This window comes from Pyrus communis, chromosome 10 (genome assembly GCF_041283825.1).
Source record: "Pyrus communis isolate YQ-2024b chromosome 10, ASM4128382v1, whole genome shotgun sequence".
Classification (NCBI taxonomy): Eukaryota; Viridiplantae; Streptophyta; class Magnoliopsida; order Rosales; family Rosaceae; genus Pyrus; species Pyrus communis.
In genome coordinates, this window is record NC_142574.1 from 21,285,978 (window position 1) to 21,513,524 (window position 227,547).

The window sequence follows — 227,547 nt, forward strand, 5'->3', positions numbered from 1 at the left end:
GCCTATTTGTGCCAGTCGATCTGATGTCTTGTGTCAGTCAACAGGCACCACATTGCACATTGTTATGCAACTTTTATTATGCATGGGAGAAAACTTGCGTGTACAAGTCTGAATTTAGAACATTTGAATTTACAATTATGCGAAATTTTGATAATGTTAGGGGAAAAGATGAAAATGGGGAGTTGCATGGGATACCTTACGTCCCGTGAGCGTTGCTTCTGGTGGCACCGTCAGATACGATGGCTCCGCCAGCTTTCAATTATTTTAAGTGTTGTTTTATCTATCTCTCTGTGCAAAAAGGAAGAAAGAGAAAGCTGAGATTTACCTGAGCCCGAGAGAGACAAAGAAACATTCATATGATGATGGAAGCAAAAGAATAGTAATTTAGATAAGAGAGAAAGAGAGAGAGAGAGAGAGTTGACGCACCAAAAGGCAAAAGCTAGGCGATGGATGGAAGGGCAAATTGGCGATGGTGGTGGGTCACTGCGTGTTTGTTTTTTGGTTTGCTTGGTTTCTTTTTTTTTAGCATAATTAGTAATTAGTTGAGTGGATGATTGATTGATTAATCGTGGTGGTTGGTTAATCTCTGTTTTTTTTTTTTGGTTTTGTAATCTTCCGACTTTAGCTCTCGAAATGTAGGATGGAAAGAGAAGGATGGTTTTTTGGGGGGACTTGGACAATGGGAGCGAGTCTTATGGAATGTAAGGCACTAGGGTCCCTCTACTTCCCCTTGTTTGTGGTAAGTAGAGCATTGTGTATATTCTTCAATTCTTTTTCGGTTTATCAACTTATTACGTGAGTAGAAATGTAAGCATAATCGGTGAGGGTGACATCAATGTTAATGTCTTCCAACCAGAAAGAAATGCTAGGACTATGCACAATATATCAACATGAGAAACATATACAAGCATGAGCTAATCTGATCAATTTATGTTTGTGAGATTTAGAAAGCTAGAATAGTCACCATTGGATGGTAACCTCCCACACATAAGGATGTTCTGTTTTTTTTTTTTTTTTTTTGTTTGTTTGTTTAAACAAATAGAAAGAAAAAAAGTACACTAACAATACATTAGTTTTGAAGGTTTTCTGGTGGGAACTTTGTACAGAACATGTAGGTTTTTGGGGACTTGGCTTATCTGCCCTCCCACTTTCCATACACTTCCATCCCCTCTTATTTATGCGGTCACGGTTAAACCACGTTAATATTTTATATTAGTATTGTATTTTGTCTTATTATCTCTATAAAAAATCAATATAAAATATTGACTTGGCTTAACCGTGACCGCACAAAATAAGAGAGGATGGGAGTGTATGGGAAGTGGGAGGGCAGAGAAGCCGGGTCCGGTTTTTGGTAGCTTCATATTGGTTCAACATGCCCATCATGTACTAAATTTCTTTTTTTATTCAGGGTGGCAACAATGAACCAGAGTATGTCGTACTTCGACACTTAGAACTGTATGATCCAACATTAAATTTGAACAGTTTTAGGTGCCATAATATGCACTAATATTGGATCAAATGATTCTTAAGTATCGGAGTACGTCATAAGATAGACATTTTCAGAGATGTTGATCTAATGCAAGAATGGGATATATTTTTAATGTAGGTGTGGCATTGTAGGTTCTCTTTGTCAGTCATTGATGACTTCACATGTCTTGCCATTGCTTCTTTAAATACTCTGTCACTATCTCAACAAAGAAAGTAATAGAGGAGGTGGCCTACAAACGTTCTTTTTGTTTAGGGTTTTACACGCATCTATAGCACGAAAGTGGTGCTTTTTTATGTGTTTTAACTTACTTAAATGATATTGCGTGATTGATTTAGAATGTCCACTATCATATCGGCACAATCGCAGACCAAGAGGAGAGAGTGACTAACATGTAGTAATTCAAAATTTTGACGAAACTATACTCTTTCTCCTCCAATAAATAGTTGTAGCACCCAGCCAATGATCAGTAGAAAGGGAGCGCCTTGAATGGACTAATGAAACATGGTAGTATTTAGGTTAGTGATATTTTTTTCTTCCAATTTGAAAAATGTCTCAAATTCAAATTTTTGGAATCAACTAACGTACATGTTCAAAATAAGCTCAAACTATCCGCCTAATTGTTTTATGAAAATCATTTTGATCAAACTATCCGCCTGATTGTTTTATGAAAATCATTTTGATTATGGGCTTAGAATGAATGTCATGTCTTCCTAGGTCATTTTAAGTAGCCCAATTACTTTTCTTCAGAAGAACAATTAAAGACAAAACTTGATATAAGTTGAAATTTTTTTTAGTTAATATTAGAAATAGTTTATTAACATGTATCACAAATTAATATGTCTTGCATATAGGTATATTCTATTTTTGTAAATTTTAGTTAGATTTCATACTCTTAACCTATTAAGTTAATAACCATGTTGATTTTTTGGATCCAAATTTAAATGCCCCTTAATTAATTACTTCATTGACACATTAAGGCAAATATGGCTACGGGTCTGCTGTCCCGGTGTTGATGGCTCGTTTATGTCCCCTTTTTAGTTAGTTGACACGTGTCTATTCAGTTAACACAGAAATTAACACTGTTAACCTTCTCTCCTTTTACTGACCTTTTCACCTTCCCGATGAAACCAGAAACATGGTTGTCAATTTGGAGTTCCCAAAATTTTCACCTTACTCTCTTCTTCCCAAAAATTTCAGTTCTCGCACACTATGAATTGGTAACCATGGTTGTCAATTGGAAAATATCCATCGAAATACACTGGCGAAACTGAGGATTTGAATCTGCAAACGGAAGAAACAACTCAAGATTTGAATTTCGGAACTGGAAAAAGTCTGGAGTAAACCCACAATTTGATTTTGTCTCTCTCTTTTCCAAACCTAGTTTTTTCCTGTGGATTTCTCCCCATATCTTAATCTTTCTCTAAATTTTTTCCATCGGAAATTTGTGAATGTTAGTCTTTTAAAATCCTGGTGTAGTCAATTAAAAAATTTTAAATGATTTTGAAATTCATTCAAATCTAGGTGTAGTCTATTAAAGGATTTTAAAATTCTCTAAAATGTAGGTGTAGTAAATTAAAAGATTTTAAAGGATTTTAAAATTCATCCAAGTCCAAAGTGTATTAAAAAAATTAAGATTTTGGAGGATTTCAATAAGTTGTGGATTTTGTGGGATTTGAGAGCTAAAAGTATATATAACCAAGATTAAAAAGAATCCAACCTCACCCCTAGGATTTCAAATCCTTCCACCATAATCCATTCAAATTCTTTAAAAATCCATATGAATTTTGTAAGAATTCTTAATCCTCTTAAATCCTATCAAATCTATCATTTTTAAAATCCTTTAAAAAATTTTAAAATCTTAGTTTGGCTAAACCCCTAAATACATGTTCTAGAATCGTGAATAATTTGTATATTTTTTGCTCTATGAGCTATTGGGTTTGCTTGATCGGTTTTTAATGAAGTTTTTGTAAATTCGGAGCCATGAGTCCATGACCTTTTCATGGTTTGAGAGATGGGACCAGAATTTTTTTACAGATCCTGGCGAGGGATGGTGAGGAAGAGGAGAGAGGAGAGAGTAATACCATTTTCCTTTTTTAACAGTGAGACCCAGGTGCTGCGGCGGTGACGAGGGAGTAGGAGGGGAAGAGGGTGATGACGATGAGTTTTAACAGTGAGACCCAAGGGCTCTGGCAGTGATGAGGGAGAAATACCATTTTGTTTAGCTTTTTCATATTAATACATTGAGGCCTTGTTTGGCAGCTCGGACCGTACTGATTATTTCTGTCGGATAAGATAAATAGCCACCGATAGTACTGACTAAATTAGTCGGATGTTTGATGCAGTATCGGACTAATGATCGTATTATTTATCCTGTGTTTAGTATTATACCGGATAGGAGAAATTAAACTTAAAAAAAAAATTAAAAAAAAAAAAACTGAAATCAAATCTTTTGTTCCCAATCTCTCCGCCGCACCCCCTTCCCCCCTCTTTATCCCTTCTTCTTCTTCCCTATCTGCGTCCCTAAACTAAACCTCACCACAAAGGTAGCAACAAGAAACCCAACAAAACCCACCTTTCAGCCCAACAAAAGTAGAAAGGTTATGAAGGTGTTTGGGCCCGAAATATTATTGCTGGGCCGAGCAGCAGGATGTGCTCGGCCCAAGGTGATGATAAATACTATGGGCCAAATAATAGATCCCGGATCAGCTGGCAGGGTCGGCCAAATCCTATCCTAAGAGGTCCGGATGAATAGGAGAGGTCGAGGAAGTCCTAGTGCGACCAGGAGTCTCGACCGGCAAGGATGGAGTCTCGAAAAGAAGGAAAATTCAGAATCCCAGTAGGAATAGGTTTGTTCGAGTTAGAGGCGAAATGGGGCAAGGACTCCCAATCCAAATCAGAATTGGTTTTCAAGGAATGGGGCACTATAAATACAAGAAATCATGCAACAGAAAAGGACCTTCAAATCAGCATACAATTGCCCTGCGCAAAACCTCTCAACATCTTGAGATTTTTTCCTTTTCTTTTCCTGCCGACATACCTTCAGTTTGGATAAACAGCACTGTGGAAGCGCCCGGCGAGCACCTTCAGTTTGGATAAACAGCACTGCTGCCGCAGAATCAGCCGACCGAGAAGCATCTTCAGTTTGGATAAACAGCACTGCGTCGAGGTCGACCGATTATCTATCCAAGTCTCGGTCGAGAAAGGTTTTCGAACCTTTGTTGGCAGAGGTCACCTTGCTAAGCTTTCTCGGCATAGTTAGGTGTTACGAATTACATTGCTCGGCGTACTGGTCGCCGAGTGATTTATGATTGGATACTCACAAGTGAGTTTCAGGGTTCGGCATTCCGACGGCCGAACTACGTTTACCATCAAGACATATATCACGTTCGAGTACCTGTGCCCATACACCTTGGTCTCGATTCGACGTGCTTATACTCTCACGAATATAATCACAGTGACCGAATCGGGCTCGGACGATTTGTGAACTCCGCAGAATTGGCAGCCTTGTCTTCAGGCTGTAGAACCCAGAGACCGAGAGTGTTCCTTCCTCGGTCGCAATCGCAAGTTAAAGAAGTCAGCAACGCGCTCAAAGCTACATCAACAAATTTTACTCCTCGGCCAGGCTCGGCCGACGAGTTGGCACGCCCCGCATTCGACCGAAGGACGTAGTTAGCTTATTAGTTACTCGGCCTGCGCGCCACGTAGGTTTTGTAATTTTTAGGGTCAACATTTTGGCACGCCCAGTGGGACCATTTGTGCTAAACCTTCGGAGTTCATGACCATTGAGACACGGTCTACGAAGCAGAAAACAACCATGGGAAAGTCAACGACTGACTTACCAGTGCAAGGCCTTGGGCAGGATTTGCACTCTACAAAAAATCCGATCATAATTGCACCGCCCGAGGCCACAAGTGTAACACGCCGAGAGAATGAAGTCTGTCTCTGCGGGCAACCTTACAACCCCGCAGTCCCGAATCAAACAGCTGGAATGTTCATGGAAGGGATTGTGGAAGATTGTGATGACGATGGTGGGGAAGGTTCCGATCCACCAACTAGGACATTCCTTCGAAGACGACTGGATGAACAATATCGTCAGGTCGAGCAGTCGATTGGTCAGAAGATGAATGATTTGCTAGACGCAATACGTAGTAACAGCGATACACAGACCAGAATGCTTGAACTACTGGTTAGTAAAGCCTTCGAAGATGGCCAGGTCGGCCAGCCTCGGCAGTTCCCGACGAATGTGCCTATACCAGCCGAGAGAGGGTCCGCTCGGCCGCAACCAGTCCCCTTGGAAAGAAGAGGACCAGGAAATAGAGCCGAGGGACCAAGCCAGGGAGAAGAAGTCGCTTCCATAAACGTGACCGAAGTCCAGAGAATGATAGATTCGGCCCTAAAAAAAGGGCCGAAGTTTCCAAAATTCATTCACCCATACCCGGCCTATGTGGAAAGGTTTGAATACCCACGAGGATTTAAGATCCCCGATTTCAGCCTCTTCGCCGGGGAATCATCTTTATCCTCACTAGAACATGTGGCTCGGTTCACAGCGCAGTGTGGGGACGTCAATAGCGATTTCTACAAACTACGGCTGTTTAACTTTTCACTGACAGGCTCAGCTTTCGCCTGGTACATTAATCTTCCACCCAACTCCGTGCAGAGTTGGGAAGAGTTGGTCGAAAAGTTCCATGAACAATTCTATCGGCCAGGGATGGAGATGTCCGTATCATCGTTGGCCAGGATGGCTCAAGCATCTGACGAATCTCCAATGGAATACCTAACAAGGTTTAAATCGGCCAGGAATTGGTGCCGAGTGCCACTCCCCGAAGTGGAATTCGTCAGGATCGCCCTCAACGGATTAGACGTGGAGTACAAAAAGAAATTCCTGGGGGCAAATATTCGAGATATGTACGAACTTGCTCAACATGTCGAACAATATGATTATCTACTCCGAGAAGAAAAGATATCAAAGTCACCATCCCGAGGGACGTTGTATAAGAACCCCACGGTTAACTATGCATCGGCCGAAAGTGAAGAACCTCAGTATGCTAGTGTGGATGCGGCCGAGATAGTAATAGACAAACCCTATGTTTGCAAGGCTTTGGCGCAAGTAAATACCAAAGACGCCAAAACCCGTTTGGCCGTCGAGGAAATGAGTAAGTCATCAAAAGTATACACTTTTGATATCACCAAAGCTGATGCAATTTTCGATCAATTATTGGCAGCAAAAATCATCAAGCTTCGGCCGGGACATACTATCCCTAAGGCCGATGAATTAAAAGGAAAGATATACTGCAAGTATCATAATTCTAATAAGCATGCAACCACGATTGGTATGGTGGATCGAAAAAGGAAAGTTGAAATTTGAAATTTCCGGGAAAGTTGAAATTTCCGGAAAAAGGAAAGTTGAAATTTCCGGAAAAAATGACGGTTGATGTTAATCCTTTCCCTTCAACAACGATTGGTATGGTGGATGCTCACCTTCCCAGAAACAAAGGGAAGGCCGAATATGTCCCGGTGCAGCATATCCGTAAACGGAATGGTCAAACAAGACTGAAGCTTGATATATTTTCAAATGCACCAACGGAACAATCGGTGCGACCCGCCGATGAGCCGATGACGAGGTCAAATTCCGACGAAACTTGTGGATCGAAGGTTTTATGTGACCATTGTAAAACACCAGTTGAACCTGGGAAGAAATCTTCAACACCACCAACGGCCCCTACGGCGTCGTCAAAGGGATTAGGTCCACGACGTCAAGTGTTCGACCGACTCGGCCCACAAGTAAAGTCGAAAGAATAGACCTCGGTCAGGCGGCGTCTTGACTTCGACGCACCATTCTATAATGAGGATTATTATTCGCGCAATACCAACAGTTCGGGCTCGCCAGTTGATCGCAAAACTTTCAAGCCACCCAGGACATCGGATCAACGCTGGTACAGTTACAACTCTCCAACTGGCTTGTATACGGCGCTATCTAAATCTCAAAAACGTCGCCGCCAACGGATAGATTGCATGGCTCGGCGACGAGAAGCGCAGGCTAGCCCGGCCAACCAATGGCAACCAAAAAAGGCCGTGGAGGATATTAGCGAACGGCCAACCCCGACTATCATGACCGAGTTAGCCGAAGGGAAGAAAGTAACGGATGCTGATTTCGAAACCACCATTGAGGAGGCTGAGAAACGTATTAAGATCCTTCTCCGGCCTGGGGAAACGAGAGCTCGTCTAGAGTACTTTACACAAGAGGCCGAAAGGAAACTTTCTCCGTTACCACCGCGCGAGCCGTTTATCAAAATACGGCGCAACTTACACCCTCCATTCCTCGGTGCATCCATGGAATACATGCGAGAATTTCATAAGAAATACTCCGCAAATGACTTGTACGGACTCCCCAAGGCATGTCAGGAAGCCCTCGACTTAGCGCTAACTTGCCCTAATGCCGAGCAAATTATCCAGAAAACTTCTGATCCAGCCATTAAAGCTAGGTTTCAACATATACGGGAGGCTCGGGTCCTTGGTTTTGAGGTCGATCCGTATACAGATATCGACGCCGCCGAATTACCCTTTTCGCTCGAAGACCTTCAGCATTTACGCTATCATTTCGAAGTCTTCTCGGCTGTATCGCTCTTCGGCCTCACGGACGACGAGGAAAAACGGATAGCACGATTGGATACCTATCTAGACACAAGGAATGCCCGTATTGCATATGAAGAACGAGCCCGTGTCACAAAGGACCAACGGAAATCTTCGGCAGTCCACATCGTCGAAGGAAATGGCTCACCTGCACTCGATTTGGTTCCCACGTCTCGGATACCGGCTCTTACGGAGGAACTCAAAAGTTTGATCGAGGATTTTCCGACAACTGCTACAGAGGATAGTTCTCCGGAAGACGACGACCATGACCCAATGGGCCCCTCGGTCCTCGAACATATGGAGATTAGTATGGTACACGTTCTACCGGCTGAATTCCAACCGAGTACCCACCAGTCAAGTTTCTTAGACGGGGACGTAGTTGCCGAGGAAGCAACACAAGTAGACTTCGTCGCAAACGACGACGACCGAGAAAACCAAAGCGGAGATAACCTCAAGGCAGCTTTGGCCGAGCTATTTCCCCGCTCCTCCTCGGTTAATCTCCAACACCTGAAGCCGTTGTACGTCACGGCTCACATCGAAGGATTTCCCATTTCTAAAGTATTTGTCGACTGTGGAGCCACAGTCAACATTATGCCAATATCCGTCATGAAGGCTTTACGCCGTTCTGATAATGAACTCATTCCGTCAGGGATCACTATGAGCAGCTTTGTTGGTGACAAATCTCAGACCAAAGGGGTGCTCCCGTTGGAAGTTAGCATTGCCGGTCGTCAACACATGACGGCATTCTTTGTCATTGATTCCAAGACAGATTATAACGCATTACTTGGCCGCGACTGGATCCACCAAACCAGTTGCATTCCTTCATCATTATACCAAGTCCTCATCTTTTGGGATGGCAAATCGGTCGTAGTTCACCCAGCCGATAACCAACCATTTGAAACCAACATGATTCAGGCTCGCTATTATGATGATCACGTCGGCTACATCACCCTCCAAGGCCTTAACGAGGATGGACGGCCGACGAGAATTTCAGTACAAAAAGTGATTGAGGTCGGCGCCGAGACTGTCCAACAGGATTCGGCGAAACTTGGCTTGGCGAACTTGGTTATCAATGCCGATGATTGAGCACACCACACAAGAACGGCGTCAGGCCGCGGTTTCATCTACAATGGAACGGCTGCTGGCCCATTGGTACGCCATTACCAAGCAACCACATTCTGGCGTCAATTTAATCGAATTTCTGGCCGAAGCAGATAACGGCCCCGTTCTATCTTTCGATAAAGTTCAGGCTGCGCCGGCCGAACTCGAAGACCATCGACCTCAAGTCAAGGACCCGTTAGAGGAAGTGAACGTCGGCACGGCCGAGGATCCTCGAACATTGTTTATTAGTGCGTTACTCCCACCGTCAATGAAGGTCGAACTCCGTAAACTACTCCACGAATTTAAAGATTCCTTTGCGTGGAGTTATCATGAAATGCCAGGCCTCGACCGAAACCTTGTAGAGCATGAGCTACGCATCAAGGAGGGGTGTAAGCCTTTTCGACAGCCTCCTCGCCGATTTTCAAACGAAGTACAACTCGGCATTAAGGAAGAATTAGTTCGGCTTCTAAAAGCCGGGTTTATTAGGACCGCTCGGTATGTCGAATGGTTGGCCAATATCGTCCCCGTATTAAAGAAAAACGGTGCCCTTCGCATTTGCATCGATTTCCGTAATCTAAATCTGGCCACTCCCAAGGATGAATATACGATGCCGATCTCAGATTTATTAATTGATGCCGCAGCTAATCATGAACTGCTATCTTTTATGGACGGTCATGCGGGTTATAACCAGATTTTCATCGCCGAAGCTGACGTCCACAAAACGGCTTTCCGTTGCCCGTGGGCACTTGGTACTTACGAATGGGTAGTCATGCCTTTCGGCCTCAAGAATGCCGGCGCCAGATACCAACGAGCCATGAATATGATCTTCCACGACTTAATCGGTACAATCGTCGAAGTTTATATCGATGATGTGGTCGTAAAATCCAAACGTCGTCAAACACACCTTGACGACCTGAGGCAAGCGTTCCTTCGCATGCGCAAAAATAACCTCAAGATGAACCCGGCCAAGTGTGCTTTCGGTGTTTCGGCCGGTAATTTCTTAGGATTTTTGGTGCACCATCGCGGCATCGAGGTCGACGAAAATAAAGCCTGCGCCATCATTAGCGCACCACCGCCGACGACAAAGAAACAGCTCCAGTCGTTACTCGGGCAGATCAATTTCCTCCGTCGTTTCATCGCCAATTCGGCCGGTAAAATGAAAGCATTCTCTACACTCCTTAAACTGAAGGAGACCGACCGATTTGAATGGCGCGAAGAGCATCAAGCTGCATTTACGCAAATCAAGGTGGCCCTTTCCACCCCACCTGTGCTCGTTCCACCTTGTCGCAACAAACCCCTTAAATTGTACATTTCGGCAGCTGCTGAATCCATTGGGTGCCTACTCGCACAAGATAACAACGTCGGCCGCGAACAAGCTATCTTTTACCTTAGCCGAAACCTGAATTCACCAGAACTTAATTATTCCCCTGTCGAAAAACTTTGCTTAGCATTGTTTTTCGCCGCATCCAAGCTTCGGCATTACATGCTCCCCACAGTTACGCAGGTCATCGCCCAAACCGACGTAATTCGTTACATGCTGACTCGGCCTATGGTCAAAGGCCGAATTGGGAAATGGACACTCGCCTTATCCGAGTTCAGCCTTCAGTATGTACCACAAAAGGCCGTCAAGGGGCAAGCCCTCGCCGACTTCCTGGCACAACACCCATCACCTTATGGTCTTGAGGGGGGCGATGTCGACATCGGTTTCGTCACCACACGCGATAACCATTGGACTATGCATTTTGATGGTTCCAGTACTTCGACCTCGGCAGGTGTCGGTATCGCAATTCAGTCGCCTGACCACTACCGATGGTATTTTTCTCTCAAGTTAGATTTCAGCTGCACCAATAATCAGGCCGAGTATGAAGCCCTCATTATCGGCCTCCATGTTTTACACGATATGCGGGCCCCCCGCGTTCTCGTCCTTGGTGATTCCGAACTTGTGATTAACCAACTAAACGGCGTGTTTCGTTGCATGAGTTGTACTTTAGCTCCCTATCACATGGTCGCCACTTACCTGGCCGAGTCGTTCGACCAAATCACATTTGAACACATTTCACGTATCCACAATACTGACGCCGACGAACTCGCCCAGATCGCCTCCGGAGCACAACTCATGGGGGGCAAACTAAGTCGAATTATGGAAATTGCGAACACGGGTCAACGCTCGTACCCCGTTTTGATTAATCAGCAAACTCTCCAACGCGCGCACGTAATACGTACAAGGGTGATGTCGCTCCCATCCCTATTAGAACGAGGAGATCCCATAGAAGTATGTGCCGTCGAAGTAGAACCGGATGATTGGAGAAAGACGATGTTACGGTACCTCAATAACCCCAATGGGAAACACGACCGAAGAACGAAGGTGCTCGCGACGAATTACGTGTCATATCAAAATGAATTATATCGCAAGGGCGAAGATGGTTTACTACTATTGTGCCTCGGCCCACACGAGGCTGCCCAAGTAATGGCCGAGGTACATGAAGGAATTTGCGGAGCGCACCAATCTGGACGAAAGATGCGCTGGTTGCTCCGACGACACGGTTATTTTTGGCCCAATATATTAAAGGATTGCATCGAATATGCGCGGAGATGCGTATCATGCCAGATTCATGGACCCGTTCAGAGAGCCCCGGCCGAATTGCTACACTCGGTTACTAAACCGTGGCCGTTCAGGGGTTGGGTAATGGATGTAATTGGCAAAATTACGCCATCATCGGGGGCAGCGAAACACGCATGGATAATTGTGGCAACTGACTATTTCACTAAGTGGGTCGAAGCAAGGTCATACGCCGAATTAACGGCTAAAGAGGTATGCAACTTCGTAGAGGAGAATATTGTGACCAGATTCGGCGTGCCAGAAATGATCATAACTGATAATGGCACTATATTTACGGCCGATAGGTTTAGGGAATACGCGGCAAGTTTGAATATCCGACTCGAGCAATCTACGCCGTACTACCCACAGGCAAACGGACAGGCCGAGGCAAGCAACAAAGTGTTGATCGGCATCCTTGAAAAAATGGTAAAAGAAAAACCTGGTTTGTGGCATTTGAAGTTAAGTGAAGCATTATGGGCATACCGAACTTCACCTCGGTCGGCCACTGGAACCACTCCTTACGCGTTAACTTATGGACACGACGCCATATTACCGGTCGAATTGAGTATAAGTTCGTTGCGAGTAATCAAGCAGAGTGATTTGTACAGTAATGAATATAGTCAAGCGATGCGACAAGAGTTAGAAGACTTGGAAGAAAGTCGAATCGATGCAGTTAACTTGTTAGTAGCACAAAAGAAAATTGCCGAGCGAGCGTATAATCAGCGTGTAAGACAAAAAACGTTCGGCGAAGGAGAATTGGTTTGGCAAACTGTGTTGCCCGTTGGGATTAAAGACCCCAGGTTTGGTAAGTGGTGGCCGAATTGGGAAGGGCCATTCATCGTTCACAAAGTACTCGGCAAGGGGGCATATCATCTAAGAGATCGGACGGGTTCAGTTCATAAGTTGTCGATTAATGGAAAGTTTTTAAAGAAGTATTATCCAATTACATGGGAAATGCAAGAGTAAGACCATTGTATTAATAGCAAGACAACCATTGTATTAATAGCAAAACGACCATTGTATTGATAACAAAAATCATTACAAGAAAAACAAATACAAATACAATGGTGAAATCCTAAGGGGTCGAAGGGAGGAAAGTCTCAAGGGCAGCCTTCAGCTCCAGCCACTTCGCTTCGCCCAAAATTATCTCAGTCTGCCGTGTCTTCTTGTTACACTGCAGTTGCTGGATACGCCGTGCGCCGGTGGCGAAGGCCGTCAGCCGAGCCTTGTTAGCCTCAAAATCCTTCTCAAGCTCGGAAGCAGCAGCCGACCTTTGGCGTTGAAGGTCAGAAATCTGACGCTGGAGGTCAGAGATCTGAAGATCAAACTCGGTCAGCTTTGCTTTCTTTGCCTTGAAAGCCTCCATCTCCAGCCTCATGCGCGACCTTGGCCACCTTCAAATCGTCCTCGGCCTGTAGGGCACGCTCAAAGATAAGAAAGTGTTGCCGAGTCCGCTCCAGGAGGTCGGTTAGGAAAGAGATGCCCTCCGGGCTCAGGTGACCACCGCTGGCGAGGTCATTGAGACACTCTCCAACAGAGTCAAGGCCCTTGCACCGGAGAACTTGGGAAGCAGTCAGAGACAGGACTTCGTGCAGCTTCACGAAGACTTCGGCGGGCGTGGCTCCAGCCGATTCGGCCGGAGCTACAGAGGAGCCGACCTCACCGGTCGTGCTCTGAAGAAGAGCGTCGAGCTCCACTTCCCACGATGGCTGTGCACATAAAAGGAATACTGTGAGGGAAAGTAAGACGTGATATAGTGCATAAAGAAAAAGGGGATTGTTTTAGACCTGCTGAGAAGAGACTTCGGCCATGCCCTCTGGGTCATTGCTCGAACCCAGGGAGCTTAATGGCCGAGCCCAGTGCCTTAGACCGCTACGCAATTCACGCGGCCGATGGAGGTTATCTACATTTGATGGCCACGACGGCGGCCAGGAAATATAGACAACGCCCCTCGGCGCATAAAACTGCCGGTGAAATGAATGTTCGGGCACCTGACATTTAATAGTTTTTAAGAAAAACATGTAACAAAAAAAATCAACACAACAAAAAGCGAGACTTACAAAGGCCGAAGAGACTTCCTGTGGAGGAATGGGAGGGTCTTCGTCCTGCGGGTGGATCGGTGACTCGGCCGTGGCCTCAGGATCTACCATGGGTCTCTTGCCACGATCCGCCACAGTAGGACGTGGTCGAGCGGTCACCTCGACTACAGGAGGAGGATGGACGGGAGGAGAGTTGACTGGTCGACGGCGGCGTTGCAGCGGGACTTCGTCACTCTCGCTCTCGACATCCTGAACAAAAAGAGAAAACAGTTAGCATTACGACCAGAAACCTAAAGAAGCAAGTGGAAGCAGAATTATACATCCAAAACGACCGTTGGAGACAAGGGTGCTTCGGCAGGCGCAGCCGACTTCTCCACTTCAGGTACCACGACCGGCTCCGAAGCTGGAGCGGGTGCGACGACTGGATCGGCCGGGGAGACGGCTGGAGGATTCGGGGTTGGAGATGCCGGGGTAGCCGGCACAGTTGGAGAGCCGGCAGGAGCAGGCGTCCCAGTAGTGTCACTGGGGACGACATGAATTTCCCGGTCGCCCTTCTTCGCCAATTTCTTGACGCGTTTAGAAGGGCGAGGGGCCTTTTCCGCCGACTCGGTCTCTTGGTGGGGGCGTTTGGCAGGGACCGATGGCTCGGTGACAAGGGTCCCCTTCTTGGGCACCAGCTTCTTCGTCCTTGCCACCGCGGTGACCACCTCGACAGTTTTCGACCCGCGACCCCCTGAAATAGCAAAGCAATTAGTAAACAAGGACAAATGAGTTTTTCTGAACTGGCAAAGCAATTAGTCAACAATATACCTTGGACCGACTCCTTAGGTTGAGTCGAGGGCACTGGTCTGGGCCGGTCACCAAACACTTTGCTCACCACGTCTTCGACCGAGGCGCCGAAGAAGTCGCCAGCGTACTCGTCCCACCAGTCCCCAAATGTGTCGATGCCCAAGGATTCCGGAACGGTTGGCCGAAGACGGAACTTCTTGCATCGATCCTGAAACTCCTGCTCCGTCGTCCGGCACTCCCTCTCGGAAGAACCAGAAAGACGTCCCCAGCTCAGGAGGGAACGAGAGACGATCAGGGGTACAGGGCAACCTTGGAGGTAGCCGAGCTGTCGGGCGACAAAGTGGGGCTGGTAGACCTCCCAACCGGCTCGGCGAGCGTCGCAACCAAGGGGAAGGTCGCGAGCCAGTACGATTGACCCCCAGGACTGACGAAGGCCCGCGTCCTCGGCCGAGGCCCAAGTTGCCGTCGGGAGCCCGATTGACGCAGGGTACTCCTGGCGCCGGCACACCAAGAACTCGTCGTCCGAAAGAACATCGAGACTGAAAAAGTGCTTGAGGACCTCGTCAGCCCGGTGAGGAGGAGCCGGTCGAGAGGCAAGTTGGGGGCCGAGGGCGGCCGAGCGCTGGAAGGCGGGGACCTCAGGCCGAATAGTGGAAAAATAGACCTGCAGCCAGAGTTGGAAAACCCAGAGGGGCCCATTCTGGTGCGGGTCAATCTTGTTGATGGTCGTCTCGGCCAAGCAACGAAAAAGGTTGGCAAGAATAGCCGGGCTAAGCGCCAGAGAGTGACCACTAGCCAGGGCCTGGGCCACTGGCATATTCTCGACCAAGCACTTGTTCGACCTGGTACAACAAATAAATTTGTTGTACCAATAGAAGAGGAAGGCTTCATGTTCTCCCTTCCTGAGACTCTCCTCGCCTCGGCCGGCAAAATGGAGAATCAGAGTATTGTAGTTGAAGAAGTTCTTATGAAGCTTCTGAACTTCTTCTCTTGAAGGCTCCCGACCGCCTCGGCTGAGCGTTTCGACAGCCCGCTCGTCGAAAAGCGCCTTCAGGTCGAGGAGGGAGGGGCATCCAGAAAGAGCGGCATCGATTGGGAGGCCGGATGGTGGAGTCCCAAGAATGGCCGAGATGTCGAGGATTGTAGGGCCGAGAGGTCCGAATGGAAGGACCATGGTGTTGGTGGCCGAACACCATAGGGTCAAGGCCGCCATAAGAAGCTCCTTGTCCATGGTGATCTCCATGGACGAGAGCAGGATGGCATCATAGATACCAAGGGCTTTCCACTCCTTGCCGAAGAAGGATTTCATTCGGTCTACCCAGGCGGCCCAGGCCGTGGTGGTCGAGGGCCACGCTCCTTGAGGCCGAGCCAAGCACCATTTCGACCAGTCAAACCCTTGAAGCAGGGGTGCTAGGCACTGCTCCTTGAGAAGGGTGGTGATGCACATCGGCACTGCATCTCTGAAGAGGGGGCCCAGAATCTGATGAGTCGTGGCCATGTCATTCTCGAAGCGTAGGGTTTTGATTGCGCTTCGATCGATGAAGTCTTTGCACTTGTTGATTTCGTCGGAGAGTTTCGAGATAAAGGAGGCCATTGGAAGAAGAAGAAATTGCAGAAGGGAAAACTGGGGAAGAAATCGCAGAAGGAAGAACTGGAAAGGTTTTTGCTTAAAACAAGTGTGAGCAAATTGGGATTTTGGAGTTTCTGAAAGTGTAAGATGTGAATGGCAGAAATGTGGGCATTTATAGGCTTTTCAGAATGAATATCAAACGACTGGAATTCGAAATTGGGGGAAAATTTAACCGGGAAAAGTTCCCAATCATTTCGAATATTTTGGGAACCTGCGAAGAGGGGATCGAGGAGTCGAAAATCCAGGATGCACGATTGCGTGCGACGCCAGTTTTAAGGCATTAATGAGGATAAGACATTCCAGTTAGTGCACGGTTTCGAGGCCCACGATTGAAAGTTTTAAGAGCAGTGGAGAATCGACACGTGGCCACGCGTTGGGGGCAACGAGGAAAGTGCAATCATGCCTCATAAATGCGCAGGAATAACGGTCATTAAGGAAGTAAAGTCCAAAAAAGGCAATAAACGTTTTCGCTTCTTCAAGGTCGAGGCCCGACCAAGAGTTAACGGTCGGCGACCTCAGAAGCGAGGGGGCAATGTTTGGGCCCGAAATATTATTGCTGGGCCGAGCAGCAGGATGTGCTCGACCCAAGGTGATGATAAATACTATGGGCCAAATAATAGATCCCGGATCAGCTGGCAGGGTTGGCCAAATCCTATCCTAAGAGGTCCGGATGAATAGGAGAGGTCGAGGAAGTCCTAGTGCGACCAGGAGTCTCGACCGGCAAGGAATGGAGTCTCGAAAAGAAGGAAAATTCAGAATCCCATTAGGAATAGGTTTGTTCGAGTTAGAGGCGAAATGGGGCAAGGACTCCCAATCCAAATCAGAATTGGTTTTCAAGGAATGGGGCACTATAAATACAAGAAATCATGCAACAGAAAAGGACCTTCAAATCAGCATACAATTGCCCTGCGCAAAACCGCTCAACATCTTGAGATTTTTTCCTTTTCTTTTCCTGCCGACACACCTTCAGTTTGGATAAACAGCACTGTGGAAGCGCCCGGCGAGCACCTTCAGTTTGGATAAACAGCACTGCTGCCGCAGAATCAGCCGACCGAGAAGCATCTTCAGTTTGGATAAACAACACTGCGTCGAGGTCGACCGATTATCTATCCAAGTCTCGGTCGAGAAAGGTTTTCGAACCTTTGTTGGCAGAGGTCACCTTGCTAAGCTTTCTCGGCATAGTTAGGTGTTACGAATTACATTGCTCGGCGTACTGGTCGCCGAGTGGTTTTATGATTGGATACTCACAAGTGAGTTTCAGGGTTCGGCATTCCGACGGCCGAACTACGTTTACCATCAAGACATATATCACGTTCGAGTACCTGTGCCCATACACCTTGGTCTCGATTCGACGTGCTTATACTCTCACGAATATAATCACAGTGACCGAATCGGGCTCGGACGATTTGTGAACTCCGCAGAATTGGCAGCCTTGTCTTCAGGCTGTAGAACCCAGAGACCGAGAGTGTTCCTTCCTCGGTCGCAATCGCAAGTTAAAGAAGTCAGCAACGCGCTCAAAACTACATCAACAAATTTTACTCCTCGGCCAGGCTCGGCCGACGAGTTGGCACGCCCCGCATTCGACCGAATGACGTAGTTAGCTTATTAGTTACTCGGCCTGCGCGCCACGTAGGTTTTGTAATTTTTAGGGTCAACAGAAGGATATGACCCAAAGGAGGCAGATGTGTTCTTTAGCAATTGAAAATTTATAAAATTAATTGCAAACATTTGAGAGAAAAAAAACAGTCAGATTCAATTTGATTGAAAAAAAAAAAGTTGGAAGAAAAATAGGAGGGCAGAATAGAGAGAGAAGAAGAAAAATTGCAAGAAAAATAGGAGGAGGGCGGAATAGGGAGGAGGAAGAAGAATCTCAGATTTAGAAGTGGAGGAAGAACCTTGGATTCAGAGAAGAGAGCAAGTGATGTGAGAGGAGTAGAGCGAGCGGCAAGAGCAACTCTCTGTAATTTGAAGCACTTTGCTTCTCCCATTCGAGTTTTGTCAGTCCATCGCAATTGTCCTCTTATGTCGTTCGCGGTGCTTAGAGAAGGAGGAGGAAGAGAAGGTGCGGGAGGGTTGAACAGAGGAGGAAGAGGAGGGGAAGTTGCAGGAGGGCGGAACAGAGAAAGAGGAGGAGGAGAAGAACCTGGGATTCAGATTAGAGAGCAAGCGATGCGAGATGGAGAGAGCGAGAGAGGTGTGTTCTACTTGACTAAATAATATCGAGGTTTTGAGCGGTATAAATAAGCGGGTATCAGCTGGATAAAGAAGGTGGGATCGGATTATTTAATCCGATGGTTATTTAATTCAAAGGGATACCAAATATTGTACTTCGTATTATTAATATTATCCGGTATCTTATCCGATGTGCCAAATAGGGTGTGAAGGTTTAGAGTGTTAATTTTTGAGTAAATGAATAGACACATGTCAACTAAATAAGAAGTGAGACACAAACGAGACACCAAAATCGGGACAGGAGACCCGCAGCCGGCGAATATTGCCGCATGCAACTTGCAAAAAAATAATTAAAAACAGATAATGCCAGATAAGCACACAACGAAAAAATATTTTATATGTGCGAAAAAAAAGAGCGGCTTCTCGAGACTTCCATAGATTCGTTGGTTCCCAGCATCTCCTCCTTTTTTGTCACCACCTCCCCTGCGGCCCCAAAACCCAGTACACTTCTTCTTCTTCAGCCTCTCCGTGTTCTCTCTTGGAGCTCAGAAATCGATCAGGTAATTTCAATTTTCCCTCTGGTTTTTAAATAATATTTTTCTCGTTTAGGAATTTGGGATTTTGATTCGATGAAATCGTAATCGAATTGGTTGTGGAATTTCAGGGGTTTTTGTTGTATTTGTGATCTGTTTGGCTGTTTCAGCTTCACTCACAGAATTCAATAATGTCCCATATCCTTTGCAATCGGATCTGATTATTCTTCCTCTGTTATTTTTTGCGAAATCTTTTGTTTTTGACTTGTTTGGCTGCCGGGAAACGCCGAGAAAATCACGAAAGATTTGATCTTTTTTTGTTCCTGATCTTTGAATTCATGTTGTGTTCGGCGTTTTCTCGGCAGCCAAACGGATTGTAATTAGAGAATTGTTTTGTTTGTGATGCTTTAAGTGTTTTTTTGTTTGCCTTTACTGAAGCGAACGCGGAAACCAGAGGGATCGAGACCGCGAAAGGGCTCAGGCCAGGTCCGGCGGCAATAAATCCAAGCCCAAAAACGACGGATTAACCCCCGAACAACGCCGCGAGAGGTCCTTTTCTTTGAATTTCATGCCTTTCAAGCTCAATGCTTGCTTGTGATTCAATTCTGAAATTGGGATTTTGTTTGCGATTCAATTTTGAATTGGGATTGTGTTGGTGATTCAATTCTGAATTGGGATTTCGTTTGTGAATCAATTGTGAATTGGATTGTGTTTGTTTTACAATTTGGAATTGGGATTTCGTTTGTGAATCAACTCTGAATTGGGATTCTGTTTGTTTTCGGCTTAGGGACGCAAAAGCGCTGCAGGAGAAGGCGAAGAAGAAGGCAGCGGCCGAGCAGGCCGGAGGGATCAACGCCGGTGGGAAAAAATGAGATGGGATGGAGATAGTGTGAAGATTAGGGACTAGATTAAATGGGATTAATGTGATTGTGTGTATTGTAATTGTATGGTGTGGGGTGGGAATTAGCAATGGCGAAGCTAGAAATTTTCGGAAAAGGGGCAGGATTTCAAAAGGTAAAAGGTCCTCAAAAATTTAGACAACCAAATAGTGGATAATATTAATGTTTGTTATAATCTGTAATTATCAAATGACCAAAATGCCCCTGATGATGGTGTCTTAAATCAATATAGGTTGAGTTGTGACTCTTCGGAAGATCAAAATGATAAAATGTTGTCATATTTGATAGTCGTGACTCTCTACTGCACATTTCAAGAATGATCAAGAGAAAGTTGCTATGCCTATTATTTTTTAATTCCAGTTTATAGGGAGAAGCATTTGTTATGCTTGGTCATTTATTGATTTGAATTCCTTGTACAGTTTGTTGTACAAACCAAATTCTCTATTTATTAGTCTTATATATGGTTCTTTTAAACACCAAAGTGCTCCCAAATCTTATATGGCTTAAGATCATAAATTCATGAATTTCATTATAAGAACTGACTAATAAAAAAATCCAGATTAAAATAAACAAAAAAGAGAGAGAGGCGTAAAAAGAAAAATCTAGCACAATAATACCTAAATAATAATAAATTGTTTTTTTTTTTTTTGCTGTTTTTTTTATTTTTTTATTAACTGTTTTACTTAGGGATGCGCTGCTCTAATTGGAGGTTGAAAAGTAAAAGGTCCCAGAGAGGAGAGTCCGGGTCTCGTACATGTCTCATCTCTAATTACGTCCACCCACTTAACTATAACTTAACACTGTTAAATTTAATTTATAAAAAATAAAATAAAACATCAACAATAAAATAAAAACCCACCACCGGAAGTCATGACCTTCTTCCTCCCCTCCAATACCACGACCTCCTTAGCCCCAATCCAACACATCAGCCATGATCTAGCCTCCTCTGATCAGGTATCAAGGTCGTCCTTGGTGGCGTCAATCTCGTCGGTTTCAGTAAGTCAGAAGATTGTGGAAGAGAGACAGCAGCAGCAGCAGAACTAGAACCGGACAGCAGCAGCAGCTGAACCAGTCTGGTTTTCTGACGAGGAGAGGGGCTAAAACGCTCTCCAGACGTGTTTTTCCGTTTTATCCAAGGCTACTATATTTCAAGTCTTAGTAAGAAATTTTATCTCCAATGAACCAAAAAATGAGACTAGATCTACTATTCGGACTAATAACTTCTTTTCTTGGTAACATAAAATCGGGCTACATCTAGCCTAAAAAAAACAATAGGTCCCAAAAAAAATTGGCAACTCATGTGAGCAAAATTATATCACTTTCTCTTTATTTGCGAATACATTTATACTCTATTTTATTCTTTCTTTCTTTCTTTATTTTTTTTTTTTTTTTTGGCAATTTGTATAATTAATAATTGTTTTAAATTTCATAAGAATTAAAATTTCAAATTGATTTTACGTTCATGAGCATTAGTAGGTGAAATTTTTAAATAAATGTTTTTTCAAAATTATATGATACTAATTTACCAATTGGTGCTAAGTAAATTGTTATATTATATGTGAAAATATCAATTATTTCAGAGAGCGAAGTGAGAGTTTGTATCTTTCAACGGATGAAATTGAGATAAGGGAATCTAAGCAAACGAACTGTTCATAAGTGATGAAATCTAATTTTGTCACAATTTGAACTTTTTTAGGTTAACAGATTCATAAAAAATTTTAAGATATCACGTCCACAAATCAACTTACGAAAAGTTAACACAAAAAAAATATCGCATAATCAAATTACTACATAAATAAAAGGGTAAATTACACAGAACTACCTCAACTATTGGGTCATTAACAGTTTCATACCTCGTCTTTAAAAAGTTTCAATGTCATACCTTTTTTACAAAATTATTCAATGTTCTACCTCCGTTACATTATCTGTCAAAACCTCCGTTAAATGCTAACCTGGCTTATGCGGGGTCCCATCCTCTCCACATATGAACTTCCACGTGGTCTGCCACGTAGATTTCCCGTCAAAATTAATTTCCACGTCATTTTTGAAAAACAATTTTGGATTTTTTTTTCCAACTAAATTTTTTCCCTCCAAAAAAAATAATATTTTAAAAAATTAAATTCTTAAAAGGTCCAATTTTGGAAGATAATACAACCTAAAAAACCAGATGGAAATTCTACATAAACACATGATCCCACATCAACACATGATGTAAGCTAGAGATGAACACAAATCCTACATAAACACATGATATAACCAAAAGATGAACACAGAGTCCACTTCAAACATTTAATCCATCCAACATTTACAAAGATATCCATTTCACATCCTTAAATATCCCAAAATGTACAGTGCACTGATTCAAAAAACCTACTGTTAAAAACAATGCAAAACAGTGCATTTTCAGGGTTCCAAATCAATTCAAAAAACCAAAAGAAATTCAATGCTTGTGATATCTAATTCCAGAACCTATGTACCATAATTTCAATTCCTATTGCACATAAAACATGAACTAAAAAACAATAATTTGTTACAATTAGTAGCATCTTTAGGTATTGGTTTGCCTTGTCTTTTTCTGCTTGGTGGGTCTCGATGAATGAGCTTCAGGATTTGCAGATGAACCATCCCCTGTTTGTGATGCCTAATTTCAATGTTCATTACAAAAGGTCAGATGCAAAGCAAAGTTGTCACATCCCGGCCCGGGGCGCACCACTTCCCGGGCCCGCTCCACCACCGTAGCACGATATTGTCCGCTTTGGGCCCCGACCATGCCCTCACGGTTTTGTGTCTGGGAACTCACACGAGAACTTCCCGATGGGTCACCCATCTTGGGAATGCTCTCGCGCGCTACTCGCTTAACTTCGGAGTTCCCATGGAACCCGAAGCCAGTGAGCTCCCAAAAGGCCTCGTGCTAGGTAGGGATGGGAATATACATATAAGGATTACTCCCATGGGCGATGTGGGATGTCACAATCCACCCCCCTTAGGGGCCCGACGTCCTCGTCGGCACACACGCGACCAGGGTTAGGCTCTGATACCAAATTGTCACATCCCGGCCCGGGGCACACCACTTCCCGGGCCCGCTCCACCACCGTAGCACGATATTGTCCGCTTTGGGCCCCGACCACGCCCTCACAGTTTTGTTTCTGGGAACTCACACGAGAACTTCCCGATGGGTCACCCATCCTGGGAATGCTCTCACGCGCTACTCGCTTAACTTCGGAGTTCCCATGGAACCCAAAGCCAGTGAGCTCCCAAAAGGCCTCGTGCTAGGTAGGGATAGGAATATACATATAAGGATCACTCCCCTGGGCGATGTGGGATGTCACAAAAGTTCTAAACTAAACTTGTTGTTGTAAATGAATGAGAGGATTAGGTTTTTACCTTAGATTTCCTTGTCCTCTTTCTCGGAGCAGCTTCGGCTGATGATGATGCTATCCCTTGTGCTAATGTGGATGCCTATAACAAAGTATAAAATCATTCGAGCACATGGATTAAAGGATTAAGGATTAAAGGATTAAAGAAAGTACAAAATGTTACCTGTTTGTCCTTTGGAGGAAGACGTCGATGATGGGTCCTTGAATTATGTCTTTCTTGCTTGCATATAATACAGTTCAAAGGACCTTGCCCTTTCCTTCTTAGCTTAAGTGGCTTAGGAGGACATTCAGGATTATTTGGTGGGTTGGTGGGAGTTTGTTCACCATCTTTCTCCAATTCAGTAGCTTCTTTGTTTCTCTTCTTTCTTGGTCTTCCAGGTTGCCTTGTATATAATGGAATCAAGATTGGTGGATTTTCAGTATCATCCCACAATGACATACCATTCATTGGCATTATTAAGTGAGAACTTCTAAGTACCATGCCTTTGAATAGTAAGCATCCACATAATCCTCAGGTTTTTCTCTCTTGAAATGGATGGCAGATATTGCATGGTTGCAAGGTATTCCTGTCAAGTTATACTTCCTACAAGAGCATGTTTTGTCAACCAAGTCCACCACATATTGCTCCCCACCTCCAACATCCACTTGAATTTGATCCTTCCTGACCCTTGTGCAATGCATCTGCCACTTAAGAGTTTGGCTTCCTCCAACTTTTTCTTAATCTTAGGGTAGAAATCTCTTACTTGCTTCATCATTATACCTTGCCTCATTTGAATTCTTTGTCTCAACATATTGTGAATCATTTGTAGCATAGTTATAATAGGCTTTTACCTTGGCACTAGTATGACTGCATTGAATGATTCACACAAATTATTTAGCAACATGTCACACTTTGGATAGGTATCAAAGTGGGACTTGCTCCATTGGGTTACAGGCTTCTTAACTGTTGTTGTTTTGGTAACTGCCCATAGAGCTCAAAGTCTTCCCCTTGAACAAATTCTTATAGTTTGTGTACAAATGTCTCACACTGAATCTGTGGTGGCATTAAGGGAGAACCTTTTGAAATGTTGGAATTAGCCCATTTTGCTTGTCACTGATAAATGTCCACCCATCTTGGTTTTCTATACCCACATCATCAGCTAATAGTTGAAAAACCAAATCCAAGCTGCCTTATTTTCCATTTTCACCACTGCATAAGCAAAAACCCATGTCTCATCGTTTGGGTCAATGCTAACAACACATAGCAACTGCCCACTATGTAAAACCTTTAAGTGGCACCTATCTAAACCTATCAAATGTCTACATCCTGCCTTAAAGCCTTCTTTGCATGCCCCAACGCAAACATATATCCTCTGAAACCTTCCCCTATCCACTTCAACTTCACAGTGCTTACAGGGTTAGTCATTCTTACTTCTTCAACAAAATCCCACAGTTTTGTATATTGCTTTGCATGTTTCCCTTCAATAATCTTGAAAGCTTTATTCAATGCCCTATAAGCCTTCATCTTTGTACAACCATGATTCCACTTGGATTCCACAGTGGATAAAAAGGATTCGACAGGCTATGTTAGATTGAGCTTTATCCGATCCAAGTACAAATCTGTGAGTAAAGAAGTAGTCATATTCTTATTTTCCCAAGTCCTCCCACAGGTGTGGTCATCAAAGGCTATCTTGATTTGGATGTTGTTTGATCCATACATCTTACTAGTAGAACACATACAAGGGCAGTCCTTTGCACACTTGGCAATAATCTTCAACTTCTTATTCCAATGAAAATGAATTTCCCCATATCCATTCACCAAGGAATACATCATCACGGCTCTCTTGAATTGCACATTGTATCTGAAAATAAGCCCTAGAGTAAATTTTGGATTCTTCCTGTCCGTTTTCTAATTAAACTCTGGATAATGCTCTCTTTTTTTGCCTCATTCGTCATCTTCAGAACGTACATTTTCTAGATCATTAGAATTATAATCTGGATCATGAACCAGATTCACCTCCCCATCTCCAGTTTCTTTAACCTCTTGCTGTCTATCCCCTTCTCCTTCATTGACTTGCTTTTCTTCTCCTTCATTGCTCTCCTCAATTTGCCTTTTTTTCCTTTTCTAAGATTGTCTTCGTGTTCTTTGCTCATATTGCACCTCATGTGCTTCCTGAATCACATCATACTTAGCAAAATTTGGGTTATCTTCATCATTCCCATAATCACTCTCTACAAAGTCACTGTTTTCTTTAGAATCTTCTTCATCACTTCCTTCTTGGTCTCCTTCAAAATCGAGAGGTACATCAAATAAGGTATCACCTTGTTCTTCTTCACCTTGTTCACCAACTTGTACATCTTCATCCTCAACTTGTTCATCAACTTGTACACCTTGTCCTTCACCTTGTTCACCAACTTGTACACCTTGCTCACCAACTTGTTCAGCAACTTGTGCATCTTCAATCTCAACCACACTTGTACCTACCACCTTTTCTTGGTGAAAACCATCATCCAAGCACATAACCGTCACCTTTTCTTCAACAGATACCTTCTTATTATCGGAAAGTCCTTCAATAGTTAGCAACCCCTTTCTTTTTCTTGGTTTACAAGTCCTTGCCATAACATCTTCTTCCTTATCACTTAATTCCTCAATAACCACTGTGCTTGGATCAGTGCACTCCATAGACTCCATAAAATGTTGTTCCTTGGTAAGGGCTTCTTCTGTAAACAATTCTTCAATGTACATGTCTAATAGTCGAGCCTTTGGAACAAAGTTGCACATCTTCTGTACATCGGCATCACTCTGAATGGGCTTCAAACCATTACTAATATCTATGTTGGGAATCTTGTAGTAGTAGTTCATGAACATGTCACTATATCCTAGAGCTTCCACCATATCATCTATCACAGGGAGTGACATTAAGTCCTTGTCGCAATAATCAATATAATCAACTTTCCCCCATGGTAGTATTCATGACCGAGCTTCCCACCATGATGCAAACGAATTGAAAATAGTTCTGGATAACCTGAAATTCAAAAAAAAAAAAAAAAAAAAAAAAAAAAAAGTTAAAACCCTAGAACCACAGCCCACTCGAAATGTAAACAAAGCAAAGTCCAAAACACATCACAGAGGAAAGCCCTAACCCCTAACCACTAACCCCTAAACCATAACCCCTAAGCCCTAAGCCATGATCCCTAAGCCTTAAACCTTAACCCCTAAACCTTAAGCCCTAAGCCCTAAGCCCTAAGCCCCCTAAGCCTCCTAAGCCCTAAACCCTAAACCCTAAAGCCCTAACCCCCAACCCTTAACCCCTAAGCACTAAACCCTAAACCCTAAAGCCCTAACCTCTAAGCCCTAATCCCTAGGCCCCAATGCCTAAGCCCTCCTAAGCCCAAACCCCTAAGCCCTAAGCCCTAGACCCTAAACCCTAGAGCCCTAACCCCTAAACCCTCCTAAGCCCAAACCCTTAAACCCTAAGCCTTAACCTCTAGGCTCTAAGCCTTAAGCCCAAATAAAACACTACATCTTCTTCACCAACAAAAAAAGCACTAAAACGACCCTAGTTAGTGCAGCCAACAAACCTTAGGACCACACCTACCCCAAATACAAGCAATTGCAAATTCAACATATTCAACAAACCTTAGGCCCACACCCACCCTAAACCACAAGATGACCCAAAAGGGCTCCATTATCCAACAAATCAGTAAGCATTTTGAATAAATTTGAATTTGAAAACAACCCATCCATCTTCAACAAACAAAACACCAAAAAGACCCTCCATTATTCCACTTGGCAGAATAAACAAAACAAAAGCACCCAAATTTAAGCTTTTGTTTGTTAAACAATTATCCAAATGACCCCTAGGACCACTGGCACCCATACCTTTTCCCCAATAACAAAATACAAAGCACCCACTGGACCCCTGGACCACCAACACCCAAACAACCTTTTTCTCAACAAGAATAAACAAAGCAGCCATATGACCCCCATTCTACAACATATGAGTAAGCATTTCCAATAAACAATCAATGAAACCCACATATCGCCAACAAAGATTTTGGAATCAACAAACCCAGAATAATGGGAATTAAAAAAGGGAACCAACGAAGCACAAAACGAAATGAAATTTGTACTTACAGTAGGTAGTCGACGTTTTCTCGGGATCCTCGCGCACATTCCACCCCATTTCAATTCCTTCGAAATACTGTCAAATCCTTTGAAAACCAGAAAAACTTAGGGTTTTCAACAAAAATGAACAAAAGGAAGGTAGGCGACGACAAGCCATAAACAAAGGGATTTCGCTGAATGAACTAATGATCGCGATTTGGCCGGCGATTTGGGACAGGTGATATGAAATTAGGGTTAGGGTTCTTTGATTTGGGAACTGGAACGATGAAATGGAATGAAATTGCACGGTTCACGAGGGAAAATTTTTAAAAAAAATTTGTTATTTAATTTTTTTTTAATATACAAGTGTCATGCTATTAGACGATCCACGTGTATCAGGAACCAACGTGGAAGTTCATATGTCGAGAAGATAGGACCCAGCATAAGCCACGTCAGCATATAACAAATAAATTGACAAATAATGTAACGGAGGTAGAACATTGCAACAAATTTATAAATAAGGTATGCCATTGAAACTTTTTAAAGATGAGGTATGAAACTGTTAATGCCCAATAGTTGAGGAAGTTATGTGTAATTTACCCTAAATAAATATATATAGTTCCATATAGATCTCAAAAGAAATAACCCCTCGTTGGGAGAGATTCTTTTATAAAACCTCAAGGATTTCTCAGAGCTCTAAAATAAACTATATCCACTACTTTTCCAATTCCATATAGAGCCCCTCATTAGAGATGCTCTTAATCCTTTCAATGTCGAAAAACAATGCGAACTTTGAACCTAATGGCCGAGGTCGGAACTAAGTCAAATACTCTTATACCCCATCAATGGGACTAGGATTCTCTCCCCTACTCTTTCCATCCTTTTCCATCCTCTCCTTTCACATTCTTTATTTTGTATTTCTCTTTCTATAACAAATTAATATAAGATGTTGACGTGGCTTAACCGTGACCGTTCAAATAGGAGGGGAGAGAATCATACTCTCACTTAATGATGCCAACATGCTTACAATGAAGATGAGTTTGTACCTCTATAACCCAAATTTATTACCTTGCAACAACTTCTCTTTGATTAGGAGAGAACTATGCAATCATGATTTTTTTTTTTTGGTCAAAGGAAAGATTTCCATTCCAACAAAAGCACAAATACATAATGGTCCAAATACATCAAGTCAAAACAAAAGAACAGCAAGACTAGAGACCTTAAAACCAGTGCCCAAAGTGAGCAAAGGGCCCAGTGCAAAAACCATACAAACCAAAAAACCTAAGTAATTTACACCCCTACCATCACCATAACACCTCAGATTCTCCATCATCTTGCAGCCTAAATTCCGATCAAACAAATTCCTAGGAAGGAGAAAACACATAGCTCCATCATTCCATCATTCTTGAACCAGCACCAGACAATCCGCCACCACATCACAAGAGAAACTAATAGGGAAGCCGATAGGAAAACCAAAGGCATCCGTGCAAACAAAGGCACACAAGTAGAAGGTGGTGGTGTAAACACCCGAGCTAGAACTCTACGCACCTTCCGGCAAATCCGCGTCAAAACGCGTTTAGGAGATATAGTTGTAGATCGAGAATGGTGTGAAAACAAGGGGATATGAAGCAAATTTAGAGGATGAGAAAAAGAAAGAAACGAGAACATGGTGGAAGGAAATAGGAGGAGTGGGAAGAAAAACATGGTGGAAGGAAATAGGAGGAATGGGAAGAAATTAGATCTCTGAAACATGGATGAAAGGAAAGGAGGACAATAAATTTGAAGATCGAAGCTTAGAATTGCAAAGTTGAACACCAACAGACTAGATGAAGAATCAAAATATAGTAGGGGAAATATAAGCAAAATAGAAGGGAAACGAACTAGAGATTGCCGTTGACCTCGACCATGCCTGAGGCTGATGGCTGAACGAAAATCGGATCAGGAAAGCTCACACACAAACAGTGCGAAAAGTTCTCACAGAAAGAAAAGAACTCTCACCAGAACGGGAGAGAAGTTTTTTATGATTGTTTTTTTTTCTTTGGTCATACAACAAAACACTAGGATTTAAAAAACCAAAAAAGACCTTGCAATTAAAAGAAACCAATTATCAACTTTTTCAACAACAAGTAGTTGTAACTTGCTTGCTTTGATTTGAAGAATTACAGGAAGATTGTTGTAGCTAATTTACTTTTTCACCATGAGTTCTAAACTTAAAACATAATAGAAAATAAACTAAAAAAAAACAAAAATTCAACATATCTATCAAAACATTTTTAATCATCTTCAAGAGCCACAATATCATCAATGGCTACATTCTCTAGCCCTCGAAGTTGCTTAAATTGATCGACATGTCCCTGGTATTTTGAATACAAGTTTTTCACTCTAATATCAGAGCTATTAGAGATTTAGTTGGAATGAACGTAAGATAAACAAAGGGTGATGCTAACGTCTAATTATAATGTATGGGTTTATTGATAAATTTGAGTTTTATTATTAGTTTTATTTTGTACTTATTAGTAATTATGCAATATGGTAGAATAGATAATTAACATTTAAAATTTAAGTTGAGTGTAAAAAGAGGTAACATGAGTTTAAATACAATTTCCCATCGAGAAAAGCTTCATGTCATTAATAAATGCCTTCACATAAAACTGGAGGGACTTGTGTGTGGTTTGCTCGTATATATCATTAGATTTAGACTCATATGACGAGATCGGGTGAGGCCAAATATTGGGACCCTAATTTGTATGAGGAGTGATGGACGATGTGGCAATACAAGTTATAGATGCTAGAATTTCATGTATAAAAGTATGATATTTGATGTACTTTGGTCTCAACGACCTCATGTTAATTTCAAGTGTAAAAGTTTCTTTAATTAGACATTTCTATCAAAAATTTTCTTCACGAACAAGAGTCACGAACGAAACCAAAACTCCAAAACCCTTTTGTGATGATTGTGATAAGGAAAGAGAAGTGAATTATACAAAATCGTTTTATATTTCTGCACATTCATATTTATTTTTAGCTCTTGAATTGAAAGAATGAAAATCGTTTAAAATGTCGTTTAATAGGTGCCCTTGCCGTTTTTCTTTCTCAACGGTATCATAGCGCGCCCTTACTTTCTCACGGTCACTCTTCTCCACACACACATTCAATCATGGCCTCACTTCCTCACCCAACCCAACCACTTCCTCCGCCGTTTAGCCGTCCACCGCCGCCGTCAACTGTACGGCCACAAATGACACTCAATCCCCATCCTCCTCCTCCTTCTTCCCCTTCAACCAATACTAATGCAAACAAAACGACTTCACTGGCAGTGACTCAGAACAGTCGGAGCAAAATTCTTGAGAGTCAGAAGCTGAAAGATAAGGAGGCGAAGGAGAGGAAAGAGGATACCAACAACAAAATAGCTTCCAGAAAAGCAATCTCGGTGATACTGCGAAGAGAAGCCACCAAAGCTCTGATTGAGAAGAAGAAGAAAGGGTCCAAGAGGCTGCTTCCAAAAACCGTGCTCGAAGCCCTCCATGAGAGAATCACTGCTCTGCGTTGGGAGTCCGCTCTCAAGGTCGGTCCTTTTTCAAACTTTCTTGTTCGAATCGGGTTTTGGCGAATTGGGTTTTGGGAAATTTTATCTGGGTTTGTGGTTTTTCTTCGCTTGGTTGATTAGAAATTTTGGGTAAGGCGAGGGATTGACGTTTTAAGTACTGGGATTTTGGTGTTTTGTTCGGAACGGGGTAGCCGAAGGGTCTACTCTGCTGGCTTCAAGTAGTTTGTTTGTAGGTTAGCATGAACTTTATTTGAATTTTGGTGTTTCGTGCTTCATTTCGTTTTGATTGCTAAGAATGCATAGAAAAGGTTCAATTTTCGGCTTATAGGACCCTTGAAAATCAGAATAATGCTAATTCTGGTAATTGATATCGATTCTTGTCGCTGTTGATATATTCATAGAGATAGATGAATGAACAAATAAATCCCAAGTTTCATTTTTATTCTTAATCTGTGGAGAAATCCTAATGTTCACCGAACAATGCATTAAATATGTTGAGGATTTGAATTGACACAAATTTTTAAAGAAAACTGGTATTTTTTATCATCTACTATGATGAAGAAAGAAACCGACTTGAAATCTCATTCTTTGTCAAGGAAGAAAACTCACATTATATAAAATATTCCCAATTTACTGTTCCTCAATTTTCTTTCTCTGATTGCACCTTTCTATGATTACACATTTCCCGTCTTTATTGTATCGGACAATGTAATTGTTTATAAGCCTAATATACTCGTGGTCATTTTATCCTTTATACTTTCAGGTTTTTGAACTACTACAGGAGCAGCTCTGGTACCGACCTAATGCTGCTGTATACGTTAAGCTAATCGTCATGCTTGGAAGATGTAAGCAACCAGAAAAAGCCCACGAGCTTTTTGAAGCTATGATTGAAGAAGGCTGTGATGTCAACACTGAATCGTACACTGCTCTTGTATCTGCCTATGGTAGGAGCGGCCTCTTTCACAAAGCATTTTCCCTCCTTGAGCGGATGAAGACTACTCCTGACTGCCAGCCTGATGTCCACACTTATTCAATCCTCATAAAATCATGCCTGCAGGTTTTTGCATATGACAAAGTGCAGGCTCTACTTTCGGATATGGAAATCCAGGGGATAAGACCCAACACCATCACATATAATACCCTCATCGATGCCTATGGCAAATCTAAAAGATTTGCAGAGATGGAATCAACACTTGTGGAAATGCTTAGCGAACAGGACTGTGAGCCTGATGTTTGGACCATGAATTCAGTACTGAGAGCCTTTGGCAACAGCGGGCAAATAGAAACAATGGAAAAGTGTTTTGAGAGGTTTCAGAGTGCTGGGATCCAAGCCAACATCATGACTTTCAACATTCTCCTAGATTCCTATGGAAAAGCTGGGAAATATGAGAAAATGAGTGCTGTGATGGAATATATGCAGAAATACCATTATTCGTGGACGATTGTGACATATAATGTGGTGATAGATGCATTTGGGAGGGCTGGTGATTTAAAACAAATGGAGTATCTGTTTAGGCTAATGCGGTCAGAGAGGATCAAACCAAGCTGTGTCACACTTTGCTCACTCGTAAGGGCATATGGTCTAGCCGGTAAACCTGAAAAAATTGAAGGTGTTTTACGTTTTGTGGAGAATTCAGATGTGATGCTCGATACAGTGTTTTTCAATTGTCTGGTTGATGCTTATGGGAGGATGGGATGCTTCACAGAAATGAAGGGGGTGCTTGAGATAATGGAGCAAAAAGGATGTAGGCCAGACAAAGTTACATATAGAACTATGATTAAAGCTTATTCCACCAACAAGATGATTGGCCATGTGAAGGAACTCCATGAACTTATGGAATCAGCAGAAGGAAGTCAGATGATTTGGTCCCAGAGAGAAAAACCTGACTTTCGATGACCTCTTTTGCAGGTCGTCCATCCCTGAGGTATACTGTTCCTGTACATTTTCATTGTTTTGAAGCGATTCCTGATCTGTGTACATGAATATTTGAATGACAAACGAAATGCAGTAAGCGTGGTATATGCTAATGCTGTTATATGACTTGTAAAGTGTACTAAGCCTGCAACATTGTGGAATACCATTTTTTAAATTTTAGTGAATCCGTGAATAAAGTAAATTGCCACATGTTATTGTCTTACTGATAACGTATGCAGTCTTTTTATATTCACAGTCCATTCTTTTTAAAAAGAAAAAAGAGGGAGAACCAAAACAAATTCACGTGTGTACACATTAAGCACAGACACATCTTGAATAATATTTGGGTTTGAGTCTTTGAGATGGTAATTTGAAAAATTGCTATTAGTAAATTGTAATTGATGAATTAGGTAGTTATTCCAGGTACTAAATTATTTTTCTATAGGAGCATCATCTAAAAGTATTGGAGTGATTAACTAAATCTGATGTAAGCTCTGTCCTCCAGTTGACAATGTGCCATCTATTTTGTCTATGTTTTCAAATGCAAACCCTTCTATTACGCACACTTGCTTTGCCTTTTCTAGTGTGTCTTTTCACCATATTCATCATCCACATTTGCTTCAACATTATCACCTTCTGAACCATGTTTTCAGGAACCTTCACATTCTTCGTGCGGTGCCGCATTCTTCATCATCCAATTGCTATCTGCTTACAGAGTATTCAGCCATTGTTACATTCTGTGATGTTCGAGCAGTTATTCTTGTGTCCGGTTCTGAGTCCCCACCAGTCTGTTGTGGTTGGCAGAGAAAGCCAGCTAAAGATGGTGAAGATTGGGCAGGTTGAGTAAGTCTTGGAGGTCCATCTGTTTGCTGTATGTGGGTATATAACGCACTAAAAGTGGGTAACGTTGAGTAGGTGTAACACCGTCTTACAGAGAATTCACGAAAACATTTTCTAAAGTTTCATGGGAAAATTCAAAACTAGAATTAATGCAGAAGGAAGAAAGCATTCAGGCCATGGGAAAAACGTACCAAGAATGAATGGGACGTGGTTTCTTGATATCCAAGGAAGAGCCTACTGCAAATCGTTGGTTGAGATTCAGAAAATACAAGTTCTTGTCTGATGAAAGACAACTTAAACGATTACTGTCATATTCGTTTCCTTTCAAAAAAAAAAAAAAAAAAAAAACGATTACTGTCATAAGGTCTGGAGGATAATTATGGGCGTAATGATTACTCTGTGGTGAAAAATTACGTGGGAATGAGAGCTTTGTCATTTGTAGCTAGTAATTATTACCATTCTATGATTTAGTTTTCCCACGTATAAGAAAATTTGAAGTCCTTAGAATTCAAGACAAAAAAAGAATTTAAACTTGAGCCTTCCCACTCAGTGACACAAATCTTTTAGTTAGGAATCAAAGAGGTGCGATTTTTCATTCCCATAACCCGTGTATTGGCGGCCTCTAGTAGTGACGCGCCCCCATTCCTGCAATCCACACCTTAATGTTCATTTTCAAAGTCGGACAACTGCTCTGCGTTGGGATTCTGCTCGCAAGGTCAGTCCTTCTTCCATTTTGTTTTTGCTCAAATCGAGTTTTGGGGAATTTTATATGGGTTTCTACTTGTTCTTCGTTTGTTTGCTTAGGAATGCATAGGAAAATCTAGCAGAAGGGTTTACTTTACAAGCTTCAAGCAATTTGTTCGTTGGTTAGCTTGAGTTTGATTCAAATTTGCACTCAAACGTGTTGAGCTCGATTTCGATTTCGTTAATTCCAGTAGTTTATTATATTTTTTTTTTTCTTTCACTATTGATATAATCACAGAGAGAGGAATAAAATACATCCCAAGGTTAACTTGTTTGAAAATGTGCTAATGTTGCCGTTTATATTAAGCTAATCGTCATGCTTGATTACCAGAAGTTAAACACGTGTCCAGTTGTTTAGCCTTTGCTCTCGAGGTTTCAAGTTCGATTCCTCCACACCAAACCAGAGTTCTTACATTTTTGGAAAGTTTCATTTTTTTTGTTATATATACTTTGTCATCATGAAGGACAAACCGAAAGCTTCCCCATAACTATAGGGTTACATCAAGACTCATCTTTTAAGTCTTTACCTTTTTGCATTGATAATGGATGAGTTAATGAGACATATTCAAGATGATATTCCTTGGTGTATGCTTTTCGCAAACGATATAATGTTGATAGATGAAACTCATGAAGGGGTAAATGCTAAGCTTAACCTTTGGAGAGAAGTGTTGGAATCTAAAGGTCTTCGCCTAAGCCGATCAAGGACAGAATATATGGAGTGCAAGTTCAGTGCAAATGGAGGCCAAAATGAGTTAGGGGTGAGGATCGGAGATTAGAAAGTACCAAAGAGTGACCGCTTTCGTTACCTAGGATTTATCTTGCAAAAGAACGGAGAATTAGATTGTGACCTCAACCATAGAATACAAGCTGGATGGATGAAGTGGAAGAGTGCATCCGGCGTGTTGTGTAACCGCCGTATGCTACTGAAGCTCAAGGGAAAATTTTATAGGACGACAATAAGGCCGGCGATGCTGTATGGCACAGAATGTTGGGCGGTGAAGCATCAACACATACATAAAATGGGTGTAACGGAGATGAGAATGCTTCATTGGATGTGTGGGGCACACGAGAAAGGATAAGATTAGAAATGAGGATGTCCGAGATAAAGTAGGAGTAGCCGAAATTGAAGGAACGATGAGAAAAAATCGGTTACGGTAGTTTGGACATGTGCAAATAAGGCTTACTAACGCTCCGGTTAGAAGATGCGACTACGGGATAGAGGTCTAGGGCTGAACGGGTACAGGAAGACCTAGAAAAACTTTGGAAGAGACTCTAAGAAAAGACTTAGAGTACTTGGATCTAACGGAGGACATGACACAGAACTGAGCGCAATGGCGTACTAGGATTCATATAGCCGACCCCACTTAGGGCCGGTTTAGTATTGCTGTGCTTTGAAAAAAAAGCTGATTCTGCTGTGCTGTGAGAATAAGCAGCTGTGAAATAAAGTAGCAGAGTGTTTGGTAAACTTTTTTGTAAAAGTGCTTTTGAAAAGAAAAAAAAAAGCAGTATTATAGTGTTTGGTAAACTTTTATGTAAAACAGATGTGAAAAAAAAAACCGGTTTTTCAAAGCTGGGTTTTGCAACTTCTTGTTTTTGGCTTTTTTTCACCTAAAAATGTGAAAAAAAACTGAAGCTGAATGTTTACCAAACACAAAAATAGCTCTCAATTTTTTTTTTATACCAATTTTTTTTAGAATTACTTCAGTATCAAACCAGACCTTAGTGGGAAAAAAACTTTATTGTTGTTGTTGTTATACTTTGTCATCATGTAAATAGATCATCTTTATTGCTCATCTTAACTTTATTTAAGAGCTCAAAAGTTGTAAGCTTTTCTCTTTTATTTTGTGTTTCATCACCTTTAATACAATATTTCAACTTGACTTATGCGTTTTCCCTTGTTTTCCTTATTGAATTCTTTGGTAAAGTATCTTTTTGCCCAATAAACGAAGAAAAAAAGATGTCACTTCATGCAAAATTATGTAGTGGAACTACAAACTTTTTGATAATCTCACATGGAGGAGCAGTACTCGGATTTGACGCTAGAACAACCAGAAGCAATAATGGTTGCATAAGTGGCGAGGGTCCTCGCGGGTCATTTTTGTAATGATCTATAAGATTCTTCAATCATATCTGTTCATCATGTATTTTACGATCAGTTTTTATCAGATACTGTTTTTATTCAATTTTAAGTAAATAATTTTCAATGATTTCTAAGCGCATGATGTACCAATCACATCTGTTTATCATACAATGTGTGGTCAGTTTTTGTCAGATGCTTGTTTATATTCAATTTTAAATAAATAATTTATAATGATTTCTGAACGCATGATATACGATGAACGGATGTGATCGGAGAATCTCCAAGATCCTCTTGGGCATAAGTAAACTAAATTTTCATTTTTTTTCTATTTTCTATTTAGTTCTTTCTTCTTCTTGTTTTTTTTTTTTTTTTTGGAAAACCTCGACGGTACGAGGGAAATTTTATTGATAATGAAAAAATAAGTTACAACTAGTCAGGAAGGATATAAACTTACTCCTCAAAAAACAAAGACAATAAAAAGAAATATACGAAAAAGAAGAGGGGACATAAACCTTATCCTTCTAGAAACAAAAAACGAGAATGAAATAAAGAAAAAAGGGGAAGAACATGAAACATAACCCCTCTAAAACCAAACCTAAAGGTCTAAACTTGCAAAACCAGTCAAACAACCCCATAAAGTTAGGAGAAAAAAAAAGAAAGTAAGACAAACCTAGACACCGACATGTACATTAATTTGAGAAGTCACTTTTTGAATATAAACAGTTTCTGTAGTTGTTATTTAGTGAATACACGTTCTCTCTATTTTCAGTTTCAGAAACAAAGACCAAATATGAAAAATTAACTGAAACCTCACCCATCATTGTAACGATGACGGGGGTTCCAATGACGGGGAATGTCGTAAAATGCAAAAAAAACTTGGAAATTCTTGAAGAATATATATTAGTGGACAATTTGCGAGAGCTTAAACAAGTTATTCATGTTGCAGATAAGACTTGCGTATATACGCAATTTTTCAAGAACTACTATGACACTTAAGCTTATATAATGGTGGCATGCAGTTGGAGGTACATAAGTAACATGTTTAGGACCTTCCAATTTTACAACTGACATTGATACACTCTGACCAAAATCAAAGCGTGACATATTATCCTTTAAGATTTTCAAGCTTATTTGCAATTTACCACATTTCCGAGTACTGCTCATTCATGTAATATTATCAAAAGGTTTAGAGAAAATTATAGCAATGGTCTTTCAACTTTGACTCAATTAGAGTAATGATCTCTTAATTAAAAATTCAGGACTAATGGTCCATTAACTCATCAAAATATGCAATTATGGTCTTTTTCGTCAACTTTGCCAAAATAAGTCATGGTGTAAGGACAACTAATACAATTGGGTTAAAATTGAGGGACTATTGCTCCAATTGGGTTAAAGTTGAGGGATCATTGCTACAATTTTTCTTATTTAGTTTTGCCCTTGGATTCAGTCTCACATGCGTGGCACGTAACTCATTTTGACGGAAGTTCTAACGGAGTTGATGAAAATGATGATAGCTGCATGTTTTGATGAGTTAAGAAACCTATGGTGATGAATTTTTAGTTAAGAAATCATTACTCCAATTTAATTAAAATTAAGAGACCATTGCTACAATTTCCTCAAATGTTTGTAGTTTCACCACAAAATTTTGCAAAGAAGATGCATCTTTTTTTCTCTTTTTCTTTTGGCAAAATAATACTTCATTGAAAATCCAATAAAAGACAAGACAAAACACATAAACCAAGTTAAAATATTGAATTAGAGGCGAACGCACATAAAGAGAAAACCTTACAACTTTGAGCTCATAAAACAAGTTAAGATGAGCAACAAAGCTGATCCATGTAGATGACTTGAAAAAGTACATATAACAATAACAACATGGAACTTTCTCTGGAAATGTACGGGCAATTTTAGAAGGGAAAATCGAACTCAAAATCTCGAGTGCAAATGGTGAACTCTCCTAACTAACCAAGAGAAATGCCCCTTGCAAATGGAACTAGAATATAAGGAAGTCGGTCAAGGCAAGAAAATGGCATCCATTGCATGACTGCAGTTTGAACATATCCAACTTGGGTATATTATTTTCATCCAGAATCCTTGAGGAAGTCGGTCAAGCCACAACACATGTAAATAGGTACCATCTTCAAAATTCGATTAGAAGTTGTTGTGTTGAATCACCACAACACCGTCTTCAGAAAGCAGTCCTCCTTTGCTAAAACGAGGTTTTAGAACTGCCAACCTGTTCACCCTATACAACCTGGTGAAGTATTTGGTAGCACTTAAAAGTTTAAAATAGTATTTGGTGAACTATTCAACGTAATTACATAGTTTTGAATAACTTTACCATGAAACTTTTGCAAATGTTTCCACGAACTCTCTGAAAGCGTAATGTTCTTGAAATTTCGTTCATACGTGCATTTAAAGTTCACCATTTGAGCTATCTACAAGAAATATTTGCTCAATGAATTGCCTTCTGTAGGGTTTTATTGATCTTGTGTCGAGATTCTTGAGTATCTTCTATTTTTTTGTGGTATAATCGTTAAGTTTTCAAGTTTTATCAATCTTTGTGCGTTTCTTTTTCATTTCTTGAACTAAAATTCACCTGTAAGTGTTGATTTCGACTCGGTCTTTTTGTGTCAAACAAAGCGACGACATCGATACCAATCGAGAGTGAAAATAATGGACGACAGAGGTGGTGGAACTGGTAAACATGACGGACAGATATGGTGGAAGTCGAAAACTTGATGACTTGGAACTCAGATTAATGCCAAGTTCATCTGAGACCCACATTTAAGTTCCAAGAAAAGAAGTAAAGTTAAACAATTTTGGTAATTTTGAGAGCTTGAAGCAAAAAAATAAAAGTTCTGAGAAATGTTCTATCTTACGTTGGACTTGGGGAAGTGTATTCAGAAAATTAAAGATTAAAAAAAAAAAAAAAAATCAAAGAAATGTAGGCTATATCAAGCATCTCGAATGAGAGTTCTTATTTAGGAATTCCGACCATCATATTTTAGATCATCTAGGAATTTAAAAGGAATATACTTGTCCCTAAAATAATATTAGCTTCAATGAGAATGTCCTTATAGTATAATCTTTAAGTTTATAAACTAAAAAAATTAAAAATCATTGTCAATTTCGCAGTCGTTGTTCTAAACAGAAAAAAAAAAAAAAAAAAAAAAAACCAAAAAAAAAACCAAAAAGCTATCAAGATCATTGATTTCCCATCAATAAACAAAAGAAAAAAAAATTAGTGGGATCCATGCATGCAGCTACACAGCAATAGCAATGAAGAATGAGGATCATCTCTGGGTCATCTTTGTGAAGATTTTAGGAATCCTCCAATCACATTGGTTTATCGTATATCATGCGATCAGAAATCATTGTAATTTTTTTTATATTTAAGATTGAATATAAACAGTACCTGACGAAAAATAGTCACACGATGTACAATAAACGGACGTAATTGAATAATCCCTGAGATCCTCACAAAGAGGATCCTTGTTCCGCAAAGAATAGCTACATATGGGTGGCCCAAGTTTTATATTCAAAATGCCCCTAGGCTCCACCACTTTGGTCTTTATATTGTTTCCATTTGTGGGAACTTATCTCATGTATCTGGTGAGACACTATTCTTTAGGTACTCAATTTCTTATGCTAATTTAGTCAGTACTATCCGGTAACTATTTATCCTAAAAGACGTACAAAATGCTATTGTACCAGTTTAAACTTATTGTTGGACTAGCTTTACAAACCAAGTTCATCTCCCAACAAATGGAGAGTACTCTAATTGCACCCAAACAACTTGGATAAATCTGTCATACCACTTCATGCTAAAGATCACAGTAGCAAACATAAAGGTTAGAGATCAAAAGTCACTGGATAGAACGTGATACAAGGATTGGGAGGGCAAAAATTTTCTCCTAATTACTTAGTAAGAGATAAAGAAGTTTTAAGAGAAATAAGTAGAAATGAAAGAGTAAGGTGGATAGTTAAGTTTTGGCTTATTAATCGATTTGTCCCCTAAAACAGCCATTTAGTCTTATTTTACTCTATGAAACTTATTTTGTCTTACTTCATTCCTTGAAATTTTTATCTCTGTCTCGTTTAGTCTCATTTCACTCTATGTTCGTCTATTTCATCAAATAGGCATTTTTAACAAACAATATTATCTACACTAAGGGGTGGAGGAGCAAGCTAAGTCTCATAATAGGCTAGCAATATTGTGGTTCAATTTCACCTTTGGTGATAATTCAACCTAATATCTCTCATCTACAAGTGAATTGGAATACCACTAGACTATAATACTAATGTGAAGAGGAATACCACTTATAATGAAACCTAAATCAGCTCGTCAAATAGACATTAAATTAAAGGGAAGTGAGGACATTTTAGTTTTTACGCATGCAAAGATAAGCCCTATGCTTGACGATGTGGCACTTAGGTTAGGATTCTGGTTGATCACCCCATGTTTACTAGGCCAAATGTGAATTGTTGCGAGAAAAGAGGGGAAACAAACTAGGGTCAACTGAAAGAATAGAAAGGAATTTAGACTTGTGAAATTGACAAAAATTGGGTGAAATAAAATTAAATGAGAAGAAAATGGCAATCTCTAGAGGCAAAGTAAGACAAAATAGATTTCAAAGTGCAAAATGAGATTAAATAATTTCAAGGGGCAAATCGATTAATAATCGTCAAGTTTTTACTTGGTGGTTATGATAACTTGCAAATGAGGAACACAAGTTGAAATCAGACTCCTTGGGGAGGAAAATTACCATCCACCCAAGAGTAAAGAAAATGTTCTGTGTTTTAATTTTTTTTATATTTTATTTTATAGATTCAGATTAGTGATAATAAAGATGCTACTCTCATTGTCTTATTTTGTTTTAATTTTTGTTTTTATATTTTGTTTTATTGATTCACATTAGGGAATAATAAAGATGCTATTCTCATTATCTTGTTTTGACTTGTATTTTTGGATAATATTTGCATTTCTTATGGGGAATGTACATATTTCACTTCTTGTGATTAACATATCTTCAGTGTATAAATTTTATAATCAAAATTGTTTAATTTTTTAATATTTTATTTAAAAATTATTCCTAAAAAGAATCATTCGAATTAGAGATTGTTTAGCCATGTAAATGAATCAAATAAATGGAAAGTTTCTTCACGGATATTTTATCGATTTGTTCATACATTTTGATGCATAAATGATCTCCAATTCGAATGATTTTATGTAAGGATGATCTTCAATGAAAAATTAAAAAATTAAATGATTCCAACTATAAAATATACGGTTAAGATAGGCTATTCACAATGTATAGGATATGTGCACTTCCTCTAGTCTTCTTGTAAAATACGTAAATGATAGTGTGTTTCAATACATCTAAGAGTAGTAATTGAGCTGATATATTGAGTTGAAATTTCAGCATAAAAATGGGTGGTGCTACCCACACATCAATTTTTACTTCTCACTCATTCTCTTAATTTTTGACCATCGGATTTAATTGATTGAAAAAGATCAAAGAACAAAAATTAACAAAGAATGTGTAAGAGGTAAAACGAGTGTGTGTGACACACCCCGACCTATATCAAGGCGTGTTGGCCGTCACCGGTGATAACCAGCACGCCTTGATTTAGGTCAGGGTGTGTCAGTGTGGATAGGACCACCCCACCAAATATGCTAATGTATTTATTAGGCTAAAAGTTGTAATCATGCATTTTAAATTAAGAAACTGCCAACGACCTTCTTCAACCGTTTATAGATATCAACCTTTTAACAAAAAAAAATATATATATATATATATATTAAAATAAATTGCAATAGAATCTAGAATTATCAGATAATGTGGAAAGACCATTTACTTGCATTGAGGAAAAAATGCAGAGAGAGAGAGAGAGAGAGAGAGAGAGAGAGAGAGAGAGAGAGAGAGAGAGAGAGAGAGAGAGAGAGAGAGAGAGAGAGAGAGAGGGAGCGAGAAATTCAAACAATGTATAGCTTATTATTTTTGGGTTGAGAAATTTTATTTTATTTAAAAAAATTATAATTGTAAGATAATGTCCAAAATAGTTGATTCCTAATCGAAACATGAGCATTAAGAAACAAAACAATGAAATATTAACTAAAATTATATAAATTTGAAGAAACTTATAGATACTGAAATAAAGAAATATTATAAAATCATTATGTGATTCCATGAATGACCGTAAATGGTCAGTTAAGAGTCGAAACATGAGTATCAAGAAACATAATGAAATCTCTCAAGTTATGCATATTTGAAGAAGAATAATGTTAAGGAGACTATATTAGATAACCACATGGGTGTACAATTTCATGTGTCAAATGATGCATACAACCAACATCCAATCATATAGATTCATTAATTGACGTGTTATGTACATATCACTTACCATGTTAAATGACATACTTGTGACATCCCACATCGTTCAGGGGAGTGATCCTTATATGTATATCTTATCCCTACTTAGCACAAGGCCTTTTGGGAGCTTACTGGCTTCGGGTTCCGTAGGAACTCCGAAGTTAAGCGAGAAGGGGGCTAGAGCAAATCCATGATGGGTGATCTACTGGGAAGTTACTCGTGAGTTCCCAAAAACAAAACCGTGAAGGAATGGTAAGCCTAAAGCGGACAATATCGTGCTACGGTAGTTGAGTCGAGCCCAGGAAGTGGTCCCGTCCAGGGCGGGATGTGACAATTTGGTATCGGAGCCTAACCCCTGGTCGCGTGTGTGTCGACGAGGATGTTGGACCCTTAAGGGGGGTGGATTGTGTGGTCGCGTGTGTGCCGACGAGGATGTCAGACCCCTAAGGGGAGTGGATTGTGACATCTCACATCACCCATGGGAGTGATCCTTATATGTATATCCCATCCCTACTTAGTACTAGGCCTTTTGGGAGCTCAATGGCTTTGGGTTCCGTAGGAATTCCGAAGTTAAGCGAGAAGGGGGCTAGAGCAATCCCACGATGGGTGACCCACTGGGAAGTTGCTCGTGAGTTCCCAAAAACAAACCGTAAGGAATGGTAAGCCCAAAGCAGACAATATCGTGCTACAGTGGTGGAGCGGGGCCGGGAAGTGATTTGCCCTGGGCCGGGATGTGACATACTGATGTGGTACAAATATGTAATCTCCTTAACATTTCCTTTAGAAGAAGGTTATAAAGATATAAAAAAACTAGATACAATAAGACTAGTTAACAGATGACCAACATAGTCAATTTGCAAATCAAATGTGTGTAACAAGAAACAAAAACTAAACAAATTTAGCTAAATTTAATTTTTGGAGAAATTTATCAATATGCAAAAAAAGATATATCATAAGATCATATTGCTGATGACAATAATAGTTAGTTTTCAATTGAAATACGAGTGTCAATTAACATAACAAAATTCCAATAAATTTATATAAATTCAAAGAAAATTATAAATACATAGAGAAAGAAATATCAAATGATCGTAAGTGGCCAATTCACAATCAAAACGTGTGTAACAAAAAAAAAAAATCTCAGTTAAATCTATACAAATTTGAAAAAATTCATGATCACGTAAAAAAAAAAAACATAAGATCTATCCCGAATTACCGTAACAGTCAGTCACAATCGAAACATAAGTATCAATATATAGAACAAAATCTAAGTTAAATTTATGTGAAATTGAGATGAAGAGATGAAAAAGAAATCAATAGGAATATTTCCTTTTTAGTGATTAAAAAAAATAAAAATAAAATAAAATTCATGTATTTGAATTTTGGCCTGTTTCTTCTTCCCCATCGAAACCTCAATCGAACTCGAAAAAATAAAAATTTGAAGGACGTAATAATAAAAAGCCCAAAATGTACGTCCAATTTCTCTAAAGCCCTCTTCGTTCGTGTTCGTCTTCTTCCCCCATGCGCACAGAGCCCACTATTCGCAGAGGTCGCATACTCCCCAAACTCTTCACCCCCAAATACGCAACGAAAACATCAATCCGAAAACCTAATTCCCAAAACCAGAAATCAATCACTCACAGATTGAGAGTTTTTCAGCCAGTCTAACCATCCATTCCATGGCTGACATTTGGAGAGAGGTGTTTTGTGCTAGGGCAAACTCCGTCCCGTTCCATTTCTGAGCTTTTTTTGTGTTTGTTCAAAACCCTAGGAGAGAGAAATTTCCCAAAATTGAAGTTCTCAGTGGCCTCAACGTCGTGCCCTAGCTCCCAATTTTGCTATCCTGTTCCCAATTTCAGGTATTTTTGCTGCTCTGCTCGTGTTAGGTTTTTGTCACGGAAACCCTAGAATTTTTGAAATTAGGCGTTTGCTTGGGGTTGAATGGAATTAGGGTTTCGCTCGTTAGGGCAATTTGTGAGGAGGTGTCTTTCGTTGTGATTGTGTAATGCATTGTGATTAAATGCTCGAGGGTTACTGTGTAAATTTTGCTATCTGTGCGCTTATTGTTTTGATATGGGAATGAAGGCCAGAATTCGACGTGCACCACATGGGGAATCGAGTATGTACTTTCTTTGAGTTGTACGCTAGTGGCTTTGTAGCTTTAGTGGATGTAAATGGAAGTGCCCTGGGTGAATTCGAAGGAAATCATTGTCTGCAAGCATCTTGCATGCAGTTGTTGCTCAAAATCATAGCATTATTAGTATCGAATCATATATACGTACAGTATATTTTATGCAAGTAATGACTTACCATATTTCGGTCGTTGCTTTTTCATGTTCCTTTTTTTTGGCAGACCACATATTTCCTTTTCTATACTTAGCTGTTTGAACTAGGTTTCACCTGTTCAGTTCTTGGTTTGAACCTGAAGACTTTCCACTCATGCAATGTGGCTGCTTATATTGCCCTTCAATTTTAGCATCTCGTGGATTTGATTTAAATTGTGAAATGCTCTGCAGAATGAAACTACCATACATTGATATATATAAATTGTGGAAAATCATTTTTTGAAAGATGGGGAATGATGACTGTTTATGATCATCTTGAATTCACATACTTCCTTCCTCTTAATTTTTTTTTTTTTTTATGATTTTAAGTTCTTAAAATGCTTTTAATCCTTATTTCCTCCTACCACTCATTGATTTCCGGAAGGAGAGGAACTATAGTTAGATTTGGTCTAAGAAACCTGCAGTCATATTATGATGTTTCATATATACATTAGCTGATTATCTTACCACTTCCTAAGCTTGTGTGTTGGGCTCCATATGAGTTTGACAATGTGCATATCTTTGTGTTTGTCTGTTTCTATTTTGATTTTGAGCTTTGTGTCCTAGCAAATCATGTTATACCTGTTTCTAGTTTTGTTTAGAAGAACATCATAACTCAAGACTGTTCAGATGCTTTTTAGTCGAATGTGGACATTTTCTCCTGGTTGCTTACGATGCAGCAATCCAAATTTAGTGAACTAAAGTTTATTTTTATTCCTTGTTTATCAGGTTCTCCTCTTTGTTTATAAATAGAAAATTACATAGTAAGTTCTGGATTCTTTTTTGTTTTTATAGACTTTGGATAAGATGGGAGATTAAAGATTGTGGGCATTAAGGTCGGAATGCATGGATGTAGCTCAGGATCTGCTCTCCTAGTAAATGCAGAGGTTGATTCCATGGGTGGAGTGGTTGACAGTGGAGTTGGTATTGGTTTGAAAACCTCTCCACGCCGAGCAGCAATTGAGAAGGCCCAAGCAGAGCTTAGGTTTGCTTTCTCTTCTTCTTTAACTTCTACATTTGGATATTTTCATGTCTGCATGTAGTATACAATGAACTGTTATTGTCTGATAACAGGCAGGAGTATGATGTGAGGGAGGAAAGAAGAAGGGAGCTAGAATTTCTTGAGAAAGTATGGAAATTTAATCTCAAGGTGCTGATTTATTTTTGGCTTCTTCATGTACTGATTATCACAATTTAATGACTTTCAGGGTGGCAATCCTTTGGACTTCAAGATTGGGAATGGAGCTTCTGTTAGTGTTCAGTCTACTTCACTCACTGATCAGCATCCAGAACAGTTTGTAACCAGGTTTTTTTTTTCTTTGCTTGTTCATAAATGGGTTGTTGATGATTTTTTGTCAAGTGGCTAATTCTCTTCATTTTTCCTTCCTTATGTCGTGGTTGTGGTTTCAGTGAAGCAAAAGGTAGTTTTGCGTTGACTGCATCACCACATGGGGACTCTGTTGAAAGTAGCGGTCGACCAGAGGTTCCTACACTTTGTGAACCCAATAGCGCTGATAATCTCTTACTATTTGATGGCGGCAGTGATGCTCCCGAAGGGGAAATGAATTCTGTGCATCTTAGTAGAAGGAATAACAGAGGTCCATCAGAACAGTTTTCCCAGATGGATGGGACTCAAAACCCCAAGGAATCAGAAGACTCGACTATGTTCCGTCCATATGCTCGAAGGAACAGGTCTAGACCAAATCATGATGGCCCTCGATCAAATTCAGTAGATATACAGGGTCGTGGTGTTCAGGGATCTTCTTTACCTGCCCGTGGGGTGTCAAAGGATCCTAAGAGGCCGATATCTGAAACAAACAACCAAAGGGACCAGAATATACCTTCTGGTGCTAACCTAAAGTATGCGAGTTCAAATGGTGATATTCTTCCCAAGACTGTAACTTCTGATAATCAGTTCGATATGGCCTTGGAGGGGGTGCAAACCCCCGACGTAATTACTAGTCCTATGAAAGATGGATCTCAAAACAAATTGGATGTTACACCTCTTAAAAGTTTGAGGGATAGCCAGCATAGTGAACCATCTCAGATTGATGCTCAGGAAACCCCCATTGATGTTGTTTCTGAGAGATCTGATGTTGCAGAAGGGAAACTACTAGCATCATCCGTCCTTGAGTGTCCTCCCTGTGCTGCTACAACAAAGACTGAAAATGAACTTAGTTCGGTGCAGGTCAATGGGTTTAACAATTTAAATAGAGAGAGTAAAAGCGTGCCACATGAAGGTCAAATTAGCAGTGCAGCTCTAAGCACGAAGGGTTTAGATTCAGAATCTTCTTGCACCCAAACTAGTGTAGGATTAGATGTAAATAATGATAGTGACATGTGTACTACTACAAGGAACGCTGATAATAGAAATATTATCGAATCATCAGGTGTGGATGGGACACAAAATCCAGCTGGTGGCTTAATGGTACAAGAAGATAAGGAAACCAAAGCTGTTGATAGTGGTGCTATTGTTAATGATAATCAGGCTTCTGTTTGTCAAAACAACTCTGGGAATAGGGAAGTCAAAGTTGAGGGAGACATAAGTGAAAGTATATCTGGGTTGCATAATGAAGTTAAGTTCCAATCAAATGTTGAGGGAGAACAACCAAGTGACCCTTTTATGTCAGAAGCTGATAAGGTGGATGTAGCTTTGGATAATAGTTCCAACATCAACAAAGAGAACTTTTGCACTGGCATATCCCAGGGTCCTCAAGATTCATCAATGCATGTGGTTACTGAGACTGCGTTGTCAGGGAGAGATACTGCTGCAGGTTCTGACTGTCTGACTCCTGGAGTTTACTTGAAAGTGATAGACAAGTCACAAGAAGATTCTATTCTGGAAGAGGCTCGAATGATAGAGGTTATTTCCTGTTTCCCTGCAATTTATGATGTCTAATGTTGCAAACTTTGAAGGAGCCTTTTACTTACCTTATCATTTGCAATAATCAGGCTAAGCGTAAGAGGATTGCTGAATTATCAGTTCGTTCTTTACCATCGGAGAATCGCCGAAAGTCTCAGTGGGATTTTGTCCTCGAGGAAATGGCTTGGTTGGCAAATGATTTTGCGCAGGTATGATATGATTACATATTGTGGAAACTAACTAATATTAATGTCTCTAGTTTTTAGTTTCGTAAACATTTTTGTTCATTTATTCTGTGTTTATAGGAACGTCTTTGGAAGCTTACTGCCGCTGCGCAAATATGTCATCGTGCTGCTTTTGCTTCTCGGTTGAAAATTGAATCCCAACATCAACATTGGGAGCTAACAAAAGTGGCTCATGACCTGGCAAAGGCTGTCAACCAATTTTGGGTTTCAGCTGAGACCCTTTTGAAGGGTGATGATTCAAGCTCTTGTCAAAAGGACTGTAACTATAATTTGGTTGAATCAATGAGGATTGAAAGGAATGAAACTTCCAAAGACAAGAATGGGGAACCTAATATGGTATTGGTCATTTTTCTGGACCTTTCTTTCAATGGTTTTTACTTTTGGTCAATTTAGTGATGGTAATCATATGCTATGTATGTGCTTTGTTTCCCTTTACTTTTAGCATCTGATAACTGTTTAATTATTGGTCCATGTCTGATAGTCAATTTTGTTGTGATAGACACCTTTGGTGGTCACTTTTTCCTTTTGAACTTTTAGATTACTTTATAAGCTAATTATTAGTTGAAGAGAGAGAGTTTATGCCATTAGAAAATACACTGTCACCTTAAGCATGGGTCAGATTAATTATTTCCCATGCTCAAGGTGATTTTGAACTTACAGAACTAGAGAGGCTTGTCGGAGTTCTTGATGCATACAATTCTCTTCTTTATGCATAATGCCCTTAAATAAATGATTGGAGTTATGCTAAGCTTATAGTTTCAAAGAGGGTTGCAAATTGCTTTAGAATTCTCTAGGAATGAGTACTCACATGGATGTTTGAATTTGAGTAATGTAATATTCTTTTGCCTATTTTAGGCGGGAATGAATTCTCTAAATTTTGAGATGCACCTTCTGGTTCTTTGCTTAAAGTTGATTTCATTTGCTGAAAAACTTGTTTCATGTGTTCGTTTTTTGTATCCATTGATATTGTGCTTATAGCCAGAGGATGCAATAACTTTTGTCTAACAATGTATGTGCTATATGTTCTAAATAATGGTCATGGGCAGGAGCCAATCAAAGATTTGGAGCCACAGCATCCCCAAAAAGATCTTTCACTTTCAGTGCAGGGATATGCAGTGAGATTTTTGAAGTATAACAACTCTCTGCGTCCTGGCCTTCAAGCACAAGCACCTCCTACTCCTGAGAGAATTTCTGATTTAGGCATTACAGAAATGTCGTGGGAGGATCATCTTACAGAGGTATGGTCAAGTTCTTGATGATTATTTTTGTTGGCGAAGTTATCTATAATGACATTGGCCCTACCCAACCCCTCTCTCTCTCTCTATTATCTATCTATCTCACATATACACCCACTCACACGAAGGTAATTGTTAACTATTATAACATAGAAATTATTAGGTGACCGCCCTTCAGAATCCCTTGTGTTGTATCTTTAAGGGTTAACTCTCGCCTGCCTTTTAATATATTTTTATATAAATATGTTGTATAAAATTTATACATTTGCAACCACAGGGACTTCTATCTCGAACATGGTAGAGGCAAGCTAACTACCCAATTCACCAGGGCAACCTGAATTCTATACGTGGCTTTTTATTGTTTGTTTCTTAAAAACTGAGTTTTTGTTTTTGCAGGAAAACCTCTTTTATGCAGTTCCCTCTGGTGCAATGGAAACCTATAGAAAATCAATTGAATCTCATTTGGTTCAGTTTGAGGTAAATGCACCACACACCAGTGTTAATGATTAGGTGCTTCCTGTTTCTGGTTTCTCCAAGGATTCATCACATTTTAAAAGGAGAATATGGGGAATCAAATTCCAATGTGAATTGGTTACTCGTGTATATATTGGTTATCACAGGAAGGAATTTTTTTGTTTATATTATGCCTCTTACATAATTGATTTGGTAACTCTTTGAATTCAATTTGGTTTATTCTTGCTGATTGAGCAACCTGCCAAATTTCAGAGAACTGTCAGTAGCATGCAAGAGGAGGTTGAGACATCTATGTATGATGCAGGAGCGGGTACAAACTCAAGACTGTTTTTGTATAACTAAATTGAGTTCATGTTTTTTTAATTTGTGCTTACTAAGTCGTTATATTCAATCTCAGAGTTTGGTTTTCAAGAGACTGCATATGATGAGGATGAAGGAGAAACAAGCACCTATTATTTGCCTGGAGCATTTGAAGGTAGCAGGTCATTAAAATCTAACCAGAAGAAACGAAGGAACTTGAAGTTACATGCTTCTAGGTCATATGAAGGAGCTGATCTGCCTTACGGGAACTGCACGACTGCAACTCAGGAGTCCATGTCGATGGGGAAAAGGCCTGCTAGTCTCAATGTTGGTTCAATTCCAACAAAACGCATGCGCACTGCTTCCAGGCAGAGGGTCGTTAGTCCATTTGGTGCTGGGCCTGCTGGGAATGTTCAGGCCCCGAATAAGACAGATGCTTCAAGTGGTGATACTAATTCTTTTCAGGATGATCAGAGTACTTTACATGGCGGATCTCAGTTCCAGAAAAGTATGGAGGTTGAGTCTCTTGGGGACTTTGAAAAGCAGTTACCATATGACTATGCAGAAACATCAATGAAGCCTAAAAAGAAGAAGGCCAAACATCTGGTACATGAAGTACTCATATTTCAACTGGACCGACTTATCCATGGAATAATATGGAAGGTTCTTTAGTTCTTTTACCTTAATCACTGGCTAAGCTTATTGTATTCTTTATGGTTGCAGGGTTCTACCTATGATCCAGGATGGCAACTGGAATCTGCTATCCTGAACGAACAGGTAATTAGTAACATTGTTAGATATGATCTGGGTCTGCCATGCTTAATAATTTTCTCTTTTTTATTTTTAATTTTTTCCACTTGTACATTATTCTTTTAGATTGTGTTTTATATTTCTATGCAATTTCTTATTTTGCAAGCTTGATTTTCAATTCATGTAGTTTAAATTTCATTCTCCCTCAAATTAAGTGTTGCATTGAGTCCTGTGAACTATATTCTGAAGTGGTAATCAAATAACTGATGGTGTCTTGAATTAGCAGAGGGATCATTCCAAAAAGGGATTGGAGGGTCATCATTTTGATTCCAATGGAACAATTGGTACCTGTCTTCACTTGGATATTTGTTTTAGCCTTTGATTTGAAATGCTATGGAACTCTCATTTATGTATTCAACTGTGTACTCTGCAGGTTTATATGGGCAACATACGGCCAAGAAGCCAAAGATATTAAAGCAATCTCTAGATAATACTTATGACAGTATTACTCCAATGCCTGGGTCCAATCCTTCTCCAGTGGCATCTCAAATGAGTAATATGTCCAATACCAGTAAATTTATTAAGTTGATTGGTGGTCGAGATAGGGGACGGAAAACTAAATCACTAAAGGTAACTCTTTGTTGATATCCTGTTTGACGGAAAAAAAGAAAAAAAACACCTTTTACTTACGTCTTATACTGTGAATGTGAATGTAAACTTTTTGCAGATGTCTGCTGGGCAGCCAGGTTCTGGAGGTCCATGGTCCCTTTTTGAAGATCAGGTTAATATGTCATTATTAATTTTATCAAATTGTTCTCTCTTCAGATGTTGTAGACTTGCCAATAACTGAACAAGATTTACTGTTTTTGTTACCTTAGGCACTTGTTGTTCTTGTACATGATATGGGCCCAAATTGGGAACTCATAAGTGATGCAATCAACAGCACACTGCACTTGAAGGTTAGTGTTATTGCTGGTGCACCTTATGCTTATTGTCTATTGTGATCTATGTGCATTTGAAATGTTGGTTTTCATAGTCTATGTCTTGGGTGTTGCTCTTATGACTTTGTACCATGCAGTGTATTTTTCGCAAGCCTAAAGAGTGCAAGGAGCGTCACAAAATATTAATGGATATGAATTCTGGTGATGGGGCTGATAGTGCTGAAGATTCGGGTTCTTCTCAGCCTTATCCATCTACAATACCGGGCATTCCGAAGGCAAGAGTGTGTCCTTAAAAGTGCTCCTTTTAAACTATTAAGTTGACCTCACATTGTTTCATCTTCAGCATGAAAAACGTACATCTATCAGTGTATTTCGACTTACTTTTGTTGGTCGGTGTTTCTGTATTTCATGCAGGGCAGTGCCAGGCAATTATTTCAACGCTTGCAGGAGCCCATGGAAGAGGATGTTCTCAAGTCTCATTTTGAGAAAATAATTAAGATTGGTCAGAAGCATCATTATCGGAGGTGTCAGGTTAGTGAAAATAAGCATAGAGTTGCTGAGCACAGTGCAGATCTTGCAGTGGCCCAATTTTGATTGATATTGTTGTCAATGTTTCTGCAGCTAGACCATCCTTATGATCACAAATATTAGACCTTCCTACTTACGAAAAATCATTTTACAGTGATTAATGCTCGACCTTACGGTTATTACATGCTACACTTGAGATGCCAATCCTTTTAGTTCTGTGATCTGACTGGTTGTTTTTTAATATTGTCATCCAGTAAAACTGACGATTTTGATTCATAGGATTTTAAAGGTTTTCGTAAATTGTAATATTCAGCTATACCTTAACACCTTAAACCCAAAACATTGAGTGTTGTCAATTTTGTGTTAGTGATCCTAGTTGGAATTAAATGGATTGTCGACCTCACTCCAAATACATGTGAGATAAAGGTAGTTCAGTTCATCTGAAATAAATTATTGCTTAGATGCTCACGAGAATGGACGATACATGGTGGTTGGGATCTGGAAGCAATTTAATTACCCTGTCTTTCTCTTATATTTCAGTTCAACTGAAATAAATATTGTTTATAGTAATTTCATTTTAATTTTACCCCACTATCTCCCACTTCCTACTTTTTATCTTTATTATTTACTACAATAAGTTAATAACTCTCAAACTCCAATAAAAATTTAATAAAAAACAAATCCTCCCATGCATTGCATGTGTGGAAGTTAATAGTGTATATTACTGGAACTCCTTCCTGAATCCTGACAATAACTTGTGATTGTGTATTTTTGAAGAATGATAACCAGGATCTGAAACAAGTAACGACTGTCCACAATTCTCATGTTATGGCCCTTTCCCAAGTCTGTCCAAATAACTTGAATGGAGGTGTTCTAACGTAAGTTCTTGTTCTTGCATGTCAACAATAGTCTGCTATTCCATGTTAATCATCTATCCATCTTTGTTAGTATGTTATCATATCCTTTTTGCATTTCCGTGTTCGTGTACTTCTTTTCCTTCTATGATTCTGCGTAATATAAGTATTTGAATTTGTGTGAAGTCCCCCGGATTTGTGTGATACCACTTCATCAAGCTCAGATGTCCTTGGGTACCAAGTCTCTCATTCTAGTGGTTTAGCAATGTCAAATCAGGGTGGGATGCCGTCACTACTTCCTTCGGGGGCAAATGTCTCAATACAGGGATCTTCTGGTATGGTTCTTGGAAGCAACTTGCCATCCCCGTCTGGTCCACTCAGTGCCAATGTCAGGTAGTGTGTTTCTATTGGTTGAGATGTTATTGTCTCTTTGGTGTACACTATCTTTGTAAAATTCTTCAGGCATGCTTTTGATTTATGTGTCAATCCTATGTATCTCATTATTCATGGTACAGAGATGGTAGATACAGTAGTCCAAGAACATCTTCATTGCCTGTCGACGAGCAGCAAAGAATGCAGCACTACAATCAAATGTTGTCAGGTAGAAACATTCAGCAGTCTGGCTTGTCTGTGCCTGGAGCTCTTCCAGGAACTGATCGTGGAGTTCGTATAGTTCCTGGTGGAAATGGTATGGGCATGATGTGTGGGATGAGCAGAGGCATGCCAACGTCAAGGCCAGGGTTTCAGGGGATGACTTCACCATCTATGCTAAATTCTGGGAGTATGCTTTCATCCAGTATGGTGGGGATACCAAGCCCTGTAAATATGCACTCTGGAGCTGGTTCTGGTCAGGGAAACTTGATGATAAGACCCCGTGATGCTTTGCATATGATGCGGGTGAGTTGTTGACGCACCTACATTGTTTTAGAGTTTAGACACAGATTTAATTCTCTGCTGGTAGCTTTTGGAATGTTGCTATGTGCGATTCCTAATTTAAATTCCAAAGATAATATCAAATGGTTCATAGCATATGATTCCTTCGTCCTCAAGGATTTATTTTTTTGCAGGTTGGGGTCAAATGTGCCCAACTTGCAAGTTGCAACAGTGTTTGTTAACCGCATTCATTTTTTAAGTTTGATTATTTTTCTCAGTTTCTTCTGCCACTCTGGGAGTGCTAACGAAAGGCTAAAGTTGAATGTGCCTAGTTGCATAGTGTCAACCATCTTCATTAGTTTTATCTTATTGTTTTATTACTCTTTTTCTTCCACTACTTTGGGGGTGGAAAGAGGGGGAAGGGGGAGGTATGTCCTTGGGGTATTCAATGTTGGTTACTTTTGAATGTCCTTGGGGTATTTACTGTTGGTTACTTTCGATCTGTTGGTTTCCTCCATCATGTCAGGCTTTTCTTTTGTATCAAAATGCGTCATGAAGTTTGAAATTGTGGCATGTGTATATTTAATTCTTTAGGTTTTTAGTTTCCTGGATCAAAAGTTAAAGCCTCAGTCCTCACTTCACCCTCATTAAGCTTCTATTGGCAGGGCTGGAGATGAACTTCTTTTCACACTAAATTTGATTATCTAGTGTTACACTTAGAACAATCACTTGTCATTTCACTGCTTTTCTAGGTTGCCGTTCTTGGTAGACACATTTGATGAGAAGATTTGATTATTTCCTTTCCTTTCTCAATAGTCACTGTTTTTTTGCTTGTAATTATCCCAATCCACCAAGGTTTTCTGTTTACTTGACTATTGAGGTTTTTTTGTCATAGCCTGGCCATAATCCGGAGCATCAAAGGCAACTTATGGTTCCAGAACTTCAAATGCAGGTCACGCAAGGGAATGGCCAAGGTGTTGCTCCATTCAATGTGCTGAGTTCTGGTTTTCCTAATCAGACAACTCTGCCATCTTCTCAAACATATCCAGGCCATACTCACCAGCAGCATCAGATATCCCCGCAACAGTCCCATGCACTCAGCAACCCTCATAACCCTCATCTTCAAGGCCCGAATCATGCTACGGGGCCGCAGCAGCAAGCCCATGCCAACCGTGTTGTGAAAGATAGGCAGTCGCAACAGCGGTATTTGCAGCAACAGCAACAGTTTTCTGCATCTAATTCTTTGGTGCCACACATCCAGACGCAGGCTCAACTTCCCATGTCATCAACTTTGCAAAATAGTTCCCAACTTCAGTTGCAAAATTCACCTCACCTGGTACCTATGTCCCCTATGACACCATCCTCCCCAAGGACTCCCGTGTCATCCCAGCACCAGCAGAAACATCATCTGCCATCCCACGGCCTTAGCCGGAATCCTGGTGCTAGTGGGATGGCCAATCAGATGGGGAAGCAACGACAAAGACAACCACAGCAGCACCATCTTCAACAATCTAATAGGCACCACCCTCAACAGCGGCAACTTACGCAGTCTCAGCAGCAGGCTAAACTTTCAAAGGGAATGGGAAGAGGCAATTCAATGGTGCATCAGAACCTCTCCATTGATCCTGCAAACCTCTCTATTGATCCTTCTCAACTTAATGGGCTTATGCCTCCAGGAAGCCAAGCTCTTGAGAAAGGAGAACAAATCATGCAGTTGATGCAAGGTCAAGGTGCATATTCTGGGTCTGGCCTTAACCCAGTAACATCAAAACCATTGGTCCCCCAATCAGCAAACCATTCTCAGTTGCAGCAAAAGTTACTTTCTAGTGCACCGACCCCTTCATCAAACCAACTCCAGCAAATGCCTTCTCATTCTGAAAATATCACTCAAGGCCAGGTTCCACCAGTTTCTTCTAGTCATATGGTATCTGCTTCACATCAAACTGTCTCTCCATCAGGTATGGCTTCCAACCACCAGCAAGTGCAGCCGCAGTCACAGCCACAGCCACAGCCACAGCAACAACAAAAGCAAGCTAATCAAACTCAGCCTTATGTTCAGAGAGTTGTGCAGCACAATCGCCAAGTGAACTCAGAGATTCCAAATAAGTCTCAAAATGGTGCAACTCAAGCTGATGAGCAGCCTGTAAATGGTGATTCGCAGGTGGGTGTGAGCATGGTGATTCCTCAGTCCTGTACTGATTCATCTAGTGTAGTGCCATCATCAGAAGCAGTTTATGATGCTAACATGCCGAATTCAACCGCTCTAGTGGGTCCTGTTGGGAGCCTTGCACAAACTAATACTTCTGGGAATGTGCCTGGGCCACCTATTAGTCAAGGGTTAGGCCCAAGAAAGTTATCTGGTAACTTGCTCTCTCATGGACATAATGTTGGAGCACAGTGGCAGCAGCAGCAGCTACTGCAGCGGTCTCCTTCACTGCCATCCCCATCCCAACAACAGTACCAGCAACAAGAACAACAGCAGCAGCAGGAACAAGAGCCACCCCATCATCAACTGACTCTGCAACAGCAGTCTCATCAGCAAATGCAGCATCTGCAAGCAGGGCAAGGAAGTTTGTATATGATGTCTGGTAATTCAACACCAGAATGAATGATTCGAAGGAATTGAGCAGCTGCAGCAACCGTTCCTGCCTGGTTGGGTCCGCATGCCCTTGGTACAGCGATGTACAGGTAGTTGCTATTCTTTAATTCCACAAGATGGATATAACGTGATATGGCTTTGCATAAACTTGAATGTTTCATCAACATCATCAGAAAGCTATTCTTCAGCTTATTAGTTCTCAAATACTCCCAAACCTTTTCTGTTTGAAGTGAATTATACTGATGAAGCATGCATTACTTCTACTCTCTTAAAAACAAAATTGCGTTGCTTTTCCCTTTTTGTTGTCTTATTGTCTTTCTCAGTAGTAGGATCTATCTTCCACTTCACCATTGCTGAGTATTGCTTTGGTGCTTGACTGCTAGTTCATATTTTATTTTTTGCGCAAATACCGTCTGAGTTGTCTAATTTTTTATTTTTCATTTTTGTGAGTCAAAGGAGCTATTTCAATCATAAAACGTATCTGATTTGAGTTTGGGGTTTAATGCCAGATGAAGCTGATTATTCGACAAGGGCATATTGACAGGAAGAGGGTTGGTCATCATATTTGCAGGTTTTGTGAAAAATGTAGCTGGACCAGCGAAGTGACGTTGCAAGGCATAAGGCATTTTGCTTTTGTTTATGGAAACCATGTAAATTACCACTGGGCTAGAGTTCTGGGAAGATAGAGACCGATATAGAGGTACGTGTACAGGGGTTTTTATCTTTCCATTTCTAGTACCTGTCGTTTTTCTTCCAATTTTTTCTTTATTTTTCTTGGTCTCCCAGCATATTTGTCGAGGGACCTTATTTATTTTTGGCCCGGTAGATTAGTGCATGCATTATTACCCTTTTTCAGATCGAAGGGTGTTGCAATCATTTTTATGGGCAAAAAAGCTTTTTGCAAATCTTGTGAATATTAGAGATGTCTGGGGTAATACCTCGGCCAGTGGGATTAGAACAATCAACATCTGTCAATGCCATGTCTGCCCCTCGAACTATTGTAACTTGTAACGGTTCGCAGTTTTATAATGCAAAGAGTCCTGATAGCTGTTCATCCACATCTGGTGTTTGTTAAAGCCAACAGCATCTGCAATGCATAATATTTTCTGCTTTGAACTTTGTGTTGGGAGCTCCAGGCTAAGAAAGAAAAAGAATATTAATGTTGGGGGGAAGTCGGGTGCCGTTGTATCCTCGTGTATGATCTGCGGTTACAAATTTGCACTCTTGTTTCCTGTCCTTAATTTTGATAATCTCTGGAATGTGTAACTTGTATCATTAGATTCTTTATCTTGGAGATTAGCCTTTGATAGTTCCTTTTGTATATATCTTGGAGAGGATACTCGTAAGTAGATACATTACATTTGTTCCTTTATTTTTGGTGTCGTTGGACGGTGGCACGACGCATGGAAGAGTTTAAGATGTGAGACGCTCCCCATTCCCGGCCCGGGCAGGGGTGGCGCGGGGAGTGGAAGTGCCTCACCAACAAATTCAGACAGGACTGTTATGTCATTTGGTATGATTTAGAGATCGTCTTCTTTCATCGAAATCTTGTGTTGTGAAGGATCAAAACCACACTTCTTTAATTTTTGGAGATTGTGGTCGTAGTGAAAAAACAAAGAATGCGAAAGGAAAACGTTGGTTAACGGACATTGCACTAGTCATCGGTCAGAATTCAAGCCCGATGCGTTCAAATCTCAGTTAGCACTCAATCCGATGGGAGCCCAGGGTGTGCAGAGGAAATGTTGAGGGGCAGAAGTAACCGCCGTTCGGGTGCCTGCCCCAAAGGGACGGCAGGTCCATGCATTCGGAAAATTGTGAAGGATTGCTACCGGAAGTTAAGAGCAGACTGACATACGATGGCAAAGCCATAAAGAGTTTCTCAGTGCAAGTTTAAACAATCTTCATCCGTTTACCAATGCGTTGAAGATGAGGAAGTACAAATCAATTACTTAACCCAAACATTAAGTTTTTCAAGAGGACCCCACGCTGATTAAAAAAAAAAAAAAAAAAACTACTCAATGCAGCAGAAAGGACGTACTAAGTCTTTTCCTGAACTTGTATGACACTAATTCAATGCATCTTAGCTAATAACACAAGGACGAGTGAAAAATGTTAAAACGTCCTTGCATTATTAGCACATGACGCCACATATGGCGGTGAACCTGTGCCATGCACTGTCTTCTCCCTCAAACACCAAAATGACACAGATTTTGTTTTTGCAACCAACGTAGCACCTAAACAACGGAAAGATGATGTGCTTCGCCTCCATACACAAGTTCGAATCCTCCTCTTCGTAATTCAAGTTAGAGGATCTATTACAGAGAATAAATAACAAATTCTATACTTTGATGACATTCATCCATCATATTAATATCCTGGTGCACTTAAACCCTAAACACAGAATTATTAGCAAACATTATCCATAATCCAAAAGCATCATGCACATGTTAAGCTTAGCAGAGAACACGAATCTGTTCATCCCAAAAAAAGAAAAGGAAAACTAACATGACAACATCAACTAAAAGATTACAATTGCACAGAGATAGAGAGAGAGAGAGAGAGAGAGACCGAATCCTTGACAAATTAAACTTAGAACTCTATGACACTACGCATAAATTCTGGGCTTCAACTGTCAACTATACAAATCCAATTCAACAACGAACACAAGAACCATAACATTATACTCGAATCGAAAATCTACCTTGGAAACGAATTAGGTTGATGAAATTCATGATCAGCTGCTGCCGAAAGTTGTGTTAATGGAGTCAACAATCTTCTGCTGTGACTGCAGGATCATGCTCATCCTCTTCTTCTCCATCTCCACTCTACACCTCTCCGTTTCCTTCATCATCTCCATCCTCGTGTTCTCAACCCCGATCAACTGCTGGGCGAATGCCCTCATCTCGTCTGCTAATTCCACCACCATCTTCCTCCCCTTTTGCTGCGCCGGCTCCACCACGTCTCCGTCGTCCACCGCCTCTCTCCCCCTCTTTAACGCCGCCGGTCCCTGCAAAAACGGGTCTTTTCCGGAAAATCTGTTCACAAACGTCGGCCTCCGCAGGATGTAGTCAATGCTCCGGACCCTGTTGGAGTTCTCCTCATCGTCTTCGTCATCGCCACCGCCGTGATGATCACGCTCTTCTTCCTCTTGCTGATGTGGCATCTCCCCCATTGGCATGGCCGAGATGGGCATGGGCCCGCGCTCCATCTGCTCCATGAGCTCGAAGAAGGGCCAACCGGACTTGGTCCGCTGGCCTAGGCGCTTCTTAACCCCGCGGTGTCGCTGCCGGAGCTTCTCCATCTTGTGGCGGCACTGCGTGGAGGATTTCGACGGCTCGCCGTACTCGTAGCCGCACCGAGCCGCCACGGTCACCGCGACCTCCTCCCACTGGCTCGACTTCAACTGTCCCCTCCTCAGCGCGTACCACTTCTCCTGGTAGGCCCGGATCAGCTGCACCGTCTCCTCGTGGGTCCACGGCAGAGGCTGGGGCTTCTTGGCGGAGGGTGTGGGCGAGGCGGAGACTGAGGCCGTGGGGGAGGGCGGGGGTGGGGTGGACATTTCTGTGGGGGTGGTTAGGGCTAGAGATTTGGAATTTTGGGATTAGGGTTTGGGGGGAATTGGGGGTTTTTTGTTTGAGAGCTGTGGAGGTTGGTGGTGGCGGTGGCGGCGGTGGTGATGGTTGGGCCGTTGGGGGACTTGTTGGGGTTGATTCGTGGGTGGGGCCCAGTAGTGGGTTGGAGGAGTTTAGAGTTGAAGTCAATGGATCCGAACCCGGTTTTGGAGTTTAAAAGAGTTGGAACTTGGAAGAAGCAGCAAACTAGTTGGGCTTTTGTTTCCCTGTTTTTAACGTTTTCACGGTTTGTACGGTTTTATCCCTGGCACGTCATTTGTCATAACTCATGAAATTTATCTCAATAAAATTTAGTTAAATATCTCAATAATTCTTTATCGTTTTTAATGTTACAACGAATGACCTTAACGCTCTTCTTTTTTGTTTGTGCATTCTTTTATGTTATTGCAGAAAAAATGAATACATATTCAATTTGAAGTGCATCAACTTTCAAAAATAAGCCATTACGTCCCTTTTTCGATTGCATCCTCTTTATTCGACGAAACATAACAAGAATAAATGAATTTCTCCCTTGGGTGACATATAGTCTTCTTGTTAATTTGATTTCCAATTACGTTATAACTTTGTTGTAGCATTTTTCATTCTTATAGTTTTGTTTTGCTTTCAGTATTTAAGCTTTAAAATTTAGGATTCGAACTCACACCGTCATGCAAGAAGTTCAACTCTTTTTTATCATTGTGATAAAGGGCTACTTGCCCATGTTGTCTTAATATTTCATCCCTTCAGTTTTATCCCATTCACAAAACAGTTGGAATCACATACATACATATACGTACAAAAAACATGCAACAAAAATTGAAAAAAAATTAGTACATGTCTCTGTGGGTTCCTCCTTTTATTGGAGAGATTTTTCGGTACAATTCAGTACACCAAGTGTTTAATACAAGTGGTTGAATTTTTATTTTCAACAACTTCTACTATGACACTTGATGTACCGAGTTGTGTTTCTGAAATATAATAAAATTTCTCCTTTTCTTGGGGTACAGTGTGGGAACCACTCACACTGGTTGCATTTAAGCATGCATTCTGCACACTAGCCACAGAGTCAGAGAGTACAGCTTTCAGAGCAAGTCCCAGAAATACACGAAGTAGCAACCTTCATTTAACTCAAGGCCATTCCAAAACCAAAAGAAATAATCCATCTCTCTCCCTCCCTCTTTCTATCTGTTTCACAACTTTAATTTCAAACCAAAACTCTCACTTTCTCTCTCTCATCAGAAAAATCTCCAGAAGAGAGAGAACAGAAAAAATCCTTCAAGCTTTAAGAACATGGAGTCTAATGGTATCATGGAGCCCACTGTTCTTGATCAGTTCATCCCTAGAAGGTTTTCTTTCTTGAGTTTTTTTTTTCTTCTAGTTTTCTTACCTTTTTTTGTTTGTTTGTAAAGTTTGCAACTTTGAATCTTTTGTTTGTAACACAGAAAGTTCGTGTGTGCGTGTTTTTTTTTTTTTTTTTTTTTTTTAATAGGTACCAAGTGAAAGTGTTTGAGGTTGCAAAGCGGAAGAACACGATTGCGGTGTTGGAAACGGGAGCTGGGAAGACAATGATAGCTGTGATGCTCATCAAGCACGTTGCTGAGGAGATGATGAGGATCATGCCCTCCTCTGGAGATAAAAAGTTGATCATTTTCTTGGCTCCGACAGTTTATCTTGTCACTCAAGTAAAAACTTTGATTCACTTCTTATTTTTCAGCTATTTTGTGTTTTTGTTTGTTTGTTAAGTACAAAACTGTCCCAACTTTATTCCTCACTTTAGCTAGATGATCTTCCAAGGAGAACTTAAATGTTTGATAGAAATTTAATTTTGTTTCTTCTAATAAAAGTTCTTTTAGCAAAGTGCTTATGATCATGAGTACTTCTTACACAAGTAGTCACAAATGACGCATGTTGGGACTGTTTCAGAATGGGTTAAAAGTGATTTTTGACACTCAGAAGTGCTTCTAGCTAAGTTTGGTAGAAAAATTTAAAAAATCATTTCTATAATGTTTTTCTAGCTTCTCCAAAAAGCACTATAATTTTCAATGAATTTTTTGACGTGTTTCTAATGAAACACTATAAGTGCTTACGAACATAAATCCTTCTAGTAGTCCCAAATGGATCCGATGAAAAAAATTGGAGTTATCATTCAACTGCTGAACCAATTTCAATTTTGTTTGGCAGCAATACAAGGTTATTAAAAATTCCACAACTCTTGAAGTGGAAGAGTACTATGGAGCCAAGGGAGTGGATGAATGGACCCGGAGCTGTTGGGAAACAGAAGCTAATACACATGATGTAAGTTTAATTTTCTTCGATTTTCGAGTAATCGATGCTTAACCAGCTTTTTTTGTACAAATCATTTCCGAGATTTAGAACTAATCACTGATTTATTTTCTTCTTATGCTGTAGATACTGGTCATGACACCACAGGTTCTCTTGGATGCCATGAGGAATGCTTTCTTAAACTTGGAAACGTTTAGCCTGATAATCTTTGACGAATGTCATCGTGCTACCGGCAATCATCCCTATACGAAAATAATGAAGGTAGTTTACGGATTATAGTTTTAGTATTGGTTTCCTACTTATAATCTTCGGTTTTAAGAGTCTGTGGATTGTCTATCAAGTTGACTCCACAATCGTAAGGGGCAACGAGCATCTGCATTATGCAGCGAAACACCATTGATGCAATTACATGCACATACACACATATACATACACAATGTTGATCGCTTGCTCACTAGTGAGTAGGAGATCATGAGTTTACAAAGTAATATGTATGTATACAAAATTTGTTCAAGTACATCTGAGTGACTACTGTCATGTTTTTGAAGGATTTTTATCACCAATCTGTGAACCGGCCAAAGATTTTTGGGATGACAGCGTCCCCTGTTATAAGAAAAGGTCAGATATTGGTGCTTCATAGCCAGTGAAGTTCTACAGTCTGTTATGTAAAATATTCAAGGGATCTTTTCACACTTCAGGTGTCTCGTCCGCCATGGATTGTGAGGCTCAAATATCTGCACTTGAAAGCATGTTGGACGCTCAGGTATGTTGAGTTTTTTATGTTGTTATTATTCTCCATTATTATTAGACATTTTGTTGTCTAAATCTCTTGTGACGTGCCGAGGCAGGTTTACACTGTAGAAGACAGGACTGAAATCGAAACATTTGTTCCCTCAGCAGTCCACAAATGTAGGTTTTACAAGCAAGCACCATCCGCCTATTCAGATCTTAAGGAAAAGATGGAAGCTTTGCTGTCGAAGGTAGTCCTGCGCCGTATAATTTCTTTCGTTCACAAAGTATGTTAGACTTATGTCTTAGCTACTGTACTTCTGAATACACTAAGAGGTATTTAATTTCATGGACAGTATGCTTCTGAGTTGGAGTTGCAAGAGCAAATGCCAAATCAGTACCAAGACATCAATGACAAGATAAAGATGTTGCGAAAGCGGTTACACAATGACCACATGAAGATCTTGTACTGCCTCGATGACCTTGGCATTGTATGCGCATATGAGGTACCCTTGTTCTTAGTCGAAACAAAAGAGCAAAAACAGAAGAAAACTAAAATGTGCTAGAAAAATGAAAAGAGGAATGTGATCTGTTTGGTGTTACCACTTTTTATAGGCTGTAAAAGTTTGTCTAGAGAATGTCCCTGATGCCGAAGAAGAGTGCCAATTCTATAGAGAATGTTCTTCGCATTTGAAAATTTTTCTCGATGAAGTCTTGCTTATGATTGCTGGATTTCATCAACCTTGTATGCCAATCGGTAAGTTTTTTTCTCACATTTCGATTGGTTGCATTGGATTTATACTTATTTCTAATTGATATTACTTCCTTCGCACTGCTTAGGCTGCGAACTTCATGCAAACTTTGAGTCTGACTATACAAAGGCGTGCAATTTGGGTTTCATATCTCCGAAGTTATACGAACTTCTTCAAATTTTCCAGTCATTTGGGTAAGTAAAACTACTCGTGGCCAAGTCCATATTAATTAATTTTGTTATTAAGTTAATTTATTGAAGTGCTTTGCCATTGCAGAACCGGTAGCAAAGTTCAATGCCTCATTTTCGTAGAGCGAATTATTACAGCTAAAGTGATTGAAATATATGTTAAGAAAGTGCGGTGCTTATCTCACTTGACGGTTTCATACGTGACTGGAAGTAACGGATCAGCTGACGCGCTATCACCGAAGCTGCAAAAGGAAACTATGGAATCCTTTTGCTCCGGGAAGGTACCTAATCTTTCACATCATTGATTTCAACTTATACGAAGCTTTGGTGTTAGAAAACCACTTAATCAGTGAAGAAACATTTCTATGATCAGGTCAATCTGTTATTCGCTACGGATGTAGTTGAGGAGGGAATACATGTTGCAAACTGTTCCTGTGTGATTCGTTTTGACTTGCCCAAGACCGTTCGTAGTTATATCCAGTCCCGGGGAAGAGGTCGAAAAAATGACTCCCAATATATCCTAATGCTTGAAAGGTGAAGGCTTCTTTTTGTAGTTTCATATAAAAGTGACTGCAAGTCGACAAAAGATAAATTTTGGAGTTTGAGTTTTGACACATATTTTACAGGAGCAACAAGAAGCAGATAGATCAAATGTTCGACATCATCAGGAGCGAACATTCGATGACGGATACATCTAGAAACAGAGATCCTGAAGTATGCACCTTAAAAGCTTGTTGTTTTGAGGAAACAAAATTGTATCGTGCAAAAGTTACTGGAGCATCAGTTACAATGGATTCGAGTGTCAGTCTTATATATCGATACTGCGACAAGCTCCCGGGAGATAGGTATGGATATTTTGCCTTGTCACTCACAAGTTCTATTGAGCAGTTTTCTGTATTTCCTAACTGGTTGTTACAAAATGTAGGTACTTTACTCCGAAACCAACTTTTGACTTCGGAATTTCTGAAGGGTTGTACCAGTGTCGGATTACATTACCCCCGAATGCAGCTTTTCTAACAACGGTCGGTCCTCTGAGCAGCAACACGCATTTGTCCAAGCAGCTAGTGTGCTTGGAAGCTTGCAAAAAACTCCATGAAATGGGAGCCTTGGATGATCATCTTCTCCCGCTTGTCCAAGAACCTTTAGAAGATGATCTAATTCCAGAAAGAAGAGAATTATCTGCTGGTGCAGGTATGTGTGTGTATAAATTTATAGACCTAATTTTTCGAAAGGGTAACCATTTAGCATTGTTGCTGGTTGGACGTAGACTAGTTCAGCTATATTTATGATTCTAATTCTTTCTAACATTTGAGAGTGAAAATTAGTAACCAATGGCGTTTTTGGTATCGGCATCTCCTTCCCAATCTTTCTTTAACTATGTTCCCCTTGAAGTGCCAACATTTCTGATTTCAGTTTTACTTTTGTAAGGAACAACGAAAAGAAAAGAATTACACGGCACAACATCCATCTGGGCATTATGTGGAACTTGGGGAAAAAAACTTGATACTGTTTTTGAGGCCTATAAGTTTGATTTCTCGTGTAGTATCGTTGATGAGACATATTCAGGATTTGTTCTACTAATCGAGTCAAAACTCGATGATGATGTGGGAAATATCGAAATGGATCTTCAACTCGTCTCAAGGATGGTTAAATCTTCGGTCTCTTCATGTGGAAAATATTATCTGAGTGCAGAACAGGTAAAATTGAATAGTTTCTTCTTCTTATTTAAACCACTTTTTGTAATTCTATGCCGCCTATTTTTTAACCAGGTGACGCAAGCCAAGCGCTTTCAAGAATTTTTCTTCAATGGTGTGTTTGGGAGATTGTTTTTCGGGGGTGAATCAGAAGGGACAACGCGAGAATTTTTACTTCAGACACAAACAAAATCACTCTGGAGTTCAGCATATATGTATTTGCTTTTACCCGTTGACACATTGGACACTTCAAAAGTGAACTGGAGAGGGATCAGTTCTTCTGTTAATGTGGTAGAATTTTTGAAGGAACAATACTCCACGCATTCCAAGTGTTTTAATGGTGATCACAGCGAGTTGCCGCTTTCTAGGACTGGTTCATCCATGACAGAGTCGAAGGCTGCGAATCATATCCATTTCGCTAATAGTTCACTTGATGCCGATAATCTCCAAGATATGTTAGTATTGGCTATTCACACAGGACGTATCTATTCTATCATCGAAGTTGTCCATGGAAAATCTGCTGAAAGTTCTTTAGAGGAAAATGTTGATGATGCATCATCGACATACAGTTATGCTCAGCACTTCAAAACAAAGTAAGCGATATGCAATCCCCATGCTATGTGTTAGATTTATTGATGTTTTTTCTTCAGAACTTGCTCATAGCACGATCATGTTCAGGTATGGGATTTCGCTTATTTATCCCGGACAGCCTTTGCTGCGGTTAAAGCAAAGTCATAATCCGCATAACTTGCTTGGTGCCGAAGGTGTGTGTTGTATGTTAGGAGCTTTGTTTTATAGTTTTCCTCATGTACAGCATAAGCATATTCCTAAATCAGCAGGTGCTTCGTCACAAGACGGTCTAGTAATCAAGGAACAAGCTCATGTTCGTATGCCACCTGAGATCTTAGTCAGTATTGATTTTCAGGTGGATGTTCTACGATCATGTTACTTGCTACCGTCAGTAATGTACCGGCTGGAGTCACTAATGCTAGCTAGCCAGCTCAGAGAAGAGATCAATGGCCAAACTAACAACTTTAAAATATCGAGTTCATTGGTTAGTTCTTCTATCTTTAATGTCGATGTAATTTCTTCTTCATCCAACTTTCGTTGAATCATTCAGTACTATAACTGTATCTGATACAAACACTTTGTGTTTAGATTCTGGAAGCACTCACAACACTTAGGTGTTGTGAAGATTTCTCGTTGGAACGTTTGGAGTTGCTCGGAGATTCAGTTCTCAAGTACGCTGTGAGCTCCTACCTTTTTCTCAGATATCCTGAGAAACATGAAGGGCAACTAACAGCTCGGCGTACAAGGGTGATATGTAACTCCAACCTGCATAAACTAGGAATCCAACGGAAGATACAGGTATCAAATGCATTCGATATTTCATGCTATAATTTGTTTTCGTAGTAAATATATCAAAGTGTTAGAAGATCCTAAAAACACATGAACTTGCATTGAAGTCTGTAGCTTAGGCATCAAGGTGCTCACACAAAAACAAATCTTTTTTATGTGTTTGACAGGGATATGTACGTGACAGCGCATTTGAACCACGCCGTTGGGCAGCTCCAGGGCAGCGGTCTAGATTCCCTGATCCGTGTAAATGCGGAGTGGACACCTTAGAAGTGCCTTTGGACAGCAGATTTCAAACTGTAGAACCGGTAAAGGTCGGAAAATTCTGCGATAGCGGCCATAGATGGATGAACTCGAAAACCATAGCAGATTGTGTTGAGGCCCTCATAGGAGCCTACTATGTTGGCGGAGGACTGTTTGCTGCACTACATGTAATGAAGTGGCTTGGTATTGATTCTGATTTTGAACCCAAATTAGCCACTGAAGCCATTACGAGGGCTTCCCTCCGATCTTACTACCCAAAACATCAGGACATCGCTGCCTTGGAGTTGAAGCTTGGCTACCAATTTTCGGTTAAAGGTTTGTTACAGGAGGCCATAACACATGCCTCTCAGCAAAAACTAGGTGCTAGCTACTGTTACCAGGTTTGAACTTGATCTTTTCTGCAGATTTTGAGTCCCTTTAGTTTGCTTTGTTTCCAATTTTTTTTCTAGTACACAGAAATTCATACAATAGCTCATTTTTCTACTTGAATAACTTGACAGAGGCTCGAGTTTCTTGGTGACTCCGTGTTGGATGTGCTAATCACACAGTATCTCTATCATAGCCACACAACTATTAATCCGGGGCAGTTGACAGACTTGCGATCAGCTGCTGTTTGTAACGAAAACTTTGCCCGAGCTGCTGTGAGAAGGAAACTTCACCCACATCTTCAACATTGCTCCGGGTTACTTCTGAATCATATCACAGAGTATGAGAAGTTGTGTACTGCTGAAGCTCTCAACACCACCAGCCTACTCGAAGACGTAAAAGGCCCTAAAGTACGCCTCTTAGGCCTTATTCGACTTAAACTTCTAAACGGTTAGCTGCTCTGTGTTAACGTCAAGTTTTGTTAATAACCACGACTTGTTTAATGCAGGCTCTTGGGGACATGGTGGAAAGCATAGCTGGGGCTATATACATGGACAGCAATCTCGATCTTAACAAAGTATGGAGGGTGTTTAAACCGCTATTATCTCCGATCGTGACCCCTTCCACTCTGCAATTACATCCGCTGCGTGAATTGACTGAGTTATGTGGTTCTCTCGGGTACTTTGTGAAAGAAAATTGTACTAAAGAGGATTCATTGGAGCATGTGGAAATGACTTTGCAGCTGGAAGATGGTCTTTTGGTTGGGAATGGGTACGATCGGAGCAAGAAAGCAGCTAAACAGAAAGCAGCTCGTCAACTGTTGAAGGAGCTCCAGGGTTGCCATTCAGTGTTTAAAAGGAGAAAACTTGATCCTGACCGTGTAGATGAGCTCTCTTCCGAAGGCATGGAGATTGAACCCTGCAGCCAGCTGAATGATACTCATTCTTCAGAGTCGATCAATCGAATCGAATCACCATATGCAGAGTCGAGAACAGGTCCTACCCCGACCAATTTTGGTCCTAACAAAATCTACAGTCACAACATTGTAACCCCAAGTTTGCAGGGTTAGTGAACAAATGAATCAACCTATTCCGCTGCTTGCGGTTATCGTTATTTTCTCCCATTTTCATTTACATGCTATTCATTCTTGTCTGCAGCTATAGCTCCGATCAGCACGAGGAAAGGAGCAGCTCGGGCTTCTCTCTTTGAGCTGTGTAAGAGAATGCAGTGGCCAATGCCTACATTCAAAACAACAGAGCATAAATCGAGGTGATTCGAATCAACCAAACGGCACTTAATTGTGATCTTTTCCTAGGGGCTAAACTAACTAGTGTCTTCCTCCTGCAGAACTCTAATCGAATTTGGTGAGGGCTCTGAAAAGAGAATCGGTTTCAACAGCTACGCATCGGAAATAAGTTTGCAGATACCAAACTATGGGATTGTTGTATGCAGAGGAGATCCTAGAGCTGATAAGAAGAGTTCATATGACTCTGCAGTAGTTGCCCTGCTTTACATGCTTCAACGACAGGGAAAACTTACAATTGGGTGCTCTTGAGGGGTGGGAAATGGTTGGGTTGGTTAGGTTGGACTTCAACCCATTGGTCAACCCAATAGGCTCGAGGTGGTACTATTGAAACTCATTTCCACCCAAGAAAATAGGCAAACCAACCCACCTGAACAATTCTAAGACAAGGTTGGGTTGGACGGGTTTCGTGGTTTACTTTGTTTCTTATTCCTAAAGTGTGTAGGAGCGATAAATAATCCACAATACATGTCATATTAGACCTAAATTATGTGAATTGTATTGTAGGATCTTTGTTTGTTGCTTGATATTTGAATTTCATTATTTTGAGTAACTACTAGATTTTATGCATGTATCTATGAAATAAACATATATGTTTAAGAATTGTTTGCTATTCAAGTGGGTGGGTTTCAATCCTGTTATTAATACTTCAACCCAACCCAATTCATCTATTGGACGGGTAGTCAGGTTTCTACGCGAAAATAAATGTTTAAAGCTTACAACCAACCCAACCCAACCCAACCGAACCAACTTCAGTTAGGTTGGTCGGTAAGCCCACTAGAGTGCCCAACCCTAGATAGTTAGCAAATAATATCCAGAATCAATCGACATTGTCGATGTAAACTCTGCTTTAGTAAATTTTGTATTGGTATAAAAATTGAAAAGGTCAAGTATAATAGTGTATCAGTCACAATGAAAAGGGGGAAGAAAGCTATGTACATAAACACCAAGCAGGTTATAAACACGCTTTTCTTCGCTGTGACCCCGATCATCAGCTTTATAGTTTATTCTCTCTACTCTCCCTTGTCTTGATAACTACTATCAATCGCCAACTACAAAAAAAACTGGCACGGGAGAAAGAGAATAAAACGAGATGATTGTATCAATGTGCTACGGAAGAGATCAGTCACCTTAAATGACAAACCAATTAAAATTGGCTCAGTACAACTCAGATGTGGTAATATTTGCATTTGTGAGTCAACAGGCATTGTTGGACGGCAATATCAGTGGGCCCTTGTCCCAAGAAACTGGCCTTTATCTTCCTGGGTCGTGGTTATTACTGTAACTTCTTGGCCAACATGAGTTTGATCCCTGCAATCGAGAAAGCCTGATGTTAGAGGCATATTCATGTTGTGCTAGTAACATAAACGAGTAATATGAATTCCTAGCCAACCGCATACTAGTAAAAAGAGGCTCCAAATTTAACTGCCTTATAAATGACATTTCAATTTATTTCTAAAGGTGATAGGAACTTACTGTTAAGCTGTCCTCCTTTAAACTTTCGAGCGACTCCGCAAGCTCCACTTGTTTTGATGCAGTTGCAAACAATGCCTGAAAGAAAAAAATCTAGGATTAGTAGACGACTCTATATGACGGAAACAAGAAACCTTATTGGTACATACTTCAGAATAACCTATGATTACAAGAAAGATGGTTGACTTACTTTCTTTGTCTTCTGTAAGTCGTACTCTATAGATTTAATGCGACTTAAAGATTCGTGAAGCATGTCTTCTTTCTCTTGAGGAATTTTAATAGGTTTGTTTATCAAATTGGTAACCAATGCTTCTAATTGCTGCAGCCTCTGCCAGAGAGGGTCTACATCTGTTCCCTGTGAATACTGTTGTTCCTGAGAGCTTGAATTTTCAAGTGGCGGAGATTTGCATGGTGTTTTTAAGCGGCTTTCTGAATAATGTGCTGCAAATATCCTCTCTAACATTGGGAATATGAGACATATGCCTGTAAATACTTTGAGTATGAAGTGAATGGTTAAACTTGCTACATGTGGAATGGATGTCTTCAGCGACCTTGTCGGGGTAAAGTTCATGGGTGAATCACCTGTCACGAACAAGTTAAACTTGAATAAGAAACTTCCAAGTCTGAGGCATGAAAAGCAAGCTGCCACTATGTTACGAGTAAATATAAGCAGCTTGATTAATGACCGACGATCACCTACTTGTTAAACTTGAATTAGCAACTTCCATTCTTCCCGCAGCACTGCCTGATTCAACTAGGCTGCAGGGAGATGCAGAGTCGGTTGCCCTCTCCTGAGACAAATCAGACAAAATATAGAGGACGAAAGAGTTAGAAATTAATTGATACTTTATCATTTTTGGTCTATGAGGAATTCAAAAATTACATGAAGGGCCAAAATAGTAAGTAATATCTTTAATTTTGGTTTGATATATAGATGCTATTAATAAAATAGCTATTAGAGATGTAGTCAGTAGTGAAGTCAAAGGATATGACACCCAAGAAAGAGAACTTCAGAAAATTTACTTCGTCAGATTGAGACTTTGATAGCTGCATGAAGGCAGAAGTACTTGACCTCATTTCTGATCCCGACTCAGCTGCAGATACTATTTCACTATCTGTAGTCTGCAAAGTAAACCCAAGAAATGTGAAATATGATACATGAGTAAAAGGTCATAAAGAACAGTATCTATTGGAGGTTTGACTTCAAGTCACCTTAGAGGTAAGCCGCTTGATTCCAAAATCATCGCCATCAGAAGAACTTTTGATTTTTCTCAAGTACATTGCTTCTCCAATGTGTACCAGCTGCAAACAGAAGTCAAATGAGTATGGAACCGACAAGAAAACCACCTAATATTCGGCCTATTAATTCAAAACTGTTAAATCCACGTGAACCGTACTTTCATTATTTCTGGATCATTCCAGGGTCCCTTCCCAGACCTAAGGCACCCGCCTTCATTTGGACACGAGCAAGTTCCCCCAAGGAAATCCGGAAGTTGACTGTTTAAAGAAAAAGTTGCTGAAATAAGTTTCGAAACACAAACCAAAAAAGTTCCAAATCGAATTAATTTATCAAATGGTAAGAAGTCCCAACCTTGAGTCTATGATTTCCAAAAGCTTGTTTTGAAATCTGTTGCCTAAGACCTGCAGAAGAACTTATTAGTAGTCCATAGGACCTTCAAAATGAAAGTAACAAATGAAAAATATCCACATACATGTATCTTTCCAGTAGTCCTTGGGTCAAGAAACCCTTTTGCTGTGTTCCAAAGTAGCTTGAATCCGTTACCAGCATTTACCACAAACATTTGATTTAACGTCTGGAGAATGAGCTAGTATCAGAAACAAATAAGAACCATTTCATTAAATATTATAAGTTGGTTTTGGATAATATTAAATCCACCTCAGGATAGTTATCGCCATCCATTTTCTGAATGCGCGTAACAAGGTCATGCGCAACCTTGCCAAAGCTCATCCAGTTCTGCATGATAATAATGATAATAAAAAACAGGAAAAAGTATAATTATTGCTAAAAATACACATGATGCATAGAACTGAATAAATCCATTTTTGAGTTAGGAAGTTACCATCCCCTGGACATCTATTATAGCAGTCGTCGAATCTATATGCCTTTTGGCCACAATAGAACATGCCGGGAATTTCTCAGCAAAAGCCTTCTCAAAACCCTGGACATGATACTTTAGAAACCGTTCCACTGTGGTGACATTCATTAGCTTGCCAGGTTCAACTTTTCCAAGTCTTTCAATATAAACAGGCCGTCCTGCCTTGTCTACCCCATGATAAGCATGAGGATAAAAACGCTGAACCTCTTCATATTCACCGTACACGAAATCCTATAAATTTATCATTGTAACACCTCTATTAGAATCCTGAGAATGAAATGAAATGTCTGACAAAACAGGCATTAAAAAGTTCCTCTTGTTCGATATTCTGTAATCTGTACATATTACTGCCAAAAGTTTCATTCTTTATCAATGAAAATGGAATAGTAAAAGATATACAGGCATTATACATGTATCAATTGTCCTTCGAAGTACTTTTAATAACATTATACCTTCACAATAGATTCTACTCCAAACTCTCTCCTCCAGTTGAGCATTTCGGCCCACATTTGAAGAGATTTATCAATGTCGAACTTCCTCGCCTTCAAAAATCTGCATAAACAAAGCCTAGCTGTTAGTAATCGAATCCAAAAAAGCTAAAGGGACAATAAAAAATATACACTATCATTGCAACGAGTCTATCACCTCAACATTGTATGATAATCATCAAATTGAGCCGGAAGCATATCTTTAGCAACCAATGCCTCGCGAAGCGTAATCACAGCTTCTTCCTCCTCAGCATCGCGAGCATCTTCGATTGAAATCAACGCGTAGCGGCAATTGGCCACACGCTTGCCGCGCTTTCGAAGAGTGTTTGTCAATCTCAAGGAAGCATTTGAAGTTCTTTTCTTAAGAGATCTGCTCCGAGGCCTCCGCCTCTCGGCCTCGGAGGTTTCGAAATCAAAAGTTCTGGACTTTTCGTCTTCTTGCAACGAAACTACTTCTCCTAAAATTACATATCAAAATGCAGAAAAATGGAAATTTTGGATCAAAAATAAAATTAAGATCCGATTTTTGTAGAGAATTTCATTGAGCAATTGGAATAATGTACCTGGCATTGCTGCTAATCGAATCAGATAACAGCTGGAGCTCGGATTACATTCTGCATCGAATAAGAACAGCAAAACAGAGAAAATCAAATTTACAAATAAAATCCGAAATTTCTTTAAAAAAAAAAAAACTCAATAGGTCAAGAAAACGACTAAATCTACCAAGATTTTAGCAAAATCTCCGATAAAACCGGGAAACGGATCGAAAAACAGAATCCAGAAACGAAAATTCAAAGCCGCGAAAAAATGTCAAAATTTCAAGTTTGCATTCGTACCATAAGCTGATCAGGTGATTGAATCGGAAGCGGAACGGCAAACTGCAGGCGAAGCGCATTCGCGGGAACCGAGCGCGCGCGTGGAGGAGAATTTCGGAAAGAATTGAATTGAATTGAATTGTTTATGCTGCTTCTCTCTCTGTGAAATAACAGGTGATGAAAGAGAGAGGGAGAGAAAGCGAAATGGAGGTTGCTTTCGGATTAAGATGGCATTTTTTTTTCTTAATTGTTTCTCTCTCTAAGCAGCGAACTGTGAGTCTGAAGACAAAGAGGCAGAGGAGAGAGAGCGAGAGAAAGAGAGAGCTGAGACAACAGAAGGAACGTAGCGGAAGCGCAGAGGAAGAGAGAGAGGCATGTCGTTGTCAATAGCGTTAGTTGAACAAGACGTAGCGTACACCGGGCCGTTTAACTCCGTCATCTGTTTTTTTTTTTTTTTTTTTTTTTGACAAACATAGGTGAACTTAACCTCAAAATATGATTTTAATAATATGGTTCAAATTCACCTTTAGTTATAATTGAACTTAAGAATTCTCACTTTCAAGTCAAGATGAATCATTTATAAGTAAAGATGAATATCAATATACTGTGCAGTCATCTGCTTCTTTTCAGTTTTTACATTTTTTTTTCTTTCAATTCTCAGTTATTTCTTTAATAAAATTTTCAATTTTTGTTCGTCACTTAGTACTATGACTAAGTAATAAAGACTTATAATTTTGGTAATAACTTTTTTTACATACGATAGTATAGTTTACACTAAATTTAACTAAATTGCATGAAAAAGAATTTAAACTTGAATGAATAGGTGAGAACACATTGCTCTAATCTAGACTCATGTTGCAATTTTAATAATTTGTTAAGGTAAGTACGATTTTAATAATTGCCAAAATACGATTTCGGTATTTTCGTAAAATTCCACTTTGGTACATGTAGTCTCAACTCAAAATTTTTAATTTTGTAGATTGTCAATTTAAGAATAATTTAATTTTGTCACCTTTTTAATAAAACCAGCACGGAAAGAAGCATATATGCGTTGGCGTGGCAGTGTTAAATTTTAAAAAAGAAATTTACTGAAGTGTCACATATATCATTTATGAGCTAATTATCCCAATAAAAACGACATAATTAAGTTTTGTTCTCTTTTTATACAAGAGATATTTAATTTAACATAAATAAATTCATGTCTGCAATTAAGTGGTAACTCTTAAATTGCTCCAAATAATTTAACAAAACTGTAAGGGTCGAAGAAGAACTTTTTTTTTTTTCTTCTGAATTCCAACAATTTAAAATTGTTTAATTTTTCCAACTTTTTTTTTTAAGCAAACGATATTATTTACACTAAAGATAAGGGGAATGAGCTTAGCCTTACAATGAGCTAATAATAATGTGGTTCAAATTCACCTTTGGCAAGAATCGAATCTAAAATCACTTACAAATAAAGAGAAATATTACTAGACCGTAGCACACTAGTATTAAGTGGAAATTTTTTCAACTTTTAACTATGTTGGAGAAGAACTTTTTTCTGTCTTGGGGCACGTTTTATTAATTTCTGCCTTCACAAATTCAATATTGATTTTTGCAAAACAGTTAATATTTTATTTCTGGAAATGTTTTCCCAAATAAGTTGGTCTTTGTTTGTTTGAAGTGTTAGGGTACTAAAATCTTTTAGGATTATTTTGGTTGGGTTGTATCATTTTTCTTTGATTGTTCATTTGCATTTGTTTTGGCTTTTTAGCCAATATCGTCTTTGAGATTGACATTCTTCATTTTGGTTCTTAAAATTTAAAATCAATTGACATAGTTCATGAGTTTGACCATTATCAATCATTTTAGTCATTTCGTGAAATATTCTTTAAAACAATGACCAAAATGATAGAAATACTCTCAGCTTAATCAACAATAGACCAAAATAATTTTTAAAAACTGAGGGTATTTTTTTCTATTTTATCCTTATTTAATGGAGATTTTTTATGGAATGATCAAAATGATTGATGATGGACAAACTCAAAAACCAAAAAGAGAAGTTATGCAAATCTCAGAGATCATTTTAGCTAAAAACTTTTTAGAATCATTAGTTCATTTGTTGCTTTACATTCTTTTGATGATTGAGTATCAAGTAGTACTTGTTTAGAGCAATTTCCTTTCTATTCACTTAGTTTCTTTCTTTGGTGTAGCTTCTTTTCCAGAGATTTTATAGACTTTATTCAAGATGTCTTGGATTTTGAAGTTCGGATTAATGTTCAAGGTCTCTTAATAATTTGCTGTGATTTGGAATTGACATTGAGGATTTCGTTAATAGTGCCACTGTCATGGAGGTGATAGCGGTGGTGAAAGGCAATGTTAAGGTTGGTTCATGTTGAACATAAAAATTGCGTGGCGCTCTTTTTTTCTTATCATGAAGTTTTGTTCCAAGTGATTTTCTTCCAAAAAGATTTTTTATTGAGATCCACATCATCAGCCTTCATAACTTAATTTGATGTCTTCTCTCTTGGAAGTTAGTTGCAATGATATTTGTAAGACTTTCTTGTTTTGGTTTTATGCCCTGATGTTAATCGAGCAGCGTGTCTTTTAATTAAAACGTAACTTTAGTTCATGATATTCATGTTTGATTTTAGATAGACTTTAATATCTTAAAACATCTCCAAAGGAGATGTTAAAAAGTTTACATCAGCAATAACGGTAATAAAAGACATCACTAGTGTTTTCCAACCGAAATGTCAATTCCTATGTGGCATGGCATGGAAAGGCAGCAGAGGAAGTTGCTGTCAAATTTGACAGCAGCTTCAAATATATTTTTAGTAATTAATAAATGCTTTTCATATTTTTATACTTATCTTTTTTTTTTTCAAATACTAATTACAACTATAAAAAATAAATAACATAATACATAATAGTTTAAATTTGAAATATCGGTTGGAGAACAAAATTTATAAAAACATCAATGTGCCACATAAGCTTTCAAATTTAAATTTTGTGTTTAAACTTTGATATCTCATTTGGAGACGGTCTTATGCACTATCTTACTGTCAAAGTGGTGGAGAGGAGTGTTGCTCTTGCCCTAGGTGCGGGTTTGAACCTCATCTGCTCTCTAATCTAACATTTAATATAACAAATTTATCACATGACAGAAAAAGTTTAAAGTATCTTATTCAATAAAAAAAACACTCAATATTACGGTCTCGTGGTATTCATCTTTACTTGGAAGTGAGATGTCTTAGGTTCGAATCTTGTGGATGGCAAATTCGATATCAATTTAGGTTGCCTATTGTTTGGCTTAGCCGAACTCTCCCTTCCTCGAGTGTAAAAATATTGATGTACTAACAAAAAAAAAAAAAAAAAACTAAAAACATTGTTTAAAATTTATTTTATATTTGGCCATAAAGAAACCTTTATTTACTTGAATCTACCCTTTTTAATTTATTGTTTGTTGGCGCCGTTTGTTAACGGGAGACGGAGTATGCGGGTGTGATTAGATGCTGTAGAGTTTACGCTACGCATGAGGAGGCGGAGTTTCGGCGTCGGCGTGAAGTATTTGTGTGGGAGCCACGTCATCGTCCAAGTGATATGTGACACGTGGAGAGGCGTCGGTGATCTCAGTTTCTTCAAAATTGGATGCTGATTCGAGAGAATCAGATGCGACGCTTTGGGGGTTGGGGCGGGAACAAAGGCAAGGTCGGCCTCCAGTGCCTGCCTACCCACAACGCACACCACCCTCTCGACTCTCAGCTCTCAACTTTTTTGTTCGGTCATTTGCGTAATAAAGTTCCCTTTATGCAAATTTGATTCTGTTTTCATGGAATATTTGTGCATGCTTACTTGTACTTTTACGTCATTACAATTTCAGTTACATTTTTTTTTAATATTTTATAACTTCACTTTCGCGATAATTTGCATCTTTGTTCAATTTTATTCGCCTTTTTGTTTAATAATGTAATTTTTCTACAATAATTCAAACTACTCGATAATACGGGCTATGAGCGGTCATGATTGAGGAAATATTATTTGTTGGATAATGTTAGTGAGACTAAATTTTTTAAACTAAATTTGCAAAAAATTTAATTGTTGTTGGAATTAGTCCAGTTTTCTTATTTTTTTTCAACTTTAATAATTAAATTTAATTTCTTGATTTATGCATCTTTACTCAAAGTTTTAATTTAAATATTTTAATATGAAAATCTAACCACTTTCATGGAAATAATTAAAAGAAAATTCACATGCCATACATTTAACCTGTGACAGAGGTATCTATGAAAAATAAATACAAATTAATCTACCTATCATCCATGAAAATAGTTCAAAGATATTTCATCTTCCATACACTTATAAATCGATACCATATAGGTTGATATATATAGTACCAAGAACATAGATTAGTTAACACGATTAACTTATGATGGAGGTAGAAATAAAAAATTGAGAAACAATATTTAATTCTAAAATTGTGTAAAAGATAAACCTATAAATAAGGGACGACATTTATTGCAATTAAAAAAAGCTAATGTGGATAATCAGTGAATGGGCGTAACCCAACAAAGTGAACTAAACCCAATAATGACTCACAAAATTAGACTTATATTAAGTTTACTCTTCTTCTTTTAGGTTTTCCGTACACTACCACAACCAAGACATCGATGGGTTTTCTGCCTCTGCAGAGATGGAGGGATAGAAATTTTGAGAATTAAGGAAAAAGTCACGGCAAGATGAGCTTTTTTCCATATACCACTATTACTAATTCACAAGCATTAAGGATGATAATCTCAACCAAGTGTTCCCAATTTCAACTCATTAGAGTGATTGTGATACACGTACTTGATGATTTGTGGAATTATCAATTTTATCACTCATCATCTTATAATCCAACATCTACTAAGAATACAAAGATTGCACCTTTTGAATTAAAAAAAGTTAGCTTTCGTTTGTCGGGTTAATAAAGAAAGTATCATATGCGTAGCCTTTCCACTTTTGAAATTCTAGAAACTCTCTTTCTTTTTTTTAACAAAAGAAACTCTTTTTTTTTACTAGTTTAACATTGGTCACGTGGGTTTAAATCATCTGCACTCGAAATTTTTTATGGTTTCTTTGTGACCTATCTATTTAAGTTATACATATTCTTTTGATTTAACTTATCTTTAGTTTTTTATTTGTTTTATTGAGAAGATTAAATAAATGGTTAGATGTCAATAAATGAAAAAGGCCGCAAAGAGTTTTGGAAGCAAATTATTATATCTTGAAAAATACCTAACGCATAAAAAAATTAAATGACCTAATAAGGTTGATGTCACATGGTACATGGAGACAAGGAGTACAATGCCACGCTAGTTTCATGGGTGGAAACCAAAGGAGGCCGTGCATGCGACACCAAAGGGTGCCAAAATTTTCTAATTTATAAATCTTTTGTTTGGATACCAAATTAGGTCGTATCACAATTGTCATATTTTTTATATTTCATCTTTCTCCTTGTTAAGAGAAAATTAGAACAAAGAATTCCTAAAATTTGGTCAATTAGAATTATGATCCTTAAACTTATCATAATATGAAACAATAGTCTTTTAGACTAATTTTAACACCGTTGAAAATTTCACTCAAGATAAGGGGTTTAAAGAGCAGAAAACTAAGTGAAAGTTCTAATAGAATTATTCAAAATGACCGTTGCTCCATAATGTAACAAGTTCAAAGGCTAATACTCAAAGAGTTTTAGTTTAAAGACCAAAGTTCATACTGAAGTTCATGAACTATTGCTCCAATTATCTATACCTAATATCTCGAAACTCCAATGAACATGTAGCTCAAGTGACTAAGAATTCTGTTGCTGCACCCAAGACTTGTTTGTTTCCCCTCTCCCCAATTTTTTGTTATGAAAAATACTCTCATTGAAACCCAAGTTGCCGGCGAAAAAAGCACGTTCTTTGACAGGATCATTGCTCCGAAGATTCTGATTCATTTTGTTTTAACCTAGTTTGAGTCAAGTCAAGGAATCAAGGGTGGCAACCCATATGAGACTCAGAAGGAGTTGTCCATTTGGATTGTCAAACTTTGTCTACATTCGTTTCTTTACAAATACTTCGATTTATCACGGGTCCAACTATTGAGAAAGACGAGACTCGAACTCTGAGCATGAACGTGGATTAAGTATTTTCTACCACTTGAGTTACAAGCCTCCGAAAATTTCTCCGAATAAAGAAAGATACACCGTTAGTAGGAAACTTTACCGAAATCGAAAATTAAGATGAAAACGAAATGAGAAAAATGAGAAGAACATGAGAAACTAAAGGTACAATCCTTGCATCCATCTGCAACCTTCAAGCCCATAAACCTTTGGACCATGGGCTAAGATTTGGGGGACATTTTGTTTTCTCCATCATTTGCCGAAGGAAAAAGGTGGGACAGATCACTGGAGGAACATGGTTGTGAACCCTTTTTGTTTTGTTTTCTAAATTCAAAATTTAATACACAAAACACAAAGGTTATCTAGAGCAGGCAACTGACAGCTACAATCTAACTAACGAGTATAGTGGGAATATACAACTCACTGACAGATTCCTTCCGACCATAGATCAAATATAAAAGGACTTGAAGCATCAACATTCCGATATTAATCCGGGAATTAGCGTACAATCTTACATGCTTTAGGAACTTCTAGCTTCAAGTGCCTCCGAGGACGTACTTTGGCAGCTTCTATTTTTCGAACTCACCTGAAAGTGAGAACATTACGTTGTCATTCGGAGAACATAGCAATGGAAATGAAAGCATTATCGTTATATAAGCCTATAACATGGTCCCTTCTGTACTTCCCTTCTTTCATGTTTCTCTGTGAGTTCTCGTTTGCGCTTGTGAGTGTTAGTGTTATAATTAAAATCCCTCCTCCCCACAATAAAGTGGTAAGCATTCATTGGTTTTGTCTCAGGTCTAATGACTCCACTGCATCGTTGCATCTTTCAATTTTTGACAGGTGGTGATTCTATCTTTGTATATGTTAATAAGGGTAGAATAGAAGCAAACCATGTTGCTTCCGCGATGAAGAAATCAAAGTTACAGTACAAATAATGATCTTTGCAGCACAAGACATGGATGATTTTCACAAAAATATGCAATAAGAAGTTGTAACAATGTAAAAATGCAATTAGGAAGTACAAGGATTCACCTTAGAAGACAAAGGAGGTAAAGAAGCCTGGCGCGCAGGATCTCTTATCTGCTGAATCTTGCAGAGTGGGTTCCGATCTCCTCCAAACATTTTGATGGGGTTTTTTGCCTCTCCCCATGTTCAGAAGAGGAAGTCAACTTCTCTTTTCTCTCTTCTAGAATCTGTAGCTTTTCCATTAGCAATTCAACCTCAGTGTCAATCTTCGACCTTTCACTATTTACTGTGGACAATGAGTTCTTCATTGAGTCTATCACCAAGGTTTTGCATCGGGAGCTATCCAACATCGGTAACCCACAATGCATATCCAAAGAACTTGGAATGAATGGTTCAGTATCCACCTGGCTTGTACTTGGAAAACCTTGTAATAACTCACTGCTACTGACCCCGGCAGCGCCAAATGTATGAGCGAAATCTTGGGATCCATCCAATGCAGTATAAAGTGGTGATCTACTTTCTTCTTTCCAAAGTTCAGTTTTACCATCAACGACATGAACATCATAAACAGCTGGCTCAATATCAAGCATTGAACCATGCAAATTCCTCTGAAGATCCCCATCACTCTGTGGCACTTCTTCATCACAATGTAAGTTTTCCTCGGTACCAATATGAGCTTGGGCTGCTTCAGTAGTCATTTCTTGGCACATTACATTATCCATGTGTACTTTTTCTCCCCTTTCTGAAAGTACACATTTCTCAAGTGAATCATGTTCATTAGGATGGATTTGTTTTTCAACAAATGAAGCCTCATACTGAGAAGTACTATTTGCAATATTTTCGATTGCCGTACAGTTGGATTTACTATCAGCAGTCTGCTTTAGCATCAGTTGTGCATCTGTATTTGGATCAAGTGAAGGTGAAGGCGTTTTTCCCGGTTCACACAACATATCACTCAAAGCAGCATCAGACCGTTCATTTCCTAAGATGCTCATCTGCCTATACGATTCAACTTCCTTCTCCAAAAAATGGTTCTCCATCTCCCTCCTAAGAAGAATCTCTTTCAGAGCATCCATCTCCTCTTCATCATAAACAAATTTTTCTTCGATCATCCTTTGGTACTGCCTCACTTCCATTTCTATGGATGCTTTATCCTTTTGCAGACGGGCTATCATGGCCATCGCTTCATCAGCAGCACTTGCAGCAGCAGCTCGCTCTTTCTCTAGCTCTAGATAAAGAGTAGCACAAGCAGCTTTCTCTTTTTCCAGTGCTTCTTCCAACACCCTGAATTTATCAGTTTCATTTCCAACAACGGGAGCCTTTTCTTGTGTGTTACTAACATCCATGTCCTTACTCGCACCAAATGATCCACTCAATTCAGAACTTTGGCACATACTTTCAGCCACATCATCTCCAGTTGATACTTTCACATAATCTAAAATGAAAGAAATCCGCAAAAGTGAGCAAACATCATTACCAATACAGTAAAACAACAAGTTCATATGCAACCAATTCTAGTTTTAAAAGATTTTCGAAACTAAAATTGCGATAAATTTGATTCACACTACATTCTAATAGATATATAAATCCACACATTAAAGAAAACAAGTTCCTCTAATACAAAAAACATGAAATTAAGTACTGAAAACAACCAAACAAGTTTAGATATTCCTCACTCACCTTCTCTACCAGCTATGGCAACTGAGCTTTCACCCGACATCTCCCTTGTATTTCTGTCATCGCAAGGAAAGGGGAATATGCGAGCAACCAACCTTGAACTATCACTTGGATAGTAAGAAGAAAGCCTTCCGTATTCAGGAGCCGCTCTCCTAGAACGCCGAATTCCAGCCCTTTTCTTGAGAGTCATTACCCTCTTCCCCTTAGCATCATACCCACTTTCCCTATCAACCAGGTTTTGCAATCTGGGACTCGAAAACGGACTAGAATCCGCTTCACCTTCCAACTCATGGACTCCATTCTCACAATTCACATCTCTGATCAGTTTCCTATTCAAGTTGCATCTTTGATCCGGAGACCAAATAACATCAAAAGGGAACCTGCTCTTCACCAGCTTGTGAACATCGTGGATCGTCCCAACAGGCCGGTCAATAAGCAACTTATGCAAGCAAAGATCACGGTTTCGATACCCGAAAACCCCATTACAAGGGCAGGGCAAATAAACCCAAAAAATCCTCAACCACTTCGAAGCGAAAAACATGAAAGCAGACACACACAGCAGGAAATACGCCAAACCCAGGTCGAGAAAAGCTCGTATAAGACCAGCAAGGGTCCATGGCTGAACTTCTTGGCAAGCAAAAGACATCCCCCTTCAAAGTAATCAAAATTTTGGGATTTCACAAAATTGTTGAAGAATCATAAAGTCTGCTGATTTGGGTACAACGAATTTACCAAACCAAATCATCTGAGAATATTTTGCTGAGTTGGGTGCAAAGAATTCACCAAACCAAAAGCTACCCGGTTGGGAAAATATTAAAAGAGAAAAAGCTGCAACATCATCATTACAGAACCCTTGGAAGTAAAAAAAATTAATAATTCAAAAGATTCTCTAGAAATTGTGACGGAGATAATCATTTCCTGCACCACTAGAATTCTCCAAGTAATGAATGAATCCAACTAGGTACAAGTCAATGACGCACACAATACTTAGTCCATAAGGAAGATGAATTAAATTAAAAAAAAAAAGAAAAAATAGTAGAAAAAAAAAAGTAAAAATCTCAACTTTGACAGGAAATTGGTAACTCAGAGAGCTGAAAGAGAAAACCCAGCAAGGGTATGGGGAGATCGTGATGGGTTTGGACTTTTGAGCCACGAGGTCGGAGAAACTTCGCAGGGTTTTGGAAAGAGACGGGCTTTTCAATTGGGGAAGAAGAAAGTAAATCGGCAAGTATTTCTGTAAGTATTAGCTGACTGCTGTTGACATTGACGGAATCACCGTCGTCATCTATTAAGTTGTTTTGTAAAATAAAGCCAACTACCTTTTGGCATTCGCCAAATTTCGCACGTGTTTTGGCAACTGTATTCTTATCTGCTGCGCGCCAAATCCCCCTCAAAGGGTGGCACGGTCCATTCCATTCCGGGTTCCTGGGCTCGTAACCTTGTTGGGCCGTGCAAACGAATAACTTCTCAGGTTGATTGTGATTCTGTCAATCTGCACACATTATAAATTAAAGAAAACTAATGAAAAATGACTGATAATTTTGAGTTTTAACTATAAGAACAAAATAAAGAGTAAAATAAATAGTATCATGATTGATTTTTAGTGTAAAAATATGATTTTTCGTTAAAGTGAACAGTACCAGGAGCTTTTCGTTAAAATTCCTTATAAATTATACTATATGTATCTATTTATTAATGTCATATCTTAGTTTCATGAATTATCACATTGTTTCATTTACTTATATTATGACATCATTGATTAGTAACACCATATAACGTTGTGACGGTGGAAGTCAGAATCTATTAACACAAATGGCAAACCCATATCAAGTACTTTGTGCCGTGCCAACAATTTAAACGAATTCTTAACCGATTTGACAGTAAAGGTAAAATGCGATACAAAACATTGGTTAAAAAACATGAGTTACTTTCTCTTTTAAATGACATGCGCGATCTAACCATAATACTTTCGAGAAAAGTTGAATAATGAAACCAATGATGAACGGAGTGTGAGGCAACCATAACTGTCACAAGAACATGAATCATCCGACAATCATGAAGAAAGTGTGAGGAAACCGTATACTTCCACAAGAACATGAATGATCCGACTATTCATTAAAGTCATTGTCATGCAGTTGGAACATGATACAGTATTATTGTTTCTGAATATTCTTCTTTGGATAATAAATCACATCCATTCTTCTTTGGATAATGAATCACATCCTCCTCTTGAGCAAGTCACTGTACACAAAGCACGAAACAAGGCATAATTTTGGTGGCACGAAGATATCTCACGACTCGGGTGTTAAATCAAGGCAAGTGTCTTAGAGCTGACCCCTTTAGAGTTTATTAAGAAAAATCCCATGAAGGTGTTAAATCAAGACAAGTGTGTTGTCATTTAGTACTATGATCTGATGATATTTTTCTTTATCTGTAAGTGAGAGGTATTAGGTTTGATTTTCGCCAAATGCGAATTCGTACCTGCAGATCAAAAAATAATCAAGAAAAATATGGAGGCAACATGTGAACTTTTGGATGAAAAAGATAAGATTACCCTTGAGGCACACCAGGATTTCCGCGTGCATGCAACGAATAATAATGGCTCAATCAAGGTCGAAGGTGATCAAAAGGGTATTTATTCAAAACCTATTTCATCAATCCTCATCAAATCCTCCTCACAAGGTAACCCCTAATTATTCTTTTCAAATTAGGATTAACTAGAAAATATGCCCGCGCGTTGCTGCGGGACTTGAATGTATCACCTTTAACTGCATGAATAAGACACATTTTACCTGAATAAATTCAACATAATCATGAATGAACAGAGGGATAGATGAGTGAATGGGATCGGTAAGATATGCAGCTTCGTTTTTATATACATTCAACTTAGCTGACATGAAAAGACATTGTACAATTAATAGGACGAAACTGAACATTCTGTTTCCCTAATAAACAGAAGAAACAGAAGCAACATCCATTTCACACAAATCTTGCCCTTGCAGTCAAGGTGGCAAAATATATATCCGGTAGGCTAGCATCTAAGTTTTCAAGCACAAACGTGCAAAGCCCAAAACACGTAGGGCACCTGTTTCCATAAGAAACAGAAGTCTGAGAAGTGCATTTTAGTTTAGAGAACATGCATGTATTTTCTAACAGCGAAAACATGAGCAAATATGATTGGGCATAAACATGAGTAAAAAATCCAAACCTCAAGAATATGATTGTATTATAGCAAATATGATTGTGTCGTACTCGAGGATCAAATGGGGACTTGAGATTTTGGTAACTGTGTAGAAGAAAAAGAACACCAATGGAACATTCCTAGAAACTAACCCTCAAACCCATCCAATTCGGATCAACTAATCAACCAAATTAGCCCAATCAATAACCCTAAATTTTACTCAAGCAAATTTGCCCAATCAATAATCCTTAAGGATAAGATTATTTTTAGCCACACACACAAATTCACATGCTAGTCATTTGATACATTTAACTAATTCTGCAAGTTGTAAATGATTAAGAATAATTTAGAATGATTAAGAATAAATTGCAAGTACTTGAAAAGCTGAGTAGCGAAGTTTGGAGAAGTCGTTAAATAATCACTATCTGAGGATTGATTAAGAATAATTGAGCAAATTGCAAGTACTTGAAAAGAATAATTCGTCCTGTTAATTGTACAATGTCTTTTCATGTCAGCTAAGTTGAATGTATATAAAAACGAAGCTGCATATCTTACCGATCCCATTCACTCATCTATCCCTCTGTTCATTCACTCATCTATCCCTCTGTTCATATCTTACCGATCCCATTGTATGTTTCTGCCCAATAATATTTGCTCATGTTTTCGCTGTTAGAAAATACATGCATGTTCTCTAAACTAAAATACACTTCTCAGACTTCTGTTTCTTATGGAAACAGGCGCCCTACATGTTTTTGGCTTTGCACGTTTGTGCTTGAAAACTTAGATGCCAGAATAAGAACAAAACAAGTTTTTTTTTTTGTTTTTTTTTTATTTTTTATTTTTTTTTATGTTTTTTTTGACAATTGCTAAAACATGTGCCTAACCTACCGGATGTATATTTTGCCACCTTGACTGCAAGGGCAAGTTTTGTGTGAACTGGATGTTGCTTCTGTTTCTTCTGTTTATTAGGGAAACAGAATGTTCAGTTTCGTCCTGTTAATTGTACAATGTCTTTTCATGTCAGCTAAGTTGAATGTATATAAAAACGAAATTGCATATCTTACCGATCTTATTCACTCATCTATCCCTCTGTTCATTCATGATTATGTTGAATTTATTCAGTTAAAATGTGTCTTATTCATGAATGAACAGAGGGATAGATGAGTGAATGAGATCGGTAAGATATGCAGCTTCGTTTTTATATACATTCAACTTAGCTGACATGAAAAGACATTGTACAATTAACAGGACGAAACTGAACATTATGTTTCCCTAATAAACAGAAGAAACAGAAGCAACATCCATTTCACACAAATCTTGCCCTTGCAGTCAAGCTGGCAAAATTTATATCCTGTAGGCTAGCATCTAAGTTTTCAAGCACAAACGTGCAAAGCCCAAAACACGTAGGGCGCCTGTTTCCATAAGAAACAGAAGTCTGAGAAGTGCATTTTAGTTTAGAGAACATGCATGTATTTTCTAACAGCGAAAACATGAGCAAATATGATTGGGCAGAAACATGAGTAAAAAATCCAAACCTCAAGAATATGATTGTATTATAGCAAATATGATTGTGTCGTACATGAGGATCAAATGGGGACTTGAGATTTTGGTAACTGTGTAGAAGAAAAAGAACACCAATGGAACATTCCTAGAAACTAACCCTCAAACCCATCCAATTCGGATCAACTAATCAACCAAATTAGCCTAATCAATAACCCTAAATTTTACTCAAGCAAATTTGCCCAATCAATAATCCTTAAGGATAAGATTATTTTTAGCCACACACACAAATTCACATGCTAGTCATTTGATACATTTAACTAATTCTGCAAGTTGTAAATGATTAAGAATAATTTAGAATGATTAAGAATAAATTGCAAGTACTTGAAAAGCTGAGTAGCGAATATGATTGGGTTTGAGGGTTAGTTTCTAGAAAATGCAAATGTGAATGAAAATGTAACTTTTGGTCTTCTACTTTCATAACCAATACAAATCTCAAATGTGGGAGTCTCAAAAGTTGTTTCATTTATTTCATTCCAAAGAAATTTTTTGTTCAGACAAATATTCGAACAAAATACTCTCTGACTGACACCACTTAAACACCTTAGAAGAACTCACGTTTCTCTACCTGAAAAGGAGTTCAAGGATATGAAAAAAATTCTTAATACCAAAAGCATAAACCACACTCAATACAATCAATAACTAAACTAACAATATATTCAACAATTTATCAAAAACAAACCATATAATTAATGAGTGGTGAGTGCAGACTTTATGGCATTCAGGGCACCAATTATCCTAAAAGAGAACGCGTTTTGGTCCTCCTCCTTTGCCATTTCCTCCTCATCCCCTAAATCCTTATCACCTGCACGTTCCAACACCGTCTCGAGAAGCACCTTTAGCAAACACCAGGGAGGAAAAACTAATTAAATTTTTTAAAACAAATATTAGTGCACTACAAAAATACATCATCTATAATAAGCAAACACGCGAATGCCTGAAAACACTAAAAGTCTAATATATCCTTGCATTAGTCCTAATAATCCAAAATCACGTCAAATGGAGGAAAATGATATATCAGAATCGAATACTCATACTAATAGAAAGTTTTTCCTTAATTTATCTAATTATCGAAATAAATAAAAAATTAGATCAAGAAAACCAAGAGCCAGATACAATTTTGATGCAAAGAAAGCAAAGTTAGAATACCAAGAGCCAGATTATGCTATTAAATCAAAGAAAACTGAGATGCAATGGAATATATACAAATCTAATCCAAGAAAGCAAACCAAAACCCTTACTGTCTGAGAGAAATTGGGATAGAACATCGTAGAGAGAAAGCAAGAGGAGAGATATACCTGGCTCTGGTTGGAATTGCTGGTGATGAATGTTTGGAGATAAGCTTTACCTTTCACTCGCTTTTGATTCCTGTAGCCACAACAGACACATCGCTTGTGACAGTTTCCAAGGGAATTCCGAATTCAAAATTGAACAACCTAAACCATAATTAACTCACAATTTAGTTCCATCAATATGATAGACATACCAAACTGTCAACAAACTAACAAAAGTAAACATAAACATCCCTAGAAATAGCCTAATGGTAGGATTATGTAGTCCAACTGTGCTGAACTAAATAAGAAAAAATTCAAGTGATCAAAGCTAATCTAGAGCTTTCACCGCTTCCAAACACAGCAAGAATCAGAACATGCGTTGTCAATTTCAAGAAATTCACAGAAAGAGAAAAAGAAAGGGATATAGTACAAACCTCAGATCGACTGGCCTCAATCCTCTCTATTCCCTCATTATCGTAGCAGAAATCGACAAAAGCATATATACAATGACATTTTATCAGCTACTGGTTGGTCCACGTTTATTACCTGCCATAAATAGAGAAACAATTTGGTATAAGAATCTGATAAGAATCTCATTCCACAAAACTTCTTCAGTGTTGGCCTAAACAACTGCAAGCAAAAAAATCCCCAAGATACATACTTTCATCCAAATCATCCACCGCCATTAACAAAACCACACCCTATATCTTCCCTTAGCTTAAGATTAAAAGAGTTAACTTATCACCCAAATAAAATAGGTAGATTAACGAATATGAGTTAAAAAGTGGAGGAAAGCAACAAAACCAATCAAACAACGAATTGTCAATAGAATAAAACAACAAATATAGATATCTAAATCAAAGTTTTTTTGACAAAATTTGTGCAAGCATAGTTTCATTTGACAAAAATGTGTTCCCAATTTAATAGGCCATTACTACTTACCAGAACAAATTAGTTTTCGTATCGAAACCAACATAAATCTAAGCAACATACACATTTTAATAGTAAATAAATCGAAAAGCAGATTAATAACCACATCACAAATTCCCCCATATTAAATAGTTATGTTACCTCACCAGTAGGAGCAGAAGGGTGGTGTGTGGTTGCACTATGGCCTTGTACCAAGAAGGATGACGACACTTAGGACGACATTTGCTTGCCGTTTAACCAAAAATTACCCGTCGAATTTCTGAATCTCACCGGAAAAATGCAAATGTTAGGATTACCTTTGATTAACCTTAAAATGAACTGAAATCCAACATGCAATACCTGAATTTATCTTTTGGGAGTGAGGGGAGTCGTTTCCAGGTAATGGCAAGGGCCAATTCACCTGCAGATTTGGTATTTAAGATCTGATACCTTCCCTCCATTCGAAAAAGCTTTGGAAGGTCGTGAAATTGCCCATGAATATCGGTTGCATCAACATGCAGGCAAAGCATAAAAATTATAATAAATCAACAATTGTCAAATAGAAAAGAGAATGTATTTAAGGTTGAAAGAGAGCAGGCTTAACATTTTGTCCTGGTAATTATATTCCAACTCTTCCATATATAGCAATTATATTCTAACTTTTCCATATAATAACTTAACTGTTTTTTCAACCCTGGAACCAATTACATAAATACGAATGCAGCATTTCTATTGAAGGATATAATTCTCCTCTCCCTATATTCTTCCCCTTTCTCTAACCAAATAAAAATCCCCAAAAATATGCACAAAGAATTCTAAAAAAAAAACAATACAAAATTAATGCAAGCAAAGAAAAAGAAACGAAAACTCTTCTGTCAGATTCTATTAGTTTCTTAGTAACCAGCAGTGAAATATTTCATCCTCTCACCAATTAATTAATATGTGAATAAACAAATGACTAAACTTTCTTAATCACAAAAGGCACAAAGCAAAAAACGAAAATCATTTACCTTAATGACAAAGCACTCTCGAGTTTGAACGGTTACATTATCTTATTGTTTAAAAACTGAAAATCTACAAATGTTAACATTTGCACATATATCAGAGAAGGCATTATCGCCTGGATTTATCCTTTAAGAAAATCGACAACAACTGTAACGTAAACTACCAAATACCAAATTAAATACTCGAACATGACAACCCCAAACATAAACAAAATTCTATATGAATTCAAAACAATATTAATTAGGGCACAAGAACGCCAAACATAAACAAAATCCCAAACCAATTAAAAAAAAAAAACTCGGGGCAAAATAGGCCAAACCCGTGCATTCCTCATCTTTCCCTTTCCTTCCCGTCTCTTTTACCCTCATGCCATTAATCTCTCTCCTCTTAAAATTATATAAACAACAGCAGAAAACATTAATAAAGTAATGAAAATAAACACAGACCTTAACAAAAAAAAAACCCAATTACTCATCAACTTCATGTATATATAAAAGAGATGAGACTATCTTTTATAAACGATATAAAAGAGGTTAGAGTGCAAGGGCAAGACTGAATGAAATCATGAAACTTAAAAGAGAGATATTACATGGATCAATTGTCATCATACAAAACATGGAAACTGGTAGTGCAGCTGGATGCCTCTAAGACCCTCAGCCCCACAGAAGTCATAGAACTTGGCAGCATATGGTAGATTGTCGGGTCCCAATTCATAGTACCTTAAATTGATAAAAAAAATAAAATAAAACACCAATCAAATCAAGCTGTCATTTCTAATTAATCAAATTCCAGACCCTAAGAAATATAGAAGCATAGTTATTGAAGAGCAATTTCTCTCTCTCTCTCTCTCTCCCCCTCAATATTTCCAGTCGACTCAGAAATAGAAAATACAACCCAAAATGCCCAAAAAGAAAAAGCTCAAAGGCAAAAATAGAAAATAAAAAGGCATTCGAAAAGAGAAAGTCCTTGAAATTTACCCAAAATGCACAGAGATCCAGGACTCACAGAAAAATTAATTTCAGGATCAAACACTAAAGGGATGTGAAACTTTACCCTTTTTCTCATTTGCAGGTACCAAAATCAATTTACAAAATTAAGGTTGGGCTTTTCATAGTCTCTATTGGGTAATGAAAGTCATGTGAAAAGTTCGGAAATAACCAAACCAACATCCAATTTAGTACAGACCTAAGAAAAAAATAAGTAAGAAACTATTTCCAATTTGTCATTCATTTATCAAACACAGTAATACAGTCACAGAAAAGCTCTTAACTCACTTATCAAAATTGAATTAATTAAACTGGATGTTGGGGTCAAAATTTTGTGTCCGCCTAAGGATATTTGAGGCTAAAAATTTGAACTCTACTCAGTTTAGCTTCTTAGTTATTTTATTTTTCGGTCTTCAGATTTCGACTAAATATTTAACATTCCATAGTGTAGTTTCAACTTCAACTTTCCCATGAGAGCTTGCATACTGGATTTACCTTTTGCAATTTAAATTACATGACTCAAAATACAACCCAAATAGAACACAAATGGCCCATAGAAAAAAAATGCGAAATACTTACCAATCACTATTCACAGTTTTAGTCAAAGAATTCAAATTTCAGAGATACAAAACAGTGAAGCTTGTATAAATCATTTATAAAGGTTACCTCCTTTTGGTTGAAAAACTGAAGGGTGACGCCAATTCTTCTTCTGCTTCCACCTCCTTATGGAACTTTAACCGCTAGTCATATTTGTACGTGAACCTGAAATCAGCACCCAGTCAGTACCTTTGGCAAGCTCATGGGGGTATTACAACATGTATAGGAAGATTATTGCAACTCTAATAAACAAAGAAGCATTCATTTGAGGATGTCGATGAGGGAGAGAAGAAGAAGAAAAGAAGAGCTAGTTGAGGAACAGAAGAATTTTGGTGCTGTGTTCGGTTTGGAGGTATGGTCTTAAGAATTTACAAACTGCCTATATGATTCGCTTGTTTCAGTGTCTTCATTATCTCTAATTCTTTTTTACCACCTCTTCTTTCATGAAGGCATAATCGTCAGATTATTTTCTAACATAAAATATACACCCATGAGTAGTTTAAAGCATAACTGTATTGAATCAAGCAGATGAAATAAACTTCAGTTTTGTTCGAGCAGAATTCAAAACCTAAAACCAGATATTAGAAAGGCTTACTAACATCTCAACCAACAACCTTTAGCTCCTATTCAAACATTGTGGAATCAGTTTCAACAATGAAACCCGCTACAAAAGAGAAAATTTTGATTAAAATGGGTGACATTACATCTAACTGAAGAAACTAAAACAAAAGTATAGCAAATTATATACCTTATACTGTCAAGCAACCAAGTTGTTCCACCAACGACCCAAAATTCTGAAGGAAAAAAAAAAGGGTAAATCTATTAGCAATTCAGAGCCCTTAAAATTATCAAAAAACTGGGATAACAGTAAAGAAATTAGCAAAAAATCAAACCCACCAATCATTGGTGACCTTCATATGAAAAGCAATCTCCCATACCGCAGCCTCTTACGCCTATCCAAAAAATATAGACCTATAATATTCATTCCCCTAGGCACCAAAACCACCATAGTTGCCTCATCCCCCAAGCCGCAGAACTATTCTCGAAATCCCACTATACCATTTTCCTAGCCGCCCCCAACTCCACTCTTCAATTCATCCTATCTGCCACCCAGCTATGTATATATATTCTATAGTTCAGTAATAGGAATGAGCTTATCGTAGTGCGTAACTACGCTAATGATTCATAATCAAACAAAATTAAAGATGAAAAGTCTTGGTACCTGTAGGCAAAGGCTAAATCCACCAATCTCTTCCTAATCAAAGTATAATAGCTGCAAAAAGAGGTGGTTCATGGTGAACCCCTGAGTGAGAAAGAAAATGTGTAATCAAAGAGACTTGAAACTCATAACCACATAAATAACAATCTTATTATTATCATCGATGGAAGTAATATCCTTTATTATGTTTTTAGACACAAATCATAAGACTATATTTCTAGTTTCATTTCACCAGTAATTTATACCCTGCCCCCTTCCAGTTTAAACTTTATAGGATGCTTTTCTTTAACCTTAGTTCTTGTCAATCAGTGAAGAGTAATAACACATACAGACATTAAAGTTGAAACCTTTTCCAAGTAGATGCCACACATACAAAAAGATATTAAGCTTAAAGACCTTAATACCCAGCTTTGGATAATTGGCAAGTACCTGCTAACCTTCCCTTATATGCTACAAATTCTGACCTTAATGGAATTTGATTAGAATTATTCAGAGCACAAAAATACCCGTAAACACAAACGAAATTCTTTGAGCCGCACAATATTGCTCAATATATCATGGAGTATTAATCAATCAGATAACCACAATCAAGGCAACAACAATAAAAACAAAAGCAAAAATTCCATGCTTTAAGTAGAAAAAATTCACATCTGTTGTAACGAATCGACATGAGAATCAAGCAACCAAGTTATGAAATATGAATTTAAAATGTAACTATTTACTGTGTCTATAATGAATCTATGAAATCAAATAGTTAAACCCTAAAAAGCACCACTGCAAATAGCATAAGAAAATCGAAATTAACCCCAAAGAAATTGGCAGAGAAGATTATGAAAAGGGAATACCTTTCGGCCCTTTGCGCTATTGGAAAAAAAACCCAACAAAGCCAAAGCCTCCAACTCAAGACTGTTGTGGGATTTTGAAGAGAGAGAGAAAATATTAGAAGAAATAAAGAGAGAAAATACCAAAAGAAATAAAGCAAGAGAGGGCCGGGAACCATAAGGGGGAAGAAGAATAAGAAGAAGTAGCAGCAGCAGCAGCAAAAACGAAGCAGAGGAAGAAGAAATAAGGGGAAAAAAAGGACGATTGAAATTAATGCATCAACCGACAATTGGATCGAGAGTTATGGAAGAAATTTGTATTTTACCGACATGTAGATAAGCTCGGATCTTTGAAGTGAAACGAAGACGATGAGTGGGTTGCGGCGGAAGCCGAGTTCACTAAGAGCGGATTCGTCGTCGCCCTCCTCCCCAACCTACGAAGTGCTCAAACGTCATAGCGGATGGATGGTTACAGACAGAGTCGGGAGAGAAAAAGAGGGAAAGATTTCGACAATTAAGATGACAAAAGTATCCTCCAAACTTTTAATCCGGGCCGTCCGATCTTAACCCTAGATGGGCATTCCCATCATTTGAACACCCAAAGGGCCGATCTCATCAACAATTGAGGTAAGCCCAGCAAACACAGCCTAAAACGAACTAACCCAGCCGCCTTCACTTAGTGGCAATCTTGTAAATAAACTGAAATATCGATCAAAACACTGTTCATATGAATAGTTCGATTTCCCCTCCTACTTTAGACTAAAGTAATTACCCAATTAATTGATTAATTGCCTAATTGATTGCAATTACACTCAAATCACCACTTCCCTATTTCTCCAAATAGGGCCGACCATACCCCTATATATAGCCACTCATTTTCTCCAAAACTGTGACAGCCCGTTCCCGATTTTCGAACCGTAAGGGTGAAATGATGATTTTGCCCTTATTATGGTTGTTTCGTTGTGTGGTTGTTTTTGGGTGTTGCTTGGTTGGTTTTGGACCACACACACACCACACTCACTCACACTCTCTCCTTACCCTGTCCCGAGCCCTCTCTCTCTCCCATTCCTATTCTTTTTGTACGGACGACAATCAAAACCATCCAAACCTTCACAGATCGAGGAAACAAATTACATATTCGTGCTCGTGAGGTTCGTAGGAGTTCAACCATACCCATTTCAGGTAAGGATACCTTCATTTTCACGTCGAACTCGGGATACCCCGATTTGGTCACTGTTCATGCACACGTTAATTCTTGAGTTTTTGAGAATTTTAAGTTTGTAGGAAGCTTGGTGAGGTCCTTAGGAGGCTCGAGGTGGTTCGTTTGAAGGTTTTGGACATCGGGATCGTGAGTTACAAGCTTGGCCGGAGTTGGTGGTGTTTTCCCGTCGAGATTCCGTGGATTTTAGTGCTTCAAAGTGGTATGGATTTGTTCCTCTTGTTGTAAGCTTCATTTTGGTACCAATTTTGTGAAATTTGGTTGAAAAACGAAGAAGATACAAGGTTTTAAAGTTTTCCCGATTTTCCGGTGCCGGCAACGGCGCCGGAGCTTCGCCGGAGAAGATGACGGAATATTCTGTCAGTTTGGACGAAATATTCCTAACGGCGTTAACAGAATCCGTCAGATTTAACGGAATATTCCTGACGGCGTTAACTAACGCCGTCAATGTGCCAGGCACGTGCCTGCGCATGGCCGGCGTGTGGGGGCGCGTACGGCGTCAGAAAATTTTTCTAAAAATATGAGGATGTTCCTGAGGTTGAGTAGATCACGTTGGTGTATTCATACATCCCATTTGAGCAATGTATGAAAAGTTATTTTGTGATGTTGGTTATGTGCTTTAAAATTAACGTTTTTATAGTTGTTTCGCATATAGGTGAGACCTATCCCGAGGACGAGCGCGGTCACTCGAGGCAAAGGGGTTACGACCCTTCTACATACTAGTGAGTGGGCTTTTGGTTTTCCATATATACCTATATACTTATACTTTTCCCAGAAAGTGAAATGAAACGTTTATTCGTTTATATGCCATGCTTATTGTTTGCCATTTATTTACGCATTATTAGTTGCATATATATATATATATATGTGTGTGTGTGTGTTGGTCCTGTGGACGCACAGGTAAGTGCTAGGTAATTTATGGTTTATGTTTATGTTCAGTAGTGATTTAAGATGCATAGAGAGCTCATAACCTGCACCTCCGGTGTTAGTGCTCCGGCCCAGAGTTGGGCACAGTCCTTCACGTGATGTTCACCTCCCGCACCACACGCTCATCTTGGATCCAAGTTAGGTGCACAGTCCTGTCGTACAGACCACTTTAGGTGGTTCCGACTAGTAGGTGACCCGCGATTATTCGCCCAGCCTTCACGTGATCGTAGCACTTGAGCGTACTTATATTACACCCAATCCTGTCGTACAGACCACTTTAGGTGGTTCCCACTCGTGTGCAGGTATAGTTAGTGAGATGGAGATTTGAGCTCTAGATTCAGCCGTACAGGTCACGTTAGGTGACTCCGGCTGACAGATTACATGGCATTGATTTGACATTACCTGAGCACTTGCATTTTATTTCGAGGCTTTTGGCATGGCATATTTCTGAGCATGACTTATATATATATGTATATCCTATTTTTCTGGGAAGTATACAGGTTTTACGGCGAGGGGTTAGAATCTTGGTTATGAACTGGTTTTTGAAAAGCTTTGCTTTGCCCACTCACGCTTTTTGTTTTGTGCCCCTCCAGGTTCTAGTAGGCTAGCACTTTTGGTGGCTCCCCAGAGGATTTCCCCGGCATATCTGACAGATTATCACCAGTGTAGGACCACTTTTGGGTGTGTTTTTGTAGTGTTGTTTCTTCCAGACTGCATTAGGTCTTCGTGCTCTGAACTTTGTTTTTCACGCTTGCACATGTATGTTCCTACTTTGTGTAAAGCTAGTTTTTATTTATTCGTACTTTTATTATTATTTATTTAGCTTCCGCACTGTGCATATGGTTACTTCACTTCCACGTGACGGCCAGCATGTCCTGATCTCGATCGGGGTGTGTCAAAAACCTAAGTCCAATTCTCTTTTAAAATTTTCCAAATTTCTCTAAACACTCTCTCAAATTCTAATTTTGGCATTGAAGGTTATTCGGCCAAAGCCCCCCATTCATCATGGGTGCGTGAGGCTCTTAACCATGACCTAAGGTGTTAAATGTTTTGCAGATGCATTTTCATCTAAGAAGAAGAAAGTGGAAATTTGTATCCACCATACCACCTATTATGGCTAGCCTAATATAAAGCTTAGCCCAATCTCCACCCTATTAGTGTAGATAATATTGTTTGTTAAAAAAAAAAAAAATCAAAACCAATGTTTAGAGCTCATCACTTTTAGAGTTCATTAAGAAAAATCATAGTGACACAAATATGCCTCAAAATGGTGTTAGACAAGTGTTTTAGAGCTGACCCTCTTAGAATTTGTTAAGAATCGAACCAAGCTGCGGCTGAGCCAAGATTTAGCTCAACAGCATGATAAAGAAGTTCTCATATTTTGTTAGTAGCTGTACATTCAATTACCCATGATTTTTCATAAATTCAGTTTCATTTTATGTTAAATATAACCCAAGTCCAATATATTCCGAGCAAAAGTTTCTAGCGGTGCACTCTCTTTCTCTAAGCAAAAAACAATCACATGATCTTAGACCACATGTTTTTACTTCATTAATCGAATGCGCATGTTACATATACGTCTGTCTTGATCCTAGTTCATTTCAATATTTGATGAAAATTTGATTACTTACAAGAAAATATCAACTGAACATGAATCTCTCTATTCGTTTTAAAATACATTTAGGGTCAAAAGTGATAAATAGTAAGTAAAAATAAGATTGTTGGGTTCAATTGCATCCATTGCCCCCACCTTGGCTTCCCCTATTAGAACTTAAGAGCATCTCCACTCGTTAGTAGAAGGTAAGAGCAAGGGTATGTAAGTTACCCTTGCTAATTGTAGAAAAAAGGCGAAAAACTCCCTTAATAATACAACCAACTACGAAATTGAAACAATCTTATTCTTAAAAGCATTAACGTATGGAACTTCCTCATCTTCTGCAGAAAACCTTATTCTCATGATGCGGTTTGTTTTGCTTTTCCAAATAAGTTTTGAATTAGGAGACATATTATTGAGGCGTTGGGACATGATATCACGATCCTTCTCGTCTTGCCTTTCTTGCCTATTTAACTCACTTTCTTTGGCATTTGCTTCATCTTTAGTTTTGTTTCCTCATAAGATAACCTTTCTTGCTCCATATCTTCAACTAACTTTGAATATCATTATTCGAAAAACTCCCTCTTGCAGCTGTTTTCTTAACAACCTTCTTACCAACAGGCGTCGGGATTTCTTGGGTCTCTAATGGCGTCTCCAACGATGACTCTTTAGTTGTTAGCTTGTGCAATGGAGTCTTGTTCAACTCAACTTGTGGACCACTAGGTAGAACTTTGTACTTCGGAGTATGCTTCACAATGCTCCAACATTCATGGTGTGAATGATTTCTTGTTATCAAGATTGAACCACATTTGTGTTTGTAATTGCTGAAAAAAATTGTGAAGCAACGTAAAAATTTATATAACAAAGTTCCAAATAATAATATTAATTACATTCTTAATTTATTAATAATAAAATAATATTACCACATTGGCTAAATTATCGCCACTACAATAAATTCCTTCCGCTTTTATGATGGCTTCTTGTCAAGCTTTCAAATCTTCATGTGGATGTTGAAAAGCAATCAATGCTCTAATACAACGGGGCCTATTGTTGTAGTTTTGTCAGCCCACCCTCCCTTCTTCGCGCGCGCACCTAACAGAAAAAAGAAAAAAATAATGGCTGATGTCAACTTGCTGCTAGCACATGCACAGGCTTGAGAAGCACGGGCTTTTCAGCAAACAGTGGTTGGCCCACAACTTGTCCTTACTTTATTGGACCGCTGGAGAGGGTATTTTGGGTTAGAGGAAAACATTGTTGTCTTTGCCCTTACCTTTCACCAACGGGTGTTGATTGACTTTGGGAATCAAGCTTTTATCTGAGTGCAGGGCATTTCTTCAGAGTGTTTCTTTGCTGGGGTTTGTTGTGGTTGTTTGATCACCCTTCCCCTCCAGGTCAGTTCAGTTATTTTAACAATTATGCTGCCCTGTATACATGCGTAACAATGCCTGCAACTCTACTCTGAAGTCCGAATAGAGTTGTATAGATATGCACTTTAAATCGATGCTTAACTAGGTGGAAGACGCGTCTCATGACGCGCTCTGGCTAAAAGTTGCACTTTGGTGGGCTGAAGATCTTCGATTATTTTACCAGATGAAAGAAAAACTGAGAAATGATATTCATATGCAGCCAGTTTGAGCTCAACCCGTCACTCGACTTGCAATACTTGCTAAAAGAGGTGAAATTATTTTACAAGTTTCAGATTTTCCTGGGTTTTGAAGAGTTAGTTTCTAGGCGGGAAAACTTTCCGGGGCATTTGGATCGACTTCCTTACGCGGTGGCTGCATCAACGGCAGTATTCCTTCAACATATTTGTATATACAGAGAAATTACTGAGATTATTTTTGGAGTAATATCCAATACAAAATATTGATTTTTAACAAAATCGTAGATATAAATTATCATACCAAACTTTTTTACTGTGCCCTCTTTCACCTTACCATACAAAGCTTTATATAACAGAAGAAATACAGTCGCATTTTAAGGATAAATTAACTATATAGGGTAGAACTATACAAAATAACTTAATAGCTCTCTTATCTGAAGAAATTTGATCTCAGAAGTCGCAAAATTCGAGTTCACATGTCACGTGATGCGAGATACGAAAGTTGAATGCTGAAGGCTTCTTTGAGCTCGGCCAAAACCTCTGCTATGGTTGGCCTTTGTGATGCATCTCTCTCTACAGATTTTATAGCAACTAAGGCTGCCTTTCTCATGCTTTCGGCATCGAATGTGCCCTGCAGGCTCTCATCCACTATCTCATATGCACCTGCCTGTAAGTAAGGCTTGGCCTGCACTCGTCAATACAGACAAAGAAACAATGAACTTTCGCCCAAAGGAAGAACACTGACACGCACAGAACAAAGTGCAACAAAATACAGATATTCGGTTTTACCCATAACACCAGGTTAAAGGAGTCGGGGGTTCCAGAGTGACTCAATGGTTCTCTCCCGCAAATCAGCTCCAGAAGAACAACACCAAAGCTATAAACGTCACTTTTCTCGGTAAGCTGCTGGGTCGAGTAATATCTGTGAATAGAGTTTAGTATAATTAATCGGTCAACACACGAGAAAAATAAAATCCATCAGAAATCAACAGCATTATGGAGGGTCTAAAGAAATACTCAGGATCAATATAGCCGGCAGTGCCCTTAACGACAGTGGTCACATGAGTTGCTTCCGCTTGCATTACTTGCTTAGAGAGGCCAAAATCACAAACCTTAGCATTCATCTCCTTGTCCAGAAGGATGTTACTGCATTTCACATCACGGTGTATGACTCGCGGCTCATTCCCGTTGTGTAGATAGTCCAATCCTTCAAAAGAAAGAAATTAGACTCGTGATTTAGATAAAGTTGTTGAAATAGAGTAGGAAGACCCATATCAGAAGCAGAAGAACCAGCATACCTTTTGCAGCATCGACAGCAATTTTCAGCCGGCGAACCCAACTCAGTGAAACTTTTTTACTCTTTTGACCTGATATAACATCAGAACACCTCTTGAAATTGCAACTTTGGATTAAAGAACAACACTTTTTCCACAAGGAATTAAAATTGCTTTTGTTGATGCATAATTTTGGCATACCGTAAAGATGGTTAGCCAACGATCCGCCAGGAAGATATTCATAAACAAGTATTTGCTGCTTTGCTTCATGACAGAATCCTTCCAAGCCTACAAGATTTTGATGGCTAATTCCCGACAAGAGACGCACCTATAAAAGATTAGGACCTTAGAAGTTATTAAGAGCTATGAATTTTCAAAATATCTCTGCTTTATAAGCGAGCAAAGAGTTTACAGATTGAGATGGTGAACCTCGTTGATAAAAGAATCTGCCCCCAGTTGGCTTTTATCGAATCGCACTTTCACAGCCACCATTTTTCCATCCGAAAGCTTTCCAAGGTAAACACAACCGAAACTACCCCGGCCTATAACCTCCTTAAAATTGTTTGTAGCTGCCTTGATTTCTTTGTAGGTAAAAACTCTTGCAGCATTCCAGTTTCGCATATCCGCCACCTCCCCTAAGCAGTAACCAAACAACGTTCGTGTAAGAATTAAGTAAGAATCTTCAATCTACAAAATCATAATCTGGATGTTCACATACTTGCCGCACATGTCATTTCAAGTCTCCTTTTCTTCATGTGCAAGAATACTAAAAGGAAGACAAATATCGCAAGTGCAAGTAAGGCTCCTCCAATTGCGCCAAGTATAATTGCTACATGGCTGTGTTCAGTGTGTTTCTTTCGGGGAAAGAGTGTAACTTGTGGTGCCTCAATTGAAGAGTTGGATGAAGGATCATTGCATGACATTGTCGAAAAAGAGAGGCATAAATTTCCAGATGTCCTGCACAGTATCAGTGCATTATCACAAGAGGAAACATAACGTGCAGCAGACAATGACAATGTTAAATTCAGTACCTGATTTCCAAACTTTCTCGGTTCAAGGACAGCGGAAGAGTGCCTTGTAGTTTGTTGTTTTCCAGGTTCCTGATAAATGCAGTGAATGTAACTTGAGTGAGAGTGATGCGATTAATGATTTTACTCGTATATGAACTGGAAAGTATACAAGGGTTCACTTACAATAAGTGAAGTTCTTCTAACTCTCCCAAGCTGTCTGGAACGATTCCCTGCAAAGTATTATTTTGCAAGTCCCTCCATATAGAGTAAGCAGAAGAAAAGTGACAATGCAATGTTAGTATCAGACTCCGGGTTCATAAACAAGCGTAAACTTATGTTCAAAAGCATAGAAATGCAGAAAACATTCAACTTACAGAATTTGGAGGCTAACCAAGTTCTCCAACTCAGTACCGAAGGATGTTAGTCGATTGAAGCTCAGATTCCTGGAAGTTCGAGTCAAGTAAATGATTGTCACGGTGTAAGAGACAGAATTTCTGGTAAAGAATAAAAGGGGATTACAATTTCTCGAGGCGTGTCAAGCTGCCCAAATTCTGTATTTCACCGGCAAGTGATGTGTTATGCAGATCCCTGGGCATAAATACCACCAAAACATAAGGAAAATATAACATCAATATTAGCAAACAAGTAAGATTTCATCACCAAAAATATTCTCAAAACTAGTAGCAGTCTTAAGACTTTACAATGTTTTAAGATCAAGCAAATCGCCGATGGCTGCACTAATCGACCTCAAACTGATTCCCGGAAGCTCCCTAAAAAGACGTAGACAGTAAGTTCAGCATAAGAGATAAAATGAAACGTTAATTCTAGAACTACAACGAACATACAGTGATGTGACTATGTTTCCTTCACATCCAATTTGATCCCATGATTTAGGAGAGCAAGGATCATCTTGCCACCCCAAATCTAAACCGGTAGACTGTTGGATAACCTGAAGAGCTGATACTGCAACATAATGTAGGAGATCACACAAAAATAAAGTCAGTTGTAGATCGAAATTAGCGCATCAAGTGACCTTGATTATTAATTGTGGCAAATTGAAATGGTACCTGTAGTGGAGGAGGCTTCCTCTGGAACATCGAGAATTTCATACACCTCAATTGCGTTGACTTGAGGATAGAAGCTGATGGTTTTCAGTGTGACGTTCAAGCTCTTTATTCCTCTCTGTTTAAAATATAGTGTTCTAACTTCTGAGCTTCTGATGGTATAGTTTGACTGCACAACAGCACCGTTGATTAAGATATCAAACGAAGGAAAAACAGGAAGAATCCCAGCAAAGTAGAGGACAATGTAGTAGTCTGCCAGGGTATCAAGAGGAAAGGTATATGTCAACATGTCCCTTCGCGCCAAAACTCTTGCTGTTTGGAGAATGGCAGCAGGGGGAGCCTCCTTCAAAGCAGAGAAATTGAAGCTAAGCTGAGTCTTGAACTCGGTGGATGTATGAAATGGTGAAAAGCTTTGATCAGCATCCCATATCCGATCATACGGATCCAAAGGGTACCTGTTTTTAGACAACGAAAACTCCAATAAAACATCGAAGTTAATGGTGAACTGACCCAACTCAGTATAAGCTCTTGAGAGTCAGAAAATTTCATACCTCAAAGTTCCATTCGTGTAACCGCAATTTATCCGGTAGTTTTTCCTAAGTGACTTGTTAGGGAAATCTTCCATGCCACTTGTGTAAGCTTCTTGAGGAAGTGGCCTAACTTCAAGTGTAGAAATTACAGGAGCTCCTCTACCTGCAGTTTCGTGCAAACAGAACAACACTGTGTCCTTATCAACTGGCCAAACAAACTCTTCTGTCCACGGATCATTTTTTAGGAGGTCTATAGTACTAACAATGGCTGTCCCAAGAGAGACGGAGAATGACGGGGGCTTTCGATGCCCGTCATAGTTTTTATATACAAACTGAGCTCTCACAAGAACCAAAGACGACACATTGGTGACTGGTAGCTTATAACAATTCCGGCCTTGGGAAATTGGGAAGTACCGAACTGGGACACTAGATGAGGAAGTTCCTTCGATGTAATCAACATTGGTTATGTTGCCAGTGGCGATGTACGCACTGTCTGGAATCCATGAGATTGAAGATGAATCGGTGTAATCGGCAGTTCCACCGCAAATCAAGCTCAAGAAACCTGTCCATCATATGCATGAAGAACCAACACTTAAAATGTAGGAATTAGGAGGATGAACCAAAAAGTTTGATGAAAAATTTGCATACCATCTTGGTCACATAAGGCAACTAGCGAAAAGCCGAAGAACAGACAGATGCCAACCCACAAACAATGGAGGTCCATGAATTCGGAACCACGAAAGTTTGCTATCTTCAGAAACCAGAGAAGCCCAAAATACTTATCTAGGAAACAAAAGGGAGTAAACAGAGTGAAGATTTCAAAAGAAGGAAGTGAAAGAGATATTGGGATCCAAGAAAATGATTGTCTTTCTTTAGTGGGGTCACTGGGGCGACAAATTGATGAATTAGTTACAAATAAAATATCAAAAGTGTCATTTTATTTTGCAGTTTTTGTTTAATAGTCAGGACTACTCATTAACACGGTAATTAAACGGCTCTATTTAGTATTGAATCTGTAAAAAGGAGATAAAAGAAGGCTGTGACTAGAGGATGAAAAAGGCGCAATGGTGATGATGAAGGAGTAGCAAATAATTATAATTATGAGACATGCACAGTGCTAGTAATAATATTGTAGTAGGTGTTGAAAAAGAAGGCCATTTTCAGTTATGAATAGAGAAGTTATTAAGCGTACATGTAACATAGTGTTAGTTTTGGGGTTTTGAAATGAGAGATTCTAACGCACCATCAAGGATATTTTCTCATTTCAATATCTCACTCATTATGTGGTCTAGTCTTGTCTTGAGCGAGATACTCATATAAAATATATTATTTTTGTATACATGCAACGTTCCAACTCATCGTGCTATAAAATTGGGAAATTTTTTTCTTGGTTATTTTTTATAAAAATCCAGGAAAAAAAAAGAAAGAAAAAGGGAGGGTCTTGCTTGTCTCAGAAATAAGCAACAGTTGCATTAGATTAATTAGTCAAGGCTTCAAATGCAAGTTTCAGTAATGTGGATTAGTGGAAGATGATGATGCATAGGATGCTTAATGCAGGGTGCAACAAAACGATGATTTTTGTGGTTCCCTTTTTGTATAGCTTTGCTTGTAATTTCTCTCTTGCTCCAACTGCTACCTTTTATGGGAAGGAAAGGTGCTTTGTCCTAACCAAACCCATCATTTTGGGCCTACAAAGGAAGACAAAATATGAACCAATACCCTATGTTTCTCATGCATCAATGATATATGCTATTCATTTTTAAGACCATCTCCAACCTTTGGAGAAAAATCTAAAATTTTTAACTCAGAAAATTTAGGTTTTAACCCAAAAACAGTTTTTCTGCTCTAATCCTTTTGGCCTAAATTTTTTAGCCTCAGACTATTAAACATTAAATTTAGGCTAATTTTTTCTTTTAAGTAATTTTAAAAAAAAAAAAATTATGTACACCATCCTGATTTAATTTTATGAACATTTTAACCTAAAACTATTTAGATGCCGATAAATATTGAAAAATCACTAAATTTGGGTGAATTTTGAGTTAAATATTTTTTTTATAATTATTTTAGCCGTTAGATTTAAATTTGGGCCGTTAGGTCTTTTTTTATACCGTTGGATTTAATTATATTAGATATCAACCGTTAGATTCAATAAATATATAAATATAAAACAAACAAACAAAAAATTCGAACGTGGACAACCAACGGCCCATTTAAACGTGGCCGCATGATAAAAAAAAGAGCCGTTAGGCTCATGATTGCCAGTAGACAAGCCCACATGGGTGGGGTCCGGCTGCTGCTTCCTTGGCGCGTGCAAAGGGTTTAGGCGGGTGAGAGCTGGGCATTTGGGCTTCACTTTCTGTTTTTCACTCTCACACGTGGGCTCCACTATTAATTTTGGGCTAAATTTTGATAGGAATTTAAGTTTTCTTTAAGTTTTAACACTTAAACTTGAGGATTTTAGAACAAGGGTTGGAGAGAAATGTTTTTTTTTTTGGGGTGGGGTGTGGGAATTGAAGGGAAAATTTAGAACAAGGGTTGGTCTAAGTTTATTCATATATTTGTTGAATATTTCAACTTCTTCCTTGTGTATCCCATGCCTTCGAGTCACAAAAAGCTCCAGTTTTGGAGAGACTTACATGAAACAAGAACGCCAAGGACAAAGGTAGTCTTGACCTGAATCTATCATATGTCACATGTGCTTTAACTTTCTCATGTAGCATTGCATAATTGGTTTGGAACACCATACCTTGGCATTCCCATTTCATGTAAATCATTGTGCTTAGTTAGTCAATCTGATGCCAGGCAAAGCTCTCTCTAATCGATAGGCCTGTATTCATACATGCGCCTGCCGACGTCAACTTCATGTATCAAAAATGGGGAGAGAACCAAGTATAACCATAGATAGGAAAGCCTACTATTGTAAAGGATTTCAAGGTTTAATCATCACGTAATAAGGTGAACATATCCAAGTTCAAACATAAGCACAACCGATAGGGTTATGAATTGGCCAAATTTATGGCTTAGCAGCAGTGCAATTTAAGACTCTCATGTTGAGATGATCCAATCTATATCGGTGTCCTTCGCTTTCGCCTTTGCTGTTTGTGCTTGGCCTTTGAAGTGCTCGGTTTGGCAACAAACTGAAAATTTGGATCTGGCTTTTGAGTCGAGGCTGCAGTGTACCCTGCACAATCAGTGCCTTCCCATTTACAATATGAAATGTGGAAAATACCATCAATCAATTATAACAGAATAATTGATGCCGGCCTCCCTTCCTCACCCGGTTATAATAAAGAACTTAACTTTACCTTGTTCAATCATCAATGGTTTTGGGTTCTGGCCCAATGAAGGATTTTCCCCAAATTTAAAGATTGCTCCATTGTTCGGCTTGTTGGCATACGGGTTGTTGGCATTGGAATCCTACAAATGGTGGGTAAATGCATACACAATTTTATATAAAGAAGCAGATTCAGATCAGTGTGACTAATACTAATACTACGTGCAAATCATACACAATATCATTGTGTCTTTAGAGCTTATGATTTCTAGTTATATCAAGATCAATACTGCTCTCTAATACATCAAAGGGCTCCTAAGTAACTTAAAGAATTGGAAACTATCATAGCACAAGAATGAGGTAGACAAAGATGAAACTAAAGGAAATCACAAATAAAAACAAACTAGATAAAATTAATCAAATTCTATTTCATCATTTCCTTTGTTGATATAAGATTCTAGACTTTTAAAATCCACAGTTCATCAGGATATATGCACACTAATTAATAGAAAAATATAAACTTGAAAATAAATGGTAGGAGAAGCTCAAGCTCACTGCATAATAGTTGACCCATCTCATATAGCGCATAAGATGTTCATACGTCAGAAATGATTGGCCTGTTCTGGGACAGAAGAAGCCCTACAATTGCCATGCATAAAAAAGTATCAGTCCTTGCAGCTCTTGAACTTTTTATGTTTCAACTATTTCATCTTTATCATTGAAACAATTTTAGCGTCATTTTGTTTGATGGTATCATAACTAGTACCATAACATTAGTAGCGTGACTTTGAGCACGCTAAAAGCCCAACAATCTAATGAATCTGGTTACAAATGAACCAAATATGCAGAGAGAAGAAAATAGTGAAGCAAATATCACTCAAGGAAGTGGATCTAATGTATAAGGCTTGAGATTATGAAAAGAAGGAAGGCATAAAGTCCAGAAGTACGGTATAGCAATGATAGATCCAGGATTTTGCTAAATCTAGCACAGCTAAGTCCATGAATAATAATGAGTGAATCTGAAATCGACTAACAAGGACCATATGATTAAATGCCCGTAATTGGTAAAACTACGAAGTACTTATATTAGGAAAAACCAAGTTTATTATATATTGAGCTATTTAATGTTACAAAAGCATTCTTTTTTATTAAAACCATCACGTGCGTGCATTTGCTATAACCACCAAAAATCTTGCGTCGCTTGATGGTAACATGCTTCAAACCTTAAAAAGCACTTATAATGTGATCGTTGAAGTAATTCAACACGTGCAACTATTTTGGAAAACGACATTACCAAGATTCCTCTTAATTAAACATGTTACGACAAAGCTGAATTGAATGTTCAATGATCGTGTGCCATGCACTAAATATATATTGGCTATATGAAATTCAAACGTACAGCTACATGGAAACAATTTTACTTAGATTCATCTAAAACATGTCCAACAAAGCTGAACTGAATTTTCAACGATCTTGTACCAACCATGTACGTACTGCCAATTATATCATTTTAAAATTGAGCGATCTTAAAAGATAACCAGTATCATCTAATAAGAAATACATTGTTGTGTAGTATCAAACATTTCTACCTAAACACAGTATGACATTTTTGTGTGCTATCGATATAAGATCAACACAAATTCACGTGCAGTCCAGACAATAAAAAATTGCTATAGTATAAGTTTCAGCTTTAAGCCTTTAAACCACAGGTGTGGGCATAGCCACATTGGCTAGGTGGATGTTCTCCCTCCTATGTACCTAAGTTAGAATCTCCTCCCACCTTGTATAAAAAAGAAGTTGAGCATCTAAGCTAATTAAACAATTTAACAACACCAGAAAACAACCGAAAGCTTCAAATCTGCACTTATATGATAAAAAAACAGTGGTTCTGCTCCTCATAAAATCAACAAAAAAATTTATTTTTAGAATATCTTCCATGTAAGCAAACGAGAGCACATGGTTCCCAGTTTTCTCAAACAACATATACCTCACATATCCCTTATATTTTTAAATGAACAAAAAAATCGATAACAATCACAGCGCAAATCATATAAAAAGACCCATCGCACTGCAATCAAAAACCAAACCCAAAGCTTCAAAATTTACAAAGAAACCTTTACCAAAATTTACAAAGAAACCTGTACCAAATATCATTCAAACTAAAAGGGTATAGATTCTAGACTACCTTTACATGATTCCCTTCTCTTTTATCCAACTCCCAACCTTCAGGAATCTGAAGCCACCTATTCCTCGGTGCCATTGCTCAGAAAAAGACCAACCCAGAAAACTGAACTTTCTGCGCAGCTCGACCGCAAAGCGAGGGGCTTTTTATTGCTGGGTTTTGGATAAGAACGAGGGAGCAAACATGGAAGGAGGAAGAGAGAGATAGGTTGAAAAACATGTGGTACCATTTTCTGGTGAGGGATGATGAGGACGAAGAATGCTTAAGATGGTATGGTAATAAAGACGATGAAGAAGAATCTTATCTGGGTTCTTAGCTGGTCCTTGATTTTTCATGCGGACAGACGAGAATTGTGTATTCTGAGCTGGATTTTTGCATATTTGGAGAGAGAAGGGGAGAGAGGGAGAAGAGAGAGAGCGCCAAAATTAGGTTTTTACAGGCTTCATAAATAGGGAAGCAGGCCGTTACTGGTTTTGAATTGGCTCGCTCACCGAGGATCTGCCAAACGACTGCGTTTCGTTGTTGGGCAATGGGGAGACTAGGGTTATATACAATAGGGGTGTTTGGGGAGAGTGAGGAGAAGCTCTTATGCACAAGTTTAAGATTAGGGATTTTGTGAGAGGGGACGAGACCAAAAGTCGACCATGATTAGCATGACAGATTAGGAGGTGGGGTAGAGAGGTTTTTTTTTTGTGTCTGAATTCGCATGGATACGTGGTCCCGGTTATTGGACTCCAAAATTTCTGAGATAATTTTTTTATATGAGGCATCTCAATCTAAATGTTTCAGTCACCCTAAAATAATTTCTTTGTATACCTTTATCTATATGGGATTGTTACTAGCACTTTGAAAAGTTATGTTGCACTACTCTCTCACAAAATGATGTAAATGTGAGTTATGGCAATTAGATAGTAAGTGTGCTCGTTTTATTGCACTCAAGTTCGAATTTTCTTTACCGTAAATTAGAGTGATATAGAATATCGTCTCTTAATAAAACTAAAAGTGAAAAATTATAGCAAGATAACATTTTGGATTGCTAACAACAATTTTAAAACTCATTACATTTCTCATCCTAATATTTTTGCCTTAGACAATTTTTTTTTTTTTTTTTGAACAAACGATATTATCTACACTTATGAGGAGGGGGTGGGCTTAGCCTCACAATAGGCTAGCAATAATGTGGTTCAAAGTTACCTTTGGCGAGAATTGAACCTAAGACCTCTCAGTTACAAGTGAAGAAGAATATCACTAGACCGTATCATTAGCATCTTATATTAGCACCTTGGAAAAATAATTGTCTAACAGAGTTTAAGTTGATTTAGATATCTTCTTAAGTTTCATAATGCATACTACTTATTTGTTGGTTCATTCATGTAATTGTTAAATATGCATATTGGCAACAGAACTGTGACGATCGATATTCTTATTAAACCAATAATATAGTATCCCATCCGTTGCAAAATAGTGTACCGGTGTAGGTAGGTCTCTCTCCTAGTTTAGGTGCTCAAATGTCAGTTCTCCAGGAATGCTAATCCCCAGCCAAAACACTACTCATGCATCAAAAATGGCGAGCGAACCAATTATTAAAAAAGGAAAGCCCACTACTATATATTAAAGGACTTCAAGTTCAACCATCACAAAATGATGGTAGATTAGTTCCAATGACATGATGATGGACACACACACTACAACAAAACTTGCCAGAACAACCGAAAGTTCTACAAATTTGACATTCTGGAAGTTTAGAGTCCTTCACTTTTGCTTTTTGCCATGAGAACGCAACCTTCGACCTTCAGTTGAGCTGTTGCATGCTGCTGCAGGCTCGGTGCTTTCCTCACCTATAACAGAAAAATTAAGGAACTCAAATTATTAATTATATATCATCAATTATAACACAGTAATTCATCTCCCTCCCTCTCCCATTAAATGAAGAAGTTCACAACTTTACCTTGCTTAGTGACAGATGACTTTGAGCTCTTGCCTGATGAGCGTTTCTTCCCGGCTTTTGAGCTAGCTACTTCATTCGGAATGGTGCTTTGGAAATCCTACACATGATGGCCAAATTGCTTTCAAATCTTGAAGACTATAACGAAAGTTGCTTGAATACCCTACTTGGGAAACTTAGCGATTTATTAGTACAATATGATAAAGCCCTTCTTCCAGTTGGGAACATTAATTAACTGACGTAATATCCTGACCACGAAAACAACAATCAAATTCTTACAGAGAAGCCCCGACCTATAACTTGTTGGCAGCCAGGCACCAAAAACCCAGAAATATAAGGAGGCAACTTAATGGGATTGTCGATAAGATGAGGCTAAAGGGAAGCAAGTCTCACACAAGATCAAATTCCTTATAAGATGAGTAGAGTTTTGCCCTACTTCAATGCAAATACATAACTGAAGCAAGTCTCATACAATATCAAATTCCTTATGTCCTTTTCAACCGAAAAGCGCCTAATTATGGAAAAATTACTCCTGATTAGCAAGCTGATCATTAAGTATTAGATCTTCAAAAAACTAAAAGATGTAAGTTTTTACTGGAGTTGTGGATTATTAATCGTTAAACAAAATTCACACTTACCATACTATGAGCAAATGCTACACAGTAAACTCAGACCTAATTGTTTGAATGCATTTATACTTCTCAAATTATTATCGAAACTTCTCTTAAATACATCAAGTGATTCATACTAAGTAACCTACTTTAAAGGACTGGAAACAATCATAGCACACATGAATGGTAGACAATGATCATGTATTTGTATGTAAGGGCAATCTTAAACAGACACAAACAGTTTGATAAAGTCTTGAAGTTTCATCATTTTTCTCATGTTGAAATAAGATTCTAGGCTACGAAATCCACATTTAAGCTACATATGTATATGCATGACGATTAGTAGAAAAAAGAACAGACTAAAATAAAGAAGATATATAGGAGCTCAAACTCACTGGTGCATATATTGAAACCTTCGCAGCTTTAGCATACCGAACATATCGCATCAGCTTTTCATAGGTAGAAAACTCTTGTTCAGTCTCGGGGCAAAAGAAGGACTGCAATATAAAATTGAAAAGCATCAGTCCTTGCAGGTCTATATTGTTTTTATGTTTCAACTAGTTTTTCTTTATTGTCAAGACTTGCTAGCTTTACTTAATTTAATTCTCTTACAACTAGCTAGTACAATATTCTTAGTAGCATCCCTTTGACATAATCTAAAAAAATATGGTTACAAATCAACCAAATATTCAGATCAAGAACAGAAGGAAAAATGGGTTAAGCAAATATCACTAGCCAAGGAAGTTGATCCAACATTTAGAGGCCCTGGATTCCGTAAAAAGGGAAAGTAGAGTATCATCTACCCTGCCTGCTGGAAGTTTTTGCTCATAGCTTATAACTTTCTACCATTAGTTTCGGAAAAGTATCTTGAACTGCTACATTTGATAGGGTCTTATATAGTTTAGTTAAATAAGAGTAACTGAGTGCCACCACCTTGTTTCTCTTTCTAGCGGTTAAAGTTTTTATGTGTAAATCAAATTCGCCATAAGAGGATTTCATGGAGCCAAATAAAAAAGAAGAAGAAGAAGAAGAAGAACAACGAAGGATCTAGAATTTCGCTCAATTGGGAACAGTTACTTTATAAGTTTGTGCATAATAATGAGGCAATACATAATCAACAGATAGTGATCGATCATGATTGCACGCTGTCGATTTACAAAGTTGCTTATACGTTACAAAAGCATATGGAAAAATAAGTTTCCGTATATGATGAGCTATTCTCTAATCTCTATAACAACAACAAAATCTTGTGTCGCTTGTAGACATTCAACATTCATTAAGCTTCTCAAATGCGATGGTAAAAAAATTTCAACACGTGTAACTATTTGGAAAGTGAGATTCTTTAGATTCATCTTAAATGCGTTACGACAAAATTAAACTGAATGTTCAATGATCATGTCCTGCGGACTTAATTTATGACAGCTACATGCAATCCAACAAGTGCAGCTAAAACAATCATACGTAGATTCATCTAAAACATTTCACAGCAAAGCTGAATTTAAAGATCAAATGATTTTGTACCGCATAATACCAAATATATCTTTTCAACGTTAACAGATCTCACAAGATCTAACATCTGAGCACATACGTACCTTATGGATCACTAGGATCTGTGAAAGTCAATGTGTTCTAACTGAGGAACAACACAATCAATCAACGAGTAAGGATACAATATTGTACTTATTTTTTACCGGATCAAAGCAATATTCCAATGCAGTCCAAAATAATCAAAACTTTTCCATCCTAATTTGTGCTTGAACAGTTAAAACTTGTGATCTAAGAAAATAAAACACTTTAAGAAAACTAGATAATCATTTTTCCAAGGGAAAAGAAACCACTGAAAGCTCCAAATCTACACATCAAATCATCAAACAGTAGTTCTTCTACTCATATAAAAACAGGTCAAATTTTATTTTCCGAAAATTCTTCCGTTTACCTATCTCAAATGTTTACTTATATTAATCAAAGAACACAAAGATACTCATAGTAACATCGCTACACATTAAAAACAGAACCCCATCAAAACATAATCAGAGTTTAACCCAAAGCTTCAAAATTTACAAAAATGGGTAGAATTATATCAGACTCAAGCAAAGGGGTATAGAATTTGGACTACCTGGACCTCAGTCCCGTCGCTTTCCACCCTCGTGCGCAGGACCCAGCCGTCGGGAATCTCAAGCGAGTTGTTCTTCTTCGGTGCCATTTGCTCACTAAAAGAACAGCCCAACAAAACTGTGCTATCTCTGTGGAGCTCACAATCAAAGCCTAACAAACTGTACTCTCTCTGAGGAGCTCACAATCAAACCTTGGGGATTCTTATAACTGAGTTTTCGATACAAACGAGGATGAAAACATGGAATGCAAGACGAGAAGGGGAGAGACCTTGGTTGGCAAACACGTGGGGACATTTTTGGAGAGAAGAGGATTGGTTTCACAATAAAGATGATGAAGAAGATTCTTTGCTGGCTTAGCTGGTTCTTGAATGAGGGTTCATTTCATGCAGCCGTTACTGGCTAGTTTTTGAATTGGCTTGCCCTCCGAATACTCTCTAAACGACTGCGTTTAGCTGAACGACCATGCCTTCATGTGGTTGGGCTATGGGAGAGTGAAGACTACATGGTAAATATATGGTTTATATATGTATCATTATACGTAATGACTTTGACTCGTTTGGTTGCTAAATAAGTTTGTTATTCTGTTTGAGTGAGCATCTAGGCAACCAATCTTAGAGCCACGGAAATCAATCATACCTATGCATTGGTGTAGTTCGATTTCTAAGCATTATTTCTCATGAATCATAATGCTGTTTACTTGTTAGTTTATTCATATTTTTGTTTAACATTTCAGTTTCTTCCTTATTGTCTCATGACTCGTGAGGACTTACCTATGCTACATCGGATGGATGCGTTATTGAAACTTTTGCAGCTCTAGCATTGTGAAGATGCCGCATCAGGTCTTAGGTAGAAAACTCTTGTTTCGGTCTCCGGACAGAAGGAGGACTACAATATGTAGGCCATAATTAAATTGAAAAGCATCAGTCCTTGCAAGTCTAAATTGTGCATATGTTTCGACTAGTTTTTCTTTATTGCTAGACTTGCATAGCTTTTCTTCTACATCTCCTCCACCACTCTTCTATAACCCTCATTTTTCTCTTGTATTTTCCCACTAATTCTAACACAAAAACGAATACAAAATGAACATCAAACAAGTCCAAAATTTTTAATTCATACATTTTCCTTCATTTCTCCCTCATGAACCAATTGTAGAAAATAAAATACAAATCTATGAGATCATTACACTGCACGTGATTAAAATATGAATCTATAAAATTTAAAAAATAAGAAAGAGTGACAATATCATTATAGTTATTTAATATGTACTTTTGGTAAATCATCGATTCGATATTTGAAGATTTCACATTAGGCAATGGAAAGCTAGAACCATTCCACTTCCTCTAAATCCATCATCTTTTTCTCGGCGAAAACTTTGCCCCAAGATCTTACTTGTTTGTAGTAGTACACAAACAAACTCAATCTTGGGTCTGTTTAAAATATGAACTGGAAGGATCTAGAACAATGATCTTGAAAATAAACCATGGACCTAAATCTATGTGCGGATTTGGTTTCAAGAAATGGTTTTTTCACATTTTTTTTTTTGCTTCTCACTCGTCCCTTTGTTTTTGTCTTAATTCTTTATTTATTTATTTAATCTAAAGGTTAGAAGAAGAAGAAAGTGCAAAGAGGCAAAGGAAAGTGCCGAAATCATTTCCCACCGGTTTCTTCAATAAATTTATCCATTTCTTTTTTCTCCAAACCTGTTTGGCAAGTATAACTAGGCCATTAATGGGATTTACTTAGACGCTATCATATGATTTGCTCGTCATTCCCTCCCTAGTATTCACTCGACTTGAATGAAATATATACAATTTGCTGGTAATTACTTGCTACTCGGTTCCTCCTTTCAGTAACTAGCTATCTTCTTCTTTCTTTTTCATCATCTCTTCCTTTCCTCCCACTCCGCTCAACATTTTAATCTCCGTATACCTCGTCTTCTTGTCTTCCCGCTTCTCTCTCTCTCTCTATTTTCTGTCCTCTATTTCTTTCACTCTCTTTCTTCTAAAATCGTCTAAGGGGGCCAAAGAATATTTAGTTCCAAGCCTTTTTACCATCATTGAAGTTGGAGGTTTACTTTTGTTTGTACCATACTTGATCAATCCCAAAACTACCAAGCACTAATGAACTTCATACCTTCAAAGACTCACTGAGGAATTCATGCTAAGGCACCCCTACCAAAGCACAAGAGTTTCCCTCCATCCAGGAGGCCAATCACATCACGACATATGTCAACGTCAGAATAAGACTCCTACAGTCCCACATCGACCGTAGATGAAAGCCGGAGACTCTCCTCAACTATAAAATAAAAAAAAAATAAAAAAAAAAGACAATTCTCCTACAATTAAGGGGGGAAACATCATTATTGTACTTAAACTAGTTATTAGAACCCACTAATACTGATTATGCTTAAACTTATGTATTTGTGTAAACTATTAATGAGAACTCCTATGCTCTTATGTATTTGTGTAAACTATTAATGAGAACTCCTATACTCCGTGGACGTAGCCAAACTTAGGGTGAATGATGTACATCTTGTGTTTACTTCCCTATCTCTATCTCTTTTTTAGCTTCCTAGTTGCTTTCCTTTAGAACCTAGCGTAGTCAATTAAAGGTGACCGGAGCAACCAGGCGAAGGTCGCAAAATTAACATTTTACATTGTTCCAAAGTCTTGCCGACAAACTTGATTTTATGTTATTCTAAAGTCTCGCCGACGAACTTAACATTTTACGTTGTTCCAAAGTCTCGCTAATTTTGTGCATCAACAACTTTAAACACTTCTTGCCAAGCTCTCTGTGTTACACTTGATATGGCAGAGACGAATGGAGATTCGGTTCAAAAATAGGTTTATGGTTCTCCTATAAGGTGGAAACATCAAGCCAAAACGTGAAGCCAGCCACAGCTAGGCATAACACAACGAAAGCCGCCATGGCTTTTGGCGGCACTAACAAAGAAGCCAAGACATCAACCCATCATAAAGCAAACTAGAACCATATGATTCAAAATAGGTAAACAATTAAGTTCCCCATTGAAAACTATCAAATAAAGGATTCAATTCCTCAAAACGAGATGCCTTGACATGAAGTTCACTAAGATGTAATCCCTAGAAGTTCACTAAAATGTAATCCTCAACAAAAAATGTATGGCTGGCTGGCACAAAAAAATAGACGACGACACCACTTCACAGCCCTAAACTTCTAATATGTCACCGAAGAAAGGAGTTCAAGCTGGGAACCAATCTTCTCCTCTGCAGATTTTTCAGACTTCAACCTAAGTTTGGTTAGCTGCCTCTTCCTCTCATATGCCAACTGAGCCCTCTCTTTTCTCTTGTTCTCCAGCTCCTGTGAACGGAAAATAAAAATAAATTCAGTGCATTCGTACACTAAAATCAACATTATGTCATGGCCAGAAAATACGTCAACCAATTGTCAAGCTTAAAGGAAGTTTCGGAATTCCAGCACATCTCAAGAAAGTTTATAAACATATGATCATGAAAACCATATTCATGGATGAATATATACATAAAAGATCATAAAACCGACAAGTGAAATGATCGAAAAATGCAAGGGTGGAGATAACTCCCTAAAGCAACAAACTCTGCTGCGGCTAACTAAAAACTACATTCAAATTACATTAAAAAACAAAATGCAAACTACATATCCAACAAATAAAAGGGAATGGCCATCTAATTACAACCACATTCAACCAGAATCGTAAAAGCATAAACCTTTTGAGTTGAATTTCATCTTACCTTGATTGTGTCATAATGGTTCCATCCGACCTCGGATGAAAGCTGACCCAACAAGCAGTATTTGTGGCCCTTCTGAAGCCTCAACACCCTAATTTCACAATTGATCACAAACCCAAATTCAGCGAAGCAATTCATCAAACACTTGCACAACAAAAACAAAATGTCACACCAACACCATACTCACTTGAGAGCATCAGGAACCACCATCCTCTTCGTCTTGTCATACGGCGGCGGGATGCCCTCGTAAACCTTCAGCCTCGCCAGAGCCTCAGCTCCGCGCTTAGTCTTGTGCGGGATCATCCTGCAAAAACACAAACCAGTCGCCATTAAAATGGTGAGTTTGGAGTCGAGGAGCGGAGATACAGAGGGGAACAGAGGTGGGAATAGTGGAATTACGACGTTACCCTCGGACGGTGCGCCAGAAGATTTTGGCTGGAGAGCGGTAGTGGATGGGGCCGTGAGAGGGCTGGGTGTTCATGCGCTTCCTGAGAAACCTCATGTACTTCATTTTCTGCCTCACCAGACCGCCCGATATGGCGATTTGCTCAGCGCGCACGACCGCGATCGGCTGGCCGTTCAGAAGGTCCTTGGCCACGACAGCCGCCAGACGACCGAGCATGTGGTGGCGCCCGTCCACCACCACTCGCTTCGCGCAGATTCCTGAGCTGGACACCATTTTCTCGCTCTCTAATTCTCTCGCCCTCACTCCGTGCGAGTATACAAGAGGGGAGGTTCATAGCTAGGGTTTTTGTCAACCGCGTGCCCTGTATTCTTTTTGAGGCCGACTATTGGGCTTAAGACCATTTTTAATAAGGTTTTGTATTGGCCCAGTAATTGGCCTTTTTATTGAATTGGATGGTAGAACAACACTGTATTTTCTCAACAATTTATTTGTAGTGATTTGGATATGGAAGTGAGTGTTAAAATTGACAAGTTATCAAGCATTTTCTTGACAAAGATCTTGTGATATGATATGCTTTTAGTGTAGGTGAAATTGGAGATGCGTCTCAACCTAAGAGAAATTTTAGTGTGCGACTGACGGATCACGTGTATGTGCGTCCACACATAAATAAAAAGTCATCATGTTTTCTTACCATTCAACTTACCTCGCAATCCCTTCAGTGTGAGAGCTTCCGCATTAGAACAACCATGTAGAAGAATTTTTCCAATCTTCGAGGATCACAAATAGGCAATAAAAACATGTTGAAAGCCTTTGAAATAAACAGAATAAGTTAGGGAGAACCGTGAAGTTATCTTGGAAGTGCAACCATAAACGTTTGATTCCTAATCAACTCTTAAACGACAGTTTCTCTAAGCACTTATCTTTGTTGTACGAGATGTAGAGTGGATTCGTGTGTTAGAGCTCTACCTATGCTACCGAACAATGAACATAAGTATGCCCACAGAAGTCGTACCAAAAAATGAAAAAACTACCGGACACAGTGGATTTTGTGGTTGGTGGACGACTATGCCATCCCACCCATTGTCTTGCGTAATTCCCACCACCCTATTCCGAATTAAAAATCTCTCCACCCCCCTCACCCACCACCAACCTACCTTTCCCTTCTTTTCTCTTTCAAATCAAACTCTCTGAAATCTTCAAATCTCTGCATTTCCAACTATGGCTGGAGACAAAAAGGTCTACACTTTGGCTGAGGTCTCCACTCACAGTGACCGCAAGGACTGCTGGCTCGTCATCGATGGCAAGGTAATTTTCTAGCTTCTTCTGAGCTCTGCAGTTTTCAGTTAAATTTGGGGACTTTGCATCTGGGTTGTGTTAATTTGGAGTTTTTGTGTGTGATTGAATCTGGGTTTTGCTCTGATTGGATCTGGGAGAAGTGTTTGTTTGTGGGTTTTGACTTTTGACTGGTACAGTTGAATTTTGGTTTTTATTTTAACTGCATATGTAGTATTTAGATCGGGATGAAACGCGTTCGAGATTTCTATAAAAACAGAGGAAAATTAAAAGTTTAGGTGGATGATTAGATTGTTATGAAGTTATGAATCAGATTGATAGACATTGGTTGAGCTGAGCATCGATGCCACTGAAATTGAACTTATAGGAGCTTCAGCTGCTGATGGATGTTCATGTCTTTTCTCTTTTTAGTGAATTTCTCGGCCCCAAAGGCGACAAATGATGGATGTTCATGTCTTTTCTCTTTTTGGTATCTAGTATCTTTTAAAGTGCGTGATAGTTTATGGAGAATAGGTGGTTATTAATTCGATATTTTAGTTGATAGGGTGCAATGACTGATTATTTTTAGAGAAATTATCACCGCACACTTCGTCTAATGTCGCTATTGGGTCACTTATTTGTATGTCAAGTGGAGAATTATGTTGCTCTTTGTGTGTGTTTGCCAACTAATCCTTCGGATGTGACAATATGGAAGAACTTAATTGTAAAGTGAAGGCAGAGTTACTAATAGTACGATAAGATGGGTTCGAACAGGTTTATGATGTAACAAAATTCTTGGACGATCATCCTGGTGGTGATGAGGTCTTATTGGCAGTCACAGGTTTGACACAAGCTTAATCCTTTCCCTTTTTGTATGCGCACATCACAAAATATCGGTAGAAACAGAAACCTGTTGATCCCATTTGATTACTGTTTATGGTCCTAAGATGATCCGTGGTTTGCAGGAAAGGATGCAAGTAACGATTTCGAGGATATTGGCCACAGTTCCACTGCTAGAGCAATGCTGGACGAGTTTTACGTTGGAGACATTGATTCGGCATCCATCCCCACGAATAGGAAGTACACTCCTCCCAAGCAGCCTCACTACAACCAGGACAAGACAACTGATTTCGTCATCAAACTCCTCCAGTTCCTTGTTCCCCTGCTAATTTTGGGCCTGGCCTTCGGTGTGCGCTTCTACACCAAATCATCAACAGCATAAATGCAGAAGCCGAAAGAGAAGTGAGAACGCTTTCCAATAAGTTTATTACGGGGTCGCAATGACCCTTTGTTATTTTTTGGCGTTTGGAAATGTTGGCGATGAAGGGTTGTTAGGATATTCGACAGTTCGACTTCTATGTGGTAATGACTTTTTGCCTTTGCTTTCAAATGTGGTGTGGTTGGTGAAACGAGATGTCGTGAGACTGATCAAGGGCTAATACACATAAAATTGTGACTGGTTGTTGGGGCTTGATTCAGGGGCCCGGTTAAGTTTTACAGACCTGCTTTTTACACCCAACGATTCCATCACTTCACCCAACATCCAAAAACGTTGTTGGGACTTGGGAGAAAATCAGAAAGCAACGAAAAACATATTTTAGATAAAAGAAAACATGTGCAAGCCTCATGGTCGACCATGGCCTCTATCTCCTTGGCGGTTGCCGACATGCAAGGTCAATGGTCGACCATGACCTCCATCTTCATTGAGGTCGACATCCTCTATGTAGGTGGAGGTTGCTTTGTAACACAGATCTTTTCACTGAGGCCACAACCAAGAGATAAACTTACCTACTTTAGAGATGTCACTCTAACGGTATTTTGAGTTTCCGATTATGTGTTTTAACTTTTTCAATAACAGTGCGTGATTGGCTAGAGAACCAACAGTGGCATGCAGGGAAGTTCTTCCATGCCAATTGTCATGACTTTTGTTTTGTTTATTCTTTATGCATATTAGTCATTAGAAACCTTACCCTTTAAATTAAAACGCTTCAAACCAATACTTTAGAAAAATATCAAGTTAACTTTGCATAAAGAAATATCGCAATTAAACTACTTTAGTGTTTTTGCGTAAAACTTATAAATATCAGAGGCTTTAGAATCAATTAAAATATAACACATGAATGGTGAATGGTCGATAATCTTTGTAGAATCAAATTCTTGGATGCAAGTAGGAACCCTCTAAATTAAAACGCTTCAAACCAATACTTTAGAAAAATATCAAGTTAACTTTGCATGAAGAAATATCGCAATTAAACTACTTTAGTGTTTTTGCGTAAAACTTATAAATATCAGAGTCTTTAGAATCAATTAAAATATGACACATGAATGATGAATGGTCGATAATCTTTGTAGAATCAAATTCTTGGATGCAAGTAGGAACCCTCTAAGGTTTGATATCTATCTACTTTGGGAAAGTTTGTGTATGGTTTAGGGGCAAGTTTTGGATAATCTATCAATAAAATAAGTAGCAAAAAGCCAGAAGTACGATGTTTATGAAACACATTTACCTCAGTGTCAACGACGGGCGATGATCTTGAGGCACCTCCATTGTGATCATGCAGCTAATTTTTAATTTTAATTATTTGTCAATTGTGTAATTATTAACTTTAATTATTGAGGCTACTTTACTCCTCACCACTAACATCGAATCATAGAATAATACTGTGAGTCACCAAACTAGTTATTCCATTTTTTTCTGTTTGTTAATTCACGACTATTTATTTTGCGCCAATCGATGCGACAATTTATTATCAAATTAATAAAACATATACTTTTTTATTCTCTCTTCTTATAAGTAAATATAGCAACACTCATTTCTTGTTAAAACTCATTATTGTTCAGTTTTTTCTACCTTCAAATGTTACAGTCAAATTGAACTGAATTGATAAATTTAGAAGATAAAATTAAAGTGTAACTCTGAGATGTAATTTTGGAAGAATATGTCTTTGTTAGGAGATTAAATAGTTAAAACTTTTATTGGATGCTAAAAAATTTGTTAAGCGAGAAGAGGTAATATTTGAATATAAATAGAATCTCTCTTTCTTATTTGAAGTGAACAAGTAAAGTCGAGGGTGCGCACTGTCACATTACCAACTCGCATTTAGTTTAGTGCAAAGTTTCAAACTCAACTCACTATTCTGATAACGATATACATTTGTGATGAGTTCGATACATATTCATAGATGGCTCTAGTAACACAACTCTGTTCTTGCTTTGTCATCGCATCATTTGCATCAGTTGGGATGTAAAAAAGTTTGTGAAATAAGTTGGTGCCCTTCATACTAGTGTCTTTTGCACCACCATACAGCCTATAGGCGGCCAGGTTGTCTCATTGCACAACTGTTGAGTCCTTTGGGCCTTCGAGCAGCCAACACAAAGTGCTAAAATTAGAGGATAAGACCCTCCTCAAACACCAAAGAAAGCGTGGTAAAACAAGCAAAGACCTACTAAAATGTGTACAGAATCTATCTGGACAACGAAATTCCAGCTAATATTTGCATTCCCCTCCAAACATTCCTCATAAGTTTTTCCGCCAAAACTTCATCTTCTAGTGAGTTTCTTCCACTTTAAGAAGCAAACTTTGAGCAGCCTAGTAGCTCCGCTTCCTTGAGTTATTCTCCATTAATTCCTAGTTGCTTAGAAACAATATTTGATCAGATACATATATGTTTCCGGCATTTGATATGCCAATGGGAAGCATAGCGAGGGAGGAAAGCGTGCTGAAACTGGTGCGTCCAGGAAGGCGTTTGGAGGTGCACAAGAAACCGGTGACAGCTGAAGAGGTGATGAGAAGGTACCCCAGGCACAGCATAACTAGGCCAGACATCTTTGAGTTCCCATGGATTGTGGTTAAGCCAGATGCAGTTTTGGTTCCTGGGAAAGTGTTTTTTATAGTTCCTAACCGCACAATTTATCAGTTGCTTAAAGCCAGAGCGCACGGCGATCACCTTCCTTCTTCTTCTTTGCTTGAACAGAAACAATCTGCAGAGGATCGAGGCCACCATCATGTATCTGAACACAGTTCTACCCCCAAGGACTGTGCTGGTATGACACGGAAGCACAATGAGCAGAGACGAAGGCTTAAGCTTCAATTTTTTGCTTGTGCTTCTGCTATTGTTAGCCCTAGCCCAAGCGATGAAGATGCTGACTCTGACAGAAGACTCCAAAAAGATAACCAAGTAGCGTTGTCATCCAGAAACAAGAAAACTCGGGGAGAATCTAAGCAGAAACCTCCGATTCATCCAAAAAATGAAACTAGACGTCGTAGAAAATACGATGATGGCAACAAGGACATTGCTGCAAAATTTGCTGATCTTAATATTAGGGAGAGCAAGCAGGTCCCCTTGTTGAAATCTTGTATGAGGAAACCTGAAAGTGCTCGCAAGTTGCTTCGCCTTAAGGTAACTCTTAATTTGCCAAACAAGGAAGAGGAGCAACAGAGCGAGGCCACTGATTCTGGGGTGCAATTCCAAGGCCTTTAGAGTAGATTAGCACTGCAAGGCATTTTTTAAACTCTGTTTTTGTACGTTGATTATGCACACCAATGTTTTGTTACCTTACTAGAGCAGCTATATAAGTTTATACTACATATCCAGCATAGAGTCTATATTATTTAAGCTGCTACATTTTGCAGTTAAGTTACGATTCAGAATTTAAACAGCTGTAAAAACTGTACTCAACCAAAAGCGTCACTTACAATCAAGATCTTTCCCCGCTATCGCTAACTCAAAGCACAAATATTTCCACAAGGAGAGGCCAAAAGAGGCATACAAAAGTGAGATTTTCACAAGGCTTGCACTTACTCAACCAGACATAAAAAGTTCCTGACAAAGTGAATTATCTAATCTGTGCTTGCACACGTTCTCTCGATCACTTTAGAATTGGTTCTATAAGAATGCCTTGACGGAGATGTAGATGCCCTTGAAGAACTATTTGCAAAGAAACTCAGCTTGCCAATCTTCTTGGAGAAAGAACTCATAAATTTACGAGAGTTGGACCTTTGCATATCCCTCTTCATACAGACATGTTCTCTCTCAAGGTCATTTAGTCTCATCCTTAACCGGGCTAGCTCAAGTTTTAGCTCACGGTTTTCTCTCCTCAATGATGCATAGTTGTCTCGCGGAGACATTGCTGCACTGAGCGCACCACTGCTGATCCGCCAAGACTGGTGCATTGGCTTGGGTTCATCTTCATTAGAGCATCCCAAGGAATTTCTGAGCCTTATTTGCTCAAAATAAAGCACTTGTACGATTGACTGGAGAGGGAGGCGCTCGTTTTGTGCAGCGTGGGCACCAGCTTCTTGTGAGAGCTTTTGGAAATCAATCATTTTGCAGAGCCTCTTCTTGTCTGTATCGGTTAAACCTTGATGAGCCTGTCACAGGAAGAACATATATAATCAATTGAAACTAATGAAAGAATGGTAAGTAGAAAGGCATCTTAATCGAGACTAATGGCAGAGAAAGATAAGAAAGACATACTTTTAAGTAAATATCAATGGCTCGATATAGCCCATCATGAACTGTTCGTGCGTGCTCGGGTAAAGCATCAGCAATGACTATGAACTTAGCAAGCTTGAGGTTTGCATCAGGGGCTATTTCAGCAAGGTAGTTGTCCACCAACTTTGAAACTTTAAACAAAGCGGTTTGGGAAGGTGAATGAGGACTATCAGATTCGAAAACAGATCCATCTTCCATATCTTCTTCGCTATCATCTTGCTGAGAAAAGTTGACTAAAATCCTATGCACTGTATCCACATCAAATAAGGTATCGCCTGCGTGCTTGAAAGAAGGAATCAGAAGATCATCAAGAGTAGCAATATCCAGCTGGGACCCTATCCTCCTCTCCAGATCAAGTCTGCAAGCAATTGTGCAATCAAGCATTACAGCACTTCGCAAAAGCCCAAATAGGAAATTGATTGGAATAACAAGTTTCTCAACGGGCAGGAGGCCGACAATTGTCTCAACCACGAGTTTTTCATGCCCAGTTGAAGCTGAATTTACGTCAACTTTTGTCTGGCCAGACGGATTCCATAAGCTGGACTTTTTTGTCAACTCCTTCTGCGCATAGTTCACAAGAGATGCACCAATACTCTCAGGGCGAACTCCGCGGCACTTCATGGCTGTTATGACTCTTTCGTACAAGTCAACTCGAATAACCGAAAGATCTTCTATCCACCAGTCCCCATCAGATTTAGCTTGCCTGTTCATGTGAAGTCTCCCCGAGCTGCTATACTCCAAGCGTGAAAAGCTAGAAGCAATTTGCTCCACACAAGCCTTTGAGGCTATTGCATCTATGCAACGGCTAACTATTCTCAGCTCATCAGCTAGAGGTAGTAAACTCTCACATTGCTGCAGAACCTCAACACACATTTCAAGATTTTTGCAAACAACGCTTTCAAGGTATTCTTCAGCGCGCGAACCAAGATTATCTTTTGAGAACTCTTCAGTCATTTCGAGGTAATCAGAAGCACAACACAGCTGAGCAACGTTTGAAGATGTGATTTCGAAGTTAATACCATAACAGAACTTTGCTGCCAACTCAAATGATTCTGCACCTCCCGGTAGATTAAGAAGCTCCACTCTTGAGATATCAGAATCCCTGTGTTCAGCAACCAACCTCCGGATTCTCCCACTTCGAGAGACAAGAGGGAACTGCATTCAGAAACACCACAATATGTCAAAATTCCATCAAGACAGTGAATTTTAGAGAATCATTTTGAAGAATTGAAAAGTAAACAAAACTGCTAGATAGTTAGTCACCTTATGTAATGAAAAAGCCCCTCCATTCACTTGTATTGTAATATCGCTTGGAACATCCCGAAAAATCCTGCACAATATCAAGAAGTAAACATTCATACAACATGACACTAATCAATGAGAAAAAAAAATAAAAAAAAGAGTTTCTCTAGGCAATACATATCAAGAGAACAATCAGAAAGCATTCATCTTCTGTTTATCATGCATCAGCACTATAGAGCACATAATCACTAGGCAAAACTTGCAAAATAAAATTAAAAGTACTCAAGTTGAATACAAACATAAAACAAAAACACATGAAAATCAAGAAACAAACCATTCATTGTATCGCTGCTGCCGCGAACTCTTAGCCAAGGATAGCTGCGGTTGCTGTTGCTGCTGATGCTTGTCACCGCCGCGGTCCATGGAGAGAAAAAAGGCAACCAAGAGAGAAAATTGGAATGTGAAGGCAAAGAGAAAAGAATGGTAACGGTGGGGTTGAAGGAGTGAAGTAGTGGCAAGAGAGACAGAAACAACAACCGAGCTGGAGATGTTGAAGTTGGTGGTGAACTTGCTTGGCCATTTTCTTTTGCTTTTTGTCAAACAGGTGGTGTGCAAATTGCAAAACATAGATTGCAATTGTCCAAAGCAATGGGCCTCTTTGGTGGGTCATGCTTTTCTGCCTTTAATTTCTTGGGGGGTTTTAGTAATCACACTCAAAACCTTTGCATAATCTCTTCCCGTTTCTGTTGCTTTCTGCTGGACTGGGATTTAATTTAATTTTTATGTAATTAAAGCAGATGATGAGGAAACACAGAAAGCGGGAAAAATATAAAAAGTAGGTATTTTGGTTTGACACTTTGACATGTTTTACTGTACTTTTTGTCCCCTGTAAATGTCTGTAAAAGTGAACGATTCCTTGAGTGAAAAATATCTTCTACCTCACAAAAAATTAAAAAAAATTAAAAAACGTGAGCAATTGATCTTTTATCACAGTGATATAAAGAAGTTGAGTTCTTACATAATAGTATGGGTTCAAATCTCGTCAATAACTAATCTAACAAGATTTATTGTTTGAAGAAAAAAAAAAAAAAAAAAAAAAGAAAGACAGTAGTAAAAAAATTAAAAATAAAATGGTGAGTAATAATGGGATATGAATGCTCCGATGTGTTTTTAAAAATGACTAAAAACGCTTTAAGTGAGCATGTAGATCCGTAATTTGCAGATGCTTGCAGATAATTAAGCGTTGATTACTTTAACACTTTTTTTTTTTTAACAAACGATATTATTTACACTAAAGAGGTGGAAAAGTGGGCTAAGCCTCACAAGGGGTTAGCAATAATGAGGTTCAAATTCGCCTTTGGAGAGAATCGAATGTGAGACCTCTCACTTAGAAGTGAAGATGAATATCACTAGACCATAGTACTAAATGACATTATTTTAACACATTACGGCTTGAAATGATATTTAGATAGTAAGCCAACAAGGTATTAAATCGTGGGGTTTTTGCTCATTACCAAAAGAAGACCCAGATACTTCAGTGAATCATTTAACTAAGTTATAAGCATCCTCTGCCTACTAAGGGCTGGTTTGGTATTGCTGTGCTTTGAAAAAAAACTGATTCTGCTGTGCTGTGAGAATAAACGGCTGTGAAATAAAGCAGCAGAGTGTTTGGTAAACTTTTTTGTAAAAGTGCTTTTGAAAAGAAAAAACAGTATTATAGTGTTTGGTAAACTTTTATGTAAAACAGATGTGAAAAAAAGTCGATTTTTCAAAGCTGGGTTTTGCAGCTTCTTGTTTTTGGCTTTTTTTCACCAAAAACTGTGAAAAAAAGCTGAAGCTAAACGTTTACCAAACACAAAAACAGCTCCCAGCTTTTTTTTATACCAGTTTTTTTCATAATCACCTCAGTACCAAACCAGGTCTAAGTTATGGCCTTGCTTTAGCAAACCATTTAACTAAGTTCATTCCGGAGTTGATCGTACTTGTTTGATGAAACATCCTCTTTGATTTGTGATCTAATTGAGGAGGCTATCTTCATACCTTGTATCGAGTAGCTTATTTATGACTTTTAATGAAAATCATATCCTCTTTTATCAACAACAACAAAAAAAAAAAGGTTCTTATAGCAATAAGGTAAGAAATGAGTCATGAAATAATTTCAGTTTCATCCAAGCAATACCCTACATTGCCCTATGAATTTATGAGAAATTGCATGGAATATAGAAATATTTAGAATCAAAACAAACTTTAAAAATTAAGATCTATTATGGGAGGAATTTTCCTCACACGGCCGAAAATTTATGACAGTTAGTCATGCCAAGATTCTACTCATTTTGCATTTGAATTTAAGATTTTTTAAAAATTAGAGTAATTTAAAATAATAACAGGTGAAAAGTAATGGAAGCCATTCTCCCTTAAGAAAAATTTTGCACAATCCACGTGAGGAAGAGCAAACAAAGAAAAGGTCAAAAAGAAGAAAGAGAGAAAGATTTAAAATTTGGAAAGGGAGAGAGTGGCGTGACCACTTTTGATAATTCTATGATTTTGATTTGTGATTATTACCCACCACCTCCACCTGCTGTGGGGCATATATGTTTAGGGTTCTTTAATGCAAGGCGATCTACATGTGGATCCGACCACATATTATTACATTTGCTATGATATCATTTGATTTGATCTTCCACTACCATTTACAAGATATTATATAACATGAGTATACAGTTATAGTGATATTTTGTGTTAATAAAATAAAAATATGCGTAAAATTTTTGTCTGCATGTCTTAATTTAATTAACACAAAATACCATATAACAAAATTAATGTCGTGCCATATAAATTATTCTCAATACAACCACCACCATTCCTTTAATATGTGTAGAATGTAGATGCAAACAAAAACTTATTTGGTTCAAGTCAAAGTCATCGAACCATGCGTGACAATGATATGTGTTTTGTTTTATATAGACACACACATAGAATCGTTTGGGGCTAGAATTTTGGCTTGGGCCGAGGTGATAGAAAGCTCAGAAAGGAGGCTGTGAATTTCATCCCGGTATTGAATTGCTGGTGGAGTGGATTGTTCAAGGATCAGGATTGGTTTCTAATAGATTTGAATTAAGTGCTTCAAGGTAAAGATTGGCTTTCGGATGAAGTTTGAACTAATCGCATAATAAGTCTAGATTCAAAATCATAGTGCGAGTTGCATAATAAGGGGGTGGGAGCTATAGAACCAGTTTGCCTTAGTAGTCTCAACGACTAGATAAATGGAGATTCTCTCTGAGTCTGCAGCTAACTATTTATTTTAAATCTCAACCGGCAAAGAATCTTTAATTCTTTCGCTGAAAGAGATCACTTCATTAGTCTTCTCGGCAAAATGAGGTGTTTTATAATTTGTCACTCTTATGTCACATTCGGAGTTTGGCATGCAGACAACAGAACCACCTTTTACAATTAAGACACTCATCTCCTTGAGTAATACAGCTTGATATGATTCGGCAGACGTATATTATCATCAATATAGTTGAGTTTGCCAAACCTAATACACAAAATTCAGAACTTCGCATTGATTTGCATAACCTTGTCTTCACGTTTTAGAACTCAAGACTGAGAGTATCCTTCATCGGTCGAAGGTGCTCGACACATAAGTATCGTATCCTATCACATCACCACATTAATTATTTGTCCAGTCAAGCTCGAGGGCAAATTGGCACACCCGCATCAGCATTCAAGCCATTGAATAATGTAATTAGCTCTTAGTTATTGTGTGCCACATAAACTTTATAATTTTCAATGCCAACGATAATATAATATAATATATGAATGCATGTATGTAATAAAATGCATGGAGAGTAGGATCCTAAAGTTAAGGATGGTGGTCGATTTTATGAATGAATTCTAAGGTTTGAATATGCATGATTTACGTGAAGTCAAATTTTGTTTCCTTCTCAGTATATATAGAACTCAACTCTTATATTGTATCAAATGACGACCTATGTAGCTTTTTACCTAAGTTAGGTTTCACAATCGCCGAATGATAGGGTCATTTTTGTTTGATACCTAATATAAAAGTATAGGGACGAAAGCTAAACATAGGATAAAGTTTAGAGACCTTTTGCCACCATGCACCCTTTCACAAACTACCTTTTTCATAGAGATATATAGGCCATATATTAAGGATGATGGAAATTATTGAGGATTGAAGGCGTGCATTGTATTGTGGTAGTGGTGGTCTCAAGGAAAGTGAGTCCCCATCATTAGAGTACACTTGCACACCAAGTGTTCCAAAGTAATTACCAATTAGTGATGAGACACAAACAATGTAATTAACAAACCCTAATTAAAGGCATCCAATGCTACAGTTTACGTGTTCCAACTATGCATGGGTTTACTATATATTCAATAGCGTAGTTAGGGTGGAGTCAATAGATGCAAGTGACCACAATAAGCTCTTATTTTCCCACACGAATAATAGTCCTGAACCCATAACCACTCCAAACCCAGCAACCTAAAATCCCTTACTGATCAGCCAAGCATAGCCCTTACACGAAGACTTCTTGACCGTTGGTTCATGCCCAAGGGAAAACTAGCTAGAAAGCCATAGGTAAAAGGTCTCACACATAAACTGATTAAGGAGAGCATTTTTGCTCACCACTATTTAGTGTGGTGTATGTTCACCACCCTATTTATCATTGTTAGATCAGTCTGAATTTCGAAATTCGTGTAATGGATAGGCACAAATCTCAAAATTCAAAATCATCTAACGGTGATAATAGGGTGACGAGTAAAAATGCACTCCTGATTAAATGGAATAAATATCTTCGCTTTTAATATTTTCGGTTGAACTTAGAGCTTATTATTATGCCTCCATTGTCAATTAGTCATGGCTCTGCCACTGACTATATTCATATATATGGTTACAAATTATAGTTACACACAATTGAGATGTGACACTGTATCCTCTAAATTATTGAATTTTGTTTGGTCATATGTGTAACATAATTCAAATGTCACATAGTCATACGTACAAGATCATGAAAGGTATGGTTCGTAAGCTCTATCTATTTTTGTATGCTCCTTTCTCTCAATTTCGAGGACCACGTATTCGATCTAATTGTCTAATTCTGGTGGATACGATTTCAAATGGAGATAAGTTTTGACAGAGAAACCATACCCAAAAAAAAAAATCCCAAGTTTTGGATGTTTTATGGATCTTAAGCTCAATTTTTCAGATTTTTAGAACTTTGACAACTTCAGAAAGATAAGATCACTAATGAAAAAACTACAATTTTGGAAAAGGCTTCACAAAGGACCTACAATGCAAAGCAACCCATCCTCGTTGTTTGATGGCCTCTAGTTTTTAAAGGCCCGTTAATAGTCCTTTGATGGGCTTCACGAGAACTTTTATCCACCCTCTTACATGTTTTCATACTTTCCGATTTTAGTACATCGATCTGTTAAGCCCTAGCTATGATGAACGACTAGATGTACCGGTTGATCTACGAGTTTTATTATAAAAATTAGTAACATGAGAAGTAGTTTAATTTTCTATAAGTCAGTGAAGGTTTGGTCCCTTTTGATGTGAGATTTTATCTTTCACATTCTCATCTTATGTACTTCGGCAATAATCTACACAACAGCATTTGTAGTAAGTGATCTTCACAATCTCTTTTTCTTCCTCTAAACTCCTCTATCTTTTCATTGCGTTAGGATTGTGTTGACCCTAGAAATTACAAAGCTTATGTGGCACGAAGGCCAAGTAACTATGAGTTAACTATGTCCTTCTAGTGAATGGGGGCGTGCCAACTCGCGACCGAGTTTGGTCGGGCGAGTAGAATAGAAGTAGTGGTGGTGGTGTCAAATGAGATGTTGACTTCTATACTTAAGTGATTACGACTGATGAAGGAACATGTCTCGACCTTGGGTTCTAGAACCTGAAGACAAGGTTGCCTAGACCACCGCTAAGTTCAGTATCTCTTGCACCATGTCCCGCTAACTCGACTATATCACGAGAATAGGTGCGGCGAATTAGTATCAGACTGTAAGGACACATGTACTCAAAAGAGATGAGCGTTTTTATAGTGCACATGGTTTAACCATCTAATGTCGAACTGCAAAATGCACATAAGAGTAATCAATTATAGAACACTTCAAAGTGACCTCTTTCGGTGAGTAAGTTAAAAGCTCTTCAACGGTTGAGACTTGGGTAGATAACCAAACAGCTAGAAGCAGTGTTATTAGTCCAAACTAAAAATGTTCATTGATCGCTTGATTCTACAGCTCCATTGATGTTAGTCCAAACTAAAGATGTCGTCGGTTATCAACACAATGTTGTTAGTCTAAATTGAAGATGTGTTGACGGGAAGGTTAGGACAGTTATTTCTTTTCTTTTCAAAAGTGGGAAAAGGGTTTTGCGTAGACCGTTTGAGTTGTTTGTTAAGTTGAGGGACTTTCAATGTTGCAGAGCCTCTTCTATGTATAGAGCAGGATTCCATGAGAACAAGACTGATGAGGTAGAGTCATAATTGGATTGTGCATGCTTAACATTTGCTTAAATAGTCCCTTATCCCTTTTCAGCTGAAACTTCATTTTCATCCAGTCTTGGGCTCTTTGATTCTCACCAAGACTCCGAACCTAGTCCCATTACGAGACTCATTCATCTTTATCTGATTATATAGGCATTCTGATCGCCAAGATAACTCTTATTCACCAAGGCTTATTGTAATCCTTAGCAATTTCAATTTTTGTATAGGAATTGACTAAGCCACCCACATTTAACCTTTTCACAATCCTTACTTCATAAGGACTAGGTCAAACTGATCCAATCTGTAGGGTAAAAGCCCATTGCCCCGAATGATGCATACTGGGTTGAGGTTTATGGTTCTTGGGTTGACCCTTTTATTCCCAAATTGTTATTTCAAGCCCAAACATTGCCTTTTCGCTTCGGAAACCCTCAACCATGGACATTTGCTCTAAAGGTTTTTAAGAAACGAAGATTCTTTAAATTGCCCAATATCTTGCATTAAATGCCTCGATGCCAACTTTACCTCGACTTATTTACATCTTCATTCTTTTTGTCACACGTCTAATAGTATTCTTTTTCACTTGTAAGTGCGAGATCCTAAATCCATTTCTCACCAAGAGCAAATTCGAATTAAGTTGATACTAATAGTTCATTGTGAGACTTACCACGCTTTTCTTACCATACTATAGATAATATTGTATGTATTTAAAAATTTAATCTGAAACTCACTACTCACTAGCCCGTTAATAATTTCTTAAAAGTTAAGCCCATATTGCACTTCAAATATAGTCGGGCCGTTGACCATTAGTCCAGTGACTTGTTCGCAGCAATTTGTTACGATAAGCCAGAAAGCAGCAGATTGCGAACTATAAAAAATAAAAATTCAGTTGTTCATCATCTCTGTGTTCACTACCATGCACTCTGCCATCGCCAATGGATTTATCTTCGTGGTTCCGACGCAAACTCTTGAAGAATAGCGAAGAGACCAAAACCCCAGATCCCTCAGAGCAAACCCTCCTTCCCCAACAAAACGAAAAGGAAGAAGAGCAGCTGGGAGTCACAGAGCAATTGGTCGATCTTGTCAAGTCCTTCACTTTGGACACTTTCAGGAATTTCCCACTTCCAGGTATATAAAAGATAACACCTTTCTGAATTAATTTTAATTTTTATTGTTTCTTTGACGGTAATTATTGAGCTTGATAATTGGTTTTTTCTTAGGTTAATTTGATTTTTAGGTAAATAATGAAAATTTATAAGCTGGGTTTTCTTTGTCGGGATAAGGACTGTAATGGGTTCTTTCTTTTCTTGTTAATGGAGTGAAATTTGCATTGATTCGATGGCGGTGCAGATGGTGAGGGAGCTGAAGAAGATGAAGATCTGTCTGGATGGCAGGAAAGGCATGCCACCATTGTGCTTTCAAGAGTTAAGGTTTGAGTTCTAGCTCATTGTTTATGTTTAATATCTTTTGTAATTTGATGTCAAATTCACAATTCTAAGGTTGGTTTAGTGAAGCATGTAAATTTATATCAACAATTGTAGAATGCTAATCCTTGGCCTTTTAGGATGTTCTCTAGCAATTTGCAATTGCTTTTTTTTAATGGTTGGTGCCTTTAGTTGTGTTGAATTTGTAGGACAAATAAGAAATGGTTTTAGTCCAAGTAGCTCGGGAAGTTCGATCACATGAGATGTTCCAGATACCTTATCTAGATTTCTCGTTAGTTATAACTTGGACCTGGACTGCATTGTACAACCCTTTAAGAGCATATTTATGAATTGGATCTTTCGTATTTTCAGGAGCTTTCACATCTGAGATATAAGCTATGCCCCCGCTACCTGAAGGAACGTGAATTTTGGAGAGTGTACTTTATGCTTGTCAAGAAACAAGTGGCGGCGTAAGTATTTTACAAGTTTCAGATTTTCAATCATTTTGCACCAATGTTATCTGATGAGATCATGGTTCGAATTCTGGAATGATTGATTAGTTGTTGATGGGATTTAGGAGTATTCATCTAGGTGGTTTAAGTTGAATATTTTGAGCCAATTATGTTGTTAGTGTTTGGAACATGCTTGCTCCTGATGGAGCTCTAGACTTGTATTCCCTTCCTATCATAGGGTCAGTGAAGGCTGGTTTTGAAAAACAAATCAAACAAAAACGATCCAATCATCTCAACGAACTTGAATACTCAACTTTCATTTGGATTTGATTTGGTCAAACAAATAGGCTTGGACTGCGCAGAAGTACGTGTACCTCCGTTTGAATCTTATAACTAACAAGCATATGAAGTTGAAGGAACAAAATGTGCTCTGTTGTGAATCAGATAGCACCGAGTTCTTGATTTAGTCTGGCATTATAAGGCTTATAAGTTTATAGTAGATGTCGACAATGTTGAAATGCTGTTGTCACGCTCGCACACTCGCACCTGAAGCTCATTTCGATCCCTGAAAAGTTGTTGACAACAGGATGATGCTTAGCTAAAGAGTCATGTTAAAATCAGAATTGTTAAATGTGACCATCACTGTACTTTTTCAAATCTACAGATTCTAGCTATAAACAGAGGTGCATAAAATGATACGACCAAGTGGCGATCACTATACTTTGTCAAGACATGTGCGTCATTACGCTTTTGAACTATGCGATGTTTTGCTTGCCTAGAACATGTTCAGTATCTGCGTATGCATACACACTCATTAAACGTGATTTCTTGATTTGATTATCAGATACGAGCTGCGTGCCATACAACAAGAGAGGATCAAAGAAATGGCAGTGGAGAATGAGAAGTCTACAAATACCAGTGCATGTGAAGTTGAAATGTCAGAGGCAAAGCAGGGAGCAAAATTAGCGCCTCCAACGCCATAGCATCACATAAATTGCAGTATGCATTTCTTTTTAGCAGTAGGGATGTATTGGGTAGTAGGACTGTTCCGCTGGACAAAAACGTACGTATATGGTTAGAACATGGAAACTTATCCATTCCATTCAATCCTTGTGCTGATGAACCAGTGACTTGTTAACGCTAATTTCTGTACTGTCTTTATTTAAGCTTCTGTTGGTCGACTTTGTCGTAGATTGAGGGGGCGTTGTGAAGATCTGGACCCTGTGATCTAGCATCGGGACTGGAGCAGGGGATTGGAGTGGGAACCCAGGTCTCCATGACCTGAACCCGAGCCAAGGCGTGCAGGCTCCCAATCAGTAATCATATTTAGTCAAACAAGTAGACAAATCTCGTCACCTTACGATCCAAACTCCATCAATCTGATTTTTTTTTTTGGAATTTCACTTGATTCATGGAAATTTAGACTGCTTTGCTAACAACTCACTGTAACACTATCGACGAACTACTCAAGCACTACAAAGATACTACCAAACGCTACAGAGGAACTAAACAAAAAATGAAACATTTCAATCATCTATCTATTATATTTTTTTGGTTGATTTCATCTGTCTAGTTGTTGTAGTGCATTCTAAGTTCAATAAAACTTTAAAGTCACTCGTCTAGACGTACCAATATGTAGTTTTATGGAAATTGGATTTGGTTTTGTGACGTGCTATGCAAAATGGGCCGCAATTTTCGGTTATGGAGCTTATGTTGGTCGGATTTGGATTGCACTGTCCTAGAACTCATCTGCATGCAAGAAAAAAGCAAAAACCAAAGAACAAGATACGTCGTAATTTATTCTTGTAAATGGTACCATTCGAAACTCAAGACATTGATTCGGTTTTATTGGAAATTATCAAACAACGGAAATATCGCAATCGCTCACATGAAACATGAATGAAGAATCGATGACAAGTACAAGGGCAATACTAATTACTAGTGGAATATCAAAGTTTTTCCTCTTTGGTGTCAAACTTGAAGTCGAAGGTATTAACGAGAGTGTAAATTCCATCGTCGATGTTGCTGTTAACTATTTCCCCGGTAGTAAGAGTGTCGTTCTGGCTGTAAGAGAAAGGAATATTGCATGAAGCCTCCGACGCTAGTAGCCTTACCTTCACACCCTGGTCATTGGCAGCACAGCAGTCTTATACACAGCCTCCTTTTCACTACTTGTGATAGTCTCAATTTCTCCCATACGGACTGATTCTGTAGACCCAATCTTGATCTTTCTGTTGTCTGCGATGACTGGAACACTGGCACGCGTGTTGCTCCCTACACTACTCACCCTCAGAAGTAAGGAAACACCGGCGTACTTCTAAGTAGTGCTCCTAGTTTGTATACAAGACCTTTAGCTCCACCGGAAAAGTTTCTTTGTTATGATTAACAACCTCACCAAAGCCGATTTGGACAACATTTTGGTTGTACATTGTCAGGCCTTTGAGGGTGATAAGTAACATCAATGATGATACTCCTTCAAGGGACAATCTCTTCCACCTCCATGCATGCTTCGTCGTCTATAGGTTGGATGTTGGCACGAAGGCAGCTTGTAATTTAGTCGGTGGTATATAATTCTTTTGCAGAACTTCTTGTTTCTTAGGCTGCGGAGAGCAAAGAGAGGAGCTAAGAAATTGGATTAAACAATAAAGTGTAAACACAGAACTGTTTCCCGTCGTTTTTCTGGAAAAATACAGAAGATCAATGTACAAATTCAAGCTAGAAATAGAGGTGCATGCTAGTCCATCACTATATTTTTCACGGCAAGTTTACTATCTGCATACGCGCGTACACACTCATTAACTAGGATTTCTTGATTTAATTTACCTAGGGGTGATTTTCGAGCGGATCATATCAGAAACAAGGTTTCCAGCTTCCATTTCAAATGTCAGTGAACGTAACGTTGACATGTCAGGGTCGAAGCTCGGAGCAAACTTAGGGTCTCCAATGCCATAACATGACTTGAGTTGCATTCTGCATTTCTTTTTAGCAGTAGGATTATTGGTTGGTCCCGCAAAAACGTACGTACTGGTAATAGCATGCAATTACGTTCAATAGTTGTGCTGATGAACTCGGGATTTGTTAGGGTTAATTTCTGTGTGCATTTTATGTACGATTACTGTCTTTTAGATGAGTTTCCATAAGATGGCTTGATATTCGGATCGTCCCATACTTCTCTTTTTCGCAAAAAACTGCTCGAGTTCTCTTTGCCAAGTCCAGTATGAGAAAAACTTGAGTGTGACCGAGATATGTCCCATCTCTTTATTTCCGGTTACATGTAAGAATCGACTCCGGTCGAGAACCCATGTTATGGTATGGGTAATGGGGCTAAACTTTGGGTGACTTGGGTTATTAATATGCATTGGGTTGGATGATAACTACTTAAACTGAAGGTATTTAGGCTAAATTATTCAATGAATACCGAACTCGTTATCCAAGTGAATTGAACTTGAGACCTCGCTTATAAATAGAGATGCATACCAACAGGCACTAGACTAGTGTTAGTTTCTTTGGAAAATGATCCTCGCTGGATCCTTTTTTTGGGGATCCCGTGATTGTGACCGTTCAACGTACATCGTGCGGTCAGTTTTCGTTAGGTAGTATTTATATTTAATTTAAAATTTAAAATTTAAAATGATTTCTAACCGCACGATGTACGATAAACAGTCACGATCATGGGATCTCCAGGAAAAGGATTTGGCGAGAATCCTTTTCCAGTTTCTTTTGATACAATAATATTGAGGTTGAGAGATTGGGCTAAACCACACGATGGCTTAGCAATAATTTAATTCCAGACTTGTTATTCATGTAAATCAAACTTATGACCTCTCACTTAAAAGCTGAGATGAATAATATGGAGGCAAATTCTCTGCCCTCCCACTTCTCGTGCCCTCCTGTTTGTGCGGTCACGGTTAAGCCACGTCAACATTTTATATTACTATTCATTTTTGTCTTATTATCTCTATAAAAAAAACAATATAAAATGTTGACGTGTCTTAACCGTGACCACACAAAATAGAAAGGCATGGAAGGGCACGAGAAGTGGGAAGGCAGAGAATCTGCCTCCAAATAATATAGATCGTAGTGATGTAGTGCTACAGTAGCTTAGCTCAAGAAGTTGCACCACTTGGGCACCGTTGCAGTTGGATCGCCAGTTTTTACTGTTCTGTTAAAACAAAAACAAAAAACTTTTACAGAAGGAATATGAAAGATGAGAGAAGTGGACAGCAGCAAATCTAAGTTAAAACATCATTGTGTGATGGCAGTGATGCAGTCACTGCACAGAACGTACCATGTGAACCGAAACCAAAAACCACTCAAATCCCCCACAACGGTCTACGCATACGCTCATGCCTTCATTCACGCTCGCAACTCAGTAAAAGTAAATGCCCACTTGACACTTGAATCACTTACTTCGACAGCTTTGCTTTGCAACCACAAAACTTTTAAGAGGAGAGAAGACAAAATGGTTGCGGATCACAGTTCAAAATTGACCCTTTGAACCATAACCCAGTTAAAATTGATTCTCTGAATTATTACTCTAGTTGAAACTGATCATTTGAAATATTTTTTGGTAAATTAACTTTCTAAACTAATTAAAATTAGTCACTTAACCCCTCACCGTTAGCTTCAATTAAATTCCAGCAACTCTATCGTCAAATATTAGCACGTGTGCAACACATAATTCACTCTTAAGGGTAACGTCGTGCCACTATTTGACATACGGTAAAGTGGATGAAACTTCATCGAATATGCCGATGAGAGGTTTATTGGTTGAGTTCAAATAGTTCAGAAAATTAATTTACCAAACATCAATTTTAACTTAAGTAATAGTTCAAGGGTAAAACGACAGTTTATATGATAAAAAAAGCCATGTAAGAGGCCCGGAGCTCTTAAGTTTTTCTAATACTACTCAAGTACATTCGTATAAACAGCAATACAAAAAGGTCAAGCTCGTGTCAAGCTGTAACTTGTCTGTGAGGTAAATCTCCTCCCATGTCCGCCATTATTTTCTGAAACCGATTGGGCAGATGGACCAGTTTTTGCACTCAAAACTTCCAAACCCTAATTCAACAAGTTGAACACAGAAACTAATGGAAACAATTACACATGCCAGTCTAATCCAACCAACCAGTCCAAATGAGTCCAATCGGGTCCATGGACAAAGATAACTCCAAACCCTAACCAATATCCATCATAAAATCTAACTCCTTGCAACAAGTCAAAACATGCAATGCAGAAAGAGTCTTACCTGCAACAAGGAAACAACCAAAATCTGAAGAAGGCAATCTTACATGAGATTTCCTACATGGAAACATCATCATCAACATCAAAGACCCACAACACCGAAAGGGTTTTTAGGGTTTGTCATCCATTTAATTAGTCATCGTCAACAGATGAAACGACACGAGAGAGAGATGGGAAAAGGAAATTGAGTTACGTTTATTAACCTCCAAAGAGCACATGCACTCTTTGAGTCGTTCCTACCCTAAATATTGACAGCAGTTCATTTCAGACAAGACAAAGTGAAAATCTAGTAAATTAGATATGTCACAGAACCAGGCACTCTTTCCCGATCTCTTCTCAAAGGAGCCCCTTCATTCTTTTGTCAAAGAATTTGGTTTTATACGCTATCGACTACTTCATAGCTCTGTTATTATTCGTCGAATGACGGTCATACTCATATAAGTTCCCTTCGCATGGGCTTAAAAGGTTTATTTCGGATGCTGCACCCGCTAATTCCCGGCACGTCCTTCTAATGGATAACAACTGAGATACTATGGTATCAGAACCTGAAATATATAGGCAGGGCCCGCTTAGGGAATCACTTGCTCCCATTCATACCTTCCGGGAAGGGGTAAATCGTTGATGATGTCAAAGTTGTACCTGCGAAAACCCAACCACCAAATATGAGGATTTCACGGTATTGGGGGTCCATGTAGATTGCTAATCTATTTCAGTTAACATGAATCACAATCAGTTAAAGTTGGTTTTGCAATTTAACTAGCATACTTCTCAATGAAGATTTTCTGTTGCTCCTCCTCATGTCGGGCAAAGAACTCCTCCATCTCAAGCGTGGTTGGGATATTTCTTTGCACATCGTTTCTAACTCTCCGGTGAGTTGAAATAGAACTCGTCCGCCTTGTGGTGGAACCGGGGGTTCCTATTGTGTCTGACTCCCTTATGAAGCTGCACGGCGTGGTTTCTCTAGTGCTCCTGTATTAGACATGGAAAAAACAATATCAACCCTGCAATCTTACATCTGAACATCACTTACAAAAATCTAAAAGAACATACAAATTGTACACGATTCAAGGGAAATCTTAATCTACAAAAATATTATTACCCGGGACCACCTTCATCCCACAAAAAGGGACCAAAATGTGTTTTCTTTTGGTGTCCATGTGATATTAATAACAAAGAAATGAAATAAAAGTGTACTAAATAAAACAAATTACATTTTGGCAGTGTATGCAAGCAATTAATGGCACGAGATCTGGAAGTTTTTGTCACCTATACAAGTAACCCCAAAAAAGAGGTGTCCAACTTAAATGTTTGGGAGGCAAATAGGCCCCATGAAAACGATATGTTAATGCTCTAACACAAATGAAACCCAAGAGCGATTGCTGTCGGTACTGCAAAAGAAAGTTTTATTTTCCCTCACTTCATCATCATATGGACACCCCCAGCTTTTGAGATCAATGCTATTTTGCAAATCAAAAGAGAGAACATAGACGCATCCAAAGAATAACAACAATAGTTTGTCCCTCGTGTCATCGCCTCAGTCCTAATGTGTACTAACAGATGCAGACTAAATTGCCAAAACATGATTTTGAAACTAGCTCTACAAAGATAATGCACAATTATATATAATCTATATGATATCTGCTCAAGTATATCTTCTTATTCTTTCACTGTCTAGTTAAGTTAAAAGCAATAAATCGGCTTTACAAAGAAGCTGATGAAATTTTAGGAACCATGAAAAGCAGATGACTTTGACAGTGTGGCCCAAAAGCCAAAGCTAAAAACTTTATATTTGAAAGAAAAGTTTGAAAAAAAATTCAAATAAAAACCATTTCTTGCGAGGGAAGAGGTGGAGGGAAACGGCCATTTTTCAAGTCTGAAAAAGCTTAAAATATTGCCTTTCCTATATTATTAAAAGCCAACAATTATTAATCAAGAAAATCATATTTCATATCAACATTAGGCAAAAAGTACAGACAAAACCAGTGCTAAGCATCAATATTTAAAATAAAAAAAAATTAAATTAAAAATAATTTAGATGCAAAAAAGAACAGAAGAAAGAAAACCATCCCATTTGAGCTAAAGAAATAAAGAAGCAAAATTTACCTGTCTCTGGCTTCAAAATCCAAGTTGTTTTCCCCAAACGAAGCCTCGACCCCCAAATCGTTACCATACTCTGCTCCACTTCCGAAATTACCAAAACACCCCTCCTCCCCTTCCTTCTCTTTCCTCTCAACGGGTCCAGCCCAGTCCAACTCCACCGACGAGCCCACGCTCAGCCTGGATTTGGGCCTCGATTCCACCGGCCGCCGTCGGCTTTCCCCGCAGCAGCCTCCTCTGGGCTTCTCCGAGGGCTCATTAATTCCGCCGCTCTGGCTCTGCTTTTTGACGGCGTCGTTTCGCAACGGGGGCTTCTCTAGACGGCGGCTCCTCAGCTGGAGGTAGTACAGGGAGGAGCTATCTGAGTCCGATTCTCCGGCGGGGGATTGATCTTGAATCTGTTGCTTCTGCTGCTGCTGCTGCTGCTGGAGCTTTTGGAGGGCTAGGGTTTTGGCTCTGGTCCGAACGCCGAGAGAGGACTGCGGCGAAATGGAGACCTCCATCACGGCTACGTCGCCGGAAATTTTCGATTTCTTCATGTATTTCCCCATAACTCAGGCCCTTCCGGCCTCTCTGCGTTTTCTTCGAAGTTGGAATTTGGAGAGAGAAAGGTGATGACAACTGACGGAGGCGATATCTATCAGAGAGAAAGGAGAGCGAGAGAGAGAGAGAGGGGGAGAGGGGGAGAGAGGGAAAAAGAGGGTTGGGGGGGGGGGGGGGGGTGGGGGTCTTTGGGGGGAGGAGAGAGGGAGAGAGAAGAAAAGTTAGGGTTGGGGGTTTAGGGAACAGTGGTACTTTATATCTCTACATTCTCGTCGTATTTTCATTATTTGCCCCTTCTCTCTTAAATTATTTCTTCCGTGGACCCTTCTCTCCCTCCCTTCTATTTCCTTTTCTTTTTAAGTTTCAAAAATAAATTAATTATGGGATTTATCACAAATAGTTCTTAAAATTGATTCTCATCTTGAAGATGGTATCTGAAATTGAAAATCAATTAATGTAAGTGTAATTTTGGTTGGCCCAACCCAAACCGCCCATGTCCAACCAGACTTTAACCCTGAACAAGCGGGGTTTTTTTTAGTTATAACCTGCCAAGTCGCTCATTGATTGGGTTGAGTTGGGTTGATCATTTGCCCGTCCGAACCCGACATATACTATGGGGGGAGGAGAACCTGGTGTGCAGAAAAAATTTATTACAGGTGATGACACACTTGAAAATATTGGGGTATGCTAAGTTTTTGTAAGTTCCTCTACAACATATGATCTTGGTCGTGGCCTTTAGCAAATATGTCGTGCTTGAACCTTTCTTTTATATTCATATCAAATGGTTATAGCATTACATTTAATTTGAGACTTCCATCAAATTGTTGAACCTGAGGAACTTTAGTTAATCAAGCCTTGAATTCTGGTAAGCGAATCACCATCTCAGACTACAAGTTGAATTAACATTATATACGGTAGCAAATGTCCAAGTTAGTACTAGCTTTGGTATTTCTTGTATTTTAATTCAAACTTTGCATGGTTGAAACATTCATATTTAGTTTAACTTTATAACGGATACAATTTGAGGAATTGAATTTTAATTTTGAAAAAGTTGGGCAACCCGAACCCAACCCAAGTAAATCCAAACCCGATTAAAACCCAACCCGAACCCAATCCCGAATTGTAAAAGTTGGGTTAGGGTTGGGTTGACCTTCCAACCCGCCCAACCTGAGACACTTCCCGGCCGAATTGGACTTGGCCACAAGTATGAAAATTGCTTCCCTCACTGTAAAATTTGGTAATTTTTGGAAATTGTTGAATTTTCCGATGAGTTGGGGCGGCCGACCGCCACTGGCGGTGGCACTTTGGTCAGTGGGCCAACGATACCTTTCTAAGTCCAATTAGATGTCCTGAATTTGTATTTGATATTCATATGACGTGGTTTGATCGTTTGAATCTAATTTCATTATGATACATTACTTGATCAAAATATGAATCGACGATCCGACCGTCGGATTGTGATGAAATTTTAGTATGTTGTTCTAAAGGCATAATGTGGATTTTAGAAGATTACGGATCCAAAATCCGATGTGCGGATCTTCCGGATCAAATTACATAGGGACGTGGACCTGACCGTTGATCGGAAGTTGACTTTTGGTTAATAGATATTGAATCATTTAAATTAGGGAGTTTTAATGAAAACCCCACGGTACTGTTCACTTTAATGAAAAACCACATTTTTACACTAAAAAGTCAAACCTGATACTATTCACTTTACCCTTTATTTTGTCATTATCGTTAAAACTCAAAGTTTTCAAGCCCTTTTCATTAGTTTTCCTTTTAAATTACTAGAATTAGTATTGATAGAGACTTAGTGAGGCTTTGCGGACTTGTCCTGGTGAGTGACTCTAATTTATGTGATATGGTTATTACCCTGCTTTCTTATATTAGTATCCTTTTTGGATATGACTTGGTTTTATAAATGTGTTTTTTGTTAAAATGTGATTTTATAATTGGCTATCGATCTATTTTTATTAAATGTGATTTGATTCATGGATTGGAAATATTGTGAAAAGGTGATTTGAAGTGCGTATTGAAATGTTTATGAATTGTGTTATAAATATACATTTGAAATGTTGAGAAATGTGAGGGTTAGTAGGGGACCGTTACCCTAGAGTCACGGGGTTAGGTGGCACTGAGTCTGCACCATGTAGCAGTGGTACATGGATGGTCCTGCTTGGTTAATTCGGGATGGGGGACCATCTTATTTATGGATCGCGCTTGGTTAATCCGTGATGGGCGATCCTTATGGTCATGTATACTTAGGACTGATCATGCTTGGTTAATCCGAGATGGGTGATCACTACCTAACAGTTCTGTAGGTGTGACTTTGCTTGGTTAATCTGCAATGGGGGGTCACTACCTACTTGGTTATCTTGACCATGCTTGGTTAATCCGCGATGGGGGACCATATTATTTATAGATTGCGCTTGGTTAATCCACGATGAGCGATCTTTATGACCATACATACTTAGGGGTGATCATGCTTGGTTAATTCGCGATGTGTGATCACTGCCTAACAGATTCATGGGGATGCCTCTACTTTGTTAATCCACGATGGGGGTCATTACCTACATGGTTACTCAGGGCTAGCTCTGCTTGGTTGATCCGCGATAGGGGGCCACTTCCTGTTTAGTTACTTATGTAGGCTTCAGCCGAACTGCGTCCCTCTAGCCCTAGTTTTTAATGTACATATGAACAATGGTTTTTGAGAATCTTGGTGGTTTGAATGGGAAAAGCCATTGGATGTCTGGGTGACTCCTTCGGAGTTGTTAGAGACTTGACTATGTTTTCATGTTTACGAACTTATATTTGAGGTTTATAAACTATGATCGATGGTCTTTCTTTTTATTGATTATCACATACTTGTATTATTGTCACTCACCCGAGCTCCGTAGCTTATCCGAGTTCCATTTGGTCGGTGCACCATTCTCATGATGTAGGCATTGATTTTACATATGACAGTCTGGATAGATTATGAGAAACCACTTGATATTTTGGTTCCGTTAAGTAGTCTGGAACCCGACGTTGTTGGATTCCATTAAGTGGTTCGGAATCCTTACTCTCACTCATTCCCATAACGTTAGTCTAGAACCCTAGATTCGAGTGAATGAGAATTACCCACAATAGACCTTGTGAAAATAAAATAGATTTACTATATTATTGGTCATAATCCAAGTAGAAAATTATATAAAGTTCCTTGGTTAAATTCGTGAAATGATATGTTATCGCATTGTTTGATTAACATAATTAAATGCTAATATCATGTATCTTTGATTCATGAATTGATTGATTGACGGGATTGTGGAATGACCTTGGTTATGGTTGTTATTATTATGATTATTTTAGTTGATCAATGTGGCTTGAGAATAATATGTGCTTCGTTGGTTATTTGATATGTTATATGCTGTGGATGGAAGTATTGTGCTGAAAACATGGAATTTATATGATGGATGGAATGAGAATCTTGAATGACATGTTGGTTTGTTTTGTAGCCTGAACTTGGTAATTTCATGCATGTCAAGTTCTAATAATTGATTTCAGAATGCTATGTATTCATGTTAGAACGCACCAGAATAAATGTCTAAATTAGTGAACGACGAACTACGAATGACTTGATCCCTAATGAGGGTACGTAGGCAGTCTAACGAGGATGTTAGATGCGGCCATAAAGTATACGAAAAATTACTATGCGATTCGATTCTCGAGTTATGATTTGCCACATCCCGGAAGCGGGATATGTTGAGATACAGGTATTTGGTGACGTCACGTGTCGATTCTGGACGTATGTCAAGATCGGAGCATGACACAACCCACCCGAGTTGCACCTCTAATGAACATAGGTGTCGCAAATCAATGTGGTCATTGTGTCACAATTATGTTAAAAATTTCGTTAAGTGCTAATATGGCACATAAATGAGCCTCACAAGATTTATGAGTTTTTATCACAAATAGTTCATGAAATTGACCCATATCATCAAGATGGTCCCTGAACTTGACCCACATTATCAAGATGGTCCCTAAAATCAAGGTTCTAATAAACGCTAGGCGCAAGTCAAGTGGCGGGCTGGGGCTTAGCGCCTAGGCGGACTAGGCGGATTTAAGTAAATATATTATATTTCGTGTAAATAAATGTCTGTTTATACTTAAAATATATATATATATATATATATATATATATATATATAATTTCATCATAAACTACAAAATAGAATGACATATGTATTATGAAGTATTGGAACATAATGAAAACATGGGGGAACAAAAATATAATGTACGTTCATTTAAGTATTCAACAAGTCTCTTACAATTTATTAAAAAAATAAAATGCAAAATGAAAGTTATTTATTTTCTATTTAAGTGAGTCACAACCTAGACAGGAGCCTAGGTGGGTCTGGGCAGGTTAGGCGACCGCCTCATCAGGTCTATGCACCATTTCTTAATTTTCAAACGCTTAGGCATTAATCGGGACAGTGGTCAGCCGCCTAATGCCTAGGCGAGGATTTTTATAACAATGCCTAAAATTAAAAATCGATGAATGTAGTCCTTGGAAATATGTGTCACAAATCAATATGATCATTTCACTACAATTCTGTAAAAAAAAATTGTTATGGGCTAATGTGGGTTTAATAATTAATTTAAAAAGTTGTTTAAATACCTTTTTGCACAATGGATTTATTTTTCTTATAGTAGGGCCTACTCTGAAGAAAGATCCCTTTCATAAATTCTCAAATGCACAAGGTTTAACCAAGGTCTAAGAAAGGGTTTGGAAATAGTTTTCAACCAACAATAGACGCACCTCGGTTGTAACCTCATTATCTCAAGGCAGTTCTCGCCATTCTTTGAGTCACCATACCACCAGGGAAGTGTCCAACTAGCTCTCTAAGATAAGATTGTGAGGATGTTGATCGCCTAAATGTTAACGGTGATGTCCCAAAATTTCTATCCATGTTCAATTCAATGAAGTGTATCGAAGTGTGTAAAGATTAGTGTATTGAGAATTTTTATTTATTTATTTATTTAGAGAATAGATAGGAAATGATGTACATGAATGTGGACTGGGATTAGAGGTGATTGTAGGACTGGGTTTTTGGGTTGACAACTTTTTATTAACAATTAAATTATTGAACCTATTTGTAATTTTTTTAATTTAATTAGACTTGTGTGACCCATTTATGTGTCACATCAATACATAACAGAATTTTTGACATAATTGTGACGGAAGGACTACATTGATTCGAGACACTTACTTGCAGGACTACATTGATCGATTTTCAATTTAATGGACCATTTTGATGTCACGGGTCAATTTCAGGGGCCATTTTGATGTCGCGGGTCAATTTCAATGACCATTTGTGAGAAAAAAATGACTTATGGGACCCATTTATGTGCCACATCTGTGATAGCCCGTCCCGGACTTTTCGTATCGTAAGGGTGAAATGACGATTTTGCCCCTAGTATGGTTTTTTTTCGTTGTGTGGTTGTTTTTGAGTTTTGTTTGGTTGAATTTGACCACACACATACCCATACTCATTCATCTCTCTACCCTGTCCCGAGACCTCTCTCTTTTTCTCCCATTCCTATCTTCTTGTACGGATAACACCTTAACCCTTGAAATCGTCACGGATCGAGGAAACAAACTACATATTTGTGCTCGTGAGGTCCTTAAGAGTTCAACCATACCCATTTCAGGTAAGGATACCTTCGTTTTCACGTCGAACTCGGGATCCCCCGATTTGGTCACTGTTCATGCACACGTTAATTCTTCTGTTTTTGGGAATTTCAAGCTTGTATGAAGCTTGGTGAGGTCCTTAAAAGGCTCGGGGTGGTTCGTTTGAAGGTTTTGGACGTTGGGATTGTGAGTTGTAGGTTTGGCCGGAGTTGGTGGTGTTTTCCCAACGAGATTCCGTTGGTTTTGGTGCTTGAAAGTGGTATGAATTTGTTCCTCTTGTTGTAATCTTCATTTTGGTACCAATTTTGTGAAATTTGGATGAAAAACGAAGGAGATATCAAGTTTTGAATTTTTCCCGGTTTTCCGGCGTCGGCGACGGCGCCGGAGGTTGGCCGAAGAAGACGACAGAATATTCTGTCAGTTAGGACAGAATATTCCTAACGGCGTTAACGGAATCCATCAAAGTTAACGGAATATTCCTGACGGCGTTAACTGACGCTGTCAGTGTGCTAGGCATGTGCCTGCGTGTGGGCGGCGCGTACGGTGTTGGAAAATTATTTTAAAAGTATGGGGATGTTCGTGAGGTTGAGTAGATCATGTTGGTGTATTCATACACCCCATTTGAGTATTGTATGAGAAGTTATTTGGTAATGTTGGTTATGTGCTTTAAAATTAACGTATTTATAGTTGTTTCACATATAGGTGAGACCTATCCCGAGGACGAGCGCAGTTACTCAAGGCAAGGGGGTTACGACCCTTCTACATACCAGTGAGTGGGCTTTTGGTTTTCCGTATATACCTATATACTTATATTTTTCCCAGAAAGTGAAATGAAATGTTTATACGTTTATATGCCATGCATTATGTTGTCCATTTAATTATGCATTATTAGTTGCATATATATATATATATATATATATATATATATATATATATATATATATATATATATATATATATGTTGGTGTTGCGGACGCACAGGTAAGTGCCAGGTAAGTTATGGTTTATGTTTATGTTTAGTAGTGATTTAAGATGCATAGAGAGCTCATAACCTGCACCCTCGGTGTTAGTGCTCCCGCCCAGAGTTGGGCACAGTCCTTCACGTGATGTTCACCTCCCGCACCACACGCTCATCTTGGATCCAAGTTAGGTGCACAGTCCTGTCGTACATACCACTTTAGGTGGTTCCGACTCATAAGTGACCCGCGATTATTCGCCCAGTCTTCACGTGATCGTAGCACTTGAGCGTATTTATTATACACCCAATCCTGTCGTACATACCACTTGAGGTGGTTCCGACTCGTGTGCAGGTATAGTTAGTGAGTTGGAGATTTGAGCTCTAGATTCAACCGTACAGGTCACGTTAGGTGACTCCGGTTGACAGATTATATGGCATTGTTTGGCATTACCTGAGTATTTGCATTTTATTTCGAGGCATTTGGCATGGCATATCTCCTTGCATGATTTATATATATGCATATATTCTATTTTCTAGGAAGTATACAGGTTTTACGGCGAGGGTTTAGAACTTTATTTATGAAATGGTTTTTGAAAAGCTTTGTTTTTGCCCACTCACGCTTTCTGTTTTGCGCCCCTCCAGGTTCTAGTTGGCTAGCACTTTTGGTGGCTCCCCAAAGGATTTCTCGGCTTATCTGACAGATTATCACCAGTGTAGGACCACCTTTGGGTGTGTTTAATTAGTGTTGTTTCTCCCGGACTGCACTAGGTCTTTCGTGCTCTGGACTTTATTTTTCACACTTACGCTTGCACATGTATGTTATTTACTTTGTGTATAGCTGGGTTTTTATTTATTCGTACTTTTATGATTATTTATTAGCTTCTGTACTGTGCACATGGTTACGTCACTTCCACATGACGGCCAGCATGCCCTGATCTCGATCAAGGTGTGTCAACATCAGTACTTAACAGAATTTTTAACATAATTGTGACGGAAGGACCACATTGATTTACGACACTTATTTTCAGGAACTATATTGATTGATTTTCAATTTCAGGGACCATCTTGATAGTGAAAGTCAATTTCAAAGACCATTTGTGATAAAAACCCATTAATTAATTTTCTTCTGTACATTTTAATAATATAAAAAATCTTTTGTTCAAAAAAAATATATAAAAAAAACTTTAATTAAACTATCTATATCATCTACAATTTTTTTTTTATATGAAAAAATGTTATCCTTCATTTGGAGGTGGAAACTTAAGAAAATGATGGAATTCACAATAATTGCAGGATGTAAAGTTGTTTACTCTTGTGAAGTTTCTTGTTTTGTTAACTTAAATGTACAATGTTTTGTTAAATTTATATTAATTAAAGTATTTAAATTCACATAAAACACTTGTACTTGAATATTTTATGCAACAAAAAATATTTAAATTCATACTAATTAAGGTAAGTTAAATAATCCAATAAGGAGGTAAGAGGTGAATCTTTGGTTATATGGTTATTAATATTTTTTTAATAAATTAAAACAGAATGATCACTTGAACCTAGCTAGATTTTCCTTCTTTCTTCCTAATCTATTCTCTATGAGCAATTCCGTTCGTGTTAAAGAGATATGGCTAAATCCCAAATCCAACTCGAAACACATCTCTATTCATTTTTGGGTCGCCATGGCTGGTACCATGTCGATTTTGAGTCCAAGTCCAAATTCTTCGCGTTGATGTCAGTGAGTGCTTTTTAATTTTTTTTTTCGTTAGGCGTGTGCACAACACACTCCCACTAGGAGAGTGGTGCGACATATTGTGTTGGATGAGACCCGCCATAACGGTCAGCTAACTTCCAACAACTATTTGACATGTGTCCAAATCTCAAATGTCTATTTCAAATTCCTACTTTAATCTTGGTTCTTATTATTTTATGTAATAATAAATTTTAAAAAAAGGTAAAAAATTAAAAACAAAAATTGTAAAAAAATTTAAAAAAAATTGATAGACATGGACATGTGGTATAATAATAGTCACCTATTATAAATTAATCTCAACTGTTCAATAATTATTAAATAAATGTATTATACATTAAAAATAAATTAAATGATTGTAAATAGTAACCGCCACCGATGAATAATAACTAAGAAAAACTAATGAAAATGGCTTGAAAACTATCATCGTGGTTTACTGTTTAAGTAAATAATAACTACAATAAGTTTAGTCCTAGATTGAATCCATCAAAATATATATACATATATATATTTTAAATCCAACTAGAATTTTGCCTTATATTCGAAAAGAAAAATAAGTGTTTCTTCAAGTACACAAGTTATTCAAAGGAAACTGGTCCAAAGTCTTCGAGTCTCAATTGGACAAGGTTGGACTAACTTGTTCAAAAGTCTTAAGTCTTCAACTTTCAAGTCCTCGGTCTTCATATCCGGATGGAGCAAGGAATTTTCTCTACTACAAATCATTAGCAAGTTCTCTACATTAAAGTAATTACTAGTCTAATTTGGTTTTATGTACACATTGCATCATCAATGACTATAAGTTAGGTCCGGCAAACGAGTTTGTCGTGTTCGTGTCTTTTTTATATTATACATGTTACCTTAATCAGTGGTGTCATGTTAAATCTATTATCTTGACGGATCCAAAACTCGTTATTTTTGTGTTGATTCGTGTCAAGTTAATGGACCAAGTAAGAAATTGCCAAACCTATTATAAGTGGAAGCAACGAGAAAATTTTTGAATGCAACTAGAACGTCAAGGTGGCATCCAAAGCCTATTACGTATTGTCATTTTTTTTAGGAAAAACACGTCCCCATAATATTGTATGATTAATTTAGAATGTTGTTATTCTAGTATCTCGTTGCATGTAAATTGTTCTTGTAAACAATTGTGTTCTCATTTGACACCTAAGTAACATGCAAAGCTAGGACTACATACTATAATAGTAGGACCGAAATTCAGAGATTGATCAATACCGAAATTGCATAGATTAATCGCTAAAATTTTGTTTAATATAATAAAAATATATGTGTTTGTAAAGTACTGCTTGAGTAAGTCGTTTTCACGTGAATTGGTGAGCTTTTGATTCATGTAGAGCTCACGTTGCATTAAAGGTTAGAAGTAGGCTTGTGTTTTTTTATCTTGTCTACGTGTCCTTGAGTAAATAATTCAAAGTAGTGATAATTAGTGGTGAGGTCAGAAATTGTTGAGAGATTGTGAAATATAAATAGGTAGAAGTTTCTGCCTTCTTTTTGTCGCACTCCATAAAAAACACATTCAGTTGCGAAAACTCGTCAAACACTTTCATAGCCTTGCCCATTTCTCCATATTCAGAATACAATTCAATGCATAACCCACAAACATATTCAATGCAACCTTATCATGTTTCTTCACAAATCCATGTATTGTTGTCTTACATGTGAGTGTCTTAACCTTGCACACGCAAATCAATATGATCATTTCATCACAATTCTGTAAAAAATTTGTTATGGGCTAATGTGGGTTTAATAATTAATTTTAAAAAGTTGTTTAAATACCTTTTTGCACAATGGAAATTTTTTTCTTATAGTAGGGCCTACTCCGAAGAGAGATCATTTTCATAAATTCTCAAAGACACAAGGTTTAACCAAGGTCTAAGAAGGGGTTTGGAAATAGTTTTCAACCAACAATAGATGCACCTCGGTTATAACCTCATTATCTCAAGGTAGACCTCGCCGTTCTTTGAGTCACCAGATCACTAAGGAAGTGTCGAACTAGCTCTCCAAGATAAGATTGTGATGATGTTGATTGCCTAAATGTTAACGGTGATGTCCCAAAAGTCGTTGCCAATTGGCCAAGTCATCACCAAAGGTGATTTCAATCCAGGTTCAATTTAGTGAAGTGTATCGAAGCGTGTAAAGATTAGTGTATTGAGATTTTTTTTTTTTTTAAGAGAATAGACAGCAAATGAGGTAGATGAATGTGGACTGGGATTAGAGGTGATTGCAGGACTGGGTTTTTGGGTTGACAACTTTTTATTAACAATTAAATTATTGAACCTATTTGTAATTTTTTTTTAATTTATTTGACTTGTGTGACCCATTTATGTGTCACATCAACACATAACAGAATTTTTGACAAAATTGTGATGGAATGACTACATTGATTTGGGACACTTACTTGCAAGACTACATTGATCGATTTTCAATTTCAGGGACCATTTTGATGTCGTGGGTCAATTTCAGGGACCGTTTAGATGTCGCGGGTCAATTTCAATGACCATTTGTGAGAAAAAATGACTTATGAGACCCATTTATGTGCCACATCATTACTTAACATAATTTTTAATATAATTGTGACGGAAATACCACATTGATTTGCGACACCTATTTTCAGGGACTATTGATTGATTTTCAATTTCAAGGATCATCGTGGTAATGAAGGTCAATTTCAAAGACCATTTGTGATAAAACCCCATTAATTAATTTTCGTCTGTACATTTTAATAATATAAAAATCTTTAATTAAACTATCTATATCATCTACAATTCTTTTTTTATATGAAAAAAATGTTATCCTTCATTTGGAGGTGGAAACTTAAGAAAATGATGGAATTCACAATAATTGCAGGATGTAAAAGTTGTTTACTCTTGTGAAGTTTCTTATTTTGTTAACTTAAATGTACAATGTTTTGTCAAATTCATATTAATTTAAGTATTTAAATTCACATAAAACACTTGTACTTGAATATTTTATGCAACAAAAAAATATTTAAATGCATACTAATTAAGGGAAGTTAAATAATCCAATAAGGAGGTAGGAGGTGAATCTTTGGTTATATGGTTATTAATAGTTTTTTAATAAATTAAAACAGAATGATCACTTGAACTTAGCTAGATTTTCCTTCTTTCTTCCTATTCTATTCTCTATGAGCACTTCTGTTCGTGTTAAAGAGATATGGCTAAATCCCAAATCCAACTCGAAACACATCTCTATTCATTTTTGGGTTGCCATGGCTGGTACCATGTCGATTTTGAGTCCAAGTCCAAATCCTTGGCATTGATGTAAGTGAATGCTTTTTAATTTTTCTTTCGTTAGGCGTGTGCACAACACGCTCCCACTAGAAGAGTGGTGCGACAGATTTTGTTGGATGGGTCCAGCCACAACGGTCAGCTAACTTCCAACAACTATTTGACATGTGTCCAAATTTCAGATGTCTATTTCAAATTTCTACTTTAATCTTGGTTCTTCTTATTTTATGTAATAATAAAATTTTTTTTAAAAGGTAAAAAATTAAAAACAAAAATTGTAAAAAATTTAAAAAAAAAAAAAGAATTGATAGACATGGACACATGGTATAATAATAGTCACTTATTATAAATTAATCTCAACTGTTCAATAATTATTAAATAAATGTATTATACATTAAAAATAAATTAAATGATTGTAAATAGTAACTGCCACCGATGAATAATAACTATCATCGTGGGTTACTGTTTAAGTAAATAATGACTTCTTATTAGTCGTAGATTTAATCCATCAAATTGGGTAGAAATGCTTTATTTGATCACTTCAGCTAAAGTGCAGGAAAGCTTCTGGGTCAGACTACCAACTAAAATGATATAATATATATACATATATATTTTTTAAATCCAACTAGAATTTTGCCTTATATTCGAAGAGAAAAATAAGTGTTTCTTCAAGTACACAAGTTATTCAAAGGAAACTGGTCCAAAGTCTACGAGTCTCAATTGGACAAGGTTGGACTAACTTGTTCAAAAGTCTTAAGTCTTCAACTTTCAAGTCCTCGGTCTTCATATCCGGATGGAGCAAGGAATTTTCTCTACTACAAGTCATTAGCAAGTTCTTTACATTAAAGTAATTACTAGTCTAATTTGGTTTGATGTACACATTGCATCATCAATGACTATAAGTTAGGTCTGGCAAACGAGTTTGTCGTGTTCGTGTTATTTTTATGGGAAAATTAGGTTCACATCCTTCTTTTTGTTATTTTTTTTACTTCATTGATTAAAATTTTATTCATTTTGAAATTTTTATCAAGGTCCTTGGGTATTAATAACATCATTAATTATTTGAATAATAAAATATTTTTATTTTTAAATATATTCCTTTAGTGTTAAAAATGTTACGATTAGTATATTTATATTTATGGCTAAATTTTTTATCATATATTTTGATTTTTAGTTTGTACCTATTTTTAATTTGTAAATATTTTTTAATTTGTACCAATTTTCTTTTGATTTTTAATTTGTACCCATATATTAGTTTCTTTTTGTGCCCATATTTTTTAAAGTTTTATTTGTGTTTATACCCATGTCTATACTGTCAAGTGACATTGTATATTTAATCAATGTTAGAAAAATTACATATGGTATATTTATGTTTTATGCCTAAACTTTGTATCATATATTTATGTTTTTAGTTTGTACCCACTTTTAATTTGCAACATTTTTTTTTTAATTTGTAGTATTTTCTTTTTAGTTTTATTTTGTACCCATGTATTAATTTCTTTTAGTGCCTATATTTTTAAAAATTCATTTGTACTCATAATTTTTAATGTTTTATATGTATGTACCCTAATTTATTTATAATGTACCCATTCTTCTTTATTAATGTACCACTTTATTATTTGTGAAATGTACCAATTTTTTTGTAAAATGTACCAATTTTTTTAACACTATGGATACATTCTTTTGCCATTTATTATTTCTTATTTTTACATACTTTTTATCCATTTATTCAATCAAAATGTTTGAATTTTTTTATTGTAACCGTTTCTAATAGTATTATAATGAGAGATTTTAAATTTATAGGATTATAAATCTCATAAAATATCAAACAATTAATGTCAAAACTATAAAAATATAAATATTAATAGTAATATAATGAGGTGTACAAAGTCAAGGGACCTTGATCAAACTTTGAATACTATTAAGGTTTTAATTAAAGAATGTTAAGGATTAGGGACTGCATCCAAAATATCCTTATTTTTATATTATACATGTTACCTTAATGAGTCGTGTCGTGTCAAACTCATTATCTTGATGGATCCGAAACTCATTATTTTTGTGTTGATTCGTGTCAAGTTAATGGACCGAGTAAGAAATTGCCAAACCTATTATAAGTGGAAGCAACGAGAAAATTTTTGAATGCAACCAGAACATCAAGGTGGCATCCAAAGCCTATTACGTATTGTCATATTTTTTTTAGGAAAAACACGTCCCATAATATTGTATGATTGATTTAGAATGTTGTTATTCTACTATCTCATTACATGTAAATTGTTCTCATAAACAATTGTGTTCTCATTTGACACCTAAGTAACATGCAAAGATAGGACTACATACTATAATAGTCGGACCGAAATTCAAAGATTGATCAGTACTGAAATTGCATAGATTAATCACTATAATTTTGTTTAATATAATAAAAATATATTTGTTTGTAAAGTACTGCTTGAGTAAGTCGTTTTCACGTGAATTGGTGAGCCTTTGATTCATGTAGAGCTCACGTTGCATTAAAGGTTAGAAGTAGGCTTGTGTTTTTTTATCTTGTCTACATGTCCTTGTGTAAATAATTCAAAGTAGTGATAATCAGTGGTGAGGTCAGGAATTGTTGAGAGATTGTGAAATATAAATAGGTGGAAGTTTCTGCCTTCTTTTTGTTACACTCCATAAAAAACACATTCAGTTGCGAAAACTCGTCAAACACTTTCATAGCCTTGCCCATTTCTCCATATTCAGAATACAATTCAATGCATAACCCACAAACATATTCAATGCAACTTATCATGTTTCTTCACAAATCCATGTATTGTTGTCTTACATGTGACTTAACCTTGCACACGCATTTAGAGCAATGGGAATGGTGAAATTATCAAACTTTTCATCATTGTCTTTGACTCAGATATCATGTTATGGAAAAGATACAAAGTATCTTCCCATCGATTCTCTCTACAGTAGTTTCCAAGCATGGCATTCAAGAGAGAGAGTTAAGTAGGGTGTTTCGTCAAACAACTTGCAAGCATGACTGAGTGACTCACATAATTTATAAGTATGCCTATTGGGCTCTATTTTTTCACTCAACATTGCATTAAAATACCCCTTCACCATCATATACCTGTTGTGGCGCATAATGGCTTTAAATAGAGCTTCATAAAACTTGAAACTTCTCTGCACACCCAATTCCTTCATATTATCAAACAACTTAATAGACTCTTCAACAATGACAATCTTACTGTAGCCCTTCTTAACAACGTCATTTTATGTTTTTTATCCCATGATCAAAACGACGTTGTTTTTACCTAGGTTTTTAAAAAAAATAAAATGCAAAAGGAGTAGCAAATAATAAAACACAGAAGTAGTGAAGTAGCGCAGCAGATTTCGGCAGCAGTTCAGAAGACTAGATGGGTGAAATCCTCACTCTCTATGACGATTTCCGGCCACCGAAAAGGCGGCCGCCCTTCCATGTCCCCATCTAGCTTCGCCATGGCGACAATTTGACGTTCTAGTTGTAAGTAGATTCTTCCCGTAAACAATTGTGTCCGCAGATGGCACCAAATTAAGTAATATGCAAGATCACTACTACATATATATATATATATATATATATATATATATGTGTGTGTGTGTGTGTGTGTGTGTGTGTGTGTGTGATAACAGATCGAACTGGGACTGCAGGCACTGTTTTACCAAAGCAATATTGGAATATACACCAAGACCAAGGTATACATTATACAAAGTCAAACAGATGGCGGTGAAAATTACATTCCGAAAAGCACAATTAGGTATTTAATTCTATGACTCATCTCTTGCGTTAATCAAGTAAACAGTAATTAGTTGGAAATTTAAGATCACAGTGGTGAGAGAGTATTTGATTATAAGATCCAATATTGATAAGTAGGAAAAGAAAAGAAAAAAAGTACAATATCAAATCTCAAAGCAGAATTGTTTAAAGAGAAGGTGAAAATTGGTGCTGTGGACCAATAATTTAAGCATCAAACTATCTAGTCAATTAAATTTCAAGTTTTTCAGACAATAAATAAGGCAATAGATATCTTGATGTTGAAAGATTAAACGTATTTTTCAGCATGTCAATTCTGAATAATACTAGAGTAAGACATTTCTACCAAGGCGGCTTTTGGGTGACCAAAGCGTTCTATCGCACGGGGCCTCAAAAAAATTTGCTATCCAATATATAACATTATTATATCAAAGTTTATGAAAATTGATCTTGTATTTCCAAAAAATGATGAATATCAAGCCTACGATGACATACTTGGGTGTTCTTCACTTCGGAAATGTTAAATTCGATGAACAATGATAAATTGAAAGATTGTTGTGATCATCTTTAAAACTTTCTCAAGAAAGGTGAGTCCTTTTATGATGATAAGGATGCATTATTTATAGAGTTGAATATTTTACGAGAACGTTTGCCGAAGAAATGAAGACATCAATTGACATATTAAACTACCTGAAGAGGATGCGTTGTCTCATGACCGCAAACATTGCATATAGAACTCTATTGATTGTATTTGCTATCGTTGCATCTGCTAAAAGGAGTTTCTCAAAATTAAAGTTATTAAAATCATACTTGCAATCCAACTATGTTGCAAGAAAGTTTAAATGGGTTTGCTATGATAGCAATTATAGTGGCTTTTTAGATAAAATTGATTATGAAGGTTAATTGATCATTTTTGCAACAAAGAATGCACGAAAAACCATCTTTAAGTGAAACTTCAATGCAGTAATGCAAGAAGAGCCATCTTTAAGTGAAACTGCAATGGGGGACTTTTTGAAGCCTTGTTCATTAGGTTTCTTAATATTGAACTTATTGTTGATTATTTAGTAATATGGTTATTTTTGTAGCTTTCTTTACGTGCAAAGATATTTGGAAATTGATAATTAGTACGATTTTTAAAGTTTGTTTCAATTTTAGTTGTTGCTTTTTAATATCAATGCATTATTCTTTATTTTTTGGAAGACTGTCTTAGGAGGGGTTCGGTTTATAAATATTGCACAGGGCCCCTGAAATCTCTGAGACGGCCCTATAGTAATACTTTATATAGAAATAACCTCCTTATAATTATAAAAAATTTCAGCCACAACTTGGGGATAGTTATGCATATGAATAAACTCCACAGTGAAATAAGTTATAATCTTTATAAAGTCCCGTATTAAGGAACCTCGCTTTGATGTAGTAATAATTGTCAATAAATACAAAAATATGCAATCTCACAAATAAAAGTTTAAGATGAACTAAATATTGTTTGAGAAGATGTTTTATTTGTCAAAGTTGATACCATGCGTTTGAGCTTACGAGTACATAACACCTCGTCAACATGGACATTTTCTTGGCGAAGCCATAATGTTTCTAGCATCTTAAGCATGTTTACATATAAGCATTAAAGAGAGTACTACATACGAACATGCACTAGATTTTAAAGATTGGGTGTCTTTTTTTTCAATATCACATCTTGAAAATTTGCGTACTACAGTAATAGCTTTTTTTATCCATACAATTCATTAAGGATAACTAAGTAAAATAAATAAATCTTTTTAGTTGCACCTATATTAAGTATTAATCTTCCTAAAGTTATAAAATTAGTTTGATTTCAACATTATAACTACGTAAAAGTTTTACTATATTGGTTCCAAATGACAATTGTCTTTCATTTTGGTTTCAAGAAGTCACATATTCAATTCACGTAAATTTAAGATTATGAGAACAACATATATACATGTGAATGCAATATTTAGTCATGACTGCCCCATTATCAGAGTAAAATAAGTGAACTATTACCTAGTTAAAACGTTGTAAATATCTTATCATTGAATTTTTTTTTCATATAGAAACAAGATTTTGGTTTTTTTTTTTTTTAAGATTTTAATTCATAAATAAGATGAAGTTTAAATTAATGTTTGTTACAAGATTTAAAATTTAATTTTTTTTTAAAAAAGGGGCACTAGTGACACACCCCGACCGAGATCGGAGCGTGCTGGCCGTCACACGAAGGTGACGTAGCCATGTGCACGTGCGGAAGCTAATAAAGTAGTAATAAAAGGTACGAATAATTAAAAACTAGCATACAAAGTACTAGAATAAGTGCTAGTATGTGCGGTACAATTCCAGAGCAGGTCTATAGCAGCCCAACAAAAACGACAACAGTAGTATGCCCGAAGGCGACCCTACAAGGGTGAGTGTCTGTCAGAAACGCCGAAAAGCCCTCTGGGGAAACCACCGCAACGGCTAAGCAACTAGAACCTGGAGGGGCGCAAAACAAAAGCGTGAGTGGGCAAAAACAAAGCTCTTTGAAAATCATTTAGCAAAATACATTCTAACCCCTCGCCGTAAAACCTGTATACTTCCCAGAAAATATATATATATACGCATAGTACATGTGTTAAGCATGCTCAAATATATGCCATATGCTCGATAATATGCCATGCCGACATCTCATAAAGATATGCAAGTGCTCAGGTATAATCTTATCAACATCGTGTAATCTGGCAGCCGGAGTCACCTAACGTGACCTGTACGGCTGCATATAGAGCTCTAATCTCAATCTCAATATCTGAACCTGACCACGAGTCGGAACCACCTAAAGTGGTCTGTACGACAGGACTGGGTGTAAATAAGTGCTACGATCACGTGAAGCCTGGGCGAATAATCGCGGGTCACCTACGAGTCGGAACCACCTAATGTGGTCTGTACGACAGGCCTGTGCACCTAGCTTGGATCCAAGCTGAGCCTAAGGTGCGAGAGGTGAACATCACGTGAAAGCCTGTGCCCTGCTCAGGGCGGGAGCACTAACACCGGGGGTGCAGGTTATGAGCTCTCTAAACATCTCAACAACTGCTGAAAGTAAATGCGAATACCACTTACCTGGCACTTACCTGTGCGTCCACAGCACCCAATATGCATATATATATATGTATGCCACTACTAATGCGTGCAATGATGCATAAACGATAATAATAACATGCATGGCATAAGGCAAATAACCCTTTTTAAATCAATTTCTGGGAATATAAATGTATATAGGTATATACGGAAAACAAAAGCCCACTCACTGATACGTGGAAGGGTCGTAGCCCCCCTGCCTCGCGTGACCACGCTTGTCCTCGGGGTACGTGTCACCTAAAAGCGAAACAACTATAAAAACGTTAACTTTAAAGCACATAACCCAATTCTCGTAAAAACTTCTCATACATTGCTCAAAATGGACAAATGAATATACCAACGTGCTCTACACAACCTCAGGATCACAACCATATTTTTAAAATAATTTTTGGACCCCGCACGCGCCCCCACGCGCCAGCACAGGCACGGACCCACGCGCCCCCACGCGCGGCCACGTGCCAGGCACACTGACGGTGTCAACAGACGCCGTCAGGAATATTCCGTCAAACTGACGGAATATTCCGTTAAAACTAACCGGATCCGTTAACGGCGTTAGGAATATTCCGTCAGAATTGACGGAATATTCCATCGCCTTCTTCATTCGATCGCCGGCGACGTCGCCGGCGCCGGAAACTGGGAAAACCTGCAACTTGGGTTTTCTCGCTCATTTTTCATCCGTTTTTCGTGATTCTTGGACCAAACGAAAGCCCTAGACTAGTAGAACAACGCTAGACCAGTTTTAAGGCCTAAAAATCAAGGAATTATACCTGTCTTCAAGGTCAAAACTCGGCCAACTTTGCACAGGACGATCCCGACGTCCAAATTCACCCAACGAACCACTCCCAAGCTCCTGGAAACCTCACAAACATAACCACACGCTCAGAAATCCCTAAAACTCAAAGCACAAACTTTGCATGAACAGTACACAAATCGGCCATTGTTGAATCGACGTGAAAATGATGTGTTTCTCACCTGAAAAGGGTATGGCTAAGCTTGCCTCGACCTCACGAGTTGAATGGTGTCCTTGGTTTCCTCGATCTGTGATGATTTGGGTGGTTTTGATGTTTGTCCGTACGTCGAAGGAAGAAGAGGAAGAAGAAAGGGAGAGAGAGAGAGACACGGGACAGAGACAGAGAGAGGGTGATGAGAGACAGTGTAGGTGCAGGTGTGTGTGTGTGGCCCAACACATGCCACCACACACAAAACAACCCCACAATGTGACGAAAAACACACTAGGGGCAAAATGGTAATTCCACACGTACGTTTTAATAATCCCGGGACGGGATGTCACAACCTTCCCACCTTAAAGGAATTTCGTCCCGAAATTCAAAACAATAAAGCAGCAACCCTTAGTAGTCAAAGAACAATCGAGGGTACAAATCCCTCATCCGATCCTCTGTCTCCCATGTAGCTTCTTCGACTGAATGGTTTCTCCACAAAACCTTCACTAAATTCACTGTCTTGTTCCTCAGAACCTTCTCTTTCCAATCTAGTATCGTTACCGGCTCCTCGTCGTACGTCAAATCTGGGTTAATCTCTAACGGTTGAGGAGGTATCACGTGAGATGGATCAGCAACATAGTGTCGGAGCATAGACACGTGAAAAACATTATGCACTCTAGCCAACTCCGGAGGCAACTCCAACCTGTAAGCTACCTCACCGACTCGTTCTGTGACCACGTATGGTCCAATGTACCGGGGGCTCAACTTCCCTTTCTTTCCGAACCGCACAACACCTCTCCACGGTGAAAGCTTCAGAAATACCCAATCTCCGACCTCATATGTTCTGTCTGTAGCATGCCGATCCGCTAAACTCTTCTGCCTGTCCTGAGCTGCTTTCAAGTTAGACTTGATTACCTGAACATTCAGAGTAGTCTCCTCGACAATCTCCGGACCCACTAAAACTCTTTCTCCAACCTCTGACCAACACAACGGTGTGCGACAAGCTCTGCCATACAAGGCCTCAAATGGCGCCATGCCAATGCTCGAATGAAAACTATTGTTGTAAGCAAATTCCATCAAATCTAACCGCTGGTGCCAAGCATCACCAAACTGCAACACCGAAGCTCGCAGCATATCCTCCAAAGTCTGAATAGTTCTCTCTGACTGTCCATCAGTCTGTGGATGATACGCCGTACTGTAAAGTAATCTCGTTTCCAAAGCTTCCTGAAAAGCCACCCAAAACTTCGATGTAAATCGTGGATCACGATCCGAGATAATACTCACAGGGACACCATGATACTTCACAACCTTCGAGATAAACAATTCCGCTAAACGGCTCAAAGAATACTTCTCTCTCACTGGAATAAAATGAGCCGACTTAGTGAGTCGATCAACGATCACCCAAATGCCGTCAAAGCCATTTTGTGTACGCGGCAACTTGTACACAAAATCCATGGTGATATTTTCCCATTTCCACTCTGGAACGGGAAGTGGTTGCAACAACCCAAACGGCTTCTTCCTCTCTGCTTTAACTTGCTGACAAACAGCACACCTGCTCACATACTCGGCTATCTCCCTCTTCATACCCGGCCAATAATAAAATGGTCGAATGGTATGATATATTTTAGTAGCTCCTGGATGCATGGCATAAGCCGAGATATGTGCTTCATCGAGAATTTCTTTCTTCAACTCCACACTATTAGGCACGAACATTCTACCTTCTAACATCAACATGCCATCTGAATCACGAACTCTGAGGTCTCGCCTCCTTCCTTGCTCTCGAGCCTGGATTAGTTCTTGAGTTTCCTGATCAGCTACCTGAACTTCAAGCACCCGATCAACAAGTATTGGCCTAACTTGAAAATTAGCAAGTAGAGCCACATCTCGGTCTTCTGCTTCTAACCTTACTCCCGTAGCACGCAAGTCCGCCAATAGAGGAATACGACTAGCGTACAACGCATTAATGCGACCCTGAGACTTCCTGCTAAGTGCATCAGCCACTACGTTCGCACGACCAGGATGGTAGTCAATCGTGCAATCGTAATCGCTGAGCAACTCCAACCACCTCCGCTGGCGAAGATTAAGCTCCTTCTGAGTAAAAAGATATTGGAGACTCTTGTGATCTGTAAAGATCCTACACTTTTCTCCGTAAAGATAGTGTCTCCACAACTTCAACGCAAAGATGATAGCAGCCAACTCCAAATCATGTGTAGGGTAATTCGACTCATGAGGTTTCAACTGCCGCGAGGCATAAGCAATCACCCTACCATGCTGCATCAATACACATCCCAGACCATTCAAAGAAGCATCACTGTAAACCTCAAAATCACCACTATCGTCTGGGAGTGCCAAAACAGGTGCATGAGTGAGACAATGCTTCAACTGCTGGAAACTCTGCTCACACCTCTCATCCCACTCAAATTTAACATCCTTCCTCGTTAACCTTGTCAACGGCAAGGCAATCACCGAAAAATCCTTAACGAATCTCCGATAATACCCCGCCAACCCAAGGAAACTTCTCACCTCGGTGACGGTTCGCGGTTGCTCCCAACTTTCTACAGCTGCAACCTTCTGAGGGTCAACCAAAATACCCTGAGCAGAAATGATGTGCCCCAAGAACGCAACTTGATCTAACCAAAACTGGCACTTGCTAAACTTAGCATATAGCTGGTGTTCCCTCAACCTCTTCAACACCAAAGTAAGATGTCGAACATGCTCCGCTTTCGACTTAGAATACACCAGAATATCGTCAATGAAGACAATAACAAATCTATCCAAGTAAGGTTGGAACACCCGGTTCATCAAATCCATAAAGGCGGCTGGTGCATTCGTCAAACCAAATGGCATAACCAGAAACTCGTAATGACCGTAACGAGTTCTGAATGCCGTCTTAGGGACATCATCCCTACTGATCTTCAGCTGATAGTAACCAGACCTCAAGTCTATTTTAGAGAACACACAAGCACCTCTCAGCTGATCGAACAAATCATCGATACGAGGCAATGGATAACGGTTTTTAATCGTCACCCGATTCAGTTGCCTGTAGTCGATGCACAGTCTCAAAGTTCCATCCTTCTTCCTCACAAACAGAACTGGAGCGCCCCAAGGCGAAGTACTAGGCTGAATAAATCCCTTATCCACTAACTCCTGCAGTTGAACTTTCAATTCCCTTAACTCCGCGGGAGCCATACGATAAGGAGTTAAAGAAATAGGATTTGTACCTAGAAGTAACTCAATAGTGAACTCTACGTCTCGATCTGGGGGTAAACCAGGTAAATCCTCCGGGAAAACATCAGGAAAGTGTCTGACCACTCTCACATCCTCAACTCTACTAGGAGCGGCCTCATCCAACACCACATGTGCTAGGTACCCCTGGCAGCCTTTAGACAATAACTTTTTCGCTCGCAGCGCCGAAATAACGCCGTGTCTCACCCCACTTTGCTCACCCACAAAAGTAACCTCAGGTAGTCCAGGTCGGTGAAACGTAACTACTTTCCCGTAACAGTCAATGTTGGCACGATAGAAGTGTAACCAATCCGTGCCCAGAATCACATCAAAATCCACAATATCTAACGGGATAAGATCGGCTGATAAAACAACACCCTCTACGATTACTGGACACCCTGGGTACACACAATCTACAACACATGTCTCTCCTCTAGGCATAGCGAACTCTAAGTCATACCCTAGAGGTGTGGGGCGAGGTTGCGTCACGTGAGCAAATGTATGAGAAATTACGGAATGCGTAGCTCCACAATCAATTAAGACTCTAGCGAAACAACCAAGAATGTTCAACGTACCCATAATCAAATCCGGGTTGTTCTGAGCGTCCTGCAGAGAAATATTGTGAAGACGCCCCTGTCCCTGCTGACGCCCACCGCGGCCTCTGCTCGCCTGAACGCCGCGTCCCTGAGCACCACGCCCCTGACTGGGCTGACCTGACTGTCTCGAAGACCCTGCACTGCTAGTGGCAATCTCCCCCTGCTGAAACTGTCCTCCCTGATACCACTGAGAACCACCCGCTGGGGCTGGAGGATACGGCATATAGCCGCCTGAATACTGGGGATAGCCACCCTGGGAATAGGGATCCTGAGGGTATTGATACTGCCCCGGAGCATAAGGGACAGCATCACCCTGATAGTGGTAAGCACCACCTCGGCCCGCCTGGCCGTAACTACTAGGACCCTGGATCTGCTGAAGTGGTGCAGGTGGTGGCATAAAGGTCTGCTGCGGTTTCTGCTGCTGCTGGCCCTGGGGACAATTCGCCGCTCTATGTCCCACCTGTCCACACGTGAAGCAACCACTGCTACCACGTCTACACTCGCCGAAATGCCGGTTGTTACACCTGCGACAAACTGGGGCTCTGCCTCGCCCACCATCGCCCTGCCTCTGGCCTCTAGCACCACCAGAAAATCTACCTCCACGGCCCTGTCCAGTGGCACTGAAGCCACCACTCGAAGAACTCGAGCTAGCTCCACCTCTCTTGAAGTTCTGAGTCTGACGGGGCCCGAGCGATGCCTGACCTTTGCCGTTGTCGTCTTTCTTCGAATTGCCGTCTTTCCCTTCATCACTATCGCTCGACATATTCTCAGAGTCTTCGATCCTCAACAATATCTCATAGAAGTCCTGGTAAGTCCCGTTGTGGACAGCAGTCGCCATCGAACGCCATTTCTTCTTAGTACCCTGGCGGAAGAGACGGAGCATCTCCGCCGGATTACCAGCGACATCAGGATGATAACGAGACAAATCCGTAAACTTGCGGTAGTACTCATTCGCTGACATCTTCCGCTGCTTCAGTTCAGTAAACTCCTGTTTCTTTCTATCGATGTACTCAGGGGGCACATACCTCCTTTTGAACAAATCTGTAAAAACATTCCAATCCGTCCTCTGCTCTGGAGTCAACCTACGAAGCGCCTGCTCCCACCAAGCTGCAGACTCAGTATCCAGGAACCACGTGGTCGTCTCGACCCACCTCTCCATAGGGAGATTTCCCTGGTTATGCAATACACGGAAGGTCTTCTCTACGTGTTCTAGCCAGCGCTCTGCATTCTCATGCCCCTCACTGCCCTTAAACTTATCCAACTTCAGATTATACATAGTCTCCAGAGGAGTCCTCTGGGGAGGGCGCATCACTGACTGAAGGGCTGGAGCGAAGACTTCCCCCAACTGAGTAAGATCGGGGAAACTAGGCTCAGAAGAGCGACGGGGTTCCCGACGAGGCGGCATAGTTCTGACAGAAGACACCAAACCATTAGAATACTCACACAGACACAGGACTGCCAAACCTAGGCTCTGATACCAAACTGACACACCCCGACCGAGATCGGAGCGTGCTGGCCGTCACACGAAGGTGACGTAGCCATGTGCACGTGCGGAAGCTAATAAAGTAGTAATAAAAGGTACGAATAATTAAAAACTAGCATACAAAGTACTAGAATAAGTGCTAGTATGTGCGGTACAATTCCAGAGCAGGTCTATAGCAGCCCAACAAAAACGACAACAGTAGTATGCCCGAAGGCGACCCTACAAGGGTGAGTGTCTGTCAGAAACGCCGAAAAGCCCTCTGGGGAAACCACCGCAACGGCTAAGCAACTAGAACCTGGAGGGGCGCAAAACAAAAGCGTGAGTGGGCAAAAACAAAGCTCTTTGAAAATCATTTAGCAAAATACATTCTAACCCCTCGCCGTAAAACCTGTATACTTCCCAGAAAATATATATATATACGCATAGTACATGTGTTAAGCATGCTCAAATATATGCCATATGCTCGATAATATGCCATGCCGACATCTCATAAAGATATGCAAGTGCTCAGGTATAATCTTATCAACATCGTGTAATCTGGCAGCCGGAGTCACCTAACGTGACCTGTACGGCTGCATATAGAGCTCTAATCTCAATCTCAATATCTGAACCTGACCACGAGTCGAAACCACCTAAAGTGGTCTGTACGACAGGACTGGGTGTAAATAAGTGCTACGATCACGTGAAGCCTGGGCGAATAATCGCGGGTCACCTACGAGTCGGAACCACCTAATGTGGTCTGTACGACAGGCCTGTGCACCTAGCTTGGATCCAAGCTGAGCCTAAGGTGCGAGAGGTGAACATCACGTGAAAGCCTGTGCCCTGCTCAGGGCGGGAGCACTAACACCGGGGGTGCAGGTTATGAGCTCTCTAAACATCTCAACAACTGCTGAAAGTAAATGCGAATACCACTTACCTGGCACTTACCTGTGCGTCCACAGCACCCAATATGCATATATATATGTATGCCACTACTAATGCGTGCAATGATGCATAAACGATAATAATAACATGCATGGCATAAGGCAAATAACCCTTTTTAAATCAATTTCTGGGAATATAAATGTATATAGGTATATACGGAAAACAAAAGCCCACTCACTGATACGTGGAAGGGTCGTAGCCCCCCTGCCTCGCGTGACCACGCTTGTCCTCGGGGTACGTGTCACCTAAAAGCGAAACAACTATAAAAACGTTAACTTTAAAGCACATAACCCAATTCTCGTAAAAACTTCTCATACATTGCTCAAAATGGACAAATGAATATACCAACGTGCTCTACACAACCTTAGGATCACAACCATATTTTTAAAATAATTTTTGGACCCCGCACGCGCCCCCACGCGCCAGCACAGGCACGGACCCACGCGCCCCCACGCGCGGCCACGTGCCAGGCACACTGACGGTGTCAACAGACGCCGTCAGGAATATTCCGTCAAACTGACAGAATATTCCGTTAAAACTAACCGGATCCGTTAACGGCGTTAGGAATATTCCGTCAGAATTGACGGAATATTCCATCGCCTTCTTCATTCGATCGCCGGCGACGTCGCCGGCGCCGGAAACTGGGAAAACCTGCAACTTGGGTTTTCTCGCTCATTTTTCATCCGTTTTTCGTGATTCTTGGACCAAACGAAAGCCCTAGACTAGTAGAACAACGCTAGACCAGTTTTAAGGCCTAAAAATCAAGGAATTATACCTGTCTTCAAGGTCAAAACTCGGCCAACTTTGCACAGGACGATCCCGACGTCCAAATTCACCCAACGAACCACTCCCAAGCTCCTGGAAACCTCACAAACATAACCACACGCTCAGAAATCCCTAAAACTCAAAGCACAAACTTTGCATGAACAGTACACAAATCGGCCATTGTTGAATCGACGTGAAAATGATGTGTTTCTCACCTGAAAAGGGTATGGCTAAGCTTGCCTCGACCTCACGAGTTGAATGGTGTCCTTGGTTTCCTCGATCTGTGATGATTTGGGTGGTTTTGATGTTTGTCCGTACGTCGAAGGAAGAAGAGGAAGAAGAAAGGGAGAGAGAGAGAGACACGGGACAGAGACAGAGAGAGGGTGATGAGAGACAGTGTAGGTGCAGGTGTGTGTGTGTGGCCCAACACATGCCACCACACACAAAACAACCCCACAATGTGACGAAAAACACACTAGGGGCAAAATGGTAATTCCACACGTACGTTTTAATAATCCCGGGACGGGATGTCACAACTAGTGGCAAGCCAAGGTTATTCACCATTTTCGGGAGCTGGGAAGACTCACAGAGGTATTGCAGCTCTTTCTGGCCACAAGTCTGGCTTCCACACGAACAGCAGATTTCGAACTCGAGACCTCCAATTTTTAGTTTGAAGGAAACCTTGCAATTCACCCTTTACCACAACTACAAGATTTAAAATTGAGTTTAGTCATTTGGTTTTATTTAAATGCTAGCATTTATATTCCAAGTCATTTTTATTTATTTTTAGGTAAATTCATGATTTTTCTTTCTCTAAGTGTACACAAATTCATGATAATATATTTTGTACACTCTCATTATAAATATATATCGGTACAAATATTTAGGTATATTAATTCATTATAATATATTTTTGTACAAACATTTCAGTACACTAATTCATTACAATATACTTTAGTACAAACATTTAGGTACAAATGCTTTTGGTGCAAACAAGTCAATTTAGTATATTTTGATTCAATCACTTCTTACACTTATGTATTTACATATCTTTCTTACGTATCACTAATTTCTTTTAATGTTTTATCGTTTAGGTTTATTTATAATTAAAGCACCTAAAAATGTGCATATTAGCAAAATCAAAATTTTAATATGAAGACATTAAATAACAAAAATTAAATATGAATTTTAATAAAAGTACACTTCAAAGTACTAAAATCAATATGTAATCTGCCACTCAGTACTATGGTTTACTGGTATTCTTCTTCACTTGTAAGTGAGAGGTCTTAGACTCGAATCTCGTGGATGGTGAATTCGATATCAAATTAGGTTGCCCATTGTATAGAATAGCCAAACTCCCTCCCTTTTTTAGTGTAAATTATATCGTTGTACTAAAAAAAAAAAATCAATATGTAATCTAACACCAAGTGCTCAAAAACCTTTTTTTTTTTTTTTTTAATAAAGTTTTTAATATAATCGTCTCTCAATTAATTGCTCACAGATGGATATTTACAGCTTAATTTTGCGCTACCAAATGAAAAAATCCAAAATTTTGTTGTATGCTAGCAGCTTTTTTTTATTTGGATCATTCTACATATTTTTTTGTTTTCCTTTTCATCTACATTGTTCCATGATATTCTGAATTGTATAAAACTTGAAATCATTTATCATGAAAGCGCTATCTAATAAATAATGGGAACTTTAACGAAAAGCTCTCGTTACTGTTTATTTTAAAGAAAAACCACATATTTACACTAAAAAGTCAATCCTGGTACCATTCATTATTTTGTCATTATCGTTAAAACTCAAAGTTTTCAAACATTTTTCATTAATTTTTCTAATAAATAAACGAACTATATTTCTTATTGAACATTGAAATTTAGACAATGCTAATTAAACAGTTAACTATTCCAAATTTAATTAACCATCCAACAACATTTCAAAAAAAAAAACGATGAGACGAGAAGATGAAACGAGAAAGTCTGAGTGGAATTGTTGGTAGCATCCCCCAATTTTATTTGGTTTGTGAAATCATACTTGGCAGACCAACTTACACAAAATCATTACAAACTTTCACTTGAATGAGTTTCTTGAAATGCTCAAAGCTCTTTAACGTCATGTTGTTGATTTGGCGTACTATAATCTCGACTTTTCCCCACAATTTATGGCTTTTTACTGCAAAATTATGCGTTTAGGCACAAAATTCAATGCCAGTTCCAAAATCAACCTCATTTAATTCCTTAAAACAGTACGGCTAGCATCGTGACGGAATCTTTTTTTTTTTTTTTTTGCCTCGCAAACTTCCCGCCAAAATGCTGTCATATTATTGGTCCGATCAGAACACAACTACCGGTCCACCGGCCACATCACTATCAAATGCAAGGTTTCTTTTGGTTTAATTACAAACTTGCCTCTCGAACTTTTGAGTTATTCACCTCGAGTTTTTTTATTCAAAATAGTACTGAAATTTGTATAACTCTTTATTTTGGTTGTTGAGATTTGAACTCAATAGAAGTAATTCTTAAATTTGTCTATCATCAATTATTTTGTCAAATCATTTTGGCTCATTGTTTATTAAATTGAGGTATTTTTGTTATTAGGTTCTTATTTAACATAATTTTTCAATAAATGACCAAAACGATTGATGATGGACAAACTCAAGGACCACTTCTATTGATTTCAAATCTCATGAACCAAAGTGATGAGTTACACAAATCTTAGGGACCATTTTGGCTAAAAAGCCTAACCATTAAGCATGATATGTCGTCGATTGTTATTTGCAGATATAACTGGAGTCTTATGGCCTCGTGATATTCTTATGTAATAGTTCTTCTTTTTTGGGGCTTATGCCTCGTTGTAAACTCAAAAAAGAAAAAAGAAAAAGGGTAATAGATGTTCCCCAACAACCGAATAAAAACTTTGAAAATTTAAAAATTAAAACAAAATAGAATAAGATGTTAAGCATGAAACAACGAAAGCAAAACTCTTGAAATTTTAACAAAACATGAATAAGATGTGGAGAAAATTTTAGAGGATAAAGTGTGAGAGTTGTGATTTCTCCCTTTGTTTTCTTTCCGACCAAACAAAGTTCGCAGAAGATTATGATTAACATCTTTTCTACCACAACGGTTAAATTAAAATAAGGTAATGTTATGCACATACTTCTCTTAGTTTTTTTATTGTTAGATCGAATAAATTGAAAAATATCAATAATAAATAATTAATAAAAGTATGTGAGAACTAAAATAAGTATCTCACCACGGAGATTACGGAGAAAACTTTGGCATAAATTTTACATTGGCAATGGAAGTTTACTTCCTCCCCAAGACCCTTAGGGTATGTTTGTTTGCCTTCACTAAATCTCCTTGGACTAGACTAGACTAGCTGTTAGTCCAATACTGTGTTTGTTACACGAAGGAATAGATTTAATGAGATTACAGCCAACTCGTCCCAACTAAGTCCTTTGTTAGAAGGTCTTAGTGAGACCCCTCAATAAGCACATGATTGCTAAGACCGTTCGCGTTCGCGTCCAGTTGTTCTCCTAGCTTCTTTGTTCTGGTCTGGTCAACTGACCTCCCTAGACCACCCTGCCGACAGCGCTGACGACAATCGTCAACGAAATGTACTTGTTTTCGGCTCCGCACTTCTTCTACTTCTTAAGGACGAGAGCGAAGCCGAGTCTGCCATAGAAAGCTCTTCACTGCTGATGACATTGTCATTCACATCAATTGGAGGAGGGGATAGAGGTTGGATGAGGAGATGATGGTGGGCTCGTGGTTGGAGGTTTGGTTCGGAGATGGAGGATCTCAATTACGCAGAGGTCTGATAGATTGATTCGCTTCTTTCCATTTTTCCCCCAATTTTTATTTTTATTTATTTTTATCTTTTTTATTTAGGGGAAATTTATTGGCAGTGTGGATTTATTGTTTGGTTTGATTTGAATTAGGCATGTAAATCTTTGGTTTTTTTTATATAGAAAACGCACTTTTGGAGTGGATTATGATTTAATTTGCAATTTCTCCTCCAGCGTATTTTTCAATTTAGGATTTGATTGTAGGTTAGTTAGTATATGATGTTGTTGTAAATTTTGTTGTAATGATTGTATACGGTCCATTTTTTTATTGTTTTCATTATTCCGTTTCTTAGTTCAATATAGCATGCTTCACTAAGTTAATCTAGTTTAGTCTATTCTAAGCCAGTGCATGTTAATCCCAGAAGTTAATCCAGTCCGCGATAATCTGGTGTAACAAACGCATCCTTAAACTAGTATTTTGTCCAAACTTTCAAGGGGAATCTACTAAAAACACCAAAAGCCAATGACACAAATTTCACAGCGTCCTTTTTTGATTGATTTCTAACTTTGTTTTGTTTCAGTGTGCTTTTTCTGCTTTGTTAATTCTTTCCCTAGTAGATAGTGAGAGAAATTACCGTACAAGTGGCCAACGTGTGCCTGCTCTCTCCCAATCATGACTCCTGCTCGCTCACCCTCTCTAATAATTTTACCACAAAACTCAAACACTATCGAATAATGTTATTATTCTACTCAAACATAACTCATATTTGTGTTTATAATCAGAATTGAAACCGAAACTATGCCAAACAAGTGCAGTATATCGACTTTTCTTATATTTATTGTCAGAATAGATCAACTTTGTTAACTATATATTATAACATTTGAAATAATAAAAATACGAGACAGTGTTCTTGTAACACACAAATTTTTTATTTATTTTATAAACGATAATATTAGTAGATTAAATTATTAATTGTTAAAAGAGAGGAGAATTGGTGAGGATTAAACCCTACTACGATACATAAACATCATCACTTTCTAGCACTACGGTAAAAGCAACCTGCACTTTTTCCTCAAATAATGCTATTCACACATCTATTTTTACCTTACATATATTTTTGTTAATTTTTTACTTTCTTCAATTTATTTGATTTGACGATCAAAATTAAAAAAAAAAAAAAAAAAAAAACGCGAAATATCACATCCCCGCCCGGGCCTATCACTTCCCGAGCCCGCTCCACCACCGTAGCACGATATTGTCCGCTTTGGGCTTACCATTCCCTCACGGTTTTGTTTTTGAGAACTCACGAACAACTTCCCAATGGGTCACCCATCATGGGATTGCTCTAACCCCCTTCTCGCTTAACTTCGGAGTTCCTATGAAACCCGAAGCCTGAGCTCCCAAAAGGCCTCGTGCAAGGTAAGGATGAGAATATACATTTAAGGATCACTCCCCAGGACGATGTGGGATGTTACACGAAAAGTGAAAATATGTACTATTTCTCCTCCATCTCTCACATTTCCAAAATTCCTCAACTTTAACAGCCTTCAATGGGTTTGTTGACGTCCTCCGCTTTGCTCTGCCTTGAATATTCTGTTGACACACAAGTTCATCAAAATTCATAGGAATCACGGGTCCAAATCACGCGTGATATCACCGCTTGCGTAAATCGCGGTTTACGAGGAAGCAGGTGACAGTCGGGAGAGCAATCACGCACTGACACCCAGCGGCTTCGGTTCCCTCTCCCCCAATCACCTCTTCCGTCTCACGGGTTTTCGGTTTATACGGCTCTCGTCTGTTTCCTGTGGGCTCCGTCGGTTAGCATTTGACCGTTCTTTCAAGCTTTACAGGCCTTCTCTCTCTCTTTTTTGGTTCAGTTAGTTTTCGATATTTTAATTTCTGTAGAGGTCCAAATGAGGAGAGAGGATCCTCGTTGGATCCGCTTTGTGAGGATTTCAGAAATCTTTCAATTATATTCGTTAATCGTGCATCATGCGGTCAGTTTTCTTCAGGTATTGTTTATATTCAATTTTAAATAAAAAAATTTAAAATAATTTCTGATCTAACGATGTACGATGAACGAATGTGCTTTGAAGATCCCCGGGCTCCTCACTCCCAAATGAGCACTTGCTTTTGGCTCGTTCCGACTTGCAAATCATTTGTCGACACGCTTATAGGCTCTGTCTGGTATATATGATGGGATGAGTTATTTCCAATTAAATTGGACTTGTAGCCCATCTAATATTTGACAAGAAAAATTGTAACACAGACTAGATTGGCAACAAATCCAAAATAAGCGAAAATATGATGGGTTATGTAGCCCATCCATGCCAATCCAATCCTATCCCTAAAATCTAATCTCATCCAGCTCACCAACGAGCCCATAATGTATATATATAAACGCTCGAGCAATAATCAATTAATGACTTAATACAATGCTAACCGGTAACAATTCGTATGGACTCATCTTACAAAATTCCACGTAATATTAACCTACCGTTTTTTAGTTCATCATTAAAATATTACTCATCCAATAATTCACCTAGATCAGAATCCGTTTAGTTATCTGACCTAACAAATAAACAAACAATATTGTCGATAAACAGTAAAATATGCATAATAGTAATAATCAAAAGACCAAACGATTTTTGATTCGACTGACTTTTTACAAGAATAATCTATGAATAAAGACTTAAAAAATGATCGGTTCATATCTATATTTATCTAGCATTTTACCTAAATTTTTCCTTTTGTGTTTTCATTGACTTCTTTGTGCTTTTCGTTAACAATAGAATGAAATAATAATTCATTTGTACAATGTAGATTAAGAAGTGTTATTTTGTAAACATACATTATACACTAGTAATGATATATGAAGGAATACTCCTAGAGCAACCAAAGTTCCAAATATGTACAATCATCATAGTGACTCATAGTCCTTGATATGAACCCTAAACCGAAATCTAACTTGCGGAAGAAGCAAAGCATTTCCAACATTAGGAGGCATTCGGCCTCAGCACACCGGCGACAAATGCAATTCGAGAAGAAAACTAACCAGGTCTGGGGTCAACATGACTTCCTGGAACCTGTATTTTAAGAAAACATATACAAAGGCTGCGCTCAAGATGCAGCGTTACTGGTTTTCAAATGAAAGAGTGGGTTGGGAATCATCTTGTTCATCTCCAGTATTAGTGACGGCAGCCTGGGCAGCTAATCTATTCTCGGCCTCCTCCTGAGCCACGGTAGATAAGGCGGCAGAAATGAGTCCTTCTGAAGAAGCTTGTGAAGTAATATTACTGATGAGAAGAGCAAGAGAACGATCATCTAAGCGTCCTGTCACTAGTTTTAACTGATTACGAATCGATTCTATGCGTACATGCTCAAGCCTGTGTTCTGGTGTATGCTGTTGATTGAAGCGACCTGGAAGCTTGGACCTTGTATTATAACAATGGCTGCAAAGGTCGAATCCCATTTTCTCGGTACAGTCTATGCATTTGTATCTATCGCCAATGATTGGATACATCTGCAAACCAAAACCAAGATGCTGAGATTCTCAGATAACATCAAACTGATTAGCAATAGATTTCACTCAACGACCTTTAACCCAAACGTAGAGCACAAACATGACCTAAAATCAAAGGATGCAAACACAACAGGCAGTGAAGTAGTATCATCTACAATGAAGTCTGGCAAAGGCGTAGCAAATGTTTAAGCATCATGAATCCAACAAACATGCACAATTGCCAAATACTTTCAGAAATATTGGACCTATACTTTGTGTATATACTAGGGCTTACCAAGAACGAAGTGACATATATAGTTTCTGGTCCTGATCATTGGAGTACATACTGTCGCAATGTCAAAGTTAAAGTCTACGGTGGGAATATTTTGCCCACACATGTTTTAGGCTTTCGGCATGTATCAACATCTAGTCCAAAATACTAAATTATTGCTAAGATATTCGCAGTTCATCTCCTCAAACCCATGAAAGTTGTCGCCAAGGATAATTCTTTAGAGTAATGGTCATGCACGGATGCCATGTCACCAAAATCACAGCATCAATTTGCAGGTAAAGGAAGGGTGTTAGAAATTTACCCCACAAGAATCACAGCCACATCCTGGGTGAATCTCTGAGTTAGGGTCAGACCACCATGATAACTTCTCTCCTTTGTTACCATCTTTTGTCGTACCTGCAAGTACACACGAACAATGTCACTGCCAAAATATAAGATATGCAAGATTCACATCATAGCAGTAAATCAGCACGGCATGTAAGCTCAACCTTAGGCTATACATCAGCAACATCATACAAGGTACAATTCGTGTGTAGAATGGATAAACATTCTATGGTTGATACTAAGGCAAAAGAGAGAAAAAGGTATTAGTTTCTGCGGTATTTGATAATTACAAGCCTTGATTAAGCAAGTTTGAAGCCCTTACTGTATCATTGCTTGTTAGTACAGAGGAATTCTGACTCATCAGGCAAGAAGCTTTTCTAAACCATACTTAGTTGTTTTCAATTTAGCTTCAGTGAAATGATTGAGGATAACCATTCAAGAAACAAAGCAAGCCATGTGAATTGAGGAAATACGATTAAATTGGGTAGCAAATAAGTTTTGGAAAGGTTATTCATACAGCTATATCTTTTTTGCATTTCCTGATGCAATTCCAACCCTAGGATGCCTAAGTAATACTGGGAAATCATATAATCTCTCCTCCATCTATTTTCTAACCATGCATAACCGATGAGTGAATCGATATTAATGCAGTTAACACCAAGATAGACCCAAAACATCAGAATAATGGAACTGAGCACTAGTTAACATACAGCCAGCTCGGTTCTCATGCGTGAGATCTGCTTGTTTAAACTGCACAGCATCTCTTCTCAGGGCATATTCTTTAGGAAATTGCTCCTCCAGAAAGCAGCCAAGCTCCAAACAAACTTTTGGAAATTCTGACGGGTGACAACTTTGACAAACTTTACATGTAAGCATCTGTTCATCCGGGTTGACAATACAACTTTCACAATATACTGTATTATGAAAAATAACGAAGATTAGAATAATAGCACACCAATATGGTACTTTTGAGAACAGAGGACTGAAACCTGATAACATAAAGTTCAATAACTTGAGCATTCATACCGTGGCCACAGTTAAGAACCACAGGATGAAACAATAGTTGCTCGCATGCGGCACATAGCACATCAGCAACTGAAATTCGGATCCGACTCCCACAATCCATATTTAACAGGGAATTCTTTTCTTCGTCAGCAACATTCCCAATTCCCTCACAAACACCACAATGGGCTTCCTTAGGAACATTCGTACTATTCTGAATACGTGGGCTGGACTCAATTTTCTTCACATTTTCACAACATCTTCTACAAGCAGAATTGGCCAGAACATTGGAGCATTGATTAGCTTCAGAGCTGCTTGAATGCGTATTGAACTGCGGCGAGAAGGAGCCAAGTATCTTCTCTTCCTCTGCGACATGCACACGGCAACAATAAAAGCAATCAGAATTATACAAAAACTGACCAGAGCGAAATCAAATCTATAAGAATAACTTTCAACAACCAACTACAGAAGAAATCCCTCAAGCAGTGACATGATATTTATGAATGCTAAATGCTAACTAACAGGATAAGACCAAGGTACGAACTGAGACATGTTTTTTATTTGCCAGCAATGCTTTTATACCGACCACAGACAGAAATACGATCACTAATCACAACAGATAGGTTTCAATATGAATAACTGTCATCACTAAAGAAACTAACACAAACAACAAGATAATACTCAGTTTATTCAAATATGAAAATACAAAAGCGAGCATATATACCGAGAATTTGCAATTCCCTTCTCCTATAGGCAACAGGATACTTCTTCAGCAGCAAAAAATGAAGCATTTGACAGATCGTCGGAAAGTAATTATACGGATGCCTACAAAGCGGACAATAAGATTGGCGCTCACCGCTCATTGATCTATGCACACACCAGAAACACGAAATGTGCCCACAAGCTGCAAACCCCACAATAAAAACCGATAATTTCTAATTAACATTAATAAAACAATAATTACAACAAAATATCTAATCAAATAATCAAAAGTATGTCGATGTAATTAAAGCCAAACAGACTTACAGAGCACTATAGGTTTGTGCAGAAGATCCCTGCCCCATTGGAAACAAAAACGCAGCATTAGCTAAGATTCTACAAGTTTCTCAATCGCATTTCGGAAGACGAATTGATCGGAAATCGGAGATAGTGGATTCGGGAAACTTACAGGCAAACGCAGCAGAGGAAGGAGTCGGAGACTTCCTCCTCCGGTTGAACGCCGCCGTCTGCGATTTCCATCATTCGGTGATCGGTTTCGTCCATTGGAAGCAGCACAGAGATTTTGGGGACAGCTGCGAAAACCTAGATTTATACAGAGAGAGTGATGAGGGTTTGCATACACAGGGATTTTTATGAGCTGCTTATTTCTGCTGCACGTCACATCGAAGACGCATATTCAAGCGGTAACTAATTGATTGCCCACGAAATGCCGGCTACACTTTTCTATTTTCAATGGCGCTGAACAGGGGTTGGGATGTAAATTCCATTTTGTAATTTGAATATGGGGTTGTGATGGTTGGATTTTGATCATTGAATCCTTAACCAATACCCTAACGCCAACTAGTCTCAAGATATTTAATACTCTGAATCATGCCAAAAAAATCTCAGTCGACCACAAATGAAGCATTTTTACTCACTATCCTATTTATCATTCTTAGATGAGTTTGAATTTCAAGATTCGTGTAATGAATAAGCACAAATCTCAAAATTCAAACTCATCTAACGATGATAAATATCATTACCACCAATTAAGAATGGTGAACAAAAATGCACTCATGAACGAAAGAATACCAGTCATAGTACAATTTTGATTTGGAAATTGTAAAAGATAATTTACATAATCCTAAAATTAATAGATTATATTAGATATTAATAGTTTATTTGGTAAATACTTTTAAATGACTGAAAGCATCTTTATAAAAAATCTTTTTGAGTTCTAAAAAGTGTTTTCTACAAAAATCACCAGTTATGTATTTCTTACAAAAAGAAATGCTTTTTTAAATTAATTTACATTTTTACTAATAATTGATTTCAAATACATTTTCTCTAAAATTACTTTCAATCATTTAAAAAATTAACAGATTATATTTGGTTAAAAGAGCTAAACCCATCGATAGTAAAAAACGTACTAGTACATTATTTGTCAAGGTTTAACTAGGATCATCTAATTACCATATAATATTATTACTTGGAAAACCCTGGCATATAAAGCTATTTACTACAAATACTACACTTCAAACACTGCACATTCAACTCTACATATCTGCGACTCTGAGTCAGTCTCCCCTCCAGATTTCTGCACCGAAGCCTCTCCGAGGATTTTAAGCTTCGATTCACTTCCATAACTTGACGGAGCTGTCATGGCTTGCCGACGCAACCATTCCAGTGTCAGGTGACTGCGCCAGAGCCGAGATTATATTCTCGTGTGCCGCAATTGTCATGCTCTTGTTCTCAGCCATGTTCCACAGCTCCAAAGACTAGCACACAAGCATGAAAGCGGCTATTAGCATTAATCGTGGGTTACCATTGTCAATGCAGTTACTACGAATATCATCATAGCTACTTTTTTTCGTTTATGAATGAAGCTATTGCTAGAAGAGGTTAAAAATTTACCGAGATTCCTCCGATGACCAAGAGACTTGAATAACTTGGGTGAAAAACACACGAATGAAAATGGTTGCCGTTAGAGCTGAGCTCCTGAATACACTCTCCCGAAGCTAACGACCAAATCTTCACCAAGTTCTGACTGACAGATGCCAGACAATCTCCATTTGCATTCCAACAAATGAAGTTTACAATGTCGGAGTGCCCCTGCGATTGAGGATGATGATTTAAACATATAACTAATTATACCTAATGACTTGTTCCTAAAGCAACAGATTAGCATTAATCAGGTCCTCAGTTATTCAATCCCATATTTATAGACAGGGTACCTGGAACGAGTGCATTTGTCTGTCAGTTTCAACATCAAAGATGGAAACTAATTTATCTGAGGCTGCTGCCAGTAGTTGTCCAGTTTTTGGCTGAAACCTCACTTGTGCAGTACCTCCCTGCCCCAAATGATCAAGATAATTTTTCAAGTGTGAGTATAGCTTTTGTACAAATCTCAAAACGCTTAACTTGGAAGAAAATAACAGAAGATTACAAACCTTCGAACTACGAGTACAAGAGAATGGGTTGATATTCCAGTACCGAATTTCATTGTCATGATCACAGAAACAAAATAAATCAGTCTTCTTCGGGTGGAAGTCAAGGGACATAATAGGTGAGTTGTGCCCCGTATATGCTTGTAAACAATAGTTTGGCTGCCACAATAAGATTAATAAGTCAACAACACTAGTACAATGAAAGTGCACTCACAAACTATGTAGCCTGTAAAACAAGGTTTCTCACGACTAAAGTTACAAAAGAATAAAAAGAATCTTGAAATTATTAATGTATTGAGGTACATTGTACACCCCTGTTGTATCAGCCCAGACCATACATAAAGAGAGTAAAGACAATTACATTGGCTGCATCCCACAATCGTACAGATTTGTCAAAAGAAGCTGTTGCCAGCTGAGATGAATTTGGTCTAAACCGAACATCTGTGATAACTAACTTGTGTTCTTCGGCAGTACTCTGAGTCTGCAGAGTATCCATGTTCCAGAGAACAACCTGGTCCACATGACAAATGTTAATTATTCTCATTCCTTCAAGTTCCAATCTCAATCATACCTTTTCAGTACATGCATATAAATCATTAAAACACGTGCAGGAAAAAACACATGTGGAACAGCCATTTTGACCTCGATGGAAACTAGTAAGAACTGTCAAATCCAGTAGATATAATTTTTCATGTGAGTGAGCGTGTGTGGAACAAACTTTTTGACCTTGATAGAAACTAGAAAGAACTGTCAAATCCAGTAGATATATTTTTCATGTGAGCAAGCATGTGTGCGCAAGCGCGTACACACATTCTGATAATGTGCCAAATATCTTATATCATTTGCATGTCTTATTATACCATGTACATACCTTTTTGTCATGTCCTGCACTTGCCAGCAACTTCCCATCCGAAGAAAAGTGACAGCAAGTAACTTTGCTGTTTCTGGTCCGTATGCAGCCAACTTCACCAAACGTAAAACCTGAATGGGATAATGCGGCCACAGCTTAGGTAGAGTGAAGAAACTTGACCAACTCTCTGAATACAATGTGTAAACCTTCAAGTTACCTTTAGAGGAATCTTTATGGTGCTGTTTAGGACTCTGCTTTAATGTCCCATACAGATCCCTCCCGTCTCCCCCATCATTTGACAAAAACGATTCCACATTATCTTCTAGCGAACCAACGTCTCCAAATCGGTCAATGTCATCCTGCACAGAAAACGATGCTATTAGAAGAAGAGTCGCTCTGGCTTTTCTACTTTCTCCGTTTCAGCATCCACGAGATATCAATATAATTTGATACTCAAAACACATTGATGATAAGTGATTCCTCAACAATAGAACCAAGCTTTTGGCAAAGTTTACTGACAACATTAAGCTTTTTGGGAAACCTTGATAAACTTATAATTAGAATGGCAGCTCAAGTACTCTTCACATCTAAATTTAAAGTCAGCCTACCAGTAAATTGGAAGACGAAGGAAGTCCTGTTCCTTCTGGATACATCATCAAGCTTTTTGGCATGCTGTTAACATGCTGCATGCTATTTGCTGTGTTAATTCCATCACCAGGCGTGTGTGTTGATGCTGGCGAACCAGGTGAAGGGCCAACAGTGTTTCCTGTGCCAGTGCTGTTGGCAGGTCCAGAGGAAGAGTGTTGTTTCCTTTTTCTGTTATTCTGCAGGAAAAACATCAACAAATGTTGATCAGCTTATCCAAAGCAGTAGTTCATCAGGCCCTATTTCAAAAGGCATAAGATTGTACAAGGAATCATATCATTGTTGTCCAAAATTTGGTTCTCTGAAGTATCTAATGTTTCATAATAAGCTCGTAAATATGACAAAGAAAAAGTGCCCTTGCCCAAACTTGGATCCCTAACCAAGGACATAAAGAAAGAGTACAAAGTTTAAGTATGCACAACTATGCACAACCTGTTGCAGTTGCTGCTGTGGCAATTGTTCATGTTGTTGAGAGGAAGGGTGCTGCATCTGAGCCATTTTTATCTATTGAACACCAACAAAGCCTCAGAAAACGAAAATCAAAACCTTTCAAAGGATGTAAGTTTATGGAAACAAAAAATATCTATGGACAAACTCAGAAATCACATGAAATGATGACTGATCAAACCAGGGAAACTCATTAAAAGCCAAAAGGACAAATTAGCAGAAAATGGAGCAGGAGCATTAACGACAATCGATTTACCAGCATCCTAAACTATAGAAACCCAACATTCACAAATGGGTCATGTATACTCTTTTTGTCTTTCAGGGTTTAAAATGAAAGAGAAAAAACAAAAAAGAGGGATTAGCATACAATTCCCTACTTTAAGCCCCTGAAGTTTGATTGGAGCAAGCATAACATGCACAATGTAGAATACTTAAGTTCTTAATCACTGTAGAACAAAGACGCCACATGCTAAAATTAGAAAGGTAAAGATTAGCATATTTATGAAAACAGTGTAATAACAAATTTTCAACTCTTTCTGTCTATAAGTGTGTGCCTACCATGAATCCTAATCCTCATCAGATACATGAGAAAGGTTACCTTTGGTGAACTTGATAAAACAGGAGAGGACATAGATCCATCATTTCTGGTAGATGGACCGTCTTTTGCATTCAAGTTACCCCTAGGCAGTCCAGAAAATCTGCGAGGATCCATATCTCCGTAATTTGTGGAATTACGAAGGTTATTTTGTGCCTGAGCTTGTGCCAAAACTTGCTGTTGTTGAGATGCCAAAAGGAGTTGATTTTGGGTCTGAAGATTTGGCTTCTGCATTTGTACACCCAAATTTGGTCGTAATTGGTCGATTCCCTGTATTATGGAGTAGTTTTGCAACTAAGAGTTAAATCCACACTAGATAGAAAAAACAACCAAGGAGAGAAAGCCATATATTACTTACAGTTAGAGGCCAACCCTTCAAGGGAAGACCTGTAATACCTTGATTCAATCCTGAAGGAAGAAAGGAAGCATTCATATGTGAAATGTCTGAGCATATGGATCATATTTAACTGTAGGGCCGTATCTGACAATGATAAGGTCAAGTGATGTCACCTGCACTGCTCAGTCCAGATTTTGACTGTAAAATTGCTTGTCCATAAATTGATGAAGGATCCATAGGCAAACTTTTCTGAGGTGTACCTAAGCTAACTTCGGTTTTGATGTCCTACAATGTCCACAAGTCGACATACTAATTGCTCAGTATGCTAGAAAAGAAGAGGCAAAGAAACTAATAAATTTGAACAAAGAAATGCACGAATAGTAAAAGTAATAGTCTGAGACTCTGAGTAGTTACAGTGGTTAAAGGAGTTCGGGCCTGAATTTGCTGAAAACCAGCAGGCATGTTCCCAGAATTGCCTTGTACCAACTGGCTGAATCAACGAGAACTAAACAAATGAATGACCCATTCTAGCCAGGAAAGAAATGAACAAAAAAAAAGCTCAAATACATGCAAAAACTAAGGAGAAGTTACCCTTGTGGATTTGCAGCTGATTTGAGCAGGGCCATCCTACTGGCATCAATGAGCGTAGGGGATGCCTCTGAATCCATCGGGTGAGGGTGTTTCATACGATCTTCATGCATTTTCATGGCTAGCACACTGGCTGACGGTTGACCCATGACTCCCTCAGAATTTATAGCATTTATAGCACCACCAAGGGCAGGATGATTAGGATCCCTGCGCTGTAACTGGGCACTGCGCTGCTGCAAATGCTGCAGCTGCTGCATTTGTAGCTGTTGTTGCTCCCTTGCCTTAACTTGCTGTGCCATCATTTCATGAAGGCATATTCAGAAAGAAATAAAAATGCCCAAGCAATAAATTTCTTTTTTTCCTGAAAAGATATTTCTAAAATGATAAAATCTAAATATAACGCAAAATAAAGGAACCTCAATGTAAGCTGCAGCAGCCTCCGAATGCTTCTCATTTGTCCTTGCAATGAATATGTCCCAAAAGACAGACCACCATTCAAAGAGGAATCCTCCTGGTGCATCAATTGCTGCATATTCAAATCTAAAACAGGTTTATTTCTCCAGAAATTCTCAACACATATACTGACACTATTCGCAACAAAATCTTTATAAAAAAAAAAAAAAAAAAAAAAACTTACATACTATCAAATCATGCCATCCCAGTGAACAATTTGGGCATAAACAATGATACAAAATATTGTTCTGCAAATGCATGCTAAGCAGAATCTTCTAAAACATAATCAGTAAGTGCATTGCGAATGAATTAAAAGTTGGCAACATTACCTACTGGATCTGTAGCAACCTTCCCTTCTGTCATAAACGCATTTGCAGAAGCAAGCAATTTTCTTTTCAACAAATAGTCATGAATATAAACATCAAGCCTGAAGCATACAACAAAATCAACAATTGGGTACATATCGAACCAATGATCAACATATGGCAGTAAAACGAAAGCAACAGCACCCAACAAAAAGTAAATACCAATAGAGAGAAAAATTACATGCAGATTAAAAGCAAAAAAGATGAATGCAAATACTTACATCTTATCGGCTTCCCAATTACTCTGCGCCATGTTTTACCTTTATTAAGTAAGTGCAAACAAAGAAATCACCAGCAAAATCACTGCTTTGTCTGCAATTATACATCACCCATAGCTTCAGATACCCTCATAAAGTAAATTCAACTAAATTTAAATTTAAATGGGCAAAAAAAAAAGGAATTCCACCGTTACTATGAGTATTTCACAATCATTAGCTCAATTATCATCTATATGAATTACATTTAACTTTTTTAAGTATCTAAAACAAAATCATATAATGCACAAATCCATGAATTTTCTCCCTCCATTGTCCTGGATTTTCCGAGCAACCAAACAGAGCAAAAACTCCAAAACCAAAATCAAAAACAAAAACAAAAACAAAAAAATCACAGAATTCTAACAATTCTACAGCGCCATTCAGCTAAAAACCATACCAGTGAACCAACCGATCAAATCCTACAGCGCCATTCCGCGAGATCTCCACCTCATAAACCCTAACGCGAACTGAATCAACCAAAACTGAAAAACAAAACCACAAAAAAAATTCAGCTGAGTTCAGTCTAAGACCATTTCAAAAAAGCCTCCAAACAAATTGAAACGCTGTGTGATCTGAGACCTTACGCGCTCAATAGAGTTCAAACGGTGTGAAAAAATTCCCGGGAATTTTATAATTTTCCCGATAAAATAATGCACTCTTGTTCTCAGAGTGTAACAGTGAAAGAGAAAAGCGGAGAAGGAATCGTCGAACGAAGATATTAACAGAGGAAGGTTTTTAGGTTCGGAGCCGAATCTTAGGCTCGGTGTAACGTTTGTGTAACTTTGTTGTCTGAGGGATGTGAGGTTCGGAATTTGGTTTGGACTTCGGGGTTAAGGCGATGGATGGTTTAGTGCGTTTCCACATCGGCCTTTTGGGGTTGGTCGGTTGTGGGACCCACTGATTAATGAATAATACGTGTAACAATTTTTCCTTAAAAATATCCTAGTACAGATCATCTCCGCATCTAAAAAAATTGAGCCCAAATATCAAATAATCCAAGCGATTAAAATTTAATCTAATGGTTAAGAATAAGGAGTTCCTCTAAAAGTTATAATAATTGTAACCGTTAGATCAAATTTTAACAGTCCAAATCATTTGATCTTTAAGCTCAGTTTTTTTAGATTTAGTAAATATCTGTACTAAAAAGTATCCATTGATCCTTTGCTTTGTGCCACACATCCATTCATCTTTTTTTTTCGTTCATCCTTTGTTTGATCATATGGATCTCACCTTAATATCTAAGATTAAGAATATAAGTTCATGTAATTTGATCAACAATGTGACTAAGTGGTGGTTGAATGTAACTTTGATGAACAAGACTCTAAATTACAATTTCCATTACCCAATTTAACCTCTTTCAAAATAACTTTTAAAAACCTAAACAAACATAAATAAAAAAATTAATAAAAAAAAACAACAAATGTGTTACGAAACAGAAAAAAAATAAAAAATAATACGTAGACCGAATTTCGACTGCTACTCCCTCCAACAAGCCACCTCACCAGCGACGACCCATTCTCTTTCACCGCCGGCCAACCCTCCTTTGCCCCCTCTTTGTCTTCTATCTTCTCAAACTAATGATCAAATATTAAGATCGCATTCAATTCCGATGATGGCAATACAATCCCAACTTCCCATCTTTAAATTTAGGAAAAAGAGACTCAAAAGAATTTGGGTGTGAAGAATTTATTAGCAGACTATGGGTGTAGTCAATTTGGAATTCAGAGAATTTTAATAGACATTTTTTAAGTGACAGATTTCAAAAGATTTTAATAGATTCTACAAGTCTATACAGATTTTGGTAGATTTATATGGATTTTTATTATAGATTTATATGGATTTCTTAAGATTTGTGTAGACTTCTTTCATGAATTTTTATCAAAGTTATAAGTGACTAATACATTTCTTCCCAATTTGTTCTTCCACCATTTCAAATTATAAGTTATACATATTGGAAAAGGATCCTCGCCGGATCATTTTCCTGGGGATCCGGGGGATCTCGTGATCGTGTCCATTCATCGTACATCGTGTAGTAAAAAATAATTTGAAATTTAAAATTTAAATAGTACCTAACGAAAATTAACTGCACGATGTATGATGAACAGACACGATCACAGGATCCCCCAGATCCCTATGAAAAGGATCCGGCGAGGATCATTTTCCATACATATCAACCCAAAATCTAAGCAACATTAAATTCATGTCAAAAATTGCCACAACATTACAAATATTGTACAAAAAGCAATTAAAACCAACATTTTACAACCCGTTCTAAAAATAAGTGTACAATTACGATTATACCCTTGTGTTGGATTTTATATCTGACCCAAACCTTTAGGCTGTGCAACCTACCAACCCAAAACCGGCCCATTGTTTTCCCCTGTCCCGTGACTACCCCACCTCTCGAAAACACTCTCTCTCACCTCTCTCACAATTTTTCCTCACCATCTCTGCAAAACACTTCCTTTAGCATCGAGAGCTTTAGCTTTCACCATTTCTCTTTTCCCCCAACTAATCGAACCTCAAATTCATTTATTGGAGTTTTCTGGGAAGCGAGGAATCCATTGGGGGTTTTGCATGCATCATCAAGGCACTTTATGGTGCTTTGCCATTAACATCTAAGAACCTTGAGCTCTATCGTGAAAATAGGTGAGGTTTCCTGGTTCAATATTCAAATATTTAAATGTTTCTTGCGTCTTTGATGAGTTGGGGTTGAGTTTTGGATTATTTATTCATGCGTGCTGGTGTTCTTCGAATCCCCAGTTTTTTTCCAGTGAACCCAACAACTTGCGAGCCAATTTCCGACCAGTTCAAACCGTCTTCAGTCCCCAAATTGGTAAATTCTTGTTCTCCTCTTCCTTAGCTTCACTTTGGTTTGAAAATCATTGGAGATGGTGGAGATTTAACCCCAAATCGGAGCCGGAGAAATTTCCCTGCCAAAATCCTTAGAATCCGGCTTTCTCCTTCGTTGGGTCCAGTGACCTGTGAGCCCAATCGGGTCGACCCGACCTGCCACCTAAACTAGAACCAAATCCAACCTGTCATTCGGCCTAATTCATTAACCCATTAACCCAAGCCCAATCTGTTTACCCTAGCCCAAACCTAATCCTTTAAACCTGGCCTAAAGCTTGACCTAATCACCCTAACCCGGTCCAACATATCAAACCCAAGCCCATATCCGACCTCACCCGAGTCTAAACCCAATTACCACGGTTAGCGCATAGGTCGTGTGTGGGCGTAGCCATGGCCTCGTGTGTGGGCGTAGCCATGGCCGATGCGTGCTGGAGGTATTGTGCTTCGTCGCCGTGCCGACAACTTTTTTGGCGACCCATCTCAGCGCGTGCGACGGTGCGTGGCCTTTGCGTGGGGAACCTAAGGTCCAACCTTAGGTTTTTTGATGTGCCAAATCCAAATCCGTTGTCTGTTTTCTTAAATTTTATCGTTTTAGTAGCGTTTTATTAAATAGTCTCTATTTGTGTATAGGTGCATCGGTTAGAAGTAATCCAGTCCTCCCTAATTTGAGTGGCTCCCCAGAAGTAGAGTATTTGTGAGTGGATCCCTTCTCAAACTGAATATTTTATAACTATGGGTCTAGCATGCATTTCCTATTTCATGATTTGAACATGACTTATATTATGCTTTATGGATTTCTATATTTATGATTATTGAATTTACATTTTTCTAAAGGTTATGAACTATTAGTTTTATACGTATGAAATTCGGTGGATTTACGAATATGAATTAGCATGGATTTATTTGACGAGTTTTTTAGCTTTTGAGCTCTGGTGTTTTGGCATGAGTTTTTGAGTTATGTTTTCGTTGATTATCTAGTGGGTTAGCATACGACACATACACACAACACGGGTATGTAGTCTATGGTCATAAAACACAATTGAGGATACTTATGTTATACCTCTAGCTTCACTGGTGAAACCAGTGTTGGACAGCTTCACTAGCTACAGCTAATATCGGTGTGTTATGCTATATATAGATATATTTCTTCTTTGGCGTAACCCAGAGTCGTACAGCTTCACCTTCGAGTGATGGGGCCTACCATGTTTCTTCATTGGCATAACCCAGTGTCGTACAGCTTTACCTTCGAGTGATGGACAGGTCATACCTTCGGGCGACTATGATACTCCTAGTTGATTTTATCATTGATTTGAGTTATGAGATTTTTGGGTTTTGCCTTTGGGCATTTCGATATCGTTTTTAGAGATGATTTTACGGCTACGAACATTTCCCGCATGCTAGAGTTTTAGAAAAACCTATATGTAGTACATTATACGTTTTCAAAACAAGGGGTTATTATGTTCAGAAAGAATTCGGGTTCTGATTATTATTAGTATTAGTATAAATTATGGTCCACTCACCTTTTGTTTTTGTGCCCCCTCAGGACATAGTGACGAGGAATATGACACGAGCATCGAGGCATTTCCCTACTAGTGACTTTACGACCTTCCACTTGTGTATGATTCTTTATTATAATTGTAATTTGATTTCTTACCTTCACTCGTACTTCCGAGTAGTTGTGTGCTTTGGCCATATTTGTGCATCTTTTGTTTCGGATTTATGATTGTTGGACCTTCCGTTGCACACATGTTTAATTCAGAATCTTATTATTGTCTCCTAGCATTTGTATATTCAGAATCATCGTTATTTGTTAATGACTTTTGAATTACAGGTTCTCTTATATTATTGCGTATTTATATATTTATGGCTTTTGTCACTCTTGAATGTCGGCTAACACGTGTCATCCATGTATCATTAGAATATCTGGGTTGGGGCGTGTCAAACATGAACTTCATTAAACAAAAAAGTGGAGCAAAAAAACCCAACTGATTCGTCAGATACTTCTTTGAAGCATTTAATCAAACAAACAGGCCAAATTTGCATAACCCTAACTCACCAAACTAGCAAAGGGAATTCCCCAAAAACAATGTCTTTCCATTTTCTATTCAAACAAAAACAAACATAATTAGCAAATACACGAATTGAATCAAATCCAAACAAAAAAACCCAATATTTTTTCAATTGCATGCGTCTAACCCACCCAAAAATTGTTACAGTTTTGGTAAATGCAAATTTTTTCTACACCCCAAAAAATTCAAGTTTTCACTCCTATTAAAGAAAAAGATTGTCTTGGTAAACAAAACAAACATATTCCAAAAGAATAATCAAGGGTAAATTACACTTTCATACCTCAGGTTTGGGGTCTATTTCAATTCCTTACAACATCTTCAAAACATTTCACTTTCATACCTTAAGTACTATTTTATTTCAAAATAATACTTCCGTTACATTTTCCATCCATTGATTCGTTAAGTGTTGACGTGGCTGCCAAATGTATTACACGTGGGAAAAAAAAATATTAAATTTGTTTTTTTTAAAACCTTAATCTTCAAAAAAAAAAAAAATAATAAAATAAAATCAAAAGCTGCAACACATCCCTGCAACCCACCCCTCCCATTATTCCTTCCCCCCCCCCCCCCCCCCCAAAAACCAAAACCCATTAATCCCCCCCATCACCCACCCCCCCCCCCCCCCCCCCATTATTCCTTCCGCGCCCCTCCCCCCTCCCAGCGCGCGAACGACCCACTCAAACCCACCTTGCTCCATGACCCACCTCACCTAGAAACCCACCCTCCGCACTCACCCTCTTCTACATATCCCACTCCTTAAATCCACACCTATTGGGAGAATCTGGGTTGTAGGGAAAGGAGATGGGTCCCCCCCCCCCCCCATTATTCCTTCCGCGCCCCTCCCCCCTCCCAGCGCGCGAACGACCCACTCAAACCCACCTTGCTCCATGACCCACCTCACCTAGAAACCCACCCTCCGCACTCACCCTCTTCTACATATCCCACTCCTTAAATCCACACCTATTGGGAGAATCTGGGTTGTAGGGAAAGGAGATGGGTTTTTTTTTTTTTTTTTTTTTTTCCTTTTCTTTTCTGGGTTGCAGGTAGTGGGTGCAGATGAGAAGGTGGAGGATAGGTGCACAGTGGGTTTGGGGAAGACGGGATGGAGAACAAAGGGGTGGTTTTTTTGTTTTTCCTTTTTATGGGTTACGGGTTGGCCTCGGGTTGGGGGGGATGGGAAGATGGGTGCGGAGGAGGATGTGGAGGATGGATTGGAGTGGTTTTGAATTTGGGTTGCAGGGAGGGACAACGAATGGGGATGATGATGAAGGGGATGGGGTTTTGGCGGCGCCCGGGGGGGAAGGGGATTAATGGGTTTTGGTGTTGGGGGAAAGGAATAATGGGTGGGGTGGGTTGCAGGGATGTGTTGCAGCTTTTGATTTTATTTTTTTTTGCCACATAAAATACATTTGGCAGCAACGTGGCAGCCACGTTAGCACTTAACGGATCAATGGATGAAAAATGTAACAGAGGTATTATTTTGAAATAAAATAGTACTTAAGGTATGAAAGTGAAATGTTTTAAAGATGTTGTAAGGAATTGAAGTAGACCCCAAACTTGAGGTATGAAAGTGTAATTTACCCAATAATCAAAGTAGAAACTGTGAAGAAAGAGTGAACTGAAAAATCAAGAGCGTAAGAACACGCCCAGGTTGTGAATATATGTAACCTTCGTCCTCTAAAAAGATTTTCAGAAAAAATACATCCCAAAACAAACTCTAAAGAAAACAAACCCTAATTCGACGAAAGATTGGTCTACAAACAGAAGAAAGAAGGAGAAGGCAAACCCAGTTGTGTCTCTGGTGGAAGACAGTACCACAAAAAGAAATCAGAGGTGTAATGGTTGGATTCTTGATGGCATTTGGTATTTATACCACCACCCCCAAATCCATCAAAATCCCTCTGCCATTAAAATCCTAGCAAATCTTTGGTATTCTCACTACCCCTAGAATTGTGTGGACTTTTTAAAAATCTTAATCGACTATCCTTAGATTTGGACGTATTCTTTAAAATCCTCTTAAATCCTATTTCGACTACACCATGATTTCAAAGTCTTTTAAAATCCTCTTTCAAAATCATGATTGACTATCCCTAACTATTAAAATCCTACGAAATCCTATTTTGACTACACCCTCCTAATTTGTTAGCTATCCCACATCCGTGGGGAAAGTAAAAAATAATGACTTTGAATATGATTATCCCACTCTAACTAATATTAAGGCCTTTTTGTGATAAAATGGACATGTGGTAATTACCAAGTTAAGACTATTGGTGTTATTAAAGTGGGCACCAGACCCGTAGATCTACAAAATTCCAACATAATTAAAATCATAAGAGCGGTGCATGACTTCCTCAAATAATCATTGTTGCTCCAATACAAAAAATATATATAAACATGACTACTTAGAGAGAACGACAAACCAAGAGAGGTTTAGAAGGTACCTTCATGCAAGTAACAGAGATACTTCACGTGGGTTTTATGCGATCATGTTTGTAAAAGGTTCCTTTATTTTATAGATGGATAGTAGCTTTTGGGTCAAAGATTTGATAGGATTTTGATATTTTTGAGTTTGTATGTTTTATGGCTCTTGCGTTTTCTTGAATTTTTAATTTGTATTAATTTATTCTCATATTATCTGAAGATATATTAGGGTTTTTAAATCAAATATGTTAGGAGTATTTTGGAAATATGGTGATGGGAGAAGATCGTTTTAATTTTTAAATTTTTATGATGAGTAAAATGATAATGTGTGAGAAAATAGAACAGTGAATAAGTCTAGCATCACTCTTTATTTAAACCAACATTCCACTCTTTTCTTTTTTCGATGCTACCTTTTGTCTGCCAAGTATGCTCTGTGTGTGTGTTTTTTTTTTTTTTTTTTTTTGCAAACTAACTTAAATATTAAAGCCTTAGGACAACCAATACAATTTTTTTTTTTTTTTTTTTTTGATAACATGGAAGAAGAAAAAGAAAATACTAAGAAATAACTAATCTAGGTATAACAACTCCAGAGCAGTCTCCATCTCGCTATTTAAACTCAATTTGGCTAACCCGTCAGCTGCAAAATTACGCTGTCTATGAATATGTTGCACATTACAACTCCAATTTTCTATGATCAAACTTCTGCACTCTAAGACAAGACCATAGAGATGATGATTAATAAGGCTAGGTGAACCATGACTGAGAGAGACTACCAAAGCAGAATCAGCCTCCACAACAAGATGAGAGAAATTTCTAACTTTAGCTATCTTCAACCCATAAAACAAAGCCCAAAGCTAAGCATGGAGAACTTCCCCAACTCTTTTTTGAGCAATAAAGCCAGAAATCCAATTACTGTGCCAGTAATCCAATTACTGTGCCAGTCTCTAATTATTCCTCCACTTCCAATCACCCCATGAGAACCAAGCCTAGCACCATCCACATTTAACTTAAAAGTCCCAGACAGAGGAGGAACCCAAGCCAAGAGAACCTGCACACGGTTATGTTTACTAGAGATGCTAACATTAGCTTTGAGCCATTCAGTAGAATACTCCAAGATGCATTTCTTTGGATCAGGAGGTTTAATAAAATTAGGACAAAAATTATAGCACAACACCTTTACTTCCATATGAACCATAAGGTTACAGCAAAAACAAGATTCCAAGGTAACCCAAGCTCATGCAGATCAATGCATTTTAAATTTGCCTCCACACAACCAAGGAATGAATCAAATTGGTTCCAATGAAGATGATGTGGAACATAAATATTTCTCCAGACCCATATAGCAGCATGACAACTTGAGAAAACATGTGACATATTCTCCACTGTAGAACTACAAATCTGACAAAAAGTGTTGCTAGACATGTGTCTTTTAAATGGTTGCTCATTAGTCAGCAGCTTACCATGAGACAAAATCCAAGGAAAGCATTTAACTATAGGAGGAAACTTGATTTTCCAAATGAAAGCCCAAGAACTGTCAGCAAATTCCTGGTTAGGAAAATTCATAAGATAGCTACTTTTCACACTGAACTCTCCATTATTGGTGCCATTTAGATCGTTGAGTCATTGCCACCACATGACAAAGCAGCCGGAATACAAAGAATGTTTTGTATAACTTGGGAAGGAATCATAAGACTTAACTTATCAACATTCCAAGACCCATTCTCGATGAAGTCTACAACTTTTAAATTTGGAACCAAGCCATGAACTGAAGGCAGAACATAATTAATCAAGGTATCATTTCCAACCCAAATATCAGACCCAAAATTTGTATTTTAACCATTTCCAATTCTCCATTTCAGGCTTTTATGTAAAGTCTCAACACCATAAGTAGTACTCATCCAAGAAGAAGAAGCACCCTTCCAGACTTTAATTTTAAAAAGATCAGCCTTACCATGTTTGAGATACATTTTTGTCACATCTCGACCCGGGCTCCACCACATACCGAGCTCGACTCCGCCGTAGTACGATATTGTCCACTTTGGGTCCCGACCACGCCCTCACAGTTTTGTTTCTGGGAACTCACGTGAGAACTTCCCAGTGGGTCACCCATCCTGGGATTGCTCTCGCATGAACTCGCTTAACTTTGGAGTTCCAATGGAACCCGAAGTCAGTGAGCTCCCAAAAAGCCTCATGCTATAGGGAAGGGAGCATGTACATATAAGGCATAGAGGATTATTTTCCTTGGACGATGTGGGATCTAACATTTTCCTACAATTGATACAATTTAAGGAATGGTATTGGAATGTAAAAATAACCCTCTTTAAAGGAAAATAGTGCAAGTGGTCCAATATTCTAATAGATGCGGTGTTGAGTTTCTACCCATATGCCCCGGGTTTGAAACTTCTTTTTTCCTAAATTATTGTAATAGTTTCAAATACTTCCATCCCTTAATAATGACTAGAAGCAGTACACACACTGTGTGATTTAAAATTTAAGAAGAATTAAATTAAATTTATGTTAAAAAGTTAGTGGATTGGGCAAGTTAGTAAAAGTGGAAAACAGTGGACGTGGGTGGGGTGCAAATGAGAGAGATAGAAAGTGTGAGTTTAGGTGTTCATCGGATGACATAGCTGTGAGGTTAAAAAAAAAAAAAAAAACAGCAAAAATTTGTTTGCGCAAAATTACTATAATGTCTAATTTTTTTTCTTTACTAATATTTTCTGTTAGTTATGTATAAAAGGGTATAATAGTAATTTCATTAGTTGTTTTTGGTTGACAAACAAAGTTTTATTAATATGTAATTTAGATAAATTAAAAAAAATTGTTTTTGTTGATACTAGTTGAAAATTCATATTAAAACATCTACTTATGTCTAAATATATAAAAATTATTACCTATAAATTAAATTTCCTAAAAAAGAAATAGAAGGACCTAAATTAAATTTTCTGAAAAAGAAAGAGAATTATTATTGACACTCTAAAAATCTTATTTTGCATTCTAAACTTTTTATAATTAAAAAAAAATACATTTATAATAAATATAGAATAAAAATTTTAAAATGTTAATATCAGTTCTAAAAAAAAATAAATGGCCTAATTTTTATTCTAGTTTTTGGTGCAAGGAAAAGACCAGCGGGTGGGTAACGGGAGGTCACGCCAAAAATAAGAAGGGAAAAAAAAAACGTGTTCCAGAGATCGGGTGGACTCTGAATGGTAATCCACGTGTCCGAACACGATTGGTCAGTAAGTTATAGAAGGTCGTAGAAGTGGGTGTGAACGGAATCCAAACTCTCGTCTCAATTGGTTGGGAAAGTATTTAAACCGACATATCCCAACCAGTCCCCTCTCTGTGGGTCGCGCATATCGCAGAAAAAGAACTTTTCTTCGTGGCTTCTTCGCCCTCAGGTACGCTCTCTCTCGTTAGAAAAGCCCAATTGACACCCTACTCATAATCCATGAGCCTGTCAGTAGCTTAGTCGAATTTGATTTCCCTAAGTGTGCTTTATAAAATTTTCAATTTTGTTGAGAATTTGTAGAATATTTGAACTTCAAAGGTAGCGTGCGGCCGAAATATTGGGTTTTTTTGTGTGTAGAATTTCGGGGGTTTTTGTTTGATCTGTGTGATCCAACGTTTTAGGTTGATTGCTGTATATTATTGTTGAATTTGAGTATTTAAAAGTTGTTTTTATTTTTATTTTTATAAGGCTAATTTTGGTTTTTTGTTAATTAATTTCAATAATTTGGATGGTTATTAGTGTAGATTCTAACAATGTAGCTTCAATTATTGGTTTAGTTTTGCAATTGGGCATATATGTTCATGATGCTGAACAAAGAAACGTATAAAATCGGGTATTTTTGTGCATTTGTAAGGTTTTTGGTTTTGGTGGTTGAAGCACAGGAGCAAACCAGAAGTACTACTTTTCTAACTTGTATTGGCAATATACATAACTTCAGGAATTGGGGCGTTTTGTCTCGATTCTGGCAATCGAGAATGGATTAGGAAATTCCTTGGTTTGCTTGAGCTGTTGAAACTCAATCTATTATTTGTCTAAGTTTTGGATCTTACCATTTTTCTTTAATGGTTATTTTTCAGTGTGATTGGATACGCGATCTTCATTAGTTCAACACCCCACATTTTTGTCTACGGATCATTTTGATATTGGACTGCGGAGATGGCAGAGGTGTGTACTGTAATATTTATTGTATTTTAGTCTAGTGTTCCATTGTGTGTACTTCCTTTCTGGGTTTCCAATGCAGTTCTTGAATTGATGTATTAATTTGGTTGCAGGAGGTTCACAAGGTTATTTTGAATGTATACGACTTAAGCCAAGGATTAGCTAGGCAAATGTCCACGGCTTTCTTGGGGAAAGCCATCGAGGGCATATGGTAAGATTCTTTGTTCATTGGAATTACGAGGAGTACGTCAATTTCTTCTCAGCAAGGCTTGTGTAAAGGTAATTAAATCTTCTATGCGAATTTTCAATCGCAGGCACACGGGATTGGTGGTTTATGGTAATGAGTACTATTTTGGGGGAGGCATACAACATGCTCCTGCTGGGTCAACACCGTATGGGACACCAATTAAAGTGGTAGATTTGGGTGTCACACATGTGCCCAAGGATGTATTTGAGATGTATTTGCAGGAGATCAGTCCCCGGTATACTGCAGAAACCTATAGTTTGCTTACTCACAATTGCAACAACTTTAGCAATGAGGTTGCTCAGTTTTTGGTGGGTGCAGCCATTCCAGACTATATTTTGCAGCTTCCTAATGAAGTTATGGGCAGTCCAATGGGAGCTCTTATTAGTAAGTTATTTTATTCATTGCTAATGCTGTGCTCTATTTGATTAGTGATAGTATAGAGTCTTCCATGTTTGCGTATTTGTACTTGGAAATTTAGATTAAAGCCACTTAATTTCCGACAGTGACTTTAAATTGAAATAAGGATTGCAGTTAATGGGAGAACCATGTGGTTAAATATTCTAATGCGGGGTTTTCTCTGCCGTTGTTTTGCAGTGCCCATGATACAGAATCTGGAAGCAACATTGAGAAGTGGTGCAGCTCCTCAAGCTCCGCAGTTCAGGCCTGCTTCCATGGTGCGAACGACCACTAGCACTGCAAAACCCTTGAGCACTTCCAAAAAAGAGATTGGTGACAAATTGAAATCTGGAGCGCAGCAGCGCACCAAGTCAGAGGAGCAGGGAGCATCAGGAAGTGTGGTTAAACCTCCCAACAGAGTTGTAGATCCTCTCGGGGATGCTCGAAGTAAGGTGCAAGAGGAGATCTCTGCTGAGTTTGCTGCAATCATGGCAAGTGGAACACTGCGGGCAAGCGAGGCTGCAGCGCTTGCAACAAGAAGAGTGATGCAGAGATATGGTCATGCAGGTACCACGATGTCACAGGGTTAAGGGTTTGCGTTGTTTTAGAGTTGTGTTGGAGTTTGGCAATTATTTTTGGAAGCTGCAATTCGATTTGCTTCCGAACATTATAAAATCAAGTGATCATGTTACCTGTATGAAGCTGAATCCGTAGACGATGATCATAGGGTGTTTGTATTTTCTGTTCAATAATTAATGATCTTGTAGCGTTTCATCCGTGGCTTCATAGTCTAAAATATTTAAGGGCTACTTGTAGACCCGAATACTTGTCCTAAAAGAGGCCTCATTTGGATTTGAGTGATTTGGAATTGAATGGTTTTAGTTAACCGTTATGTGCATTTAGGATTTTTTTTTATTTTTTTAGTACATGGATATTTTTACACTAATGGAAGGGAGAGTTCGGTTAAACCATATAACGGATAGTCTAATGTGGTATCAAATTTGTTATCCACGAGATTCGAACCTATAATCTCTCATTTCCAAGTGAAGAGGAATACCATCAGACTATAATACTGGGTGATATGTGCATTTAGATTTGGTTGATCACTTGAACCAACAGTCTATAACCTTGATTTCCGTCTGCCTGCGTAATTTAGAGTAGTAATATGGCTCGGTAAATAGTTGTTTCTATATCAGTAATTGATAATTGAAAAAAAAAAAAAACTGTAGTAGTTGCATTTACAAAAAAATTAATTCTAATAACGGTACAATACAACGCGCATATTTGCACTTGCAAAATGCAAAGTGACCTCAGCATGCTATGAAGGGGCAGCTGAAATCGGGCTGCCTGATGAATTGCGAGCTTCACCGGTTGCACTGATATTTTCATTCTCTCTCGCGAGTATAGCTTCTTTTGGTCTGTTAAAAGCATCAGCGGGAATGTTTATGCCAGCGAATCCGATCATGACCGCCACGGCTCCAAGGTAATCAGCAAAATGAGGAGCATGGCCAGTCATTGAGTCAACAATTGCAGCCAACGGAACCTGGATGGTCAGACCGGCCGTTGCTACCGTCGTGGTGGTTAGAAGAACGGCCTTGGCCCATAAGTAGTCGCTCAGAACATTATCCAACAAACCTAAGCACAGCACAAAGATCTACATGATTCAGAACAGGAGAAATACTGCATAAAACTCAACATCATCTGTACGTATCACTGCACCTCACGTCAACTAGTTCGCATCTTGCCTAAAAATTTGACGAAATGAAATCCTGCCGAATCCAGAATTCCAGGATCGGAGTCTTTAGCGTTCCAATCGTAAGAATGCATGCATAGACAGATAGAAAAAAGCAAAGCAAACTCCTGTACAGGTAACTCCAAGTTCAAAAGAACGTAAAGTATAAGTTAAGAACACACCTTTACCAACGATGAGACCGACCTGCTCCCAGGTAAGCATATAAAACGGCTCCAGCTTGGAGAAATGAAGTATAAGGGCAACCGGAAGAAATATAAGAAGGTTGGAAAGCCCTAGAAATCCTAGAAACTGAGCCATACTGGCACGGCCGCTTTTTTCATCATCCTCATCAGGTAATTTCTTGCGAATGAGGGTAATATACACAGAATAGAAGGCGGCGGAGACAAGAGCAAGTATGTCTCCGAGGAGAGGGTTTGAAGCAATTGCACTTAGAGCAGTTCGTGAGTCACCAAGGCTGACAATTACCGTTCCTCCCATGCAAAGAAGAACGCTAATAAGCTTAACCAAAGTAAACTTCTCCCCTAAGAATACTAGGGCGACCAAAAAGGTGAAAAGGCTGGATGAACTGCTTAAGATTGTATTCGACTGCATGCAACAAGCACAGAAAATCAATCATACCGATATCATGAAACAAATGGACAAATTTAAGAAGCAGGGTGTGCCATGCAACGCTAAAAATGCTTACCGTAACGGTAGTATACTTCAATGACAAATTGAAAGTCAGCTGTGCGAAAAACCAAAACGGGGAAATCAGTAGGCTAACTTTAGCCACTCGAGTTCGTGTCCAACGCCCTTTTTCATCCACTTGCTTATCTACCGTTTCAGTGCCATTGTCTTGAGTTGCTGAAGTTCCAACAAGCTCGTAAAATACAACTTTCGGTTCTGCACCAAGATTAACTTCCCCCTCTTCCGCATCGGCTTTCACAACTCCGTCAGTCTCCTCAAGGAGAGTGATTTGCTCCGAATCTCCTAATCTTTGCAAAGGGCTACTCTTCCTACTTCTCCAAATCCAAAACCCCTCAAAATTATCCTCCAAATACCGCCCGATTTCAACCAAGGGAATGTAGATCACAAACAGAGAATTGCATATGTACGTGATGAGGAACGGGGACACACCGGCATCTACAACCGACTGCACTACGAAACTGGCAGCTATCCAGATAGATGCAACAGCAAATATGTATACCAAACCTAATACCCACTTCCCAACTTCACTTTTCATGTCTTTCCACTCAATCCCAAATCAAATCAGCTCCCAAATCTTGCTAAAAAAATCAGCTTTTCGATTTCCGAGGCCCGAAAACGTAAAACTTTATGTGCTTTCGGAGAATTATAACGATTTCCCATGCCACTAACAACCCCAAATCTCACCTGAAACAACCAAAAAGAAGATAAAAAAAACCCACCAATATTAAGGCAAAAAAATTAATGCGGAATTAACCCCATAATACTAAACTGCACCAACACACAATCTTTTCGATACAATTACGATATCAATTGAATTAATTTCAAACCCAAATCCCAATACATGAACATTTAATAAAATTCAAGTTTACTGTGGATTTGAAGCCAGAAGAAACAAGAAGATGAATTTGCATACCAAAAAATAAAAAAATATTAAAATATTTAGAAAAAAAAAATCGAGCGTATTGAATGTACCTGGGATGAGATTCAGATCGGATTCAGAGGTTCGCCGTTGTGATGGAGAGAGAGGTCATCGGATTTGCTGTAAACTTTGTAATACAGTTGGATAGAAGTTGGCGGGTACTTGTCAGCCCAGTTAGGCCCAGCATCGGAAATTTTTATGATCTTTTTTACCCTTCAGCCAAAGCCCAAACCAGTTTCGACAGAAAAATAAATAAATAATAATTTTTCTTTTTCGTTTGCTAGTGGAAGACAAAGAAAATATATGGTGCTCCACAGTCCACAGTATGGTGAAGAATGCACAAATAAAATTGGTTACTTGTAAGTAGTGTTGTATAATTAGTATGATTGTATAAACTTAAAGGAGGAATCTTAAAGGATTTGGAAGATTTTTTTCTTGTATGATTTGTAGAACTTGTAAGGCAAGTAAAGTCCATTATTATTAGTATAAATAAAGGCATTAGGCATGAGGAATATTCCTCAAACCTTTACCTCTTCTCTCATCTCTTTGCCGCACCCTCTCTCTATTATCTCAAACTTTAGTTTTACAACATGTTATTAGCACAAATAGCTTTCGACGCTGTGCTTGGAGTTCTAAAGAAGAATGATCCCAAAATTCAGCTATCTTTCATTAAGGGGAGTATTTAGTTTTCATATCATTCTTATTATGATATGATCACTTTCTTATTTTGGCATGACCAATTGGTACGCGTAGGTTGAACATTGATGCCATGTATTACACAAAGTATCTCTTGACTGAAAGTAAGGATCTTGTGCTTGCAAGAACATTTTGCCAAGTTTGCTAATTGGGAAAATTGTATTTCTATATCATCCTTAGCAAAGACCATTATGAACCCTCTTTTACAGTGAATTCAAGAGAATAGTTGTGGACCAATACAACCAAAATGCGGACCATTTAGATACTTTATGATTTTTAGGTGATGTATCAACATTATGGTCACATGTTTGTCCACATACACATGTTGCTAACCTCACGACGATTTTAACTTAAAGGCTCACCACCCTAATAATCCCATGAAGTCTAAAAGACTGGATAATACCAGAGAGTTTACATCGAAGATTTTTTTTTATAAGTATTGCATGTTTTCTGGATTTAATTGAACATTACATTCCCCATGTTCACCGGAAAATAAGCTCGCATAAACGATCATAAAATGCTTAATCAATTGATCGCCTTGACCTTGGTGAATGCACCATGCTTTCGGGTTTGCCTAGGGCTACACAATGCACTTATATTGGTCCGCCTAAGACCCATCATCACCCAACCTTATTTGGCATTACAGTTGGTTACTGGATGTGACCTAACACTTTGTACTTATGCGTTTGGTTGTGCAGTTTATGTGCCAAGCTACGTTAGCACAACATATCATTATGGGTCCTCAAAGAATGGTGTGAATCTTTGTTCATTAGGATTCTCCTTTGAATTAGCTCTTTAGGTTCATGCAAGCGATTTCTTTATCGCTTATTTTGTATTGTCACTTCAATGAGACAGTCTTCCCATTGTTTAGAGATAAGAACGTCAACGTTCTTGTAAACAATGCGATTTAGCATGGACGTTACCCACTATACTCATCTCAATATCCGTATTACACATAGTGATAAGCACATGCAATGTATTCTAGGTTTTAGAATGTTGCTACATACGTATTTCTCTGCTCTAACTAAAGTGATAAGAGCATGCATACCCTCTGCAAACAAGCTTGCAAGGATAGACGTACTTAATGGACATCAAGTTAACATCTCTTAATAGATGTGTCACCCTTGAAGGATAGTTTGTCGTCTTTGATAAGGCATGCCATCCATGTGTGGATGACATGGTACACCAACATCTAGTCAATCATTTGTCTTCGACTAGAAGCATGACAGATCGCTCGGATCGTAGGTTTCCCTTTTGATGTCTACCTTCCAAAAGTTTACCAAGGTATTGGATTGCGTGACCTTTCTCATTTGCAACGCTTGTAGTTCTCAGGGGCAGTTTTATCGAACTTTGGGGGAGTATCATGGATTTTACTCACTTGGCCTTAATGTCATTTTTTTATCTTAGATAGCGAGCATTTTTCCCATTGGGTTTTTACAAATCTGACAATGTATGAGGCACCCATATTGGGCTGGTCATGCCCTTGTGTGCAATTTCTATTACTTGATACATCTTAAAGATGACAAGTATTGACATTGCATTAACTTACCTTTTTTTTACTTAGACTGCAGGTTTGTTTCACTGGATTTACCGTAACCAAGTTTTGGTGAGACTTTATCTTTATATGCACCCTCACTAGAGACTCGTGTATGCATTGCCTATGCCAAATGAGAACAAACGACAACAACCGCCATTTCCTAGTCATGAAGATTTAATGTGACTACTTCTTAAATTGTAGACACTCAATGGAGGAGTGTAATGAATAGTGTTTTACAACTTGTATGATTGTGTAAACTTAAAGGAGGAATCCTATAAGATCTGGAAGGTCCTTTCCTTGTATGAATTGTATTACGCGAGGAATTCTCTTCTCTTTCCCACATCCTCACTCCACTTTCTCTTGAACATTAGTTTCACATCAGTTACAAGCTTTTAAACAAAAATGAAACTATGTATGTTGGCCACTTAGTTTTATGGTTTTGTGGTATTTATGATCTTCATTTGTAAGGTGTAGGGCTCATATTTGACTCCAGTAAATGACAAATGCAAACCAAATTATTATGGCATATTCATTTTGCGGCTTAAGTGGATGACGAGTTCAATATCAAATTATTATGGCTGATCTATATTTTGGCTTAACTCAAATCCCAATAAAAATGTATCATTGTATAAAAAAAACATGACCAACACCAAACAAACAATAAGTTTTATATATAACACAGTTTAGTGCTCCTGAAATCATCTGTTTATTGTTCCACTATTTTCTTGTTGGATAATACTCTGGATCCTTCCCTTGGAGGAGGAAAGTTCTACATTCATGTGTGTGCAGCCAAGCAATTTCCTGTCTACTTTAAATCAAAACCTTATTACACATTACACAGGTATCGTTTTATGTTATTTGTTTTGGCTAATATGATTTGTCTTGTATTTCAATTAAAGAGAAAGAGGAAGAAGACATGAAGGGAAGTAGTAAAAGAAGTATCTAAAACTGTTTTTTGTTTGTAACTTTATCAACTAATTATGTCTTTGAAACCATAAAACTACAGGTCATAAGCTATAACTATAAAGGAATTTGTTTTCACCATAATTAGTTGGTTAATTCTTCTTAACAAGAAGGTTAATGTCGCAGTTGAAGTGTTGCCTTGTGTCAAGTCGCGGAATAATGCTACATGTACCACATTTAATTGTTGAACTGTATTTGCAAACCTGTCTCTCGGGGGACTTAGAATCCATCTATGCAACTGAACTGAAGTAAATGTGCTACAAATAAATCTACGGTGACATATATGGTTTCTCTCTTTTAATTAGCTAAGCAACTGATCATAAATCTTTGATAGATCCTGGAAGCCATAACAGATGAAGATCATAAGTTGAGAAAAAAAATTTCTCCCTTGATATAATTTCCTTCACATTCGATCTGTTCGATTTTATAGCCTTTTACAACTCGATACATTGTTAAAATCTGACATTGCTCGAACAAATTTTGTGTAATTCATGAGCAAAGAATCATAAAGACATGTTTTACAACAGAGATTAAATGCTCTGTGGAAACAACACTGTAGTATGCAACTTGTAGTTTTACAATGAAGAGGTACTTTCACACCGTAATGCTTCTACTCCATTGTGCCTTGAACTCGAACCCCATTCCATGGCTTCTGCCACAGCGCGTTGGCGTTCAGTGACACTGTCTTCAAGCTGAGGATCCTTGTTTATGACCGACATTGTTTGATCCGGTGATGGAGAGGGAAGGCTGCTTATAGGTGAGGTAGCAGTGTCCGGACCTGTACCGAGGAAGCTAAGAGCACTGACCACATCGCTCATCAAGGGACGAACGGGCGCTTCCTCATGGAGGCACATTGCTGCAATTGCCACAGCTTGATTTAGTGCTCTCATCGGCAAGTTACCTTGAAGAAGTGGATCAGCTAGTTCTGGATACCTATTAGGATCCTTGAATACCGGTTGTGCCTGTTAAATACAAAAAAAATTATAAGAAAAAGTTAAAAGATTTCATAGAGACGGACAAGCAGTCCACTACTAATTAGTCGAACACAATATTGTCTAACTTAACCACCTGCATAGTCTAGCAGGTGTGAGCCTCGGTGTTATACTAGTGAAACCATTTATGTATTATTTTGTTAAGTTTCTGATGATTCTTCAACACAAAGCACATGCCTTAAATAAGAATAAGAAGAAAATGTGTAGGGATATTTACCCAAGCAACTAGATTTTGCTCCCTGGTTGTTAGTGTGGTGTCAATGGCTCTCCTTCCAGTGATCAATTCCAACAAAACAACTCCGAAACTGTAGACATCGGACTTGACAGTGAGCTGTCCTGTTCTTTGGTACTCTGGGGCACAATAACCATATGTTCCCATTACTCTTGAAGATACGTGAGTCTTGTCTCCAATAGGTCCAAGCTTAGCTAGCCCAAAATCGGAGAGTTTTGCATTGAAATCAGCGTCAAGTAAAATGTTGGAAGATTTTAAATCGCGGTAGATAACAGGCGGATTTGCCTTGTCATGCAAGTATTCTAGACCCTTGGCAGCTCCCAGAGCTATTCTCATTCTTTTGAACCAATCTAGTGGCTTCTGGTCTTCTGGAAGATCTAAATGTCAAGATACAAAACATGAGAAGCCGGGTTTAAGCCCTTTGCGGATACAAATGGAAGAAGCATGAAAGATGGGGGGAAAATCAATTCAAAAACACTTCAAAATAGTACCTAGTAAATGGTCTTCCACAGATCCCAAGGGCATGTACTCGTACACAAGAAGTCTCTGATCACCGTCCGCGCAATATCCGATAAGATTTACTAAATGTTCGTGGTGTAAGAGGCTCAACATCAACACCTCGACAAGAAACTCTCGGTTTCCTTGCAAGCCATTCCTGTCAAGTTGCTTCACAGCCACAACCTGTGCTGTTTTATCAAGTTTTCCCTTGTAAACTCTTCCAAATCCACCCTCTCCAATGAGACATTCTTGCCTGAAGTTCTTCGTTGCTGTCGCCAATTCCCGGAATGTGAAAGTTTGCGCAGCAATGTTATTGTGGTTTACGGGTTCTTTATTGGCACTACTGGCGTTTGATGCTGGATCCTCAGCTGGTGGTGTAGGTTTTGGTTTAGGAACTTCTGCTTATACATAACCAATTATTAGAAAGCTAATAATTTGCCCTACGAAGGGGTAAAAAAATCGGAAGAACAATTTTCAACAATGCTGGGAAGGCTGAATTGGCAATCATTTCGGCACATGAAACAATTACACATTACCACAATTTTTACTCGTTAGAAACGCATAATAAAAAATAAAAAAAATAAAAAAATAAAAAAAAAAAGAAAAGAAAAAGAACAAATGAGACTTACCATCTGGAGGAGGCCGAGGCTGTTGTGCTGGTGGAACATTGTGTTCTTGAGAAAGATTGGTAGGCAATTGTTCTTTCCTCCCACTATTTGATCTTTTGTTAGATGCTTTCTTTTCATGGGATGAAAAGCAAGAAAAGCAACTCATCTCACGCGCAATATAATCGCTCGGGATCTATATAAAACGTATCTAAAAAATTCCTTGCAAATGAAATATATCTCAGTTTATGATCCCTGCCATGTTGAGATCAACTGCAGATGACTGCAGGTAAAAATTTGATCACGAAAATCTCCCGAAAGCAAACAGAAGTTTCATAGATTTGGAAGAATGTGGAATGCAGATAAGGCTCAAAAGAAATGTGCCATGAATTGAATTGGAATGCATGGGAAGACAAGAGGGGGTTATAAACATAAAACAGAAAAACAAGATTTTTTCAGTACAACCATGTTTGAATCTCTCGAACAACTACCTGAAAACTGAAACCATTATGAAACTGAAAGAACCAACAAACTTCCAGGCACGCAAAAGAAAAACCGTTGTTGCGATTTCCCGGAAAAATGGGGAAAGTGTAGGACAGGAAGAAACCAAACATAGGTTAATTACATATCTTTTGGTGTTTCCGCAGAGCATGGTAGAGAAGAAGAATGAGGTTGTTAATGTGTCTTAATTAAAGAGCAAAACGTGGGAACCAAATCTGCTTAATTAATTTATTAATTCCAAAAAAGAGAGCTTAATTATTTTTTGTGGTGGTTGTAGCATATGGGATCTTTCTAAGCTGCAGTTAAATATAACAGATAAAAATAGATATAGGCCAAATCTTGATTAGGGGATCTTTCCACTTCGGTCTTGCTTTAATTGTCGCAATTTAGCCATTGTTTTTTATTACTAATTATTGCAATTCAAGAACAATAAGTTGATTTTGTCCCTTTTATCAGTGTAAAACGTAAATAGCTTGCTAGTGACATGTACGTGAAGGTAAATTAAATAATGATAAAGAAAATGAAACGAATTCGATTACGATGACAGGTTTCTCCATGGTAGACAGATAGGGGGACACACCCATTTCCATGATAATTAGACCCCTCATAGATTTGGTAAAGGATCTTATAACTCGGTTGGTAAGAACATTAGTACTCCATTTCTTTGAGAGAGAATTCGACCACAAATGTTTTTGACCCAAACTTTGCGAAGCAGCACTGTTAAATCCATGGCCACCAATTTGCCAACCTCTCTGACGGCAAAGTTCACAAGTTGAAGCCGCCCAAGCCAGTTCGAGGAGCGAGGTTTTGCACGTCCTCTAAAGGTTGGTTGGTTATGGACCTTATGGTCAAGGAAGATGGACTAGACTCCCAGACGTTTCCACTAAACCCTATTTCAAAAGCGATGCACCAACTTCCGTCGTTGAAAACAGTTCCATATTTCCGAAGGTGCGTCGAACTGTCGAAGAGTTTAATAATCTTGGTGTCAGGGTTTTCTGTGCCAAAGTTATGTTATCTACCTCAGATATTAATTCCGAATCTTGTACGGTCGCAGCAATGTTTCTGGGTTCTAATGTTCACAGTAGGGTATTGGGTTTGTGTAGACCTGGAGACGCGACATGGAGCGTCGTCAAGGATTTAGAACATGAAAAGAATCCTGTTGATATTTTGTTTTCTTCTGGTATGCTATACGCCTTCTTTAAGGCGAGTAGTAGTCGTAGCAATGGTATCGTGACAGCAGCTCGCGCCGTAAACTTGGGAAATAATAACCATGCAGTGCAATTGAAGTTGGTCTATGGCAATAAAGAAGAGGGTAGGGCAACTACCTTTCGAGTTCATGATGATTATATTATTTTGCCACAATGGGTTCACAACTTACAGTTGTTAGAATCAACAATAAACAATGAAGTCTTGGTTATTCATCAAATGAAATATGTAGTTTTTTGTAAAAAAAGAAGGGGAAACAACAATGGTAATGGTGGTGGCGGTGGCAGCAATCACGACAATGATGATGAAGCTAATCAAGGCGATGATGGTTACGCTGACAAGGAAGGCAATAACATGGAAGGTAATGGTCAATAAATTGTAGGAAAGAAATTCGAACCTGAATGCATAAGAGCATTGCTCTATGCTACATGGCTAAGTCAATGACTGCTATTTGTGGTAGCTCCTTAAAGATAGAAAATTGCTTGACAAAATTTATGCTTCTTTTTTCCTTTTTAATTTTTTTTTTTTTTTTTTTTTGCATCGCCCATTAACAGAGAGGTCTGACGTTGTTCGCTATCAATAACGTGGAACTTTTCTTCATTTTTCGCCTAAGCCTGTAACGTCGAGTTTGAGACTGGAAGTTTTGAAACATGAGCTTGCAGTTCTTCCTCTTTATATGGAACTGGAAATAAAACTATAAATAATCATAAACCACAATGATGGATACGAGCATTACAACACAATCAAATTCTAAGAGTACAAGAAGTAATGCAGACAGCGACTCTGAATCTTACAAGTTAAGCGATACATTGACCTCGACGTTGGTGTCCGTTAGGATAATTTCTTTCGAGTTAGTAGCCTTCGGGTGATCAAGGCAATCCAATTTTATCCTGAAATGTAGAGGTTTCATAAAGATGACATCTCTCAAATCTCTGTTTGATTTTAACAAGAGCTGAATGCATGAATCTCTTCCCAGCTTTCCACTCTTCTCCGAGTTTAAAATATCTGCTATTCTTGCTGCATATTTCTCCTGATTATTCTCTGCTACTTCTTGCTTTCTTTTAAGTTTTAAATACAAAACGGCGTAAACAATAACCTGCATGATAACAAGAGTGAAGATTTAACTGGCACCAAAACTGCCCGTAAAACAAATAGGAAGAAAACTAAATGTGCACACCTCGCTCGTTCCAGGACTAGTATTGACAACACAATTGATGTGTACTTTCCCGTCCTGAAATCCTATTTCCCTAGTCGTACTCTCATCTTCGACAGTTGACTCTGGATCAGGTTCTGATATCGACAAGGCAAGATTGTCCAGTTCATCGTACCATTGTTGAGCAACACCAACCTGAAAACTCGAAAGAGATGAAATCCTAAGCTACTAAAAGATGGAATATAATACTATACAAGGAATTAAGTTCTTCCAGATAGGAACCTTCTCGGAAGATCCTCCTACATCCTCTACCCTTGACACTTCAGTAGCAGCTCCTCTTGCCTGGCGCCATATGCAGCCTTCTTGTAACTGTTCCACAAGCTCAGTATCCTCAGGGACCTCCACATTTAACTGTATCCCAACTCTTCCTGTTACATAGACAGTGGAATTCTCGGATCGAAGAATCACATAACATATTATCTTTGCATAGTTGACAGAAACAGCATACTGTACACGAGAATATTGAAAAAAAAAATAACACTCTACTGGGAAAGGAAAAAGAAAAAAAACAGCTCCAGCCTCCAGCAAATAGAAAGAAAAAAAAAAAAAAAACTAATAAACCTTACAAATAAAAATAAAAAGTCAACAATAACCACCACTCCACCCCACCACCCTCTGCGACCCAACCTCCCCCACTAGCTGCTCCGCGATCCTATCCACCACCACCACCGGTCCACCACCTCAAATACTCCGGTTCCCACACATTCGTCCTACACAACCCACCCCCACCGCTGCTCGATCTGAATCTCAGACCTCCCCTTCCCTTTCCTCTGATGTTGGCCATCGTCGCCGCAATCGTGGAGAACTTGCCTCTAATAAATTTGAGGTTTTTGTTCATTTTTCTTTCCGGAGTACAGAACAATTACTTTATAAGAGTTCAATTTTACAATTTGAAAGGAAGAAGCTGCCATCGGTGGAGATTGGAAGCTTTAGATGTGATATAGTAGATGAGAGAGAAGGAGAGAGAGAGAGAGAGAGAGAGAGATTAGCAAGAGATGAGCTAATGATCATCAATATCCCTAGGCAGAACCAACTCACATGTCACATGAAATAGTGAAATACAATGTCAACTAAGAGTACAAGAAGCATACTTAAGATTAAGAAAAATACCTGGTAATAACGAACTGAAAGATTCAAGATGATCAATCACTCCCTCAACTCCACCTCCACTTTATGAAGAAAAACATAGACTTCGTAAGAAAACAATTCATGAAACAAAAGATAAAAGAATATTGGATGTCCAAGGAAACTAGTTTGTAACATACTTAGTATATACTTTCTCCAATGAGGATGGCAACCAATATGGCAGTCCAAGGATTCCAAAATTTGAAAACTGAAAGGTCGAACATACTCCAGATTCTTCACTTAGTTTCAAAATCCTCTGTCCAACTTCAAAATTACATGCGTTGAAATGAGTAATTGAGTATTATAAACAAAGTACAAAACAAATTCATTTTGAAGAGGAAAAGAAAATCCAGTTAAATAGGTACCCATATCACAAAGGATTACGTGATTCTGCAAGGTGGTAAATGAAGATAATAGGCCAGCATATGGGAGCAGTTCTGGTGAACAAACAACTTTGGTCTGCTCTTGCAACCAATCATGTGGCATCTGTTTCAACAGCGCTACTTTCTCCATGATCTGCGGTCCACAGACCTCCAAAATCTTCGGGAACCCTTTTCAAGTCCTGATGTTAGACTACATTAAATGTAATTTAAATAAACTAGAAAGAAGAAAAAAGGAAAAAGCAAACCTCTGACGACTGCTTTTATCTCTCCTGAAGCCAAATTTAGGATCCATAGAGTATCAAAGCTGCCATTCAAATTAATTAATCGCACCAATGTACATATTAAAAGTTAAAAAAATAAAAGGCAAGTGACCCAGGATTTATTGATTAAGAAACTATGACAATTGATGTGGTGGTTTTACCTTCGGTTCATAACAACAAGATCATCAATAGATTTCATCAGATGCCATGGATACATCAATGATTGTAAATCAAATCCTTCAGTCCTTGTATGGGCATTGCGTTTCAAACCTAGCTTGGTTGTGATCCAGGTCCAAAATTGATTACTCTTCTTAGTAGTGTCTCCCACTGGATAGACGGTTTCCAGAACCCGGCTCTCCATATCAGCTTTCCTGATGGCATGATTCTTAGTAGAGACCCCACATGCAAACTGGTTAGTTACATACGTATGCAATATAGCTGCATAAATCACATTATAACTTACAAGTCAATGCATACCTCTGAATCAACAAAATATAGGCAATCCTCAGCGGCAACATAAAATGAAGCTGCAGGGCGTGCCAACTTGGAAGATTCAAAGTTTCCATCCTCAAAACCTGGGGAGGAACCAATCTGGACACACAAAGAATGAAAATACAAACTTGAATTTTCTTCTTTTTATCTTTAAAAATTCAAGAAAACTACAATTACTAAGATTAAATTTAACATCTACATGGAAACACACCAACTTTCCCAGAATAATTCGATAAGGCCAATTTTGTGAAAAACAAAGATGAATCCCAAAGAAGCCCTTCCCATGTAGACAAGGGAAACTACTTTTCTCCTTTTCAGATATCAGAAATTTATAATCATCATTGATTATGCTTAATTCAGAGTTTGACATATATAAAGTGAGCAAGTCACGTACACAAAATCCTGATAAACATATATGCACTACAAAATCATCAAATCTCGGCTAATAAGAATATTGAGCTGCCAATAACTGATTACTGAATTGCTCAGATCATCATCTAAGTGAGTGTTAAATTTTTTTTATCATGTCTGTGTACAGTGTATAAATTGATAGTTACTATAAAACATAGAAGAACAGTCCACATATCATTTATCATACATACACAGTCCAGAATATGCCCATTTCCATCAAATACAATAATCCGATGATGATTGCTGTCAGAAAGGAAGAGGCGGTTCCCACTTTCATCTGCAGAGATGCAGCCTGTAATGGAGAAGAATAAAAGAAACGCTTAAAACTTGGGTTCAGGAAACATTTTCTTTATTTTTGTGTATTTCAAAAGAACATTTACTATTTCGACCGAACTTCCCTAGTCATATGACATGTATCAGTCGAAGTAAATTATAGCTATGTTAAAAGGAATACTTTGAGTTTTTCGCAGAACACAGCTCCGCAATATCCTACAATGCAGATGCTATTATAATGGAGCAAGTCAGTGATGCATAGGGAGCCTATACCTGGGAAGTGGAAGAGAAAATTCCTTAAAGAATCAGCATATGGTTCCTTAATGATCTCAGGTTGCTTCGCCCAAGTGCTTTTCAAGTTAGTAAGCGACTTGGAACTCCTATCATCTTGCACAAGCAAGTCCTCAACAGCTGCACAAGCGCATTAACATGTATCATGGAATATGTATATGTATTAAAATGAGTCACTATATTAAATAAAAGAAGGTGTCCCACAATAAAACTCTTGGAACTGTATGCATTCAGTCGAATGACATACTAAAAATAATAATAAACAATATATTTGGTGTCCGGTCTAGTAGCAGTAGAAAAGAGATGCTTAAGAGCCAAAGTAGAAAAGAAAGATGTTGAAAGCGGGAAGTACCCTGGGTTGTTTTGAAGTTCAACTGGAATTTTAAGCAACAAAAAATTGCATGACAAATTGACAATATAAAGCCATCAACACGTATCAGAGGAAACACATTATCCCAAACAAACTTTTAGCACAGGAAGGGATACTTGCATACCTTTACTAAGAACTTTGAGATCCATGTCCTTCTCATGGTAAACCACTGGACTTTTAAAACCTTTAAACAAAATGCAGCATGCCCCGTTTGCCATCTAAATACATTAAAAGAAAACTAATAAAAACATAATACATTTAAGAAACAATGTTTAGAACCATAAACAAGCCAATGAATGTGTACATAGTTATAGATATAAAAGATTTGTTTGTGTAGGTCTTTTCACAAGACAAACCAAAGATCTTTACCTCACCTCAGTGAAGTTCTTGTTCGACAATATAATAGGAAATGTTATGTATTCTGTCAGTGTATATTGGATTACATGGCTTCGATCAGCAGCCGAGTGAATCGACCCACCTGACACAAAGCCGATAATGTGGAGACGAGGAAACCTACAATAGAATACACATAAAGAAAAGACCTTTAGAATGACTACCCGCTCGCCCAAATCATCCAATTCTAAGCAGAGAAAACAAACATCTACAGAATAACAACATATTTCTTCTAATTCTCTATGTGGAAAGAAACAAAACAAATACGACATTTTGTTTCTTTTACCTCTGTTGAAGTGACTTCACTTTTTCTAACATGATAGCAGCTTCGGAACTAGTTGTTAAAGAAGCTTCAAGACACCGTCCAGCAAGAACCAAGAAAGTTCCATCTCTTTTAAAGGAATCTTTGCCTCCCTTGGACCTATTCAACCAACAATGGCAAGGACCTGTACATTAATATAGAAACTAAATAAGAACATAAAAAAGATTAAGAAACTGACATTTGCAAAAAGCATTTCTTTACAAAGAAGCAATTGAGTACCTTCGAGCACATTTAATGTGGATTTAATGAAGGACAAAAGATCAAGTTCACCGGTACGCTCGTGTGATACTTTTGACGTGGTTGATAGCCTGAAAGAGACTGTCAATCAGAAGGCAAAGCTCCGATTACCCCAAAAAAAAAAAAAAAAAAAAAAACGAAGTGAAACTTACAAACTAAAATTCAAGCCAAGCAACAATTGAACACTGAGCAAACAGTATGATTATATAAAAAAACTACAGGTGAAATTTTACTTAAAATTATCGGTATAATTACCGCTGGGTACGAAACCCACATTGTGAAATCCCTTCATCAATTCTTTCCAGAGCGTGTGACTGTGGAATTATGGACAAAGCCGATAACTTGGTAACCAATCTACATTGTAGAAGATGATCACCTGCACCCAACACATCAAAGATTCAAACTTTAAACTCAAATTAACATTACTGGACTTCTACTTCCTAATTTCAACAAATTGCAGGTTAAAGTGATTTCTTTCATGCCAAAATTGAATTATACATTTGAGATTATAGAAACTTTGAGTTCAGTTTATATCTATGGAGGGTGAAGCTTACCGGAGTGAATTCGCGGCAATATTCGTGAGATTTCTCTGAAACGCCGATATCTGAGAGCCATTTTTCTAACGGAAGCATGTGGTTTCTCTGGCTCTTGGCTTTGGGGTTTTGGTTTGACGTCAACGGCCGACAGCGGGGTTTTAATCTTTTGGGCTTAGGGTTTAGCCCTTTTGAGGGTTTTAGGCATTGGATTGGGCCTTTAGGACCAGAGCCAAAAAATTCCCATTTGGCCCAAATATTTTAATCAGATGAAAAAAAACGTTCATAATGTAGGGTAAACTTTTTCTACTTTTGTTTCTTCAATGTGTCTTTTTCTTTCATATGTGAATTAGTGAATCTGTAATTTGTCGTGTAATGCGAGAGATAGAGGAATAGTCCAACTCTTTATAACTCTTATAAAGTTTCTTAACTTTCTGACGTGAGACAATTCTTACATCTTCAATCTTCATACGTCCTATCACGTATGATGAACTTTTAAGCTTAACATATAGACAAAATTAACTAGGTGGCGAAAACCACGTGTGGTAGTTAGGTTTAACATGTATACAAACTTATTTTGGTGCCTTGAAGGAATATGAGGTTCTACCTTAAAACTAATGGCGATGTTTTTTAACCCTTGGAATGTAACAATCTTCCCATCCTCGTACCAATGAAACATAAGAATCTATCCCTTGTTGTCTCCTCAAGAACTTTTAATTGAAATATTGAAGGATAAATAAATGTGTGATTTCAAAGATTGAAATGGTTCAACTTGAGGATGTACATTTTGTAATAAATTTGAAGGTGTTTCCCACTTCCTACCCTTTAATAATGAAACCATAAGAGCAACTCCACCGTTGCTAAGCCCCCCCCCCCAGGGCTATTCACTATTTAATCCACCCAGTGAACAGTAATTGCCCTTAATGAACAGTAACTGCTTTTTGCATCTTCACCCCTACAATGAATAGCCCTGACAATAGGCAATAAAATAATACTATTTTTTTATTTATAAAATAATATTTTAAGAAAAGTAAAAATGAAAGATTAAAGATTAAAGATGCAAATTCCATTGCAAAGTAAATGCAGCTTCTCACACTAGTCAAATTTTGACTAAAGTTTTCATCTTTAAAACAGTTTGCTCAAGCAATTAACTAATCAAATTATGCAATTCTAATTTCTAATTAGAAATTAGAAGCAATTAGCTAATTCGGAACTAAAGAATTCAGCTTTAAAGAATTTGATTTAGTTAATTAGTTAAATTACGAAAAATTAGGAACCGTTAATCAATTCGGAAAACTTTGAGTTGACCTCGTCATATGTAGAGTAGTGGTACTCATACGTGAGCTTGAGGAACTTAAACCACCGCAGAAGTAGGAGAACGAAGTCGTGATCTTGGCGGTCACGTGATCCACTCTCCAAGGCGGCGGTGGTCACGAGGTGATAATCGAGGAGCTAGGCATGCAACGCCTTATGGAAGCAGATGAACATGAGGATGGGCGTGTTGGCGAGCGGGACACGTGTCGCTAATGCGGAGGACTTCGACTGGGCATCGTTTTGCGAAGGGAGGAGGAGGCATTGGGGAGAGTCGTTGTTGTCGCCTCTCGCGTCAGCGAGAAGCTCGCCCTCCGTCTTGGGGATATCGATGTCATCGGCATGGAGATCGACCTCTGTGAAGAGCTGTCTAGGCCCGTCCACCACCACATTAAGGTGTTGCCGCTCTTTGACTCTGTCCAGGCCCGTCCACCACATGGCTGATATCGCCTAGACGTTAGCCTTGTGTCACATGCCCTTCTGGCTCTCGGGCTGGCAACTTCTGCCGGACTTCTCCCTCGGGCCCGCTTGGGCTCCATCGCCAGCACATGCTGGACCAAGTTGCTCGGGCTTTCTGGCCCTCTTTGAGAGCCAGTTCACCTGGCTATTACCCACGGTGGAACTGCTCTAAGCATGAAATTTTTTAATTGTGACAGATCTCTTTTTTTTGTCTTTGACTAAGATTAAAGTAAAAGTTACTGTCTGTAGTTGCCTTTCCAAAGTATAAACTACAAAACAAACATTAATTTGGAAAAAGACATAGCTCAAGTCTTCGTTTTAAAGTTCATATGGCACTCGGTCTTTGATGATTTTTGTGTCAGTTTTAGTTTAATGTACATATTTTGTTGAAATTTCTAAATTGGAAAATTGGCAAAAACAATTACAATATATAATGTATGGTTTCATTATTAACATGTACATTGAGGCCTTATGAGATAAAATGGTGCCACTTTTTTTGGGCTTGCAAGTTGTTAATTTGATGACAATACGGACAATGACCTTTTTTTTTTTTTTTTTTTAAATTGACAGATTTAACATTACATTTTTTTGGTGACACACAATGATAATATAACCTCTACACTGTAATGTGAATTTGAAAACAACGTAATATCATTAAAATTTAAAATAATTAGTTCCCATCCAATAAGACCTCTCTCACATTCAACTTGAGGAGAAATTTTTTATTGTGACGGGAACACGGATGGTACACCATGTATTTTTATGTAAATGGTGAGAAATTTTATTTTTTAAGTTATTAACTTTTTAACATACATATCTCATTATTTGTATAATAACACATGATGAACCTTGTGTGCCAATCACATTGAAAAATCTCTCCAACTTAGAGAGATTTTGCGGAAATTTTTGCAGGCTCTTGCGCTGATATACGGGAGCATACAAGAAAATTCTGAAATTAATTATATATTTTTTAGAAAATCAATTTTCAAACGCAAAATGATAAAGCCTATGATTGGGAGCAGCTTATTCAGCAACAGGCAATGATACTATTATCATTATCAAAATCATGACTTTAGTTTTGGTTGCTTGGTTGGAATCAGCTTTCTCGGATTTTGTGTTTGAGAAGACAAAAGCCAAATTCCAAAAAGTCGATCAAATAATTTAAATTTCTTAGCAGGCAAAACAAAAGGTCCTCCCCTACCTCCAGTGCTTCCACTACTGCATTTGTCACAGAGAGATCTGACACCACTGCTTCCCTCCCTCTTTATCTCAGATTTCTCAGCGTATCTCCCCCCTTTTTTTTTCGGCTTTAAAGAATCACTATTTTTTTTCAGCTTTAAAGAATCACTACCATTCCACGCAGTAAACCCACATGATACATCTGATTTTCTTCTTCCTTCTTTTTCCAAAATATATAAAGTGTATGCATTTCTTTCTTCAATTTGAAGGGGTACCATGTAAACTTATCAAAAAGTTTACAGAGTTCTTTTTCTTTTTTTAATTTAAAAAAAAGAAGTAAAACAATAGCTGTTTTATCAAAATAATTTACAGAGTTGGGAATCATTATTACCAATTTGACTAAAAGTAAATTAGAGTTTTCATAAATCTATTGACAATATATATGAACAAACTAAAACAGAATTTTGATCCAAAAAAAAAAAAAAAAAAAAAAAAAACTAAAACCGAATTTCACCATCAACATTAAAGTATTTCATAATTTTATTATAATTAATCATTGCAAAAGGAACAATCCCATTTATAATCTATACCACCACCCAAAATCATACCATTATCATCTACATATGAAATTACATAATATGAAATATTAATTATAACCAAAGTGTACTCTTGCTATACATTTCTAACCCAAATCCAAAAGCAAAAAAAAAGAAGGAAAATAATAAAAGAAAAGGTAATGCTAATTAATACGGATGACGAGAACAACAATTTAAAGGTAACAAACCTCATTCATCACTGCGGGACAAAGCAGTTTTAAAACAATAACCACAAAGATGACAAACCATAATAACTGTTGCCGTTACGATCCTTTTCTTCTCTCTACCTTCACCATCTCTGCAGCTAGTTTGATATAGGGTTTGGTCCGCTGGGAACTTCATGAGCTTCAGCTCCAAAATCTCTTCTGGCACTCGGATTTGAAGACGACGACGTAGTTGTTGGGTTTTGGGTGTTTTTTGGGTGGAAATTTGTGGTAGACTTTGATAAGGGCTCAGAGAGAAGCCTTTTGCTTGTGATTGGTGATGTGGAGGAGGAGGAGGCCATTGATGATGGACTGACAAGAAGAAGAAAAATGAAAAAAACTAGGGCAAGAAAGAGAAGCAAATTAGGGTTTACTTTGGTGGGGAATTCAGAGATGGATGGTGATGACGACGGTGATGGTGATGTTTTAGGTGCAGCTGCCATGCAATTTGGAAGAAGAAACCACCCCCCAAGAGCCCACAAGGGTTCAATATCCATAGACCAGCACCAAGGCTAGCTAAGAATAAGGGAAGAGAAAGAGAGAGATCTAGAGAGAGAGACAGAGGGAAAGTGGTGATGATGATCAGAAAGAGAGAAAGAGAGGGGAGAGGGAAGAGGGACAAGGGAGAAAGAGGAGAAGAGAAGCTTCAGCAAAAGTGAACAATATAAAGTAGGTTTTGAAATTCGATACACATTTGTATATATGAGAAACCCAAGTGAAAAAAAAAAAAATTTTGTGTACCCGAAATAATACTTGACACGGGATATAATTAGACGATAAAGTTGTTATATAAAGTTTAAAAATAGAGCCAATTAAATATGAAATTATGGTACCGAAACGGGGTGATGAATTAACCAAAACGCCCTTGTAAAATGTAATGAAACGAGGACAATTTTGGTACTCAAATGCACAAATGAATGAAATATTAAAGAGGAAAGTAAAAAGGCAATGCACCACAGAGAAAGGAGAGAGGGAGGTGGTGGCTTTTTCTTGTTTGGCCGGTTCCTCAAAAAATCTTTCTTTGACTTGGAGAACCCTAAGAAAAGAAAAATATACTGATTTTGTTCTTTGCGTTATTTTTCTTTTCATGGAGAGAATTCATTCACTTTCCTTTCCATTCTTGCGTAATTTGCACACTCTAATATTCTTGATTTGCCCTATATAAATTGATAGCCATCATAATTTGTAATATGAAGTCCAAAAATTGGTAAACAAATTCACGAAAATTAACTAATGGATATTAAATTGCCAAGAATAGATGATATATCAATTTGAAAATCAAATTAATCACGTGAGTTTATAACTATGTGAAGAGAATTAAAAACACACATTTGAATGTATTGTTGTACATATTTTTTCTTAATTAATACTATTGATAATACACCATATCCTCTCATTTACATATTGTCTCGTTTCATAATAATAATGAATATCGTACTTTTTTTTATATATATTTGGAATTGAATGTTAAAGAGTGTGAGCAATGCCCTTTTGAGCTGAGAGTGGGTTTGTATAGAAATAAATTTGGTCTGGTCTGGAAACAAAATGGGAAAAAGCACATGGAAAGCAAAGCATCGTATTCTATATCATATAAACATAGTGCTGCTTCTCTCATAAGTCGTGAGTCATGACTCATATATTTCTGTGTGTGTGTGTGTGTATAATATATATATATATATATATATATATATATGGATTATTTTATATAATGTTATGATAGTGATTACTGAAAGAGGCCAAGGACACATTGTAAGTAATGTCTCCCACGATGGGTGATGCATGGGTCCCCACGACCTCGGTTCAAGAGAGGGATGGTACGTTAAGGTTATGTTGGGAATTCCATATATAGGTACATACATATATATAAATCAATATGTATATATGTATATCAGTACATTGTTGTTTGGGAAGCTAGAGAGATTTGTGGGATTGATTGAGTGAATCATGGGTTGATTTGTTTGACTATAACGATCATATGTCTCCGACAATGATGGAGTAGTTATCCCAAATAAATAAGTGATTCATGGCAAATATATGTATTTGGTGTTTGTGACTGAATTAAAACACAATCGATAAGAGATCTTCTTCTTAATTTTCAACGACTTATGTGCATGTAGGTTGTTAAACTGCCGAGTCATGAAACTTTCTTCATAAACATATGTATTAGGACTAGATAAGAGTAACTATTGCTTCTGGAGTTATTGTGTTCCGTTTTCTCACCTAATATGGCTTGTATAATTGAAACGGGAATCAAAAGGGTAGAGAAAACTATCTGATGAAAATGACAAAAGCTACTTTTCTAAACATAATGTGGCATCAACAAAGACTGATTGAACACTGTCGATACAAACTCCTCACCCACCTGATCAATACAAGGTCAAGTTTCAGCTTGTTCCTATTTCTTCAGCAAAGAAAAGCAAAACCGATAACATAACCTTCATTTTGGTAAGGATAAGGTAAAACATTCACGAAGAAGCCACTTCTAGTTAATATCATGCTAATGCCACAGGGGACAAATAGTCTACGTCTGCAAAAATATGTAAATAAATTTGAAAAAAATATTGAAGAATAAAGATCATTCAAAAAATGGGCGTAGAGGCCATGTGCTGTGTTCGTGTGTATATGGTTCCATGACATCTGGGACCAAAAGCCAGAAGTCAATTGAGTGGACCTTCCAAAAATTTGTTTTAGAATTCGGGTGATGTAAGTTAACAGCCATAAATCTGCAAAAATTGATTTCAGTATCTCAAAGGGACAAAGACAAGACAGCCTTCGTATACAAATGTATATTTTCTTTAAGTTAGGTATGATAGTAAATCTAGGGCTAGCAGCAAACCAAAACCAGTATCACACACTACTATTATTTGCTCGAAATGTCAACAAATTGAGGTAAGCGCTTAACCCTCATCTAGATAATATCGTTTTGTGCATTGGTTGCCCTTAACAGGTTTTGTCAATGGAAAAATAATTAATGCGTGTTTTGTTTTTGAGTAAACATTGTTGCTTTTTCTTGGTAATATTAAGAAAGTCCTTCATCATAAAAAGTCGTTAATCATAATAATATTATCAAGAAGTCGACCCAAGGAATTATGAATATGCATAATCACAATCCTTTTCTTCCTTTTCTGGCAGAAAAAATTGCATGAGTTACAAAGATTAACAATTAATGGAGATTCTACCGTTTAATTAGGGATATATCCACAGGAAGACTGAGACAATCGCATGGAAATATATAGCATCAGTCACATCCAAAATGATGCATTGTATAGATGTGACCTAAACAAATCACATGCTGAAGCAAATAATTATAATTAACCCGTTAGAATATGTATTAGTGTTGTCTGCATGATTTGAATACTTGCACAAACTTTATGTATCTGATACTTTATTTTCCTCCTTTATTTCCTCGCCGCTACTTAATAGTCAAATAATTAAATTCTAATATTTAGGTGGGAAGCGAATGTCCAAGATAACCACTCCTTTGTGTAAGGAATCACTTTAGAAAGCATATTTTAATTGCTTCCTATATGATCATAATTCTTTTCCCACTTACATATGTTACTATTGACATGCAAATGCAGTGTGGATAAATTAATGTCAAACAATTCAATGGTAATTGGTGCCAAACTCATGTAAAACAAGATGTCAAGATATATCTTCATCATTTCTTTCTCAAACACCACATGACACGCAATGAATCACATATCACAAAATATGCGAAAAATTGTTGGATATATCCCAGTATTTCCCAATCAACTAATTGAAGGTGAAAATTTATAAGGCGTTCTTTTAACGTCACTACTGTAGGGAATTAGGGTTTATATCAGAGCATAAAAGGTCATGGATTCGAGTCGTGGATTTTGTAAAGCAAAAATAAAGTTGCGTACGATAAACGTTCCTCCCCTCGATCCTCACAAAACAAAAAGACTTGTTAGCTTAAGATCACCTTTTATTAGAACACACACAGCATATCTAACTTAATTGTTCTAACTTTACATAAATGGCTGTAACCCAATATCTATAAAACCAGTTGTAAGGTCATCTATTCAATCAGATTAGCAATGTGGGTCGTGTCTAATGTCAGAACAGAAACCCTACCCACTGTGCATGTATGGCATTTGATCAGTTTGGGCCACTTGACCTGACTGGTTGTATGGAATCTGACATGTTATCGGTTGAGTGTGTTTAGTATAAATGAATTAGTTCATATGCAACGAACATATTACATATATATGCAATGAACCAACATGAATAATTGATGTACCCAATTTGGCTCAGATTTCCAATAATTCAACTGAATCAATCACTAATACATTTTCAAACATGGCAATCAAGGCAAGTAGAAGACGCTATATAAGTGTGCGTTCTTTTATTTTAATAAAGAAAAAAATGTGTGAAAATTGAGAATATTAATGGTCGGAAATTTTGTGTTTTTTTCAAGCCCTAGGGCTGCGTTTGGAGCTTAAGACTTTAGAAGTTTAGCTGAACCTTGAACCCATTAATGGTATACGAGTTGCTTATTATCTGCCAAAGAATTTGATCAGTGCCACTTTTTGTGAATCTTCGAGCCTTAACAAGTTAGTAAAGGGTAACTTAAAATGATACTAACTACTTGTTTTGGCTCGCTGTACAAAGTAATCTAATTAATGATTCAAACTATTCATTTTATAGGTCATAATTCATAGATTATCGTTGTAAAAGTTTACTCAAATGAAAAATTGTTTAGCTTTTAATTATTATTGTAAACATTGCATTGTTTTTTGGCAACATTGTGATCTTATATTTATTAGGTCATAGTTAGATAATTAACTAAAGGGCTTCCGGTTCTTGTGATTTTTTGTTGGGACGCTCTTTTAATCATATCACAACCTTAAAGATGATTGCAAATTATGAGAAATTATGTAGTAAATTTGACGAGTAGTCAACTCCATATTAAATTACTAACTAATTAGCGTTTTAACTTTCTTTTATATATACATAAACATTAATCTTGCTACTCAATAACCAAATTGTTTTGGTCAATTCATCTTTAATACGAAGGCATGCAGAAGCTATTCATTTACACTTTATGCCTCCCAAACAGTTCCTACACATGTAATCCTAGGTATGGGGCTACCCCGTTATTATCACCTTTAATTGTATAAATAAATACATTATGTGTGCCATTGACTGGTAGCTACTTTGTAATTTTCTGTACTGAGTGGCTTATTGTTTCCTTTTGATTCAGTTTCCTGCCAACCTTATATATAGATAATATGATGCCTTTAACTTTTGGATCATCACAGTCAAACAATTATAGTCAAATCTGCTTAGGTTTTTATAAGCAGAAAGATTGGTCAAATATGGAAGGAAGGAGAAGAAGAAAGTATGATATGGGTGGCCGTTTTACTTGTATTGGTTGCATTGCACGTCTCCATGCAAATAATTAACTTCAATATCTCAGAATAAGATTACATGTTTTGTCTTTTGATGGGTAATCTTATCTATTTTATTTAATAAGATGAAAGGTTATCCATCTTTCCCTTTGAATAATGTTTAATTCTAGTGGTGAAATAATTCTTCAAGTAAACAACGAATTAAAATACGAAAATGAAAAAGTAGCTGTGTTATTTGTAATTTAAAGAGGCAGCTTTTGAGGGAGGGAAATGTATAATCAGCCTCAAATTTGAAAGGGAATAAAGATTTTTGTTATTTAATATTCATATGTAATAATGTTATATATTAAAAAAAATACTTGTATTAGCACTTTAAATCTCATTGTATACTCGTTATAAGTGCAAATATTTTTCCTTCTAAATATAAAAATTTGGAGTGCACAATAAGATATTTAGAGTGCCATTAAAACACCCTAAACAGATTTTTCTTTTCTTCAGTTTTATTATATAATAAGGTTATATATTCAAGTGCAACTTTAAAGTTTGAGTTTTTGAAATTTTTTTTCTTGTTTGGTTGTTTTAGAATTAAGATTGATCTTCTTGTGATTATTTAATGAAGGTTATGCTTATCCTCTTTTTACATTATTTAATGATATTTGCAAATTTATAATTATTGAGTCCTAAAGTTTGTTTATTTAAATCATTGTTTTATACATAAATACATTGTCCTATCTTTTTTTTTTTTTTTTTTGAAAAACTATTTGAAGGGGCATTTTTATAAATTTTGCCACAGGCCTTCGAAATTTGAAAAACGACCCTCGTAATCTATAGTCATATGAAGCCAAAAGTTTAGATTTAAAGTTGGGAGAGTGAATCTTGCTCCTCTTTTTACGTTGCAACGACTTAATTCTCAAAATTTACTCATGCACATATTTGTTAAAATCAGGTAGCTTGTAAACTCATAATAAAATTTCAACATTGATCAATGATCACAGATCGTCAGCGTGTTGGTAGAACTCTAAATATATTTCTTCAATTTTTCTTCGATTTTTCTTCTTCTTGATTAGATCACTTGCACATCAAGGTTCGTAATCAACGTCAAATAGGTACAGTTAACTACAGTTCCAATTAGCCTGATTAGTCTAGTGTAAGGTTGTTGTCACCAGACAACCACGTATTAAAGGTTAGAAAAAGTGGCCAAAAGCAGTGTGGTCCACAGAATTATACACAAATAATAACCAATGATTTTCTTTATAATTGTCTAATCATGGCTAAGAAAGGGTGTTTGCTCCATTGTATGATTAAGAGACATTCATTTGTAAATGTAAGTAAGGTTTCTTAACTTCGACTTCCCAGCCAAACATAAGGTGTTATTATGGTCTAATGATGTTCATTTTTAATTGTAAGTGAGAGTTCTTAGCTTTGACTTCAATGAATGACGAGTTTATTACTAATTTATTATGGCTAACTCATTTAGTGAGTTAACACGAATTTTTTATCAACTTTGTATAAATATAGCATTGTACAAAATAAATTCTTACTGTTTTGTTTTGATAGTGATGCTTCCTCAACCCTTTAATCATAACTTTTTCTCCTCTTTTGTTGTGTTCTTCCATTTCTCTGCCCGTCATGTCTGCCAGGGCTTCTCAATGAATATGGCCAGATCATGTATATTTTTAAGAGGAGAGAAAGTCTTGGTCGGGCAGTGCGCTGCACAAATTTCTTTTCTTAGACCTCAATCCAATAACGAAAATGCTATATCAGTGGCTCGTTCGTACGTCGACGGTCTCTCAGTGAGACTCACACACATCAAAAAATGAGAGACCGTCACGCATCTGTTTGCAATTGAGCGTCGCACAACTCAAAGCCAACAATTGCATGGCTTTGAATGATTGAGTTGTTAAACTTATGCATAATTTTGGAGATGCAAGTATCTAATTTTCCCAATAATGTTTGCTCTTCGTAATTTGGTAAGTTAAAAGGTAAAGTCTAAAAGTGGGAAACCATGCTTTACATAAAGGAGTGGACACAATGAATTGATTAGTGTCTAAGAAGAAGTTTCTTAGCATAAGGAAAGATTAGGATGTAAAGATGGTAGGGCCTAACACGACACAAGGATGAAGGATTATCTTCTGTTGAAATAAACTTTTGCTTTTGTGATCTTCTGCAAAGTAAAATCATTATGTGCCAGTCATTTTCTCAAATTCTTGTTTCCCACCATTTTCTTCAATAAGCACGCCCTAAGGCTCTCGGGTTAGTTGGGGCATCCCACCCTTACGAGTGGGGTAGCAAACAAACAAACACACAAAGCAAAAAATTTTGAAATCCAGTTTAAGAACTTAGACATAATATTTTATGACATATATGGAATATGGTGAGACAAACCCGAAGGAGTAATTCTTCAGTACAACAGTCTCTCTGTCACTCGATACTAGAAAGATAGATTGAATGAGAGATGCCAAAATTTAAATTCATTGTAATTCTCAGATTGTTAACCAATGGGGTACAAGGAGTGCCTCAAATGGCCCAACCATAAATGAATTTTTGAATCTGAGAGATTTGATTTACATTCTTCAATTTCTTCTAACCAACTCTTCCCTATCAAAAAGGGCAAATTGCAATGAACAATGGAAAGGAATACTGGTGTATGACTTCCATCGTAGAGACTGTCTAATTCCGGTATAGACGAGTCCTAATGACCTTCCCATCAAGCATTTTAGAAAAAACGAGAGACCCTTGCTGACGTTGTCAACAACTGATCTCATCAACGGCATGCTGATGTCAAATAACTCGAGGAATAGGCTGAAGTAATACCTCCTGCGATAGACAAAAACTCATCCATATTCATTTATTTCAGCATTAGAGCAGGTAAATGCAAAAGATGAGAAAAAAATGTGAGGCAAGGGGAAAGAGCATTCCACCCTGTAAGGGCCCTTAATTCTTTTGTTCGCTTTACAGGCATAGAGAATTGACATATCACAACCTGATGTAATGCTGATGAGTCAGTTCTTTTCCGGGTAAGCCACTTCCACCAACTATAATCCCCGGTCCAGCTATCGTCTGATTCCTTAATGAGTTAGCTCTGAACGTCCATAAATCAAATCGATCCTCATACATTGATGCAACTGCCTCCAGATTTTGATGCAACCATTGGTACAAAGCTACCTGAAATAAATGACGTCTTGGTGAACAATTGGGATTATTTTTCCAATGAAAAAACAAACATCAAACGAAACTATCATACAATATGTTAAACCACCTAGCTCTCTCTACATACATACTAGGTCCACACCACAGGCATCAAAGGAAGTTTCGTATCCTCAACCAATAGTTTCTTCATTTGTGACCAGATGACATTTAGATTAAAGTTCCAGAAAAATAGATGTAAGAATAAAAATAGGGATACTTTGGATTCGGTCCCTAGTCACCAATAATTTTTAAATGAAACCTTATTGATTTTTATATTTTGATCAAAGTCCCTTGACTTTGTACACGTCAGCATATTAGCATTGATATATTTTATGTCAGTTATTTTTTCTTTTAACTTAAAATTGTATTTAACAAATCTCACCATTTATGAAATTTAAAATCCCATAATTATCAGATTATAAATGGTAAAAATCTTAAGGATTATGAGACTAATAACAATGTACACAACAAACAATTGTGCACAAAGTTTTGCAAATTTTACTGAGGAGTGTCAAGCGAAATAATGTACCCCTGGTAAATTAATATTGCATGTACCCATGAACTTGACAACAGCAAAAATGTACTCCTGCATAAACACAACAATGTAAGTACTCAAATAACATTGTACCCAAATAAAAAGGGATAAGAGGAAAAACTCATGGGTACATTTAAAACACAAGGAAAAGAATGTACCCATTAATTTTGGCTCAACAAACTATTAAAAAAATACAAAGAATGTACCC

At 38.3% G+C, this 227,547-nt stretch overlaps 23 protein-coding genes and 3 long non-coding RNA genes across 64 annotated transcripts; 8 read left to right on the plus strand and 18 right to left on the minus strand.

The window, feature by feature from the left end:
• Nucleotides 1-18,873: 18,873 nt before the first annotated feature.
• On the plus strand, nt 18,874-20,222 carry LOC137730147 (uncharacterized). Its single transcript, XM_088677389.1, has 4 exons — nt 18,874-19,009; nt 19,114-19,179; nt 19,425-19,531; nt 19,770-20,222. Exons 2-4 carry the CDS (start codon nt 19,174-19,176, stop codon nt 19,852-19,854), a joined length of 198 nt encoding a protein of 65 aa, XP_088533515.1. The 5' UTR covers nt 18,874-19,009; nt 19,114-19,173; the 3' UTR covers nt 19,855-20,222.
• A 10,147-nt stretch (nt 20,223-30,369) lies between these two features.
• Nucleotides 30,370-33,588, plus strand: LOC137729466 (Pentatricopeptide repeat (PPR) superfamily protein). 2 transcript variants are annotated; one of them, XM_068468426.2, is made up of 3 exons: nt 30,418-30,910; nt 31,656-32,817; nt 33,461-33,588. In XM_068468426.2, the coding sequence occupies exons 1-2, from the start codon at nt 30,503-30,505 to the stop codon at nt 32,787-32,789; spliced, it is 1,542 nt and encodes a 513-aa protein (XP_068324527.2). In that variant the 5' UTR covers nt 30,418-30,502; the 3' UTR covers nt 32,790-32,817; nt 33,461-33,588. The 2 variants fall into 2 exon arrangements, with proteins under 2 accessions (XP_068324526.2, XP_068324527.2); XM_068468425.2 differs by lacking the exon at nt 33,461-33,588 and having other exon boundaries at nt 30,370-30,910; nt 31,656-32,992.
• A 10,758-nt stretch (nt 33,589-44,346) lies between these two features.
• LOC137729802 (chromatin modification-related protein EAF1 B) lies at nt 44,347-57,892 on the plus strand. Of its 10 annotated transcripts, none has more exons than XM_088677252.1 (24): nt 44,347-44,707; nt 45,968-46,157; nt 46,247-46,301; nt 46,381-46,478; nt 46,583-48,035; nt 48,125-48,244; nt 48,341-48,616; nt 49,327-49,518; nt 49,912-49,992; nt 50,242-50,299; nt 50,387-50,895; nt 51,013-51,066; nt 51,323-51,381; nt 51,459-51,669; nt 51,767-51,820; nt 51,918-51,998; nt 52,118-52,255; nt 52,395-52,511; nt 53,286-53,386; nt 53,549-53,755; nt 53,878-54,259; nt 55,131-56,923; nt 57,344-57,534; nt 57,691-57,892. In XM_088677252.1, exons 2-22 carry the CDS (start codon nt 46,015-46,017, stop codon nt 56,841-56,843), a joined length of 6,102 nt encoding a protein of 2,033 aa, XP_088533378.1. In that variant the 5' UTR covers nt 44,347-44,707; nt 45,968-46,014; the 3' UTR covers nt 56,844-56,923; nt 57,344-57,534; nt 57,691-57,892. The 10 variants fall into 10 exon arrangements, with proteins under 10 accessions (XP_088533378.1, XP_088533382.1, XP_088533380.1 ...); XM_088677256.1 differs by having other exon boundaries at nt 55,188-56,923; XM_088677254.1 differs by having other exon boundaries at nt 51,326-51,383; nt 51,473-51,669.
• Nucleotides 57,893-59,257: 1,365 nt separating this feature from the next.
• LOC137729804 (uncharacterized) lies at nt 59,258-60,631 on the minus strand. Its single transcript, XM_068468838.2, has one exon. The coding sequence runs from the start codon at nt 60,391-60,393 to the stop codon at nt 59,569-59,571; it is 825 nt and encodes a 274-aa protein (XP_068324939.2). The 5' UTR covers nt 60,394-60,631; the 3' UTR covers nt 59,258-59,568.
• A 1,037-nt stretch (nt 60,632-61,668) lies between these two features.
• Nucleotides 61,669-69,933, plus strand: LOC137728768 (endoribonuclease Dicer homolog 3a-like). Its single transcript, XM_088677877.1, has 24 exons — nt 61,669-61,791; nt 61,935-62,127; nt 62,627-62,740; nt 62,855-62,989; nt 63,277-63,346; nt 63,427-63,491; nt 63,577-63,708; nt 63,814-63,963; nt 64,073-64,214; nt 64,298-64,403; nt 64,486-64,678; nt 64,771-64,931; nt 65,024-65,242; nt 65,323-65,588; nt 65,826-66,094; nt 66,167-66,684; nt 66,770-66,855; nt 66,931-67,145; nt 67,250-67,459; nt 67,618-68,091; nt 68,212-68,487; nt 68,586-69,141; nt 69,235-69,346; nt 69,425-69,933. Exons 1-24 carry the CDS (start codon nt 61,736-61,738, stop codon nt 69,630-69,632), a joined length of 4,926 nt encoding a protein of 1,641 aa, XP_088534003.1. The 5' UTR covers nt 61,669-61,735; the 3' UTR covers nt 69,633-69,933.
• Nucleotides 69,072-74,671, minus strand: LOC137728769 (phosphatidylinositol/phosphatidylcholine transfer protein SFH9). Of its 2 annotated transcripts, XR_015952325.1 has the most exons (16): nt 74,295-74,671; nt 74,022-74,072; nt 73,616-73,916; nt 73,423-73,522; nt 72,935-73,201; nt 72,751-72,828; nt 72,566-72,667; nt 72,445-72,494; nt 72,251-72,350; nt 72,066-72,155; nt 71,877-71,975; nt 71,554-71,644; nt 71,044-71,435; nt 70,857-70,931; nt 70,511-70,691; nt 69,072-69,315 (listed from the first exon to the last, which is right to left on the minus strand). XR_015952325.1 is itself a non-coding variant. In XM_068467527.2 (15 exons), the coding sequence occupies exons 2-15, from the start codon at nt 74,026-74,028 to the stop codon at nt 70,635-70,637; spliced, it is 1,809 nt and encodes a 602-aa protein (XP_068323628.2). In that variant the 5' UTR covers nt 74,029-74,072; nt 74,295-74,671; the 3' UTR covers nt 70,230-70,634. The 2 variants fall into 2 exon arrangements, 1 of the variants encoding a protein (XP_068323628.2); XM_068467527.2 differs by lacking the exon at nt 69,072-69,315 and having other exon boundaries at nt 70,230-70,691.
• A 6,012-nt stretch (nt 74,672-80,683) lies between these two features.
• Nucleotides 80,684-84,323, minus strand: LOC137728858 (uncharacterized). The gene is made up of 3 exons (XM_068467643.2): nt 83,047-84,323; nt 81,433-82,801; nt 80,684-80,983 (listed from the first exon to the last, which is right to left on the minus strand). Exons 1-2 carry the CDS (start codon nt 83,687-83,689, stop codon nt 81,477-81,479), a joined length of 1,968 nt encoding a protein of 655 aa, XP_068323744.2. The 5' UTR covers nt 83,690-84,323; the 3' UTR covers nt 80,684-80,983; nt 81,433-81,476.
• Nucleotides 84,324-88,480: 4,157 nt separating this feature from the next.
• On the minus strand, nt 88,481-95,050 carry LOC137719730 (uncharacterized). Of its 13 annotated transcripts, none has more exons than XR_015952695.1 (10): nt 94,922-95,050; nt 93,778-93,858; nt 93,453-93,508; nt 93,304-93,349; nt 92,625-92,720; nt 90,328-91,691; nt 90,130-90,247; nt 89,493-89,604; nt 89,083-89,220; nt 88,541-88,620 (listed from the first exon to the last, which is right to left on the minus strand). It is a non-coding gene; the product is annotated as an uncharacterized LOC137719730 (long non-coding RNA). The 13 variants fall into 13 exon arrangements; XR_015952697.1 differs by having other exon boundaries at nt 93,778-93,828; nt 94,922-95,047; XR_015952696.1 differs by lacking the exon at nt 94,922-95,050 and adding an exon at nt 94,620-94,783.
• Nucleotides 95,051-100,205: 5,155 nt separating this feature from the next.
• Nucleotides 100,206-104,686, minus strand: LOC137729755 (Leucine-rich repeat protein kinase family protein). Its single transcript, XM_068468775.2, has 16 exons — nt 104,465-104,686; nt 103,838-104,378; nt 103,290-103,741; nt 103,068-103,185; nt 102,924-102,992; nt 102,742-102,810; nt 102,597-102,665; nt 102,406-102,477; nt 102,244-102,312; nt 101,931-102,169; nt 101,642-101,847; nt 101,414-101,540; nt 101,237-101,305; nt 100,956-101,145; nt 100,728-100,860; nt 100,206-100,623 (listed from the first exon to the last, which is right to left on the minus strand). The coding sequence occupies exons 1-16, from the start codon at nt 104,538-104,540 to the stop codon at nt 100,411-100,413; spliced, it is 2,712 nt and encodes a 903-aa protein (XP_068324876.2). The 5' UTR covers nt 104,541-104,686; the 3' UTR covers nt 100,206-100,410.
• Nucleotides 104,687-106,708: 2,022 nt separating this feature from the next.
• On the minus strand, nt 106,709-109,854 carry LOC137729754 (uncharacterized). Its single transcript, XM_068468774.2, has 4 exons — nt 109,276-109,854; nt 107,646-107,729; nt 107,122-107,233; nt 106,709-106,997 (listed from the first exon to the last, which is right to left on the minus strand). Exons 1-4 carry the CDS (start codon nt 109,348-109,350, stop codon nt 106,882-106,884), a joined length of 387 nt encoding a protein of 128 aa, XP_068324875.2. The 5' UTR covers nt 109,351-109,854; the 3' UTR covers nt 106,709-106,881.
• Nucleotides 109,855-111,024: 1,170 nt separating this feature from the next.
• On the minus strand, nt 111,025-114,031 carry LOC148693705 (uncharacterized). Its single transcript, XM_088678096.1, has 4 exons — nt 113,945-114,031; nt 112,224-112,325; nt 111,221-111,317; nt 111,025-111,110 (listed from the first exon to the last, which is right to left on the minus strand). The coding sequence occupies exons 1-4, from the start codon at nt 114,029-114,031 to the stop codon at nt 111,025-111,027; spliced, it is 372 nt and encodes a 123-aa protein (XP_088534222.1).
• A 2,884-nt stretch (nt 114,032-116,915) lies between these two features.
• Nucleotides 116,916-118,422, minus strand: LOC137729240 (large ribosomal subunit protein uL13z). Its single transcript, XM_068468103.2, has 4 exons — nt 118,096-118,422; nt 117,876-117,992; nt 117,692-117,779; nt 116,916-117,281 (listed from the first exon to the last, which is right to left on the minus strand). Exons 1-4 carry the CDS (start codon nt 118,365-118,367, stop codon nt 117,138-117,140), a joined length of 621 nt encoding a protein of 206 aa, XP_068324204.2. The 5' UTR covers nt 118,368-118,422; the 3' UTR covers nt 116,916-117,137.
• A 610-nt stretch (nt 118,423-119,032) lies between these two features.
• LOC137729415 (cytochrome b5) lies at nt 119,033-120,880 on the plus strand. The gene is made up of 3 exons (XM_068468360.2): nt 119,033-119,399; nt 120,141-120,207; nt 120,332-120,880. The coding sequence occupies exons 1-3, from the start codon at nt 119,313-119,315 to the stop codon at nt 120,586-120,588; spliced, it is 411 nt and encodes a 136-aa protein (XP_068324461.1). The 5' UTR covers nt 119,033-119,312; the 3' UTR covers nt 120,589-120,880.
• A 3,137-nt stretch (nt 120,881-124,017) lies between these two features.
• Nucleotides 124,018-126,889, minus strand: LOC137729806 (BTB/POZ domain-containing protein At5g48800). Its single transcript, XM_068468840.2, has 4 exons — nt 126,438-126,889; nt 126,125-126,191; nt 124,844-126,016; nt 124,018-124,737 (listed from the first exon to the last, which is right to left on the minus strand). Exons 1-4 carry the CDS (start codon nt 126,728-126,730, stop codon nt 124,207-124,209), a joined length of 2,064 nt encoding a protein of 687 aa, XP_068324941.2. The 5' UTR covers nt 126,731-126,889; the 3' UTR covers nt 124,018-124,206.
• Nucleotides 126,890-133,503: 6,614 nt separating this feature from the next.
• Nucleotides 133,504-135,604, plus strand: LOC137729854 (uncharacterized). The gene is made up of 4 exons (XM_068468900.2): nt 133,504-133,749; nt 133,972-134,051; nt 134,418-134,515; nt 135,342-135,604. Exons 1-4 carry the CDS (start codon nt 133,557-133,559, stop codon nt 135,478-135,480), a joined length of 510 nt encoding a protein of 169 aa, XP_068325001.2. The 5' UTR covers nt 133,504-133,556; the 3' UTR covers nt 135,481-135,604.
• Nucleotides 135,605-139,817: 4,213 nt separating this feature from the next.
• ICK6 (inhibitor/interactor with cyclin-dependent kinase) lies at nt 139,818-142,657 on the minus strand. The gene is made up of 3 exons (XM_068468275.2): nt 141,845-142,657; nt 140,507-140,710; nt 139,818-140,380 (listed from the first exon to the last, which is right to left on the minus strand). Exons 1-3 carry the CDS (start codon nt 142,387-142,389, stop codon nt 140,311-140,313), a joined length of 819 nt encoding a protein of 272 aa, XP_068324376.2. The 5' UTR covers nt 142,390-142,657; the 3' UTR covers nt 139,818-140,310.
• An 18,418-nt stretch (nt 142,658-161,075) lies between these two features.
• LOC148693706 (uncharacterized) lies at nt 161,076-167,091 on the minus strand. The gene is made up of 2 exons (XM_088677421.1): nt 165,651-167,091; nt 161,076-161,146 (listed from the first exon to the last, which is right to left on the minus strand). The coding sequence occupies exons 1-2, from the start codon at nt 167,074-167,076 to the stop codon at nt 161,076-161,078; spliced, it is 1,497 nt and encodes a 498-aa protein (XP_088533547.1). The 5' UTR covers nt 167,077-167,091.
• A 146-nt stretch (nt 167,092-167,237) lies between these two features.
• LOC148693707 (uncharacterized) lies at nt 167,238-168,325 on the minus strand. The gene is made up of 2 exons (XR_015951995.1): nt 168,257-168,325; nt 167,238-167,449 (listed from the first exon to the last, which is right to left on the minus strand). It is a non-coding gene; the product is annotated as an uncharacterized LOC148693707 (long non-coding RNA).
• Nucleotides 168,326-175,426: 7,101 nt separating this feature from the next.
• Nucleotides 175,427-179,349, minus strand: LOC137728980 (E3 ubiquitin-protein ligase PRT1). The gene is made up of 7 exons (XM_068467796.2): nt 178,926-179,349; nt 178,784-178,812; nt 178,482-178,661; nt 177,782-178,123; nt 177,466-177,669; nt 176,733-176,827; nt 175,427-176,160 (listed from the first exon to the last, which is right to left on the minus strand). Exons 1-7 carry the CDS (start codon nt 179,018-179,020, stop codon nt 175,771-175,773), a joined length of 1,335 nt encoding a protein of 444 aa, XP_068323897.2. The 5' UTR covers nt 179,021-179,349; the 3' UTR covers nt 175,427-175,770.
• A 495-nt stretch (nt 179,350-179,844) lies between these two features.
• Nucleotides 179,845-186,147, minus strand: LOC137727981 (transcriptional corepressor LEUNIG_HOMOLOG). 3 transcript variants are annotated; one of them, XM_068466846.2, is made up of 19 exons: nt 186,025-186,147; nt 185,838-185,922; nt 185,405-185,495; nt 185,148-185,245; nt 184,782-184,891; nt 184,369-184,655; nt 184,192-184,267; nt 183,951-184,062; nt 183,799-183,848; nt 183,444-183,710; nt 182,831-182,902; nt 182,362-182,577; nt 181,971-182,112; nt 181,775-181,884; nt 181,265-181,414; nt 180,907-181,062; nt 180,691-180,807; nt 180,371-180,568; nt 179,845-180,234 (listed from the first exon to the last, which is right to left on the minus strand). In XM_068466846.2, the coding sequence occupies exons 3-19, from the start codon at nt 185,434-185,436 to the stop codon at nt 180,091-180,093; spliced, it is 2,337 nt and encodes a 778-aa protein (XP_068322947.2). In that variant the 5' UTR covers nt 185,437-185,495; nt 185,838-185,922; nt 186,025-186,147; the 3' UTR covers nt 179,845-180,090. The 3 variants fall into 3 exon arrangements, with proteins under 3 accessions (XP_068322947.2, XP_088533565.1, XP_088533564.1); XM_088677439.1 differs by having other exon boundaries at nt 184,782-184,905; XM_088677438.1 differs by having other exon boundaries at nt 186,020-186,132.
• A 1,655-nt stretch (nt 186,148-187,802) lies between these two features.
• On the plus strand, nt 187,803-190,135 carry LOC148693708 (uncharacterized). Of its 2 annotated transcripts, none has more exons than XR_015951998.1 (3): nt 187,803-188,089; nt 188,204-188,788; nt 188,924-190,135. It is a non-coding gene; the product is annotated as an uncharacterized LOC148693708 (long non-coding RNA). The 2 variants fall into 2 exon arrangements; XR_015951997.1 differs by having other exon boundaries at nt 188,204-188,276.
• Nucleotides 190,136-196,066: 5,931 nt separating this feature from the next.
• LOC137729168 (PPPDE putative thiol peptidase family protein) lies at nt 196,067-198,484 on the plus strand. Of its 2 annotated transcripts, none has more exons than XM_088678351.1 (5): nt 196,067-196,187; nt 196,876-196,963; nt 197,071-197,168; nt 197,272-197,588; nt 197,799-198,484. In XM_088678351.1, exons 2-5 carry the CDS (start codon nt 196,955-196,957, stop codon nt 198,188-198,190), a joined length of 816 nt encoding a protein of 271 aa, XP_088534477.1. In that variant the 5' UTR covers nt 196,067-196,187; nt 196,876-196,954; the 3' UTR covers nt 198,191-198,484. The 2 variants fall into 2 exon arrangements, with proteins under 2 accessions (XP_088534477.1, XP_088534478.1); XM_088678352.1 differs by having other exon boundaries at nt 196,186-196,336.
• A 280-nt stretch (nt 198,485-198,764) lies between these two features.
• Nucleotides 198,765-201,143, minus strand: LOC137729765 (putative transporter C405.03c). Of its 3 annotated transcripts, none has more exons than XR_015952551.1 (4): nt 201,013-201,143; nt 200,039-200,724; nt 199,320-199,938; nt 198,765-199,235 (listed from the first exon to the last, which is right to left on the minus strand). XR_015952551.1 is itself a non-coding variant. In XM_068468786.2 (4 exons), exons 2-4 carry the CDS (start codon nt 200,573-200,575, stop codon nt 198,919-198,921), a joined length of 1,278 nt encoding a protein of 425 aa, XP_068324887.2. In that variant the 5' UTR covers nt 200,576-200,724; nt 201,013-201,143; the 3' UTR covers nt 198,765-198,918. The 3 variants fall into 3 exon arrangements, 2 of the variants coding, with proteins under 2 accessions (XP_068324887.2, XP_088534476.1); XM_068468786.2 differs by having other exon boundaries at nt 199,515-199,938; XM_088678350.1 differs by having other exon boundaries at nt 199,515-199,938; nt 200,039-200,618; nt 201,013-201,083.
• Nucleotides 201,144-204,522: 3,379 nt separating this feature from the next.
• On the minus strand, nt 204,523-207,164 carry LOC137730036 (putative serine/threonine-protein kinase PBL26). Its single transcript, XM_068469105.2, has 4 exons — nt 206,507-207,164; nt 205,871-206,275; nt 205,365-205,756; nt 204,523-205,117 (listed from the first exon to the last, which is right to left on the minus strand). Exons 1-4 carry the CDS (start codon nt 206,649-206,651, stop codon nt 204,731-204,733), a joined length of 1,329 nt encoding a protein of 442 aa, XP_068325206.2. The 5' UTR covers nt 206,652-207,164; the 3' UTR covers nt 204,523-204,730.
• Nucleotides 207,165-208,860: 1,696 nt separating this feature from the next.
• Nucleotides 208,861-215,501, minus strand: EMB1974 (NHL domain-containing protein). Of its 10 annotated transcripts, none has more exons than XM_068467666.2 (17): nt 214,514-215,501; nt 214,215-214,335; nt 213,942-214,030; nt 213,687-213,846; nt 213,382-213,520; nt 213,132-213,225; nt 212,620-212,757; nt 212,265-212,365; nt 211,648-211,761; nt 211,332-211,555; nt 211,156-211,214; nt 210,893-211,078; nt 210,668-210,791; nt 210,513-210,571; nt 209,625-209,770; nt 209,367-209,537; nt 208,861-209,285 (listed from the first exon to the last, which is right to left on the minus strand). In XM_068467666.2, the coding sequence occupies exons 1-17, from the start codon at nt 214,572-214,574 to the stop codon at nt 208,980-208,982; spliced, it is 2,292 nt and encodes a 763-aa protein (XP_068323767.2). In that variant the 5' UTR covers nt 214,575-215,501; the 3' UTR covers nt 208,861-208,979. The 10 variants fall into 10 exon arrangements, with proteins under 10 accessions (XP_068323767.2, XP_088534454.1, XP_088534448.1 ...); XM_088678328.1 differs by having other exon boundaries at nt 214,234-214,335; nt 214,514-215,240; XM_088678322.1 differs by having other exon boundaries at nt 211,332-211,579; nt 214,514-214,746.
• A 2,558-nt stretch (nt 215,502-218,059) lies between these two features.
• LOC148693709 (CLAVATA3/ESR (CLE)-related protein TDIF-like) lies at nt 218,060-219,035 on the minus strand. The gene has a single exon (XM_088677372.1). It carries the CDS (start codon nt 218,735-218,737, stop codon nt 218,342-218,344), a length of 396 nt encoding a protein of 131 aa, XP_088533498.1. The 5' UTR covers nt 218,738-219,035; the 3' UTR covers nt 218,060-218,341.
• Between the last annotated feature and the right edge of the window lie 8,512 nt (nt 219,036-227,547).

Bases quoted from the DNA above. Each gene is read 5' to 3' on its own strand.
- LOC137729802 (XM_088677251.1), top strand. From the start codon at position 46,015: ATGCATGGATGTAGCTCAGGATCTGCTCTCCTAGTAAATGCAGAGGTT. The intron at 49,993-50,241 runs GTAAATGCACCA...GCCAAATTTCAG, and splicing joins CTCATTTGGTTCAGTTTGAG to AGAACTGTCAGTAGCATGCA. The intron at 50,300-50,386 runs GTACAAACTCAA...ATTCAATCTCAG, and splicing joins TATGTATGATGCAGGAGCGG to AGTTTGGTTTTCAAGAGACT.
- LOC137728858 (XM_068467643.2), bottom strand. From the start codon at position 83,689: ATGTCTTTTGCTTGCCAAGAAGTTCAGCCATGGACCCTTGCTGGTCTT. The intron at 82,802-83,046 runs GTGAGTGAGGAA...CTTTCATTTTAG, and splicing joins TGCCATAGCTGGTAGAGAAG to ATTATGTGAAAGTATCAACT.
- LOC148693705 (XM_088678096.1), bottom strand. From the start codon at position 114,031: ATGGCACCGAAGAAGAACAACTCGCTTGAGATTCCCGACGGCTGGGTC. The intron at 112,326-113,944 runs GTAGTCCAAATT...TTTATATTGCAG, and splicing joins GCGACGGGACTGAGGTCCAG to TCCTTCTTTTGCCCCGAGAC. The intron at 111,318-112,223 runs GTGAGTTTGAGC...CATCATGTGTAG, and splicing joins AGGTTTCAATATATGCACCA to GATTTCCAAAGCACCATTCC.
- EMB1974 (XM_088678322.1), bottom strand. From the start codon at position 214,574: ATGGCTCTCAGATATCGGCGTTTCAGAGAAATCTCACGAATATTGCCG. The intron at 213,521-213,686 runs GTAAAAGAAACA...ATTCTATTGTAG, and splicing joins GTGAAGTCACTTCAACAGAG to GTTTCCTCGTCTCCACATTA. The intron at 212,366-212,619 runs GTATAGGCTCCC...TCTCCATTACAG, and splicing joins TTTTCTCTTCCACTTCCCAG to GCTGCATCTCTGCAGATGAA.
- LOC137729415 (XM_068468360.2), top strand. From the start codon at position 119,313: ATGGCTGGAGACAAAAAGGTCTACACTTTGGCTGAGGTCTCCACTCAC. The intron at 119,400-120,140 runs GTAATTTTCTAG...GGGTTCGAACAG, and splicing joins GGCTCGTCATCGATGGCAAG to GTTTATGATGTAACAAAATT. The intron at 120,208-120,331 runs GTTTGACACAAG...CGTGGTTTGCAG, and splicing joins GGTCTTATTGGCAGTCACAG to GAAAGGATGCAAGTAACGAT.
- LOC137729168 (XM_088678351.1), top strand. The intron at 197,169-197,271 runs GTAAGATTCTTT...TTTCAATCGCAG, and splicing joins AAAGCCATCGAGGGCATATG to GCACACGGGATTGGTGGTTT. The intron at 197,589-197,798 runs GTAAGTTATTTT...GTTGTTTTGCAG, and splicing joins TCCAATGGGAGCTCTTATTA to TGCCCATGATACAGAATCTG.
- LOC137729806 (XM_068468840.2), bottom strand. From the start codon at position 126,730: ATGTTTTGCAATTTGCACACCACCTGTTTGACAAAAAGCAAAAGAAAA. The intron at 126,192-126,437 runs GTTTGTTTCTTG...GATATTGTGCAG, and splicing joins CAGCAGCGATACAATGAATG to GATTTTTCGGGATGTTCCAA. The intron at 126,017-126,124 runs GTGACTAACTAT...TTCTGAATGCAG, and splicing joins GGGCTTTTTCATTACATAAG to TTCCCTCTTGTCTCTCGAAG.
- LOC137729755 (XM_068468775.2), bottom strand. From the start codon at position 104,540: ATGGACCTCCATTGTTTGTGGGTTGGCATCTGTCTGTTCTTCGGCTTT. The intron at 102,993-103,067 runs GTATGTTCGTTG...ACGTCTTTTTAG, and splicing joins GGAAACATAGTCACATCACT to GGAGCTTCCGGGAATCAGTT. The intron at 100,861-100,955 runs GTATTTCTTTAG...CTCTATTCACAG, and splicing joins GCCGGCTATATTGATCCTGA to ATATTACTCGACCCAGCAGC.
- LOC137729466 (XM_068468425.2), top strand. From the start codon at position 30,503: ATGGCCTCACTTCCTCACCCAACCCAACCACTTCCTCCGCCGTTTAGC. The intron at 30,911-31,655 runs GTCGGTCCTTTT...TTATACTTTCAG, and splicing joins GTTGGGAGTCCGCTCTCAAG to GTTTTTGAACTACTACAGGA.
- LOC137729240 (XM_068468103.2), bottom strand. From the start codon at position 118,367: ATGGTGTCCAGCTCAGGAATCTGCGCGAAGCGAGTGGTGGTGGACGGG. The intron at 117,993-118,095 runs GTAACGTCGTAA...GTGTTTTTGCAG, and splicing joins TTCTGGCGCACCGTCCGAGG to GATGATCCCGCACAAGACTA. The intron at 117,780-117,875 runs GTGAGTATGGTG...TTGTGAAATTAG, and splicing joins GTGGTTCCTGATGCTCTCAA to GGTGTTGAGGCTTCAGAAGG.
- LOC137729754 (XM_068468774.2), bottom strand. From the start codon at position 109,350: ATGGCACCGAGGAATAGGTGGCTTCAGATTCCTGAAGGTTGGGAGTTG. The intron at 107,234-107,645 runs GTGAGCTTGAGC...CACCATTTGTAG, and splicing joins GATGGGTCAACTATTATGCA to GATTCCAATGCCAACAACCC. The intron at 106,998-107,121 runs GTAAAGTTAAGT...CTGATTGTGCAG, and splicing joins ACCATTGATGATTGAACAAG to GGTACACTGCAGCCTCGACT.
- LOC137729804 (XM_068468838.2), bottom strand. From the start codon at position 60,393: ATGTCCACCCCACCCCCGCCCTCCCCCACGGCCTCAGTCTCCGCCTCG.
- LOC137727981 (XM_068466846.2), bottom strand. From the start codon at position 185,436: ATGGCGCAGAGTAATTGGGAAGCCGATAAGAT. The intron at 181,415-181,774 runs GTATGTACATGG...CATGTGGACCAG, and splicing joins GTGCAGGACATGACAAAAAG to GTTGTTCTCTGGAACATGGA. The intron at 180,569-180,690 runs GTACCCTGTCTA...CCTCAATCGCAG, and splicing joins GACAAATGCACTCGTTCCAG to GGGCACTCCGACATTGTAAA.
- LOC137730147 (XM_088677389.1), top strand. The intron at 19,532-19,769 runs GTCCTTTTCTTT...TTTTCGGCTTAG, and splicing joins CCCGAACAACGCCGCGAGAG to GGACGCAAAAGCGCTGCAGG.
- LOC137728769 (XM_068467527.2), bottom strand. The intron at 71,976-72,065 runs GTGACTTGAAGT...TTTACTTTGCAG, and splicing joins TCAAGCGGCTTACCTCTAAG to ACTACAGATAGTGAAATAGT. The intron at 70,932-71,043 runs GTAAGTCAACCA...TTTTTCTTTCAG, and splicing joins ACTTACAGAAGACAAAGAAA to GCATTGTTTGCAACTGCATC.
- LOC137728768 (XM_088677877.1), top strand. From the start codon at position 61,736: ATGGAGTCTAATGGTATCATGGAGCCCACTGTTCTTGATCAGTTCATC. The intron at 61,792-61,934 runs GTTTTCTTTCTT...TTTTTTTAATAG, and splicing joins GATCAGTTCATCCCTAGAAG to GTACCAAGTGAAAGTGTTTG. The intron at 66,095-66,166 runs GTAAAATTGAAT...TTTTTTAACCAG, and splicing joins ATTATCTGAGTGCAGAACAG to GTGACGCAAGCCAAGCGCTT.
- LOC137730036 (XM_068469105.2), bottom strand. From the start codon at position 206,651: ATGAGTTGCTTTTCTTGCTTTTCATCCCATGAAAAGAAAGCATCTAAC. The intron at 205,757-205,870 runs GTACTATTTTGA...CTTGACATTTAG, and splicing joins TGTGGAAGACCATTTACTAG to ATCTTCCAGAAGACCAGAAG. The intron at 205,118-205,364 runs GTAAATATCCCT...TGTATTTAACAG, and splicing joins AGCAAAATCTAGTTGCTTGG to GCACAACCGGTATTCAAGGA.
- LOC137729765 (XM_068468786.2), bottom strand. From the start codon at position 200,575: ATGAAAAGTGAAGTTGGGAAGTGGGTATTAGGTTTGGTATACATATTT. The intron at 199,939-200,038 runs GTAAGCATTTTT...TGTTGCATGCAG, and splicing joins TGAAGTATACTACCGTTACG to TCGAATACAATCTTAAGCAG. The intron at 199,236-199,514 runs GTGTGTTCTTAA...TGCTGTGCTTAG, and splicing joins CGGTCTCATCGTTGGTAAAG to GTTTGTTGGATAATGTTCTG.
- LOC148693706 (XM_088677421.1), bottom strand. From the start codon at position 167,076: ATGCCGCCTCGTCGGGAACCCCGTCGCTCTTCTGAGCCTAGTTTCCCC. The intron at 161,147-165,650 runs GTACGTTGAACA...TTTCGCTTTTAG, and splicing joins CAACCCGGATTTGATTATGG to GTGACACGTACCCCGAGGAC.
- ICK6 (XM_068468275.2), bottom strand. From the start codon at position 142,389: ATGGGGAAATACATGAAGAAATCGAAAATTTCCGGCGACGTAGCCGTG. The intron at 140,711-141,844 runs GTAAATTTTGCT...TGTCTAATACAG, and splicing joins GATTTTGAAGCCAGAGACAG to GAGCACTAGAGAAACCACGC. The intron at 140,381-140,506 runs GTATGCTAGTTA...GGGTTTTCGCAG, and splicing joins CAGAAAATCTTCATTGAGAA to GTACAACTTTGACATCATCA.
- LOC137728980 (XM_068467796.2), bottom strand. From the start codon at position 179,020: ATGGACGAAACCGATCACCGAATGATGGAAATCGCAGACGGCGGCGTT. The intron at 176,828-177,465 runs GTATGTTAACTA...GTGTACTTGCAG, and splicing joins GCATGAGAACCGAGCTGGCT to GTACGACAAAAGATGGTAAC. The intron at 176,161-176,732 runs GTAAATTTCTAA...TTTGGTTTGCAG, and splicing joins GTGGCTGTGATTCTTGTGGG to ATGTATCCAATCATTGGCGA.
- LOC148693709 (XM_088677372.1), bottom strand. From the start codon at position 218,737: ATGGATATTGAACCCTTGTGGGCTCTTGGGGGGTGGTTTCTTCTTCCA.
- LOC137729854 (XM_068468900.2), top strand. From the start codon at position 133,557: ATGGATTTATCTTCGTGGTTCCGACGCAAACTCTTGAAGAATAGCGAA. The intron at 134,052-134,417 runs GTTTGAGTTCTA...TCGTATTTTCAG, and splicing joins TTGTGCTTTCAAGAGTTAAG to GAGCTTTCACATCTGAGATA. The intron at 134,516-135,341 runs GTAAGTATTTTA...TTTGATTATCAG, and splicing joins GTCAAGAAACAAGTGGCGGC to ATACGAGCTGCGTGCCATAC.